The sequence below is a fragment of the Hypanus sabinus genome, chromosome 14 (assembly GCF_030144855.1).
Source record: "Hypanus sabinus isolate sHypSab1 chromosome 14, sHypSab1.hap1, whole genome shotgun sequence".
NCBI lineage: Eukaryota > Metazoa > Chordata > Chondrichthyes > Myliobatiformes > Dasyatidae > Hypanus > Hypanus sabinus.
This window is the reverse complement of record NC_082719.1, coordinates 106,481,715-106,770,072: the sequence shown is the minus strand read 5'-3', so window position 1 is coordinate 106,770,072 and position 288,358 is coordinate 106,481,715.

The window sequence follows — 288,358 nt, the reverse complement described above, 5'->3', positions numbered from 1 at the left end:
TGAGATGTAGTGGACAGTGAGGAAGATTATCAGATTGGAGATGTAGTGGACTGTGGGGAAGATCATGTGATTCAGATGGAATGGACAGTGAGAAAGATTATCAGTTTGGAGATGTAGTGGACAGTGAAGAAGAGTATCAGATTGGAGATGCAGTTGTCAGTGAGGAAGATTGTCAGATTGGAGATGCAGTGGACAGTGAAGAAGACTACAGATTGGAGATGTAGTGGACAGTGGGGAAGATTATCAGATTGGATATGTAGTGGACAGTGAAGAAGAGTATCAGATTGCAGATGCAGTTGTCAGTGAGGAAGATGATCAGATTGGAGATGTAGTGGACAGTCAGGAAGTTTATCAGACTGAGATGTAGTGGACAGTGTACAAGATGATCAGATTGGAGATGTAGTGGAGAGTGAGGAAGATTATCAGAGTTATCTGATTGAGATGTAATGGACAGTGAGGAAGATTATCAGATTGGAGATGTAGCAGACAGTGGGGAAGTTTGTCAGATTGGAGATGTAGTGGAGAGTGGAGATAATCATATTGAGATGTAGTGGACAGTGAATAAGATTATCAGAAGCGATATGTAGTTGCCAGTGGGGAAGTTTGTCAGATTGTGATGTAGTGGACAGTGAGTAAATTTATCAGATTGGAGATGTAGTGGACAGTGAGGTAGATAATCATATTGAGATGTAGTGGATGGTGTGGAAGGTTATCAGATTGGAGATGTAGTGGACAGTGAGGAAGATTATCAGATTGGAGATGTAGTGGACAGTGGGGAAGATGATCAGATTGGAGATATAGTAGACAGTGAGGGATATTATCAGATTGAAATGTAGTGAACAGTGAGGATGATGGTCTGATTGGAGATGTAGTGGAGAGTGAGGAAGATCAGAGTTTGGAGATGTAGTGGACAGTGAGGAAGATTATCAGAGTGTGCTGTAGTGGATAGTGTGGAAGATTATCAGTCTGAGATGTAGTGGAAAGTTTGGAAGATCATCATATTGGAGATGTAGTGGATGGTGTGGAAGATCATCATATTGGAGATGTAATGAACAGTGAGGATTATTATCAGATTGAGATGTTGTGGATAGGGAGGAAGATTGTCCGATTGAGGTGCAGTGCACTATGTGGCCAATTATCAGATTGAAGATGTAGTGGACAGAGGGGATAATTATCACATTGGATATGTAGTGGATAGTGAGGAAGATAATCATATTGAGATGTATTGGATGGTGTGGAAGGTTATCAGATTGGAGATGTAGTTGACAGTGGGGAAGATTATCAGATTGTGATGTAGTGGACAGTGAGTAAGTTTATCAAATTGGCGATGTAGTGGACTTTCAGGAAGATTATCTGATTGGCTATGTAGTGGACAGTTAGAAAGATTATCAGATTTGAGATGTAGTGGACAGGAGGAAGATAATCATACTTAGATGTAGTGGACGGTGTGGAACGTTATCAAATTGGAGGTGTAGTGGACAGTGGGGAAGATCATCAAATTTGAGATATAGTAAACTGTGAGGGATATTATCAGATTGAGATGCAGTGAACAGTGAGGATGATGGTCTGATTGGAGATGTAGTAGACAATGTGGAAGATTATCAGATTGGAGATGTGGTGGTCAGTGTGTAAGACTACAGATTGGAGATGTAGCATACAGTGGGGAAGATTATCAGATTGGAGTTGTTGTGGATAGAGAGAAGATTATCAGATTGGCGATGTAGTGGACAGTGAGGAAGATGAACAGATTGGCTATGTAGTTGACAGTGGGGAAGTTTATCAGATTGGAGATGTAGTGGACAGTGAGGAAGATAATCATATTGAGATGTAGTGGATGGTGTGGAAGGTTAACAGATTGGAGATGTAGTGGACAGTGGGGAAGATTATCAGATTGGAGATATAGTAGACAGTGCGGGATATTGTCAGATTGAGATGTAGTGAACAGTGAGCATAATGGTCTGATTGGAGACGTAGTGGAGAGTGAGGAAGATCAACAGTTTTGAGATGTAGTGGACAGTGAGGAAGAATATCAGAGTGTGATATAGTGGATAGTGTGGAGGATTATCAGTCTGAGATGTAGTGGAAAGTTTGGAAGATCATCATATTGGAGATGTAGTGAACAGTGAGGATTATTATCAGATTGAGATGTTGTGGATAGGGAGGAAGATTGTCCGATTGAGATGTAGTGCACAATGTGGCGGATTATCAGATTGGAGATGTAGTGGACAAAGGGGATAATTATCACATTGGATATGTAGTGGATACTGAGGAAGACCACAGATTGGAGAAGTAGTGGACAGTGGGGAATTTGATGACATTGGAGATGTAGTGGACAGAGAGGACGACTATCGGATTGGTGATGTAGTGGACATAGGGGATGATTATCAAATTGAGATGTAGTGGACGGTGTTGAAGATTAGTGGTTTGGAGATGTAGTGGACACTGAGGAAGATTATCATATTGAGATGTGGTGGACAGTGAGGAAGATTGTCTGATTGAGGTGTGGTGGACAGTGAGGAAGATTGTCTGATTGAGATATAGTGGACGATGTGGAATATTATCAGATTGGAGATGTAGTGGACATAGGGGTTGATTATCAGATTGGAGATGTAGTGGACAGTGAGGAAGACTATCGGATTGGTGATGTAGTGGACAGTAACAAAGATTATAAGATTGGAGATGTATTGGATAGTGTGGAAGATTATCAGATTGAGATGTAGTGGACAGTGTGGAAGATTATCAGATTGGAGATGTAGTGGACAGTGAGGAATATTATCAGATTGAGATCTAGTGGACAATGTGGACGGTTATCAGATTGGAGAAGTAGTGGACATGAGGAAGATAATCATCCTGACATGTAGTGGACGGTGTGGAAGGTTATCAGATTGAAGATGTAGTGGACAGTGGGGAAGATTATCAGATTGGTGATGCAGCAGACAGTGCGGAAGATTGTCAGATTGGAGATGGAGTGGAGAGTGGGCAAGATTATGAGATTGGCAATGTAGTGGACAGTGAGAAAGATTATCAGATTTGATGAGTTGTTTACTGTGGGGAAGATTGTCAGATTGTGATGTAGTGGACAGTGAGTAAGTTTTTCAGATTGGAGATGTAGTGGACGGTGAGTAAGTTTATCAGATTGAGATGTAGTGAAGAGTGAACAGTGAGGATGATGGTCTGATTGGAGATGTAGTGGACAATGTGGAAGATTATCAGATTGGAGATGTGGTGGTCAGTGTGTAAGACTACAGATTGGAGATGTAGCGTACAGTGGGGAAGATTTTCAGATTGGAGTTGTTGTGGATAGAGAGAAGATCATCTGATTGAGATGTAATGGACAGAGGAAGATTATCAGTTTGGAGTTGTGGCCGACAGTGGGGAAGATTTTCATATTGGAGATATAGTGGAGAGTGGGGAAGATTATCAGATTGGCAATGTAGTGGACAGTGCGTAAGATTATCAGATTCGATATGTAGTGGACAGTTAGAAAGATTATCAGATTGGCGATGTAGTGGACAGTGAGGAAGATGAACAGATTGGCTATGTAGTTGACAGTGGGGAAGTTTATCAGATTGGAGATGTAGTGGACAGTGAGGAAGTTAATCATATTGAGATGTAGTGGATGGTGTGGAAGGTTAACAGATTGGAGATGTAGTGGACAGTGGGGAAGATTATCAGATTGGAGATATAATAGACAGTGCGGGATATTGTCAGATTGAGATGCAGTGAACAGTGAGCATAATGTTCTGATTGGAGACGTAGTGGAGAGTGAGGAAGATCAACAGTTTTGAGATGTAGTGGACAGTGAGGAAGAATATCAGAGTGTGATATAGTGGATAGTGTGGAGGATTATCAGTCTGAGATGTAGTGGAAAGTTTGGAAGATCATCATATTGGAGATGTAGTGAACAGTGAGGATTATTATCAGATTGAGATGTTGTGGATAGGGAGGAAGATTGTCCGATTGAGATGTAGTGCACAATGTGGCGGATTATCAGATTGGAGATGTAGTGGACAAAGGGGATAATTATCACATTGGATATGTAGTGGATACTGAGGAAGACCACAGATTGGAGAAGTAGTGGACAGTGGGGAATTTGATGACATTGGAGATGTAGTGGACAGAGAGGACGACTATCGGATTGGTGATGTAGTGGACATAGGGGATGATTATCAAATTGAGATGTAGTGGACGGTGTTGAAGATTAGTGGTTTGGAGATGTAGTGGACACTGAGGAAGATTATCATATTGAGATGTGGTGGACAGTGAGGAAGATTGTCTGATTGAGGTGTGGTGGACAGTGAGGAAGATTGTCTGATTGAGATATAGTGGACGATGTGGAATATTATCAGATTGGAGATGTAGTGGACATAGGGGTTGATTATCAGATTGGAGATGTAGTGGACAGTGAGGAAGACTATCGGATTGGTGATGTAGTGGACAGTAACAAAGATTATAAGATTGGAGATGTATTGGATAGTGTGGAAGATTATCAGATTGAGATGTAGTGGACAGTGTGGAAGATTATCAGATTGGAGTTGTTGTGGATAGAGAGAAGATCATCTGATTGAGATGTAATGGACAGTTAGGAAGATTCAGTTTGAAGTTGTGGCAGACAGTGGGGAAGATTGTCAGATTGGAGATATAGTGGAGAGAGGGGAAGATTAACAGATTGGCAACATAGTGGACAGTGAGTAAGATTATCAGATTGAGATGTAGTGAAGAGTGAACAGTGAGGATGATGGTCTGATTGGAGATGTAGTGGACAGTGAGTAGGATCATCAGATCGGACATGTAGTGGACATTGAGGAAGATTATCTGATTGGAGATATAGTGGACAGTTGGGAAGATAGTCAGTTTAGAGATGTGGTGGACTGTGAGTAATACTACAGATTGGAGATGTAGTGGACAGTGGGGAAGATTATGAGATTAGTGATGTAGAGGACAGTGGGGAAGTTTGTCAGATTGGAGATGTAGTGGAGAGTGGAGATAATCATATTGAGATGTAGTTGTCAGTGAGTAAGATTATCAGATGTGATATGTAGTTGACAGTGGGGAAGTTTGTCAGGTTGTGATGTAGTGGACAGTGAGGACGATTATCAGATTGGCTATGCAGTGGACAGTTAGAAAGATTATCAGATTGGAGATGTAGTGGACAGTGAGGTAGATAATCATATTGAGATGTAGTGGATGGTGTGGAAGGTTATCAGATTGGAGATGTAGTGGACAGTGAGGAAGATTATCGGTTTGGAGATGCAGCAGACAGTGCGGAAGATTGTCAGATTGGAGATGTAGAGGAGAGTGGGCAAGATTATCAGATTGGCAATGTAGTGGACAGTGAGAAAGATTATCAGATTTGATGAGTTGTTTACTGTGGGGAAGATTGTCAGATTGTGATGTAGTGGACAGTGAGTAAGTTTTTCAGATTGGAGATGTAGTGGACGGTGAGTAAGTTTATCAGATTGAGATGTAGTGAAGAGTGAACAGTGAGGATGATGGTCTGATTGGAGATGTAGTGGACAATGTGGAAGATTATCAGATTGGAGATGTGGTGGTCAGTGTGTAAGACTACAGATTGGAGATGTAGCGTACAGTGGGGAAGATTATCAGATTGGAGTTGTTGTGGATAGAGAGAAGATTATCTGATTGAGATGTAATGGACAGAGGAAGATTATCAGTTTGGAGTTGTGGCCGACAGTGGGGAAGATTTTCATATTGGAGATATAGTGGAGAGTGGGGAAGATTATCAGATTGGCAATGTAGTGGACAGTCAGGAAGATTATCAGATTCGATATGTAGTGGACAGTTAGAAAGATTATCAGATTGGAGATGTAGTGGACAGTGAGGAAGATAATCATATTGAGATGTAGTGGATGGTGTGGAAGGTTATCAGAATGGAGATGTAGTGGACAGTGGGGAAGATTATCAGATTGTAGATATAGTAGACAGTGAGGGATATTATCAGATTGAGATGTAGTGAACAGTGAGGATGATGGTCTGATTGGAGATGTAGTGGAGAGTGAGGAAGATCAACAGTTTGGAGATGTAGTGGACAGTGAGGAAGATTATCAGAGTGTGATGTAGTGGATAGTGTGGAAGATTATCAGTCTGAGATGTAGTGGAAAGTTTGGAAGATCATCATATTGGAGATGTAGTGAACAGTGAGGATTATTATCAGATTGAGATGTTGTGGATAGGGAGGAAGTTTGTCCGATTGAGATGTAATGCACAATGTGGCTGATTATCAGATTGGAGATGTAGTGGACAGAGGGGATAATTATCACATTGGATATGTAGTGGATACTGAGGAAGACCACAGATTGGAGAAGTAGTGGACAGTGGGGAATTTGATGACATTGGATATGTAGTGGACAGAGAGGACGACTATCGGATTGGTAATGCAGTGGACATAGGGGATGATTATCAAATTGAGATGTAGTGGACGGTGCTGAAGATTAGTGGTTTGGAGATGTAGTGGACTCTGAGGAAAATTATCAGATTGAGATGTAGTGGTCAGTGATTAGGATTATCAGATTGAAAATGTAGGGGACAGTGAGGAAGATTATCAGATTGAGGTGTGGTGGACAGTGAGGAAGATTGTCTGATTGAGATATAGTGGACGATGTGGAATATTATCAGATTGGAGATGTAGTGGACATAGGGGATGATTATCAGATTGGAGATGTAGTGGACAGTGAGGAAGACTATCGGATTGGTGATGTAGTGGACAGTAACAAAGTTTATAAGGTTGGAGATGTATTGGACAGTGTGGAAAATTATCAGATTGAGATGTAGTGGACAGTGTGGAAGATTATCAGATTGGAGATGTAGTGGACATGAGGAAGATAATCAGATTGGAGATGTAGTGGACAGTGAGAAGATCATCTGATTGAGATGTAATGGACAGTGAGGAAGATTATCAGATTGGAGATGCAGCAGACAGTGCGGACGATTGTCAGATTGGAGATGTAGTGGAGAGTGGGCAAGATTATGAGATTGGCAATGTAGTGGACAGTGAGAAAGATGATCAGATTTGATGAGTTGTTTACTGTGGGGAAGATTGTCAGATTGTGATGTAGTGGACAGTGAGTAAGTTTTTCAGATTGGCGATGTAGTGGACAGTGAGGAAGATTATCAGATTGGAGATGTAGTGGACAGTGAGGAAGATAATCATATTGAGATGTATTGGATGGTGTGGAAGGTTATCAGTTTGGAGATGTAGTTGACAGTGGGGAAGATTATCAGATTGTGATGTAGTGGACAGTGAGTAGGTTTATCAGATTGGCAATGTAGTGGACAGTCAGGAAGATTATCTGATTGACTATGTAGTGGACAGTTAGAAAGATTATCAGATTGGAGATGTAGTGGACAGTGGGGAAGATTATCAGATTGGAGTTGTTGTGGATAGAGAGAAGATCATCTGATTGAGATGTAATGGACAGTGAGGAAGATTATCAGTTTGAAGTTGTGGCAGACAGTGGGGAAGATTGTCAGATTGGAGATATAGTGGAGAGAGGGGAAGATTAACAGATTGGCAACGTAGTGGACAGTGAGTAAGATTATCAGATTCGATATGTAGTGGACAGTTAGAAAGATTATCAGATTGGGGATGTAGTGGACAGTGAGGTAGATAATCATATTGAGATGTAGTGGATGGTGTGGAAGGTTATCAGATTGGAGATGTAGTGGACAGTGAGGAAGATTATCAGATTGGAGATGTAGTGGACAGTGGGGAAGATGATCAGATTGGAGATATAGTAGACAGTGAGGGATATTATCAGATTGAAATGTAGTGAACAGTGAGGATGATGGTCTGATTGGAGATGTAGTGGAGAGTGAGGAAGATCAGGAGTTTGGAGATGTAGTGGACAGTGAGGAAGATTATCAGAGTGTGCTGTAGTGGATAGTGTGGAAGATTATCAGTCTGAGATGTAGTGGAAAGTTTGGAAGATCATCATATTGGAGATGTAGTGGATGGTGTGGAAGATCATCATATTGGAGATGTAATGAACAGTGAGGATTATTATCAGATTGAGATGTTGTGGATAGGGAGGAAGATTGTCCGATTGAGGTGCAGTGCACTATGTGGCCAATTATCAGATTGAAGATGTAGTGGACAGAGGGGATAATTATCACATTGGATATGTAGTGGATAGTGAGGAAGATAATCATATTGAGATGTATTGGATGGTGTGGAAGGTTATCAGATTGGAGATGTAGTTGACAGTGGGGAAGATTATCAGATTGTGATGTAGTGGACAGTGAGTAAGTTTATCAAATTGGCGATGTAGTGGACTTTCAGGAAGATTATCTGATTGGCTATGTAGTGGACAGTTAGAAAGATTATCAGATTTGAGATGTAGTGGACAGGAGGAAGATAATCATACTTAGATGTAGTGGACGGTGTGGAACGTTATCAAATTGGAGGTGTAGTGGACAGTGGGGAAGATCATCAAATTTGAGATATAGTAAACTGTGAGGGATATTATCAGATTGAGATGCAGTGAACAGTGAGGATGATGGTCTGATTGGAGATGTAGTAGACAATGTGGAAGATTATCAGATTGGAGATGTGGTGGTCAGTGTGTAAGACTACAGATTGGAGATGTAGCATACAGTGGGGAAGATTATCAGATTGGAGTTGTTGTGGATAGAGAGAAGATTATCAGATTGGCGATGTAGTGGACAGTGAGGAAGATGAACAGATTGGCTATGTAGTTGACAGTGGGGAAGTTTATCAGATTGGAGATGTAGTGGACAGTGAGGAAGATAATCATATTGAGATGTAGTGGATGGTGTGGAAGGTTAACAGATTGGAGATGTAGTGGACAGTGGGGAAGATTATCAGATTGGAGATATAGTAGACAGTGCGGGATATTGTCAGATTGAGATGTAGTGAACAGTGAGCATAATGGTCTGATTGGAGACGTAGTGGAGAGTGAGGAAGATCAACAGTTTTGAGATGTAGTGGACAGTGAGGAAGAATATCAGAGTGTGATATAGTGGATAGTGTGGAGGATTATCAGTCTGAGATGTAGTGGAAAGTTTGGAAGATCATCATATTGGAGATGTAGTGAACAGTGAGGATTATTATCAGATTGAGATGTTGTGGATAGGGAGGAAGATTGTCCGATTGAGATGTAGTGCACAATGTGGCGGATTATCAGATTGGAGATGTAGTGGACAAAGGGGATAATTATCACATTGGATATGTAGTGGATACTGAGGAAGACCACAGATTGGAGAAGTAGTGGACAGTGGGGAATTTGATGACATTGGAGATGTAGTGGACAGAGAGGACGACTATCGGATTGGTGATGTAGTGGACATAGGGGATGATTATCAAATTGAGATGTAGTGGACGGTGTTGAAGATTAGTGGTTTGGAGATGTAGTGGACACTGAGGAAGATTATCATATTGAGATGTGGTGGACAGTGAGGAAGATTGTCTGATTGAGGTGTGGTGGACAGTGAGGAAGATTGTCTGATTGAGATATAGTGGACGATGTGGAATATTATCAGATTGGAGATGTAGTGGACATAGGGGTTGATTATCAGATTGGAGATGTAGTGGACAGTGAGGAAGACTATCGGATTGGTGATGTAGTGGACAGTAACAAAGATTATAAGATTGGAGATGTATTGGATAGTGTGGAAGATTATCAGATTGAGATGTAGTGGACAGTGTGGAAGATTATCAGATTGGAGTTGTTGTGGATAGAGAGAAGATCATCTGATTGAGATGTAATGGACAGTTAGGAAGATTCAGTTTGAAGTTGTGGCAGACAGTGGGGAAGATTGTCAGATTGGAGATATAGTGGAGAGAGGGGAAGATTAACAGATTGGCAACATAGTGGACAGTGAGTAAGATTATCAGATTGAGATGTAGTGAAGAGTGAACAGTGAGGATGATGGTCTGATTGGAGATGTAGTGGACAGTGAGTAGGATCATCAGATCGGACATGTAGTGGACATTGAGGAAGATTATCTGATTGGAGATATAGTGGACAGTTGGGAAGATAGTCAGTTTAGAGATGTGGTGGACTGTGAGTAATACTACAGATTGGAGATGTAGTGGACAGTGGGGAAGATTATGAGATTAGTGATGTAGTGGACAGTGGGGAAGTTTGTCAGATTGGAGATGTAGTGGAGAGTGGAGATAATCATATTGAGATGTAGTTGTCAGTGAGTAAGATTATCAGATGTGATATGTAGTTGACAGTGGGGAAGTTTGTCAGGTTGTGATGTAGTGGACAGTGAGGACGATTATCAGATTGGCTATGCAGTGGACAGTTAGAAAGATTATCAGATTGGAGATGTAGTGGACAGTGAGGTAGATAATCATATTGAGATGTAGTGGATGGTGTGGAAGGTTATCAGATTGGAGATGTAGTGGACAGTGAGGAAGATTATCGGTTTGGAGATGCAGCAGACAGTGCGGAAGATTGTCAGATTGGAGATGTAGAGGAGAGTGGGCAAGATTATCAGATTGGCAATGTAGTGGACAGTGAGAAAGATTATCAGATTTGATGAGTTGTTTACTGTGGGGAAGATTGTCAGATTGTGATGTAGTGGACAGTGAGTAAGTTTTTCAGATTGGAGATGTAGTGGACGGTGAGTAAGTTTATCAGATTGAGATGTAGTGAAGAGTGAACAGTGAGGATGATGGTCTGATTGGAGATGTAGTGGACAATGTGGAAGATTATCAGATTGGAGATGTGGTGGTCAGTGTGTAAGACTACAGATTGGAGATGTAGCGTACAGTGGGGAAGATTATCAGATTGGAGTTGTTGTGGATAGAGAGAAGATTATCTGATTGAGATGTAATGGACAGAGGAAGATTATCAGTTTGGAGTTGTGGCCGACAGTGGGGAAGATTTTCATATTGGAGATATAGTGGAGAGTGGGGAAGATTATCAGATTGGCAATGTAGTGGACAGTCAGGAAGATTATCAGATTCGATATGTAGTGGACAGTTAGAAAGATTATCAGATTGGAGATGTAGTGGACAGTGAGGAAGATAATCATATTGAGATGTAGTGGATGGTGTGGAAGGTTATCAGAATGGAGATGTAGTGGACAGTGGGGAAGATTATCAGATTGTAGATATAGTAGACAGTGAGGGATATTATCAGATTGAGATGTAGTGAACAGTGAGGATGATGGTCTGATTGGAGATGTAGTGGAGAGTGAGGAAGATCAACAGTTTGGAGATGTAGTGGACAGTGAGGAAGATTATCAGAGTGTGATGTAGTGGATAGTGTGGAAGATTATCAGTCTGAGATGTAGTGGAAAGTTTGGAAGATCATCATATTGGAGATGTAGTGAACAGTGAGGATTATTATCAGATTGAGATGTTGTGGATAGGGAGGAAGTTTGTCCGATTGAGATGTAATGCACAATGTGGCTGATTATCAGATTGGAGATGTAGTGGACAGAGGGGATAATTATCACATTGGATATGTAGTGGATACTGAGGAAGACCACAGATTGGAGAAGTAGTGGACAGTGGGGAATTTGATGACATTGGATATGTAGTGGACAGAGAGGACGACTATCGGATTGGTAATGCAGTGGACATAGGGGATGATTATCAAATTGAGATGTAGTGGACGGTGCTGAAGATTAGTGGTTTGGAGATGTAGTGGACTCTGAGGAAAATTATCAGATTGAGATGTAGTGGTCAGTGATTAGGATTATCAGATTGAAAATGTAGGGGACAGTGAGGAAGATTATCAGATTGAGGTGTGGTGGACAGTGAGGAAGATTGTCTGATTGAGATATAGTGGACGATGTGGAATATTATCAGATTGGAGATGTAGTGGACATAGGGGATGATTATCAGATTGGAGATGTAGTGGACAGTGAGGAAGACTATCGGATTGGTGATGTAGTGGACAGTAACAAAGTTTATAAGGTTGGAGATGTATTGGACAGTGTGGAAAATTATCAGATTGAGATGTAGTGGACAGTGTGGAAGATTATCAGATTGGAGATGTAGTGGACATGAGGAAGATAATCAGATTGGAGATGTAGTGGACAGTGAGAAGATCATCTGATTGAGATGTAATGGACAGTGAGGAAGATTATCAGATTGGAGATGCAGCAGACAGTGCGGACGATTGTCAGATTGGAGATGTAGTGGAGAGTGGGCAAGATTATGAGATTGGCAATGTAGTGGACAGTGAGAAAGATGATCAGATTTGATGAGTTGTTTACTGTGGGGAAGATTGTCAGATTGTGATGTAGTGGACAGTGAGTAAGTTTTTCAGATTGGCGATGTAGTGGACAGTGAGGAAGATTATCAGATTGGAGATGTAGTGGACAGTGAGGAAGATAATCATATTGAGATGTATTGGATGGTGTGGAAGGTTATCAGTTTGGAGATGTAGTTGACAGTGGGGAAGATTATCAGATTGTGATGTAGTGGACAGTGAGTAGGTTTATCAGATTGGCAATGTAGTGGACAGTCAGGAAGATTATCTGATTGACTATGTAGTGGACAGTTAGAAAGATTATCAGATTGGAGATGTAGTGGACAGTGGGGAAGATTATCAGATTGGAGTTGTTGTGGATAGAGAGAAGATCATCTGATTGAGATGTAATGGACAGTGAGGAAGATTATCAGTTTGAAGTTGTGGCAGACAGTGGGGAAGATTGTCAGATTGGAGATATAGTGGAGAGAGGGGAAGATTAACAGATTGGCAACGTAGTGGACAGTGAGTAAGATTATCAGATTCGATATGTAGTGGACAGTTAGAAAGATTATCAGATTGGGGATGTAGTGGACTGTGAGGAAGATAATCATATTGAGATGTAGTAGATGGTGTGGAAGGTTATCAGAATGGAGATGTAGTGGACAGTGGGGAAGATTATCAGATTGTAGATATAGTAGACAGTGAGGGATATTATCAGATTGAGATGTAGTGAACAGTGAGGATGATGGTCTGATTGGAGATGTAGTGGAGAGTGAGGAAGATCAACAGTTTGGGGATGTAGTGGACAGTGAGGAAGATTATCAGAGTGTGATGTAGTGGATAGTGTGGAGGATTATCAGTCTGAGATGTAGTGGAAAGTTTGGAAGATCATCATATTGGAGATGTAGTGAACAGTGAGGATTATTATCAGATTGAGATGTTGTGGATAGGTAGGAAGATTGTCCGATTGAGATGTAGTGCACAATGTGGCCGATTATCAGATTGGAGATGTAGTGGACAGAGGGGATAATTATCACATTGGATATGAAGTGGATAGTGAGGGAGACCACAGATTGCAGAAGTAGTGGACAGTGTGGAATGATATGAGATTGGAGATGTAGTGGACAGAGGGGAAGACTATCGGATTGGTGATGCAGTGGACATAGGGGATGATTTACAGATTGGCGATGTAGTGGACAGTCAGGAAGATTATCTGATTGGCTATGTAGTGGACAGTTAGAAAGATTATCAGATTGGAGATGTAGTGGACTGGAGGATGATAATCATACTGAGATGTAGTGGACGGTGTGGAACGTTATCAGATTGAAGATGTAGTGGATAGTTGGGAAGATTATCAGACTTGAGATATAGTAAACTGTGAGGGATATTATCAGATTGAGATGTAGTGAACAGTGAGCATAATGGTCTGATTGGAGACGTAGTGGAGAGTGAGGAAGATCAACAGTTTTGAGATGTAGTGGACAGTGAGGAAGAATATCAGAGTGTGATATAGTGGATAGTGTGGAGGATTATCAGCCTGAGATGTAGTGGAAAGTTTGGAAGATCATCATATTGGAGATGTAGTGAACAGTGAGGATTATTATCAGATTGAGATGTTGTGGATAGGGAGGAAGATTGTCCGATTGAGATGTAGTGCACAATGTGGCGGATTATCAGATTGGAGATGTAGTGGACAAAGGGGATAATTATCACATTGGATATGTAGTGGATACTGAGGAAGACCACAGATTGGAGAAGTAGTGGACAGTGGGGAATTTGATGACATTGGAGATGTAGTGGACAGAGAGGACGACTATCGGATTGGTGATGTAGTGGACATAGGGGATGATTATCAAATTGAGATGTAGTGGACGGTGTTGAAGATTAGTGGTTTGGAGATGTAGTGGACACTGAGGAAGATTATCATATTGAGATGTGGTGGACAGTGAGGAAGATTGTCTGATTGAGGTGTGGTGGACAGTGAGGAAGATTGTCTGATTGAGATATAGTGGACGATGTGGAATATTATCAGATTGGAGATGTAGTGGACATAGGGGTTGATTATCAGATTGGAGATGTAGTGGACAGTGAGGAAGACTATCGGATTGGTGATGTAGTGGACAGTAACAAAGATTATAAGATTGGAGATGTATTGGATAGTGTGGAAGATTATCAGATTGAGATGTAGTGGACAGTGTGGAAGATTATCAGATTGGAGATGTAGTGGACAGTGAGGAATATTATCAGATTGAGATCTAGTGGACAATGTGGACGGTTATCAGATTGGAGAAGTAGTGGACATGAGGAAGATAATCATCCTGACATGTAGTGGACGGTGTGGAACGTTATCAGATTGGAGATGTAGTGGACAGTGGGGAAGATTATCAGATTGGAGATGCAGCAGACAGTGCGTAAGATTGTCAGATTGGAGATGGAGTGGAGAGTGGGCAAGATTATGAGATTGGCAATGTAGTGGACAGTGAGAAAGATTATCAGATTTGATGAGTTGTTTACTGTGGGGAAGATTGTCAGATTGTGATGTAGTGGACAGTGAGTAAGTTTTTCAGATTGGAGATGTAGTGGACGGTGAGTAAGTTTATCAGATTGAGATGTAGTGAAGAGTGAACAGTGAGGATGATGGTCTGATTGGAGATGTAGTGGACAGTGTGGAAGACTATCAGATTGGAGATGTGGTGGTCAGTGAGTAAGACTACGGATTGGAGATGTAGTGAACAGTGGGGAAGATTATCAGATTGGAGTTGTTGTGGATAGAGAGAAGATCATCTGATTGAGATGTAATGGACAGAGGAAGATTATCAGTTTGGAGTTGTGGCCGACAGTGGGGAAGATTTTCATATTGGAGATATAGTGGAGAGTGGGGAAGATTATCAGATTGGCAATGTAGTGGACAGTGCGTAAGATTATCAGATTCGATATGTAGTGGACAGTTAGAAAGATTATCAGATTGGCGATGTAGTGGACAGTGAGGAAGATGAACAGATTGGCTATGTAGTTGACAGTGGGGAAGTTTATCAGATTGGAGATGTAGTGGACAGTGAGGAAGTTAATCATATTGAGATGTAGTGGATGGTGTGGAAGGTTAACAGATTGGAGATGTAGTGGACAGTGGGGAAGATTATCAGATTGGAGATATAATAGACAGTGCGGGATATTGTCAGATTGAGATGCAGTGAACAGTGAGCATAATGTTCTGATTGGAGACGTAGTGGAGAGTGAGGAAGATCAACAGTTTTGAGATGTAGTGGACAGTGAGGAAGAATATCAGAGTGTGATATAGTGGATAGTGTGGAGGATTATCAGTCTGAGATGTAGTGGAAAGTTTGGAAGATCATCATATTGGAGATGTAGTGAACAGTGAGGATTATTATCAGATTGAGATGTTGTGGATAGGGAGGAAGATTGTCCGATTGAGATGTAGTGCACAATGTGGCGGATTATCAGATTGGAGATGTAGTGGACAAAGGGGATAATTATCACATTGGATATGTAGTGGATACTGAGGAAGACCACAGATTGGAGAAGTAGTGGACAGTGGGGAATTTGATGACATTGGAGATGTAGTGGACAGAGAGGACGACTATCGGATTGGTGATGTAGTGGACATAGGGGATGATTATCAAATTGAGATGTAGTGGACGGTGCTGAAGATTAGTGGTTTGGAGATGTAGTGGACACTGAGGAAGATTATCATATTGAGATGTGGTGGACAGTGAGGAAGATTGTCTGATTGAGGTGTGGTGGACAGTGAGGAAGATTGTCTGATTGAGATATAGTGGACGATGTGGAATATTATCAGATTGGAGATGTAGTGGACATAGGGGTTGATTATCAGATTGGAGATGTAGTGGACAGTGAGGAAGACTATCGGATTGGTGATGTAGTGGACAGTAACAAAGATTATAAGATTGGAGATGTATTGGATAGTGTGGAAGATTATCAGATTGAGATGTAGTGGACAGTGTGGAAGATTATCAGATTGGAGTTGTTGTGGATAGAGAGAAGATCATCTGATTGAGATGTAATGGACAGTTAGGAAGATTATCAGTTTGAAGTTGTGGCAGACAGTGGGGAAGATTGTCAGATTGGAGATATAGTGGAGAGAGGGGAAGATTAACAGATTGGCAACATAGTGGACAGTGAGTAAGATTATCAGATTGAGATGTAGTGAAGAGTGAACAGTGAGGATGATGGTCTGATTGGAGATGTAGTGGACAGTGAGGAGGATCATCAGATCGGACATGTAGTGGACATTGAGGAAGATTATCTGATTGGAGATATAGTGGACAGTTGGGAAGATAGTCAGTTTGGAGATGTGGTGGACTGTGAGTAATACTACAGATTGGAGATGTAGTGGACAGTGGGGAAGATTATGAGATTAGTGATGTAGTGGACAGTGGGGAAGTTTGTCAGATTGGAGATGTAGTGGAGAGTGGAGATAATCATATTGAGATGTAGTTGTCAGTGAGTAAGATTATCAGATGTGATTTGTAGTTGACAGTGGGGAAGTTTGTCAGGTTGTGATGTAGTGGACAGTGAGGACGATTATCAGATTGGCTATGCAGTGGACAGTTAGAAAGATTATCAGATTGGAGATGTAGTGGACAGTGAGGAAGACTATCGGATTGGTGATGTAGTGGACAGTAACAAAGATTATAAGATTGGAGATGTATTGGATAGTGTGGAAGATTATCAGATTGAGATGTAGTGGACAGTGTGGAAGATTATCAGATTGGAGTTGTTGTGGATAGAGAGAAGATCATCTGATTGAGATGTAATGGACAGTTAGGAAGATTATCAGTTTGAAGTTGTGGCAGACAGTGGGGAAGATTGTCAGATTGGAGATATAGTGGAGAGAGGGGAAGATTAACAGATTGGCAACATAGTGGACAGTGAGTAAGATTATCAGATTGAGATGTAGTGAAGAGTGAACAGTGAGGATGATGGTCTGATTGGAGATGTAGTGGACAGTGAGGAGGATCATCAGATCGGACATGTAGTGGACATTGAGGAAGATTATCTGATTGGAGATATAGTGGACAGTTGGGAAGATAGTCAGTTTGGAGATGTGGTGGACTGTGAGTAATACTACAGATTGGAGATGTAGTGGACAGTGGGGAAGATTATGAGATTAGTGATGTAGTGGACAGTGGGGAAGTTTGTCAGATTGGAGATGTAGTGGAGAGTGGAGATAATCATATTGAGATGTAGTTGTCAGTGAGTAAGATTATCAGATGTGATATGTAGTTGACAGTGGGGAAGTTTGTCAGGTTGTGATGTAGTGGACAGTGAGGACGATTATCAGATTGGCTATGCAGTGGACAGTTAGAAAGATTATCAGATTGGAGATGTAGTGGACAGTGAGGAAGATTATCGGTTTGGAGATGCAGCAGACAGTGCGGATGATTGTCAGATTGGAGATGTAGAGGAGAGTGGGCAAGATTATCAGATTGGCAATGTAGTGGACAGTGAGAAAGATTATCTGATTTGATGAGTAGTTTACAGTGGGGAAGATTATCAGATTGGAGATTTAGTGGACAGTGAGGAAGATTTTCAGATTTGACATATAGTAAACTGTGAGGGATATTATCAGATTGAGATGCAGTGAACAGTGAGGGTGATGGTCTGATTGGAGATGTAGTGGACAGTGTGGAAGATTATCAGATTGGAGATGTGGTGGTCAGTGAGTAAGACTACGGATTGGAGATGTAGTGAACAGTGGGGAAGATTATCAGATTGGAGTTGTTGTGGATAGAGAGAAGATCATCTGATTGAGATGTAATGGACAGAGGAAGATTATCAGTTTGTTGTGGCCGACAGTGGGGAAGATTGTCAGATTGGAGATATAGTGGAGAGTGGGGAAGATTATCAGATTGGCAATGTAGTGGACAGTCAGGAAGATTATCAGATTCGATATGTAGTGGACAGTTAGAAAGATTATCAGATTGGAGATGTAGTGGACAGTGAGGAAGATAATCATATTGAGATGTAGTGGATGGTGTGGAAGGTTATCAGAATGGAGATGTAGTGGACAGTGGGGAAGATTATCAGATTGTAGATATAGTAGACAGTGAGGGATATTATCAGATTGAGATGTAGTGAACAGTGAGGATGATGGTCTGATTGGAGATGTAGTGGAGAGTGAGGAAGATCAACAGTTTGGAGATGTAGTGGACAGTGAGGAAGATTATCAGAGTGTGATGTAGTGGATAGTGTGGAAGATTATCAGTCTGAGATGTAGTGGAAAGTTTGGAAGATCATCATATTGGAGATGTAGTGAACAGTGAGGATTATTATCAGATTGAGATGTTGTGGATAGGGAGGAAGTTTGTCCGATTGAGATGTAATGCACAATGTGGCGGATTATCAGATTGGAGATGTAGTGGACAGAGGGGATAATTATCACATTGGATATGTAGTGGATACTGAGGAAGACCACAGATTGGAGAAGTAGTGGACAGTGGGGAATTTGATGACATTGGATATGTAGTGGACAGAGAGGACGACTATCGGATTGGTAATGCAGTGGACATAGGGGATGATTATCAAATTGAGATGTAGTGGACGGTGCTGAAGATTAGTGGTTTGGAGATGTAGTGGACACTGAGGAAAATTATCAGATTGAGATGTAGTGGACAGTGAGGAAGACTATCGGATTGGTGATGTAGTGGACAGTAACAAAGTTTATAAGGTTGGAGATGTATTGGACAGTGTGGAAAATTATCAGATTGAGATGTAGTGGACAGTGTGGAAGATTATCAGATTGGAGATGTAGTGGACATGAGGAAGATAATCAGATTGGAGATGTAGTGGACAGTGAGAAGATCATCTGATTGAGATGTAATGGACAGTGAGGAAGATTATCAGATTGGAGATGCAGTAGACAGTGCGGACGATTGTCAGATTGGAGATGTAGTGGAGAGTGGGCAAGATTATGAGATTGGCAATGTAGTGGACAGTGAGAAAGATGATCAGATTTGATGAGTTGTTTACTGTGGGGAAGATTGTCAGATTGTGATGTAGTGGACAGTGAGTAAGTTTTTCAGATTGGCGATGTAGTGGACAGTGAGGAAGATTATCAGATTGGAGATGTAGTGGACAGTGAGGAAGATAATCATATTGAGATGTAGTGGACAGTGTGGAAGATTATCAGATTGGAGATGTAGTGGTCAGTGAGTCAGACTACAGATTGGAGATGTAGTGGACAGTGGGGAAGATTATCAGATTGGAGATGTTGTGGACAGAGAGAAGATCATCTGATTGAGATGTAGTGGACAGTGGGGAAGTTTGTCAGATTGGAGATGTAGTGGACATAGGGGATGATTATCAGATTGGAGATGTAGTGGACAGTGAGGAAGACTATCGGATTGGTGATGTAGTGGACAGTTAGAAAGATTATCAGATTGGAGATGTAGTGGACAGTGTGGAAGATTATCAGATTGGAGATGTGGTGGTCAGTGAGTAAGATTACGGATTGGAGATGTAGTGGACATAGGGGATGATTATCAGATTGGAGATGTAGTGGACAGTGAGGAAGACTATCGGATTGGTGATGTAGTGGACAGTAACAAAGATTATCAGATTGGCAATGTAGTGGACAGTCAGGAAGATTATCTGATTGACTATGTAGTGGACAGTTAGAAAGATTATCAGATTGGAGATGTAGTGGACAGGAGGAAGATAATCATACTGAGATGTAGTGGATGGTGTGGAAGGTTATCAGATTGGAGATGTAGTGGACAGTGGGGAAGATTATTAGATTGGAGATGTAGTGGACAGTGAGAAGAACATCAGATTGAGATGTAATGGACAGTGAGGAAGATTATTGGTTTGGAGATGCAGCAGACAGTGTGGAAGATTATCAGAGTGTGATGTAGTGGACAGTGTGGAGGATTATCAGTATGAGATGTAGTGGAAAGTTTGGAAGATCATCATATTGGAGATGTAGTGAACAGTGAGGATTATTATCAGATTGAGATGTTGTGGATAGGGAGGAAGATTGTCCGATGGAGATGTAGTGCACAATGTGGCCGATTATCAGATTGGAGATGTAATGGACAGAGGGGATAATTATCCCATTGGATATGAAGTGGATAGTGAGGGAGACCACAGATTGGAGAAGTAGTGGACAGTGGGGAATGATATGAGATTGGAGATGTAGTGGAGAGAGGGGAAGACTATTGGATTGGTGATGTAGTGGACATCGGGGATGATTATCAGATTGGCGATGTAGTGGACAGTCTGGAAGATTATCTGATTGAGATGTAGTGAACAGTGAGGATGATGGTCTGATTGGAGATGTAGTGGACAGTGACGAAGATCATCAGATCGGACATGTAGTGGACATTGAGAAAGATTATCATATTGGAGATGTAGTGGACAGGAGGAAGATAATCATATTGAGATGTGGTGGACAGTGAGGAAGATTGTCTGATTGAGGTGTGGTGGACAGTGAGGATGATTGTCTGATTGAGATGTAGTGGAGGATGTGGAATATTATCAGATTGGAGATGTAGTGGACATAGGGGATGATTATCAGATTGGAGATGTAGTGGACAGTGAGGAATACTATCAGTTTGGAGATGCAGCAGGCAGTGGGGAAGTTTGTCAGATTGGAGATGTAGTGGAGAGTGGAGATAATCATATTGAGATGTAGTGGACAGTGAGTAAATTTATCAGATTGGCAATGTAGTGGACAGTGAGGACGATTATCAGATTGGCAGTGGACAGTTAGAAAGATTATCAGATTGGAGATGTAGTTGACAGTGAGGAAGATAATCATATTGAGATGTAGTGGATGGTGCGGAAGGTTATCAGATTGGAGATGTAGTGGACAGTGGGGAAGATTATCAGATTGGAGATATAGTAGACAGTGAGGGATATTATCAGATGGAGATGTAGTGAACAGTGAGGATGATGGTCTGATTGGAGATGTAGTGGAGAGTGAGGAAGATCAACAGTTTGGAGATGTAGTGGACAGTGTGGAAGATTATCAGAGTATGACGTAGTGGATAGTGTGGAGGATTATCAGTCTGAGATGTAGTGGAAAGTTTGGAAGATCATCATATTGGAGATGTAGTGAACAGTGAGGATTATTATCAGATTGAGATGTTGTGGATAGGGATGAAGATTGTCTGATTGAGATGTAGTGCACGCTGTGGCCGATTATCAGATTGGAGATGCAGTGGACAGAGGGGATAATTATCACACTGGATATGAAGTGAATAGTGAGGAAGACCACAGATTGGAGAAATAGTGGACAGTGGGGAATGTTATGAGATTGGAGATGTAGTGGACAGAGGGGAAGAATATCGGATTGGTGATGTAGTGGAGAGTGGGAAAGATTATCAGATTGGCAACGTAGTGGACACTGAGTAAGATTATCAGATTCTATATGTAGTTGACAGTGGGGAAGTTTGTCAGATTGTGATGTAGTGGACAGTGAGTAAGTTTATCAGATTGGCGATGTAGTGGACAGTGAGGACGATTATCAGATTGGCTATGTATGTGGACAGTTAGAAAGATTATCAGATTGGAGATGTAGTGGACAGTGAGGAACATACTCATATTGAGATGTAGTGGATGGTGTGGAAGGTTATCAGATTGGAGATGTAGTGGACAGTGAGGGAGATTATCAGAGTGTGATGTAGTGGATAGTGTGGAAGATTATCAGTCTGAGATGTACTGGAAAGTTTGGAAGATCATCATATTGGATATGTAGTGAACAGTGAGGATTATTATCAGATTGAGATGTTGTGGATAGGTAGAAAGATTGTCCGATTGAGATGTAGTGCACAATGTGGCCGATTATCAGATTGGAGATGTAGTGGACAGAGGGGATAATTATCGCATTGGATATGTAGTGGATAGCGAGGAAGACCACAGAATGGAGAAGTAGTGGACAGTGGGGAATGTTATGACATTGGAGATGTAGTGGACATAGGGGATGATTATCAGATTGAGATGTAGTGAACGGTGTTGAAGATTAGTGGTTTGGAGATGTAGTGGACACTGAGGAAGATTATCAGATTGAGATGTAGTGGTCAGTGATTAAGATTATCAGATTGAAAACGTAGGGGACAGTGAGGAAGTTCATCAGATTGAGATGTGGTGGACAGTGAGGAAGATAGTTTGATTGAGATGTAGTGGAGGATGTGGAATATTATCAGATTGGAGATGTAGTGGACCGGAGGATGATAATCATACTGAGATGTAGTGGACGGTGTGGAACGTTATCAGATTGGAGATGTAGTGGATAGTTGGGAAGATTATCAGACTTGAGATATAGTAAACTGTGAGGGATATTATCAGATTGAGATGTAGTGAACAGTGAGGATGATGGTCTGATTGGAGATGTAGTGGACAGTGAGGAAGTTTATCAGATTTGCGATGTAGTGGACAGTGAGGAAGATTAACAGATTGGTTATGCAGTTGACAGTGGGGACGCTTATCAGATTGGAGATGTAGTGGACAGTGAGGAAGATAATCATATTGAGATGTATTGGACAGTATGGAAGATTATCAGATTGGAGATGTAGTTGATAGTGGGGAAGATTATCAGATTGTGATGTAGTGGACAGTGAGTAAGTTTATCAGATTGGCGATGTAGTGGACAGTCAGGAAGATTATCTGATTGGCTATGTCGTGGACAGTTAGAAAGATTATCAGATTGGAGATGTAGTGGACAGGAGGGAGATAATCATACTGAGATGTAGTGGATGGTGTGGAACGTTATCAGATTGGAGATGTAGTGGACAGTGGGCAAGATTATCAGATTTGAGATATAGTAAACTGTGAGGGATATTATCAGATTGAGATGTAGTGAACAGTGAGGATGATGGTCTGATTGGTGATGGAGTGGACAGTATGGAAGATTATCAGATTGGAGATGTGGTTGTCAGTGAGTAGAGACTGGAGATGTAGTGGACAGTGGGGAAGATTATCAGATTGGAGATGTTGTGGATAGAGAGAAGATCATCTGATTAAGAGGTAATGGAGAGTGAGGAAGATTATAATTTTGGAGTTGTAACAGACAATGGGGAAGATTGTCAGATTGGAGATGTAGTGGAGAGTGGGGAAGATTATAGGATTGGCAACGTAGTGGACACTGTGTAAGATTATTAGATTCTATATGTTGTTGACCGTGGGGAAGTTTGTCAGATTGTGATGTAGTGGACAGTGAGTAAGTTTATCAGATTGGCGATATAGTGGACAATGAGGACGATTATCAGATTGGCTATGCAGTGGACAGTTAGAAAGATTATCAGATTGGAGATGTAGTGGACAGTGAGGAAGATAATCATATTGAGATGTAGTGGATGGTGTGGAAGGTTATCAGATTGGAGATGTAGTGGACAGTGAGGAAGATTATCAGAGTGTGATGTAGTGGATAGTGTGGAAGATTATAAGTCTGAGATGTAGTGGAAAGTTTGGAAGATCATCATATTGGAGATGTAGTGAACAGTGAGGATTATTATCAGATTGAGATGTTGTGGATAGGGAGGAAGATTGTCCGATTGAGATGTAGTGCACAATGTGGCCGATTATCAGATTGGAGATGTAGTGGACAGAGGGGATAGTTATCGCATTGGATATGTAGTGGATAGTGAGGAAGACCACAGATTGGAGAAGTAGTGGATAGTGAGGAAGACCACAGAATGGAGAAGTAGTGGACAGTGGGGAATGTTATGACATTGGAGATGTAGTGGACAGAGGGGAAGACTATCGGATTGGTGATGTAGTGGACATAGGGGATGATTATCAGATTGAGATGTGGTGGACGGTGTTGAAGATTAGTGGTTTGGAGATGTAGTGGACACTGAGGAAGATTATCAGATTGAGATGTAGTGGTCAGTGATTAAGATTATCAGATTGAAAATGTAGGGGACAGTGAGGAAGATTATCTGATTGAGATGTGGTGGACAGTGAGGAAGATTGTCTGATTGAGATGTAGTGGAGGTTGTGGAATATTATCAGATTGGAGATGTAGTGGAGATAGGGGATGATTATCAGATTGGAGATGTAGTGGACAGTGAGGAAAAATATCGGATTGGTGATGTAGTGGACAGTAACAGATTATCAGATTGGAGATGCATTGGACCACGAGGAAGATGATCAGATTGAGATGTAGTGGACAGTGTGGAAAAGTATCAGATTGAGATGTGGTGGACAGTGTGGAAGATTATCAGATTGGAGATGTAGCGAACAGTGAGGATTATTATCAGATTGAGATGTTGTGGATAGGTAGGAAGATTGTCCGATTGAGATGTAGTGCACAATGTGGCCGATTATCAGATTGGAGATGTAGTGGACAGAGGGGATAATTATCGCATTGAATATGTAGTGGATAGCGAGGTAGACCACAGAATGGAGATGTAGTGGACAGTGGGGAATGTTATGACATTGGAGATGTAGTGGACATAGGGGATGATTATCAGATTGAGATGTAGTGGACGGTGTTGAAGATTAGTGGTTTGGAGATGTAGTGGACACTGAGGAAGATTATCAGATTGAGATGTAGTGGACACTGAGGAAGATTATCAGATTGAGATGTAGTGGTCAGTGATTAAGATTATCAGATTGAAAACGTAGGGGACAGTGAGGAAGTTCATCAGATTGAGATGTGGTGGACAGTGAGGAAGATAGTCTGATTGAGATGTAGTGGAGGATGTGGAATATTATCAGATTGGAGATGTAGTGGACCGGAGGATGATAATCATACTGAGATGTAGTGGACAGTGTGGAACGTTATCAGATTGGAGATGTAGTGGATAGTTGGGAAGATTATCAGACTTGAGATATAGTAAACTGTGAGGGATATTATCAGATTGAGATGTAGTGAACAGTGAGGATGATGGTCTGATTGAAGATGTAGTGGACAGTGAGCAAGTTTATTAGATTTGCGATGTAGTGGACAGTGAGGAAGATTAACAGATTGATTATGCAGTTGACAGTGGGGACGCTTATCAGATTGGAGATGCGGTGGACAGTGAGAAGATAATCATATTGAGATGTATTGGACGGTATGGAAGATTATCAGATTGGAGATGTAGTTGACAGTGGGGAAGATTATCAGATTGTGATGTAGTGGACAGTGAGTAAGTTTATCAGATTGGCGCTGTAGTGGACAGTCAGGAAGATTATCTGATTGGCTATGTCGTGGACAGTTAGAAAGATTATCAGATTGGAGATGTAGTGGACAGGAGGGAGATAATCATTCTGAGATGTAGTGGATGGTGTGGAACGTTATCAGATTGGAGATGTAGTGGACAGTGGGCAAGATTATCAGATTTGAGATATAGTAAACTGTGAGGGATATTATCAGATTGAGATGTAGTGAACAGTGAGGATGATGGTCTGATTGGTGATGGAGTGGACAGTATGGAAGATTATCAGATTGGAGATGTGGTTGTCAGTGAGTAGAGACTGGAGATGTAGTGGACAGTGGGGAAGATTATCAGATTGGAGATGTTGTAGATAGAGAGAAGATCATCTGATTAAGATGTAATGGAGAGTGAGGAAGATTATAATTTTGGAGTTGTAACAGACAATGGGGAAGATTGTCCGATTGGAGATGTAGTGGAGAGTGGGGAAGATTATAGGATTGGCAACGTAGTGGACACTGAGTAAGATTATTAGATTCTATATGTTGTTGACCGTGGGGAAGTTTGTCAGATTGTGATGTAGTGGACAGTGAGTAAGTTTATCAGATTGGCGCTGTAGTGGACAATGAGGACGATTATCAGATTGGCTATGCAGTGGACAGTTAGAAAGATTATCAGATTGGAGATGTAGTGGACAGTGAGGAAGATAATCATATTGAGATGTAGTGGATGGTGTGGAAGGTTATCAGATTGGAGATGTAGTGGACAGTGAGGAAGATTATCAGAGTGTGATGTAGTGGATAGTGTGGAAGATTATCAGTCTGAGATGTAGTGGAAAGTTTGGAAGATCATCATATTGGAGATGTAGTGCACAATGTGGCCGATTATCAGATTGGAGATGTAGTGGACAGAGGGGATAATTATCGCATTGGATATGTAGTGGATAGTGAGGAAGACCACAGATTGGAGAAATAGTGGACAGTGGGGAATGTTATGACATTGGAGATGTAGTGGACAGAGGGGAAGACTATCGGATTGGTGATGTAGTGGACATAGGGGATGATTTTCAGATTGAGATGTAGTGGACGGTGTTGAAGATTAGTGGTTTGGAGATGTAGTGGACACTGAGGAAGATTATCAGATTGAGATGTAGTGGTCAGTGATTAAGATTATCAGATTGAAAATGTAGGGGACAGTGAGGAAGATTATCTGATTGAGATGTGGTGGACAGTGAGGAAGATAGTCTGATTGAGATGTAGTGGAGGTTGTGGAATATTATCAGATTGGAGATGTAGTGGACAGTGAGGAAAAATATCGGATTGGTGATGTAGTGGACTGTAACTAAGATTATCAGATTGGAGATGCATTGGACCGCGAGGAAGATGATCAGATTGAGATGTAGTGGACGGTGTGGAAAAGTATCAGATTGAGATGTGGTGGACAGTGTGGAAGATTATCAGATTGGAGATGTAGTGGACAGTGAGGAATATTATCAGATTGAGATCTAGTGGACAATGTGGATGGTTATCAGATTGGAGATGTAGTGGATTGTGAGGAGGACTAGAGTTTGGAGAATTAGTGGACAGTGGGGAAGGTTATGAGATTGGAAATTTAGTGGACATTGTGGAAGATTATCTGATTGGAAATATAGTGGACAGTGACTAAGTTTATCAGATTGGCGATGTAGTGGAGAGTGAGTAAGATTATCAGATTGAGATGTGGTGGACAGTGAGGAAGATTGTCTGATTGAGATGTAGTGGAGGATGTGGAATATTATCAGATTGGAGATGTAGTGGACATAGGGGATGATTTACAGATTGGAGATGTAGTGGACAGTGAGGAAGATTATCTGATTCAATATGTAGTTGACAGTGGGGAAGATTGTCAGATTGTGATGTAGTGGACAGAGAGCAAGTTTATCAGATTGGCGATGTAGTGGACAGTGAGGAAGATTAACAGATTGGTTATGCAGTTGACAGTGGGGACGCTTATCAGATTGGAGATGTAGTGGATTGTGAGGAGGACTAGAGATTGGAGAATTAGTGGACATTGAGGAAGATTATCTGATTGGAAATATAGTGGACAGTGAGTCAGTTTATCAGATTGGCGATGTAGTGGAGAGTGAGTAAGATTATCAGATTGAGATGTGGTGGACAGTGAGGAAGATTGTCTGATTGAGATGTAGTGGACAGTGAGGAAGATGATCAGATTGGAGATGTAGTGGTCAATGAGGATGATTATCAAACTGGAGATGTAGTGAACTGTGTGGAAGATTATCCGATTGAAATGTAATGGGCATAGAGATGTTTGTCAGTTTGGATATTTAGTGGACAGTGAGGAAGATAATCAGATTTGAGATGTAGTGGACAGTGAAGAAGATTATCAGATTGAGATGTAGTGGACTGTTTTGAAGATTATTGGATTGGAGATGTCGTGGATAGTGGGGAAGTTCAACATATTGAGAGGTAATGGACTTTGAGGAAGATTATCAGATTGGTGATGTAGTGGACAGTTTGGAAGATTATTGGATTGGAGATGTTGTGGACCGTGAGGAAGATTATCTGATTGAGATATAGTGGACAGTGAGGATGATTGTCTGATTGGAGATGTAGAGGACAGTCAGGAATATTATCAGATTGGAGATGTAGTGGACTGTGAGGAACATGATCAGATTGATATGTCGTGGACAGTGTGGAAGATTATTCGATTGTAGATGTGGTGGACAGTGAGGAAAATTATCAGATTGAGATGTAGTGGACAGTGAGGAAGATGATCAGATTGGAGTTGTATTGGACAGTGAGGAATATTATCAGATTGAGATGTAGTGGACAATGAGGAAGATTGTCAGATTGAGATGTGGTGGACAATCTGGCCGATTATCAGATTGGAGATGTAGTGGACAGAGGGAATGATTATTAGCTCGGATATGTAGTGGACAGTGAGGAAGACTACATATTTATGAAGTAGTGGACAGTGGGAAGATTATGAGACTGGACATGTAGTGGACAGAGGTGAAGTTCATCTGATTGAGATGTAATGGACAGTGAGGAAGATTATCGGATTGATGAGGTCGTGAACAGTGATGAAGATTATCAGATTGAAGATGTAGTGGACCGTCAGGAAGATTATCAGACTGAGATGTAGGGGACAGTGTGGAAGATTGTCAGATTGAGATGTAGTGGACAGTGATGAAGATTATCAGAGTGAGATGTAATAGACAGTGTGGATGATTATCAGTCTGAGATGTAGTGGACAGTTTGGAAGATTACCATATTGGAGATGTAGTGGACAGTGAGGAATATTATCAGATTGAGATATAGTGGACAGTGAGGAAGATTGTCTGATTGGAGATTTAGTGGACTGTAAGGAACACTATGAGATTGAGATGTAGTGGATAGTGAGGAAGATTATCAGTTTGGAGATGTAGTGGATAGAGAGGAAGAATATCAGTTTGGAGATGTAGTGGTTAGTGTGGAGGACTATCAGATTGAGCTGTAGTGGACAGTGAGGAAGACCACAGATTAGAGATATAATGGTCAGTGTTGAAGATTGTTATTTTGGAGATGTTGTGGACATTGAGAAGATCTGTTTGAGATGTAATGGACAGTGAGGAAGTTTATCAGATTGGAGATGTAGTGGACAGTGGGGAAGATTATCAGATTGGAGATGTAGTGGACAGTGAGGAAGTTTATCAGATTGAGATGTAGTGGACTGTGGGGAAGGCTACTAGAATGAGATGTAGTGTACTGTGAGGAAGATTATCAGATTGAGATGTAGGGGACAGTGTGGAAGATTATCAGATTGAGATGTAGTGGTCCATGAGGAAGATGGTCAGATTGGAGATGTAGTGGACAGTGGGGAAGATCAACCGATTGAGATGTAATGACTGTGAGGAAGATTTTCAGATTGAGATGTAGTAGACAGTGAGGAATGTAATCAGATTGAGATGTTGTGGACAGTAAGGATGTTTATCAGTTTGAGATGTAGAGGATAGTGGGGAAGATTGTCAGTTTGGAGATGTAGTGGACAGAGAGGAAGACTATGAGATTGGAGATGTACTGTAAGTGGGGAAGATTGTCTGATTGAGATGTAGTGGACAATGAGGAAGATTATCATTTTGAGATGTAGTGGATAGTGCGGAAGATTATCAGATAGAGATGTAGTGGACAGTGAGGAAGATCATCAAATTGATATGTAGTGGACAGTGTGGAAGATTATCAGATTGGAGATGTAGAGGACAGTGAGGAAGATTATCAGATTGAGATGAGGTGGACTGTGTGGAAGTTTATCAGATTGTAGATGTTATGGACAGTATGGAAGTTTATCAGATTGGAGATGTACTGTAAGTGGGGAAGATTGTCTGATTGAGATGTAGTGGACAATGAGGAAGATTATCATTTTGAGATGTAGTGGATAGTGCGGAAGATTATCAGATAGAGATGTAGTGGACAGTGAGGAAGATCATCAAATTGATATGTAGTGGACAGTGTGGAAGATTATCAGATTGGAGATGTAGAGGACAGTGAGGAAGATTATCAGATTGAGATGAGGTGGACTGTGTGGAAGTTTATCAGATTGTAGATGTTATGGACAGTATGGAAGTTTATCAGATTGGAGATGTAGTGGACAGTGAGGAAGATTGTCAGATTGAGCTGTAGAGGACAGTGATGAAGATTATCAGATTGAGATGTAGTGGAACGTGGGGAAGATCATCTGATTGAGATGTAAAGAATGTGAGGAGGATTTTCAGATTACAGATGTGGTGGACAGTGAGGAAGATTATCCGATTGGAAATGTAGTGGAAATAAGGAAGATTACCAGATTGAGATGTAGTGGACTCTGGGGAAGACTTCAGATTGGAGATATAGTGGACCGTGAGGAAGGCTATCTGAATGAGATGTAGTGGACAGTGAGGAAGATTATCAGATTGGAGATGTAGCATACAGTGAGGGAGATGATCACACTGAGATGTAGTGGTCCATGAGGACGATTGTCAGATTGGAGATGTAGAGGTCAGTGAGGAAGATTATCTGATTGAGATGTAGTGGACAGTGAGGAAGATCATCAAATTGATATGTAGTGGACAGTGAGGAAGATCATCAAATTGATATGTAGTGGACAGTGTGGAAGATTATCATATTGAGATGTAGTGGACAGTGAGGAAGATTATCAGTTTGAGATGAAGTGGACAGTGTGGAAGTTTATCAGATTGGAGATGTAGTGGAGAGTGAGGAAGATTGTCTGATTGTGCTGTAGTGGACAGTGATTAAGATGATCAAAATGAGATGTAGTGGACCGTGGGGAAGATCATCTGATAGAGATGTAATGACTTTGAGGAAGATTTTCAGATTAGAGATGTAGTGGACAGTGAGCAAGGTTTTCGGATTGGAGATGTAGTGGACAGTGGGGAAGATTATCATTTTGAGATGTAGTGGATAGTGCGGAAGATTATCAAATTGATATGTAGTGGACAGTGTGGAAGATTATCAGATTGGAGATGAGGTGGACTGTGTGGAAGTTTATCAGATTGTAGATGTTATGGACAGTATGGAAGTTTATCAGATTGGAGATGTAGTGGACAGTGAGGAAGATTGTCAGATTGAGCTGTAGAGGACCGTGAAGAAGATTATCAGACAGAGATGAAGTGGACAGTGAGGAAGACCACAGATTAGAGATGTAATTGACAGTGGTGAAGATTGTTACTTTGGAGATGTTGTGGACAGTGAGAAGATCACCTGATTGAGATGTAATGGACAGTGAGGAAGATTATCAGATTGGATATGCAGTGGACAGTGGGGAGGATTGTCCGATTGTGATGTAGTGGACAGAGAGGAAGACTATGAGATTGGAGATGTACTGTAAGTGGGGAAGATTGTCTGATTGAGATGTAGTGGACAATTAGGAAGATTATCATTTTGAGATGTAGTGGATAGTGCGGAAGATTATCAGATAGAGATGTAGTGGACAGTGAGGAAGATCATCAAATTGATATGTAGTGGACAGTGTGGAAGATTATCAGATTGGAGATGAGGTGGACTGTATGGAAGTTTATCAGATTGGAGATGTAGTGGACAGTGAGGAAGATTGTCAAATTGAGCTGTAGAGGACAGTGATGAAGATTATCAGATTGAGATGTAGTGGAACGTGGGGAAGATCATCTGATTGAGATGTAATGAATGTGAGGAGGATTTTCAGATTACAGATGTGGTGGACAGTGAGGAAGATTATCCGATTGGAAATGTAGTGGAAATAAGGAAGATTACCAGATTGAGATGTAGTGGACTCTGGGGAAGACTTCAGATTGGAGATGTAGTGGACCGTGAGGAAGGCTATCTGAATGAGATGTAGTGGACAGTGAGGAAGATTATCAGATTGCAGATGTAGCGGACAGTGAGGAAGATTATCATATTGAGATGTAGTGGACAGTGAGGAAGATCATCAAATTGATATGTAGTGGACAGTGTGGAAGATTATCAGATTGAGATGTAGTGGACAGTGAGGAAGATTATCAGTTTGAGATGAAGTGGACAGTGTGGAAGTTTATCAGATTGGAGATGTAGTGGAGAGTGAGGAAGATTGTCTGATTGTGCTGTAGTGGACAGTGATTAAGATGATCAAAATGAGATGTAGTGGACCGTGGGGAAGATCATCTGATAGAGATGTAATGACTTTGAGGAAGATTTTCAGATTAGAGATGTAGTGGACAGTGAGCAAGGTTTTCGGTTTGGAGATGTAGTGGACAGTGGGGAAGATCAACTGATTGAGATGTAAGGGACTGTCAGGAAGATTTTCAGATTGAGATGTAGTAGACAGTGAGGATATAATCAAATTGAAATGTAGTGGACAGTAAGGATGTTTATCAGTTTGAGATGTAGAGGATAGTGGGGAAGATTGTCAGATTGGATATGTAGTGGACAGTGTTGAAGATTATCAGTTGGCAGATGCAGTGGACAGACAGGAAGACTATGAGATTGGAGATGTAGTGGAAGTGGGGAAGATTGTCAGATTGAGCTGTAGTGGACAGTGATGAAGATTATCAGGTTGAGATGTAGTGAAGCGTGGGGAAGATGATCAGATTGGAGTTGTATTGGACAGTGAGGAAGTTTATCAGATAGAGATGTAGTGGACAATCTGGCCGATTATCAGATTGGAGATGTTGTGGACAGAGAGGATGATTATTACATTGGATATGTAGTGGACAGTGTGGAAGACTACATAATAGTGATGTAGTGGACAGTTGGAATATTATGAGACTGGACATGTAGTGTACAGAGGTGAAGTTCATCTGATTGAGATGTAATGGACAGTGATGAAGATTATTGGATTGATGAGGTCGTGAACAGTGATGAAGATTATCAGAGTGAGATGTAGTAGACAGTGTGGATGATTATCAGTCTGAGATGTAGTGGACAGTTTGGAAGTTTATCAGTTTGCAGATGTAGTGGATAGTGAGGAATATTATCCGATTGGAGTACCGTGGACAGTGAGGAAGATTATCAGATTGTAGATTTAGTGGACTGTGCGGAAGATTATCACATTGAGATGTAGTGGACAGTGAGGAAGATTTTCAGATTGGAGATTTAGTGGACTGTGCGGAAGATTACCACATAGAGATGTAGTGGATAGTGAGGAAGATTATCAGTTTGGAGATGTAGTGGATAGAGAGGAAGATTATCAGTTTGGAGATGTAGTGGTTAGTGTGGAGGACTATCAGATTGAATTGTAGTGGACAGTGAGGAAGACCACAGATTAGAGATATAATGGACAGTGGTGAAGATTGTTACTTTGGAGATGTTGTGGACAGTGAGAAGATCATCTGATTGAGATGTAATGGACAGTGAGGAAGATTATTAGATTGGATATGTAGTGGACAGTGGGGACGATTGTCCGATTGTGATGTAGTGGACAGTGAGGAAGATTATCAGATTGGCGATGTAGTGGTCAGTGAGGAGTATTATCAGATTGGATATGTAGTGGACACTGAGAAATTCTATCAGATTGGAGATGTATTGGACAGTGAGGAAGATTATCAGATTGAGATGTAGTGTACAGTGAGGAAGATTGTCAGATAGAGATGTAGTGGACAAGCTGGCCGATTATCAGATTGGAGATGTAGTGGACAGAGGTGATGATTATTAGATTGGATATGTAGTGGACAGTGATGAAGACTACATATTAGTGAAGTAGTGTACAGTGGGAAGATTATGAGACTGGACAGGTAGTGGACAGAGGTGAAGTTAATCTGTTTGAGATGTAATGGACAGTTATGAAGAATATTGGATTGATGAGGTCGTGAACAGTGATGAAGATTATCAGATTGAAGATGTAGTGGACCGTGAGGAAGATTATCAGACAGAGATGAAGTGGACAGTGAGGAAGACCACAGATTAGAGATGTAATTGACAGTGGTGACGATTGTTACTTTGGAGATGTTGTGGACAGTGAGAAGATCATCTGATTGAGATGTAATGGACAGTGAGGAAGATTATCAGATTGGATATGCAATGGACAGTGGGGAGGATTGTCCGATTGTGATGTAGTGGTCAGTGAGGAAGATGATCAGATTAGAGATGTAGTGGTCAATGAGGATGATTATCAAACTGGAGATGTAGTGAACTGTGTGGAAGATTATCCGATTGAAATGTAATGGGCATAGGAGATGTTTGTCAGTTTGGATATTTAGTGGACAGTGAGGAAGATAATCAGATTTGAGATGTAGTGGACAGTGAGGAAGATTATCAGATTGAGATGTAGTGGACAGTGAGGAAGATTATCAGATTGAGATGTAGTGGACTGTTTTGAAGATTATTGGATTGGAGATGTCGTGGATAGTGGGGAAGTTCAACATATTGAGAGGTAATGGACTTTGAGGAAGATTATCAGATTGGTGATGTAGTGGACAGTTTGGAAGATTATTGGATTGGAGATGTTGTGGACCGTGAGGAAGATTATCTGATTGAGATATAGTGGACAGTGAGGATGATTGTCTGATTGGAGATGTAGAGGACAGTCAGGAATATTATCAGATTGGAGATGTAGTGGACTGTGAGGAACATGATCAGATTGATATGTCGTGGACAGTGTGGAAGATTATTCGATTGCAGATGTGGTGGACAGTGAGGAAAATTATCAGATTGAGATGTAGTGGACAGTGAGGAAGATGATCAGATTGGAGTTGTATTGGACAGTGAGGAATATTATCAGATTGAGATGTAGTGGACAATGAGGAAGATTGTCAGATTGAGATGTGGTGGACAATCTGGCCGATTATCAGATTGGAGATGTAGTGGACAGAGGGAATGATTATTAGCTCGGATATGTAGTGGACAGTGAGGAAGACTACATATTTATGAAGTAGTGGACAGTGGGAAGATTATGAGACTGGACATGTAGTGGACAGAGGTGAAGTTCATCTGATTGAGATGTAATGGACAGTGAGGAAGATTATCGGATTGATGAGGTCGTGAACAGTGATGAAGATTATCAGATTGAAGATGTAGTGGACCGTCAGGAAGATTATCAGACTGAGATGTAGGGGACAGTGTGGAAGATTGTCAGATTGAGATGTAGTGGACAGTGATGAAGATTATCAGAGTGAGATGTAATAGACAGTGTGGATGATTATCAGTCTGAGATGTAGTGGACAGTTTGGAAGATTATCAGATTGAAGATGTAGCGGACCGTGAGGGAGATTATGAGATTGAGATGTAGTGGTCCATGAAGAAGATTGTCAGATTGGAGATGTATTGGACCGTGAGGAAGATTTTCAATTGAGATGTAGTGGATCGTGCGGAGGATTATCAGATTGGAGATGTAGAGGACAGTGTGGAAGTTTATCAGATTGGAGATGTAGTGGACAGTATGTAAGTTTAACAAATTGGAGATTGAGTGGACAGTGAGGAAGATTGTCAGATTGAGCTGTATTGGACAGTGATGAAGATGATCAGATTGGAGATGAAGTGGACTGTGAGGAAGTTTATCAGATTGAGATGTAGTGGACTGTGGGGAAGGCTATCAGAATGAGATGTAGTGGACTGTGAGGAAGTTTATCAGATTGAGATGTAGTGGTCCATGAGGAACAGTGTCGGTTGGAGATGTAGTGGACCTTAGGGAAGATAATCTGATTGAGATGTAATGAACAGTGAGGAAGATTATCAGATTGGAGATGTAGTGGACAGTGGGGATGTACAACTGATTGTGATGTGATGGACTGTCAGGAAGATTTTCAGATTGAGATGAAGAAGACGGTGATGAATGTAATCTGATTTTGATGTAGTGGACAGTAAGGATGTTTATCACTTTGAGATTTTGAGGATAGTGCGGAAGATTGTCAGATTGGAGGTGTAGTTGACAGTGTGGAAGATTATCAGTTTGGAGATGTAGCGGACAGAGAGGATGACTATGAGACTGGAGATGTACTGTAAGTGGGGTAGATTGTCAGATTGAGATGTTGTGGACAGTGAAGAAGATTATCAGATTGTTATGTAGTTGACAGTGTGGAACATTATCAGTTTGGTGATGGAGAGGACAGTGATGAAGATTATTTGATTGAGATGTAATGGACAGTGAGGAAGATTATCAGATTGAGATGTAGTGGTCCATGAAGAGTATTGTCAGATTGGAGATGTAGTGGACATTGGGGAAGATCATCTGATTGAGATGTAATGGACAGAGAGGATGCTTATCAGATTGGAGATGTAGTGGACAGTGGCAAAGATCAACTGATTGAGAATTAATGGACTGTCAGGAAGATTTTCAGATTGAGCTCTAGTGGACAGTGTTGAAGATTATCAGATTGGATATGTAGAGGACAATGAGGACATTTATCATATTGAGATGTACTGGATAGTGAGGAAGATTATCAGATTGAGATGACGTGGACAGTGTGGAAGTTTATGAGATTGGAGATGTAGTGGACTGTATGGAAGTTTATCAGATTGGAGATGTAGTGGACAGAGAGGAAGATTGTTAGATTGAGCTCTAGCGGACAGTGATAAAGTTTATCAGAATGAGTTGAAGTGGACAGTGTGGACGTTTATTAGATTGGAGATGTAGTGGACTGTATGGAAATTTATCAGATTGGAGATGTAGTGGACAGTGAGGGTGATTGTCAGTTTTCAGATGCAGTGGACAGAGAGGAAGACTAGGAGATTGGAGATGTAGTGGACGTGGGGAAGATTGTCAGATTGAGATGTAGTGGAAGTGAGGAAGATTATTATTTTGAGATGTAGTGGATCATGCCGAAGATTATCAGATAGAGATGTAGAGGACAGTGAGGAAGATCATCAAATTGCTATGTAGTGGACAGTGTGAAGATTATCAGATAGGAGATGTTGAGGACAGTGAGGAAGATTATCAGTTTGAGATGTAGTGGTCAGTGTGGAAGATTATCAGATTGGAGATGTAGAGGACAGTGTGGAAGTTTATCAGATTGGAGATGTAGTGGACAGTATGGATGTTTAACAGATTGGAGATTTAGTGGACAGGGAGGAAGATTGTCAGATTGAGCTGTAGTGGACAGTGATGAAGATTATCAGATTGGAGATGTAGAGGACAGTGTGGAAGTTTATCAGATTGGAGATGTAGTGGACAGTATGGATGTTTAACAGATTGGAGATTTAGTGGACAGTGAGGAAGATTGTCAGATTGAGCTGTAGTGGACAGTGATGAAGATTATCAGATTGGAGATGTAGTGGACTGTGAGGAAGTTTATCAGATTGTGATGTCGTGGTGAGTGAGTAAGATTATCAGATTCAGATGATGTGGACGGAGTGGAAGTTTATCAGATTGGTGATGTAGTGGACAGTAAGGAAGATTATCAGATTAGAGATGTAGTGGACAGTGAGGACGTTTATCAGATTGAGATGTAGTGGACTGTGGGGAAGACTACAGATTGGAGATGCAGAGGACTGTGACAAGATTATCAGATTGAGATGTAGTGGTCCATGAAGAAGATTGTCAGATTGGAGATGTAGTGGACATTGGGAAAGATCATCTGATTGAGATGTAATGGACAGTGAGGATGATTATCAGATTGGAGATGTAGTGGACAGTGGCGAAGATCAACTGATTGAGATGTAATGGACTGTCAGGAAGATTTTCAGATTGAGATGTAGTCGTCAGTGAGGATGTTTATCAGTTTGAGATGTAGAGGATAGTGGGGAAGATTGTCAGATTGGTGGTGTGGTGTATAGTGTGGAAGATTATCAGTTTGGAGATGTAGTGGACAGAGAGGAAGAGTATGAGTCTGGAGATGCTCTGTAAGTGGGGTAGAATGTCAGATTGAGATGTTGTGGACAGTGAGGAAGATTATCAGATTGGAGTTGTAGAGGGCAGTGTGGAAGATTATCAGATTGGAGATGTAGAGGACAGTGAGGAAGATTATCAGAATGAGATGTAGTGGTGAGTGTGGAAGATTATCAGATTGGAGATGTAGTGGACAGTATGGAAGTTTATCAGATTGAAGATGTAGTGGACAGTGGCGAAGATCAACTGATTGAGATGTAATGGACTGTCAGGAAGATTTTCAGATTGAGATGTAGTCGTCAGTGAGGATGTTTATCAGTTTGAGATGTAGAGGATAGTGGGGAAGATTGTCAGATTGGTGGTGTGGTGTATAGTGTGGAAGATTATCAGTTTGGAGATGTAGTGGACAGAGAGGAAGAGTATGAGTCTGGAGATGTTCTGTAAGTGGGGTAGAATGTCAGATTGAGATGTTGTGGACAGTGAGGAAGATTATCAGATTGGAGTTGTAGAGGGCAGTGTGGAAGATTATCAGATTGGAGATGTAGAGGACAGTGAGGAAGATTATCAGAATGAGATGTAGTGGTGAGTGTGGAAGATTATCAGATTGGAGATGTAGTGGACAGTATGGAAGTTTATCAGATTGAAGATGTAGTGGACAGTGATGAAGATTATCAGATTGAGATGTAGTGGACCGTTGCGAAGATCATCTGATTGAGATGTAATGACTGTGAGGAAAATTTTCAGATAAGAGATGTAGTGGACTGTGAGGAAGTTTATCAGATTGTGATGTCGTGGTGAGTGAGTAAGATTATCAGATTCAGATGATGTGGACAGAGTGGAAGTTTATCAGATTGGTGATGTAGTGGACAGTAAGGAAGATTATCAGATTAGAGATGTAGAGGACATTGAGGAAGTTTATCATAGTGAGATGTAGTGGACAGTGAGGACGATTATCAGAGTGAGATAAAGTGGACAGTGTGGAAGTTTATTAGATTGGAGATGTATTGGACTGTATGGACGTTTATCAGATTGGAGATGTAGTGGACAGTGAAGAAGATTGTCAGTTTACAGATGCAGTGGACAGAGAGGAAGACAATGAGATTGGAGATGTAGTGGGCGTGGGGAAGATTGTGAGATTGAGGTGTAGTGGACAGTGAGGAAGATTATTATTTTGAGATGTAGTGGATCGTGCTGAAGATTATCAGATAGAGATGTAGTGGACTGTGAGGAAGATTGTTAGATTGAGCTCTAGTGGACAGTGATGAAGATTATCAGATTGGATATGTAGTGGACAGTGAGAAAGACTATAGATTGAAGAAGTTTTGGAGAGTGGGGAAGATTATGAGATTGGAGATGCAGTGGATAGTGGGGATGATAATCAGATTGGAGAAAGAGTGGACAGTATGCAAAGTTATCAGATTGGAGATGTAGAGGACAGTGTGGAAGTTTATTGGATTTAGATGTAGTGGACAGTGAGGAATATTATCAGATTGGAGATCTAGTGGACCTTGAGGAAGGCTGTCAGAATGAGATGTTGTGGACAGTGAGGAAGATTATCAGGTTGGAGATGTAGCAGACAGTGAGTGAGATTAGTAGATTGAGATTTAGTAGACAGTGAGGAATGTAATCAGATTGAGATGTAGTGGACAGTGGGCAGATCATCAAATTGATTTGTAGTGGACAGTGAGGAAGATTATCAGATTGAGATGTAGTGGACAGTATGGAAGTTTAACAGATTGGAGATTTAGGGGACAGTGAGGAAGATTGTCAGATTGCGATGTAGTGGACCGGGGGAAGATCATCTGAATGAGATGTAATGACTGTGAGGAAGATTTTCAGATTAGAGATGTAGTTGACCGTGAGGAAGATTATCAGATTGGAGATGTAGTGGTCAGTAAGGAAGATTATCAGATTGGAGATGTAGTGGACAGTGGGGATGACTACAGATTGGAGATGCAGTGGACAGTGACAAGATTATCTGATTGAGATGTAGTGGTGAGTGAGGAAGATTATCAGATTGAGATGATGTGGACAGAGTGGAAGTTTATCAGATTGGAGATGTAGTGGACTGTGATGAAGATTACCAGATTGAGATGTAGTGGACCGTGGGGAAGATCAACTGATTGAGATGTAATGGACTCTCAGGACGATTTTCAGATTGAGATGCCGTAGACAGTGAGAAATATAATCAAATTGAGATGTAGTGGACAGTAAGGATGTTTTTCGGTTTGAGATGCATAGGATAGTGGTGAAGATTGTCAGATTGGAGATGTAGTGGACAGTGTGGAAGATTACCAGTTTTCAGATGCAGTTGACAGAGAGGAAGACTATGAGATTGGAGATGTAGTGGATGTGGGGAAGAATGTCAGATTGAGATGTAGTGGACAGTGAGGAAGATTATTATATTGAGATGTAGTGGATCGTGCGGAAGATTTTCAGATAGAGATGTAGTGGACAGTGAGGAAGATCATCAAATTGATTTGTAGTGGACAGTGTGGAAGATTATCAGATAGGAGATGTCGAGGACAGTGAGGAAGATTATCAGATTGAGATGTAGTGTACAGTGTGGAAGATTATCATATTGGAGATGTAGTGGACAGTATGGAAGTTTAACAGATTGGAGATTTAGGGGACAGTGAGGAAGATTGTCAGATTGGAGATGTAGTGGACAGTGAAGATATTGTTAGATTGAGCTCTAATGGACAGTGATGAAGATGATCAGATTGGATATGTAGAGGATAGTGAGGAAATTTATCATATTGAGGTGTAGTGGACAGTGAGGGAGATTATCAGATTGAGATGTAGTGGACCGTGGGGAAGATTGTCAGATTGGAGATGTAGTGTCCAGTGAGGAAGATTATCAGATTGTTGTAGTGGACAGTGAGGAATATTATCTGATTGAGATGTAATGGACAGTGAGGAAGATTATCAGATTGGAGATGTAGTGGACTGTACGGAAGTTTATCAGATTGGAGATGTAGTGGACAGTGAAGAAATTGTTTGATTGAGCTCTAATGGACAGTGATGAAGATGATCAGATTGGATACGTAGAGGACAGTGAGGAAATTTTTCATATTGAGATGTAGTGGACAGTGACGGAGATTATCAGGTTGAGATGTAGTGGACAGTGATGGAGATTATCAGGTTGAGATGTACTGGACCGTGGGGAAGATCAACTGATTGAGATGTAATGGACTCTTAGGACGATTTTCAGATTGAGATGTCATAGACAGTGAGGAATATAATCAAATTGAGATGTAGTGGACAGTAAAGATGTTTATCAGTTTGAGATGTATAGGATAGTGGTGAAGATTGTCAGATTGGAGATGTAGTGGACAGTAAGGAAGATAATCAGATTGGAGATGTAGTGGACAGTATGGAAGTTTAACAGATTGGAGATTTAGGGGACAGTGAGGAAGATTGTCAGATTGGAGATGTAGTGGACAGTGAAGATATTGTTAGATTGAGCTCTAATGGACAGTGATGAAGATGATCAGATTGGATATGTAGAGGATAGTGAGGAAATTTATCATATTGAGGTGTAGTGGACAGTGAGGGAGATTATCAGATTGAGATGTAGTGGACCGTGGGGAAGATTGTCAGATTGGAGATGTAGTGTCCAGTGAGGAAGATTATCAGATTGTTGTAGTGGACAGTGAGGAATATTATCTGATTGAGATGTAATGGACAGTGAGGAAGATTATCAGATTGGAGATGTAGTGGACTGTACGGAAGTTTATCAGATTGGAGATGTAGTGGACAGTGAAGAAATTGTTTGATTGAGCTCTAATGGACAGTGATGAAGATGATCAGATTGGATACGTAGAGGACAGTGAGGAAATTTTTCATATTGAGATGTAGTGGACAGTGACGGAGATTATCAGGTTGAGATGTAGTGGACAGTGATGGAGATTATCAGGTTGAGATGTACTGGACCGTGGGGAAGATCAACTGATTGAGATGTAATGGACTCTTAGGACGATTTTCAGATTGAGATGTCATAGACAGTGAGGAATATAATCAAATTGAGATGTAGTGGACAGTAAAGATGTTTATCAGTTTGAGATGTATAGGATAGTGGTGAAGATTGTCAGATTGGAGATGTAGTGGACAGTAAGGAAGATAATCAGATTGGAGATGTAGTGGACATTGAGGAAGTTTATGAGATTGAGATGTAGTGGACTGTGGGGAAGACTACAGATTAGAGATGCAGTGGACAGTGAGGAAGATTGTCAGATTGGAGATGTAGTGTCCAGTGAGGAAGATTATCATATTGGAGATGTAGTGGACAGTATGGAAGTTTAACAGATTGGAGATTTAGGGGACAGTGAGGAAGATTGTCAGCTTGGAGATGTAGTGGACAGTGAAGATATTGTTAGTTTGAGCTCTAATGGACAGTGATGAAGATGATCAGATTGGATATGTAGAGGATAGTGAGGAAATTTATCATATTGAGGTGTAGTGGACAGTGAGGGAGATTATCAGATTGAGATGTAGTGGACCGTGGGGAAGATTGTCAGATTGGAGATGTAGTGTCCAGTGAGGAAGATTATCAGATTGGAGTTGTAGTGGACAGTGAGGAATATTATCTGATTGAGATGTAATGGACAGTGAGGAAGATTATCAGATTGGAGATGTAGTGGACTGTACGGAAGTTTATCAGATTGGAGATGTAGTGGACAGTGAAGAAATTGTTTGATTGAGCTCTAATGGACAGTGATGAAGATGATCAGATTGGATACGTAGAGGACAGTGAGGAAATTTTTCATATTGAGATGTAGTGGACAGTGACGGAGATTATCAGGTTGAGATGTAGTGGACAGTGACGGAGATTATCAGGTTGAGATATACTGGACCGTGGGGAAGATCAACTGATTGAGATGTAATGGACTCTTAGGACGATTTTCAGATTGAGATGTCATAGACAGTGAGGAATATAATCAAATTGAGATGTAGTGGACAGTAAAGATGTTTATCAGTTTGAGATGTATAGGATAGTGGTGAAGATTGTCAGATTGGAGATGTAGTGGACAGTAAGGAAGATAATCAGATTGGAGATGTAGTGGACATTGAGGAAGTTTATGAGATTGAGATGTAGTGGACTGTGGGGAAGACTACAGATTAGAGATGCAGTGGACAGTGAGGAAGATTGTCAGATTGGAGATGTAGTGTCCAGTGAGGAAGATTATCAGATTGGAGTTGTAGTGGACAGTGAGGAATATTATCTGATTGAGATGTAATGGACAGTGAGGAAGATTATCTGATTGGAGATGTAGCGGTCAGTGAGGGAGATTATCAGATTGAGATGTAGTGTTCCATGAAGAAGATTGTCAGATTGGGGATGTATTGGACAGCGTGGAAGTTTATCATATTGAGATGTAGTGGACAGTAAGGAAGATTATCAGAGGGAGATGAAGTGGACAGTGTGGAAGTTTATCAGATTGGAGATGTAGTGGACTGTATGGATGTTTATCAGATTCGAGATGTAGTGGACAGTGAGGAAGATTGTCAGATTGAGCTCTAGTGGACAGTGATGGAGATTATCAGATTGGAGATATAGTGGACAGTGAGGAAGATTATGAGTGGATATGTAGAGGAAAGTGAGGAAATTTTTCATATTGAGATGTACTGGACAGTGAGGAAGATTATCAGTTTTCAGATGCAGTGGACAGAGGACGACTATGAGATTGGAGATGTAGTGTATGTGGGGAAGAATGTCAGATTGAGATGTACTGGACAGTGAGGAAGATTATTGTTTTGAGATGTAGTGGATCGTGCGGAAGATTATCAGATAGAGATGTAGTGGACAGGAGGAAGATCATCAAATTGATATGTAGTGGACAGTGTGGAAGATTATCAGATAGGAGATGTCGAGGACAGTGAGGAAGATTATCAGATTGAGATGTAGTGTACAATGTGGAAGATTATCATATTGGAGATGTAGTGGACAGTATGGAAGTTTAACAGATTGGAGATTTAGTTGACAGTGAGGAAGATTGTCAGATTGAGCTGTAGTGGACAGTGAGGAAGATTATCAGAGGGAGATGAAGTGGACAGTGTGGAAGTTTATCAGATTGGAGATGTAGTGGATGTGGGGAAGAATGTCAGATTGAGATGTAGTGGACAGTGAGGAAGATTATTATATTGAGATGTAGTGGATCGTGTGGAAGATTTTCAAATAGAGATGTAGTGGACAGTGAGGAAGATCATCAAATGGATTTGTAGTAGACAGTGTGGAAGATTATCAGATAGGAGATGTCGAGGACAGTGAGGAAGATTATCAGATTGAGATGTAGTGTACAGTGTGGAAGATTATCATATTGGAGATGTAGTGGACAGTATAGAAGTTTAACAGATTGGAGATTTAGGGGACAGTGAGGAAGATTGTCATAGTGAGCTGTAGTGGACTGTGATGAAGATTATCAGATTGCGATGTAGTGGACCGGGGGAAGATCATCTGAATGAGATGTAATGAGTGTGAGGAAGATTTTCAGATTAGAGATGTAATTGACCGTGAGGAAGATTATCAGATTGGAGATGTAGTGGTCAGTAAGAAAGATTATCAGATTGGAGATGTAGTGGACAATGAGGAAGTTTATCAGATTGAGATGTAGTGGACAGTAGGGATGACTACAGATTGGAGATGCAGTGGACAGTGACACGATTATCTGATTGAGATGTAGTGGACAGTGAGGAAGATTGTCAGATTGGAGATGTAGTGTCCAGTGAAGAAGATTATCAGTTTGGAGTTGTAGTGGACAGTGACGAATATTATCTGATTGTGCTGTAATGGACAGTGAGGAAGATTATCAGATTGGAGATGTATTGGACAGTGTGGAAGTTTATGATATTGAGATGTAGTGGACAGTGAGGAAGATTATCAGTGAGAGATGAAGTGGACAGTGTGGAAGTTTATCAGATTGGAGATGTAGTGGACCCTATGGATGTTTATCAGATTGGAGATGTAGTGGACAGTGAGGAAGATTGACAGATTGAGCTCTAGTGGACAGTGATGAAGATTATCAGATTGGAGATGTAGTGGACAGTGAGGAAGATTATCAGCTTGGATATGTAGAGTACAGTGAGGAAATTTATCATTTTGAGATGTAGTGAACAGTGAGGAAGATTATCAGATTGAGATGAAGTGGACAGTGTGGAAGTTTATCAGATTGGAGATGTAGTGGACTGTACGGAATTTTATCAGATTGGAGATGTAGTGGACAGTGAAGATATTGTTAGATTGAGCTCTAATGGACAGTGATGAAGATGATCAGATTGGATATGTAGAGGACAGTGAGGAAATTTATCATATTGAGATGTAGTGGACAGTGAGGGAGATTATCAGTTTAAGTTGTAGTGGACAATAGACAATAGACAATAGGTGCAGAAGTAGACCATTCGGCCCCTCCAGTCTGCACCGCCATTCTGAGATCATGGCTGATCATTCACTATCAATACCCGGTCCCTGCCTTGTCCCCATATCCCTTGATTCCCCTATCCATCAGATATCTATCCAGCTCCTTCTTGAAAGCATCCAGAGAATTGGCCTCCACCGTCTTCCTAGGCAGTGTGTTCCACATTGGACCGTGGGGAAGATCAACTGGTTGAGATGTAATGGACTCTTAGGACGATTTTCAGATTGAGATGTCGTAGACAGTGAGGAATATAATCAAATTGAGATGTAGTGGACAGTAAAGATGTTTATCAGTTTGAGATGTATAGGATAGTGGTGAAGATTGTCAGATTGGAGATGTAGTGGACAGTAAGGAAGATAATCAGATTGGAGATGTAGTGGACATTGAGGAAGTTTATCAGATTGAGATGTAGTGGACTGTGGGGAAGGCTATCAGAATGAGATGTAGTGGACAGTGTAGAGGATTATCAGACTGAGATGTAGTGGACAGTGTGGACGATTATCAGATTGAAGTGTAGTGGTCCATGAGAACGATTGTCAGATTGGAGATGTAGTGGACAGTGAGGAAGACTGTCAGATTGAGATGTAGTGGACCGTCGGGAAGATCATCTGATTGAGATGTAATGGACAGTGAGGAAGATTATCGGATTGGAGATGCAGTGGACAGTGTGGAAGATCAGCTGACTGGAGATGCAGTGGACAGTGTGGAAGATCAACTGATTGGGATGTAATGACTGTGAGGAAGATTTTCAGATTGAGATGTAGTAGACAGTGATGAATATAATCAGATTGAGATATAGTGGACAGTAAGGATGTTTATCAGTTTGAGATGTAGAGGATAGTGGGGAAGATTGTCAGATTGGCGATGTAGTGGACAGTGTGGAAGATTATCAGTTTGCAGATGCAGTGGACAGAGAGGAAGACTATGAGATTCGAGATGTAGTGGACAGGGGGGAAGATTATCAGATTGAGATGTAGTGGACAGTGTGGAAGATTATCAGATTGAGATGTAGTGGTCCATGAGGAAGATTTTCAGATTGGAGATGCAGTGGACAGTGAGGAAGATTATCAGATTGAGATGTAGTGGACAGTGAGGAAGACTGTCAGATTGGAGATGTAGTGGACCGTGTGGAAGATTATCAGATTGAGATATAGTTGTCCATGAGGAAGATTGTCATATTGGAGATGCAGTGTACAGTTTGGAAGATTATCAGATTGGAGATGTAGTGGACAGTGAGGAAGATTATCAGTTTGAGATGTAGTGGACAGTGAGGATGATCATGAAGTTGATATATAGTGGACAGTGTGGAAGATTATCAGATTGAGATGTAGTGGACAGTGTGGACAATTATCAGATTGGAGATGTAGTGGACAGTATGGACGTTTATCTGCTTGGAGATTTAGTGGACAGTGAGGAAGATTGTCAGATTGAGCTCTAGTGGACAGTGTTGAAGATTATCAGATTGTTGATGTAGTGGACAGTGAGGAAGTTTATCAGATTGAGATGTAGTGGACTGTGGGGAAGGCTATCAGAATGAGATGTAGTGGACAGTGTAGAAGATTATCAGACTGAGATGTAGTGGACAGTGAGGATGATTATCAGATTGAGATGTAGTGGACCGTGGGGAAGATCATCTGATTGAGATGTAATGGACAGTGAGGAAGATTATCGGATTGGAGATGCAGTGGACAGTGTGGAAGATCAACTGATTGGGATGTAATGACTGTGAGGAAGATTTTCAGATTGAGATGTAGTAGACAGTGAGGAAGTTTATCAGATTGAGATATAGGGGACTGTGGGGAAGGCTATCAGATTGAGATGTAGTGGTCCATGAGGAAGATTGTCAGATTGGAGATGCAGTGGACAGTGAGGAAGATTATCAGATTGAGATGTAGTGGACAGTGTGGAAGATTATCAGATTGAGATGTAGTGGTCCATGAGGAAGATTGTCAGATTGGAGATGCAGTGGACAGTGAGGAAGATTATCAGATTGAGATGTAGTGGACAGTGAGGAAGACTGTCAGATTGGAGATGTAGTGGACCGTGTGGAAGATTATCAGATTGAGATATAGTTGTCCATGAGGAAGATTGTCATATTGGAGATGCAGTGTTCAGTTTGGAAGATTATCAGATTGGAGATGTAGTGGACAGTGAGGAAGATTATCAGTTTGAGATGTTGTGGACAGTGAGGATGATCATGAAGTTGATATGTAGTGGACAGTGAGGAAGATTGTCAGATTGAGCTGTAGTGGACAGTGATGAAGATTATCAGATTGAGATGTAGTGGACCGTGGGGAAGATCATCTGATTGAGATGTAATGACTGTGAGGAAGATTTTCAGATTAGAGATGTAGTGGACAGTGAGGAAGATTATTTGATTGGAGATGTAGTGGGCAGTAAGGACAATTATCAGATTGGAGATGTTGTGGACTCTGGGGAAGACTTCAGATTGGAGATATAGTGGACCATGAGGAAGGCTATCAGAATGAGAGGTAGCGGACAGTGAGGACGATTGTCAGATTGAGCTCTAGTGGACAGTGTTGAAGATTATCAGATTGTTGATGTAGTGCACAGTGAGGAAGTTTATCAGATTGAGATGTAGTGGACTGTGGGGAAGGCTATCAGAATGAGATGTAGTGGTCCATGAGGAAGATTGTCATATTGGAGATGCAGTGGACAGTGAGGAAGATTATCAGATTGAGATGTAGTGGACAGTGAGGAAGACTGTCAGATTGGAGATGTAGTGGACCGTGTGGAAGATTATCAGATTGAGATATAGTTGTCCATGAGGAAGATTGTCATATTGGAGATGCAGTGTACAGTTTGGAAGATTGTCAGATTGGCGATGTAGTGGACAGTGTGGAAGATTATCAGTTTGCAGATGCAGTGGACAGAGAGGAAGACTATAAGATTCGAGATGTAGTTGATAGTGGGGAAGATTATCAGATTGAGATGCAGTGTCCAGTTTGGAAGATTATCAGATTGGAGTTGTAGTGGACAGTGAGCAATATTATCTGATTGAGATATATTGGACAGTGAGGAAGATTAGCAGATTGAGATGTAGTGGTCCATGAGGAAGATTGTCAGATTGGAGATGCAGTGGACAGTGAGGAAGATTATCAGATTGAGATGTAGTGGACAGTGAGGAAGACTGTCAGATTGGAGATGTAGTGGACCGTGTGGAAGATTATCAGACTGAGATGTAGTGGTTCATGAGGAAGATTGTCATATTGGAGATGCAGTGTCCAGTTTGGAAGATTATCAGATTGGAGTTGTAGTGGACAGTGAGCAATATTATCTGATTGAGATATATTGGACAGTACGGAAGATTATCAGATTGGAGATGTAGTGGACAGTATGGAAGTTTATCAGATTGGAGATGTAGTGGACCCTATGGATGTTTATCAGATTGGAGATGTAGTGGACAGTGAGGAAGATTGACAGATTGAGCTCTAGTGGACAGTGATGAAGATTATCAGATTGGAGATGTAGTGGACAGTGAGGAAGATTATCAGCTTGGATATGTAGAGTACAGTGAGGAAATTTATCATTTTGAGATGTAGTGAACAGTGAGGAAGATTATCAGATTGAGATGAAGTGGACAGTGTGGAAGTTTATCAGATTGGAGATGTAGTGGACTGTACGGAATTTTATCAGATTGGAGATGTAGTGGACAGTGAAGATATTGTTAGATTGAGCTCTAATGGACAGTGATGAAGATGATCAGATTGGATATGTAGAGGACAGTGAGGAAATTTATCATATTGAGATGTAGTGGACAGTGAGGGAGATTATCAGTTTAAGTTGTAGTGGACAATAGACAATAGACAATAGGTGCAGAAGTAGACCATTCGGCCCCTCCAGTCTGCACCGCCATTCTGAGATCATGGCTGATCATTCACTATCAATACCCGGTCCCTGCCTTGTCCCCATATCCCTTGATTCCCCTATCCATCAGATATCTATCCAGCTCCTTCTTGAAAGCATCCAGAGAATTGGCCTCCACCGTCTTCCTAGGCAGTGTGTTCCACATTGGACCGTGGGGAAGATCAACTGGTTGAGATGTAATGGACTCTTAGGACGATTTTCAGATTGAGATGTCGTAGACAGTGAGGAATATAATCAAATTGAGATGTAGTGGACAGTAAAGATGTTTATCAGTTTGAGATGTATAGGATAGTGGTGAAGATTGTCAGATTGGAGATGTAGTGGACAGTAAGGAAGATAATCAGATTGGAGATGTAGTGGACATTGAGGAAGTTTATCAGATTGAGATGTAGTGGACTGTGGGGAAGGCTATCAGAATGAGATGTAGTGGACAGTGTAGAGGATTATCAGACTGAGATGTAGTGGACAGTGTGGACGATTATCAGATTGAAGTGTAGTGGTCCATGAGAACGATTGTCAGATTGGAGATGTAGTGGACAGTGAGGAAGACTGTCAGATTGAGATGTAGTGGACCGTCGGGAAGATCATCTGATTGAGATGTAATGGACAGTGAGGAAGATTATCGGATTGGAGATGCAGTGGACAGTGTGGAAGATCAGCTGACTGGAGATGCAGTGGACAGTGTGGAAGATCAACTGATTGGGATGTAATGACTGTGAGGAAGATTTTCAGATTGAGATGTAGTAGACAGTGATGAATATAATCAGATTGAGATATAGTGGACAGTAAGGATGTTTATCAGTTTGAGATGTAGAGGATAGTGGGGAAGATTGTCAGATTGGCGATGTAGTGGACAGTGTGGAAGATTATCAGTTTGCAGATGCAGTGGACAGAGAGGAAGACTATGAGATTCGAGATGTAGTGGACAGGGGGGAAGATTATCAGATTGAGATGTAGTGGACAGTGTGGAAGATTATCAGATTGAGATGTAGTGGTCCATGAGGAAGATTTTCAGATTGGAGATGCAGTGGACAGTGAGGAAGATTATCAGATTGAGATGTAGTGGACAGTGAGGAAGACTGTCAGATTGGAGATGTAGTGGACCGTGTGGAAGATTATCAGATTGAGATATAGTTGTCCATGAGGAAGATTGTCATATTGGAGATGCAGTGTACAGTTTGGAAGATTATCAGATTGGAGATGTAGTGGACAGTGAGGAAGATTATCAGTTTGAGATGTAGTGGACAGTGAGGATGATCATGAAGTTGATATATAGTGGACAGTGTGGAAGATTATCAGATTGAGATGTAGTGGACAGTGTGGACAATTATCAGATTGGAGATGTAGTGGACAGTATGGACGTTTATCTGCTTGGAGATTTAGTGGACAGTGAGGAAGATTGTCAGATTGAGCTCTAGTGGACAGTGTTGAAGATTATCAGATTGTTGATGTAGTGGACAGTGAGGAAGTTTATCAGATTGAGATGTAGTGGACTGTGGGGAAGGCTATCAGAATGAGATGTAGTGGACAGTGTAGAAGATTATCAGACTGAGATGTAGTGGACAGTGAGGATGATTATCAGATTGAGATGTAGTGGACCGTGGGGAAGATCATCTGATTGAGATGTAATGGACAGTGAGGAAGATTATCGGATTGGAGATGCAGTGGACAGTGTGGAAGATCAACTGATTGGGATGTAATGACTGTGAGGAAGATTTTCAGATTGAGATGTAGTAGACAGTGAGGAAGTTTATCAGATTGAGATATAGGGGACTGTGGGGAAGGCTATCAGATTGAGATGTAGTGGTCCATGAGGAAGATTGTCAGATTGGAGATGCAGTGGACAGTGAGGAAGATTATCAGATTGAGATGTAGTGGACAGTGTGGAAGATTATCAGATTGAGATGTAGTGGTCCATGAGGAAGATTGTCAGATTGGAGATGCAGTGGACAGTGAGGAAGATTATCAGATTGAGATGTAGTGGACAGTGAGGAAGACTGTCAGATTGGAGATGTAGTGGACCGTGTGGAAGATTATCAGATTGAGATATAGTTGTCCATGAGGAAGATTGTCATATTGGAGATGCAGTGTTCAGTTTGGAAGATTATCAGATTGGAGATGTAGTGGACAGTGAGGAAGATTATCAGTTTGAGATGTTGTGGACAGTGAGGATGATCATGAAGTTGATATGTAGTGGACAGTGAGGAAGATTGTCAGATTGAGCTGTAGTGGACAGTGATGAAGATTATCAGATTGAGATGTAGTGGACCGTGGGGAAGATCATCTGATTGAGATGTAATGACTGTGAGGAAGATTTTCAGATTAGAGATGTAGTGGACAGTGAGGAAGATTATTTGATTGGAGATGTAGTGGGCAGTAAGGACAATTATCAGATTGGAGATGTTGTGGACTCTGGGGAAGACTTCAGATTGGAGATATAGTGGACCATGAGGAAGGCTATCAGAATGAGAGGTAGCGGACAGTGAGGACGATTGTCAGATTGAGCTCTAGTGGACAGTGTTGAAGATTATCAGATTGTTGATGTAGTGCACAGTGAGGAAGTTTATCAGATTGAGATGTAGTGGACTGTGGGGAAGGCTATCAGAATGAGATGTAGTGGTCCATGAGGAAGATTGTCATATTGGAGATGCAGTGGACAGTGAGGAAGATTATCAGATTGAGATGTAGTGGACAGTGAGGAAGACTGTCAGATTGGAGATGTAGTGGACCGTGTGGAAGATTATCAGATTGAGATATAGTTGTCCATGAGGAAGATTGTCATATTGGAGATGCAGTGTACAGTTTGGAAGATTGTCAGATTGGCGATGTAGTGGACAGTGTGGAAGATTATCAGTTTGCAGATGCAGTGGACAGAGAGGAAGACTATAAGATTCGAGATGTAGTTGATAGTGGGGAAGATTATCAGATTGAGATGCAGTGTCCAGTTTGGAAGATTATCAGATTGGAGTTGTAGTGGACAGTGAGCAATATTATCTGATTGAGATATATTGGACAGTGAGGAAGATTAGCAGATTGAGATGTAGTGGTCCATGAGGAAGATTGTCAGATTGGAGATGCAGTGGACAGTGAGGAAGATTATCAGATTGAGATGTAGTGGACAGTGAGGAAGACTGTCAGATTGGAGATGTAGTGGACCGTGTGGAAGATTATCAGACTGAGATGTAGTGGTTCATGAGGAAGATTGTCATATTGGAGATGCAGTGTCCAGTTTGGAAGATTATCAGATTGGAGTTGTAGTGGACAGTGAGCAATATTATCTGATTGAGATATATTGGACAGTACGGAAGATTATCAGATTGGAGATGTAGTGGACAGTATGGAAGTTTATCAGATTGGAGATGTAGTGGACCCTATGGATGTTTATCAGATTGGAGATGTAGTGGACAGTGAGGAAGATTGACAGATTGAGCTCTAGTGGACAGTGATGAAGAATATCAGATTGGAGATGTAGTGGACAGTGAGGAAGATTATCAGCTTGGATATGTAGAGTACAGTGAGGAAATTTATCATTTTGAGATGTAGTGAACAGTGAGGAAGATTATCAGATTGAGATGAAGTGGACAGTGTGGAAGTTTATCAGATTGGAGATGTAGTGGACTGTACGGAATTTTATCAGATTGGAGATGTAGTGGACAGTGAAGATATTGTTAGATTGAGCTCTAATGGACAGTGATGAAGATGATCAGATTGGATATGTAGAGGACAGTGAGGAAATTTATCATATTGAGATGTAGTGGACAGTGAGGGAGATTATCAGTTTAAGTTGTAGTGGACAATAGACAATAGACAATAGGTGCAGAAGTAGACCATTCGGCCCCTCCAGTCTGCACCGCCATTCTGAGATCATGGCTGATCATTCACTATCAATACCCGGTCCCTGCCTTGTCCCCATATCCCTTGATTCCCCTATCCATCAGATATCTATCCAGCTCCTTCTTGAAAGCATCCAGAGAATTGGCCTCCACCGTCTTCCTAGGCAGTGTGTTCCACATTGGACCGTGGGGAAGATCAACTGGTTGAGATGTAATGGACTCTTAGGACGATTTTCAGATTGAGATGTCGTAGACAGTGAGGAATATAATCAAATTGAGATGTAGTGGACAGTAAAGATGTTTATCAGTTTGAGATGTATAGGATAGTGGTGAAGATTGTCAGATTGGAGATGTAGTGGACAGTAAGGAAGATAATCAGATTGGAGATGTAGTGGACATTGAGGAAGTTTATCAGATTGAGATGTAGTGGACTGTGGGGAAGGCTATCAGAATGAGATGTAGTGGACAGTGTAGAGGATTATCAGACTGAGATGTAGTGGACAGTGTGGACGATTATCAGATTGAAGTGTAGTGGTCCATGAGAACGATTGTCAGATTGGAGATGTAGTGGACAGTGAGGAAGACTGTCAGATTGAGATGTAGTGGACCGTCGGGAAGATCATCTGATTGAGATGTAATGGACAGTGAGGAAGATTATCGGATTGGAGATGCAGTGGACAGTGTGGAAGATCAGCTGACTGGAGATGCAGTGGACAGTGTGGAAGATCAACTGATTGGGATGTAATGACTGTGAGGAAGATTTTCAGATTGAGATGTAGTAGACAGTGATGAATATAATCAGATTGAGATATAGTGGACAGTAAGGATGTTTATCAGTTTGAGATGTAGAGGATAGTGGGGAAGATTGTCAGATTGGCGATGTAGTGGACAGTGTGGAAGATTATCAGTTTGCAGATGCAGTGGACAGAGAGGAAGACTATGAGATTCGAGATGTAGTGGACAGGGGGGAAGATTATCAGATTGAGATGTAGTGGACAGTGTGGAAGATTATCAGATTGAGATGTAGTGGTCCATGAGGAAGATTTTCAGATTGGAGATGCAGTGGACAGTGAGGAAGATTATCAGATTGAGATGTAGTGGACAGTGAGGAAGACTGTCAGATTGGAGATGTAGTGGACCGTGTGGAAGATTATCAGATTGAGATATAGTTGTCCATGAGGAAGATTGTCATATTGGAGATGCAGTGTACAGTTTGGAAGATTATCAGATTGGAGATGTAGTGGACAGTGAGGAAGATTATCAGTTTGAGATGTAGTGGACAGTGAGGATGATCATGAAGTTGATATATAGTGGACAGTGTGGAAGATTATCAGATTGAGATGTAGTGGACAGTGTGGACAATTATCAGATTGGAGATGTAGTGGACAGTATGGAAGTTTATCTGCTTGGAGATTTAGTGGACAGTGAGGAAGATTGTCAGATTGAGCTCTAGTGGACAGTGTTGAAGATTATCAGATTGTTGATGTAGTGGACAGTGAGGAAGTTTATCAGATTGAGATGTAGTGGACTGTGGGGAAGGCTATCAGAATGAGATGTAGTGGACAGTGTAGAAGATTATCAGACTGAGATGTAGTGGACAGTGTGGACGATTATCAGATTGAGGTGTAGTGGTCCATGAGAACGATTGTCAGATTGGAGATGTAGTGGACAGTGAGGATGATTATCAGATTGAGATGTAGTGGACCGTGGGGAAGATCATCTGATTGAGATGTAATGGACAGTGAGGAAGATTATCGGATTGGAGATGCAGTGGACAGTGTGGAAGATCAACTGATTGGGATGTAATGACTGTGAGGAAGATTTTCAGATTGAGATGTAGTAGACAGTGAGGAAGTTTATCAGATTGAGATATAGGGGACTGTGGGGAAGGCTATCAGATTGAGATGTAGTGGTCCATGAGGAAGATTGTCAGATTGGAGATGCAGTGGACAGTGAGGAAGATTATCAGATTGAGATGTAGTGGACAGTGTGGAAGATTATCAGATTGAGATGTAGTGGTCCATGAGGAAGATTGTCAGATTGGAGATGCAGTGGACAGTGAGGAAGATTATCAGATTGAGATGTAGTGGACAGTGAGGAAGACTGTCAGATTGGAGATGTAGTGGACCGTGTGGAAGATTATCAGATTGAGATATAGTTGTCCATGAGGAAGATTGTCATATTGGAGATGCAGTGTACAGTTTGGAAGATTATCAGATTGGAGATGTAGTGGACAGTGAGGAAGATTATCAGTTTGAGATGTAGTGGACAGTGAGGATGATCATGAAGTTGATATATAGTGGACAGTGTGGAAGATTATCAGATTGAGATGTAGTGGACAGTGTGGACAATTATCAGATTGGAGATGTAGTGGACAGTATGGAAGTTTATCTGCTTGGAGATTTAGTGGACAGTGAGGAAGATTGTCAGATTGAGCTCTAGTGGACAGTGTTGAAGATTATCAGATTGTTGATGTAGTGGACAGTGAGGAAGTTTATCAGATTGAGATGTAGTGGACTGTGGGGAAGGCTATCAGAATGAGATGTAGTGGACAGTGTAGAAGATTATCAGACTGAGATGTAGTGGACAGTGTGGACGATTATCAGATTGAGGTGTAGTGGTCCATGAGAACGATTGTCAGATTGGAGATGTAGTGGACAGTGAGGATGATTATCAGATTGAGATGTAGTGGACCGTGGGGAAGATCATCTGATTGAGATGTAATGGACAGTGAGGAAGATTATCGGATTGGAGATGCAGTGGACAGTGTGGAAGATCAACTGATTGGGATGTAATGACTGTGAGGAAGATTTTCAGATTGAGATGTAGTAGACAGTGAGGAAGTTTATCAGATTGAGATATAGGGGACTGTGGGGAAGGCTATCAGATTGAGATGTAGTGGTCCATGAGGAAGATTGTCAGATTGGAGATGCAGTGGACAGTGAGGAAGATTATCAGATTGAGATGTAGTGGACAGTGTGGAAGATTATCAGATTGAGATGTAGTGGTCCATGAGGAAGATTGTCAGATTGGAGATGCAGTGGACAGTGAGGAAGATTATCAGATTGAGATGTAGTGGACAGTGAGGAAGACTGTCAGATTGGAGATGTAGTGGACCGTGTGGAAGATTATCAGATTGAGATATAGTTGTCCATGAGGAAGATTGTCATATTGGAGATGCAGTGTACAGTTTGGAAGATTATCAGATTGGAGATGTAGTGGACAGTGAGGAAGATTATCAGTTTGAGATGTTGTGGACAGTGAGGATGATCATGAAGTTGATATGTAGTGGACAGTGAGGAAGATTGTCAGATTGAGCTGTAGTGGACATTGATGAAGATTATCAGATTGAGATGTAGTGGACCGTGGGGAAGATCATCTGATTGAGATGTAATGACTGTGAGGAAGATTTTCAGATTAGAGATGTAGTGGACAGTGAGGAAGATTATTTGATTGGAGATGTAGTGGGCAGTAAGGACGATTATCAGATTGGAGATGTTGTGGACTCTGGGGAAGACTTCAGATTGGAGATATAGTGGACCATGAGGAAGGCTATCAGAATGAGAGGTAGCGGACAGTGAGGACGATTGTCAGATTGAGCTCTAGTGGACAGTGTTGAAGATTATCAGATTGTTGATGTAGTGCACAGTGAGGAAGTTTATCAGATTGAGATGTAGTGGACTGTGGGGAAGGCTATCAGAATGAGATGTAGTGGTCCATGAGGAAGATTGTCATATTGGAGATGCAGTGGACAGTGAAGAAGATTATCAGATTGAGATGTAGTGGACAGTGAGGAAGACTGTCAGATTGGAGATGTAGTGGACCGTGTGGAAGATTATCAGATTGAGATATAGTTGTCCATGAGGAAGATTGTCATATTGGAGATGCAGTGTACAGTTTGGAAGATTGTCAGATTGGCGATGTAGTGGACAGTGTGGAAGATTATCAGTTTGCAGATGCAGTGGACAGAGAGGAAGACTATAAGATTCGAGATGTAGTTGATAGTGGGGAAGATTATCAGATTGAGATGTAGTGGACAGTGTGGAAGATTATCAGATTGAGATGTAGTGGTCCATGAGGAAGATTGTCATATTGGAGATGCAGTGTCCAGTTTGGAAGATTATCAGATTGGAGTTGTAGTGGACAGTGAGCAATATTATCTGATTGAGATATATTGGACAGTGAGGAAGATTAGCAGATTGAGATGTAGTGGTCCATGAGGAAGATTGTCAGATTGGAGATGCAGTGGACAGTGAGGAAGATTATCAGATTGAGATGTAGTGGACAGTGAGGAAGACTGTCAGATTGGAGATGTAGTGGACCGTGTGGAAGATTATCAGACTGAGATGTAGTGGTTCATGAGGAAGATTGTCATATTGGAGATGCAGTGTCCAGTTTGGTAGATTATCAGATTGGAGTTGTAGTGGACAGTGAGCAATATTATCTGATTGAGATATATTGGACAGTACGGAAGATTATCAGATTGGAGATGTAGTGGACAGTATGGAAGTTTATCAGATTGGAGATGTAGTGGACCCTATGGATGTTTATCAGATTGGAGATGTAGTGGACAGTGAGGAAGATTGACAGATTGAGCTCTAGTGGACAGTGATGAAGATTATCAGATTGGAGATGTAGTGGACAGTACGGAAGATTATCAGATTGGAGATGTAGTGGACAGTATGGAAGTTTATCTGCTTGGAGATTTAGTGGACAGTGAGGAAGATTGTCAGATTGAGCTGTAGTGGACAGTGATGAAGATTATCAGATTGAGATGTAGTGGACCGTGGGGAAGATCATCTGATTGAGATGTAATGACTGTGAGGAAGATTTTCAGATTAGAGATGTAGTGGACAGTGAGGAAGATTATTTGATTGGAGATGTAGTGGGCAGTAAGGACGATTATCAGATTGGAGATGTTGTGGACTCTGGGGAAGACTTCAGATTGGAGATATAGTGGACCATGAGGAAGGCTATCAGAATGAGAGGTAGCGGACAGTGAGGACGATTGTCAGATTGAGCTCTAGTGGACAGTGTTGAAGATTATCAGATTGTTGATGTAGTGGACAGTGAGGAAGTTTATCAGATTGAGATGTAGTGGACTGTGGGGAAGGCTATCAGAATGAGATGTAGTGGACAGTGTAGAGGATTATCAGACTGAGATGTAGTGGACAGTGTGGACGATTATCAGATTGAAGTGTAGTGGTCCATGAGAACGATTGTCAGATTGGAGATGTAGTGGACAGTGAGGAAGACTGTCAGATTGAGATGTAGTGGACCGTCGGGAAGATCATCTGATTGAGATGTAATGGACAGTGAGGAAGATTATCGGATTGGAGATGCAGTGGACAGTGTGGAAGATCAGCTGACTGGAGATGCAGTGGACAGTGTGGAAGATCAACTGATTGGGATGTAATGACTGTGAGGAAGATTTTCAGATTGAGATGTAGTAGACAGTGATGAATATAATCAGATTGAGATATAGTGGACAGTAAGGATGTTTATCAGTTTGAGATGTAGAGGATAGTGGGGAAGATTGTCAGATTGGCGATGTAGTGGACAGTGTGGAAGATTATCAGTTTGCAGATGCAGTGGACAGAGAGGAAGACTATGAGATTCGAGATGTAGTGGACAGTGGGGAAGATTATCAGATTGAGATGTAGTGGACAGTGTGGAAGATTATCAGATTGAGATGTAGTGGTCCATGAGGAAGATTTTCAGATTGGAGATGCAGTGGACAGTGAGGAAGATTATCAGATTGAGATGTAGTGGACAGTGAGGAAGACTGTCAGATTGGAGATGTAGTGGACCGTGTGGAAGATTATCAGATTGAGATATAGTTGTCCATGAGGAAGATTGTCATATTGGAGATGCAGTGTACAGTTTGGAAGATTATCAGATTGGAGATGTAGTGGACAATGAGGAAGATTATCAGTTTGAGATGTAGTGGACAGTGTGGACAATTATCAGATTGGAGATGTAGTGGACAGTATGGAAGTTTATCTGCTTGTAGATTTAGTGGACAGTGAGGAAGATTGTCAGATTGAGCTCTAGTGGACAGTGTTGAAGATTATCAGATTGTTGATGTAGTGGACAGTGAGGAAGTTTATCAGATTGAGATGTAGTGGACTGTGGGGAAGGCTATCAGAATGAGATGTAGTGGACAGTGTGGAAGATTATCAGATTGAGGTGTAGTGGTCCATGAGAACGATTGTCAGATTGGAGATGTAGTGGACAGTGAGGATGATTATCAGATTGAGATGTAGTGGACCATGGGGAAGATCAACCATGGGGATGTAATGACTGTGAGGAAGATTTTCAGATTGAGATGTAGTAGACAGTGATGAACATAATCAGATTGAGATGTAGTGGACAGTAAGGATGTTTATCAGTTTGAGATGTAGAGGATAGTGGGGAAGATTGTCAGATTGGCGATGTAGTGGACAGTGTGGAAGATTATCAGTTTGCAGATGCAGTGGACAGAGAGGAAGACTATGAGATTCGAGATGTAGTTGACAGTGTGGACGATTATCAGATTGAGATGTAGTGGTCCATGAGAACGATTGTCAGATTGGAGATGTAGTGGACAGTGAGGAAAATTATCAGATTGAGATGTAGTGGACAGTGAGGAAGACTGTCAGATTGGAGATGTAGTGGACCGTCGGGAAGATCATCTGATTGAGATGTAATGGACAGTGAGGAAGATTATCGGATTGGAGATGCAGTGGACAGTGTGGAAGATCAGCTGATTGGAGATGCAGTGGACAGTGTGGAAGATCAACTGATTGGGATGTAATGACTGTGAGGAAGATTTTCAGATTGAGATGTAGTAGACAGTGATGAATATAATCAGATTGAGATATAGTGGACAGTAAGGATGTTTATCAGTTTGAGATGTAGAGGATAGTGGGGAAGATTGTCAGATTGGCGATGTAGTGGACAGTGTGGAAGATTATCAGTTTGCAGATGCAGTGGACAGAGAGGAAGACTATGAGATTCGAGATGTAGTGGACAGTGGGGAAGATTATCAGATTGAGATGTAGTGGATAGTGTGGAAGATTATCAGATTGAGATGTAGTGGTCCATGAGGAAGATTGTCAGATTGGAGATGCAGTGGACAGTGAGGAAGATTATCAGATTGAGATGTAGTGGACAGTGAGGAAGATTGTCAGATTGAGCTCTAGTGGACAGTGTTGAAGATTATCAGATTGTTGATGTAGTGGACAGTGAGGAAGTTTATCAGATTGAGATGTAGTGGACTTTGGGGAAGGCTATCAGAATGAGATGTAGTGGACAGTGTAGAAGATTATCAGACTGAGATGTAGTGGACAGTGTGGACGATTATCAGATTGAGGTGTAGTGGTCCATGAGAACGATTGTCAGATTGGAGATGTAGTGGACAGTGAGGAAGATTATCAGTTTGAGATGTAGTGGACAGTGAGGATGATCATGAAGTTGATATGTAGTGGACAGTGATGAAGATTATCAGATTGAGATGTAGTGGACCGTGGGGAAGATCATCTGATTGAGATGTAATGGACAGTGAGGAAGATCAACTGATTGGGACGTAATGACTGTGAGGAAGATTTTCAGATTGAGTTGTAGTAGACAGTGATGAATATAATCAGATTGAGATGTAGTGGACAGTAAGGATGTTTATCAGTTTGAGATGTAGAGGATAGTGGGGAAGATTGTCAGATTGTCAGATTGTCAGATTGTTGATGTGGAAGATTATCAGTTTGCAGATGCAGTGGACAGAGAGGAAGACTATGAGATTCGAGATGTAGTTGACAGTGGGGAAGATTATCAGATTGAGATGTAGTGGACAGTGTGGAAGATTATCAGATTGAGATGTAGTGGACAGTATGGAAGTTTATCTGCTTGGAGATGTAGCGGACAGTGAGGAAGATTGTCAGATTGAGCTGTAGTGGACAGTGAGGAAGATTATTGGATTGGAGATATTGTGGACTCTGGGGAAGACTTCAGATTGGAGATATAGTGGACCATGAGGAAGGCTATCAGAATGAAAGGTAGCGGACAGTGAGGACGATTGTCAGATTGAGCTCTAGTGGACACTGTTGAAGATTATCAGATTGTTGATGTAGTGGAATGTGAGGAAGTTTATCAGATTGAGATGTAGTGGACTGTGTGGAAGGCTATCAGAATGAGATGTAGTGGACAGTGTAGAAGATTATCAGACTGAGATGTAGTGGACAGTGTGGACGATTATCAGATTGAGGTGTAGTGGTCCATGAGAACGATTGTCAGATTGTAGATGTAGTGGACAGTGAGGATGATTATCAGATTGAGATGTAGTGGACCGTGGGGAAGATCAACTGATTGAGATGTAATGGACAGTGAGGCAGATTATCGGATTGGAGATGCAGTGGACAGTGTGGAAGATCAACTGATTGGAGATGCAGTGGACAGTGTGGAAGATCAACTGATTGGGATGTAATGACTGTGAGGAAGATTTTCAGATTGAGATGTAGTAGACAGTGATGAATACAATCAGATTGAGATGTAGTGGACACTAAGGATGTTTATCAGTTTGAGATGTAGAGGATAGTGGGGAAGATTGTCAGATTGGCGATGTAGTGGACAGTGTGGAAGATTATCAGTTTGCAGATGCAGTGGACAGAGAGGAAGACTATGAGATTCGAGATGTAGTGGACAGTGGGGAAGATTATCAGATTGAGATGTAGTGGACAGTGTGGAAGATTATCAGATTGAGATGTAGTGGTCCATGAGGAAGATTGTCAGATTGGAGATGCAGTGGACAGTGAGGAAGATTATCAGATTGAGATGTAGCGGACAGTGAGGAAGATTATCAGATTGGAGATGTAGCGGACAGTGAGGAAGATTATCAGTTTGAGATGTAGTGGACAGTGAGGATGATCATGAAGTTGATATGTAGTGGACAGTGTGGAAGATTATCAGATTGAGATGTAGTGGACAGTGTGGACGATTATCAGATTGGAGATGTAGTGGACAGTATGGAAGTTTATCTGCTTGGAGATGTAGCGGACAGTGAGGAAGATTGTCAGATTGAGCTGTAGTGGACAGTGATGAAGTTTATCAGATTGAGATGTAGTGGGCCGTGGGGAAGATCATCTGATTGAGATGTAATGACTGTGAGGAAGATTTTCAGATTAGAGATGTAGTGGACAGTGAGGAAGATTATTGGATTGGAGATGTAGTGGGCAGTAAGGACGATTATCAGATTGGAGATATTGTGGACTCTGGGGAAGACTTCAGATTGGAGATATAGTGGACCGTGAGGAAGGCTATCAGAATGAGAGGTAGCAGACAGTGAGGACAATTGTCAGATTGAGCTCTAGTGGACAGTGTTGAAGATTATCAGATTGTTGATGTAGTGGACAGTGAGGAAGATCATCAGATTGAGATGACGTGGACAGTGTGGACTTTTATCCGATTGGAGATGTAGTGGACTGTATGGAAGTTTATCAGATTTGAGATTTAGTGGACAGTGAGGAAGATTGTCAGAATGGAGTTGTAGAGGACAGTGATGAAGATTTTCAGATTGAGATGTAGTGGACAGTGGGGAAGATCAACTGATTGAGATGTAATGTAGTGTCAGGAAGATTTTCAGATTGAGACAGTGAGGAATGTAGACAGTATGGAATGTAGACAGTGAGGAATGTAATCAGATTGAGATGTAGTGGACAGTAAGGATGTTTACCAGTTTGAGATGTAGAGGATTGTGGGGAAGATTGTCAGATTGGAGTTGTAGTGGACAGTGTGGAAGGTTATCAGTTTGGAGTTGTAGTGGACAGAGAGGAAGACTATGAGACTGGAGATGTACTGTAAGTGGGGAAGATTGTCAGATTGAGATGTAGTGGTCCATGAAGTAGATTGTCAGATTGGAGATGTAGTGGAATGTGAGTAAGATTATCAGATTGAGATGTAGTGGACATTGGGGAAGATCATCTGATTGAGATATAATGGACAGTGAGGAAGATTATCAGATTGGAGATGTAGTGGACCGTGGGGAAGATCAACTTATTGAAATGTAGTGGTCTCTGAGGAAGATTATCCTATTGAGACAGTAGACAGTGAGGAATATGATCAAATTGAGATCTAGTGGACAGTAAGGATGTTTATCGGTTTGAGATGTAGAGGGTAGTGGGGAAGATTGTCAGATTGGAGATGTAGTGGACAGTTAGGAAGATCATCAAATTGATATGTAGTGGACAGTGTGGAAGATTATCAGATTGGAGATGCAGAGGACAGTGAGGAAGATTATCAGATTGAGATGTAGTGGTGAGTGAGGAAGATGATCGGATTGAGATGATGTGTACAGCAAGGAAGATTATCAGATTGAGATGTAGTGGACTCTGGGGAAGACTTCAGATTGGAGATGTAGTGGACCGTGAGGAAGGCTATCAGAATGAGATGTAGTGGACAGTGAGGAAGATTTTCAGATTTAGCTCTAGTGGACAGTTTTGAAGATGATCAGATTGGAGATGTAGTGGACAGTGAGGAAGGTTATCAGATTGAGATGTAGCGGACAGTGTGGAAGATTATCAGATTGAGATGTAGTGGTCCATGAGGAAGATTGTCAGATTGGAGATGTTGTGGACAGTGAGGAAGATTATCAGATTGAGCTGTAGTGGACAGTGAGGAAGACTGTCAGATTGGAGATGTAGTGGACAGTGTGGAAGATTATCAGATTGAGATGTAGTGGTCCATGAGGAAGATTGTCATATTGAAGATGCAGTGTCCAGTTTGGAAGATTATCAGATTGGAGTTGTAGTGGACAGTGAGCAATATTATCTGATTGAGATATATTGGACAGTGAGGACGATTATCAGATTGGAGATGTAGCGGACAGTGAGGAAGATTATCAGTTTGAGATGTAGTGGACAGTGAGGTAGATCATGAAATTGATATGTTGTGGACGGTGTGGAAGATTATCAGATTGAGATGTAGTGGTCCATGAAGTAGATTGTCAGATTGGAGATGTAGTGGAATGTGAGGAAGATTATCAGATTGAGATGTAGTGGACATTGGGGAAGATCATCTGATTGAGATGTAATGGACAGTGAGGAAGATTATCAGATTGGAGATGTAGTGGACCGTGGGGAAGATCAACTTATTGAAATGTAGTGGTCTCTGAGGAAGATTATCCTATTGAGACTTAGTAGACAGTGAGGAATATGATCAAATTGAGTTCTAGTGGACAGTAAGGATGTTTATCGGTTTGAGATGTAGAGGGTAGTGGGGAAGATTGTCAGATTGGAGATTTAGTGGACAGTTAGGAAGATCATCAAATTGATATGTAGTGGACAGTGTGGAAGATTATCAGATTGGAGATGTAGCGGACAGTGTGGAAGATTATCAGATTGAGATGTAGTGGTCCATGAGGAAGATTGTTAGATTGGAGATGTTGTGGACAGTGAGGAAGATTATCAGATTGAGCTGTAGTGGACAGTGAGGAAGACTGTCAGATTGGAGATGTAGTGGACAGTGTGGAAGATTATCAGATTGAGATGTAGTGGTCCATGAGGAAGATTGTCATATTGAAGATGCAGTGTCCAGTTTGGAAGATTATCAGATTGGAGTTGTAGTGGACAGTGAGCAATATTATCTGATTGAGATATATTGGACAGTGAGGACGATTATCAGATTGGAGATGTAGCGGACAGTGAGGAAGATTATCAGTTTGAGATGTAGTGGACAGTGAGGTAGATCATGAAATTGATATGTTGTGGACGGTGTGGAAGATTATCAGATTGAGATGTAGTGGTCCATGAAGTAGATTGTCAGATTGGAGATGTAGTGGAATGTGAGGAAGATTATCAGATTGAGATGTAGTGGACATTGGGGAAGATCATCTGATTGAGATGTAATGGACAGTGAGGAAGATTATCAGATTGGAGATGTAGTGGACCGTGGGGAAGATCAACTTATTGAAATGTAGTGGTCTCTGAGGAAGATTATCCTATTGAGACTTAGTAGACAGTGAGGAATATGATCAAATTGAGATCTAGTGGACAGTAAGGATGTTTATCGGTTTGAGATGTAGAGGGTAGTGGGGAAGATTGTCAGATTGGAGATGTAGTGGACAGTTAGGAAGATCATCAAATTGATATGTAGTGGACAGTGTGGAAGATTATCAGATTGGAGATGCAGAGGACAGTGAGGAAGATTATCAGATTGAGATGTAGTGGTGAGTGAGGAAGATGATCGGATTGAGATGATGTGTACAGTAAGGAAGATTATCAGATTGAGATGTAGTGGACTCTGGGGAAGACTTCAGATTGGAGATGTAGTGGACCGTGAGGAAGGCTATCAGAATGAGATGTAGTGGACAGTGAGGAAGATTTTCAGATTTAGCTCTAGTGGACAGTTTTGAAGATGATCAGATTGGAGATGTAGTGGACAGTGAGGAAGTTTATCAGATTGAGATATAGGGGACTGTGGGGAAGGCCATCAGAATGAGATGTAGTGGACAGTGAGGAAGGTTATCAGATTGAGATGTAGCGGACAGTGTGGAAGATTATCAGATTGAGCTGTAGTGGACAGTGAGGAAGACTGTCAGATTGGAGATGTAGTGGACAGTGTGGAAGATTATCAGATTGAGATGTAGTGGTCCATGAGGAAGATTGTCATATTGAAGATGCAGTGTCCAGTTTGGAAGATTATCAGATTGGAGTTGTATTGGACAGTGAGCAATATTATCTGATTGAGATATATTGGACAGTGAGGACGATTATCAGATTGGAGATGTAGCGGACAGTGAGGAAGATTATCAGTTTGAGATGTAGTGGACAGTGAGGTAGATCATGAAATTGATATGTTGTGGACGGTGTGGAAGATTATCAGATTGAGATGTAGTGGACAGTGTGGAAGATTATCAGATTGGAGATGCAGAGGACAGTGAGGAAGATTATCAGATTGAGATGTAGTGGTGAGTGAGGCAGATGATCGGATTGAGATGATGTGTACAGTAAGGAAGATTATCAGATTGAGATGTAGTGGACTCTGGGGAAGACTTCAGATTGGAGATGTAGTGGACCGTGAAGAAGGCTATCAGAATGAGATGTAGTGGACAGTGAGGAAGATTTTCAGATTTAGCTCTAGTGGACAGTTTTGAAGATGATCAGATTGGAGATGTAGTGGACAGTGAGGAAGATTATCAGATTGGAGATGTAGTGGACCGTGGGGAAGATCAACTTATTGAAATGTAGTGGTCTCTGAGGAAGATTATCCTATTGAGACTTAGTAGACAGTGAGGAATATGATCAAATTGAGATCTAGTGGACAGTAAGGATGTTTATCGGTTTGAGATGTAGAGGGTAGTGGGGAAGATTGTCAGATTGGAGATGTAGTGGACAGTTAGGAAGATTATCATTTTGAGATGTAGTGGATCGTGCGGAAAATTATCAGATAGAGATGCAGTGGACAGTGAGGAAGATCATCAAATTGATATGTAGTGGACAGTGTGGAAGATTATCAGATTGGAGATGCAGAGGACAGTGAGGAAGATTATCAGATTGAGATGTAGTGGTGAGTGAGGAAGATGATCGGATTGAGATGATGTGTACAGTAAGGAAGATTATCAGATTGAGATGTAGTGGACTCTGGGGAAGACTTCAGATTGGAGATGTAGTGGACTGTGAAGAAGGCTACCAGAATGAGATGTAGTGGACAGTGAGGAAGATTTTCAGGTTTAGCTCTAGTGGACAGTGTGGACGATTATCACATTGGAGATGTAGTGGACAGTATGGAAGTTTAACAGTTTGGAGATTTAGTGGACAGTGAGGAAGATTGTCAGATTGAGCTGTAGTGGACAGTAATGACGATTATCAGATTGCCATGTAGTGGACAGTGGTGAAGATCATCTGATTGAGATGTAATGACTGTGAGGAAGATTTTCAGATTAGAGATGTAGTGGACAGTGAGGAAGATTATTGGATTGGAGATGTAGTGGGCAGTAAGGACGTTTATCAGATTGGAGATGTTGTGGACTCTGGGGAAGACTTCAGATTGGAGATATAGTGGACCGTGAGGAAGGCTAGCAGAATGAGATGTAGTGGACAGTGAGGACGATTGTCAGATTGAGCTCTAGTGGACAGTGTTGAAGATTATCAGATTGGAGATGTAGTGGACAGTGAGGAATATTATCTGATTGAGATGTAATGGACAGTCAGGAAGATTATCAGATTCGAGATGTATTGACTGTGAGGAAGATTATCACATTGGAGATACAGTGGACAGTGAGGAACCACACAGGTTGGAGATGTAGTGGACAGTGAGTAAGATTATCAGATTGGAGATGTAGTGGACAGTGAGGAAGACTATCAAGGCTTGCAGATGTATCTGGAGCAGCTGGATAAAACGGGCTGAGAATTGGCAGATGGTATTTACTGGATACAAATGTGAAGTGTTGTACTTTGGGAAGACCAAACGGTTATTTACGAAGTGTGGGAGGCTGCAGAAAGCAAACGATAGACCTGTTAGGCTTACATCAGTATTCGGAAGCTGTTGGAATTGATTGTTAGGGATGAGATTACAGAGTACCTGGAGGCACATGACGAGATAGACCATGTCCAGCAAGGTTTCCTGAAAGGAAAATCCTGCCTGACAAACCTACTGGAATTCTTTGAGGGAATTACAAGCAGGGTAGACAAAGGAGATGCATTAGACATGGTGTTCTTGCATTTTCAGAAGGCCTTTGCCAAGGTGCCACAGATGAGGTTGATTAGGAAGATAAGAGCCCATGGAATTACAGGGAAGTTACTAGCATGGGTGGAGCATTGGCTGGTTGGCTGCAAACAGAGAGTGGGGATAAAGGAATCCTATTCTGACTGGTTGCTGGTTATCAGTGGAGTTCCACAGGGGTCGGTGTTGGGACCACTGCTTTTTACAATATCTGTCAATGATTTGGACTATGGCAATGATGTATTTGTGGCTAATCGTGCTGATGATACAAATATAGGTGGAGGAGTTGATAGTGTTGAGGAAACAGTGAGTCTGCAGAGAGACTTGGATAGATTGGGAGAATGGGCAAAGAAATGGCAAATGAAATACAATGTTGGAAAGTGTATTGTCATGCCCTTTGGTGGCAGACTATTATTTAGATAGGGAGAGAATTCAAAATGCAGAGATACAAAGGGACTTGGGAGTCCTTGTGCAAGATATCCTAACGGTTAACCTCCAGGTTGAGTTGGTTGTGAAGAAGACAAATGCAATGTTGGCATTCAGTTCTAGAGAAATAAAATATAAGAGCAGGGATGTTAATGGTTTGGTGTCAAAGGGCCGTTTCTGTCCTGTTGTGTGCTATGATTCTATGATGAATAAATAAAGCTAATGTTTATCTTATAAAACGGAAATAGTTGCTGCACTGATGTACCGTCAGGTACCAGCAGGGGAGTACTTATGCCCATATTGATATCCCAGCTGCTTTTCAAGTTGACATACCCTAGCTCAGTACCAACAGAGAGTCAAACCAGCAGTCCCTCCTGTCCTGGCTGCCCAGTACTTCAAGCTCAAGTTCAACATCAAGTTTATTGTCACCTGACTGTACATGCATACAGCCAAACAAAACAACGTTCCTCCACACCACAGTACACCCACAAACCCTGTATCACACACAGAATAAACCAAAACATTACCATGTGTTTGCTGGTAAAATATAATTCAAGATGCATGTCGTGCATAGCATAGGTAAACGGTAAAAACTCGTAGTCCTAGTGATGAGGTCTCAGTGGTGGGCGGGTATTCATTAGTCTCACAGCCCGAGGGACGAAGCTGTTTCTGAATCTGGTAGACCTAGTCCTGATGCTCCTGTATCTCCTTCCTGACGGTCGTGGGTCAGAGAGATTGTGGGGTGGGTGGTGGGGATCCTCACCAATGCTTTGGGTCCTTCATCTGCAACACTCCAGTAAATGTCATGAACAGGGGGGACAACTTGGCTGACTGACCTGGCAGCTGAAGGCTGTAGGTGGACTTAGGTAAGGACGCAGATGAGAACTTAATCCGCTCAAGACTTTCTGTGCAGAGACACTTGGGAAAAGTCAGTTGGATTATTATTCACAAGTGGGGCGATGCTCGAAAAAGATTAATTTGGTCATGGTTCTCGTAATTGTCAATGGGATCTTACTATACATAGAACGTCTCCACACTTACAGATTGATTCACTGAGGTCCAAAAATAGTAATTAATTTTAGGAAGTAGATTGTGACATTTTGACACATGTTACAGAGCTATATATATGCAAATATTCCTCTCTGTTTAATACTACATAAATATTAATATACCCCCTGCTGAACCCACCTTCCCACTGTTGTTACCTGAATAAGGCCCACTATTTCAATCAGGTGTCTAGGGAGTAACACTGTTTCTTTATAAAGCACTTTGGTAACTTTCTCCGACTGTATCGACCTGCATTATTTATTGCTCACATTCTGGGGACTGGGTGAGAACAACGGCCTTTCAGTAATGATACTCCGAATCTGCTTGCAGGAGCTGACAATGATACAGGACAGGAGAAACACCAGTGTCCTTGAACAGAAAAGCCTACAAAAGTAATGTATACGGCCCTGTCCATCAAGGATTTTGCTGAAGCACATCTGCCCAGCGCTGTTGCAGGAAAGCAGCATCCATCATCAAGGACCCCCACCACCCAGAACATACTCACTTCTTGTTGCTGACATCAGGAAGGAGGTACAGGAGCCTCAGGACACACACCACCAGGTTCAGGAACAGTTATTACACCTCAACCATCAGGCAGGAGGTACAGGAGCCTCAGGACCCACACCACCAGGTTCAGGAACAGTTATCACCCCTCAACCATCAGGAAGAAGGTACAGGAGCCTCAGGACCCACACCACCAGGTTCAGGAACAGTTATTACCCCTCAACCATCAGGCAGGAGGTACAGGAGCCTCAGGACCCACACCACCAGGTTCAGGAACAGTTATTACACCTCAACCATCAGGAAGAAGGTACAGGAGCCTCAGGACCCACACCACCAGGTTCAGGGACAGTTATTACCTCTCAACCATTAGGCTCTTGAACTGGTGGCGATAACGTCACTCACGACAACATTGAACTGTTCCCTCTTTAAAGGGCTCTTCATCTCATGTTCTCCATATTTATTTCTTACTTATTTATTATTATTACTCTTTTTTTCTTTTTGTATCTGTACAGTTTACCTTGCATAATGGTTGATGTGGTCTTTCATTTAGAATGCCTGCAAGAAGATGAATCTTAGGTTTGTATATATGGTGACATATACATGCTTTTGCAATAAATTTACTTTCAGCTATAAATTTTTAAAAAAATGTATAAAAATAAATTAAACAAGCAGTGCAAAAAGAGAGCAGAACCAGTGCAATACACAGTGTTCACAGGTGGGTTCATCGTCCATTCAGTAATCTGATGGTGGAGGAGAAGCTGTTCCTGAAACACTGAGTGTGTGTCTGTTCCTTAAACACTGAGTGTGTGTCTGTTCCGGAAACACTGAGTGTGTGACTGTTCCTGAAACACCGAGTGTGTGACTGTTCCTGAAACACCGAGTGTGTGTCTGTTCCTGAAACACCGAGTGTGTGACTGTTCCTGAAACACCGAGTGTGGGTCTGTTCCTGAAACACTTAATGTGTGTCTGTTCCTGAAACACTGAGTGTGTGACTGTTCCTGAAACACTGAATGTGTGACTGTTCCTGAAACACTGGGTGTGGGTCTGTTCCTGAAACACAGAGTGTGTGACTGTTCCTGAAACACTGGGTGTGGGTCTGTTCCTGAAACACCGAGTGTGTGTCTGTTCCTGAAACACCGAGTGTGGGTCTGTTCCTGAAACACAGAGTGTGTGTCTGTTCCTGAAACACTGAGTGTGTGACTGTTCCTGAAACACTGGGTGTGGGTCTGTTCCTGAAACACCGAGTGTGTGTCTGTTCCTGAAACACCGAGTGTGTGACTGTTCCTGAAACACCGAGTGTGGGTCTGTTCCTGAAACACAGAGTGTGTGTCTGTTCCTGAAACACTGAGTGTGTGACTGTTCCTGAAACACTGAATGTGTGTCTGTTCCTGAAACACTTAATGTGTGTCTGTTCCTGAAACATCGAGTGTGTGACTGTTCCTGAAACACTTAATGTGTGTCTGTTCCTGAAACACTGAGTGTGTGTCTGTTCCTGAAACACTGAGTGTGTGTCTGTTCCTGAAGCACTGAGTGTGTGACTGTTCCTGAAACACTGGGTGTGGGTCTGTTCCTGAAACACTGAGTGTGTGTCTGTTCCTGAAACTCTGAGTGTGGGTCTGTTCCTGAGACACTGAGTGTGTGACTGTTCCTGAAACACTGAGTGTGTGTCTGTTCCTGAAACACCGAGTGTGTGACTGTTCCTGAAAAACTGAGTGTGGGTCTGTTCCTGAAACTCCGAGTGTGGGTCTGTTCCTGAAACACTGAGTGTGTGTCTGTTCCTGAAACACTGAGTGTGTGACTGTTCCTGAAACACCGAGTGTGTGACTGTTCCTGAAACACCGAGTGTGTGACTGTTCCTGAAACACCGAGTGTGGGTCTGTTCCTGAAACACAGAGTGTGTGACTGTTCCTGAAACACCGAGTGTGTGACTGTTCCTGAAACACCGAGTGTGTGACTGTTCCTGAAACACTGAGTGTGTGTCTGTTCCTGAAACTCCGAGTGTGGGTCTGTTCCTGAAACACTGAGTGTGTGACTGTTCCTGAAACACCGAGTGTGTGACTGTTCCTGAAACACTGAGTGTGGGTCTGTTCCTGAAACTCTGCGTGTGTGTCTGTTCCTGAAACACTGAGTGTGTGACTGTTCCTGAAACTCCGAGTGTGTGACTGTTCCTGAAGCACCGAGTGTGTGACTGTTCCTGAAAAACTGAGTGTGTGACTGTTCCTGAAACACTGAGTGTGTGACTGTTCCTGAAACACTGAGTGTGGGTCTGTTCCTGAAACTCCGAGTGTGGGTCTGTTCCTGAAACACCGAGTGTGTGACTGTTCCTGAAACACTGAGTGTGGGTCTGTTCCTGAAACACTGACTGTGGGTCTGTTCCTGAAACACCGAGTGTGTGACTGTTCCTGAAACACTGAGTGTGGGTCTGTTCCTGAAACTCTGCGTGTGTGTCTGTTCCTGAAACACTGAGCGTGTGACTGTTCCTGAAACTCCGAGTGTGTGACTGTTCCTGAAGCACCGAGTGTGTGACTGTTCCTGAAAAACTGAGTGTGTGACTGTTCCTGAAACACTGAGTGTGTGACTGTTCCTGAAACACTGAGTGTGGGTCTGTTCCTGAAACTCCGAGTGTGGGTCTGTTCCTGAAGCACCGAGTGTGTGACTGTTCCTGAAAAACTGAGTGTGTGACTGTTCCTGAAACACTGAGTGTGTGACTGTTCCTGAAACACTGAGTGTGGGTCTGTTCCTGAAACTCCGAGTGTGGGTCTGTTCCTGAAACACCGAGTGTGTGACTGTTCCTGAAACACTGAGTGTGGGTCTGTTCCTGAAACACTGACTGTGGGTCTGTTCCTGAAACACCGAGTGTGTGACTGTTCCTGAAACACTGGGTGTGGGTCTGGTCCTAAAACACTGACTGTGGGTCTGTTCCTGAAACACCGAGTGTGTGACTGTTCCTGAAACACTGAGTGTGGGTCTGTTCCTGAAACACTGACTGTGGGTCTGTTCCTGAAACACCGAGTGTGTGACTGTTCCTGAAACACTGGGTGTGGGTCTGGTCCTAAAACACTGACTGTGGGTCTGTTCCTGAAACACCGAGTGTGTGACTGTTCCTGAAACACTGAGTGTGGGTCTGTTCCTGAAACACTGACTGTGGGTCTGTTCCTGAAACACCGAGTGTGTGACTGTTCCTGAAACACTGAGTGTGGGTCTGTTCCTGAAACTCTGCGTGTGTGTCTGTTCCTGAAACACTGAGCGTGTGACTGTTCCTGAAACTCCGAGTGTGTGACTGTTCCTGAAGCACCGAGTGTGTGACTGTTCCTGAAAAACTGAGTGTGTGACTGTTCCTGAAACACTGAGTGTGTGACTGTTCCTGAAACACTGAGTGTGGGTCTGTTCCTGAAACTCCGAGTGTGGGTCTGTTCCTGAAGCACCGAGTGTGTGACTGTTCCTGAAAAACTGAGTGTGTGACTGTTCCTGAAACACTGAGTGTGTGACTGTTCCTGAAACACTGAGTGTGGGTCTGTTCCTGAAACTCCGAGTGTGGGTCTGTTCCTGAAACACCGAGTGTGTGACTGTTCCTGAAACACTGAGTGTGGGTCTGTTCCTGAAACACTGACTGTGGGTCTGTTCCTGAAACACCGAGTGTGTGACTGTTCCTGAAACACTGGGTGTGGGTCTGGTCCTAAAACACTGACTGTGGGTCTGTTCCTGAAACACCGAGTGTGTGACTGTTCCTGAAACACTGAGTGTGGGTCTGTTCCTGAAACACTGACTGTGGGTCTGTTCCTGAAACACCGAGTGTGTGACTGTTCCTGAAACACTGGGTGTGGGTCTGGTCCTAAAACACTGACTGTGGGTCTGTTCCTGAAACACCGAGTGTGTGACTGTTCCTGAAACACTGAGTGTGGGTCTGTTCCTGAAACACTGACTGTGGGTCTGTTCCTGAAACACTGACTGTGGGTCTGTTCCTGAAACACTGACTGTGGGTCTGCTCCTGAAACACTGACTGTGGGTCTGTTCCTGAAACACTGGGTGTGGGTCTGTTCCTGAAACACTGGGTGTGGGTCTGTTCCTGAAACACCGAGTGTGTGACTGTTCCTGAAACACTGAGTGTGTGACTGTTCCTGAAACACCGAGTGTGTGTCTGTTCCTGAAACACTGGGTGTGGGTCTGTTCCTGAAACACTGACTGTGGGTCTGGTCCTGAAACACCGAGTGTGGGTCTGTTCCTGAAACACTGGGTGTGGGTCTGTTCCTGAAACACTGAGTGTGTGACTGTTCCTGAAACACTGAGTGTGTGACTGTTCCTGAAACACTGGGTGTGGGTCTGTTCCTGAAGCACTGAGTGTGTGACTGTTCCTGAAACACTGAGTGTGTGACTGTTCCTGAAACACTGGGTGTGGGTCTGTTCCTGAAACACAGAGTGTGTGTCTGTTCCTGAAACACCGAGTGTGGGTCTGTTCCTGAAACACTGGGTGTGGGTCTGTTCCTGAAGCACTGAGTGTGTGACTGTTCCTGAAACACTGGGTGTGGGTCTGTTCCTGAAACACTGAGTGTGTGTCTGTTCCTGAAACACCGAGTGTGTGACTGTTCCTGAAACACAGAGTGTGGGTCTGTTCCTGAAACACCGAGTGTGTGACTGTTTCTGAAACACCGAGTGTGTGACTGTTCCTGAAACACCGAGTGTGTGTCTGTTCCTGAAACACAGAGTGTGGGTCTGTTCCTGAAACACAGAGTGTGTGACTGTTTCTGAAACACCGAGTGTGTGACTGTTCCTGAAACACCGAGTGTGTGTCTGTTCCTGAAAGACTGAGTGTGTGACTGTTCCTGAAACACTGAGTGTGTGACTGTTCCTGAAACACTGGGTGTGGGTCTGTTCCTGAAACACAGAGTGTGTGTCTGTTCCTGAAACACCGAGTGTGGGTCTGTTCCTGAAACTCTGAGTGTGGGTCTGTTCCTGAAACTCTGAGTGTGGGTCTGTTCCTGAAACACTGAGTGTGGGTCTGTTCCTGAAACACCGAGTGTGTGTCTGTTCCTGAAACACCGAGTGTGTGACTGTTCCTGAAACACCGAGTGTGTGACTGTTCCTGAAACACTGAGTGTGTGACTGTTCCTGAAACACTGAGTGTGGGTCTGTTCCTGAAACACCGAGTGTGTGTCTGTTCCTGAAACACTGAGTGTGTGTCTGTTCCTGAAACACCGAGTGTGTGTCTGTTCCTGAAACACTGAGTGTGTGACTGTTCCTGAAACACTGAGTGTGTGTCTGTTCCTGAAACACAGAGTGTGTGACTGTTCCTGAAACACTGAGTGTGTGACTGTTCCTGAAACACTGAGTGTGGGTCTGTTCCTGAAACTCTGAGTGTGGGTCTGTTCCTGAAACACCGAGTGTGTGTCTGTTCCTGAAACACCGAGTGTGTGACTGTTCCTGAAACACAGAGTGTGGGTCTGTTCCTGAAACTCTGAGTGTGGGTCTGTTCCTGAAACTCTGAGTGTGGGTCTGTTCCTGAAACACCGAGTGTGTGACTGTTCCTGAAACACCGAGTGTGTGACTGTTCCTGAAACACAGAGTGTGGGTCTGTTCCTGAAACACCGAGTGTGTGACTGTTCCTGAAACTCTGAGTGTGGGTCTGTTCCTGAAACACCGAGTGTGTGACTGTTCCTGAAACACAGAGTGTGGGTCTGTTCCTGAAACTCTGAGTGTGGGTCTGTTCCTGAAACACTGGGTGTGGGTCTGTTCCTGAAACACCGAGTGTGTGTCTGTTCCTGAAACACCGAGTGTGTGACTGTTCCTGAAACACAGAGTGTGGGTCTGTTCCTGAAACTCTGCGTGTGTGTCTGTTCCTGAAACACTGGGTGTGGGTCTGTTCCTGAAACTCTGCGTGTGTGTCTGTTCCAGAAACACTGGGTGTGGGTCTGTTCCTGAAACACCGAGTGTGTGTCTGTTCCTGAAACACTGGGTGTGGGTCTGTTCCTGAAACACCGAGTGTGTGTCTGTTCCTGAAACACCGAGTGTGTGTCTGTTCCTGAAACACTGGGTGTGGGTCTGTTCCTGAAACACTGAGTGTGTGACTGTTCCTGAAACACTGAGTGTGTGTCTGTTCCTGAAACACTGAGTGTGTGACTGTTCCTGAAGCACCGAGTGTGTGTCTGTTCCTGAAACACTGGGTGTGGGTCTGTTCCTGAAACACCGAGTGTGTGTCTGTTCCTGAAACACTGGGTGTGGGTCTGTTCCTGAAACACTGAGTGTGGGTCTGTTCCTGAAACACTGGGTGTGGGTCTGTTCCTGAAACACTGGGTGTGGGTCTGTTCCTGAAACACCGAGTGTGTGACTGTTCCTGAAACACTGGGTGTGGGTCTGTTCCTGAAACACTGAGTGTGTGACTGTTCCTGAAACTCTGAGTGTGGGTCTGTTCCTGAAACTCTGCGTGTGTGTCTGTTCCTGAAACACTGAGTGTGGTTCTGTTCCTGAAACACTGTGTGACTGTTCCTGAAAGACTGAGTGTGTGACTGTTCCTGAAACACTGAATGTGTGTCTGTTCCTGAAACACTGGGTGTGGGTCTGTTCCTGAAACACAGAGTGTGTGACTGTTCCTGAAACACTGGGTGTGGGTCTGTTCCTGAAACACAGAGTGTGTGACTGTTCCTGAAACACTGGGTGTGGGTCTGTTCCTGAAACACCGAGTGTGTGTCTGTTCCTGAAACACTGAGTGTGGGTCTGTTCCTGAAACTCTGCATGTGTGTCTGTTCCTGAAGCACTGAGTGTGTGACTGTTCCTGAAACACTGGGTGTGGGTCTGTTCCTGAAACACTGAGTGTGTGACTGTTCCTGAAACACTGATTGTGTGACTGTTCCTGAAACACCGTGTGTTTGACTGTTCCTGTAACACCGTGTGTGTGACTGTTCCTGAAACACTGAGTGTGGGTCTGTTCCTGTTCCTGTGAGTCTGTCTCATCCCACAGACTCTGCTATAAAGGCTATTGGGGCCTGAGCCCTGCTCTCAGTCTCCAGGATGTAGCATGGTGGTCAATTGCTGCTTGTTCTTTCTGCTAGTCAATAAAAGCCGATATTTCGCCTCATGTCTCAGAGAGTTATTGATGGTGCATCAATTTTATTGACATGAAGTTTTAAAACATGGAAAGTATTTTACATCCAGAAAAATTAGATTTGGACCCCCAAACTCCAAAAGCAGCTCTTGCCTTTGAACTCTGGCTTGCATGCTTCCAGTCATACTTGGAGGAGGTTCGTGTGACTGAGCCCGCTATTATGCACAGAATTCTCCTCTCAAGGGTCACCCTGAAAGTTTACTCACTTATCAGGGACCTGCCGACCTACCAAGAGGCACTGGACGCCCTCAAAATGCAGTACCTGTGGCCGGTGAACACCGTCTATGCAAGACATCGCTTAGCGATGCGGCAACAGCGACCCGACGAGATGAGCCTGTGTTTCTCCGAGCCCTACAGACACTCGTGCGAGCTTGCAACTGCAAGGGACTGACGGCGGAACAACATGCGGAGCTCCTGGTACGCGTCGCCTTTGTTACGGGGGTCAGGCCAGTGTACGTGCACCAGCGGCTGCTGGAAAACGCTTATCTTACCTTACACTCGGCGATCAAGACAGCCGACATGCTGGAGGCTGCTCTGCACAATGCTGATGCTGTCCAGCCGCGCAATCCCCCGCCGGTTCCGTGGACACCTCAGACCCCGCCGCCGGTTCCCGCGAGCGAATTCACCACCGCCGCTGCCAGTCGCGATTCCACGGACTCCCTGAACCTGACCACAGCTGCTGCCAGTCGCAAGCCCACGCAGTGTTACTTCTGCAGACTCAAAAAGCACCCCCGAAAACGCTGCCCGGGCCAAGAAGCGTCCTGATCCAGCTGCGGAAAGAAGGGCCATTTTGCCAAGGTCTGTAAGTCTGAACCATGAGCGAGGTCGGGCAGCACTGTGTGTGCGAGACATGGGGGCCGCCATCTTGCCTGCCTGGGTGGAGGTGGCCATCTTTGTCGGCACCAACATGCCCCACCCCCTACCCTTCTGAGACGTGGGGGCCGCCATCTTGTCTGCCTGGATGGGGGCAGCCATCTTTGTCGGCGCCACCTCGCCCCGCCCCCGACCCACCGGTGTTTACCGGGCACCAAGACGGCTCAACTCTGGCCTCCGTAACCCTCGACCAAAGCGCCCCACACCAGCTGGCAAGGTCAATGATGGACATCCTGGTGGAGGGGCACAGGACTAGCTGCCTGTTTGACATGGACAGCACTGAGAGTTTTATTGACCCGGACACAGTACAACGCTGCGGACTCGTAACACGGCCGATAAGCCAGAGGGTCACCTTGGCTTCTGGGTCGCATTCCACAGAATGGTTGTGTAGCGACATTGGTGGTGCAGGGCACAGAATATCGGGACTTTGTGCTACTGGTCATGCCTCAACTGTGCGCGCCTGTGCTATTGGGGCTGGACTTCCAGAGCCACATCGAAAGTGTGACTATGGTATACGACGGGCCCCTCCCACCACTCACTGTCAGGAATCCTCAATTTTGTGGGACTTCGTCATATACCCCGCTACTGACCACACACACACACACACACACCGACCCACACATCCCACCCAACACCATGCCGACAGCTGCACTACTGACACCACTTGCAGCCTCTCCACCCTCAAGATCCCTCCCCCACCGTTGTTCGCCAACCTGACCCCCGACTGTAAACCTGTGGCAACTAAAAGCAGGAGGTACAGCGCGGGGGACAGGGCCTTCATTCAGTCGGAGGTGCAGCGGCTGCTCAGGGAGGGGATCATTGAGCCAAGCACAAATCCTTGGAGGGCCCAGGTGGTTGTTGTTCAGACTGGGCAGAAAAATAGGATGGTCGTGGACTATAGCCAGACCATCAATAGGTTCACGCAGCTTGACGCATACCCCCTACCCCGCATCGTGGATATGGTCAACCAGATAGCTCAGTACAAAGTGTACTCGACAATAGATCTGAAATCCGCTTATCACCAGCTCCCCATCCACCCAGAGGACCGCCCCTACACCGACTTCGAGGCGGGCTGCAGGCTCTATCACTTCCTGTGCGTCCCCTTCGGTGTCACAAATGGTGTCTCTGTCTTCCAGAGGGAAATGGACCGGATAGTGGACCAGTACCAACTGGAGGCCATATTTCCATATCTGGATAACATCACCATCTGTGGTCGTGACTGGCCGGATCACGACGCCAACCTCCAATGATTTTTCCAAGTGGCTAAAGCTCTGAACCTTACCTATAACAGGGACAAGTGTGTGTTCGGAACCACCTGACTCGCTATCCTTGGGTATGTCGTGGAGAACGGGGTCATTGGCCCTGACCCCGACCATATGCGCCCCCTGTTAGAACTCCCTCTTCCCACCACCCTCAGAGCCCTCAGACGGTGCCTGAGCTTCTTCTCCTATTACACCCAATGGGTCCCTCATTACGCAGACAAGGCCCGCCCCCTGGTCAAGTCCACCACATTTCCCCTCTCTGCTGAGGCCTGCGTGGCCTTCAGCTGCATTAAAGGGGACATTGCCAAAGCAACGATGCATGCAGTGGACAAGACCATTTCCTTCCAAGTAGAGAGTAACGCCTCCGATTTCGCACTGGCTGCTACACTCAATCAGGCAGGCAGGTCAGTAGCATTCTTCCCTCGTACCCTTCAAGGCCCTGAAATTTGGCACTCCGCAGTGGAGAAAGAAGCCCAGGCCATAGTGGAAGCTATTAGGCACTGGAGGCACTATCTCGCCGGCAAAAGGTTCACCTTGCTGACCGACCAGCGCTCAGTTGCGTTCATGTTCAGCAACCAACAGCGGGGCAAAATCAAAAATGATAAAATTTTGCGGTGGAGAACAGAACTCTCCACCTACAACTATGATTTCCTGTACTGGCCTGGAAGGCTCAATGAGCCCCCTGATGCCCTATCCCGGGGAGTGTGTGCCAGCGCACAGCTCGACCAGCTGTACGCCCTCCATGCAGATCTTTGCCACCCGGGGGTCACCCGACTTTTCCACTTCGTGAAAGCCCGGAACCTGCCGTACTCCCTTGAGGACATCAGGACGATGACCAGGGAATGCCAAGTCTGCGCTGAGTGCAAACCGCACTTCTACCGTCCTGAAACGGTGCAACTTGTCAAGGCCACCCACCCCTTTGAGTGACTGAGTGTTGACTTTACGGGCCCCCTTCCCTCCACTGACCGCAATGTCTACTTTCTCAACATTATCGACGAGTACTCGCGGTTCCCCTTTGCCATCCCCTGCCACGACACCACTGCCACGTCTGTCATAAAAGCCCTGCGCCAGCTCTTCACTCTGTTCGGGTATCCCTGCTATATCCACAGTGATAGAGGGTCCTCCTTTATGAGTGACGAGCTGTGCCAGTACCTGCTAGCTAGGGGCATTGCTACTAGTCAGACCACGAGCTGTAATCCCCGGGGAAATGGACAGGTGGAGAGGGAGAATGCCACTGTGTGGAAGGCCACACCTTTAGCCCTTAAATCAAAAGGGTTGCCGGTCTCTCGATGGCAGGAGATCCTCCCCGAGGCACTCCACTCTATCCGCTCTCTGTTATGTACGTCCACCAATGCCATCCATCATGAGTGCCTATTTTCTTTTCCCAGCAATTCTGCCACTGGGACCACCCTACCAGCTTGGCTGATGTCCCCAGGGCCAGTGCTGCTCCGGAAACATGCGAGGAGCAATAAATACTCCCCGCTGGTCGAGAGGGTTCACCTTCTACATGCGAACCCCAAGTATGCCTACGTGGTCTTACCTGATGGGCAGGAGGACACGGTCTCCGTCCGCGACCTGGCACCCGCAGGTGCAGCAGACCCCTACCCTGAACACCCCACGGTAACTATGAACCCTGTACCCGAGGTGAAACAGCGCACACCGAGCCCTACACAGACTCCTCATGACACTCCTATACCGGGCGTCTCGCACACGCATGAGGGATCACTGACGCCGAGTGGGCTGACACCTTGAGTCAGGCCGGAACCAGCACAACCACCACCGGTGCAATCACCACCAGCACCTGTGCAATCACCACCGCACCTGTGAAATCACCACTGGCACCTGTGCAATCACCACTGGCACCTGTGCAATCACCACCAGCACCTGTGCAATCACCACCACTGGCACCTGTGCAATCAGCACCACCGGCATCTGTGCAATCACCACCACTGGCACCTGTGCAATCACCACCACTGGCACCTGTGCAATCACCACCACCGGCATCTGTGCAATCACCACCACTGGCACCTGTGCAATCACCACCAGCACCTGTGCAATCACCACCACCGGCTCCTGTGCAATCACCACCACCGGCACCTGTGCAATCACCACCACTGGCACCTGTGCAATCACCACCAGCACCTGTGCAATCACCACCACCGGCTCCTGTGCAATCACCACCACCGGCACCTGTGCAATCACCACCACCGGCACCTGTGTAATCACCACCAGCACCTGTGCAATCACCACCACTGGCTCCTGTGCAATCACCACCACCGGCACCTGTGCAATCACCACCACCGGCACCTGTGCAATCACCACCACCGGCACCTGTGCAATCACCACCACTGGCACCTGTGCAATCACCACCAGCACCTGTGCAATCACCACCACCGGCTCCTGTGCAATCACCACCACTGGCAACTGTGCAATCACCACCAGCACCTGTGCAATCACCACCACCGGCTCCTGTGCAATCACCACCACCGGCACCTGTGCAATCACCACCACTGGCACCTGTGCAATCACCACCACCGGCATCTGTGCAATCACCACCACCACCGGTTCCTGTGCAATCACCACCACTGGCACCTGTGCAATCACCACCACCGGCACCTGTGCAATCACCACCACCAGCACCTGTGCAATCACCACCACCGGCTCCTGTGCAATCACCACCACCGGCACCTGTGCAATCACCACCACCGGCACCTGTGCAATCACCACCACTGGCACCTGTGCAATCACCACCACCGGCTCCTGTGCAATCACCACCACCACCAGTGTGTGACTGTTCCTGAAACACTGGGTGTGGGTCTGTTCCTGAAACACCGAGTGTGTGTCTGTTCCTGAAACACTGAGTGTGTGTCTGTTCCTGAAACACCGAGTGTGTGACTGTTCCTGAAACACCGGGTGTGAGTCTGTTCCTGAAACACTGGGTGTGGGTCTGTTCCTGAAACACTGGGTCTGAGTCTGTTCCTGAAACACTGAGTGTGTGTCTGTTCCTGAAACACCGAGTGTATGACTGTTCCTGAAACACCGAGTGTGGGTCTGTTCCTGAAACACAGGGTGTGTGTCTGTTCCTGAAACACCGGGTGTGTGTCTGTTCCTGAAACACCGAGTGTGGGTCTGTTCCTGAAACACCGGGTGTGTGTCTGTTCCTGAAACACCGGGTGTGTGTCTGTTCCTGAAACACAGGGTGTGTGACTGTTCCTGAAACACCGAGTGTGTGTTTGTTCCTGAAACACTGGGTGTGGGTCTGTTCCTGAAACACCGAGTGTGGGTCTGTTCCTGAAACACCGAGTGTGTGTCTGTTCCTGAAACACTGAGTGTGTGACTGTTCCTGAAACACCGAGTGTGTGTTTGTTCCTGAAACACCGAGTGTGTGTTTGTTCCTGAAACTCCGAGTGTGGGTCTGTTCCTGAAACACTGAGTGTGTGTCTGTTCCTGAAACACAGAGTGTATGTCTGTTCCTGAAACACCGAGTGTGTGTTTGTTCCTGAAACTCCGAGTGTGGGTCTGTTCCTGAAACACTGGGTGTGTGTCTGTTCCTGAAACACTGGGTGTGTGACTGTTCCTGAAACACCGAGTGTGGGTCTGTTCCTGAAACACCGAGTGTGTGTCTGTTCCTGAAACACAGAGTGTGTGACTGTTCCTGAAACACTGAGTGTGTGTCTGTTCCTGAAACACTGAGTGTGTGTCTGTTCCTGAAACACTGAGTGTGTGACTGTTCCTGAAACACTGAGTGTGTGTCTGTTCCTGAAACACTGAGTGTGTGACTGTTCCTGAAACACTGAGTGTGTGTCTGTTCCTGAAACACCGAGTGTGTGACTGTCCCTGAAACAGCGAGTGTGTGACTGTTCCTGAAACACAGAGTGTGTGACTGTCCCTGAAACACCGAGTGTATGTCTGTTCCTGAAACACTGAGTGTGTGTCTGTTCCTGAAACACTGAGTGTGTGTCTGTTCCTGAAACACCTAGTGTGGGTCTGTTCCTGAAACTCTGAGTGTGGGTCTGTTCCTGAAACACTGGGTGTGTGTCTGTTCCTGAAACACCGAGTGTGGGTCTGTTCCTGAAACTCTGAGTGTGGGTCTGTACCTGAAACACAGGGTGTGGGTCTGTTCCTGAAACTCCGAGTGTGGGTCTGTTCCTGAAACACTGGGTGTGGGTCTGTTCCTGAAACACTGGGTGTGGGTCTGTTCCTGAAACACTGAGTGTGTGACTGTCCCTGAAACACCGAGAGTGTGACTGTTCCTGAAACACCGAGTGTGTGTCTGTTCCTGAAACAGTGGGTGTGGGTCTGTTCCTGAAACACCGAGTGTGTGACTGTTCCTGAAACACCGAGTGTGTGACTGTTCCTGAAACACTGGGTGTGGGTCTGTTCCTGAAACACTGAGTGTGGTTCTGTTCCTGAAACACTGGGTGTGGGTCTGTTCCTGAAACACTGGGTGTGGGTCTGTTCCTGAAACACCGAGTGTGTGACTGTTCCTGAAACACCGAGTGTGGGTCTGTTCCTGAAACACTGGGTGTGGGTCTGTTCCTGAAACACTGGGTGTGGGTCTGTTCCTGAAACACCGAGTGTGTGACTGTTCCTGAAACACCGAGTGTGTGACTGTTCCTGAAACACAGAGTGTGTGACTGTTCCTGAAACACCGAGTGTGGGTCTGTTCCTGAAACACTGGGTGTGGGTCTGTTCCTGAAACACTGGGTGTGGGTCTGTTCCTGAAACACCGAGTGTGTGACTGTTCCTGAAACACCGAGTGTGTGACTGTTCCTGAAACACAGAGTGTGTGACTGTTCCTGAAACACCGAGTGTGTGACTGTTCCTGAAACACAGAGTGTGTGACTGTTCCTGAAACACTGAGTGTGTGACTGTTCCTGAAACACCGAGTGTGTGACTGTTCCTGAAACACCGAGTGTGTGACTGTTCCTGAAACACTGGGTGTGGGTCTGTTCCTGAAACACTGAGTGTGGTTCTGTTCCTGAAACACCGAGTGTGGGTCTGTTCCTGAAACTCCGAGTGTGTGACGGTTCCTGAAACACCGAGTGTGTGACTGTTCCTGAAACACTGAGTGTGTGACTGTTCCTGAAACACCGAGTGTGTGACTGTTCCTGAAACACCGAGTGTGTGTCTGTTCCTGAAACACTGGGTGTGGGTCTGTTCCTGAAACACTGGGTGTGGGTCTGTTCCTGAAACACAGAGTGTGTGTCTGTTCCTGAAACACTGAGTGTGGTTCTGTTCCTGAAACACTGGGTGTGGGTCTGTTCCTGAAACACTGGGTGTGGGTCTGTTCCTGAAACACCGAGTGTGTGACTGTTCCTGAAACACCGAGTGTGGGTCTGTTCCTGAAACACAGAGTGTGTGACTGTTCCTGAAACTCCGAGTGTGGGTCTGTTCCTGAAACTCCGAGTGTGGGTCTGTTCCTGAAACACTGAGTGTGTGTCTGGTCCTGAAACTCCGAGTGTGTGACTGTTCCTGAAACACTGAGTGTGTGACTGTTCCTGAAACACTGAGTGTGTGTCTGTTCCTGAAACACTGGGTGTGGGTCTGTTCCTGAAACACCGAGTGTGGGTCTGTTCCTGAAACACTGGGTGTGGGTCTGTTCCTGAAACACTGAGTGTGGGTCTGTTCCTGAAACTCCGAGTGTGGGTCTGTTCCTGAAACACTGAGAGTGTTTGACTGTTCCTGAAACACAGGGTGTGTGTCTGTTCCTGAAACACTGGGTGTGGGTCTGTTCCTGAAACACCGAGTGTGGGTCTGTTCCTGAAACACCGAGTGTCTGACTGTTCCTGAAACACTGAGTGTGTGTCTGTTCCTGAAACTCCGAGTGTGGGTCTGTTCCTGAAACACTGAGTGTGGGTCTGGTCCTGAAACACTGGGTGTGAGTCTGTTCCTGAAACACCGAGTGTGTGTCTGTTCCTGAAACTCCGAGTGTGTGACTGTCCCTGAAACACCGAGTGTGGGTCTGTTCCTGAAACACTGAGTGTGGGTCTGTTCCTGAAACACTGGGTGTGGGTCTGTTCCTGAAACACTGGGTGTGGGTCTGTTCCTGAAACACCGAGTGTGTGACTGTTCCTGAAACACCGTGTGTTTGACTGTTCCTAAACACTGAGTGTGTGTCTGTTCCTGAAACACTGGGTGTGGGTCTGTTCCTGAAACACTGAGTGTGTGTCTGTTCCTGAAACACTGGGTGTGGGTCTGTTCCTGAAACTCTGCGTGTGTGTCTGTTCCTGAAACACTGGGTGTGGGTCTGTTCCTGAAACACTGAGTGTGTGTCTGTTCCTGAAACACCGAGTGTGTGTCTGTTCCTGAAACACCGAGTGTGGGTCTGTTCCTGAAACACTGAGTGTGTGTCTGTTCCTGAAACACTGGGTGTGGGTCTGTTCCTGAAACACTGGGTGTGGGTCTGTTCCTGAAACACTGGGTGTGGGTCTGTTCCTAAAACACCGAGTGTGTGACTGTTCCTGAAACACCGAGTGTGGGTCTGGTCCTGAAACACTGAGTGTGTGTCTGTTCCTGAAACTCCGAGTGTGTGACTGTTCCTGAAACAGTGAGTGTGGGTCTGTTCCTGAAACAGTGAGTGTGTGTTTGTTCCTGAAACTCCGAGTGTGTGACTGTTCCTGAAACTCCGAGTGTGGGTCTGTTCCTGAAACACTGGGTGTGGGTTTGTTCCTGAAACTCCGAGTGTGTGACTGTTCCTGAAACACTGGGTGTGGGTCTGTTCCTAAAACACTGAGTGTGTGTCTGTTCCTGAAACACTGGGTGTGGGTCTGTTCCTAAAACACTGGGTGTGGGTCTGTTCCTGAAACACAGGGTGTGGGTCTGTTCCTGAAACACCGAGTGTGTGTTTGTTCCTGAAACTCCGAGTGTGGGTCTGTTCCTGAAACTCCGAGTGTGGGTCTGTTCCTGAAACACAGAGTGTGGGTCTGTTCCTGAAACACCGAGTGTGTGTTTGTTCCTGAAACTCCGAGTGTGTGACTGTTCCTGAAACACTGGGTGTGGGTCTGTTCCTGAAACACCGAGTGTGTGTCTGTTCCTGAAACACCGAGTGTGTGACTGTTCCTGAAACTCCGAGTGTGGGTCTGTTCCTGAAACACCGAGTGTGTGACTGTTCCTGAAACACTGGGTGTGGGTCTGTTCCTGAAACACAGAGTGTGGGTCTGTTCCTGAAACACTGGGTGTGGGTCTGGTCCTGAACCAGTGAGTGTGTGTTTGTTCCTGAAACTCCGAGTGTGGGTCTGTTCCTGAAACACCGAGTGTGTGACTGTTCCTGAAACTCCGAGTGTGTGTCTGTTCCTGAAACACAGAGTGTGTGACTGTTCCTGAAACACAGAGTGTGTGTGACTGTTTCTGAAACACAGAGTGTGTGTGACTGTTCCTGAAACACTGAGTGTGTGACTGTTCCTGAAACACCGAGTGTGTGACTGTTCCTGAAACTCCGAGTGTGTGTCTGTTCCTGAAACACAGAGTGTGTGTCTGTTCCTGAAACACAGAGTGTGTGACTGTTCCTGAAACACAGAGTGTGTGTTTGTTCCTGAAACACCGAGTGTGGGTCTGTTCCTGAAACACTGGGTGTGGGTCTGTTCCTGAAACACTGGGTGTGGGTCTGTTCCTGAAACACCGAGTGTGTGACTGTTCCTGAAACACCGAGTGTGTGACTGTTCCTGAAACACAGAGTGTGTGACTGTTCCTGAAACACCGAGTGTGTGACTGTTCCTGAAACACAGAGTGTGTGACTGTTCCTGAAACACTGAGTGTGTGACTGTTCCTGAAACACCGAGTGTGTGACTGTTCCTGAAACACCGAGTGTGTGACTGTTCCTGAAACACTGGGTGTGGGTCTGTTCCTGAAACACTGAGTGTGGTTCTGTTCCTGAAACACCGAGTGTGGGTCTGTTCCTGAAACTCCGAGTGTGTGACGGTTCCTGAAACACCGAGTGTGTGACTGTTCCTGAAACACTGAGTGTGTGACTGTTCCTGAAACACCGACTGTGTGACTGTTCCTGAAACACCGAGTGTGTGTCTGTTCCTGAAACACTGGGTGTGGGTCTGTTCCTGAAACACTGGGTGTGGGTCTGTTCCTGAAACACTGAGTGTGTGTCTGTTCCTGAAACACTGAGTGTGGTTCTGTTCCTGAAACACTGGGTGTGGGTCTGTTCCTGAAACACTGGGTGTGGGTCTGTTCCTGAAACACCGAGTGTGTGACTGTTCCTGAAACACCGAGTGTGGGTCTGTTCCTGAAACACTGGGTGTGGGTCTGTTCCTGAAACACTGAGTGTGGGTCTGTTCCTGAAACACCGAGTGTGGGTCTGTTCCTGAAACACCGAGTGTCTGACTGTTCCTGAAACACTGAGTGTGTGTCTGTTCCTGAAACTCCGAGTGTGGGTCTGTTCCTGAAACACTGAGTGTGGGTCTGGTCCTGAAACACTGGGTGTGAGTCTGTTCCTGAAACACCGAGTGTGTGTCTGTTCCTGAAACTCCGAGTGTGTGACTGTCCCTGAAACACCGAGTGTGGGTCTGTTCCTGAAACACTGAGTGTGGGTCTGTTCCTGAAACACTGGGTGTGGGTCTGTTCCTGAAACACTGGGTGTGGGTCTGTTCCTGAAACACCGAGTGTGTGACTGTTCCTGAAACACCGTGTGTTTGACTGTTCCTGAAACACTGAGTGTGTGTCTGTTCCTGAAACACTGGGTGTGGGTCTGTTCCTGAAACACTGAGTGTGTGTCTGTTCCTGAAACACTGGGTGTGGGTCTGTTCCTGAAACTCTGCGTGTGTGTCTGTTCCTGAAACACTGGGTGTGGGTCTGTTCCTGAAACACTGAGTGTGTGTCTGTTCCTGAAACACCGAGTGTGTGTCTGTTCCTGAAACACCGAGTGTGGGTCTGTTCCTGAAACACTGAGTGTGTGTCTGTTCCTGAAACACTGGGTGTGGGTCTGTTCCTGAAACACTGGGTGTGGGTCTGTTCCTGAAACACTGGGTGTGGGTCTGTTCCTAAAACACCGAGTGTGTGACTGTTCCTGAAACACCGAGTGTGGGTCTGGTCCTGAAACACTGAGTGTGTGTCTGTTCCTGAAACTCCGAGTGTGTGACTGTTCCTGAAACAGTGTGTGTGGGTCTGTTCCTGAAACAGTGAGTGTGTGTTTGTTCCTGAAACTCCGAGTGTGTGACTGTTCCTGAAACTCCGAGTGTGGGTCTGTTCCTGAAACACTGGGTGTGGGTTTGTTCCTGAAACTCCGAGTGTGTGACTGTTCCTGAAACACTGGGTGTGGGTCTGTTCCTAAAACACTGAGTGTGTGTCTGTTCCTGAAACACTGGGTGTGGGTCTGTTCCTAAAACACTGGGTGTGGGTCTGTTCCTGAAACACAGGGTGTGGGTCTGTTCCTGAAACACCGAGTGTGTGTTTGTTCCTGAAACTCCGAGTGTGGGTCTGTTCCTGAAACTCCGAGTGTGGGTCTGTTCCTGAAACACAGAGTGTGGGTCTGTTCCTGAAACACCGAGTGTGTGTTTGTTCCTGAAACTCCGAGTGTGTGACTGTTCCTGAAACACTGGGTGTGGGTCTGTTCCTGAAACACCGAGTGTGTGTCTGTTCCTGAAACACCGAGTGTGTGACTGTTCCTGAAACTCCGAGTGTGGGTCTGTTCCTGAAACACCGAGTGTGTGACTGTTCCTGAAACACTGGGTGTGGGTCTGTTCCTGAAACACAGAGTGTGGGTCTGTTCCTGAAACACCGAGTGTGTGACTGTTCCTGAAACACTGGGTGTGGGTCTGTTCCTGAAACACAGAGTGTGGGTCTGTTCCTGAAACACTGGGTGTGGGTCTGGTCCTGAACCAGTGAGTGTGTGTTTGTTCCTGAAACTCCGAGTGTGGGTCTGTTCCTGAAACACCGAGTGTGTGACTGTTCCTGAAACTCCGAGTGTGTGTCTGTTCCTGAAACACAGAGTGTGTGACTGTTCCTGAAACACAGAGTGTGTGTGACTGTTTCTGAAACACAGAGTGTGTGTGACTGTTCCTGAAACACTGAGTGTGTGACTGTTCCTGAAACACCGAGTGTGTGACTGTTCCTGAAACTCCGAGTGTGTGTCTGTTCCTGAAACACAGAGTGTGTGTCTGTTCCTGAAACACAGAGTGTGTGACTGTTCCTGAAACACAGAGTGTGTGTTTGTTCCTGAAACACCGAGTGTGTGACTGTTCCTGAAACTCAGAGTGTGTGTCTGTTCCTGAAACACTGAGTGTGTGTCTGTTCCTGAAACACTGAGTGTGTGACTGTTCCTGAAACACCGAGTGTGTGACTGTTCCTGAAACACAGAGTACGTGTTTGTTCCTGAAACACTGAGTGTGTGTCTGTTCCAGAAACACTGAGTGTGTGACTGTTCCTGAAACACAGAGTGTGTGACTGTTCCTGAAACACCGAGTGTGTGACTGTTCCTGAAACACAGAGTGTGTGACTGTTCCTGAAACACCGAGTGTGTGTCTGTTCCTGAAACACTGAGTGTGTGACTGTTCCTGAAACACCGAGTGTGTGACTGTTCCTGAAACACCGAGTGTGGGTCTGTTCCTGAAACACCGAGTGTGGGTCTGTTCCTGAAACACTGAGTGTGTGACTGTTCCTGAAACACAGGGTGTGTGTCTGTTCCTGAAACACAGAGTGTGTGACTGTTCCTGAAACACCGAGTGTGTGTCTGTTCCTGAAACACTGAGTGTGTGACTGTTCCTGAAACACAGGGTGTGGGTCTGTTCCTGAAACACCGGGTGTGTGTCTGTTCCTGAAACACTGAGTGTGTGTCTGTTCCTGAAACACCGAGTGTGTGACTGTTCCTGAAACACTGGGTGTGGGTCTGTTCCTGAAACTCCGAGTGTGGGTCTGTTCCTGAAACACTGAGTGTGGGTCTGTTCCTGAAACTCCGAGTGTGTGACTGTTCCTGAAACACCGAGTGTGTGTCTGTTCCTGAAACACCGAGTGTGTGTCTGTTCCTGAAACACCGAGTCTGTGACTGTTCCTGAAACTCCGAGTGTGGGTCTGTTCCTGAAACACCGAGTGTGTGACTGTTCCTGAAACACTGAGTGTGGGTCTGTTCCTGAAACTCCGAGTGTGTGACTGTTCCTGAAACTCCGAGTCTGTGACTGTTCCTGAAACTCCGAGTGTGTGTTTGTTCCTGAAATACAGGGTGTGGGTCTGTTCCTGAAACACTGGGTGTGGGTCTGTTCCTGAAACTCCGAGTGTGGGTCTGTTCCTGAAACACCGAGTGTGTGTTTGTTCCTGAAATACAGGGTGTGGGTCTGTTCCTGAAACACTGGGTGTGTGTCTGTTCCTGAAACACCGAGTGTGTGACTGTTCCTGAAACACCGAGTGTGGGTCTGTTCCTGAAATACAGGGTGTGGGTCTGTTCCTGAAACACTGGGTGTGTGTCTGTTCCTGAAACACCGAGTGTGTGACTGTTCCTGAAACACCGAGTGTGTGACTGTTCCTGAAACACTGGGTGTGGGTCTGTTCCTGAAACTCTGCGTGTGTGTCTGTTCCTGAAACACTGAGTGTGTGACTGTTCCTGAAACTCCGAGTGTGTGACTGTTCCTGAAACACTGGGTGTGGGTCTGCTCCTGAAACACTGGGTGTGGGTCTGTTCCTGAAACACCGAGTGTGGGTCTGTTCCTGAAACACAGAGTGTGTGACTGTTCCTGAAACACAGGGTGTGGGTCTGTTCCTGATTAGAGAGGGAGCAGAGGAGATCTATCAGGATGCTGCCTAGATTAGAGATGGTGCAGAGGAGATTTACCAGGATGCTGTCTGGATTAGAGAGGGTGCAGAAGAGATTTACAGGATGCTGTCTGGATTAGAGAGTGTGCAGAGGAGATTTACAGCATGCTGTCTGGATTAGAGAGGGTGCAGAGGAGATTTACCAGGATGCTGCCTGGATTAGAGAGGGTGCAGAGGAGATTTACCGGGATGCTGCCTGGATTAAAGAGAGTGCAGAAGAGATTTACAGGATGCTGTCTGGATTAGAGAGTGTGCAGAGGAGATTTACAGCATGCTGTCTGGATTAGACAGGGTGCAGATTAGATTTACAGGATTCATGCTGGATTAGAGAGGGTGCAGAGGAGATATACAGGATGCTGTCAGGATTAGTGGGGGTGCAGAGGAGATTTGCAGGATGCTGTCTGGATTAGTGAGGGAGCAGAGGAGATCTACCAGGATACTGTCTGGATTAGAGAGGGTGCAGCGGTGATTTACCTGGATGCTGCCTGGTTTAGAAAGAGTGCAGAGGATATTCACCAGGATGCTGTCTGGATTAGAGAGTGTGCAGAGGAGATTTACCAGGATGCTGCCTGGATTAGAGAGGGTGCAAAGGAGATTCACCAGGATGCTGTCTGGATTAGAGAGTGTGCAGAGGAAATCTACCAGGATGCTGCCTGGATTAGAAAGGGTGCAGAGCAGATTCACCAGGATGCTGCCCAGATTAGAGAGTGTACAGAGGAGATTCACCAGAATACTGTCTGGATTAGAGCAGGTGCAGAGGAGATTTACAAGGATGCTGAATGGATTAGACATGGTGAAGAGGAGATTGACAGGATGCTGTCTTGATTCGAGAGGGTGCAGAGGAGATTTACAGCATGCTGTCTGGATTAGACAGGGTGCAGATTAGATTTACAGGATTCACGCTGGATTAGAGAGGGTGCAGAGGAGATATACAGGATTAGTGGAGGTGCAGAGGAGATTTACAGGATGCTGTCTGGATTAGAGAGGGAGCAGAGGAGATTTACAACATGTTGCCTGGATTAGAGATGGTGCAGAGGAGATTTACCAGGATGCTGTATGGATTAGTGAGGGTGAAGAGGAGATTTACAGGATGCTGTCTGGATTAGAGAGTGTGCAGAGGAGATTTAAAACATGCTGCCCGGATTAGAGAAGGTGCAGAGGAGATTTACAGGATGCTGTGTGGATTAGGGAGGGTGCAGAGGAGATTTACCAGGATGCTGCCTGGATTAGGGAGGATGCAAAGGAGATCTACCAGGATGCAGCCTGGATTAGAGTGGGTGGAAGAGGAGAGTTACAGTATGCTGTCTGGATTAGAGAGGGTGCAGAGGAGATTTCCCAGGATGCAGCCTGGATTAGAGAGTGTGCAGAGGAGATTTACAGGATGCTGTCTGGATGAGAGAGTGTGCAGAGAAGATTCACCAGGATGCTACCTGGATTAGAGAGTGTGCAGAGGAGGTCTACCAGGATGCTGCCTGGATTGGAAAGGGTGCAGAGGAGAATTACCAGGATGCTGCCTGGATTAGAGAGGGTGCAGAAGAGAATTACAGTGTACTGTTGGATTAGAGAGGGTGCAGAGAAGATTCACCAGGATGCTACCCGGATTAGAGAGGGTTCAGAGGAGATTTACCCGGATGCTGCCTGGATTACAGAGTGTGCAGAGGAGATTTACAGGATGCTGTCTGGATTAGAGAGGGTGCAAAGCAGGTCTACCAGGATGCTGCCTGGATTAGAGAGGGTGCAGAGGAGATTCACCAGATGCTGTCTGGATTAGAGAGGGTGCAGAGGAGATTCACTAGGATTCTGCCTGGATTGGAGAGGGTGCAGAGGAGATTCAGCAGGATGCTGTCTGGATTAGAGAGGATGCAGAGGAGATTCACTAGGATTCTGTCTGGATTAGAGAGGGTGCAGAGGAGATTGACAGGATGCTGTCTTGAATAGAGAGGGTGCAGAGGAGATTTACAGCATGCTCTTTGGATTAGAGAGGGTGCAGAGGAGATTTACCAGGATGCTGCCTGGATTAGAGAGGGTGCAGAGGAGATTTACAGGATGCTGTCTGGATTAGAGAGGGTGCAAAGCAGGTCTACCAGGATGCTGCCTGGATTAGCGAGGGTGCAGAGGAGATTCACCAGGATGCTGTCTGGATTAGAGAGGATGCAAAGGAGATCTACCAGGATGCAGCCTGGATTAGAGTGGGTGGAAGAGGAGAGTTACAGTATGCTGTCTGGATTAGAGAGGGTGCAGAGATTTACAGGATGCTGTCTGGATTAGGGAGGGTGCAGAGGAGATTTACCAGGATGCTGCCTGGATTAGGGAGGATGCAAAGGTGATCTACCAGGATGCAGCCTGGATTAGAGTGGGTGGAAGAGGAGAGTTACAGTATGCTGTCTGGATTAGAGAGGGTGCAGAGGAGATTTCCCAGGATGCGGCCTGGATTAGAGAGTGTGCAGAGGAGATTTACAGGATGCTGTCTGGATGAGAGAGTGTGCAGAGAAGATTCACCAGGATGCTACCTGGATTAGAGAGTGTGCAGAGGAGGTCTACCAGGATGCTGCCTGGATTGGAAAGGGTGCAGAGGAGAATTACCAGGATGCTGCCTGGATTAGAGAGGGTGCAGAAGAGAATTACAGTGTACTGTTGGATTAGAGAGGGTGCAGAGAAGATTCACCAGGATGCTACCCGGATTAGAGAGGGTTCAGAGGAGATTTACCCGGATGCTGCCTGGATTACAGAGTGTGCAGAGGAGATTTACAGGATGCTGTCTGGATTAGAGAGGGTGCAAAGCAGGTCTACCAGGATGCTGCCTGGATTAGAGAGGGTGCAGAGGAGATTCACCAGGATGCTGTCTGGATTAGAGAGGGTGCAGAGGAGATTCACTAGGATTCTGCCTGGATTGGAGAGGGTGCAGAGGAGATTCAGCAGGATGCTGTCTGGATTAGAGAGGATGCAGAGGAGATTCTCTAGGATTCTGTCTGGATTAGAGAGGGTGCAGAGGAGATTGACAGGATGCTGTCTTGAATAGAGAGGGTGCAGAGGAGATTTACAGCATGCTCTTTGGATTAGAGAGGGTGCAGAGGAGATTTACCAGGATGCTGCCCGGATTAGAGAAGGTGCAGAGGAGATTTACCAGGATGCTGCCTGGATTAGGGAGGATGCAAAGGAGATCTACCAGGATGCAGCCTGGATTAGAGTGGGTGGAAGAGGAGAGTTACAGTATGCTGTCTGGATTAGAGAGGGTGCAGAGGAGATTTCCCAGGATGCGGCCTGGATTAGAGAGTGTGCAGAGGAGATTTACAGGATGCTGTCTGGATGAGAGAGTGTGCAGAGAAGATTCACCAGGATGCTGCCTGGATTAGAGAGTGTGCAGAGGAGGTCTACCAGGATGCTGCCTGGATTGGAAAGGGTGCAGAGGAGAATTACCAGGATGCTGCCTGGATTAGAGAGGGTGCAGAAGAGAATTACAGTGTACTGTTGGATTAGAGAGGGTGCAGAGCAGATTCACCAGGATGCTGCCCGGATTAGAGAGGGTTCAGAGGAGATTTACCCGGATGCTGCCTGGATTAGAGAGGGTGCAAAGCAGGTCTACCAGGATGCTGCCTGGATTAGAGAGGGTGCAGAGGAGATTCACCAGGATGCTGTCTGGATTAGAGAGGGTGCAGAGGAGATTCACTAGGATTCTGCCTGGATTGGAGAGGGTGCAGAGGAGATTCAGCAGGATGCTGTCTGGATTAGAGAGGGTGCAGAGGAGATTCACTAGGATTCTGTCTGGATTAGAGAGGGTGCAGAGGAGAATTACCAGGATGCTGCCTGGATTAGAGAGGGTGCAGAAGAGAATTACAGTGTACTGTTGGATTAGAGAGGGTGCAGAGCAGATTCACCAGGATGCTGCCCGGATTAGAGAGGGTTCAGAGGAGATTTACCCGGATGCTGCCTGGATTAGAGAGGGTGCAAAGCAGGTCTACCAGGATGCTGCCTGGATTAGAGAGGGTGCAGAGGAGATTCACCAGGATGCTGTCTGGATTAGAGAGGGTGCAGAGGAGATTCACTAGGATTCTGCCTGGATTGGAGAGGGTGCAGAGGAGATTCAGCAGGATGCTGTCTGGATTAGAGAGGGTGCAGAGGAGATTCACTAGGATTCTGTCTGGATTAGAGAGGGTGCAGAGGAGATTGACAGGATGCTGTCTTGAATAGAGAGGGTGCAGAGGAGATTTACAGCATGCTCTTTGGATTAGAGAGGGTGCAGAGGAGATTCACCAGGATGCTGCCTGGTTCAGAGAGTTTGCAGAGTAGATTCACCTGGGTGCTGTCTGGATTAGAGAGGGTGCAGAGGAGATTAACCAAGATGCTGTCTGGATTAGAGAGGGTGCACAGGAGATTCACCAGGATGCTGTCTGGATTAGAGAGTGTGCAGAGGAGATTTACCAGGATGTTGCCTGGATTAGAGAGGGAGCAGAGGAGATTTACAGAATGCTGTCTGGATTAGAGGGTGCAGTTGAATTTTACAGGATGCTGCCTGGATTAGAGTGGTTGCAGAGGAGATTCACCAGGATGCTGTCTGGATTAGAGAGTGTGCAGAGGAGATTTACCAGGATGCTGCCTGGGTTAGAGAGGATGCAGAGGGGATTTACAGGATGCTGTCTGGATTAGAGAGGGTGCAGATTAGATTTACAGGTGCTATCTGTATTAGAGAGGGAGCAGAGGAAAATTAGCAGGATGATGACTGGGTTAGAGAGGGTGCAGAGAGGATTTACGGGGTGCTGCCTGGATTAGATAAGTTGCAGAGGAGATTTACAGGATGCTGCCTGGATTAGAGAGGGTGCAGAGGAGATTTACAGTATGCTCTCTCGATTAGAGTGGGTGCAGAGCAGATTCACCAGGATGCTGCCCGGATTAGAGAAGGTGCAGAGGAGATTTACAGGATGCTGCCTGGATCAGAGAGGGTGCAGAGGAGATTCACCAGGATGCTGTCTGGATTAGAGAGGATGCAAAGGAGATCTACCAGGATGCAGCCTGGATTAGAGTGGGTGGAAGAGGAGAGTTACAGTATGCTGTCTGGATTAGAGAGGGTGCGGAGATTTACAGGATGCTGTCTGGATTAGGGAGGGTGCAGAGGAGATTTACCAGGATGCTGCCTGGATTAGGGAGGATGCAAAGGAGATCTACCAGGATGCAGCCTGGATTAGAGTGGGTGGAAGAGGAGAGTTACAGTATGCTGTCTGGATTAGAGAGGGTGCAGAGGAGATTTCCCAGGATGCGCCCTGGATTAGAGAGTGTGCAGAGGAGATTTACAGGATGCTGTCTGGATGAGAGAGTGTGCAGAGAAGATTCACCAGGATGCTGCCTGGATTAGAGAGTGTGCAGAAGAGGTCTACCAGGATGCTGCCTGGATTGGAAAGGGTGCAGAGGAGAATTACCAGGATGCTGCCTGGATTAGAGAGGGTGCAGAAGAGAATTACAGTGTTCTGTTGGATTAGAGAGGGTGCAGAGCAGATTCACCAGGATGCTGCCCAGATTAGAGAGGGTTCAGAGGAGATTTACCCGGATGCTGCCTGGATTACAGAGTGTGCAGAGGAGATTTACAGGATGCTGTCTGGATTAGAGAGGGTGCAGAGATTTACAGGATGCTGTCTGGATTAGGGAGGGTGCAGAGGAGATTTACCAGGATGCTGCCTGGATTAGGGAGGATGCAAAGGTGATCTACCAGGATGCAGCCTGGATTAGAGTGGGTGGAAGAGGAGAGTTACAGTATGCTGTCTGGATTAGAGAGGGTGCAGAGGAGATTTCCCAGGATGCGGCCTGGATTAGAGAGTGTGCAGAGGAGATTTACAGGATGCTGTCTGGATGAGAGAGTGTGCAGAGAAGATTCACCAGGATGCTACCTGGATTAGAGAGTGTGCAGAGGAGGTCTACCAGGATGCTGCCTGGATTGGAAAGGGTGCAGAGGAGAATTACCAGGATGCTGCCTGGATTAGAGAGGGTGCAGAAGAGAATTACAGTGTACTGTTGGATTAGAGAGGGTGCAGAGAAGATTCACCAGGATGCTACCCGGATTAGAGAGGGTTCAGAGGAGATTTACCCGGATGCTGCCTGGATTACAGAGTGTGCAGAGGAGATTTACAGGATGCTGTCTGGATTAGAGAGGGTGCAAAGCAGGTCTACCAGGATGCTGCCTGGATTAGAGAGGGTGCAGAGGAGATTCACCAGGATGCTGTCTGGATTAGAGAGGGTGCAGAGGAGATTCACTAGGATTCTGCCTGGATTGGAGAGGGTGCAGAGGAGATTCAGCAGGATGCTGTCTGGATTAGAGAGGATGCAGAGGAGATTCTCTAGGATTCTGTCTGGATTAGAGAGGGTGCAGAGGAGATTGACAGGATGCTGTCTTGAATAGAGAGGGTGCAGAGGAGATTTACAGCATGCTCTTTGGATTAGAGAGGGTGCAGAGGAGATTTACCAGGATGCTGCCCGGATTAGAGAAGGTGCAGAGGAGATTTACCAGGATGCTGCCTGGATTAGGGAGGATGCAAAGGAGATCTACCAGGATGCAGCCTGGATTAGAGTGGGTGGAAGAGGAGAGTTACAGTATGCTGTCTGGATTAGAGAGGGTGCAGAGGAGATTTCCCAGGATGCGGCCTGGATTAGAGAGTGTGCAGAGGAGATTTACAGGATGCTGTCTGGATGAGAGAGTGTGCAGAGAAGATTCACCAGGATGCTGCCTGGATTAGAGAGTGTGCAGAGGAGGTCTACCAGGATGCTGCCTGGATTGGAAAGGGTGCAGAGGAGAATTACCAGGATGCTGCCTGGATTAGAGAGGGTGCAGAAGAGAATTACAGTGTACTGTTGGATTAGAGAGGGTGCAGAGCAGATTCACCAGGATGCTGCCCGGATTAGAGAGGGTTCAGAGGAGATTTACCCGGATGCTGCCTGGATTAGAGAGGGTGCAAAGCAGGTCTACCAGGATGCTGCCTGGATTAGAGAGGGTGCAGAGGAGATTCACCAGGATGCTGTCTGGATTAGAGAGGGTGCAGAGGAGATTCACTAGGATTCTGCCTGGATTGGAGAGGGTGCAGAGGAGATTCAGCAGGATGCTGTCTGGATTAGAGAGGGTGCAGAGGAGATTCACTAGGATTCTGTCTGGATTAGAGAGGGTGCAGAGGAGATTGACAGGATGCTGTCTTGAATAGAGAGGGTGCAGAGGAGATTTACAGCATGCTCTTTGGATTAGAGAGGGTGCAGAGGAGATTCACCAGGATGCTGCCTGGTTCAGAGAGTTTGCAGAGTAGATTCACCTGGGTGCTGTCTGGATTAGAGAGGGTGCAGAGGAGATTAACCAAGATGCTGTCTGGATTAGAGAGGGTGCACAGGAGATTCACCAGGATGCTGTCTGGATTAGAGAGTGTGCAGAGGAGATTTACCAGGATGTTGCCTGGATTAGAGAGGGAGCAGAGGAGATTTACAGAATGCTGTCTGGATTAGAGGGTGCAGTTGAATTTTACAGGATGCTGCCTGGATTAGAGTGGTTGCAGAGGAGATTCACCAGGATGCTGTCTGGATTAGAGAGTGTGCAGAGGAGATTTACCAGGATGCTGCCTGGGTTAGAGAGGATGCAGAGGGGATTTACAGGATGCTGTCTGGATTAGAGAGGGTGCAGATTAGATTTACAGGTGCTATCTGTATTAGAGAGGGAGCAGAGGAAAATTAGCAGGATGATGACTGGGTTAGAGAGGGTGCAGAGAGGATTTACGGGGTGCTGCCTGGATTAGATAAGTTGCAGAGGAGATTTACAGGATGCTGCCTGGATTAGAGAGGGTGCAGAGGAGATTTACAGTATGCTCTCTCGATTAGAGTGGGTGCAGAGCAGATTCACCAGGATGCTGCCCGGATTAGAGAAGGTGCAGAGGAGATTTACAGGATGCTGCCTGGATCAGAGAGGGTGCAGAGGAGATTCACCAGGATGCTGTCTGGATTAGAGAGGATGCAAAGGAGATCTACCAGGATGCAGCCTGGATTAGAGTGGGTGGAAGAGGAGAGTTACAGTATGCTGTCTGGATTAGAGAGGGTGCGGAGATTTACAGGATGCTGTCTGGATTAGGGAGGGTGCAGAGGAGATTTACCAGGATGCTGCCTGGATTAGGGAGGATGCAAAGGAGATCTACCAGGATGCAGCCTGGATTAGAGTGGGTGGAAGAGGAGAGTTACAGTATGCTGTCTGGATTAGAGAGGGTGCAGAGGAGATTTCCCAGGATGCGCCCTGGATTAGAGAGTGTGCAGAGGAGATTTACAGGATGCTGTCTGGATGAGAGAGTGTGCAGAGAAGATTCACCAGGATGCTGCCTGGATTAGAGAGTGTGCAGAAGAGGTCTACCAGGATGCTGCCTGGATTGGAAAGGGTGCAGAGGAGAATTACCAGGATGCTGCCTGGATTAGAGAGGGTGCAGAAGAGAATTACAGTGTTCTGTTGGATTAGAGAGGGTGCAGAGCAGATTCACCAGGATGCTGCCCAGATTAGAGAGGGTTCAGAGGAGATTTACCCGGATGCTGCCTGGATTACAGAGTGTGCAGAGGAGATTTACAGGATGCTGTCTGGATTAGAGAGGGTGCAAAGCAGGTCTACCAGGATGCTGCCTGGATTAGAGAGGGTGCAGAGGAGATTCACCAGGATGATGTCTGGATTAGAGAGGGTGCAGAGGAGATTCACTAGGATTCTGCCTGGATTGGAGAGGGTGCAGAGGAGATTCAGCAGGATGCTGTCTGGATTAGAGAGGGTGCAGAGGAGATTCACTAGGATTCTGTCTGGATTAGAGAGGGTGCAGAGGAGATTGACAGGATGCTGTCTTGAATAGAGAGGGTGCAGAGGAGATTTACAGCATGCTCTTTGGATTAGAGAGGGTGCAGAGGAGATTTACCAGGATGCTGCCTGGATTAGAGAGGGTGCAGAGGAGATTTACAGGACACTGTCTGGATTAGAGAGGGTGCAGAGGAGATTTACAGGATGCTGTCTGGATTAGAGAGGGTGCAAAGCAGGTCTACCAGGATGCTGTCTGGATTAGAGAGGGTGCAGAGGAGATTCACTAGGATTCTGCCTGGATTGGAGAGTGTGCAGAGGAGATTCAGCAGGATGCTGTCTGGATTAGAGAGGATGCAGAGGAGATTCACTAGGATTCTGTCTGGATTAGAGAGGGTGCAGAGGAGATTGACAGGAAGCTGTCTTGAATAGAGAGGGTGCAGAGGAGATTTACAGCATGCTCTTTGGATTAGAGAGGGTGCAGAGGAGATTTACCAGGATGCTGCCTGGATTAGAGAGGGTGCAGAGGAGATTTACAGGATGCTGTCTGGATTAGAGAGGGTGCAAAGCAGGTCTACCAGGATGCTGCCTGGATTAGAGAGGGTGCAGAGGAGATTCACCAGGATGCTGTCTGGATTAGAGAGGGTGCAGAGGAGATTCACTAGGATTCTGCCTGGTTTAGAGAGGGTGCAGAGGAGATTCACCAGGATGCTGTCTGGATTAGAGAGGGTGCAGATTAGAATTATCGGTACTGTCTGTATTAGATAGGGAGCAGAGATTTAACAGCATGATGACTGGGTTAGAGAGGGTGCAGAGGGGATTTACGGGGTGCTGTCTGTATTAGAGAGGGAGCAGAGGAGATTTACCAGCATGCTGCCAGGATTAGATAGGGTGCAGAGGAGATTTACAGGATGCTGCCTGGATTAGAGAGGTTGCAGATGAGGTTTACCAGGATGCTGTCTGGATTAGAGAGGGTGCTGAGGAGATTTACCAGGATGCTGCCTGGATTAGAGAGGGTGTAGAGGAGATTTACAGGATGCTGGCCGGATTAGAGAGTGTGCAGAAGAGATTTACAGGTTTCTGTCTGGATTAGAGAGGGTGCAGAGGAGATTTACAGGGTGCTGCTTCGATTAAAGAGGGTGCAGAGGAGTTTTACAGAATGCTGCCTGGATTAGAGTGGGTGCAGAGGAGATTCACCAGGATGCTGCCTGGATTAGTGAGGTGCAGAGGAGATGGTCCAAGAAGCTGCCTGAATTAGAGAGGGAGCAGTGGAGTTTCACCAGGATGCTGTCTGGATTAGAGTGGGTGCAGAGGAGATTCACCAGGATGCTGCCTGGATTAGAGAGGGTGCAGAAGAGATTTCCCAGGATGCTGCCTGGATTAGAGAGGGTGCAGAGGAGATTTACAGGATGCAGTCTGGATTTTAGTGGTTGCAGAGGAGATCTACCAGGATGCTGTCTGGATTAGAGTGGTTGCAGAGGAGATTCACCAGGATTCTGTATGGATTAGAGAGACTGCAGAGGAGATCTACCAGGATGCTGCCTGGCTTAGATAGGGTGCAGAGGGGAATTGCCAGTATGCTGCCTGGATTAGAGAGTGTGCCAAGGACATTTACAGCATGCTGTCTGGATTAGAGAGGGTGCAGATTAGATTTACAGGTGCTATCTGTATTAGAGAGGGAGCAGAGGAAAATTAGCAGGATGATGACTGGGTTAGAGAGGGTGTAGAGAGGATTTACGGGGTGCTGCCTGGATTAGATAAGGTGCAGAGGAGATTTACAGGATGCTGCCTGGATTAGAGAGGGTGCAGAGGAGATTTACAGGATGCTCTCTCGATTAGAGTGGGTGCAGAGCAGATTCACCAGGATGCTGCCCGGATTAGAGAAGGTGCAGAGGAGATTTACAGGATGCTGTCTGGATTAGGGAGGGTGCAGAGGAGATTTACCAGGATGCTGCCTGGATTAGGGAGGATGCAAAGGAGATCTACCAGGATGCAGCCTGGATTAGAGTGGGTGGAAGAGGAGAGTTACAGTATGCTGTCTGGATTAGAGAGGGTGCAGAGGAGATTTCCCAGGATGCGGCCTGGATTAGAGAGTGTGCAGAGGAGATTTACAGGATGCTGTCTGGATGAGAGAGTGTGCAGAGAAGATTCACCAGGATGCTGCCTGGATTAGAGAGTGTGCAGAGGAGGTCTACCAGGACGCTGCCTGGATTGGAAAGGGTGCAGAGGAGAATTACCAGGATGCTGCCTGGATTAGAGAGGGTGCAGAAGAGAATTACAGTGTACTGTTGGATTAGAGAGGGTGCAGAGCAGATTCACCAGGATGCTGCACGGATTAGAGAGGGTTCAGAGGAGATTTACCCGGATGCTGCCTGGATTACAGTGTGTGCAGAGGAGATTTACAGGATGCTGTCTGGATTAGAGAGGGTGCAAAGCAGGTCTACCAGGATGCTGCCTGGATTAGAGAGGGTGAAGAGGAGATTCACCAGGATGCTGTCTGGATTAGAGAGGGTGCAGAGGAGATTCACTAGGATTCTGCCTGGATTTGAGAGGGTGCAGAGGAGATTCAGCAGGATGCTGTCTGGATTAGAGGGGGTGCAGAGGAGATTGACAGGATGCTGTCTTGAATAGAGAGGGTGCAGAGGAGATTTACAGCATGCTCTTTGGATTAGAGAGGGTGCAGAGGAGATTTACCAGGATGCTGCCTGGATTAGAGAGGGTGCAAAGCAGGTCTACCAGGATGCTGCCTGGATTAGAGAGGGTGCAGAGGAGATTCACCAGGATGCTGTCTGGATTAGAGAGGATGCAAAGGAGATCTACCAGGATGCAGCCTGGATTAGAGTGGGTGGAAGAGGAGAGTTACAGTATGCTGTCTGGATTAGAGAGGGTGCAGAGGAGATTTCCCAGGATGCGGCCTGGATTAGAGAGTGTGCAGAGGAGATTTACAGGATGCTCTTTGGATTAGAGAGGGTGCAGAGGAGATTTACCAGGATGCTGCCTGGATTAGAGAGGGTGCAGAGGAGATTTACAGGACACTGTCTGGATTAGAGAGGGTGCAGAGGAGATTTACAGGATGCTGTCTGCATTAGAGAGGGTGCAAAGCAGGTCTACCAGGATGCTGTCTGGATTAGAGAGGGTGCAGAGGAGATTCACTAGGATTCTGCCTGGATTGGAGAGGGTGCAGAGGAGATTCAGCAGGATGCTGTCTGGATTAGAGAGGATGCAGAGGAGATTCTCTAGGATTCTGTCTGGATTAGAGAGGGTGCAGAGGAGATTGACAGGATGCTGTCTTGAATAGAGAGGGTGCAGAGGAGATTTACAGCATGCTCTTTGGATTAGAGAGAGTGCAGAGGAGATTTACCAGGATGCTGCCCGGATTAGAGAAGGTGCAGAGGAGATTTACCAGGATGCTGCCTGGATTAGGGAGGATGCAAAGGAGATCTACCAGGATGCAGCCTGGATTAGAGTGGGTGGAAGAGGAGAGTTACAGTATGCTGTCTGGATTAGAGAGGGTGCAGAGGAGATTTCCCAGGATGCGGCCTGGATTAGAGAGTGTGCAGAGGAGATTTACAGGATGCTGTCTGGATGAGAGAGTGTGCAGAGAAGATTCACCAGGATGCTACCTGGATTAGAGAGTGTGCAGAGGAGGTCTACCTGGATGCTGCCTGGATTGGAAAGGGTGCAGAGGGGAATTACCAGGATGCTGCCTGGATTAGAGAGGGTGCAGAAGAGAATTACAGTGTACTGTTGGATTAGAGAGGGTGCAGAGAAGATTCACCAGGATGCTACCTGGATTAGACAGTGTGCAGAGGAGGTCTACCAGGATGCTGCCTGGATTGGAAAGGGTTCAGAGGAGATTTACCCGGATGCTGCCTGGATTACAGAGTGTGCAGAGGAGATTTACAGGATGCTGTCTGGATTAGAGAGGGTGCAAAGCAGGTCTACCAGGATGCTGCCTGGATTAGAGAGGGTGCAGAGGAGATTCACCAGGATGCTGTCTGGATTAGAGAGGGTGCAGAGGAGATTCACTAGGATTCTGCCTGGATTGGAGAGGGTGCAGAGGAGATTCAGCAGGATGCTGTCTGGATTAGAGAGGATGCAGAGGAGATTCACTAGGATTCTGTCTGGATTAGAGAGGGTGCAGAGGAGATTGACAGGATGCTGTCTTGAATAGAGAGGGTGCAGAGGAGATTTACAGCATGCTCTTTGGATTAGAGAGGGTGCAGAGGAGATTTACCAGGATGCTGCCTGGATTAGAGAGGGTGCAGAGGAGATTTACAGGATGCTGTCTGGATTAGAGAGGGTGCAAAGCAGGTCTACCAGGATGCTGCCTGGATTAGAGAGGGTGCAGAGGAGATTCACCAGGATGCTGTCTGGATTAGAGAGGATGCAAAGGAGATCTACCAGGATGCAGCCTGGATTAGAGTGGGTGGAAGAGGAGAGTTACAGTATGCTGTCTGGATTAGAGAGGGTGCAGAGATTTACAGGATGCTGTCTGGATTAGGGAGGGTGCAGAGGAGATTTACCAGGATGCTGCCTGGATTAGGGAGGATGCAAAGGTGATCTACCAGGATGCAGCCTGGATTAGAGTGGGTGGAAGAGGAGAGTTACAGTATGCTGTCTGGATTAGAGAGTGTGCAGAGGAGATTTACAGGATGCTGTCTGGATGAGAGAGTGTGCAGAGAAGATTCACCAGGATGCTGCCTGGATTAGAGAGTGTGCAGAGGAGGTCTACCAGGATGCTGCCTGGATTGGAAAGAGTGCAGAGGAGATCTACCAGGATGCAGCCTGGATTAGAGTGGGTGGAAGAGGAGAGTTACAGTATGCTGTCTGGATTAGAGAGGGTGCAGAGGAGATTTCCCAGGATGCGGCCTGGATTAGAGAGTGTGCAGAGGAGATTTACAGGATGCTGTCTGGATGAGAGAGTGTGCAGAGAAGATTCACCAGGATGCTACCTGGATTAGAGAGTGTGCAGAGGAGGTCTACCAGGATGCTGCCTGGATTGGAAAGGGTGCAGAGGAGAATTACCAGGATGCTGCCTGGATTAGAGAGGGTGCAGAAGAGAATTATAGTGTACTGTTGGATTAGAGAGGGTGCAGAGAAGATTCACCAGGATGCTACCTGGATTAGAGAGTGTGCAGAGGAGGTCTACCAGGATGCTGCCTGGATTGGAAAGGGTTCAGAGGAGATTTACCCGGATGCTGCCTGGATTACAGAGTGTGCAGAGGAGATTTACAGGATGCTGTCTGGATTAGAGAGGGTGCAAAGCAGGTCTACCAGGATGCTGCCTGGATTAGAGAGGGTGCAGAGGAGATTCACCAGGATGCTGTCTGGATTAGAGAGGGTGCAGAGGAGATTCACTAGGATTCTGCCTGGATTGGAGAGGGTGCAGAGGAGATTCAGCAGGATGCTGTCTGGATTAGAGAGGATGCAGAGGAGATTCACTAGGATTCTGTCTGGATTAGAGAGGGTGCAGAGGAGATTGACAGGATGCTGTCTTGAATAGAGAGGGTGCAGAGGAGATTTACAGCATGCTCTTTGGATTAGAGAGGGTGCAGAGGAGATTTACCAGGATGCTGCCTGGATTAGAGAGGGTGCAGAGGAGATTCACCAGGATGCTGTCTGGATTAGAGAGGGTGCAATGCAGGTCTACCAGGATGCTGCCTGGATTAGAGAGGGTGCAGAGGAGATTCACCAGGATGCTGTCTGGATTAGAGAGGATGCAAAGGAGATCTACCAGGATGCAGCCTGGATTAGAGTGGGTGGAAGAGGAGAGTTACAGTATGCTGTCTGGATTAGAGAGGGTGCAGAGATTTACAGGATGCTGTCTGGATTAGGGAGGGTGCAGAGGAGATTTACCAGGATGCTGCCTGGATTAGGGAGGATGCAAAGGTGATCTACCAGGATGCAGCCTGGATTAGAGTGGGTGGAAGAGGAGAGTTACAGTATGCTGTCTGGATTAGAGAGGGTGCAGAGGAGATTTCCCAGGATGCGGCCTGGATTAGAGAGTGTGCAGAGGAGATTTACAGGATGCTGTCTGGATGAGAGAGTGTGCAGAGAAGATTCACCAGGATGCTGCCTGGATTAGAGAGTGTGCAGAGGAGGTCTACCAGGATGCTGCCTGGATTGGAAAGGGTGCAGAGGAGAATTACCAGGATGCTGCCTGGATTAGAGAGGGTGCAGAAGAGAATTACAGTGTTCTGTTGGATTAGAGAGGGTGCAGAGCAGATTCACCAGGATGCTGCCCGGATTAGAGAGGGTTCAGAGGAGATTTACCCGGATGCTGCCTGGATTACAGAGTGTGCAGAGGAGATTTACAGGATGCTGTCTGGATTAGAGAGGGTGCAAAGCAGGTCTACCAGGATGCTGCCTGGATTAGAGAGGGTGCAGAGGAGATTCATCAGGATGCTGTCTGGATTAGAGAGGGTGCAGAAGAGATTCACTAGGATTCTGCCTGGATTGGAGAGGGTGCAGAGGAGATTCAGCAGGATGCCGTTTGGATTAGAGAGGGTGCAGAGGAGATTCACTAGGATTCTGTCTGGATTAGAGAGGGTGCAGAGGAGATTGACAGGATGCTGTCTTGAATAGAGAGGGTGCAGAGGAGATTTACAGCATGCTCTTTGGATTAGAGAGGGTGCAGAGGAGATTTACCAGGATGCTGCCTGGATTAGAGAGGGTGCAGAAGAGATTTACAGGACACTGTCTGGATTAGAGAGGGTGCAGAGGAGATTTACAGGATGCTGTCTGGATTAGAGAGGGTGCAAAGCAGGTCTACCAGGATGCTGTCTGGATTAGAGAGGGTGCAGAGGAGATTCACTAGGATTCTGCCTGGATTGGAGAGGGTGCAGAGGAGATTCAGCAGGATGCTGTCTGGATTAGAGAGGATGCAGAGGAGATTCTCTAGGATTCTGTCTGGATTGGAGAGGGTGCAGAGGAGATTGACAGGATGCTGTCTTGAATAGAGAGGGTGCAGAGGAGATTTACAGCATGCTCTTTGGATTAGAGAGGGTGCAGAGGAGATTTACCAGGATGCTGCCCAGATTAGAGAAGGTGCAGAGGAGATTTACCAGGATGCTGCCTGGATTAGGGAGGATGCAAAGGAGATCTACCAGGATGCAGCCTGGATTAGAGTGGGTGGAAGAGGAGAGTTACAGTATGCTGTCTGGATTAGAGAGGGTGCAGAGGAGATTTCCCAGGATGCGGCCTGGATTAGAGAGTGTGCAGAGGAGATTTACAGGATGCTGTCTGGATGAGAGAGTGTGCAGAGAAGATTCACCAGGATGCTGCCTGGATTAGAGAGTGTGCAGAGGAGGTCTACCAGGATGCTGCCTGGATTGGAAAGGGTGCAGAGGAGAATTACCAGGATGCTGCCTGGATTAGAGAGGGTGCAGAAGAGAATTACAGTGTACTGTTGGATTAGAGAGGGTGCAGAGCAGATTCACCAGGATGCTGCCCGGATTAGAGAGGGTTCAGAGGAGATTTACCCGGATGCTGCCTGGATTACAGAGTGTGCAGAGGAGATTTACAGGATGCTGTCTGGATTAGAGAGGGTGCAAAGCAGGTCTACCAGGATGCTGCCTGGATTAGAGAGGGTGCAGAGGAGATTCACCAGGATGCTGTCTAGATTAGAGAGGGTGCAGAGGAGATTCACTAGGATTCTGCCTGGATTGGAGAGGGTGCAGAGGAGATTCAGCAGGATGCTGTCTGGATTAGAGAGGATGCAGAGGAGATTCACTAGGATTCTGTCTGGATTAGAGAGGGTGCAGAGGAGATTGACAGGATGCTGTCTTGAATAGAGAGGGTGCAGAGGAGATTTACAGCATGCTCTTTGGATTAGAGAGGGTGCAGAGGAGATTTACCAGGATGCTGCCTGGATTAGAGAGGGTGCAGAGGAGATTCACCAGGATGCTGTCTGGATTAGAGAGGGTGCAATGCAGGTCTACCAGGATGCTGCCTGGATTAGAGAGGGTGCAGAGGAGATTCACCAGGATGCTGTCTGGATTAGAGAGGATGCAAAGGAGATCTACCAGGATGCAGCCTGGATTAGAGTGGGTGGAAGAGGAGAGTTACAGTATGCTGTCTGGATTAGAGAGGGTGCAGAGATTTACAGGATGCTGTCTGGATTAGGGAGGGTGCAGAGGAGATTTACCAGGATGCTGCCTGGATTAGGGAGGATGCAAAGGTGATCTACCAGGATGCAGCCTGGATTAGAGTGGGTGGAAGAGGAGAGTTACAGTATGCTGTCTGGATTAGAGAGGGTGCAGAGGAGATTTCCCAGGATGCGGCCTGGATTAGAGAGTGTGCAGAGGAGATTTACAGGATGCTGTCTGGATGAGAGAGTGTGCAGAGAAGATTCACCAGGATGCTGCCTGGATTAGAGAGTGTGCAGAGGAGGTCTACCAGGATGCTGCCTGGATTGGAAAGGGTGCAGAGGAGAATTACCAGGATGCTGCCTGGATTAGAGAGGGTGCAGAAGAGAATTACAGTGTTCTGTTGGATTAGAGAGGGTGCAGAGCAGATTCACCAGGATGCTGCCCGGATTAGAGAGGGTTCAGAGGAGATTTACCCGGATGCTGCCTGGATTACAGAGTGTGCAGAGGAGATTTACAGGATGCTGTCTGGATTAGAGAGGGTGCAAAGCAGGTCTACCAGGATGCTGCCTGGATTAGAGAGGGTGCAGAGGAGATTCATCAGGATGCTGTCTGGATTAGAGAGGGTGCAGAAGAGATTCACTAGGATTCTGCCTGGATTGGAGAGGGTGCAGAGGAGATTCAGCAGGATGCCGTTTGGATTAGAGAGGGTGCAGAGGAGATTCACTAGGATTCTGTCTGGATTAGAGAGGGTGCAGAGGAGATTGACAGGATGCTGTCTTGAATAGAGAGGGTGCAGAGGAGATTTACAGCATGCTCTTTGGATTAGAGAGGGTGCAGAGGAGATTTACCAGGATGCTGCCTGGATTAGAGAGGGTGCAGAAGAGATTTACAGGACACTGTCTGGATTAGAGAGCGTGCAGAGGAGATTTACAGGATGCTGTCTGGATTAGAGAGGGTGCAAAGCAGGTCTACCAGGATGCTGTCTGGATTAGAGAGGGTGCAGAGGAGATTCACTAGGATTCTGCCTGGATTGGAGAGGGTGCAGAGGAGATTCAGCAGGATGCTGTCTGGATTAGAGAGGATGCAGAGGAGATTCTCTAGGATTCTGTCTGGATTGGAGAGGGTGCAGAGGAGATTGACAGGATGCTGTCTTGAATAGAGAGGGTGCAGAGGAGATTTACAGCATGCTCTTTGGATTAGAGAGGGTGCAGAGGAGATTTACCAGGATGCTGCCCAGATTAGAGAAGGTGCAGAGGAGATTTACCAGGATGCTGCCTGGATTAGGGAGGATGCAAAGGAGATCTACCAGGATGCAGCCTGGATTAGAGTGGGTGGAAGAGGAGAGTTACAGTATGCTGTCTGGATTAGAGAGGGTGCAGAGGAGATTTCCCAGGATGCGGCCTGGATTAGAGAGTGTGCAGAGGAGATTTACAGGATGCTGTCTGGATGAGAGAGTGTGCAGAGAAGATTCACCAGGATGCTGCCTGGATTAGAGAGTGTGCAGAGGAGGTCTACCAGGATGCTGCCTGGATTGGAAAGGGTGCAGAGGAGAATTACCAGGATGCTGCCTGGATTAGAGAGGGTGCAGAAGAGAATTACAGTGTACTGTTGGATTAGAGAGGGTGCAGAGCAGATTCACCAGGATGCTGCCCGGATTAGAGAGGGTTCAGAGGAGATTTACCCGGATGCTGCCTGGATTACAGAGTGTGCAGAGGAGATTTACAGGATGCTGTCTGGATTAGAGAGGGTGCAAAGCAGGTCTACCAGGATGCTGCCTGGATTAGAGAGGGTGCAGAGGAGATTCACCAGGATGCTGTCTGGATTAGAGAGGGTGCAGAGGAGATTCACTAGGATTCTGCATGGATTGGAGAGGGTGCAGAGGAGATTCAGCAGGATGCTGTCTGGATTAGAGAGGGTGCAGAGGAGATTCACTAGGATTCTGTCTGGATTAGAGAGGGTGCAGAGGAGATTGACAGGATGCTGTCTTGAATAGAGAGGGTGCAGAGGAGATTTACAGCATGCTCTTTGGATTAGAGAGGGTGCAGAGGAGATTCACCAGGATGCTGCCTGGTTCAGAGAGTTTGCAGAGTAGATTCACCTGGGTGCTGTCTGGATTAGAGAGGGTGCAGAGGAGATTAACCAAGATGCTGTCTGGATTAGAGAGGGTGCACAGGAGATTCACCAGGATGCTGTCTGGATTAGAGAGGGTGCAGAGGAGATTTACCAGGATGTTGCCTGGATTAGAGAGGGAGCAGAGGAGATTTACAGAATGCTGTCTGGATTAGAGGGTGCAGTTGAATTTTACAGGATGCTGCCTGGATTAGAGTGGTTGCAGAGGAGATTCACCAGGATTCTGTATGGATTTGAGAGACTGCAGAGGAAATCTACCAGGATGCTGCCTGGCTTAGATAGGGTGCAGAGGGGAATTGCCAGGATGCTGCCTGGATTAGAAAGGGTGCAGAGGAGATTTACAGGATGCTGTCTGGATTAGAGAGTGTGCCAAGGACATTTACAGCATGCTGTCTGGATTAGAGAGTGTGCCAAGGACATTTACAGCATGCTATCTGTATTAGAGAGGGAGCAGAGGAAAATTAGCAGGATGATGACTGGGTTAGAGAGGGTGCAGAGAGGATTTACGGGGTGCTGCCTGGATTAGATAGGGTGCAGAGGAGATTTACAGGATGCTGCCTGGATTAGAGAGGGTGCAGAGGAGATTTACAGGATGCTCTCTCGATTAGAGTGGGTGCAGAGCAGATTCACCAGGATGCTGCCCGGATTAGAGAAGGTGCAGAGGAGATTTACAGGATGCTGTCAGGATTAGGGAGGGTGCAGAGGAGATTTACCAGGATGCTGCCTGGATTAGGGAGTGTGCAGAGGAGGTCTACCAGGATGCTGCCTGGATTGGAAAGGGTGCAGAGGAGAATTACCAGGATGCTGCCTGGATTAGAGAGGGTGCAGAAGAGAATTACAGTGTACTGTTGGATTAGAGAGGGTGCAGAGCAGATTCACCAGGATGCTGCCCGGATTAGAGAGGGTTCAGAGGAGATTTACCCGGATGCTGCCTGGATTAGAGAGGGTGCAGAGGAGATTCACCGGGATGCTGTCTGGATTAGAGAGGATGCAAAGGAGATCTACCAGGATGCAGCCTGGATTAGAGTGGGTGGAAGAGGAGAGTTACAGTATGCTGTCTGGATTAGAGAGGGTGCAGAGATTTAAAGGATGCTGTCTGGATTAGGGAGGGTGCAGAGGAGATTTACCAGGATGCTGCCTGGATTAGGGAGGATGCAAAGGAGATCTACCAGGATGCAGCCTGGATTAGAGTGGGTGGAAGAGGAGAGTTACAGTATGCTGTCTGGATTAGAGAGGGTGCAGAGGAGATTTCCCAGGATGCGGCCTGGATTAGAGAGTGTGCAGAGGAGATTTACAGGATGCTGTCTGGATGAGAGAGTGTGCAGAGAAGATTCACCAGGATGCTGCCTGGATTAGAGAGTGTGCAGAGGAGGTCTACCAGGATGCTGCCTGGATTGGAAAGGGTGCAGAGGAGAATTACCAGGATGCTGCCTGGATTAGAGAGGGTGCAGAAGAGAATTACAGTGTTCTGTTGGATTAGAGAGGGTGCAGAGCAGATTCACCAGGATGCTGCCCGGATTAGAGAGGGTTCAGAGGAGATTTACCAGGATGCTGCCTGGATTAGAGAGGGTGCAGAGGAGATTCACCAGGATGCTGTCTGGATTAGAGAGGGTGCAGAGGAGATTCACTAGGATTCTGCCTGGATTGGAGAGGTTGTAGAGGAGATTCAGCAGGATGCTGTCTGGATTAGAGAGGGTGCAGAGGAGATTCACTAGGATTCTGTCTGGATTAGAGAGGGTGCAGAGGAGATTGACAGGATGCTGTCTTCAATAGAGAGGGTGCAGAGGAGATTTACAGCATGCTCTTTGGATTAGAGAGGGTGCAGAGGAGATTTACAGGATGCTGTCTGGATTAGAGAGGGTGCAAAGCAGGTCTACCAGGATGCTGTCTGGATTAGAGAGGGTGCAGAGGAGATTCACTAGGATTCTGCCTGGATTAGAGTGGGTGCAGAGGAGATTCACCAGGATGCTGTCTGGATTAGAGAGGGTGCAGATTAGAATTATCGGTGCTGTCTGTATTAGATAGGGAGCAGAGATTTAACAGCATGATGACTGGGTTAGAGAGGGTGCAGAGGGGATTTACGGGGTGCTGTCTGGATTAGAGAGGGTGTAGAGGAGATTTACCAGGATGCTGCCTGGATTAGAGAGGGTGTAGAGGAGATTTACAGGATGCTGGCCGGATTAGAGAGTGTGCAAAGGAGATCTACCAGGATGCAGCCTGGATTAGAGTGGGTGGAAGAGGAGAGTTACAGTATGCTGTCTGGATTAGAGAGGGTGCAGAGGAGATTTCCCAGGATGCGGCCTGGATTAGAGAGTGTGCAGAGGAGATTTACAGGATGCTGTCTGGATGAGAGAGTGTGCAGAGAAGATTCACCAGGATGCTGCCTGGATTAGAGAGTGTGCAGAGGAGGTCTACCAGGATGCTGCCTGGATTGGAAAGGGTGCAGAGGAGAATTACCAGGATGCTGCCTGGATTAGAGAGGGTGCAGAAGAGAATTACAGTGTACTGTTGGATTAGAGAGGGTGCAGAGCAGATTCACCAGGATGCTGCCCGGATTAGAGAGGGTTCAGAGGAGATTTACCCGGATGCTGCCTGGATTACAGAGTGTGCAGAGGAGATTTACAGGATGCTGTCTGGATTAGAGAGGGTGCAAAGCAGGTCTACCAGGATGCTGCCTGGATTAGAGAGGGTGCAGAGGAGATTCACCAGGATGCTGTCTGGATTAGAGAGGGTGCAGAGGAGATTCACTAGGATTCTGCATGGATTGGAGAGGGTGCAGAGGAGATTCAGCAGGATGCTGTCTGGATTAGAGAGGGTGCAGAGGAGATTCACTAGGATTCTGTCTGGATTAGAGAGGGTGCAGAGGAGATTGACAGGATGCTGTCTTGAATAGAGAGGGTGCAGAGGAGATTTACAGCATGCTCTTTGGATTAGAGAGGGTGCAGAGGAGATTCACCAGGATGCTGCCTGGTTCAGAGAGTTTGCAGAGTAGATTCACCTGGGTGCTGTCTGGATTAGAGAGGGTGCAGAGGAGATTAACCAAGATGCTGTCTGGATTAGAGAGGGTGCACAGGAGATTCACCAGGATGCTGTCTGGATTAGAGAGGGTGCAGAGGAGATTTACCAGGATGTTGCCTGGATTAGAGAGGGAGCAGAGGAGATTTACAGAATGCTGTCTGGATTAGAGGGTGCAGTTGAATTTTACAGGATGCTGCCTGGATTAGAGTGGTTGCAGAGGAGATTCACCAGGATTCTGTATGGATTTGAGAGACTGCAGAGGAAATCTACCAGGATGCTGCCTGGCTTAGATAGGGTGCAGAGGGGAATTGCCAGGATGCTGCCTGGATTAGAAAGGGTGCAGAGGAGATTTACAGGATGCTGTCTGGATTAGAGAGTGTGCCAAGGACATTTACAGCATGCTGTCTGGATTAGAGAGTGTGCCAAGGACATTTACAGCATGCTATCTGTATTAGAGAGGGAGCAGAGGAAAATTAGCAGGATGATGACTGGGTTAGAGAGGGTGCAGAGAGGATTTACGGGGTGCTGCCTGGATTAGATAGGGTGCAGAGGAGATTTACAGGATGCTGCCTGGATTAGAGAGGGTGCAGAGGAGATTTACAGGATGCTCTCTCGATTAGAGTGGGTGCAGAGCAGATTCACCAGGATGCTGCCCGGATTAGAGAAGGTGCAGAGGAGATTTACAGGATGCTGTCAGGATTAGGGAGGGTGCAGAGGAGATTTACCAGGATGCTGCCTGGATTAGGGAGTGTGCAGAGGAGGTCTACCAGGATGCTGCCTGGATTGGAAAGGGTGCAGAGGAGAATTACCAGGATGCTGCCTGGATTAGAGAGGGTGCAGAAGAGAATTACAGTGTACTGTTGGATTAGAGAGGGTGCAGAGCAGATTCACCAGGATGCTGCCCGGATTAGAGAGGGTTCAGAGGAGATTTACCCGGATGCTGCCTGGATTAGAGAGGGTGCAGAGGAGATTCACCGGGATGCTGTCTGGATTAGAGAGGATGCAAAGGAGATCTACCAGGATGCAGCCTGGATTAGAGTGGGTGGAAGAGGAGAGTTACAGTATGCTGTCTGGATTAGAGAGGGTGCAGAGATTTAAAGGATGCTGTCTGGATTAGGGAGGGTGCAGAGGAGATTTACCAGGATGCTGCCTGGATTAGGGAGGATGCAAAGGAGATCTACCAGGATGCAGCCTGGATTAGAGTGGGTGGAAGAGGAGAGTTACAGTATGCTGTCTGGATTAGAGAGGGTGCAGAGGAGATTTCCCAGGATGCGGCCTGGATTAGAGAGTGTGCAGAGGAGATTTACAGGATGCTGTCTGGATGAGAGAGTGTGCAGAGAAGATTCACCAGGATGCTGCCTGGATTAGAGAGTGTGCAGAGGAGGTCTACCAGGATGCTGCCTGGATTGGAAAGGGTGCAGAGGAGAATTACCAGGATGCTGCCTGGATTAGAGAGGGTGCAGAAGAGAATTACAGTGTTCTGTTGGATTAGAGAGGGTGCAGAGCAGATTCACCAGGATGCTGCCCGGATTAGAGAGGGTTCAGAGGAGATTTACCAGGATGCTGCCTGGATTAGAGAGGGTGCAGAGGAGATTCACCAGGATGCTGTCTGGATTAGAGAGGGTGCAGAGGAGATTCACTAGGATTCTGCCTGGATTGGAGAGGTTGTAGAGGAGATTCAGCAGGATGCTGTCTGGATTAGAGAGGGTGCAGAGGAGATTCACTAGGATTCTGTCTGGATTAGAGAGGGTGCAGAGGAGATTGACAGGATGCTGTCTTCAATAGAGAGGGTGCAGAGGAGATTTACAGCATGCTCTTTGGATTAGAGAGGGTGCAGAGGAGATTTACAGGATGCTGTCTGGATTAGAGAGGGTGCAAAGCAGGTCTACCAGGATGCTGTCTGGATTAGAGAGGGTGCAGAGGAGATTCACTAGGATTCTGCCTGGATTAGAGTGGGTGCAGAGGAGATTCACCAGGATGCTGTCTGGATTAGAGAGGGTGCAGATTAGAATTATCGGTGCTGTCTGTATTAGATAGGGAGCAGAGATTTAACAGCATGATGACTGGGTTAGAGAGGGTGCAGAGGGGATTTACGGGGTGCTGTCTGTATTAGAGAGGGAGCAGAGGAGATTTACCAGCATGCTGCCAGGATTAGATAGGGTGCAGAGGAGATTTACAGGATGCTGCCTGGATTAGAGAGGTTGCAGATGAGGTTTACCAGGATGCTGTCTGGATTAGAGAGGGTGCTGAGGAGATTTACCAGGATGCTGCCTGGATTAGAGAGGGTGTAGAGGAGATTTACAGGATGCTGGCCGGATTAGAGAGTGTGCGGAAGAGATTTACAGGTTTCTGTCTGGATTAGAGAGGGTGCAGAGGAGATTTACAGGGTGCTGCTTCGATTAAAGAGGGTGCAGAGGAGTTTTACAGAATGCTGCCTGGGTTAGAGTGGGTGCAGAGGAGATTCACCAGGATGCTGCCTGTATTAGAGAGGGTGCAGTGTAGATCTTCCAGGATGCTGCCTGGATTAGAGAGGGTGCAGAAGAGATTTCCCAGGATGCTGCCTGGATTAGAGAGGGTGCAGAGGAGATTTACAGGACGCTGCCTGGATCAGAGAGGGTGCAGATGATATTTACCAGGATGCTGCCCTGATTAGAGAGGATGTGGAGGAGATCTACCAGGATGCTGCCCTGATTAGAGAGGGTGCAGAGGAGATTCACCAGGATGCTGTCTGGATTAGGGAGGGTGCAGAGTAGATTCACTAGGATTCTGTCTGGATTAGAGAGGGTGCAGAGGAGATCTACCAGGACGCTGCCTGGCTTAGATAGGGTGCAGAGGAGATTTGCCAGTATGCTGCCTGGGTTAAAGATGGTGCAGAGGGGAGGTACAGGATGCTGCCTGTATTAGAAAGGGTGCAGAGGAGGTTTACAGGATGCTGTCTGGATTAGAGAGTGTGCCAAGGACATTTACAGCATGCTGTCTGGATTAGAGAGGGTGCAGATTAGAATTATCGGTGCTGTCTGTATTAGATCGGGAGCAGAGGAGATTTAACAGCATGATGTCTGGGTTAGAGAGGGTGCAGAGGGGATTTACGGGGTGCTGCCTGGATTAGATAGGGTGCAGAGGAGATTTACTGGATGCTGCCTGGATTAGAGTGGGTGCAGATTAGAATTATCGGTGCTGTCTGTATTAGATCAGGAGCAGAGGAGATTTAACAGCATGTCTGGGTTAGAGAGGGTGCAGAGGGGATTTACGGGGTGCTGCCTGGATTAGAGAGGGTGCAGAATTGATTTCCCAGGATCCTGCCTGGATTAGAGAGGGTGCAGAGGAGATTTACAGGATGCAGTCTGGATTTTAGTGGTTGCAGAGGAGATTTACCAGGATGCTGTCTGGATTAGAGAGGGTGCAGACGAGTTTTACAGAATGCTTTGTGGATTAGAGAGTGTGCAGAGCAAATTTACAGGATGCTGCCTGGATTAGAGAGTGTGCAGAGGAGATTTACACGATGCTGTCTGGATTAGAGAGGCTGCAGTTGAGTTTTACAGGATGCTGCCTGGATTAGAGAGGGTGCAGAGCAAATTTACAGGATGCTGCCTGGATTAGAGAGGGTGCAGAGGAGATTTACAGGATGCTGTCTGGATTAGAGAGGCTGCAGTTAAGTTTTACAGGATGCTGCCTGGATTAGAGAGGGTGCAGAGGAGATTCACCAGGATGCTGTCTGGATTAGAGAGGGTGCAGAGGAGATTCACTAGGATTCTGTCTGGATTAGAGAGGGTGCAGAGGAGATCTACCAGGACGCTGCCTGGCTTAGATAGGGTGCAGAGTAGATTTGCCAGTATGCTGCCTGGGTTAAAGATGGTGCAGAGGGGAGGTACAGGATGCTGCCTGTATTAGAAAGGGTGCAGAGGAGGTTTACAGGATGCTGTCTGGATTAGAGAGTGTGCAAAGGACATTTACAGCATGCTGTCTGGATTAGAGAGGGTGCAGATTAGAATTATCGGTGCTGTCTGTATTAGATCGGGAGCAGAGATTTAACAGCATGATGTCTGGGTTAGAGAGGGTGCAGAGGGGATTTACGGGGTGCTGCCTGGATTAGATAAGGTGCAGAGGAGATTTACAGGATGCTGCCTGGATTAGAGAGGGTGCAGAGGAGATTTACAGGATGCTCTCTTGATTAGAGTGGGTGCAGAGCAGATTCACCAGGATGCTGCCCGGATTAGAGAGGGAGCAGAGGAGATTTACAGGATGCTGTCTGGATTAGGGAGGGTGCAGTGGAGATTTACCAGGATGCTGCCTGGATTAGGGAGGATGCAAAGGAGATCTACCAGGATGCAGCCTGGATTAGAGAGGGTGCAGAGGAGATTTCCCAGGATGCGGCCTGGATTAGAGAGTGTGCAGAGGAGATTTACAGGATGTTGTCTGGATGAGAGAGTGTGCAGAGAAGATTCACCAGGATGCTTCCTGGATTAGACAGTGTGCAGAGGAGGTCTACCAGGATGCTGCCTGGATTGGAGAGGGTGCAGAGGAGAATTACCAGGATGCTGCCTGGATTAGAGGGTGCAGAAGAGAATTACAGTGTACTGTTGGATTAGAGAGGGTGCAGAGCAGATTCACCAGGATGCTGCCCGGATTAGAGAGGGTTCAGAGGAGATTTACCCAGATGCTGCCTGGATTACAGAGTGTGCAGAGGAGATTTACAGGATGCTGTCTGGATTAGAGAGGGTGCAAAGCAGGTCTACCGGGATGCTGCCTGGATTAGAGAGGGTGCAGAGGAGATTCACCAGGATGCTGTCTGGATTAGAGAGGGTGCAGAGGAGATTCACTAGGATTCTGCCTCGATTAGAGAGGGTGCAGAGGAGATTCACCAGGATGCTGTCTGGATTAGAGAGGGTGCAGATTAGAATTATTGGTGCTGTCTGTATTAGATCGGGAGCAGAGATTTAACAGCATGATGTCTGGGTTAGAGAGGGTGCAGAGGGGATTTACGGGGTGCTCTCTGTATTAGAGAGGGAGCAGAGGAGATTTACCAGCATGCTGCCTGGATTAGATAGGGTGCAGAGGAGATTTACAGGATGCTGCCTGGATTAGAGTGGGTGCAGATGAGGTTTACCAGGATGCTGTCTGGATTAGAGAGGGTGCTGAGGAGATTTACCAGGATGCTGCCTGGATCAGGGAGGGTGCAAAGGAGATTTACCAGGATGCTGCCTGGATTGGAGAGGGTGCAAGAGAAGATTTACAGTATGCTGTCTGGAATAGAGAGGGTGCAGAAGAGATTTACAGGGTGCTGTCTGGATTAGAGGGTGCAGTTTAGTTTTACAGGATGCTGCCTGGGTTAGAGTGGGTGCAGAGGAGATTCACCAGGATGCTGCCTGGATTAGTGAGGTGCAGAGGAGATGGTCCAAGAAGCTGCCTGAATTAGAGAGGGAGCTGTGGAGTTTCACCAGGATGCTGTCTGGATTAGAGAGGGTGCAGAGGAGATTCACCAGGATGCTGCCTGGATTAGAGAGGGTGCAGAAGAGATTTACAGAATGCTGTCTGCATTAGAGAGGGTGCAGAGGAGATTTACAGGATGCTGCCTGGATTAGAGAGGGTGCAGAGGAGATTTACAGGATGCAGTCTGGATTTTAGTGGTTGCAGAGGAGATTTACCAGGATGCTGCCCGGATTAGAGAGGATGTGGAGGAGATTACCCCGGTTGCTGCCTGGATTAGAGATGGTGCACAGGAGATCTACCAGGATGCTGCCTGGATTAGAGAGGGTGCGGAGGAGATTCACCAGGATGCTGTCTGGATTAGAGAGGGTGCAGAGGAGATTCACTAGGATTCTGTCTGGATTAGAGAGGGTGCAGAGGAGATTTACAGGATGCTGGCCAGATTAGAGAGTGTGCAGAAGAGATTTACAGGTTTCTGTCTGGATTAGAGAGGGTGCAGAGGAGATTTACAGGGTGCTGCTTCGATTAAAGAGGGTGCAGAGTAGTTTTACAGAATGCTGTCTGGATTAGAGGGTGCAGTTTAGTTTTACAGGATGCTGCCTGGGTTTGAGTGGGTGCAGAGGAGATTCACCAGGATGCTGCCTGTATTAGTGAGGTGCAGAGGAGATGGTCCAAGAAGCTGCCTGAATTAGAGAGGGAGCAGTGGAGTTTCACCAGGATGCTGTCTGGATTAGAGAGGGTGCAGAGGAGATTTACCAGGATGCTGTCTGGATTTTAGTGGTTGCAGAGATTTACCAGGATGCTGCCCGGATTAGAGAGGATGTGGAGGAGATTACCCCGGATGCTGCCTGGATTAGAGATGGTGCACAGGAGATCTACCAGGATGCTGTCTGGATTAGAGAGGGTGCAGAGGAGATCTACCAGGATGCTGTCTGGATTAGAGAGGGTGCAGAGGAGATCTACCAGGATGCTGCCTGGCTTAGATAGGGTGCAGAGTAGATTTGCCAGTATGCTGCCTGGGTTAAAGATGGTGCAGAGGGGAGGTACAGGATGCTGCCTGTATTAGAAAGGGTGCAGAGGAGGTTTACAGGATGCTGTCTGGATTAGAGAGTGTGCCACGGACATTTACAGCATGCTGTCTGGATTAGAGAGGGTGCAGATTAGAATTATCGTTGCTGTCTGTATTAGATCGGGAGCAGAGGAGATTTAACAGCATGATGTCTGAGTTAGAGAGGGTGCAGAGGGGATTAACGGGGTGCTGCCTGGATTAGATAGGGTGCAGAGGAGATTTAACAGCATGATGTCTGGGTTAGAGAGGGTGCAGAGGGGATTTACGGGGTGCTGCCTGGATTAGAGAGGGTGCAGAATTGATTTCCCAGGATTCTGCCTGGATTAGAGAGGGTGCAGAGGAGATTTACAGGATGCAGTCTGGATTTTAGTGGTTGCAGAGGAGATTTACCAGGATGCTGTCTGGATTAGAGAGGGTGCAGACGAGTTTTACAGAATGCTTTGTGGATTAGAGAGGGTGCAGAGCAAATTTACAGGATGCTGCCTGGATTAGAGAGGGTGCAGAGGAGATTCACCAGGATGCTGTCTGGATTAGAGAGGGTGGAGAGGAGATTCACCAGGATGCTGCCTGGATTAGAGAGGGTGCAGAGGAGATTTGCCAGTATGCTGCCTGGGTTAAAGATGGTGCAGAGGGGAGGTACAGGATGCTGCCTTTATTAGAAAGGGTGCAGAGGAAGTTTACAGGATGCTGTCTGGATTAGAGAGTGTGCAAAGGACATTTACAGCATGCTGTCTGGATTAGAGAGGGTGCAGATTAGAATTATCGGTGCTGTCTGTATTAGATCGGGAGCAGAGATTTAACAGCATGATGTCTGGGTTAGAGAGGGTGCAGAGGGGATTTACGGGGTGCTGCCTGGATTAGAGAGGGTGCAGAGGAGATTTACCCGGATGCTGCCTGGATAACAGAGTGTGCAGAGGAGATTTACAGGATGCTGTCTGGATTAGAGAGGGTGCAATGCAGGTCTACCAGGATGCTGCCTGGATTAGAGAGGGTGCAGAGGAAATTCACCAGGATGCTGTCTGGATTAGAGAGGGTGCAGAGGAGATTCACTAGGATTCTGCCTGGATTAGAGAGGGTGCAGAGGAGATTCAGCAGGATGCTGTCTGGATTAGAGAGGGTGCAGAGGAGATTCACTAGGATTCTGTCTGGATTAGAGAGGGTGCAGAGGAGATTGACAGGATGCTGTCTTGAATAGAGAGGGTGCAGAGGAGATTTACAGCATGCTCTTTGGATTAGAGAGGGTGCAGGGGAGATTTACCAGGATGCTGCCTGGATTAGAGAAGGTGCAGAGGAGATTTACAGGACACTGTCTGGATTAGAGAGGGTGCAGAGGAGATTTACAGGATGCTGTCTGGATTAGAGAGGATGCAAAGCAGGTCTACCAGGATGCTGCCTGGATTAGAGAGGGTGCAGAGGAGATTCACCAGGATGCTGTCTGGATTAGAGAGGGTGCAGAGGAGATTCACTAGGATTCTGCCTCGATTAGAGAGGGTGCAGAGGAGATTCACCAGGATGCTGTCTGGATTGGAGAGGGTGCAGAGGAGATTCAATAGGATTCTGCCTCGATTAGAGAGGGTGCAGAGGAGATTCATCAGGATGCTGTCTGGATTAGAGAGGGTGCAGATTAGAATTATCGTTGCTGTCTGTATTAGATCGGGAGCAGAGGAGATTTAACAGCATGATGTCTGGGTTAGAGAGGGTGCAGAGGGGATTAACGGGGTGCTGGCTGGATTAGATAGGGTGCAGAGGAGATTTAACAGCATGATGTCTGGGTTAGAGAGGGTGCAGAGGGGATTTACGGGGTGCTGCCTGGATTAGAGAGGGTGCAGAATTGATTTCCCAGGATCCTGCCTGGATTAGAGAGGGTGCAGAGGAGATTTACAGGATGCAGTCTGGATTTTAGTGGTTGCAGAGGAGATTTACCAGGATGCTGTCTGGATTAGAGAGGGTGCAGACGAGTTTTACAGAATGCTTTGTGGATTAGAGAGGGTGCAGAGCAAATTTACAGGATGCTGCCTGGATTAGAGAGGGTGCAGAGGAGATTCACCAGGATGCTGTCTGGATTAGAGAGGGTGCAGAGGAGATTCACCAGGATGCTGCCTGGATTAGAGAGGGTGCAGAGGAGATTTGCCAGTATGCTGCCTGGGTTAAAGATGGTGCAGAGGGGAGGTACAGGATGCTGCCTGTATTAGAAAGGGTGCAGAGGAGGTTTACAGGATGCTGTCTGGATTAGAGAGTGTGCAAAGGACATTTACAGCATGCTGTCTGGATTAGAGAGGGTGCAGATTAGAATTATCGGTGCTGTCTGTATTAGATCGGGAGCAGAGATTTAACAGCATGATGTCTGGGTTAGAGAGGGTGCAGAGGGGATTTACGGGGTGCTGCCTGGATTAGATAAGGTGCAGAGGAGGTCTACCAGGATGCTGCCTGGATTGGAGAGGGTGCAGAGGAAAATTACCAGGATGCTGCCTGGATTAGAGAGGGTGCAGAGGAGATTTACCCGGATGCTGCCTGGATAACAGAGTGTGCAGAGGAGATTTACAGGATGCTGTCTGGATTAGGGAGGGTGCAATGCAGGTCTACCAGGATGCTGCCTGGATTAGAGAGGGTGCAGAGGAGATTCACCAGGATGCTGTCTGGATTAGAGAGGGTGCAGAGGAGATTCACTAGGATTCTGCCTCGATTAGAGAGGGTGCAGAGGAGATTCACCAGGATGCTGTCTGGATTGGAGAGGGTGCAGAGGAGATTCAATAGGATTCTGCCTCGATTAGAGAGGGTGCAGAGGAGATTCATCAGGATGCTGTCTGGATTAGAGAGGGTGCAGATTAGAATTATCGGTGCTGTCTGTATTAGATCGGGAGCAGAGATTTAGCAGCATGATGTCTGGGTTAGAGAGGGTGCAGAGGGGATTTACGGGGTGCTGTCTGTATTAGAGAGGGAGCAGAGGAGATTTACCAGCATGCTGCCAGGATTAGATAGGGTGCAGAGGAGATTTACCAGGATGCTGCCTGGATTGGAGAGGGTGCAAGAGGAGATTTACAGTATGCTGTCTGGAATAGAGAGGGTGTAGAGGAGATTTACAGGATGCTGGCCGGATTAGAGAGTGTGCAGAAGAGATTTACAGGTTTCTGTCTGGATTAGAGAGGGTGCAGAGGAGATTTACAGGGTGCTGCTTCGATTAAAGAGGGTGCAGAGGAGTTTTACAGAATGCTGTCTGGATTAGAGGGTGCAGTTTAGTTTTACAGGATGCTGCCTGGGTTAGAGAGGGAGCAGTGGAGTTTCACCAGGATGCTGTCTGGATTAGAGAGGGTGCAGAGGAGATTCACCAGGATGCTGCCTGTATTAGAGAGGGTGCAGAGTAGATCTTCCAGGATGCTGCCTGGATTAGAGAGGGTGCAGAGGAGATTTACCAGGATGGTGCCTAGTTTAGAGAGGGTGCAGAGGAGATTTACAGGATGCTGCCTGGATTAGAGAGGGAGCAGAAGTGATTTCCCAGGATGCTGCATGGATTAAAGAGGGTGTAGTGGAGATTTACAGGATGCTGCCTGGATTAGAGAGGGTGCAGAGGAGATTCAGCAGGATGCTGTCTGGATTAGAGAGGGTGCAGATTAGAATTATCGTTGCTGTCTGTATTAGATCGGGAGCAGAGGAGATTTAACAGCATGATGTCTGGGTTAGAGAGGGTGCAGAGGGGATTAACGGGGTGCTGGCTGGATTAGATAGGGTGCAGAGGAGATTTAACAGCATGATGTCTGGGTTAGAGAGGGTGCAGAGGGGATTTACGGGGTGCTGCCTGGATTAGAGAGGGTGCAGAATTGATTTCCCAGGATCCTGCCTGGATTAGAGAGGGTGCAGAGGAGATTTACAGGATGCAGTCTGGATTTTAGTGGTTGCAGAGGAGATTTACCAGGATGCTGTCTGGATTAGAGAGGGTGCAGACGAGTTTTACAGAATGCTTTGTGGATTAGAGAGGGTGCAGAGCAAATTTACAGGATGCTGCCTGGATTAGAGAGGGTGCAGAGGAGATTCACCAGGATGCTGTCTGGATTAGAGAGGGTGCAGAGGAGATTCACCAGGATGCTGCCTGGATTAGAGAGGGTGCAGAGGAGATTTGCCAGTATGCTGCCTGGGTTAAAGATGGTGCAGAGGGGAGGTACAGGATGCTGCCTGTATTAGAAAGGGTGCAGAGGAGGTTTACAGGATGCTGTCTGGATTAGAGAGTGTGCAAAGGACATTTACAGCATGCTGTCTGGATTAGAGAGGGTGCAGATTAGAATTATCGGTGCTGTCTGTATTAGATCGGGAGCAGAGATTTAACAGCATGATGTCTGGGTTAGAGAGGGTGCAGAGGGGATTTACGGGGTGCTGCCTGGATTAGATAAGGTGCAGAGGAGGTCTACCAGGATGCTGCCTGGATTGGAGAGGGTGCAGAGGAAAATTACCAGGATGCTGCCTGGATTAGAGAGGGTGCAGAGGAGATTTACCCGGATGCTGCCTGGATAACAGAGTGTGCAGAGGAGATTTACAGGATGCTGTCTGGATTAGGGAGGGTGCAATGCAGGTCTACCAGGATGCTGCCTGGATTAGAGAGGGTGCAGAGGAGATTCACCAGGATGCTGTCTGGATTAGAGAGGGTGCAGAGGAGATTCACTAGGATTCTGCCTCGATTAGAGAGGGTGCAGAGGAGATTCACCAGGATGCTGTCTGGATTGGAGAGGGTGCAGAGGAGATTCAATAGGATTCTGCCTCGATTAGAGAGGGTGCAGAGGAGATTCATCAGGATGCTGTCTGGATTAGAGAGGGTGCAGATTAGAATTATCGGTGCTGTCTGTATTAGATCGGGAGCAGAGATTTAGCAGCATGATGTCTGGGTTAGAGAGGGTGCAGAGGGGATTTACGGGGTGCTGTCTGTATTAGAGAGGGAGCAGAGGAGATTTACCAGCATGCTGCCAGGATTAGATAGGGTGCAGAGGAGATTTACCAGGATGCTGCCTGGATTGGAGAGGGTGCAAGAGGAGATTTACAGTATGCTGTCTGGAATAGAGAGGGTGTAGAGGAGATTTACAGGATGCTGGCCGGATTAGAGAGTGTGCAGAAGAGATTTACAGGTTTCTGTCTGGATTAGAGAGGGTGCAGAGGAGATTTACAGGGTGCTGCTTCGATTAAAGAGGGTGCAGAGGAGTTTTACAGAATGCTGTCTGGATTAGAGGGTGCAGTTTAGTTTTACAGGATGCTGCCTGGGTTAGAGAGGGAGCAGTGGAGTTTCACCAGGATGCTGTCTGGATTAGAGAGGGTGCAGAGGAGATTCACCAGGATGCTGCCTGTATTAGAGAGGGTGCAGAGTAGATCTTCCAGGATGCTGCCTGGATTAGAGAGGGTGCAGAGGAGATTTACCAGGATGGTGCCTAGTTTAGAGAGGGTGCAGAGGAGATTTACAGGATGCTGCCTGGATTAGAGAGGGAGCAGAAGTGATTTCCCAGGATGCTGCATGGATTAAAGAGGGTGTAGTGGAGATTTACAGGATGCTGCCTGGATTAGAGAGGGTGCAGAGGAGATTCAGCAGGATGCTGTCTGGATTAGAGAGGGTGCAGAGGAGATTCACCAGGATGCTGTCTGGATTAGAGAGGGTGCAGAGGAGATTCACCAGGATGCTGCCTGGATTAGAGAGGGTGCAGAGGAGATTTGCCAGTATGCTGCCTGGGTTAAAGATGGTGCAGAGGGGAGGTACAGGATGCTGCCTGTATTAGAAAGGGTGCAGAGGAGGTTTACAGGATGCTGTCTGGATTAGAGAGTGTGCAAAGGACATTTACAGCATGCTGTCTGGATTAGAGAGGGTGCAGATTAGAATTATCGGTGCTGTCTGTATTAGATCGGGAGCAGAGATTTAACAGCATGATGTCTGGGTTAGAGAGGGTGCAGAGGGGATTTACGGGGTGCTGCCTGGATTAGATAAGGTGCAGAGGAGGTCTACCAGGATGCTGCCTGGATTGGAGAGGGTGCAGAGGAAAATTACCAGGATGCTGCCTGGATTAGAGAGGGTGCAGAGGAGATTTACCCGGATGCTGCCTGGATAACAGAGTGTGCAGAGGAGATTTACAGGATGCTGTCTGGATTAGGGAGGGTGCAATGCAGGTCTACCAGGATGCTGCCTGGATTAGAGAGGGTGCAGAGGAGATTCACCAGGATGCTGTCTGGATTAGAGAGGGTGCAGAGGAGATTCACTAGGATTCTGCCTCGATTAGAGAGGGTGCAGAGGAGATTCACCAGGATGCTGTCTGGATTGGAGAGGGTGCAGAGGAGATTCAATAGGATTCTGCCTCGATTAGAGAGGGTGCAGAGGAGATTCATCAGGATGCTGTCTGGATTAGAGAGGGTGCAGATTAGAATTATCGGTGCTGTCTGTATTAGATCGGGAGCAGAGATTTAGCAGCATGATGTCTGGGTTAGAGAGGGTGCAGAGGGGATTTACGGGGTGCTGTCTGTATTAGAGAGGGAGCAGAGGAGATTTACCAGCATGCTGCCAGGATTAGATAGGGTGCAGAGGAGATTTACCAGGATGCTGCCTGGATTGGAGAGGGTGCAAGAGGAGATTTACAGTATGCTGTCTGGAATAGAGAGGGTGTAGAGGAGATTTACAGGATGCTGGCCGGATTAGAGAGTGTGCAGAAGAGATTTACAGGTTTCTGTCTGGATTAGAGAGGGTGCAGAGGAGATTTACAGGGTGCTGCTTCGATTAAAGAGGGTGCAGAGGAGTTTTACAGAATGCTGTCTGGATTAGAGGGTGCAGTTTAGTTTTACAGGATGCTGCCTGGGTTAGAGAGGGAGCAGTGGAGTTTCACCAGGATGCTGTCTGGATTAGAGAGGGTGCAGAGGAGATTCACCAGGATGCTGCCTGTATTAGAGAGGGTGCAGAGTAGATCTTCCAGGATGCTGCCTGGATTAGAGAGGGTGCAGAGGAGATTTACCAGGATGGTGCCTAGTTTAGAGAGGGTGCAGAGGAGATTTACAGGATGCTGCCTGGATTAGAGAGGGAGCAGAAGTGATTTCCCAGGATGCTGCATGGATTAAAGAGGGTGTAGTGGAGATTTACAGGATGCTGGCCGGATTAGAGAGGGTGCAGAGGAGATTTACCAGGATGCTGTCTGGATTAGAGAGGGTGCAGAGGAGATTTACAGGTCGCTGCCTGGATCAGAGAGGGTGCAGATGATATTTACCAGGATGCTGCCCGGATTAGAGAGGATGTGGAGGAGATTACCCCGGATGCTGCCTGGATTAGAGATGGTGCACAGGAGATCTACCAGGATGCTGCCTGGATTAGAGAGGGTGCAGAGGAGATTCACCAGGATGCTGTCTGGATTAGAGAGGGTGCAGAGGAGATTCACTAGGATTCTGTCTGGATTAGAGAGGGTGCAGAGGAAATCTACCAGGACGCTGCCTGGCTTAGATAGGGTGCAGAGGAGATTTGCCAGTATGCTGCCTGGGTTAAAGATGGTGCAGAGGGGAGGTACAGGATGCTGCCTGTATTAGAAAGGGTGCAGAGGAGGTTTACAGGATGCTGTCTGGATTAGAGAGGGTGCAGATTAGAATTATCGGTGCTGACTGTATTAGATCGGGAGCAGAGATTTAACAGCATGATGTCTGGGTTAGAGAGGGTGCAGAGGGGATTTACAGGGTGCTGCCTGGATTAGATAGGGTGCAGAGGAGATTTACAGGATGCTGCCTGGATTAGAGTGGGTGCAGAGGAGATTCACCAGGATGCTGCCTGGATTAGAGATGGTGGAGATGAGGTTTACCAGGATGCTGCCTGGATTAGAGAGGGTGCAGAGGACATTCACCAGGATGCTGCCTGGATTAGAGAGGGTGTAGAGGAGATTTACCAGGATGCTGCCTGGATTAGAGAGTGTGCAGAGGAGATTCACCAGGATGCTGCCTGGATTAGAGAGGATGCGGAGGAGGTTTACCAGGATGCTACCTGGATTAGAGAGGGTGCAGAGGAGATTTACCAGGATGCTTTCTGAGTTAGAGAGGGTGCAGAGGAGATTCACCAGGATGCTGCCTGGATTATAGAGGGTGCTGAGGAGATTCACCAGGATGCTGCCTGGATTAGGGAGGGTGCAAAGGAGATTTACCAGGATGCTGCCTGGATTGGACAGGGTGCAAGAGGAGATTTACAGTATGCTGTCTGGATTAGAGAGGGTGCAGAGGAGATTTACAGGATGCTGGCCGGATTAGAGAGGTTGCAGAGGAGATTTACAGTGTGCTGCCTGGATTAGAGAGGTTTCAGAGGAGATTTACAGGATGCTGTCTGGATTATAAAGGGTGCAGAGGAGATTTCCCAGGATTCTGTCTGGATTAGAGAGTGTGCAGAGGAGATTCACCAGGATGCTGTCTGGATTAGAGAGTGTGCAGAGGAGATTCACCAGGATGCTGTCTGCATTAGAGAGGGTGCAGAGGAGATTAACCCGGATGCTGCCTGGATTAGAGATGGTGCAGATGAGATCTACCAGGATGCTCCCTGGTCTAGAGAGGGTGCAGATGAGATGTAACGGATGCTGTCTGGTTTAGAGAGGGTGCAGAGGAGATTTACACGATGCAGTTTGGATTAGAGTGGGTGCAATGTTGATTTAGCGCATGTTGTCTGGATTACAGAGGGTGCAGAGGAGATTTACAGGATGCTGTCTGGATTAGCGAGGGTGCAGATGAGATCTTCCAGGATGCTGCCTGGATTAGAGAGGGTGCAGAAGAGATTTAAAGAATGCTGTCTGCATTAGAGAGGGTGCAGAGGAGTTTTACAAGGATGGTGCCTGGATTAGTGAGGGTGCAGAGGAGATTTACCAGAACTCTGTCTGGATTAGAGAGGGTGCAGAGGAGTTTTACAAGGATGCTGCCTGGATTAGAGAGGGTGCAGAGGAGATTTACCAGGACACTGTCTGGATTAGAGAGGGTGCAGAGGAGATTTACAGGATGCTGTCTGGATTAGAGAGGGTGCAGAGGAGATTTACCAGGATGCTGCCTGGATTAGAGAGGGTGCAGAAGAGATTTACAGGTTTCTGTCTGGATTAGAGAGGGTGCAGAGGAGATTTACTGGGTGCTGCTTCGATTAAAGAGGGTGCAGAGGAGTTTTACAGAATGCTGTCTGGATTAGAGGGTGCAGTTTAGTTTTGCAGGATGCTGCCTGGGTTAGAGTGGGTGCAGAGGAGATTCACCAGGATGCTGCCTGTATTAGTGAGGTGCAGAGGAGATGGTCCATGAAGCTGCCTGAATTAGAGAGGGAGCAGTGGAGTTTCACCAGGATGCTGTCTGGATTAGAGAGGGTGCAGAGGAGATTCACCAGGATGCTGCCTGGATTAGAGAGGGTGCAGAAGAGATTTACAGAATGCTGTCTGCATTAGAGAGGGTGCAGAGGAGATTTACAGGATGCTGCCTGGATTAGAGAGGGTGCAGAGGAGATTTACAGGATGCAGTCTGGATTTTAGTGGTTGCAGAGGAGATTTACCAGGATGCTGCCCGGATTAGAGAGGATGTGGAGGAGATTACCCTGGTTGCTGCCTGGATTAGAGATGGTGCACAGGAGATCTACCAGGATGCTGCCTGGATTAGAGAGGGTGCAGAGGAGATTCACCAGGATGCTGTCTGGATTAGAGAGGGTGCAGAGGTGATTCACTAGGATTCTGTCTGGATTAGAGAGGGTGCAGAGGAGATTTACAGGATGCTGGCCGGATTAGAGAGTGTGCAGAAGAGATTTACAGGTTTCTGTCTGGATTAGAGAGGGTGCAGAGGAGATTTACAGGGTGCTGCTTCGATTAAAGAGGGTGCAGAGGAGTTTTACAGAATGCTGTCTGGATTAGAGGGTGCAGTTTAGTTTTACAGGATGCTGCCTGGGTTTGAGTGGGTGCAGAGGAGATTCACCAGGATGCTGCCTGTATTAGTGAGGTGCAGAGGAGATGGTCCAAGAAGCTGCCTGAATTAGAGAGGGAGCAGTGGAGTTTCACCAGGATGCTGTCTGGATTAGAGAGGGTGCAGAGGAGATTTACAGGGTGCAGTCTGGATTTTAGTGGTTGCAGAGATTTACCAGGATGCTGTCTGGATTAGAGAGGGTGCGGAGGAGAGTTACAGGACGCTGCCTGGATCAGAGAGGGTGCAGATGATATTTACCAGGATGCTGCCCGGATTAGAGAGGATGTGGAGGAGATTACCCCGGATGCTGCCTGGATTAGAGATGGTGCACAGGAGATCTACCAGGATGCTGTCTGGATTAGAGAGGGTGCAGAGGAGATCTACCAGGATGCTGTCTGGATTAGAGAGGGTGCAGAGGAGATCTACCAGGATGCTGCCTGGCTTAGATAGGGTGCAGAGGAGATTTGCCAGTATGCTGCCTGGGTTAAAGATGATGCAGAGGGGAGGTACAGGATGCTGCCTGTATTAGAAAGGGTGCAGAGGAGGTTTACAGGATGCTGTCTGGATTAGAGAGTGTGCCAAGGATATTTACAGCATGCTCTCTGGATTAGAGAGGGTGCAGAGGGGATTTACGGGGTGCTGCCTGGATTAGAGAGGGTGCAGAATTGATTTCCCAGGATCCTGCCTGGATTAGAGAGGGTGCAGAGGAGATTTACAGGATGCAGTCTGGATTTTAGTGGTTGCAGAGGAGATTTACCAGGATGCTGTCTGGATTAGAGAGGGTGCAGACGAGTTTTACAGAATGCTTTGTGGATTAGAGAGGGTGCACAGCAAATTTACAGGATGCTGCCTGGATTAGAGAGGGTGCAGAGGAGATTCACCAGGATGCTGCCTGGATTGGAGAGGGTGCAGAGGAAAATTACCAGGATGCTGCCTGGATTAGAGAGGGTGCAGAGGAGATTTACCCGGATGCTGCCTGGATAACAGAGTGTGCAGAGGAGATTTACAGGGTGCTGTCTGGATTAGAGAGGGTGCAATGCAGGTCTACCAGGATGCTGCCTGGATTAGAGAGGGTGCAGAGGAGATTCACCAGGATGCTGTCTGGATTAGAGAGGGTGCAGAGGAGATTCACTAGGATTCTGCCTGGATTAGAGAGGGAGCAGAGGAGATTCAGCAGGATGCTGTCTGGATTAGAGAGGGTGCAGAGGAGATTCACTAGGATTCTGTCTGGATTAGAGAGGGTGCAGAGGAGATTGACAGGATGCTGTCTTGAATAGAGAGGGTGCAGAGGAGATTTACAGCATGCTCTTTGGATTAGAGAGGGTGCAGAGGAGATTTACAAGGATGCTGCCTGGATTAGAGAGGGTGCAGAGGAGATTTACAAGGATGCTGCCTGGATTAGAGAGGGTGCAGAGGAGATTTACCAGGACACTGTCTGGATTAGAGAGGGTGCAGAGGAGATTTACAGGATGCTGTCTGGATTAGAGAGGGTGCAGAGGAGATTTACCAGGATGCTGCCTGGATTAGAGAGGGTGCAGAAGAGATTTACAGGTTTCTGTCTGGATTAGAGAGGGTGCAGAGGAGATTTACTGGGTGCTGCTTCGATTAAAGAGGGTGCAGAGGAGTTTTACAGAATGCTGTCTGGATTAGAGGGTGCAGTTTAGTTTTGCAGGATGCTGCCTGGGTTAGAGTGGGTGCAGAGGAGATTCACCAGGATGCTGCCTGTATTAGTGAGGTGCAGAGGAGATGGTCCATGAAGCTGCCTGAATTAGAGAGGGAGCAGTGGAGTTTCACCAGGATGCTGTCTGGATTAGAGAGGGTGCAGAGGAGATTCACCAGGATGCTGCCTGGATTAGAGAGGGTGCAGAAGAGATTTACAGAATGCTGTCTGCATTAGAGAGGGTGCAGAGGAGATTTACAGGATGCTGCCTGGATTAGAGAGGGTGCAGAGGAGATTTACAGGATGCAGTCTGGATTTTAGTGGTTGCAGAGGAGATTTACCAGGATGCTGCCCGGATTAGAGAGGATGTGGAGGAGATTACCCTGGTTGCTGCCTGGATTAGAGATGGTGCACAGGAGATCTACCAGGATGCTGCCTGGATTAGAGAGGGTGCAGAGGAGATTCACCAGGATGCTGTCTGGATTAGAGAGGGTGCAGAGGTGATTCACTAGGATTCTGTCTGGATTAGAGAGGGTGCAGAGGAGATTTACAGGATGCTGGCCGGATTAGAGAGTGTGCAGAAGAGATTTACAGGTTTCTGTCTGGATTAGAGAGGGTGCAGAGGAGATTTACAGGGTGCTGCTTCGATTAAAGAGGGTGCAGAGGAGTTTTACAGAATGCTGTCTGGATTAGAGGGTGCAGTTTAGTTTTACAGGATGCTGCCTGGGTTTGAGTGGGTGCAGAGGAGATTCACCAGGATGCTGCCTGTATTAGTGAGGTGCAGAGGAGATGGTCCAAGAAGCTGCCTGAATTAGAGAGGGAGCAGTGGAGTTTCACCAGGATGCTGTCTGGATTAGAGAGGGTGCAGAGGAGATTTACAGGGTGCAGTCTGGATTTTAGTGGTTGCAGAGATTTACCAGGATGCTGTCTGGATTAGAGAGGGTGCGGAGGAGAGTTACAGGACGCTGCCTGGATCAGAGAGGGTGCAGATGATATTTACCAGGATGCTGCCCGGATTAGAGAGGATGTGGAGGAGATTACCCCGGATGCTGCCTGGATTAGAGATGGTGCACAGGAGATCTACCAGGATGCTGTCTGGATTAGAGAGGGTGCAGAGGAGATCTACCAGGATGCTGTCTGGATTAGAGAGGGTGCAGAGGAGATCTACCAGGATGCTGCCTGGCTTAGATAGGGTGCAGAGGAGATTTGCCAGTATGCTGCCTGGGTTAAAGATGATGCAGAGGGGAGGTACAGGATGCTGCCTGTATTAGAAAGGGTGCAGAGGAGGTTTACAGGATGCTGTCTGGATTAGAGAGTGTGCCAAGGATATTTACAGCATGCTCTCTGGATTAGAGAGGGTGCAGAGGGGATTTACGGGGTGCTGCCTGGATTAGAGAGGGTGCAGAATTGATTTCCCAGGATCCTGCCTGGATTAGAGAGGGTGCAGAGGAGATTTACAGGATGCAGTCTGGATTTTAGTGGTTGCAGAGGAGATTTACCAGGATGCTGTCTGGATTAGAGAGGGTGCAGACGAGTTTTACAGAATGCTTTGTGGATTAGAGAGGGTGCACAGCAAATTTACAGGATGCTGCCTGGATTAGAGAGGGTGCAGAGGAGATTCACCAGGATGCTGCCTGGATTGGAGAGGGTGCAGAGGAAAATTACCAGGATGCTGCCTGGATTAGAGAGGGTGCAGAGGAGATTTACCCGGATGCTGCCTGGATAACAGAGTGTGCAGAGGAGATTTACAGGGTGCTGTCTGGATTAGAGAGGGTGCAATGCAGGTCTACCACGATGCTGCCTGGATTAGAGAGGGTGCAGAGGAGATTCACCAGGATGCTGTCTGGATTAGAGAGGGTGCAGAGGAGATTCACTAGGATTCTGCCTGGATTAGAGAGGGTGCAGAGGAGATTCAGCAGGATGCTGTCTGGATTAGAGAGGGTGCAGAGGAGATTCACTAGGATTCTGTCTGGATTAGAGAGGGTGCAGAGGAGATTGACAGGATGCTGTCTTGAATAGAGAGGGTGCAGAGGAGATTTACAGCATGCTCTTTGGATTAGAGAGGGTGCAGAGGAGATTCAATAGGATTCTGCCTCGATTAGAGAGGGTGCAGAGGAGATTCATCAGGATGCTGTCTGGATTAGAGAGGGTGCAGATTAGAATTATCGGTGCTGTCTGTATTAGATCGGGAGCCGAGATTTAGCAGCATGATGTCTGGGTTAGAGAGGGTGCAGAGGGGATTTACGGGGTGCTGTCTGTATTAGAGAGGGAGCAGAGGAGATTTACCAGCATGCTGCCAGGATTAGATAGGGTGCAGAGGAGATTTACCAGGATGCTGCCTGGATTGGAGATGGTGCAAGAGGAGATTTACAGTATGCTGTCTGGAATAGAGAGGGTGTAGAGGAGATTTACAGGATGCTGGCCGGATTAGAGAGTGTGCAGAAGAGATTTACAGGTTTCTGTCTGGATTAGAGAGGGTGTAGAGGAGATTTACAGAATGCTGTCTGGATTAGAGGGTGCAGTTTAGTTTAACAGGATGCTGCCTGGGTTAGAGAGGGAGCAGTGGAGTTTCACCAGGATGCTGTCTGGATTAGAGAGGGTGCAGAGGAGATTCACCAGGATGCTGCCTGTATTAGAGAGGGTGCAGAGTAGATCTTCCAGGATGCTGCCTGGATTAGAGAGGGTGCAGAGGAGATTTACCAGGATGGTGCCTAGTTTAGAGAGGGTGCAGAGGAGATTTACAGGATGCTGCCTGGATTAGAGAGGGAGCAGAAGAGATTTCCCAGGATGCTGCATGGATTAAAGAGGGTGTAGTGGAGATTTACAGGATGCTGGCCGGATTAGAGAGTGTGCAGAAGAGATTTACAGGTTTCTGTCTGGATTTTAGTGGTTGCAGAGGAGATTTACCAGGATGCTGTCTGGATTAGAGAGGGTGCAGAGGAGATTTACAGGTCGCTGCCTGGATCAGAGAGGGTGCAGAGGAGATTTGCCAGTATGCTGCCTGGGTTAAAGATGGTGCAGAGGGGAGGTACAGGATGCTGCCTGTATTAGAAAGGGTGCAGATTAGAATTATCGGTGCTGACTGTATTAGATCGGGAGCAGAGATTTAACAGCATGATGTCTGGGTTAGAGAGGGTGCAGAGGGGATTTACAGGGTGCTGCCTGGATTAGATAGGGTGCAGAGGAGATTTACAGGATGCTGCCTGGATTAGAGTGGGTGCAGAGGAGATTCACCAGGATGCTGCCTGGATTAGAGAAGGTGGAGATGAGGTTTACCAGGATGCTGCCTGGATTAGAGAGGGTGCAGAGGACATTCACCAGGATGCTGCCTGGATTAGAGAGGGTGTAGAGGAGATTTACCAGGATGCTGCCTGGATTAGAGAGTGTGCAGAGGAGATTCACCAGGATGCTGCCTGGATTAGAGAGGATGCGGAGGAGGTTTACCAGGATGCTACCTGGATTAGAGAGGGTGCAGAGGAGATTTACCAGGATGCTTTCTGAGTTAGAGAGGGTGCAGAGGAGATTCACCAGGATGCTGCCTGGATTATAGAGGGTGCTGAGGAGATTCACCAGGATGCTGCCTGGATTAGGGAGGGTGCAAAGTAGATTTACCAGGATGCTGCCTGGATTGGACAGGGTGCAAGAGGAGATTTACAGTATGCTGTCTGGATTAGAGAGGGTGCAGAGGAGATTTACAGGATGCTGGCCGGATTAGAGAGGTTGCAGAGGAGATTTACAGTGTGCTGCCTGGATTAGAGAGGTTTCAGAGGAGATTTACAGGATGCTGTCTGGATTATAAAGGGTGCAGAGGAGATTTCCCAGGATTCTGTCTGGATTAGAGAGTGTGCAGAGGAGATTCACCAGGATGCTGTCTGGATTAGAGAGTGTGCAGAGGAGATTCACCAGGATGCTGTCTGCATTAGAGAGGGTGCAGAGGAGATTAACCCGGATGCTGCCTGGATTAGAGATGGTGCAGATGAGATCTACCAGGATGCTCCCTGGTCTAGAGAGGGTGCAGATGAGATGTAACGGATGCTGTCTGGTTTAGAGAGGGTGCAGAGGAGATTTACCAGTATGATGCCTCGATTAGAGAGGGTGCAGAGGAGATTTACACGATGCAGTTTGGATTAGAGTGGGTGCAATGTTGATTTAGCGCATGTTGTCTGGATTACAGAGGGTGCAGAGGAGATTTACAGGATGCTGTCTGGATTAGCGAGGGTGCAGATGAGATCTTCCAGGATGCTGCCTGGATTAGAGAGGGTGCAGAAGAGATTTAAAGAATGCTGTCTGCATTAGAGAGGGTGCAGAGGAGTTTTACAAGGATGGTGCTAGGATTAGTGAGGGTGCAGAGGAGATTTACCAGGACACTGTCTGGATTAGAGAGGGTGCAGAGGAGATTTACAGGATGCTGTCTGGATTAGAGAGGGTGCAGAGGAGATTTACCAGGATGCTGCCTGGATTAGAGAGGGTGCAGAAGAGATTTACAGGTTTCTGTCTGGATTAGAGAGGGTGCAGAGGAGATTTACTGGGTGCTGCTTCGATTAAAGAGGGTGCAGAGGAGTTTTACAGAATGCTGTCTGGATTAGAGGGTGCAGTTTAGTTTTGCAGGATGCTGCCTGGGTTAGAGTGGGTGCAGAGGAGATTCACCAGGATGCTGCCTGTATTAGTGAGGTGCAGAGGAGATGGTCCATGAAGCTGCCTGAATTAGAGAGGGAGCAGTGGAGTTTCACCAGGATGCTGTCTGGATTAGAGAGGGTGCAGAGGAGATTCACCAGGATGCTGCCTGGATTAGAGAGGGTGCAGAAGAGATTTACAGAATGCTGTCTGCATTAGAGAGGGTGCAGAGGAGATTTACAGGATGCTGCCTGGATTAGAGAGGGTGCAGAGGAGATTTACAGGATGCAGTCTGGATTTTAGTGGTTGCAGAGGAGATTTACCAGGATGCTGCCCGGATTAGAGAGGATGTGGAGGAGATTACCCTGGTTGCTGCCTGGATTAGAGATGGTGCACAGGAGATCTACCAGGATGCTGCCTGGATTAGAGAGGGTGCAGAGGAGATTCACCAGGATGCTGTCTGGATTAGAGAGGGTGCAGAGGAGATTCACTAGGATTCTGTCTGGATTAGAGAGGGTGCAGAGGAGATTTACAGGATGCTGGCCGGATTAGAGAGTGTGCAGAAGAGATTTACAGGTTTCTGTCTGGATTAGAGAGGGTGCAGAGGAGATTTACAGGGTGCTGCTTCGATTAAAGAGGGTGCAGAGGAGTTTTACAGAATGCTGTCTGGATTAGAGGGTGCAGTTTAGTTTTACAGGATGCTGCCTGGGTTTGAGTGGGTGCAGAGGAGATTCACCAGGATGCTGCCTGTATTAGTGAGGTGCAGAGGAGATGGTCCAAGAAGCTGCCTGAATTAGAGAGGGAGCAGTGGAGTTTCACCAGGATGCTGTCTGGATTAGAGAGGGTGCCGAGGAGATTTACAGGATGCAGTCTGGATTTTAGTGGTTGCAGAGATTTACCAGGATGCTGTCTGGATTAGAGAGGGTGCGGAGGAGAGTTACAGGACGCTGCCTGGATCAGAGAGGGTGCAGATGATATTTACCAGGATGCTGCCCGGATTAGAGAGGATGTGGAGGAGATTACCCCGGATGCTGCCTGGATTAGAGATGGTGCACAGGAGATCTACCAGGATGCTGTCTGGATTAGAGAGGGTGCAGAGGAGATCTACCAGGATGCTGTCTGGATTAGAGAGGGTGCAGAGGAGATCTACCAGGATGCTGCCTGGCTTAGATAGGGTGCAGAGGAGATTTGCCAGTATGCTGCCTGGGTTAAAGATGATGCAGAGGGGAGGTACAGGATGCTGCCTGTATTAGAAAGGGTGCAGAGGAGGTTTACAGGATGCTGTCTGGATTAGAGAGTGTGCCAAGGATATTTACAGCATGCTCTCTGGATTAGAGAGGGTGCAGAGGGGATTTACGGGGTGCTGCCTGGATTAGAGAGGGTGCAGAATTGATTTCCCAGGATCCTGCCTGGATTAGAGAGGGTGCAGAGGAGATTTACAGGATGCAGTCTGGATTTTAGTGGTTGCAGAGGAGATTTACCAGGACGCTGTCTGGATTAGAGAGGGTGCAGACGAGTTTTACAGAATGCTTTGTGGATTAGAGAGGGTGCAGAGCAAATTTACAGGATGCTGCCTGGATTAGAGAGGGTGCAGAGGAGATTCACCAGGATGCTGCCTGGATTGGAGAGGGTGCAGAGGAAAATTACCAGGATGATGCCTGGATTAGAGAGGGTGCAGAGGAGATTTACCCGGATGCTGCCTGGATAACAGAGTGTGCAGAGGAGATTTACAGGATGCTGTCTGGATTAGAGAGGGTGCAATGCAGGTCTACCAGGATGCTGCCTGGATTAGAGAGGGTGCAGAGGAGATTCACCAGGATGCTGTCTGGATTAGAGAGGGTCCAGAGGAGGTTCACTAGGATTCTGCCTGGATTAGAGAGGGTGCAGAGGAGATTCAGCAGGATGCTGTCTGGATTAGAGAGGGTGCAGAGGAGATTCACTAGGATTCTGTCTGGATTAGAGAGGGTGCAGAGGAGATTGACAGGATGCTGTCTTGAATAGAGAGGGTGCAGAGGAGATTTACAGCATGCTCTTTGGATTAGAGAGGGTGCAGAGGAGATTTACCAGGATGCTGCCTGGATTAGAGAGGGTGCAGAGGAGATTTACAGGACACTGTCTGGATTAGAGAGGGTGCAGAGGAGTTTTACAGAATGCTGTCTGGATTAGAGGGTGCAGTTTAGTTTTGCAGGATGCTGCCTGGGTTAGAGTGGGTGCAGAGGAGATTCACCAGGATGCTGCCTGTATTAGTGAGGTGCAGAGGAGATGGTCCAAGAAGCTGCCTGAATTAGAGAGGGAGCAGTGGAGTTTCACCAGGATGCTGTCTGGATTAGAGAGGGTGCAGAGGAGATTCACCAGGATGCTGCCTGGATTAGAGAGGGTGCAGAAGAGATTTACAGAATGCTGTCTGCATTAGAGAGGGTGCAGAGGAGATTCACCAGGATGCTGTCTGGATTAGAGAGGGTGCAGAGGAGATTCACTAGGATTCTGCCTGGATTAGAGAGGGTGCAGAGGAGATTCAGCAGGATGCTGTCTGGATTAGAGAGGGTGCAGAGGAGATTCACTAGGATTCTGTCTGGATTAGAGAGGGTGCAGAGGAGATTGACAGGATGCTGTCTTGAATAGAGAGGGTGCAGAGGAGATTTACAGCATGCTCTTTGGATTAGAGAGGGTGCAGAGGAGATTTACCAGGATGCTGCCTGGATTAGAGAGGGTGCAGAGGAGATTTACAGGACACTGTCTGGATTAGTGAGGGTGCAGAGGAGTTTTACAGAATGCTGTCTGGATTAGAGGGTGCAGTTTAGTTTTGCAGGATGCTGCCTGGGTTAGAGTGGGTGCAGAGGAGATTCACCAGGATGCTGCCTGTATTAGAGAGGGTGCAGAGGAGATGGTCCAAGAAGCTGCCTGAATTAGAGAGGGAGCAGTGGAGTTTCACCAGGATGCTGTCTGGATTAGAGAGGGTGCAGAGGAGATTCACCAGGATGCTGCCTGGATTAGAGAGGGTGCAGAAGAGATTTACAGAATGCTGTCTGCATTAGAGAGGGTGCAGAGGAGATTTACAGGATGCTGCCTGGATTAGAGAGGGTGCAGAGGAGATTTACAGTATGCAGTCTGGATTTTAGTGGTTGCAGAGGAGATTTACCAGGATGCTGCCCGGATTAGAGAGGATGTGGAGGAGATTACCCTGGTTGCTGCCTGGATTAGAGATGGTGCACAGGAGATCTACCAGGATGCTGCCTGGATTAGAGAGGGTGCAGAGGAGATTCACCAGGATGCTGTCTGGATTAGAGAGGGTGCAGAGGAGATTCACTAGGATTCTGTCTGGATTAGAGAGGGTGCAGAGGAGATTTACAGGATGCTGGCCGGATTAGAGAATGTGCAGAAGAGATTTACAGGTTTCTGTCTGGATTAGAGAGGGTGCAGAGGAGATTTACAGGGTGCTGCTTCGATTAAAGAGGGTGCAGAGGAGTTTTACAGAATGCTGTCTGGATTAGAGGGTGCAGTTTAGTTTTACAGGATGCTGCCTGGGTTTGAGTGGGTGCAGAGGAGATTCACCAGGATGCTGCCTGTATTAGTGAGGTGCAGAGGAGATGGTCCAAGAAGCTGCCTGAATTAGAGAGGGAGCAGTGGAGTTTCACCAGGATGCTGTCTGGATTAGAGAGGGTGCAGAGGAGATTTACAGGATGCAGTCTGGATTTTAGTGGTTGCAGAGATTTACCAGGATGCTGTCTGGATTAGAGAGGGTGCGGAGGAGAGTTACAGGATGCTGCCTGGATCAGAGAGGGTGCAGATGATATTTACCAGGATGCTGCCCGGATTAGAGAGGATGTGGAGGAGATTACCCCGGATGCTGCCTGGATTAGAGATGGTGCACAGGAGATCTACCAGGATGCTGTCTGGATTAGAGAGGGTGCAGAGGAGATCTACCAGGATGCTGTCTGGATTAGAGAGGGTGCAGAGGAGATCTACCAGGATGCTGCCTGGCTTAGATAGGGTGCAGAGGAGATTTGCCAGTATGCTGCCTGGGTTAAAGATGGTGCAGAGGGGAGGTACAGGATGCTGCCTGTATTAGAAAGGGTGCAGAGGAGGTTTACAGGATGCTGTCTGGATTAGAGAGTGTGCCAAGGATATTTACAGCATGCTGTCTGGATTAGAGAGGGTGCAGAGGGGATTTACGGGGTGCTGCCTGGATTAGAGAGGGTGCAGAATTGATTTCCCAGGATCCTGCCTGGATTAGAGAGGGTGCAGAGGAGATTTACAGGATGCAGTCTGGATTTTAGTGGTTGCAGAGGAGATTTACCAGGATGCTGTCTGGATTAGAGAGGGTGCAGACGAGTTTTACAGAATGCTTTGTGGATTAGAGAGGGTGCAGAGCAAATTTACAGGATGCTGCCTGGATTAGAGAGGGTGCAGAGGAGATTCACCAGGATGCTGTCTGGATTAGAGAGGGTGCAGAGGGGATTTACGGGGTGCTGCCTGGATTAGATAAGGTGCAGAGGAGGTCTACCAGGATGCTGCCTGGATTGGAGAGGGTGCAGAGGAAAATTACCAGGATGCTGCCTGGATTAGAGAGGGTGCAGAGGAGATTTACCCGGATGCTGCCTGGATAACAGAGTGTGCAGAGGAGATTTACAGGATGCTGTCTGGATTAGAGAGGGTGCAATGCAGGTCTACCAGGATGCTGCCTGGATTAGAGAGGGTTCAGAGGAGATTCACCAGGATGCTGTCTGGATTAGAGAGGGTGCAGAGGAGATTCACTAGGATTCTGCCTGGATTAGAGAGGGTGCAGAGGAGATTCACTAGGATTCTGCCTGGATTAGAGAGGGTGCAGAGGAGATTCAGCAGGATGCTGTCTGTATTAGAGAGGGTGCAGAGGAGATTCACTAGGATTCTGTCTGGATTAGAGAGGGTGCAGAGGAGATTGACAGGATGCTGTCTTGAATAGAGAGGGTGCAGAGGAGATTTACCAGGATGCTGCCTGGATTAGAGAGGGTGCAGAGGAGATTTACAGGACACTGTCTGGATTAGAGAGGGTGCAGAGGAGATTTACAGGATGCTGTCTGGATTAGAGAGGGTGCAAAGCAGGTCTACCAGGATGCTGCCTGGATTAGAGAGGGTGCAGAGGAGATTCACTAGGATTCTGCCTGGATTAGAGAGGGTGCAGAGGAGATTCAGCAGGATGCTGTCTGTATTAGAGAGGGTGCAGAGGAGATTCACTAGGATTCTGTCTGGATTAGAGAGGGTGCAGAGGAGATTGACAGGATGCTGTCTTGAATAGAGAGGGTGCAGAGGAGATTTACAGCATGCTCTTTGGATTAGAGAGGGTGCAGAGGAGATTTACCAGGATGCTGCCTGGATTAGAGAGGGTGCAGAGGAGATTTACAGGACACTGTCTGGATTAGAGAGGGTGCAGAGGAGATTTACAGGATGCTGTCTGGATTAGAGAGGGTGCAAAGCAGGTCTACCAGGATGCTGTCTGGATTAGAGAGGGTGCAATGCAGGTCTACCAGGATGCTGCCTGGATTAGAGAGGGTGCAGAGGAGATTCACTAGGATTCTGTCTGGATTAGAGAGGGTGCAGAGGAGATTTACAGGATGCTGGCCGGATTAGAGAATGTGCAGAAGAGATTTACAGGTTTCTGTCTGGATTAGAGAGGGTGCAGAGGAGATTTACAGGGTGCTGCTTCGATTAAAGAGGGTGCAGAGGAGTTTTACAGAATGCTGTCTGGATTAGAGGGTGCAGTTTAGTTTTACAGGATGCTGCCTGGGTTTGACTGGGTGCAGAGGAGATTCACCAGGATGCTGCCTGTATTAGTGAGGTGCAGAGGAGATGGTCCAAGAAGCTGCCTGAATTAGAGAGGGAGCAGTGGAGTTTCACCAGGATGCTGTCTGGATTAGAAAGGGTGCAGAGGAGATTTACAGGATGCAGTCTGGATTTTAGTGGTTGCAGAGATTTACCAGGATGCTGTCTGGATTAGAGAGGGTGCGGAGGAGAGTTACAGGACGCTGCCTGGATCAGAGAGGGTGCAGATGATATTTACCAGGATGCTGCCCGGATTAGAGAGGATGTGGAGGAGATTACCCCGGATGCTGCCTGGATTAGAGATGGTGCACAGGAGATCTACAAGGATGCTGTCTGGATTAGAGAGGGTGCAGAGGAGATCTACCAGGATGCTGTCTGGATTAGAGAGGGTGCAGAGGAGATCTACCAGGATGCTGCCCTGCTTAGATAGGGTGCAGAGGAGATTTGCCAGTATGCTGCCTGGGTTAAAGATGGTGCAGAGGGGAGGTACAGGATGCTGTCTGGATTAGAGAGGGTGCAGAGGAGATTCACTAGGATTCTGCCTGGATTAGAGAGGGTGCAGAGGAGATTCAGCAGGATGCTGTCTGGATTAGAGAGGGTGCAGAGGAGATTCACTAGGATTCCGTCTGGATTAGAGAGGGTGCAGAGGAGATTGACAGGATGCTGTCTTGAATAGAGAGGGTGCAGAGGAGATTTACAGCATGCTCTTTGGATTAGAGAGGGTGCAGAGGAGATTTACCAGGATGCTGCCTGGATTAGAGAGGGTGCAGAGGAGATTTACAGGACACTGTCTGGATTAGAGAGGGTGCAGAGGAGATTTACAGGATGCTGTCTGGATTAGAGAGGGTGCAAAGCAGGTCTACCAGGATGCTGCCTGGATTAGAGAGGGTGCAGAGGAGATTCACCAGGATGCTGTCTGGATTAGAGAGGGTGCAGAGGAGATTCACTAGGATTCTGCCTCGATTAGAGAGGGTGCAGAGGAGATTCACCAGGATGCTGTCTGGATTAGAGAGGGTGCAGAGGAGATTCAATAGGATTCTGCCTCGATTAGAGAGGGTGCAGAGGAGATTCATCAGGATGCTGTCTGGATTAGAGAGGGTGCAGAATAGAATTATCGGTGCTGTCTGTATTAGATCGGGAGCAGAGATTTAGCAGCATGATGTCTGGGTTAGAGAGGGTGCAGAGGGGATTTACGGGGTGCTGTCTGTATTAGAGAGGGAGCAGAGGAGATTTACCAGCATGCTGCCAGGATTAGATAGGGTGCAGAGGAGATTTACAGGATGCTGCCTGGATTAGAGAGGGTGCAGATGAGGTTTACCACGATGCTGTCTGGATTAGAGAGGGTGCTGAGGAGATTTACCAGGATGCTCCCTGGATTAGAGAGGGTGCAAAGGAGATTTACCAGGATGCTGCCTGGATTGGAGAGGGTGCAAGAGGAGATTTACAGTATGCTGTCTGGAATAGAGAGGGTGTAGAGGAGATTTACAGGATGCTGGCCGGATTAGAGAGTGTGCAGAAGAGATTTACAGGTTTCTGTCTGGATTAGAGAGGGTGCAGAGGAGATTTACAGGGTGCTGCTTCGATTAAAGAGGGTGCAGAGGAGTTTTACAGAATGCTGTCTGGATTAGAGGGTGCAGTTTAGTTTTACAGGATGCTGCCTGGGTTAGAGTGGGTGCAGAGGAGATTCACCAGGATGCTGCCTGGATTAGTGAGGTGCAGAGGAGATGGTCCAAGAAGCTGCCTGAATTAGAGAGGGAGCAGTGGAGTTTCACCAGGATGCTGTCTGGATTAGAGAGGGTGCAGAGGAGATTCACCAGGATGCTGCCTGTATTAGAGAGGGTGCAGAGTAGATCTTCCAGGATGCTGCCTGGATTAGAGAGGGTGCAGAGGAGATTCACCAGGATGCTGTCTGGATTAGAGAGGGTACAGAGGAGATTCACTAGGATTCTGCCTCGATTAGAGAGGGTGCAGAGGAGATTCACCAGGATGCTGTCTGGATTAGAGAGGGTGCAGAGGAGATTCAATAGGATTCTGCCTCGATTAGAGAGGGTGCAGAGGAGATTCATCAGGATGCTGTCTGGATTAGAGAGGGTGCAGATTAGAATTATCGGTGCTGTCTGTATTAGATCGGGAGCAGAGATTTAGCAGCATGATGTCTGGGTTAGAGAGGGTGCAGAGGGGATTTACGGGGTGCTGTCTGTATTAGAGAGGGAGCAGAGGAGATTTACCAGCATGCTGCCAGGATTAGATAGGGTGCAGAGGAGATTTACAGGATGCTGCCTGGATTAGAGAGGGTGCAAAGGAGATTTACCAGGATGCTGCCTGGATTGGAGAGGGTGCAAGAGGAGATTTACAGTATGCTGTCTGGAATAGAGAGGGTGTAGAGGAGATTTACAGGATGCTGGCCGGATTAGAGAGTGTGCAGAAGAGATTTACATGTTTCTGTCTGGATTAGAGAGGGTGCAGAGGAGATTTACAGGGTGCTGCTTCGATTAAAGAGGGTGCAGAGGAGTTTTACAGAATGCTGTCTGGATTAGAGGGTGCAGTTTAGTTTTACAGGATGCTGCCTGGGTTAGAGTGGGTGCAGAGGTGATTCACCAGGATGCTGCCTGGATTAGTGAGGTGCAGAGGAGATGGTCCAAGAAGCTGCCTGAATTAGAGAGGGTGTAGAGGAGATTTACCAGGATGCTGCCTGGATTAGAGAGTGTGCAGAGGAGATTCACCAGGATGCTGCCTGGATTAGAGAGGATGCGGAGGAGATTTACCAGGATGCTGCCTGGATTAGAGAGGGTGCAGAGGAGATTTACCAGGATGCTTTCTGAATTAGAGAGGGTGCAGAGGAGATTCACCAGGATGCTGCCTGGATTAGAGAGGATGCAGAGGAGATTTACCAGGAGGCTGTCTGGATTAGAGAGGGTGCTGAGGAGATTTACCAGGATGCTGCCTGGATTAGGGAGGGTGCAAAGGAGATTTACCAGGATGCTGCCTGGATTGGACAGGGTGCAAGAGGAGATTTACAGTATGCTGTCTGGATTAGAGAGGGTGCAGAGGAGATTTACAGGATGCTGGCCGGATTAGAGAGGTTGCAGAGGAGAATTACAGTGTGCTGCCTGGATTAGAGAGGTTTCAGAGGAGATTTACAGGATGCTGTCTGGATTATTAAGGGTGCAGAGGAGATTTCCCAGGATTCTGTCTGGATTAGAGAGTGTGCAGAGGAGATTCACCAGGATGCTGTCTGGATTAGAGAGTGTGCAGAGGAGATTCACCAGGATGCTGTCTGCATTAGAGAGGGTGCAGAGGAGATTAACCCGGATGCTGCCTGGATTAGAGATGGTGCAGATGAGATCTACCAGGATGCTCCCTGGTCTAGAGAGGGTGCAGATGAGATGTAACGGATGCTGTCTGGTTTAGAGAGGGTGCAGAGGAGATTTACCAGTATGATGCCTCGATTAGAGAGGGTGCAGAGGAGATTTACAGGATGCAGTTTGGATTAGAGTGGGTGCAGTGTTGATTTAGCGCATGTTGTCTGGATTACAGAGGGTGCAGAGGAGATTTACAGGATGCTGTCTGGATTAGCGAGGGTGCAGATGAGATCTTCCAGGATGCTGCCTGGATTAGAGAGGGTGTAGAGGAGATTTACCAGGATGCTGCCTGGATTAGAGAGGGTGCAGAGGAGATTTACAGGATGCTGTCTGGATTAGAGAGGGTGCAGAGGAGATTTACAGGGTGCTGCTTCGATTAAAGAGGGTGCAGAGGAGTTTTACAGAATGCTGTCTGGATTAGAGGGTGCAGTTTAGTTTTACAGGATGCTGCCTGGGTTAGAGTGGGTGCAGAGGAGATTCACCAGGATGCTGCCTGTATTAGTGAGGTGCAGAGGAGATGGTCCAAGAAGCTGCCTGAATTAGAGAGGGAGCAGTGGAGTTTCACCAGTATGCTGTCTGGATTAGAGAGGGTGCAGAGGAGATTTACAGGATGCAGTCTGGATCAGAGAGGGTGCAGATGATATTTACCAGGATGCTGCCCGGATTAGAGAGGATGTGGAGGAGATTACCCCGGATGCTGCCTGGATTAGAGATGGTGCACAGGAGATCTACCAGGATGCTGTCTGGATTAGAGAGGGTGCAGAGGAGATCTACCAGGATGCTGTCTGGATTAGAGAGGGTGCAGAGGAGATCTACCAGGATGCTGCCTGGCTTAGATAGGGTGCAGAGGAGATTTGCCAGTATGCTGCCTGGGTTAAAGATGGTGCAGAGGGGAGGTACCGGATGCTGCCTGTATTAGAAAGGGTGCAGAGGAGGTTTACAGGATGCTGTCTGGATTAGAGAGTGTGCCAAGGACATTTACAGCATGCTGTCTGGATTAGAGAGGGTGCAGATTAGAATTATCGGTGCTGTCTGTATTAGATCGGGAGTAGAGGAGATTTAACAGCATGATGTCTGGGTTAGAGAGGGTGCAGAGGGGATTTACGGGGTGCTGCCTGGATTAGATAGGGTGCAGAGGAGATTTACAGGATGCTGCCTGGATTAGAGTGGGTGCAGATTAGAATTATCGGTGCTGACTGTATTAGATCGGGAGCAGAGATTTAACAGCATGATGTCTGGGTTAGAGAGGGTGCAGAGGGGATTTACGGGGTGCTGCCTGGATTAGATAAGGTGCAGAGGAGGTCTACCAGGATGCTGCCTGGATTGGAGAGGGTGCAGAGGAAAATTACCAGGATGCTGCCTGGATTAGAGAGGGTGCAGAGGAGATTTACCCGGATGCTGTCTGGATAACAGAGTGTGCAGAGGAGATTTACAGGTTGCTGTCTGGATTAGAGAGGGTGCAATGCAAGTCTACCAGGATGCTGCCTGGATTAGAGAGGGTGCAGAGGAGATTCACCAGGATGCTGTCTGGATTAGAGAGGGTGCAGAGGAGATTCACTAGGATTCTGCCTGGATTAGAGAGGGTGCAGAGGAGATTCAGCAGGATGCTGTCTGGATTAGAGAGGGTGCAGAGGAGATTCACTAGGATTCTGTCTGGATTAGAGAGGGTGCAGAGGAGATTGACAGGATGCTGTCTTGAATAGAGAGGGTGCAGAGGAGATTTACAGCATGCTCTTTGGATTAGAGAGGGTGCAGAGGAGATTTACCAGGATGCTGCCTGGATTAGAGAGGGTGCAGAGGAGATTTACAGGACACTGTCTGGATTAGAGAGGGTGCAGAGGAGATTTACAGGATGCTGTCTGGATTAGAGAGGGTGCAAAGCAGGTCTACCAGGATGCTGCCTGGATTAGAGAGGGTGCAGAGGAGATTCACCAGGTTGCTGTCTGGATTAGAGAGGGTGCAGAGGAGATTCACTAGGATTCTGCCTCGATTAGAGAGGGTGCAGAGGAGATTCACCAGGATGCTGTCTGGATTAGAGAGGGTGCAGATTAGAATTATCGGTGCTGTCTGTATTAGATCGGGAGCAGAGATTTAACAGCATGATGTCTGGGTTAGAGAGGGTGCAGAGGGGATTTACGGGGTGCTGTCTGTATTAGAGAGGGAGCAGAGGAGATTTACCAGCATGCTGCCAGGATTAGATAGGGTGCAGAGGAGATTTACAGGATGCTGCCTGGATTAGAGAGGGTGCAGAGGAGATTCAGCAGGATGCTGTCTGGATTAGAGAGGGTGCAGAGGAGATTCACTAGGATTCTGTCTGGATTAGAGAGGGTGCAGAGGAGATTGACAGGATGCTGTCTTGAATAGAGAGGGTGCAGAGGAGATTTACAGCATGCTCTTTGGATTAGAGAGGGTGCAGAGGAGATTTACCAGGATGCTGCCTGGATTAGAGAGGGTGCAGAGGAGATTTACAGGACACTGTCTGGATTAGAGAGGGTGCAGAGGAGATTTACAGGATGCTGTCTGGATTAGAGAGGGTGCAAAGCAGGTCTACCAGGATGCTGCCTGGATTAGAGAGGGTGCAGAGGAGATTCACCAGGTTGCTGTCTGGATTAGAGAGGGTGCAGAGGAGATTCACTAGGATTCTGCCTCGATTAGAGAGGGTGCAGAGGAGATTCACCAGGATGCTGTCTGGATTAGAGAGGGTGCAGATTAGAATTATCGCTGCTGTCTGTATTAGATCGGGAGCAGAGATTTAACAGCATGATGTCTGGGTTAGAGAGGGTGCAGAGGGTATTTACGGGGTGCTGTCTGTATTAGAGAGGGAGCAGAGGAGATTTACCAGCATGCTGCCTGGATTAGATAGGGTGCAGAGGAGATTTACAGGATGCTGCCTGGATTAGAGAGGGTGCAGATGAGGTTTACCAGGATGCTGTCTGGATTAGAGAGGGTGCTGAGGAGATTTACCAGGATGCTGCCTGGATTAGGGAGGGTGCAAAGGAGATTTACCAGGATGCTGCCTGGATTGGAGAGGGTGCAAGAGGAGATTTACAGTATGCTGTCTGGAATAGAGAGGGTGTAGAGGAGATTTACAGGATGCTGGCCGGATTAGAGAGTGTGCAGAAGAGATTTACAGGTTTCTGTCTGGATTAGAGAGGGTGCAGTGGAGATTTACAGGGTGCTGCTTCGATTAAAGAGGGTGCAGAAGAGATTTACAGCATGCTCTTTGGATTAGAGAGGGTGCAGAGGAGATTTACCAGGATGCTGCCTGGATTAGAGAGGGTGCAGAGGAGATTTACAGGACACTGTCTGGATTAGAGAGGGTGCAGAGGAGATTCACCAGGTTGCTGTCTGGATTAGAGAGGGTGCAGAGGAGATTCACTAGGATCCTGCCTCGATTAGAGAGGGTGCAGAGGAGATTCACCAGGATGCTGTCTGGATTAGAGAGGGTGCAGATTAGAATTATCGGTGCTGTCTGTATTAGATCGGGAGCAGAGATTTAACAGCATGATGTCTGGGTTAGAGAGGGTGCAGAGGGGATTTACGGGGTGCTGTCTGTATTAGAGAGGGAGCAGAGGAGATTTACCAGCATGCTGCCAGGATTAGATAGGGTGCAGAGGAGATTTACAGGATGCTGCCTGGATTAGAGAGGGTGCAGAGGAGATTCAGCAGGATGCTGTCTGGATTAGAGAGGGTGCAGAGGAGATTCACTAGGATTCTGTCTGGATTAGAGAGGGTGCAGAGGAGATTGACAGGATGCTGTCTTGAATAGAGAGGGTGCAGAGGAGATTTACAGCATGCTCTTTGGATTAGAGAGGGTGCAGAGGAGATTTACCAGGATGCTGCCTGGATTAGAGAGGGTGCAGAGGAGATTTACAGGACACTGTCTGGATTAGAGAGGGTGCAGAGGAGATTTACAGGATGCTGTCTGGATTAGAGAGGGTGCAAAGCAGGTCTACCAGGATGCTGCCTGGATTAGAGAGGGTGCAGAGGAGATTCACCAGGTTGCTGTCTGGATTAGAGAGGGTGCAGAGGAGATTCACTAGGATTCTGCCTCGATTAGAGAGGGTGCAGAGGAGATTCACCAGGATGCTGTCTGGATTAGCGAGGGTGCAGATTAGAATTATCGCTGCTGTCTGTATTAGATCGGGAGCAGAGATTTAACAGCATGATGTCTGGGTTAGAGAGGGTGCAGAGGGTATTTACGGGGTGCTGTCTGTATTAGAGAGGGAGCAGAGGAGATTTACCAGCATGCTGCCTGGATTAGATAGGGTGCAGAGGAGATTTACCGGATGCTGCCTGGATTAGAGAGGGTGCAGATGAGGTTTACCAGGATGCTGTCTGGATTAGAGAGGGTGCTGAGGAGATTTACCAGGATGCTGCCTGGATTAGGGAGGGTGCAAAGGAGATTTACCAGGATGCTGCCTGGATTGGAGAGGGTGCAAGAGGAGATTTACAGTATGCTGTCTGGAATAGAGAGGGTGTAGAGGAGATTTACAGGATGCTGGCCGGATTAGAGAGTGTGCAGAAGAGATTTACAGGTTTCTGTCTGGATTAGAGAGGGTGCAGTGGAGATTTACAGGGTGCTGCTTCGATTAAAGAGGGTGCAGAGGAGATTTACAGCATGCTCTTTGGATTAGAGAGGGTGCAGAGGAGATTTACCAGGATGCTGCCTGGATTAGAGAGGGTGCAGAGGAGATTTACAGGACACTGTCTGGATTAGAGAGGGTGCAGAGGAGATTCACCAGGTTGCTGTCTGGATTAGAGAGGGTGCAGAGGAGATTCACTAGGATTCTGCCTCGATTAGAGAGGGTGCAGAGGAGATTCACCAGGATGCTGTCTGGATTAGAGAGGGTGCAGATTAGAATTATCGGTGCTGTCTGTATTAGATCGGGAGCAGAGATTTAACAGCATGATGTCTGGGTTAGAGAGGGTGCAGAGGGGATTTACGGGGTGCTGTCTGTATTAGAGAGGGAGCAGAGGAGATTTACCAGCATGCTGCCAGGATTAGATAGGGTGCAGAGGAGATTTACAGGATGCTGCCTGGATTAGAGAGGGTGCAGAGGAGATTCAGCAGGATGCTGTCTGGATTAGAGAGGGTGCAGAGGAGATTCACTAGGATTCTGTCTGGATTAGAGAGGGTGCAGAGGAGATTGACAGGATGCTGTCTCGAATAGAGAGGGTGCAGAGGAGATTTACAGCATGCTCTTTGGATTAGAGAGGGTGCAGAGGAGATTTACCAGGATGCTGCCTGGATTAGAGAGGGTGCAGAGGAGATTTACAGGACACTGTCTGGATTAGAGAGGGTGCAGAGGAGATTTACAGGATGCTGTCTGGATTAGAGAGGGTGCAAAGCAGGTCTACCAGGATGCTGCCTGGATTAGAGAGGGTGCAGAGGAGATTCACCAGGTTGCTGTCTGGATTAGAGAGGGTGCAGAGGAGATTCACTAGGATTCTGCCTCGATTAGAGAGGGTGCAGAGGAGATTCACCAGGATGCTGTCTGGATTAGAGAGGGTGCAGATTAGAATTATCGGTGCTGTCTGTATTAGATCGGGAGCAGAGATTTAACAGCATGATGTCTGGGTTAGAGAGGGTGCAGAGGGGATTTACGGGGTGCTGTCTGTATTAGAGAGGGAGCAGAGGAGATTTACCAGCATGCTGCCAGGATTAGATAGGGTGCAGAGGAGATTTACAGGATGCTGCCTGGATTAGAGAGGGTGCAGATGAGGTTTACCAGGATGCTGTCTGGATTAGAGAGTGTGCTGAGGAGATTTACCAGGATGCTGCCTGGATTAGGGAGGGTGCAAAGGAGATTTACCAGGATGCTGCCTGGATTGGAGAGGGTGCAAGAGGAGATTTACAGTATGCTGTCTGGAATAGAGAGGGTGTAGAGGAGATTTACAGGATGCTGGCCGGATTAGAGAGTGTGCAGAAGAGATTTACAGGTTTCTGTCTGAATTAGAGAGGGTGCAGAGGAGATTTACAGGGTGCTGCTTCGATTAAAGAGGGTGCAGAGGAGTTTTACAGAATGCTGTCTGGATTAGAGGGTGCAGAGGAGATTTACAGGGTGCTGCCTGTATTAGAGAGGGTGCAGAGTAGATCTTCCAGGATGCTGCCTGGATTAGAGAGGGTGCAGAAGAGATTTACAGAATGCTGTCTGCATTAGAGAGGGTGCAGAGGAGATTTACCAGGATGGTGCCTAGTTTAGAGAGGGTGCAGAGGAGATTTACAGGATGCTGACTGGATTAGAGAGGGAGCAGAAGAGATTTCCCAGGATGCTGCATGGATTAGAGAGGGTGTTGAGGAGATTTACAGGATGCAGTCTGTATTTTAGTGGTTGCAGAGGAGATTTACCAGGATGCTGTCTGGATTAGAGAGGGTGCAGAGGAGATTTACAGGTCGCTGCCTGGATCAGAGAGGGTGCAGATGATATTTACCAGGATGCTGCCCGGATTAGAGAGGATGTGGAGGAGATTACCCCGGATGCTGCCTGGATTAGAGATGGTGCACAGGAGATCTACCAGGATGCTGCCTGGATTAGAGAGGGTGCAGAGGAGATTCACCAGGATGCTGTCTGGATTAGAGAGGGTGCAGAGGAGATTCACTAGGATTCTGTCTGGATTAGAGAGGGTGCAGAGGAGATCTACCAGGATGCTGCCTGGCTTAGATAGGGTGCAGAGGAGATTTGCCAGTATGCTGCCTGGGTTAAAGATGGTGCAGAGGGGAGGTACAGGATGCTGCCTGTATTAGAAAGGGTGCAGAGGAGGTTTACAGGATGCTGTCTGGATTAGAGAGTGTGCAAAGGACATTTACAGCATGCTGTCTGGATTAGAGAGGGTGCAGATTAGAATTATCGGTGCTGACTGTATTAGATCGGGAGCAGAGATTTAACAGCATGATGTCTGAGTTAGAGAGGGTGCAGAGGGGATTTACAGGATGCAGTCTGGATTTTAGTGGTTGCAGAGGAGATTAACCCGGATGCTGCCTGGATTAGAGATGGTGCAGAGGAGATCTACCAGGATGCTCCCTGGTCTAGAGAGGGTGCAGATGAGATGTAACGGATGCTGTCTGGTTTAGAGAGGGTGCAGAGGAGATTTACCAGTATGATGCCTCGATTAGAGAGGGTGCAGAGGAGATTTACAGGATGCAGTTTGGATTAGAGTGGGTGCAGTGTTGATTTAGCGCATGTTGGCTGGATTACAGAGGGTGCAGAGGAGATTTACAGGATGCTGTCTGGATTAGCGAGGGTGCAGATGAGATCTTCCAGGATGCTGCCTGGATTAGAGAGGGTGTAGAGGAGATTTACCAGGACACTGTCTGGATTAGAGAGGGTGCAGAGGAGATTTACAGGATGCTGTCTGGATTAGAGAGGGTGCAGAGGAGATTTACCAGGATGCTGCCTGGATTAGAGAGGGTGCAGAAGAGATTTACAGGTTTCTGTCTGGATTAGAGAGGGTGCAGAGGAGATTTACAGGGTGCTGCTTCGATTAAAGAGGGTGCAGAGGAGTTTTACAGAATGCTGTCTGGATTAGAGGGTGCAGTTTAGTTTTACAGGATGCTGCCTGGGTTAGAGTGGGTGCAGAGGAGATTCACCAGGATGCTGCCTGTATTAGTGAGGTGCAGAGGAGATGGTCCAAGAAGCTGCCTGAATTAGAGAGGGAGCAGTGGAGTTTCACCAGTATGCTGTCTGGATTAGAGAGGGTGCAGAGGAGATTTACAGGATGCAGTCTGGATCAGAGAGGGTGCAGATGATATTTACCAGGATGCTGCCCGGATTAGAGAGGATGTGGAGGAGATTACCCCGGATGCTGCCTGGATTAGAGATGGTGCACAGGAGATCTACCAGGATGCTGTCTGGATTAGAGAGGGTGCAGAGGAGATCTACCAGGATGCTGTCTGGATTAGAGAGGGTGCAGAGGAGATCTACCAGGATGCTGCCTGGCTTAGATAGGGTGCAGAGGAGATTTGCCAGTATGCTGCCTGGGTTAAAGATGGTGCAGAGGGGAGGTACCGGATGCTGCCTGTATTAGAAAGGGTGCAGAGGAGGTTTACAGGATGCTGTCTGGATTAGAGAGTGTGCCAAGGACATTTACAGCATGCTGTCTGGATTAGAGAGGGTGCAGATTAGAATTATCGGTGCTGTCTGTATTAGATCGGGAGTAGAGGAGATTTAACAGCATGATGTCTGGGTTAGAGAGGGTGCAGAGGGGATTTACGGGGTGCTGCCTGGATTAGATAGGGTGCAGAGGAGATTTACAGGATGCTGCCTGGATTAGAGTGGGTGCAGATTAGAATTATCGGTGCTGACTGTATTAGATCGGGAGCAGAGATTTAACAGCATGATGTCTGGGTTAGAGAGGGTGCAGAGGGGATTTACGGGGTGCTGCCTGGATTAGATAAGGTGCAGAGGAGGTCTACCAGGATGCTGCCTGGATTGGAGAGGGTGCAGAGGAAAATTACCAGGATGCTGCCTGGATTAGAGAGGGTGCAGAGGAGATTTACCCGGATGCTGTCTGGATAACAGAGTGTGCAGAGGAGATTTACAGGTTGCTGTCTGGATTAGAGAGGGTGCAATGCAAGTCTACCAGGATGCTGCCTGGATTAGAGAGGGTGCAGAGGAGATTCACCAGGATGCTGTCTGGATTAGAGAGGGTGCAGAGGAGATTCACTAGGATTCTGCCTGGATTAGAGAGGGTGCAGAGGAGATTCAGCAGGATGCTGTCTGGATTAGAGAGGGTGCAGAGGAGATTCACTAGGATTCTGTCTGGATTAGAGAGGGTGCAGAGGAGATTGACAGGATGCTGTCTTGAATAGAGAGGGTGCAGAGGAGATTTACAGCATGCTCTTTGGATTAGAGAGGGTGCAGAGGAGATTTACCAGGATGCTGCCTGGATTAGAGAGGGTGCAGAGGAGATTTACAGGACACTGTCTGGATTAGAGAGGGTGCAGAGGAGATTTACAGGATGCTGTCTGGATTAGAGAGGGTGCAAAGCAGGTCTACCAGGATGCTGCCTGGATTAGAGAGGGTGCAGAGGAGATTCACCAGGTTGCTGTCTGGATTAGAGAGGGTGCAGAGGAGATTCACTAGGATTCTGCCTCGATTAGAGAGGGTGCAGAGGAGATTCACCAGGATGCTGTCTGGATTAGAGAGGGTGCAGATTAGAATTATCGGTGCTGTCTGTATTAGATCGGGAGCAGAGATTTAACAGCATGATGTCTGGGTTAGAGAGGGTGCAGAGGGGATTTACGGGGTGCTGTCTGTATTAGAGAGGGAGCAGAGGAGATTTACCAGCATGCTGCCAGGATTAGATAGGGTGCAGAGGAGATTTACAGGATGCTGCCTGGATCAGAGAGGGTGCAGAGGAGATTCAGCAGGATGCTGTCTGGATTAGAGAGGGTGCAGAGGAGATTCACTAGGATTCTGTCTGGATTAGAGAGGGTGCAGAGGAGATTGACAGGATGCTGTCTTGAATAGAGAGGGTGCAGAGGAGATTTACAGCATGCTCTTTGGATTAGAGAGGGTGCAGAGGAGATTTACCAGGATGCTGCCTGGATTAGAGAGGGTGCAGAGGAGATTTACAGGACACTGTCTGGATTAGAGAGGGTGCAGAGGAGATTTACAGGATGCTGTCTGGATTAGAGAGGGTGCAAAGCAGGTCTACCAGGATGCTGCCTGGATTAGAGAGGGTGCAGAGGAGATTCACCAGGTTGCTGTCTGGATTAGAGAGGGTGCAGAGGAGATTCACTAGGATTCTGCCTCGATTAGAGAGGGTGCAGAGGAGATTCACCAGGATGCTGTCTGGATTAGAGAGGGTGCAGATTAGAATTATCGCTGCTGTCTGTATTAGATCGGGAGCAGAGATTTAACAGCATGATGTCTGGGTTAGAGAGGGTGCAGAGGGTATTTACGGGGTGCTGTCTGTATTAGAGAGGGAGCAGAGGAGATTTACCAGCATGCTGCCTGGATTAGATAGGGTGCAGAGGAGATTTACAGGATGCTGCCTGGATTAGAGAGGGTGCAGATGAGGTTTACCAGGATGCTGTCTGGATTAGAGAGGGTGCTGAGGAGATTTACCAGGATGCTGCCTGGATTAGGGAGGGTGCAAAGGAGATTTACCAGGATGCTGCCTGGATTGGAGAGGGTGCAAGAGGAGATTTACAGTATGCTGTCTGGAATAGAGAGGGTGTAGAGGAGATTTACAGGATGCTGGCCGGATTAGAGAGTGTGCAGAAGAGATTTACAGGTTTCTGTCTGGATTAGAGAGGGTGCAGTGGAGATTTACAGGGTGCTGCTTCGATTAAAGAGGGTGCAGAGGAGATTTACAGCATGCTCTTTGGATTAGAGAGGGTGCAGAGGAGATTTACCAGGATGCTGCCTGGATTAGAGAGGGTGCAGAGGAGATTTACAGGACACTGTCTGGATTAGAGAGGGTGCAGAGGAGATTTACAGGATGCTGTCTGGATTAGAGAGGGTGCAGAGGAGATTCACTAGGATTCTGTCTGGATTAGAGAGGGTGCGGAGGAGATTGACAGGATGCTGTCTTGAATAGAGAGGGTGCAGAGGAGATTTACAGCATGCTCTTTGGATTAGAGAGGGTGCAGAGGAGATTTACCAGGATGCTGCCTGGATTAGAGAGGGTGCAGAGGAGATTTACAGGACACTGTCTGGATTAGAGAGGGTGCAGAGGAGATTTACAGGATGCTGTCTGGATTAGAGAGGGTGCAAAGCAGGTCTACCAGGATGCTGCCTGGATTAGAGAGGGTGCAGAGGAGATTCACCAGGTTGCTGTCTGGATTAGAGAGGGTGCAGAGGAGATTCACTAGGATTCTGCCTCGATTAGAGAGGGTGCAGAGGAGATTCACCAGGATGCTGTCTGGATTAGAGAGGGTGCAGATTAGAATTATCGGTGCTGTCTGTATTAGATCGGGAGCAGAGATTTAACAGCATGATGTCTGGGTTAGAGAGGGTGCAGAGGGGATTTACGGGGTGCTGTCTGTATTAGAGAGGGAGCAGAGGAGATTTACCAGCATGCTGCCAGGATTAGATAGGGTGCAGAGGAGATTTACAGGATGCTGCCTGGATTAGAGAGGGTGCAGAGGAGATTCAGCAGGATGCTGTCTGGATTAGAGAGGGTGCAGAGGAGATTCACTAGGATTCTGTCTGGATTAGAGAGGGTGCAGAGGAGATTGACAGGATGCTGTCTTGAATAGAGAGGGTGCAGAGGAGATTTACAGCATGCTCTTTGGATTAGAGAGGGTGCAGAGGAGATTTACCAGGATGCTGCCTGGATTAGAGAGGGTGCAGAGGAGATTTACAGGACACTGTCTGGATTAGAGAGGGTGCAGAGGAGATTTACAGGATGCTGTCTGGATTAGAGAGGGTGCAAAGCAGGTCTACCAGGATGCTGCCTGGATTAGAGAGGGTGCAGAGGAGATTCACCAGGTTGCTGTCTGGATTAGAGAGGGTGCAGAGGAGATTCACTAGGATTCTGCCTCGATTAGAGAGGGTGCAGAGGAGATTCACCAGGATGCTGTCTGGATTAGAGAGGGTGCAGATTAGAATTATCGCTGCTGTCTGTATTAGATCGGGAGCAGAGATTTAACAGCATGATGTCTGGGTTAGAGAGGGTGCAGAGGGTATTTACGGGGTGCTGTCTGTATTAGAGAGGGAGCAGAGGAGATTTACCAGCATGCTGCCTGGATTAGATAGGGTGCAGAGGAGATTTACAGGATGCTGCCTGGATTAGAGAGGGTGCAGATGAGGTTTACCAGGATGCTGTCTGGATTAGAGAGGGTGCTGAGGAGATTTACCAGGATGCTGCCTGGATTAGGGAGGGTGCAAAGGAGATTTATCAGGATGCTGCCTGGATTGGAGAGGGTGCAAGAGGAGATTTACAGTATGCTGTCTGGAATAGAGTGGGTGTAGAGGAGATTTACAGGATGCTGGCCGGATTAGAGAGTGTGCAGAAGAGATTTACAGGTTTCTGTCTGGATTAGAGAGGGTGCAGTGGAGATTTACAGGGTGCTGCTTCGATTAAAGAGGGTGCAGAGGAGATTTACAGCATGCTCTTTGGATTAGAGAGGGTGCAGAGGAGATTTACCAGGATGCTGCCTGGATTAGAGAGGCTGCAGAGGAGATTTACAGGACACTGTCTGGATTAGAGAGGGTGCAGAGGAGATTTACAGGATGCTGTCTGGATTAGAGAGGGTGCAAAGCAGGTCTACCAGGATGCTGCCTGGATTAGAGAGGGTGCAGAGGAGATTCACTAGGATTCTGCCTCGATTAGAGAGGGTGCAGAGGAGATTCACCAGGATGCTGTCTGGATTAGAGAGGGTGCAGATTAGAATTATCGGTGCTGTCTGTATTAGATCGGGAGCAGAGATTTAACAGCATGATGTCTGGGTTAGAGAGGGTGCAGAGGGGATTTACGGGGTGCTGTCTGTATTAGAGAGGGAGCAGAGGAGATTTACCAGCATGCTGCCAGGATTAGATAGGGTGCAGAGGAGATTTACAGGATGCTGCCTGGATTAGAGAGGGTGCAGAGGAGATTCAGCAGGATGCTGTCTGGATTAGAGAGGGTGCAGAGGAGATTCACTAGGATTCTGTCTGGATTAGAGAGGGTGCAGAGGAGATTGACAGGATGCTGTCTTGAATAGAGAGGGTGCAGAGGAGATTTACAGCATGCTCTTTGGATTAGAGAGGGTGCAGAGGAGATTTACCAGGATGCTGCCTGGATTAGAGAGGGTGCAGAGGAGATTTACAGGACACTGTCTGGATTAGAGAGGGTGCAGAGGAGATTTACAGGATGCTGTCTGGATTAGAGAGGGTGCAAAGCAGGTCTACCAGGATGCTGCCTGGATTAGAGAGGGTGCAGAGGAGATTCACCAGGTTGCTGTCTGGATTAGAGAGGGTGCAGAGGAGATTCACTAGGATTCTGCCTCGATTAGAGAGGGTGCAGAGGAGATTCACCAGGATGCTGTCTGGATTAGAGAGGGTGCAGATTAGAATTATCGGTGCTGTCTGTATTAGATCGGGAGCAGAGATTTAACAGCATGATGTCTGGGTTAGAGAGGGTGCAGAGGGGATTTACGGGGTGCTGTCTGTATTAGAGAGGGAGCAGAGGAGATTTACCAGCATGCTGCCAGGATTAGATAGGGTGCAGAGGAGATTTACAGGATGCTGCCTGGATTAGAGAGGGTGCAGATGAGGTTTACCAGGATGCTGTCTGGATTAGAGAGTGTGCTGAGGAGATTTACCAGGATGCTGCCTGGATTAGGGAGGGTGCAAAGGAGATTTACCAGGATGCTGCCTGGATTGGAGAGGGTGCAAGAGGAGATTTACAGTATGCTGTCTGGAATAGAGAGGGTGTAGAGGAGATTTACAGGATGCTGGCCGGATTAGAGAGTGTGCAGAAGAGATTTACAGGTTTCTGTCTGGATTAGAGAGGGTGCAGAGGAGATTTACAGGGTGCTGCTTCGATTAAAGAGGGTGCAGAGGAGTTTTACAGAATGCTGTCTGGATTAGAGGGTGCAGAGGAGATTTACAGGGTGCTGCTTCGATTAAAGAGGGTTCAGAGGAGTTTTACAGAATGCTGTCTGGATTAGAGGGTGCAGTTTAGTTTTACAGGATGCTGCCTGGGTTAGAGTGGGTGCAGAGGAGATTCACCAGGATGCTGCCTGGATTAGTGAGGTGCAGAGGAGATGGTCCAAGAAGCTGCCTGAATTAGAGAGGGAGCAGTGGAGTTTCACCAGGATGCAGTCCGGATTAGAGAGGGTGCAGAGGAGATTCACCAGGATGCTGCCTGTATTAGAGAGGGTGCAGAGTAGATCTTCCAGGATGCTGCCTGGATAAGAGAGGGTGCAGATGAGATTTACAGAATGCTGTCTGCATTAGAGAGGGTGCAGAGGAGATTTACCAGGATGGTGCCTAGTTTAGAGAGGGTGCAGAGCAGATTTACAGGATGCTGACTGGATTAGAGGGGGAGCAGAAGAGATTTCCCAGGATGCTGCATGGATTAGAGAGGGTGTTGAGGAGATTTACAGGATGCAGTCTGTATTTTAGTGGTTGCAGAGGAGATTTACCAGGATGCTGTCTGGATTAGAGAGGGTGCAGAGGAGATTTACAGGTCGCTGCCTGGATCAGAGAGGGTGCAGATGATATTTACCAGGATGCTGCCCGGATTAGAGAGGATGTGGAGGAGATTACCCCGGATGCTGCCTGGATTTGAGATGGTGCACAGGAGATCTACCAGGATGCTGCCTGGATTAGAGAGGGTGCAGAGGAGATTCACCAGGATGCTGTCTGGATTAGAGAGGGTGCAGAGGAGATTCACTAGGATTCTGTCTGGATTAGAGAGGGTGCAGAGGAGATCTACCAGGATGCTGCCTGGCTTAGATAGGGTGCAGAGGAGATTTGCCAGTATGCTGCCTGGGTTAAAGATGGTGCAGAGGGGAGGTACAGGATGCTGCCTGTATTAGAAAGGGTGCAGAGGAGGTTTACAGGATGCTGTCTGGATTAGAGAGTGTGCAAAGGACATTTACAGCATGCTGTCTGGATTAGAGAGGGTGCAGATTAGAATTATCGGTGCTGACTGTATTAGATCGGGAGCAGAGATTTAACAGCATGATGTCTGAGTTAGAGAGGGTGCAGAGGGGATTTACAGGGTGCTGCCTGGATTAGATAGGGTGCAGAGGAGATTTACAGGATGCTGCCTGGATTAGAGTGGGTGCAGAGGAGATTCACCAGGATGCTGCCTGGATTAGAGAAGGTGCAGATGAGGTTTACCAGGATGCTGCCTGGATTAGAGAGGGTGCAGAGGAGATTCACCAGGATGCTGCCTGGATTAGAGAGGGTGTAGAGGAGATTTACCAGGATGCTGCCTGGATTAGAGAGTGTGCAGAGGAGATTCACCAGGATGCTGCCTGGATTAGAGAGGATGCGGAGGAGATTTACCAGGATGCTGCCTGGATTAGAGAGGGTGCAGAGGAGATTTACCAGGATGCTTTCTGAGTTAGAGAGGGTGCAGAGGAGATTCACCAGGATGCTGCCTGGATTAGAGAGGATGCAGAGGAGATTTACCAGGAGGCTGTCTGGATTAGAGAGGGTGCTGAGGAGATTTACCAGGATGCTGCCTGGATTGGACAGGGTGCAAGAGGAGATTTACAGTATGCTGTCTGGATTAGAGAGGGTGCAGAGGAGATTTACAGGATGCTGGCCGGATTAGAGAGGTTGCAGAGGAGATTTACAGTGTGCTGCCTGGATTAGAGAGGTTTCAGAGGAGATTTACAGGATGCTGTCTGGATTATAAAGGGTGCAGAGGAGATTTCCCAGGATTCTGTCTGGATTAGAGAGTGTGCAGAGGAGATTCACCAGGATGCTGTCTGGATTAGAGAGTGTGCAGAGGAGATTCACCAGGATGCTGTCTGCATTAGAGAGGGTGCAGAGGAGATTAACCCGGATGCTGCCTGGATTAGAGATGGTGCAAATGAGATCTACCAGGATGCTCCCTGGTCTAGAGAGGGTGCAGATGAGATGTAACGGATGCTGTCTGGTTTAGAGAGGGTGCAGAGGAGATTTACCAGTATGATGCCTCGATTAGAGAGGGTGCAGAGGAGATTTACAGGATGCAGTTTGGATTAGAGTGGGTGCAGTGTTGAGTTAGCGCATGTTGTCTGGATTACAGAGGGTGCAGAGGAGATTTACAGGATGCTGTCTGGATTAGAGAGGGTGCAGATGAGATCTTCCAGGATGCTGCCTGGATTAGAGAGGGTGCAGAAGAGATTTAAAGAATGCTGTCTGCATTAGAGAGGGTGCAGAGGAGTTTTACAAGGATGGTGCCTGGATTAGAGAGGGTGCAGAGGAGATTTACCAGAACACTGTCTGGATTAGAGAGGGTGCAGAGGAGTTTTACAAGGATGCTGCCTGGATTAGAGAGGGTGCAGAGGAGATTTACCAGGACACTGTCTGGATTAGAGAGGGTGCAGAGGAGATTTACAGGATGCTGTCTGGATTAGAGAGGGTGCAGAAGAGATTTACAGGATGCTGTCTGGATTAGAGAGGGTGCAGAGGAGATTCAGCAGGATGCTGTCTGGATTAGAGAGGGTGCAGAGGAGATTCACTAGGATTCTGTCTGGATTAGAGAGGGTGCAGAGGAGATTGACAGGATGCTGTCTTGAATAGAGAGGGTGCAGAGGAGATTTACAGCATGCTCTTTGGATTAGAGAGGGTGCAGAGGAGATTTACCAGGATGCTGCCTGGATTTGAGAGGGTGCAGAGGAGATTTACAGGACACTGTCTGGATTAGAGAGGGTGCAGAGGAGATTTACAGGATGCTGTCTGGATTAGAGAGGGTGCAAAGCAGGTCTACCAGGATGCTGCCTGGATTAGAGAGGGTGCAGAGGAGATTCACTAGGATTCTGCCTCGATTAGAGAGGGTGCAGAGGAGATTCACCAGGATGCTGTCTGGATTAGAGAGGGTGCAGATTAGAATTATCGCTGCTGTCTGTATTAGATCGGGAGCAGAGATTTAACAGCATGATGTCTGCATTAGAGAGGGTGCAGAGGAGATTTACCAGGATGGTGCCTAGTTTAGAGAGGGTGCAGAGCAGATTTACAGGATGCTGACTGGATTAGAGGGGGAGCAGAAGAGATTTCCCAGGATGCTGCATGGATTAGAGAGGGTGTTGAGGAGATTTACAGGATGCAGTCTGTATTTTAGTGGTTGCAGAGGAGATTTACCAGGATGCTGTCTGGATTAGAGAGGGTGCAGAGGAGATTTACAGGTCGCTGCCTGGATCAGAGAGGGTGCAGATGATATTTACCAGGATGCTGCCCGGATTAGAGAGGATGTGGAGGAGATTACCCCGGATGCTGCCTGGATTAGAGATGGTGCACAGGAGATCTACCAGGATGCTGCCTGGATTAGAGAGGGTGCAGAGGAGATTCACCAGGATGCTGTCTGGATTAGAGAGGGTGCAGAGGAGATTCACTAGGATTCTGTCTGGATTAGAGAGGGTGCAGAGGAGATCTACCAGGATGCTGCCTGGCTTAGATAGGGTGCAGAGGAGATTTGCCAGTATGCTGCCTGGGTTAAAGATGGTGCAGAGGGGAGGTACAGGATGCTGCCTGTATTAGAAAGGGTGCAGAGGAGGTTTACAGGATGCTGTCTGGATTAGAGAGTGTGCAAAGGACATTTACAGCATGCTGTCTGGATTAGAGAGGGTGCAGATTAGAATTATCGGTGCTGACTGTATTAGATCGGGAGCAGAGATTTAACAGCATGATGTCTGAGTTAGAGAGGGTGCAGAGGGGATTTACAGGGTGCTGCCTGGATTAGATAGGGTGCTGAGGAGATTTACAGGATGCTGCCTGGATTAGAGTGGGTGCAGAGGAGATTCACCAGGATGCTGCCTGGATTAGAGAAGGTGCAGATGAGGTTTACCAGGATGCTGCCTGGATTAGAGAGGGTGCAGAGGAGATTCACCAGGATGCTGCCTGGATTAGAGAGGGTGTAGAGGAGATTTACCAGGATGCTGCCTGGATTAGAGAGTGTGCAGAGGAGATTCACCAGGATGCTGCCTGGATTAGAGAGGATGCGGAGGAGATTTACCAGGATGCTGCCTGGATTAGAGAGGGTGCAGAGGAGATTTACCAGGATGCTTTCTGAGTTAGAGAGGGTGCAGAGGAGATTCACCAGGATGCTGCCTGGATTAGAGAGGATGCAGAGGAGATTTACCAGGAGGCTGTCTGGATTAGAGAGGGTGCTGAGGAGATTTACCAGGATGCTGCCTGGATTGGACAGGGTGCAAGAGGAGATTTACAGTATGCTGTCTGGATTAGAGAGGGTGCAGAGGAGATTTACAGGATGCTGGCCGGATTAGAGAGGTTGCAGAGGAGATTTACAGTGTGCTGCCTGGATTAGAGAGGTTTCAGAGGAGATTTACAGGATGCTGTCTGGATTATAAAGGGTGCAGAGGAGATTTCCCAGGATTCTGTCTGGATTAGAGAGTGTGCAGAGGAGATTCACCAGGATGCTGTCTGGATTAGAGAGTGTGCAGAGGAGATTCACCAGGATGCTGTCTGCATTAGAGAGGGTGCAGAGGAGATTAACCCGGATGCTGCCTGGATTAGAGATGGTGCAAATGAGATCTACCAGGATGCTCCCTGGTCTAGAGAGGGTGCAGATGAGATGTAACGGATGCTGTCTGGTTTAGAGAGGGTGCAGAGGAGATTTACCAGTATGATGCCTCGATTAGAGAGGGTGCAGAGGAGATTTACAGGATGCAGTTTGGATTAGAGTGGGTGCAGTGTTGAGTTAGCGCATGTTGTCTGGATTACAGAGGGTGCAGAGGAGATTTACAGGATGCTGTCTGGATTAGAGAGGGTGCAGATGAGATCTTCCAGGATGCTGCCTGGATTAGAGAGGGTGCAGAAGAGATTTAAAGAATGCTGTCTGCATTAGAGAGGGTGCAGAGGAGTTTTACAAGGATGGTGCCTGGATTAGAGAGGGTGCAGAGGAGATTTACCAGAACACTGTCTGGATTAGAGAGGGTGCAGAGGAGTTTTACAAGGATGCTGCCTGGATTAGAGAGGGTGCAGAGGAGATTTACCAGGACACTGTCTGGATTAGAGAGGGTGCAGAGGAGATTTACAGGATGCTGTCTGGATTAGAGAGGGTGCAGAAGAGATTTACAGGATGCTGTCTGGATTAGAGAGGGTGCAGAGGAGATTCAGCAGGATGCTGTCTGGATTAGAGAGGGTGCAGAGGAGATTCACTAGGATTCTGTCTGGATTAGAGAGGGTGCAGAGGAGATTGACAGGATGCTGTCTTGAATAGAGAGGGTGCAGAGGAGATTTACAGCATGCTCTTTGGATTAGAGAGGGTGCAGAGGAGATTTACCAGGATGCTGCCTGGATTAGAGAGGGTGCAGAGGAGATTTACAGGACACTGTCTGGATTAGAGAGGGTGCAGAGGAGATTTACAGGATGCTGTCTGGATTAGAGAGGGTGCAAAGCAGGTCTACCAGGATGCTGCCTGGATTAGAGAGGGTGCAGAGGAGATTCACCAGGTTGCTGTCTGGATTAGAGAGGGTGCAGAGGAGATTCACTAGGATTCTGCCTCGATTAGAGAGGGTGCAGAGGAGATTCACCAGGATGCTGTCTGGATTAGAGAGGGTGCAGATTAGAATTATCGGTGCTGTCTGTATTAGATCGGGAGCAGAGATTTAACAGCATGATGTCTGGGTTAGAGAGGGTGCAGAGGGGATTTACGGGGTGCTGTCTGTATTAGAGAGGGAGCAGAGGAGATTTACCAGCATGCTGCCAGGATTAGATAGGGTGCAGAGGAGATTTACAGGATGCTGCCTGGATTAGAGAGGGTGCAGATGAGGTTTACCAGGATGCTGTCTGGATTAGAGAGTGTGCTGAGGAGATTTACCAGGATGCTGCCTGGATTAGGGAGGGTGCAAAGGAGATTTACCAGGATGCTGCCTGGATTGGAGAGGGTGCAAGAGGAGATTTACAGTATGCTGTCTGGAATAGAGAGGGTGTAGAGGAGATTTACAGGATGCTGGCCGGATTAGAGAGTGTGCAGAAGAGATTTACAGGTTTCTGTCTGGATTAGAGAGGGTGCAGAGGAGATTTACAGGGTGCTGCTTCGATTAAAGAGGGTGCAGAGGAGTTTTACAGAATGCTGTCTGGATTAGAGGGTGCAGAGGAGATTTACAGGGTGCTGCTTCGATTAAAGAGGGTGCAGAGGAGTTTTACAGAATGCTGTCTGGATTAGAGGGTGCAGTTTAGTTTTACAGGATGCTGCCTGGGTTAGAGTGGGTGCAGAGGAGATTCACCAGGATGCTGCCTGGATTAGTGAGGTGCAGAGGAGATGGTCCAAGAAGCTGCCTGAATTAGAGAGGGAGCAGTGGAGTTTCACCAGGATGCAGTCTGGATTAGAGAGGGTGCAGAGGAGATTCACCAGGATGCTGCCTGTATTAGAGAGGGTGCAGAGTAGATCTTCCAGGATGCTGCCTGGATTAGAGAGGGTGCAGAAGAGATTTACAGAATGCTGTCTGCATTAGAGAGGGTGCAGAGGAGATTTACCAGGATGGTGCCTAGTTTAGAGAGGGTGCAGAGGAGATTTACAGGATGCTGACTGGATTAGAGAGGGAGCAGAAGAGATTTCCCAGGATGCTGCATGGATTAGAGAGGGTGTTGAGGAGATTTACAGGATGCAGTCTGTATTTTAGTGGTTGCAGAGGAGATTTACCAGGATGCTGTCTGGATTAGAGAGGGTGCAGAGGAGATTTACAGGTCGCTGCCTGGATCAGAGAGGGTGCAGATGATATTTACCAGGATGCTGCCCGGATTAGAGAGGATGTGGAGGAGATTACCGCGGATGCTGCCTGGATTAGAGATGGTGCACAGGAGATCTACCAGGATGCTGCCTGGATTAGAGAGGGTGCAGAGGAGATTCACCAGGATGCTGTCTGGATTAGAGAGGGTGCAGAGGAGATTCACTAGGATTCTGTCTGGATTAGAGAGGGTGCAGAGGAGATCTACCAGGATGCTGCCTCGATTAGAGAGGGTGCAGAGGAGATTCACCAGGATGCTGTCTGGATTAGCGAGGGTGCAGATTAGAATTATCGCTGCTGTCTGTATTAGATCGGGAGCAGAGATTTAACAGCATGATGTCTGGGTTAGAGAGGGTGCAGAGGGTATTTACGGGGTGCTGTCTGTATTAGAGAGGGAGCAGAGGAGATTTACCAGCATGCTGCCTGGATTAGATAGGGTGCAGAGGAGATTTACAGGATGCTGCCTGGATTAGAGAGGGTGCAGATGAGGTTGACCAGGATGCTGTCTGGATTAGAGAGGGTGCTGAGGAGATTTACCAGGATGCTGCCTGGATTAGGGAGGGTGCAAAGGAGATTTACCAGGATGCTGCCTGGATTGGAGAGGGTGCAAGAGGAGATTTACAGTATGCTGTCTGGAATAGAGAGGGTGTAGAGGAGATTTACAGGATGCTGGCCGGATTAGAGAGTGTGCAGAAGAGATTTACAGGTTTCTGTCTGGATTAGAGAGGGTGCAGTGGAGATTTACAGGGTGCTGCTTCGATTAAAGAGGGTGCAGAGGAGATTTACAGCATGCTCTTTGGATTAGAGAGGGTGCAGAGGAGATTTACCAGGATGCTGCCTGGATTAGAGAGGGTGCAGAGGAGATTTACAGGACACTGTCTGGATTAGAGAGGGTGCAGAGGAGATTCACCAGGTTGCTGTCTGGATTAGAGAGGGTGCAGAGGAGATTCACTAGGATTCTGCCTCGATTAGAGAGGGTGCAGAGGAGATTCACCAGGATGCTGTCTGGATTAGAGAGGGTGCAGATTAGAATTATCGGTGCTGTCTGTATTAGATCGGGAGCAGAGATTTAACAGCATGATGTCTGGGTTAGAGAGGGTGCAGAGGGGATTTACGGGGTGCTGTCTGTATTAGAGAGGGAGCAGAGGAGATTTACCAGCATGCTGCCAGGATTAGATAGGGTGCAGAGGAGATTTACAGGATGCTGCCTGGATTAGAGAGGGTGCAGAGGAGATTCAGCAGGATGCTGTCTGGATTAGAGAGGGTGCAGAGGAGATTCACTAGGATTCTGTCTGGATTAGAGAGGGTGCAGAGGAGATTGACAGGATGCTGTCTTGAATAGAGAGGGTGCAGAGGAGATTTACAGCATGCTCTTTGGATTAGAGAGGGTGCAGAGGAGATTTACCAGGATGCTGCCTGGATTAGAGAGGGTGCAGAGGAGATTTACAGGACACTGTCTGGATTAGAGAGGGTGCAGAGGAGATTTACAGGATGCTGTCTGGATTAGAGAGGGTGCAAAGCAGGTCTACCAGGATGCTGCCTGGATTAGAGAGGGTGCAGAGGAGATTCACCAGGTTGCTGTCTGGATTAGAGAGGGTGCAGAGGAGATTCACTAGGATTCTGCCTCGATTAGAGAGGGTGCAGAGGAGATTCACCAGGATGCTGTCTGGATTAGAGAGGGTGCAGATTAGAATTATCGGTGCTGTCTGTATTAGATCGGGAGCAGAGATTTAACAGCATGATGTCTGGGTTAGAGAGGGTGCAGAGGGGATTTACGGGGTGCTGTCTGTATTAGAGAGGGAGCAGAGGAGATTTACCAGCATGCTGCCAGGATTAGATAGGGTGCAGAGGAGATTTACAGGATGCTGCCTGGATTAGAGAGGATGCAGATGAGGTTTACCAGGATGCTGTCTGGATTAGAGAGTGTGCTGAGGAGATTTACCAGGATGCTGCCTGGATTAGGGAGGGTGCAAAGGAGATTTACCAGGATGCTGCCTGGATTGGAGAGGGTGCAAGAGGAGATTTACAGTATGCTGTCTGGAATAGAGAGGGTGTAGAGGAGATTTACAGGATGCTGGCCGGATTAGAGAGTGTGCAGAAGAGATTTACAGGTTTCTGTCTGGATTAGAGAGGGTGCAGAGGAGATTTACAGGGTGCTGCTTCGATTAAAGAGGGTGCAGAGGAGTTTTACAGAATGCTGTCTGGATTAGAGGGTGCAGTTTAGTTTTACAGGATGCCGCCTGGGTTAGAGTGGGTGCAGAGGAGATTCACCAGGATGCTGCCTGGATTAGTGAGGTGCAGAGGAGATGGTCCAAGAAGCTGCCTGAATTAGAGAGGGAGCAGTGGAGTTTCACCAGGATGCAGTCTGGATTAGAGAGGGTGCAGAGGAGATTCACCAGGATGCTGCCTGTATTAGAGAGGGTGCAGAGTAGATCTTCCAGGATGCTGCCTGGATTAGAGAGGGCGCAGAAGAGATTTACAGAATGCTGTCTGCATTAGAGAGGGTGCAGAGGAGATTTACCAGGATGGTGCCTAGTTTAGAGAGGGTGCAGAGGAGATTTACAGGATGCTGCCTGGATTAGAGAGGGAGCAGAAGAGATTTCCCAGGATGCTGCATGGATTAGAGAGGGTGTTGAGGAGATTTACAGGATGCAGTCTGGATTTTAGTGGTTGCAGAGGAGATTTACCAGGATGCTGTCTGGATTAGAGAGGGTGCAGAGGAGATTTACAGGTCGCTGCCTGGATCAGAGAGGGTGCAGATGATATTTACCAGGATGCTGCCCGGATTAGAGAGGATGTGGAGGAGATTACCCCGGATGCTGCCTGGATTAGAGATGGTGCACAGGAGATCTACCAGGATGCTGCCTGGATTAGAGAGGGTGCAGAGGAGATTCACCAGGATGCTGTCTGGATTAGAGAGGGTGCAGAGGAGATTCACTAGGATTCTGTCTGGATTAGAGAGGGTGCAGAGGAGATCTACCAGGATGCTGCCTGGCTTAGATAGGGTGCAGAGGAGATTTGCCAGTATGCTGCCTGGGTTAAAGATGGTGCAGAGGGGAGGTACAGGATGCTGCCTGTATTAGAAAGGGTGCAGAGGAGGTTTACAGGATGCTGTCTGGATTAGAGAGTGTGCAAAGGACATTTACAGCATGCTCTCTGGATTAGAGAGGGAGCAGATTAGAATTATTGGTGCTGACTGTATTAGATCGGGAGCAGAGATTTAACAGCATGATGTCTGGGTTAGAGAGGGTGCAGAGGGGATTTACAGGGTGCTGCCTGGATTAGCTAGGGTGCAGAGGAGATTTACAGGATGCTGCCTGGATTAGAGTGGGTGCAGAGGAGATTCACCAGGATGCTGCCTGGATTAGAGAAGGTGCAGATGAGGTTTACCAGGATGCTGCCTGGATTAGAGAGGGTGCAGAGGAGATTCACCAGGATGCTGCCTGGATTAGAGAGGGTGTAGAGGAGATTTACCAGGATGCTGCCTGGATTAGAGAGTGTGCAGAGGAGATTCACCAGGATGCTGCCTGGATTAGAGAGGATGCGGAGGAGATTTACCAGGATGCTGCCTGGATTAGAGAGGGTGCAGAGGAGATTTACCAGGATGCTTTCTGAGTTAGAGAGGGTGCAGAGGAGATTCACCAGGATGCTGCCTGGATTAGAGAGGATGCAGAGGAGATTTACCAGGAGGCTGTCTGGATTAGAGAGGGTGCTGAGGAGATTTACCAGGATGCTGCCTGGATTGGACAGGGTGCAAGAGGAGATTTACAGTATGCTGTCTGGATTAGAGAGGGTGCAGAGGAGATTTACAGGATGCTGGCCGGATTAGAGAGGTTGCAGAGGAGATTTACAGTGTGCTGCCTGGATTAGAGAGGTTTCAGAGGAGATTTACAGGATGCTGTCTGGATTATAAAGGGTGCAGAGGAGATTTCCCAGGATTCTGTCTGGATTAGAGAGTGTGCAGAGGAGATTCACCAGGATGCTGTCTGGATTAGAGAGTGTGCAGAGGAGATTCACCAGGATGCTGTCTGCATTAGAGAGGGTGCAGAGGAGATTAACCCGGATGCTGCCTGGATTAGAGATGGTGCAAATGAGATCTACCAGGATGCTCCCTGGTCTAGAGAGGGTGCAGATGAGATGTAACGGATGCTGTCTGGTTTAGAGAGGGTGCAGAGGAGATTTACCAGTATGATGCCTCGATTAGAGAGGGTGCAGAGGAGATTTACAGGATGCAGTTTGGATTAGAGTGGGTGCAGTGTTGAGTTAGCGCATGTTGTCTGGATTACAGAGGGTGCAGAGGAGATTTACAGGATGCTGTCTGGATTAGAGAGGGTGCAGATGAGATCTTCCAGGATGCTGCCTGGATTAGAGAGGGTGCAGAAGAGATTTAAAGAATGCTGTCTGCATTAGAGAGGGTGCAGAGGAGTTTTACAAGGATGGTGCCTGGATTAGAGAGGGTGCAGAGGAGATTTACCAGAACACTGTCTGGATTAGAGAGGGTGCAGAGGAGTTTTACAAGGATGCTGCCTGGATTAGAGAGGGTGCAGAGGAGATTTACCAGGACACTGTCTGGATTAGAGAGGGTGCAGAGGAGATTTACAGGATGCTGTCTGGATTAGAGAGGGTGCAGAAGAGATTTACAGGATGCTGTCTGGATTAGAGAGGGTGCAGAGGAGATTTACCAGGATGCTGCCTGGATTAGAGAGGGTGCAGAAGAGATTTACAGGATGCTGTCTGGATTAGAGAGGGTGCAGAGGAGATTTACCAGGATGCTGTCTGGACTAGAGAGGGAGGAGATTTACAGAATGCTTTGTGGATTAGAGAGGGTGCAGAGCAAATTTACAGGATGCTGCCTGGATTAGAGAGGGTGCAGAGGAGATTCACCAGGATGCTGCCTGGATTAGAGAGGATGCGGAGGAGATTTACAGGATGCTGCCTGGATTAGAGAGGGTGCAGATGAGGTTGACCAGGATGCTGTCTGGATTAGAGAGGGTGCTGAGGAGATTTACCAGGATGCTGCCTGGATTAGGGAGGGTGCAAAGGAGATTTACCAGGATGCTGCCTGGATTGGAGAGGGTGCAAGAGGAGATTTACAGTATGCTGTCTGGAATAGAGAGGGTGTAGAGGAGATTTACAGGATGCTGGCCGGATTAGAGAGTGTGCAGAAGAGATTTACAGGTTTCTGTCTGGATTAGAGAGGGTGCAGTGGAGATTTACAGGGTGCTGCTTCGATTAAAGAGGGTGCAGAGGAGATTTACAGCATGCTCTTTGGATTAGAGAGGGTGCAGAGGAGATTTACCAGGATGCTGCCTGGATTAGAGAGGGTGCAGAGGAGATTTACAGGACACTGTCTGGATTAGAGAGGGTGCAGAGGAGATTCACCAGGTTGCTGTCTGGATTAGAGAGGGTGCAGAGGAGATTCACTAGGATTCTGCCTCGATTAGAGAGGGTGCAGAGGAGATTCACCAGGATGCTGTCTGGATTAGAGAGGGTGCAGATTAGAATTATCGGTGCTGTCTGTATTAGATCGGGAGCAGAGATTTAACAGCATGATGTCTGGGTTAGAGAGGGTGCAGAGGGGATTTACGGGGTGCTGTCTGTATTAGAGAGGGAGCAGAGGAGATTTACCAGCATGCTGCCAGGATTAGATAGGGTGCAGAGGAGATTTACAGGATGCTGCCTGGATTAGAGAGGGTGCAGAGGAGATTCAGCAGGATGCTGTCTGGATTAGAGAGGGTGCAGAGGAGATTCACTAGGATTCTGTCTGGATTAGAGAGGGTGCAGAGGAGATTGACAGGATGCTGTCTTGAATAGAGAGGGTGCAGAGGAGATTTACAGCATGCTCTTTGGATTAGAGAGGGTGCAGAGGAGATTTACCAGGATGCTGCCTGGATTAGAGAGGGTGCAGAGGAGATTTACAGGACACTGTCTGGATTAGAGAGGGTGCAGAGGAGATTTACAGGATGCTGTCTGGATTAGAGAGGGTGCAAAGCAGGTCTACCAGGATGCTGCCTGGATTAGAGAGGGTGCAGAGGAGATTCACCAGGTTGCTGTCTGGATTAGAGAGGGTGCAGAGGAGATTCACTAGGATTCTGCCTCGATTAGAGAGGGTGCAGAGGAGATTCACCAGGATGCTGTCTGGATTAGAGAGGGTGCAGATTAGAATTATCGGTGCTGTCTGTATTAGATCGGGAGCAGAGATTTAACAGCATGATGTCTGGGTTAGAGAGGGTGCAGAGGGGATTTACGGGGTGCTGTCTGTATTAGAGAGGGAGCAGAGGAGATTTACCAGCATGCTGCCAGGATTAGATAGGGTGCAGAGGAGATTTACAGGATGCTGCCTGGATTAGAGAGGGTGCAGATGAGGTTTACCAGGATGCTGTCTGGATTAGAGAGTGTGCTGAGGAGATTTACCAGGATGCTGCCTGGATTAGGGAGGGTGCAAAGGAGATTTACCAGGATGCTGCCTGGATTGGAGAGGGTGCAAGAGGAGATTTACAGTATGCTGTCTGGAATAGAGAGGGTGTAGAGGAGATTTACAGGATGCTGGCCGGATTAGAGAGTGTGCAGAAGAGATTTACAGGTTTCTGTCTGGATTAGAGAGGGTGCAGAGGAGATTTACAGGGTGCTGCTTCGATTAAAGAGGGTGCAGAGGAGTTTTACAGAATGCTGTCTGGATTAGAGGGTGCAGTTTAGTTTTACAGGATGCCGCCTGGGTTAGAGTGGGTGCAGAGGAGATTCACCAGGATGCTGCCTGGATTAGTGAGGTGCAGAGGAGATGGTCCAAGAAGCTGCCTGAATTAGAGAGGGAGCAGTGGAGTTTCACCAGGATGCAGTCTGGATTAGAGAGGGTGCAGAGGAGATTCACCAGGATGCTGCCTGTATTAGAGAGGGTGCAGAGTAGATCTTCCAGGATGCTGCCTGGATTAGAGAGGGCGCAGAAGAGATTTACAGAATGCTGTCTGCATTAGAGAGGGTGCAGAGGAGATTTACCAGGATGGTGCCTAGTTTAGAGAGGGTGCAGAGGAGATTTACAGGATGCTGCCTGGATTAGAGAGGGAGCAGAAGAGATTTCCCAGGATGCTGCATGGATTAGAGAGGGTGTTGAGGAGATTTACAGGATGCAGTCTGGATTTTAGTGGTTGCAGAGGAGATTTACCAGGATGCTGTCTGGATTAGAGAGGGTGCAGAGGAGATTTACAGGTCGCTGCCTGGATCAGAGAGGGTGCAGATGATATTTACCAGGATGCTGCCCGGATTAGAGAGGATGTGGAGGAGATTACCCCGGATGCTGCCTGGATTAGAGATGGTGCACAGGAGATCTACCAGGATGCTGCCTGGATTAGAGAGGGTGCAGAGGAGATTCACCAGGATGCTGTCTGGATTAGAGAGGGTGCAGAGGAGATTCACTAGGATTCTGTCTGGATTAGAGAGGGTGCAGAGGAGATCTACCAGGATGCTGCCTGGCTTAGATAGGGTGCAGAGGAGATTTGCCAGTATGCTGCCTGGGTTAAAGATGGTGCAGAGGGGAGGTACAGGATGCTGCCTGTATTAGAAAGGGTGCAGAGGAGGTTTACAGGATGCTGTCTGGATTAGAGAGTGTGCAAAGGACATTTACAGCATGCTCTCTGGATTAGAGAGGGAGCAGATTAGAATTATTGGTGCTGACTGTATTAGATCGGGAGCAGAGATTTAACAGCATGATGTCTGGGTTAGAGAGGGTGCAGAGGGGATTTACAGGGTGCTGCCTGGATTAGCTAGGGTGCAGAGGAGATTTACAGGATGCTGCCTGGATTAGAGTGGGTGCAGAGGAGATTCACCAGGATGCTGCCTGGATTAGAGAAGGTGCAGATGAGGTTTACCAGGATGCTGCCTGGATTAGAGAGGGTGCAGAGGAGATTCACCAGGATGCTGCCTGGATTAGAGAGGGTGTAGAGGAGATTTACCAGGATGCTGCCTGGATTAGAGAGTGTGCAGAGGAGATTCACCAGGATGCTGCCTGGATTAGAGAGGATGCGGAGGAGATTTACCAGGATGCTGCCTGGATTAGAGAGGGTGCAGAGGAGATTTACCAGGATGCTTTCTGAGTTAGAGAGGGTGCAGAGGAGATTCACCAGGATGCTGCCTGGATTAGAGAGGATGCAGAGGAGATTTACCAGGAGGCTGTCTGGATTAGAGAGGGTGCTGAGGAGATTTACCAGGATGCTGCCTGGATTGGACAGGGTGCAAGAGGAGATTTACAGTATGCTGTCTGGATTAGAGAGGGTGCAGAGGAGATTTACAGGATGCTGGCCGGATTAGAGAGGTTGCAGAGGAGATTTACAGTGTGCTGCCTGGATTAGAGAGGTTTCAGAGGAGATTTACAGGATGCTGTCTGGATTATAAAGGGTGCAGAGGAGATTTCCCAGGATTCTGTCTGGATTAGAGAGTGTGCAGAGGAGATTCACCAGGATGCTGTCTGGATTAGAGAGTGTGCAGAGGAGATTCACCAGGATGCTGTCTGCATTAGAGAGGGTGCAGAGGAGATTAACCCGGATGCTGCCTGGATTAGAGATGGTGCAAATGAGATCTACCAGGATGCTCCCTGGTCTAGAGAGGGTGCAGATGAGATGTAACGGATGCTGTCTGGTTTAGAGAGGGTGCAGAGGAGATTTACCAGTATGATGCCTCGATTAGAGAGGGTGCAGAGGAGATTTACAGGATGCAGTTTGGATTAGAGTGGGTGCAGTGTTGAGTTAGCGCATGTTGTCTGGATTACAGAGGGTGCAGAGGAGATTTACAGGATGCTGTCTGGATTAGAGAGGGTGCAGATGAGATCTTCCAGGATGCTGCCTGGATTAGAGAGGGTGCAGAAGAGATTTAAAGAATGCTGTCTGCATTAGAGAGGGTGCAGAGGAGTTTTACAAGGATGGTGCCTGGATTAGAGAGGGTGCAGAGGAGATTTACCAGAACACTGTCTGGATTAGAGAGGGTGCAGAGGAGTTTTACAAGGATGCTGCCTGGATTAGAGAGGGTGCAGAGGAGATTTACCAGGACACTGTCTGGATTAGAGAGGGTGCAGAGGAGATTTACAGGATGCTGTCTGGATTAGAGAGGGTGCAGAAGAGATTTACAGGATGCTGTCTGGATTAGAGAGGGTGCAGAGGAGATTCAGCAGGATGCTGTCTGGATTAGAGAGGGTGCAGAGGAGATTCACTAGGATTCTGTCTGGATTAGAGAGGGTGCAGAGGAGATTGACAGGATGCTGTCTTGAATAGAGAGGGTGCAGAGGAGATTTACAGCATGCTCTTTGGATTAGAGAGGGTGCAGAGGAGATTTACCAGGATGCTGCCTGGATTTGAGAGGGTGCAGAGGAGATTTACAGGACACTGTCTGGATTAGAGAGGGTGCAGAGGAGATTTACAGGATGCTGTCTGGATTAGAGAGGGTGCAAAGCAGGTCTACCAGGATGCTGCCTGGATTAGAGAGGGTGCAGAGGAGATTCACTAGGATTCTGCCTCGATTAGAGAGGGTGCAGAGGAGATTCACCAGGATGCTGTCTGGATTAGAGAGGGTGCAGATTAGAATTATCGCTGCTGTCTGTATTAGATCGGGAGCAGAGATTTAACAGCATGATGTCTGCATTAGAGAGGGTGCAGAGGAGATTTACCAGGATGGTGCCTAGTTTAGAGAGGGTGCAGAGCAGATTTACAGGATGCTGACTGGATTAGAGGGGGAGCAGAAGAGATTTCCCAGGATGCTGCATGGATTAGAGAGGGTGTTGAGGAGATTTACAGGATGCAGTCTGTATTTTAGTGGTTGCAGAGGAGATTTACCAGGATGCTGTCTGGATTAGAGAGGGTGCAGAGGAGATTTACAGGTCGCTGCCTGGATCAGAGAGGGTGCAGATGATATTTACCAGGATGCTGCCCGGATTAGAGAGGATGTGGAGGAGATTACCCCGGATGCTGCCTGGATTAGAGATGGTGCACAGGAGATCTACCAGGATGCTGCCTGGATTAGAGAGGGTGCAGAGGAGATTCACCAGGATGCTGTCTGGATTAGAGAGGGTGCAGAGGAGATTCACTAGGATTCTGTCTGGATTAGAGAGGGTGCAGAGGAGATCTACCAGGATGCTGCCTGGCTTAGATAGGGTGCAGAGGAGATTTGCCAGTATGCTGCCTGGGTTAAAGATGGTGCAGAGGGGAGGTACAGGATGCTGCCTGTATTAGAAAGGGTGCAGAGGAGGTTTACAGGATGCTGTCTGGATTAGAGAGTGTGCAAAGGACATTTACAGCATGCTGTCTGGATTAGAGAGGGTGCAGATTAGAATTATCGGTGCTGACTGTATTAGATCGGGAGCAGAGATTTAACAGCATGATGTCTGAGTTAGAGAGGGTGCAGAGGGGATTTACAGGGTGCTGCCTGGATTAGATAGGGTGCTGAGGAGATTTACAGGATGCTGCCTGGATTAGAGTGGGTGCAGAGGAGATTCACCAGGATGCTGCCTGGATTAGAGAAGGTGCAGATGAGGTTTACCAGGATGCTGCCTGGATTAGAGAGGGTGCAGAGGAGATTCACCAGGATGCTGCCTGGATTAGAGAGGGTGTAGAGGAGATTTACCAGGATGCTGCCTGGATTAGAGAGTGTGCAGAGGAGATTCACCAGGATGCTGCCTGGATTAGAGAGGATGCGGAGGAGATTTACCAGGATGCTGCCTGGATTAGAGAGGGTGCAGAGGAGATTTACCAGGATGCTTTCTGAGTTAGAGAGGGTGCAGAGGAGATTCACCAGGATGCTGCCTGGATTAGAGAGGATGCAGAGGAGATTTACCAGGAGGCTGTCTGGATTAGAGAGGGTGCTGAGGAGATTTACCAGGATGCTGCCTGGATTGGACAGGGTGCAAGAGGAGATTTACAGTATGCTGTCTGGATTAGAGAGGGTGCAGAGGAGATTTACAGGATGCTGGCCGGATTAGAGAGGTTGCAGAGGAGATTTACAGTGTGCTGCCTGGATTAGAGAGGTTTCAGAGGAGATTTACAGGATGCTGTCTGGATTATAAAGGGTGCAGAGGAGATTTCCCAGGATTCTGTCTGGATTAGAGAGTGTGCAGAGGAGATTCACCAGGATGCTGTCTGGATTAGAGAGTGTGCAGAGGAGATTCACCAGGATGCTGTCTGCATTAGAGAGGGTGCAGAGGAGATTAACCCGGATGCTGCCTGGATTAGAGATGGTGCAAATGAGATCTACCAGGATGCTCCCTGGTCTAGAGAGGGTGCAGATGAGATGTAACGGATGCTGTCTGGTTTAGAGAGGGTGCAGAGGAGATTTACCAGTATGATGCCTCGATTAGAGAGGGTGCAGAGGAGATTTACAGGATGCAGTTTGGATTAGAGTGGGTGCAGTGTTGAGTTAGCGCATGTTGTCTGGATTACAGAGGGTGCAGAGGAGATTTACAGGATGCTGTCTGGATTAGAGAGGGTGCAGATGAGATCTTCCAGGATGCTGCCTGGATTAGAGAGGGTGCAGAAGAGATTTAAAGAATGCTGTCTGCATTAGAGAGGGTGCAGAGGAGTTTTACAAGGATGGTGCCTGGATTAGAGAGGGTGCAGAGGAGATTTACCAGAACACTGTCTGGATTAGAGAGGGTGCAGAGGAGTTTTACAAGGATGCTGCCTGGATTAGAGAGGGTGCAGAGGAGATTTACCAGGACACTGTCTGGATTAGAGAGGGTGCAGAGGAGATTTACAGGATGCTGTCTGGATTAGAGAGGGTGCAGAAGAGATTTACAGGATGCTGTCTGGATTAGAGAGGGTGCAGAGGAGATTCAGCAGGATGCTGTCTGGATTAGAGAGGGTGCAGAGGAGATTCACTAGGATTCTGTCTGGATTAGAGAGGGTGCAGAGGAGATTGACAGGATGCTGTCTTGAATAGAGAGGGTGCAGAGGAGATTTACAGCATGCTCTTTGGATTAGATAGGGTGCAGAGGAGATTTACCAGGATGCTGCCTGGATTAGAGAGGGTGCAGAGGAGATTTACAGGACACTGTCTGGATTAGAGAGGGTGCAGAGGAGATTTACAGGATGCTGTCTGGATTAGAGAGGGTGCAAAGCAGGTCTACCAGGATGCTGCCTGGATTAGAGAGGGTGCAGAGGAGATTCACCAGGTTGCTGTCTGGATTAGAGAGGGTGCAGAGGAGATTCACTAGGATTCTGCCTCGATTAGAGAGGGTGCAGAGGAGATTCACCAGGATGCTGTCTGGATTAGAGAGGGTGCAGATTAGAATTATCGGTGCTGTCTGTATTAGATCGGGAGCAGAGATTTAACAGCATGATGTCTGGGTTAGAGAGGGTGCAGAGGGGATTTACGGGGTGCTGTCTGTATTAGAGAGGGAGCAGAGGAGATTTACCAGCATGCTGCCAGGATTAGATAGGGTGCAGAGGAGATTTACAGGATGCTGCCTGGATTAGAGAGGGTGCAGATGAGGTTTACCAGGATGCTGTCTGGATTAGAGAGTGTGCTGAGGAGATTTACCAGGATGCTGCCTGGATTAGGGAGGGTGCAAAGGAGATTTACCAGGATGCTGCCTGGATTGGAGAGGGTGCAAGAGGAGATTTACAGTATGCTGTCTGGAATAGAGAGGGTGTAGAGGAGATTTACAGGATGCTGGCCGGATTAGAGAGTGTGCAGAAGAGATTTACAGGTTTCTGTCTGGATTAGAGAGGGTGCAGAGGAGATTTACAGGGTGCTGCTTCGATTAAAGAGGGTGCAGAGGAGTTTTACAGAATGCTGTCTGGATTAGAGGGTGCAGAGGAGATTTACAGGGTGCTGCTTCGATTAAAGAGGGTGCAGAGGAGTTTTACAGAATGCTGTCTGGATTAGAGGGTGCAGTTTAGTTTTACAGGATGCTGCCTGGGTTAGAGTGGGTGCAGAGGAGATTCACCAGGATGCTGCCTGGATTAGTGAGGTGCAGAGGAGATGGTCCAAGAAGCTGCCTGAATTAGAGAGGGAGCAGTGGAGTTTCACCAGGATGCAGTCTGGATTAGAGAGGGTGCAGAGGAGATTCACCAGGATGCTGCCTGTATTAGAGAGGGTGCAGAGTAGATCTTCCAGGATGCTGCCTGGATTAGAGAGGGTGCAGAAGAGATTTACAGAATGCTGTCTGCATTAGAGAGGGTGCAGAGGAGATTTACCAGGATGGTGCCTAGTTTAGAGAGGGTGCAGAGGAGATTTACAGGATGCTGACTGGATTAGAGAGGGAGCAGAAGAGATTTCCCAGGATGCTGCATGGATTAGAGAGGGTGTTGAGGAGATTTACAGGATGCAGTCTGTATTTTAGTGGTTGCAGAGGAGATTTACCAGGATGCTGTCTGGATTAGAGAGGGTGCAGAGGAGATTTACAGGTCGCTGCCTGGATCAGAGAGGGTGCAGATGATATTTACCAGGATGCTGCCCGGATTAGAGAGGATGTGGAGGAGATTACCGCGGATGCTGCCTGGATTAGAGATGGTGCACAGGAGATCTACCAGGATGCTGCCTGGATTAGAGAGGGTGCAGAGGAGATTCACCAGGATGCTGTCTGGATTAGAGAGGGTGCAGAGGAGATTCACTAGGATTCTGTCTGGATTAGAGAGGGTGCAGAGGAGATCTACCAGGATGCTGCCTCGATTAGAGAGGGTGCAGAGGAGATTCACCAGGATGCTGTCTGGATTAGCGAGGGTGCAGATTAGAATTATCGCTGCTGTCTGTATTAGATCGGGAGCAGAGATTTAACAGCATGATGTCTGGGTTAGAGAGGGTGCAGAGGGTATTTACGGGGTGCTGTCTGTATTAGAGAGGGAGCAGAGGAGATTTACCAGCATGCTGCCTGGATTAGATAGGGTGCAGAGGAGATTTACAGGATGCTGCCTGGATTAGAGAGGGTGCAGATGAGGTTGACCAGGATGCTGTCTGGATTAGAGAGGGTGCTGAGGAGATTTACCAGGATGCTGCCTGGATTAGGGAGGGTGCAAAGGAGATTTACCAGGATGCTGCCTGGATTGGAGAGGGTGCAAGAGGAGATTTACAGTATGCTGTCTGGAATAGAGAGGGTGTAGAGGAGATTTACAGGATGCTGGCCGGATTAGAGAGTGTGCAGAAGAGATTTACAGGTTTCTGTCTGGATTAGAGAGGGTGCAGTGGAGATTTACAGGGTGCTGCTTCGATTAAAGAGGGTGCAGAGGAGATTTACAGCATGCTCTTTGGATTAGAGAGGGTGCAGAGGAGATTTACCAGGATGCTGCCTGGATTAGAGAGGGTGCAGAGGAGATTTACAGGACACTGTCTGGATTAGAGAGGGTGCAGAGGAGATTCACCAGGTTGCTGTCTGGATTAGAGAGGGTGCAGAGGAGATTCACTAGGATTCTGCCTCGATTAGAGAGGGTGCAGAGGAGATTCACCAGGATGCTGTCTGGATTAGAGAGGGTGCAGATTAGAATTATCGGTGCTGTCTGTATTAGATCGGGAGCAGAGATTTAACAGCATGATGTCTGGGTTAGAGAGGGTGCAGAGGGGATTTACGGGGTGCTGTCTGTATTAGAGAGGGAGCAGAGGAGATTTACCAGCATGCTGCCAGGATTAGATAGGGTGCAGAGGAGATTTACAGGATGCTGCCTGGATTAGAGAGGGTGCAGAGGAGATTCAGCAGGATGCTGTCTGGATTAGAGAGGGTGCAGAGGAGATTCACTAGGATTCTGTCTGGATTAGAGAGGGTGCAGAGGAGATTGACAGGATGCTGTCTTGAATAGAGAGGGTGCAGAGGAGATTTACAGCATGCTCTTTGGATTAGAGAGGGTGCAGAGGAGATTTACCAGGATGCTGCCTGGATTAGAGAGGGTGCAGAGGAGATTTACAGGACACTGTCTGGATTAGAGAGGGTGCAGAGGAGATTTACAGGATGCTGTCTGGATTAGAGAGGGTGCAAAGCAGGTCTACCAGGATGCTGCCTGGATTAGAGAGGGTGCAGAGGAGATTCACCAGGTTGCTGTCTGGATTAGAGAGGGTGCAGAGGAGATTCACTAGGATTCTGCCTCGATTAGAGAGGGTGCAGAGGAGATTCACCAGGATGCTGTCTGGATTAGAGAGGGTGCAGATTAGAATTATCGGTGCTGTCTGTATTAGATCGGGAGCAGAGATTTAACAGCATGATGTCTGGGTTAGAGAGGGTGCAGAGGGGATTTACGGGGTGCTGTCTGTATTAGAGAGGGAGCAGAGGAGATTTACCAGCATGCTGCCAGGATTAGATAGGGTGCAGAGGAGATTTACAGGATGCTGCCTGGATTAGAGAGGGTGCAGATGAGGTTTACCAGGATGCTGTCTGGATTAGAGAGTGTGCTGAGGAGATTTACCAGGATGCTGCCTGGATTAGGGAGGGTGCAAAGGAGATTTACCAGGATGCTGCCTGGATTGGAGAGGGTGCAAGAGGAGATTTACAGTATGCTGTCTGGAATAGAGAGGGTGTAGAGGAGATTTACAGGATGCTGGCCGGATTAGAGAGTGTGCAGAAGAGATTTACAGGTTTCTGTCTGGATTAGAGAGGGTGCAGAGGAGATTTACAGGGTGCTGCTTCGATTAAAGAGGGTGCAGAGGAGTTTTACAGAATGCTGTCTGGATTAGAGGGTGCAGTTTAGTTTTACAGGATGCCGCCTGGGTTAGAGTGGGTGCAGAGGAGATTCACCAGGATGCTGCCTGGATTAGTGAGGTGCAGAGGAGATGGTCCAAGAAGCTGCCTGAATTAGAGAGGGAGCAGTGGAGTTTCACCAGGATGCAGTCTGGATTAGAGAGGGTGCAGAGGAGATTCACCAGGATGCTGCCTGTATTAGAGAGGGTGCAGAGTAGATCTTCCAGGATGCTGCCTGGATTAGAGAGGGCGCAGAAGAGATTTACAGAATGCTGTCTGCATTAGAGAGGGTGCAGAGGAGATTTACCAGGATGGTGCCTAGTTTAGAGAGGGTGCAGAGGAGATTTACAGGATGCTGCCTGGATTAGAGAGGGAGCAGAAGAGATTTCCCAGGATGCTGCATGGATTAGAGAGGGTGTTGAGGAGATTTACAGGATGCAGTCTGGATTTTAGTGGTTGCAGAGGAGATTTACCAGGATGCTGTCTGGATTAGAGAGGGTGCAGAGGAGATTTACAGGTCGCTGCCTGGATCAGAGAGGGTGCAGATGATATTTACCAGGATGCTGCCCGGATTAGAGAGGATGTGGAGGAGATTACCCCGGATGCTGCCTGGATTAGAGATGGTGCACAGGAGATCTACCAGGATGCTGCCTGGATTAGAGAGGGTGCAGAGGAGATTCACCAGGATGCTGTCTGGATTAGAGAGGGTGCAGAGGAGATTCACTAGGATTCTGTCTGGATTAGAGAGGGTGCAGAGGAGATCTACCAGGATGCTGCCTGGCTTAGATAGGGTGCAGAGGAGATTTGCCAGTATGCTGCCTGGGTTAAAGATGGTGCAGAGGGGAGGTACAGGATGCTGCCTGTATTAGAAAGGGTGCAGAGGAGGTTTACAGGATGCTGTCTGGATTAGAGAGTGTGCAAAGGACATTTACAGCATGCTCTCTGGATTAGAGAGGGAGCAGATTAGAATTATTGGTGCTGACTGTATTAGATCGGGAGCAGAGATTTAACAGCATGATGTCTGGGTTAGAGAGGGTGCAGAGGGGATTTACAGGGTGCTGCCTGGATTAGCTAGGGTGCAGAGGAGATTTACAGGATGCTGCCTGGATTAGAGTGGGTGCAGAGGAGATTCACCAGGATGCTGCCTGGATTAGAGAAGGTGCAGATGAGGTTTACCAGGATGCTGCCTGGATTAGAGAGGGTGCAGAGGAGATTCACCAGGATGCTGCCTGGATTAGAGAGGGTGTAGAGGAGATTTACCAGGATGCTGCCTGGATTAGAGAGTGTGCAGAGGAGATTCACCAGGATGCTGCCTGGATTAGAGAGGATGCGGAGGAGATTTACCAGGATGCTGCCTGGATTAGAGAGGGTGCAGAGGAGATTTACCAGGATGCTTTCTGAGTTAGAGAGGGTGCAGAGGAGATTCACCAGGATGCTGCCTGGATTAGAGAGGATGCAGAGGAGATTTACCAGGAGGCTGTCTGGATTAGAGAGGGTGCTGAGGAGATTTACCAGGATGCTGCCTGGATTGGACAGGGTGCAAGAGGAGATTTACAGTATGCTGTCTGGATTAGAGAGGGTGCAGAGGAGATTTACAGGATGCTGGCCGGATTAGAGAGGTTGCAGAGGAGATTTACAGTGTGCTGCCTGGATTAGAGAGGTTTCAGAGGAGATTTACAGGATGCTGTCTGGATTATAAAGGGTGCAGAGGAGATTTCCCAGGATTCTGTCTGGATTAGAGAGTGTGCAGAGGAGATTCACCAGGATGCTGTCTGGATTAGAGAGTGTGCAGAGGAGATTCACCAGGATGCTGTCTGCATTAGAGAGGGTGCAGAGGAGATTAACCCGGATGCTGCCTGGATTAGAGATGGTGCAAATGAGATCTACCAGGATGCTCCCTGGTCTAGAGAGGGTGCAGATGAGATGTAACGGATGCTGTCTGGTTTAGAGAGGGTGCAGAGGAGATTTACCAGTATGATGCCTCGATTAGAGAGGGTGCAGAGGAGATTTACAGGATGCAGTTTGGATTAGAGTGGGTGCAGTGTTGAGTTAGCGCATGTTGTCTGGATTACAGAGGGTGCAGAGGAGATTTACAGGATGCTGTCTGGATTAGAGAGGGTGCAGATGAGATCTTCCAGGATGCTGCCTGGATTAGAGAGGGTGCAGAAGAGATTTAAAGAATGCTGTCTGCATTAGAGAGGGTGCAGAGGAGTTTTACAAGGATGGTGCCTGGATTAGAGAGGGTGCAGAGGAGATTTACCAGAACACTGTCTGGATTAGAGAGGGTGCAGAGGAGTTTTACAAGGATGCTGCCTGGATTAGAGAGGGTGCAGAGGAGATTTACCAGGACACTGTCTGGATTAGAGAGGGTGCAGAGGAGATTTACAGGATGCTGTCTGGATTAGAGAGGGTGCAGAAGAGATTTACAGGATGCTGTCTGGATTAGAGAGGGTGCAGAGGAGATTTACCAGGATGCTGCCTGGATTAGAGAGGGTGCAGAAGAGATTTACAGGATGCTGTCTGGATTAGAGAGGGTGCAGAGGAGATTTACCAGGATGCTGTCTGGACTAGAGAGGGAGGAGATTTACAGAATGCTTTGTGGATTAGAGAGGGTGCAGAGCAAATTTACAGGATGCTGCCTGGATTAGAGAGGGTGCAGAGGAGATTCACCAGGATGCTGCCTGGATTAGAGAGGATGCGGAGGAGATTTACAGGATGCTGCCTGGATTAGAGAGGGTGCAGATGAGGTTGACCAGGATGCTGTCTGGATTAGAGAGGGTGCTGAGGAGATTTACCAGGATGCTGCCTGGATTAGGGAGGGTGCAAAGGAGATTTACCAGGATGCTGCCTGGATTGGAGAGGGTGCAAGAGGAGATTTACAGTATGCTGTCTGGAATAGAGAGGGTGTAGAGGAGATTTACAGGATGCTGGCCGGATTAGAGAGTGTGCAGAAGAGATTTACAGGTTTCTGTCTGGATTAGAGAGGGTGCAGTGGAGATTTACAGGGTGCTGCTTCGATTAAAGAGGGTGCAGAGGAGATTTACAGCATGCTCTTTGGATTAGAGAGGGTGCAGAGGAGATTTACCAGGATGCTGCCTGGATTAGAGAGGGTGCAGAGGAGATTTACAGGACACTGTCTGGATTAGAGAGGGTGCAGAGGAGATTCACCAGGTTGCTGTCTGGATTAGAGAGGGTGCAGAGGAGATTCACTAGGATTCTGCCTCGATTAGAGAGGGTGCAGAGGAGATTCACCAGGATGCTGTCTGGATTAGAGAGGGTGCAGATTAGAATTATCGGTGCTGTCTGTATTAGATCGGGAGCAGAGATTTAACAGCATGATGTCTGGGTTAGAGAGGGTGCAGAGGGGATTTACGGGGTGCTGTCTGTATTAGAGAGGGAGCAGAGGAGATTTACCAGCATGCTGCCAGGATTAGATAGGGTGCAGAGGAGATTTACAGGATGCTGCCTGGATTAGAGAGGGTGCAGAGGAGATTCAGCAGGATGCTGTCTGGATTAGAGAGGGTGCAGAGGAGATTCACTAGGATTCTGTCTGGATTAGAGAGGGTGCAGAGGAGATTGACAGGATGCTGTCTTGAATAGAGAGGGTGCAGAGGAGATTTACAGCATGCTCTTTGGATTAGAGAGGGTGCAGAGGAGATTTACCAGGATGCTGCCTGGATTAGAGAGGGTGCAGAGGAGATTTACAGGACACTGTCTGGATTAGAGAGGGTGCAGAGGAGATTTACAGGATGCTGTCTGGATTAGAGAGGGTGCAAAGCAGGTCTACCAGGATGCTGCCTGGATTAGAGAGGGTGCAGAGGAGATTCACCAGGTTGCTGTCTGGATTAGAGAGGGTGCAGAGGAGATTCACTAGGATTCTGCCTCGATTAGAGAGGGTGCAGAGGAGATTCACCAGGATGCTGTCTGGATTAGAGAGGGTGCAGATTAGAATTATCGGTGCTGTCTGTATTAGATCGGGAGCAGAGATTTAACAGCATGATGTCTGGGTTAGAGAGGGTGCAGAGGGGATTTACGGGGTGCTGTCTGTATTAGAGAGGGAGCAGAGGAGATTTACCAGCATGCTGCCAGGATTAGATAGGGTGCAGAGGAGATTTACAGGATGCTGCCTGGATTAGAGAGGGTGCAGATGAGGTTTACCAGGATGCTGTCTGGATTAGAGAGTGTGCTGAGGAGATTTACCAGGATGCTGCCTGGATTAGGGAGGGTGCAAAGGAGATTTACCAGGATGCTGCCTGGATTGGAGAGGGTGCAAGAGGAGATTTACAGTATGCTGTCTGGAATAGAGAGGGTGTAGAGGAGATTTACAGGATGCTGGCCGGATTAGAGAGTGTGCAGAAGAGATTTACAGGTTTCTGTCTGGATTAGAGAGGGTGCAGAGGAGATTTACAGGGTGCTGCTTCGATTAAAGAGGGTGCAGAGGAGTTTTACAGAATGCTGTCTGGATTAGAGGGTGCAGTTTAGTTTTACAGGATGCCGCCTGGGTTAGAGTGGGTGCAGAGGAGATTCACCAGGATGCTGCCTGGATTAGTGAGGTGCAGAGGAGATGGTCCAAGAAGCTGCCTGAATTAGAGAGGGAGCAGTGGAGTTTCACCAGGATGCAGTCTGGATTAGAGAGGGTGCAGAGGAGATTCACCAGGATGCTGCCTGTATTAGAGAGGGTGCAGAGTAGATCTTCCAGGATGCTGCCTGGATTAGAGAGGGCGCAGAAGAGATTTACAGAATGCTGTCTGCATTAGAGAGGGTGCAGAGGAGATTTACCAGGATGGTGCCTAGTTTAGAGAGGGTGCAGAGGAGATTTACAGGATGCTGCCTGGATTAGAGAGGGAGCAGAAGAGATTTCCCAGGATGCTGCATGGATTAGAGAGGGTGTTGAGGAGATTTACAGGATGCAGTCTGGATTTTAGTGGTTGCAGAGGAGATTTACCAGGATGCTGTCTGGATTAGAGAGGGTGCAGAGGAGATTTACAGGTCGCTGCCTGGATCAGAGAGGGTGCAGATGATATTTACCAGGATGCTGCCCGGATTAGAGAGGATGTGGAGGAGATTACCCCGGATGCTGCCTGGATTAGAGATGGTGCACAGGAGATCTACCAGGATGCTGCCTGGATTAGAGAGGGTGCAGAGGAGATTCACCAGGATGCTGTCTGGATTAGAGAGGGTGCAGAGGAGATTCACTAGGATTCTGTCTGGATTAGAGAGGGTGCAGAGGAGATCTACCAGGATGCTGCCTGGCTTAGATAGGGTGCAGAGGAGATTTGCCAGTATGCTGCCTGGGTTAAAGATGGTGCAGAGGGGAGGTACAGGATGCTGCCTGTATTAGAAAGGGTGCAGAGGAGGTTTACAGGATGCTGTCTGGATTAGAGAGTGTGCAAAGGACATTTACAGCATGCTCTCTGGATTAGAGAGGGAGCAGATTAGAATTATTGGTGCTGACTGTATTAGATCGGGAGCAGAGATTTAACAGCATGATGTCTGGGTTAGAGAGGGTGCAGAGGGGATTTACAGGGTGCTGCCTGGATTAGCTAGGGTGCAGAGGAGATTTACAGGATGCTGCCTGGATTAGAGTGGGTGCAGAGGAGATTCACCAGGATGCTGCCTGGATTAGAGAAGGTGCAGATGAGGTTTACCAGGATGCTGCCTGGATTAGAGAGGGTGCAGAGGAGATTCACCAGGATGCTGCCTGGATTAGAGAGGGTGTAGAGGAGATTTACCAGGATGCTGCCTGGATTAGAGAGTGTGCAGAGGAGATTCACCAGGATGCTGCCTGGATTAGAGAGGATGCGGAGGAGATTTACCAGGATGCTGCCTGGATTAGAGAGGGTGCAGAGGAGATTTACCAGGATGCTTTCTGAGTTAGAGAGGGTGCAGAGGAGATTCACCAGGATGCTGCCTGGATTAGAGAGGATGCAGAGGAGATTTACCAGGAGGCTGTCTGGATTAGAGAGGGTGCTGAGGAGATTTACCAGGATGCTGCCTGGATTGGACAGGGTGCAAGAGGAGATTTACAGTATGCTGTCTGGATTAGAGAGGGTGCAGAGGAGATTTACAGGATGCTGGCCGGATTAGAGAGGTTGCAGAGGAGATTTACAGTGTGCTGCCTGGATTAGAGAGGTTTCAGAGGAGATTTACAGGATGCTGTCTGGATTATAAAGGGTGCAGAGGAGATTTCCCAGGATTCTGTCTGGATTAGAGAGTGTGCAGAGGAGATTCACCAGGATGCTGTCTGGATTAGAGAGTGTGCAGAGGAGATTCACCAGGATGCTGTCTGCATTAGAGAGGGTGCAGAGGAGATTAACCCGGATGCTGCCTGGATTAGAGATGGTGCAAATGAGATCTACCAGGATGCTCCCTGGTCTAGAGAGGGTGCAGATGAGATGTAACGGATGCTGTCTGGTTTAGAGAGGGTGCAGAGGAGATTTACCAGTATGATGCCTCGATTAGAGAGGGTGCAGAGGAGATTTACAGGATGCAGTTTGGATTAGAGTGGGTGCAGTGTTGAGTTAGCGCATGTTGTCTGGATTACAGAGGGTGCAGAGGAGATTTACAGGATGCTGTCTGGATTAGAGAGGGTGCAGATGAGATCTTCCAGGATGCTGCCTGGATTAGAGAGGGTGCAGAAGAGATTTAAAGAATGCTGTCTGCATTAGAGAGGGTGCAGAGGAGTTTTACAAGGATGGTGCCTGGATTAGAGAGGGTGCAGAGGAGATTTACCAGAACACTGTCTGGATTAGAGAGGGTGCAGAGGAGTTTTACAAGGATGCTGCCTGGATTAGAGAGGGTGCAGAGGAGATTTACCAGGACACTGTCTGGATTAGAGAGGGTGCAGAGGAGATTTACAGGATGCTGTCTGGATTAGAGAGGGTGCAGAAGAGATTTACAGGATGCTGTCTGGATTAGAGAGGGTGCAGAGGAGATTTACCAGGATGCTGCCTGGATTAGAGAGGGTGCAGAAGAGATTTACAGGATGCTGTCTGGATTAGAGAGGGTGCAGAGGAGATTTACCAGGATGCTGTCTGGACTAGAGAGGGAGGAGATTTACAGAATGCTTTGTGGATTAGAGAGGGTGCAGAGCAAATTTACAGGATGCTGCCTGGATTAGAGAGGGTGCAGAGGAGATTCACCAGGATGCTGCCTGGATTAGAGAGGATGCGGAGGAGATTTACCAGGATGCTGCCTGGATTAGAGAGGGTGCTGAGGAGATTTACCAGGATGCTTCCTGAGTTAGAGAGGGTGCAGAGGAGATTCACCAGGATGCTGCCTGGATTAGAGAGGGTGCAGAGGAGATTTACCAGGAGGCTGTCTGGATTAGAGAGGGTGCTGAGGAGATTCACCAGGATGCTGCCTGGATTAGGGAGGGTGCAAAGGAGATTTACCAGGATGCTGCCTGGATTGGACAGGGTGCAAGAGGAGATTTACAGTATGCTGTCTGGATTAGAGAGGGTGCAGAGGAGATTTACAGGATGCTGGCCGGATTAGAGAGGTTGCAGAGGAGATTTACAGTGTGCTGCCTGGATTAGAGAGGTTTCAGAGGAGATTTACAGGATGCTGTCTGGATTATAAAGGGTGCAGAGGAGATTTCCCAGGATTCTGTCTGGATTAGAGAGTGTGCAGAGGAGATTCACCAGGATGCTGTCTGGATTAGAGAGTGTGCAGAGGAGATTCACCCGGATGCTGCCTGGATTAGAGATGGTGCAGAGGAGATCTACCAGGATGCTCCCTGGTCTAGAGAGGGTGCAGATGAGATGTAACGGATGCTGTCTGGTTTAGAGAGGGTGCAGAGGAGATTTACCAGTATGATGCCTCGATTAGAGAGGGTGCAGAGGAGATTTACAGGATGCTGTCTGGATTAGCGAGGGTGCAGATGAGATCTTCCAGGATGCTGCCTGGATTAGAGAGGGTGCTGAAGAGATTTAAAGAATGCTGTCTGCATTAGAGAGGGTGCAGAGGAGTTTTACAAGGATGGTGCCTGGATTAGAGAGGGTGCAGAGGAGATTTACCAGAACACTGTCTGGATTAGAGAGGGTGCAGAGGAGATTTACAGGATGCTGTCTGGATTAGAGAGGGTGCAGAGGAGATTCACCAGGATGCTGTCTGGACTAGAGAGGGAGGAGATTTACAGAATGCTTTGTGGATTAGAGAGGGTGCAGAGCAAATTTACAGGATGCTGCCTGGATTAGAGAGGGTGCAGAGGAGATTCACCAGGATGCTGCCTGGATTAGAGAGGATGCAGAGGAGATTTACCAGGATGCTGCCTGGATTAGAGAGGGTGCAGAGGAGATTTACCAGGATGCTTCCTGAGTTAGAGAGGGTGCAGAGGAGATTCACCAGGATGCTGCCTGGATTAGAGAGGGTGCAGAGGAGATTTACCAGGAGGCTGTCTGGATTAGAGAGGGTGCTGAGGAGATTCACCAGGATGCTGCCTGGATTGGACAGGGTGCAAGAGGAGATTTACAGTATGCAGTCTGGATTTTAGTGGTTGCAGAGGAGAATTACCAGGATGCTGTCTGGATTAGAGAGGATGCAGAGGAGATTTACAGGTCGCTGCCTGGATCAGAGAGGGTGCAGATGATATTAACCAGGATGCTGCCCGGATTAGAGAGGATGTGGAGGAGATTACCCCTGATGCTGCCTGGAGTAGAGATGGTGCACAGGAGATCTACTAGGATGCTGCCTGGATTAGAGAGGGTGCAGAGGAGATTCACCAGAATGCTGTCTGGATTAGAGAGGGTGCAGAGGAGATTCACTAGGATTCTGTCTGGATTAGAGAGGGTGCAGAGGAGATCTACCTGGATGCTGCCTGGATTAGAGTGGGTGCAGTTGAGGTTTACCAGGATGCTGCCTCGATTAGAGAGGGTGCAGAGGAGATTCACCAGGATGCTGCCTGGATTAGAGAGGGCGTAGAGGAGATTTACCAGGATGCTGCCTGGATTAGAGAGGTTTCAGAGGAGATTTACAGGATGCTGTCTGGATTATAAAGGGTGCAGAGGAGATTTCCCAGGATTCTGTCTGGATTAGAGAGGGTGCAGAGGAGATTCACCAGGATGCTGTCTGGATTAGAGAGTGTGCAGAGGAGATTCACCCGGATGCTGCCTGGATTAGAGATGGTGCAGAGGAGATCTACCAGGATGCTCCCTGGTCTAGAGAGGGTGCAGATGAGATGTAACGGATGCTGTCTGGTTTAGAGAGGGTGCAGAGGAGATTTACCAGTATGATGCCTCGATTAGAGAGGGTGCAGAGGAGATTTACAGGATGCTGTCTGGATTAGCGAGGGTGCAGATGAGATCTTCCAGGATGCTGCCTGGATTAGAGAGTGTGCAGAAGAGATTTAAAGAATGCTGTCTGCATTAGAGAGGGTGTAGAGGAGATTTACCAGGATGCTTCCTGGATTAGAGAGGGTGCAGAGGAGATTCACCAGGATGCTGCCTGGATTAGAGAGGATGCGGAGGAGATTTACCAGGATGCTGCCTGGATTTGAGAGGGTGCAGAGGAGATTTACCAGGATGCTTTCTGAGTTAGAGAGGGTGCAGAGGAGATTCACCAGGATGCTGCCTGGATTAGAGAGGATGCAGAGGAGATTTACCAGGAGGCTGTCTGGATTAGAGAGGGTGCTGAGGAGATTCACCAGGATGCTGCCTGGATTAGGGAGGGTGCAAAGGAGATTTACCAGGATGCTGCCTGGATTGGACAGGGTGCAAGAGGAGATTTACGGTATGCTGTCTGGATTAGAGAGGGTGCAGAGGAGATTTACAGGATGCTGGCCGGATTAGAGAGGTTGCAGAGGAGATTTACAGTGTGCTGCCTGGATTAGAGAGGTTTCAGTGGAGATTTACAGGATGCTGTCTGGATTATAAAGGGTGCAGAGGAGATTTCCCAGGATTCTGTCTGGATTAGAGAGTGTGCAGAGGAGATTCACCAGGATGCTGTCTGGATTAGATAGTGTGCAGGGGAGATTCACCAGGATGCTGTCTGCATTAGAGAGGGTGCAGAGGAGATTAACCCGGATGCTGCCTGGATTAGAGATGGTGCAGATGAGATCTACCAGGATGCTCCCTGGTCTAGAGAGGGTGCAGATGAGATGTAACGGATGCTGTCTGGTTTAGAGAGGGTGCAGAGGAGATTTACCAGTATGATGCCTCGATTAGAGAGGGTGCAGAGGAGATTTACAGGATGCAGTTTGGATTAGAGTGGGTGCAGTGTTGATTTAGCGCATGCTGTCTGGATTACAGAGGGTGCAGAGGAGATTTACAGGATGCTGTCTGGATTAGCGAGGGTGCAGATGAGATCTTCCAGGATGCTGCCTGGCTTGGAGAGGGTGCAGAAGAGATTTAATGAATGCTGTCTGCATTAGAGAGGGTGCAGAGGAGTTTTACAAGGATGCTGCCTGGATTAGAGAGTGTGCAGAGGAGATTTACCAGGACACTGTCTGGATTAGAGAGGGTGCAGAGGAGATTTACAGGATGCTGTCTGGATTAGAGAGGGTGCAGAAGAGATTTACAGGATGCTGTCTGGATTAGAGAGGGTGCAGAAGAGATTTACAGGATGCTGCCTGGATTAGAGATGGTGCAGAGGAGATTTATAGGATGCTGTCTGGATTAGCGAGGGTGCAGATGAGATCTTCCAGGATGCTGCCTGGATTAGAGAGGGTGCAGAAGAGATTTGAAGAATGCTGTCTGCATTAGAGAGGGTGCAGAGGAGTTTTACAAGGATGGTGCCTGGATTAGAGAGGGTGCAGAGGAGATTTACCAGGACACTGTCTGGATTAGAGAGGGTGCAGAGGAGATTTACAGGATGCTGTCTGGATTAGAGAGGGTGCAGAAGAGATTTACAGGATGCTGTCTGGATTAGAGAGGATGCAGAGGAGATTTACCAGGATTCTGCCTGGATTAGAGAGGGTGCAGAGGAGATTTACCAGGATGCTTCCTGAGTTAGAGAGGGTGCAGAGGAGATTCACCAGGATGCTGCCTGGATTAGAGAGGGTGCAGAGGAGATTTACCAGGAGGCTGTCTGGATTAGAGAGGGTGCTGAGGAGATTCACCAGGATGCTGCCTGGATTAGGGAGGGTGCAAAGGAGATTTACCAGGATGCTGCCTGGATTGGACAGGGTGCAAGAGGAGATTTACAGTATGCTGTCTGGATTAGAGAGGGTGCAGAGGAGATTTACAGGATGCTGGCCGGATTAGAGAGGTTGCAGAGGAGATTTACAGTGTGCTGCCTGGATTAGAGAGGTTTCAGAGGAGATTTACAGGATGCTGTCTGGATTATAAAGGGTGCAGAGGAGATTCACCAGGATGCTGTCTGGATTAGAGAGTGTGCAGAGGAGATTCACCAGGATGCTGTCTGCATTAGAGAGGGTGCAGAGGAGATTAACCCGAATGCTGCCTGGATTAGAGATGGTGCAGAGGAGATCTACCAGGATGCTCCCTGGTCTAGAGAGGGTGCAGATGAGATGTAACGGATGCTGTCTGGTTTAGAGAGGGTGCAGAGGAGATTTACCAGTATGATGCCTCGATTAGAGAGGGTGCAGAGGAGATTTACATGATGCTGTTTGGATTAGAGTGGGTGCAGTGTTGATTTAGCACATGCTGTCTGGATTACAGAGGGTGCAGAGGAGATTTACAGGATGCTGTCTGGATTAGAGAGTGTGCAGAGGAGATTTACAGGATGCTATCTGGATTAGCGAGGGTGCAGATGAGATCTTCCAGGATGCTGCCTGGATTAGAGAGTGTGCCGAAGAGATTTAAAGAATGCTGTCTGCATTAGTGAGGGTGCAGAGGAGTTTTACAAGGATGGTGCCTGGACTAGAGAGGGTGCAGAGGAGATTTACCAGGACACTGTCTGGATTAGAGAGGGTGCAGAGGAGATTTACAGGATGCTGTCTGGATTAGAGAGGGTGCAGAGGAGATTTACCAGGATGCTGCCTGGATTAGAGAGGGTGCAGAGGAGATTTACCAGGATGCTGCCTGGATTAGAGAGGGTGCAGAAAAGATTTACAGGATGCTGTCTGGATTAGAGAGGGTGCAGAGGAGATTTACCAGGATGCTCTCTGGACTAGAGAGGGAGGAGATTTACAGAATGCTTTGTGGATTAGAGAGGGTGCAGAGCAAATTTACAGGATGCTTCCTGGATTAGAGAGGGTGCAGAGGAGATTCACCAGGATGCTGTCTGGATTAGAGAGGGTGCTGAGGAGATTCACCAGGATGCTGCCTGGATTAGGGAGGGTGCAAAGGAGATTTACCAGGATGCTGCCTGGATTGGAGAGGGTGCAGAGGAGATTCACCAGGATGCTGCCTGGATTAGAGAGGGTGCAGAGGAGATTTACCAGGAGGCTGTCTGGATTAGAGAGGGTGCTGAGGAGATTCACCAGGATGCTGCCTGGATTAGGGAGGGTGCAAAGGAGATTCACCAGGATGCTGCCTGGATTAGAGATGGTGCAGAGGAGATTTACCAGGAGGCTGTCTGGATTAGAGAGGGTGCTGAGGAGATTCACCAGGATGCTGCCTGGATTAGGGAGGGTGCAAAGGAGATTTACCAGGATGCTGCCTGGATTGGACAGGGTGCAAGAGGAGATTTACAGTATGCTGTCTGGATTAGAGAGGGTGCAGAGGAGATTTACAGGATGCTGGCCGGATTAGAGAGGTTTCAGAGGAGATTTACAGGATGCTGTCTGGATTATAAAGGGTGCAGAGGAGATTTCTCAGGATTCTGTCTGGATTAGAGAGTGTGCAGAGGAGATTCACCAGGATGCTGTCTGCATTAGAGAGGGTGCAGAGGAGATTAACCCGAATGCTGCCTGGATTAGAGATGGTGCAGAGGAGATCTACCAGGATGCTCCCTGGTCTAGAGAGGGTGCAGATGAGATGTAACGGATGCTGTCTGGTTTAGAGAGGGTGCAGAGGATATTTACCAATATGATGCCTCGATTAGAGAGGGTGCAGAGGAGATTTACAGGATGCTGTTTGGATTAGAGTGGGTGCAGTGTTGATTTAGCGCATGCTGTCTGGATTACAGAGGGTGCAGAGGAGATTTACAGGATGCTGTCTGGATTAGCGAGGGTGCAGATGAGATCTTCCAGGATGCTGCCTGGATTAGAGAGTGTGCCGAAGAGATTTAAAGAATGCTGTCTGCATTAGAGAGGGTGCAGAGGAGTTTTACAAGGATGGTGCCTGGATTAGAGAGGGTGCAGAGGAGATTTACCAGGACACTGTCTGGATTAGAGAGGGTGCAGAGGAGATTTACAGGATGCTGTCTGGATTAGAGAGGGTGCAGAGGAGATTTACCAGGATGCTGCCTGGATTAGAGAGGGTGCAGAAGAGATTTACAGGATGCTGTCTGGATTAGAGAGGGTGCAGAAGAGATTTACCAGGATGCTGCCTGGATTAGAGAGGGTGCAGAGGAGATTTACCAGGATGCTGTCTGGACTAGAGAGGGAGGAGATTGACACAATGCTTTGTGGATTAGAGAGGGTGCAGAGCAAATTTACAGGATGCTGCCTGGATTAGAGAGGGTGCAGAGGAGATTTACAGGATGCTGTCTGGATTAGAGAGGCTGCAGTTGAGTTTGACAGGATGCTGCCTGGAGTAGAGAGGGTGCAGAAGAGATTTAAAGAATGCTGTCTGCATTAGAGAGGGTGCAGAGGAGATTTACCAGGATGATGCCTAAATTAGAGAGGGAGCAGAGGAGATTTTCAGGATGCTGTCTGGATTATAGTGGGTGCAGAGGAGATTTCCCAGGATGCTCTCTGGATTAGAGAGGGTGCAGAGGAGATTCACCAGGATGCTGCTTGGATTAGAGAGGGTGCAGAGGAGATTTACAGGATGCTGCCTGGATTAGAGAGGGTGCAGAGGAGATTCACCAGGATGCTGTCTGGATTAGAGAGGGTGCAGAGGAGATTCACCAGGATGCTGTCTGGATTAGAGAGGGTGCAGAGGAGATTTACCAGGATGATGCCTAAATTAGAGAGGGAGCAGAGGAGATTTTCAGGATGCTGTCTGGATTATAGTGGGTGCAGAGGAGATTTCCCAGGATGCTCTCTGGATTAGAGAGGGTGCAGAGGAGATTTACAGGATGCTGCCTGGATCAGAGAGGGTGCAGAAGAGATTTACCAGGATGATGCCTAAATTAGAGAGGGAGCAGAGGAGATTTTCAGGATGCTGTCTGGATTATAATGGGTGCAGAGGAGATTTCCCAGGATGCTCTCTGGATTAGAGAGGGTGCAGAGGAGATTCACCAGGATGCTGCTTGGATTAGAGAGGGTGCAGAGGAGATTTACAGGATGCTGCCTGGATTAGAGAGGGTGCAGAGGAGATTCACCAGGATGCTGTCTGGATTAGAGAGGGTGCAGAGGAGATTCACCAGGATGCTGTCTGGATTAGAGAGGGTGCAGAGGAGATTTACCAGGATGATGCCTAAATTAGAGAGGGAGCAGAGGAGATTTTCAGGATGCTGTCTGGATTATAGTGGGTGCAGAGGAGATTTCCCAGGATGCTCTCTGGATTAGAGAGGGTGCAGAGGAGATTTACAGGATGCTGCCTGGATCAGAGAGGGTGCAGAAGAGATTTACCAGGATGATGCCTAAATTAGAGAGGGAGCAGAGGAGATTTTCAGGATGCTGTCTGGATTATAGTGGGTGCAGAGGAGATTTCCCAGGATGCTCTCTGGATTAGAGAGGGTGCAGAGGAGATTTACAGGATGCTGCCTGGATTAGAGAGGGTGCAGAGGAGATTCACCTGGATGATGCCTAAATTAGAGAGGGAGCAGGAGAGATTTACTGGATTCTGTCTGGATTAGAGAGGGTGCAGCGGAGATTTACCAGAATGCTGGCTGGATTAGAGAGCGTGCAAGAGGAGATTTACATTATGCTGTCTGGATTAGAGAGGGTGCAGAGGGGATTGAAGGGGTGCTGCCTGGATTAGATAGGGTGCAGAGGAGATTTATAGGATGCTGCCTGGATTAGAGTGGGTGCAGAGGAGATTTATCAGGATGCTGCCCCGTTTAGAGAGGGTGCAGAAGAGATTTACAGGATGCTGTCTGGTTTGGAGAAGGTGCTGAGGAGATTTACAGGATGCTGTCTGGATTAGAGAGGGTGCAGAGGGGATTTATAGGATGCTGCCTGGATTAGAGTGGGTGCAGAGGAGATTTACAGGATGCTGTCTGGTTTGGAGAAGGTGCTGAGGAGATTTACAGGATGCTGTCTGGATTAGAGAGGGTGCAGAGGAGATTTACCAGGATGCTGCCTGGATTAGAGAGGGTGCAGAGGAGATTTATCAGGATGCTGTCTGGACTAGAGAGGGAGGAGATTGACACAATGCTTTGTGGATTAGAGAGGCTGCAGAGCAAATTTACAGGATGCTGCCTGGATTAGAGAGGGTGCAGAGGAGATTTACAGGATGCTGTCTGGATTAGAGAGGCTGCAGTTGAGTTTGACAGGATGCTGCCTGGATTAGAGAGGGTGCAGAAGAGATTTAAAGAATGCTGTCTGCATTAGAGAGGGTGCAGAGGAGTTTTACAAGGATGGTGCCTGGATTAGAGAGGGTGCAGAGGAGATTTACCAGGATGATGCCTAAATTAGAGAGGGAGCAGAGGAGATTTTCAGGATGCTGTCTGGATTATAGTGGGTGCAGAGGAGATTTCCCAGGATGCTCTCTGGATTAGAGAGGGTGCAGAGGAGATTTACAGGATGCTGCCTGGATTAGAGAGGGTGCAGAGGAGATTCACCAGGATGCTGTCTGGATTAGAGAGGGTGCAGAGGAGATTCACCAGGATGCTGTCTGGATTAGAGAGGGTGCAGAGGAGATTTACCAGGATGATGCCTAAATTAGAGAGGGAGCAGAGGAGATTTTCAGGATGCTGTCTGGATTATAGTGGGTGCAGAGGAGATTTCCCAGGATGCTCTCTGGATTAGAGAGGGTGCAGAGGAGATTTACAGGATGCTGCCTGGATTAGAGAGGGTGCAGAGGAGATTCACCAGGATGATGCCTAAATTAGAGAGGGAGCAGGAGAGATTTACTGGATTCTGTCTGGATTAGAGAGGGTGCAGCGGAGATTTACCAGAATGCTGTTCTGATTAGAGAGGGTGCAGAGGGGATTGAAGGGGTGCTGCCTGGATTAGATAGGGTGCAGAGGAGATTTATAGGATGCTGCCTGGATTAGAGTGGGTGCAGAGGAGATTTATCAGGATGCTGCCCCGTTTAGCGAGGGTGCAGAAGAGATTTACAGGATGCTGTCTGGTTTGGAGAAGGTGCTGAGGAGATTTACAGGATGCTGTCTGGATTAGGGAGGGTGCAGAGGAGATTTATCAGAATGCTGCCCCGTTTAGAGAGGATGCAGAGGAGATTAACCAGGATGCTGCCTGGATTAGAGTGGGTGCAGAGGCGATTCACCAGGATACTGCCTGGATTAGAGAGGGTGCAGAAGAGTTTTACCATGATGGTGCCTGGATTAGAGAGGGTGTAGAGGAGATTTATAGGATGCTGCCTGGATCAGAGAGGGTGCAGAGGAGATTTATCAGGATGCTGCCCCGTTTAGAGAGGATGCAGAGGAGATTAACCCGGATGCTGCCTGGATTAGAGATGGTGCAGAGGAGATCTACCAGGATGCTCCCTGGTCTAGAGAGGGTGCAGATGAGATGTAAAGGATGCTGTCTGGTTTAGAGAGGGTGCAGAGGAGATTTACCAGTATGATGCCTCGATTAGAGAGGGTGCAGAGGAGATTTACAGGATGCAGTTTGGATTAGAGAGGGTGCAGTGTTGATTTACCACATGCTGTCTGGATTAAAGAGGGTGCAGAGGAGATTTACCAGGATGCTGTCTGGACTAGAGAGGGTGGAGAGGAGATTTACAGAATGCTGTCTGCATTAGAGAGGGTGCAGAGGAGATTTACCAGGATGTTGCCTGGATTAGAGAGCGTGCAGAGGAGATTTACAGGGTGCTGCTTCGATTAAAGAGGGTGCAGAGGAGATTTACAGGATGCTGCCTGGATTAGAGTGGGTGCAGAGGCGATTCACCAGGTTACTGCCTGGATTAGAGAGGGTGCAGAAGAGTTTTACCATGATGGTGCCTGGATTAGAGAGGGTACAGAGGAGATTTACAGGATGCTGCCTGGATCAGAGAGGGTGCAGAGGAGATTTATCAGGATGCTGCCCCGTTTAGAGAGGATGCAGAGGAGATTAACCCGGATGCTGCCTGGATTAGAGATGGTGCAGAGGAGATCTACCAGGATGCTCCCTGGTCTAGAGAGGGTGCAGATGAGATGTAAAGGATGCTGTCTGGTTTAGAGAGGGTGCAGAGGAGATTTACCAGTATGATGCCTCGATTAGAGAGGTTGCAGAGGAGATTTACAGGATGCAGTTTGGATTAGAGAGGGTGCAGTGTTGATTTACCGCATGCTGTCTGGATTAAAGAGGGTGCAGAGGAGATTTACCAGGATGCTGTCTGGACTAGAGAGGGTGGAGAGGAGATTTACAGAATGCAGTTTGGATTAGAGAGGGTGCAGTGTTGATTTACCGCATGCTGTCTGGATTACAGAGGGTGCAGAGGAGATTTACTGGATGCTGTCTGGATTAGAGAGGGTGCAGAGGAGATTTACAGGATGCTGCCTGGATCAGAGAGGGTGCAGAAGAGATTTACAGAATGCTGTCTGCATTAGAGAGGGTGCAGAGGAGTTTTACCAGGATGGTGCCTGGATTAGAGAGGGTGCAGAGGAAATTTACCAGGACATTGTCTGGATTAGAGTGGGTGCAGAGGAGATTTACCAGGATGCTGGCTGAATTAGAGAGGGTGGAAGAGGAGATTTACAGTATGCTGTCTGGATTAGAGAGGGTGTAGAGGAGATTTACACAATGCTGTCTGCATTAGAGAGGGTGCAGAGGAGATTTACCAGGATGTTGCCTGGATTAGAGAGGGTGCAGAGGAGATTTACAGGGTGCTGCTTCGATTAAAGAGGGTGCAGAGGAGATTTACAGGATGCTGTCTGGATTAGAGGGTGCAGTTTAGTTTTACAGGATGCTGCCTGGGTTAGAGTGGGTGTAGAGGAGATTCACCAGGATGCTTCCTGGATTAGAGAGGGTGCAGAAGAGATTTACAGAATGCTGTCTGCATTAGAGAGAGTGCAGAGGAGTTTGACCATGATGGTGCCTGGATTAGAGCGGGTGTAGAGGAGATTTCCCAGGATGCTGTCTGGATTAGAGAGGGTGCAGAAGAGATTTACCAGGATGCTGCCCGGATTAGAGAGGATGCAGAGGAGATTTTCAGGATGCTGTCTAGATTAGAGAGGGTGCAGAGGAGATTTACCAGGATGTTGCCTGGATTAGAGAGTGTGCAGAGGAGATTTACAAGGTTCTGCTTCTATTCAAGAGGGTGCAGAGGAGATTCACCAGGTTGCTGCCTGGATTAGAGTGGTGCAGAGGAGATTTCCCAGGAGGCTGTCCGGATTAGAGATGATGCAGAGGAGATTTACCAAGATGCTGTTTGGATTAGAGAGGGTGCAGAAGATATTTACATGATGCTGACTGGATTAGAGGGTGCAGAGGGGATTGAAGGGGTGCTGCCTGGATTAGATAGGGTGCAACGGAGAATCACCAGGATGCTGTCTGGTTTGGAGAAGGTGCAGAGGAGATTTACAGGATGCTGTCTGGATTAGAGAGGGTGCAGAGGAGATTCACCAGGATGCTGTCTGGATTAGAGAGGGTGCAGAGGAGATCTTCCAGGATGCTGCCTGGATTAGAGAGGGTACAGAAGATATTTACAGAATGCTGTCTGCATTAGAGAGGGTGCAGAGGAGTTTAACTACGATGGTGCCTGTATTAGAGACGGTGCAGAGGAGATTTACCAGGATGCTGCCTGGATTAGAGAGGGTGCAGAGGAGATTCACCAGGATGCTGCCTGGATTAGAGAGGGTGCAGAGGAGATTCACCAGGATGCTGCTTGGATGAGAGAGGGTGCAGAGTTGATTTACAGGATGCTGTCTGGATTAGAGAGGGTGCAGAGGAGATTTACCAGTATGATGCCTCGATTAGAGAGGATGCAGAGGAGATTTACAGGATGCAGTTTGGATTAGAGAGGGTGCAGTGTTGATTTACCGCATGCTGTCTGGATTACAGAGGGTGCAGAGGAGATTTACAGGATGCTGTCTGGTTTGGAGAAGGTGCAGAGGAGATTTACAGGATGCTGTCTGGATTAGAGAGGGTGCAGAGGAGATTCACCAGGATGCTGTCTGGATTAGAGAGGGTGCAGAGGAGATCTTCCAGGATGCTGCCTGGATTAGAGAGGGTACAGAAGATATTTACAGAATGCTGTCTGCATTAGGGAGGGTGCAGAGGAGATTCACCAGGATGCTGTCTGGATTAGAGAGGGTGCAGAGGGGATCTTCCAGGATGCTGCCTGGATTAGAGAGGGTGCAGAATATATTTACAGAATGCTGTCTGCATTAGAGAGGGTGCAGAGGAGTTTAACTACGATGGTGCCTGTATTAGAGACGGTGCAGAGGAGATTTACCAGGACACTGTCTGGATTAGAGAGGGTGCAGAGGAGATTTACCAGCATGCTGCCTGGATGAGAGAGGGTGCAGGTGAGATTTACAGGATTCTGTCTGGATTAGAGAGGGTGCAGAGTTGATTTACAGGATGCTGTCTGGATTAGAGAGGGTGCAGAGGGGATTGAAGGGGTGCTGCCTGGATTAGAGAGGGTGCAGCGGAGATTCACCAAGATGCTGTCTGGTTTGGAGAAGGTGCAGAGGAGATTTACAGGATGCTGTCTGGATTAGGGAGGGTGCAGAGGAGATCTACCAGGATGCTGCCCCGTTTAGAGAGGATGCAGAGGAGATTAACCCGGATGCTGCCTGGATTATAGATGGTGCAGAGGAGATCTACCAGGATGCTCCCTGGTCTAGAGAGTGTGCAGATGAGATGTAAAGGATGCTGTCTGGTTTAGAGAGGGTGCAGAGGAGATTTACCAGTATGATGCCTCGATTAGAGAGGGTGCAGAGGAGATTTACAGGATGCAGTTTGGATTAGAGAGGGTGCAGAGGAGATTTACAGGATGCTGCCTGGTTTAGAGTGGGTGCAGCGGAGATTCACCAGGATGCTGTCTGGTTTGGAGAAGGTGCAGAGGAGATTTACAGGATGCTGTCTGGATTAGGGAGGGTGCAGAGGAGATTTATCAGGATGCTGCCTGGATTAGAGAGGGTGCAGAGGAGATTTACAGGATGCTGCCTGGATTAGAGAGGGTGCAGAGGAGATTCACCAGGATGGTGCCTGGGTTAGAGAAGGTGCAGATGAGATGTAAAGGATGCTGCCTGGGTGAGAGAGGGTGCAGAGGAGATTTATCAGGATGCTGTCTGGATTAGAGAGGGTGCAGAGGGGATTCACCAGGATGCTGCCTGGATTGGAGAACATGTTTTAGGAGGAAATGTTAAGCAAATTCAGGCTTTTCTCTTTGGAATGATTGAGGGTGAGAGGTGACTTGCTAGAGGTTTATAAAATGATAAGAGGCATAGATCAAGTGGATAGCCAGAGACTTTTCCCGGGGTGGAAATGGTTAATATTAGTGGATATCTGTTTAAGGTGTGTGGAAGAAAATTTTGTGGAAATGTTGGAGGTAGTTTTTTTTTACACCAAGAGTCGTAGGTGCATGGATTGTGCTGCTCGGATGATGATAGAGTCAGATAGATCAGGGACCGGTGATGTCATCGTCGAGAATGGCCGCTTACGTCACTAGCTCCTCCGGATAAACGTGTATTAAGCCCTGTGATTGCATCAAATATAATATTTTTTGAAAAATATATGAACTGAAAAGAGGGGCAAGAATGGAGAGAAGAAACAGAAATTAAAAAAGCGACTGTGCGGAGCCTGTGTCCGAGAGGAGTGCAGCAAGTGTCTCTCCGACCCGACCGCGTGCGAGCGAGGCAGCTGCTGGGCATTGCTCAGGTGAAGCGGTGAATATTTTCGAACTCCTTAAAGAAATAATGCAGGTCCAGAATGAAATAAAGCAGCAGCTCCATGATATTGAGGCAGAGCTCGCCAGCATTAAAAAAAAAATAGCGGTGGCAGAGACTCAAATCAAGAAGGTGGAAGATCACGTTCAAAACGTGGAACGGATACTGAGTAAGGCAATAAAAATATTACATCACCAAGAAGGTAAACTGCTTGACCTGGAGGGAAGATCACGGCGGAAAAATATCAGCATCTACAACGTACCCGAAGAAGCGGAGGGCCCATCTATGACAGAGTTTGTCGGAAAGTTAGTGCGGGACCTGCTGGATCTTCCCTCGGTTCTGGAGCTGGAAGTTGAGAGAGCCCATCGTGCGCTTGTCCCGAAACCTACCCGGGATAGAAAGCCATGTTCAATAATAATTAAATTCCTGCGGTACAGCACCAAGGCAGAGATTCTACAAAGGGACTGGGGTAAGAAGACTGTGTTTTACGACGATAAATTAATATATTTCGACCAAGATTACCCCCCGGCGGTCCTGCAGAAACGCAAAGAATACTCTGAAGTTAAGCGAGTACTAAAGCAAAACAAGATTAGATTTCAAACTCTGTACCCTGCTAAACTTCGAGTGTTTTATGACAACGGGACGCGGTTGTACCAGACAATGGAAGAGTCGACTACAGACATGAAGGCCAGAGGGTTGCCCGTTAGCATCACCAAAACGGAAGAAAGCCTGGCAGAGGAATTATCCAGCTTTGCTTGGGAAATAGTGTGAGAATCGAGAAGGCAGGAGATGGGAGGTGGCCGAGAGAAATATATCAGGAAGAGACCGGGAGTTTCCCAAAGACAGTCCTCAACCCCCTGCAGAAGAGAGCCATAAGGTTTGGCTAACTTTAAAAATGTTGAGAAGCAAAAGTACACGGTGATATACCTATCTCGAGAAATACTTATTATAATGTGGATTTTATATTACTTAGTTGTTATTCTTTATTTGCTCACTTATGCCTTTTTCCCCACCAAAATGAGAATATATATATGTGTATGTAATATGTGTGTGTGTATGTATGTTGTATGTATATATGTGTAAATATATATATATATATGTGTGTGTGTGTGTGTGTGTGTGTGTGTGTGTGTGTGTATATATATCGGAGTACACAGGGAAATCTTTTCTATGTAATGGATTTGTTCACTGACTTTTATGAATACTGCATTGGGGGCCCTCAACTCACAAGTAGGAGGGGTTATCCCCCACAGCTAGACGTTTCCTCTAGCTCAACGCAGGGTCATCTACTAGAGACCTCAGCCTTGGAATCACACGTTCGTTGCCATTTTTGTTGTTATTTGCGTTTCTTGGTTCTTTTTTATTCAGGGAGTAGATCGATTAAGTTTTATTCTAATTTCAATGGTACATTGACAGATAAATCTTCGGGAGGAAGTTACAGCTTGTGATTCAGCTGGGAGCTCAGAGAATTCGACCGTGTAGGTAGGATTTAAGCCTACCTGGTCAATACCTGTGGAGGAGGGGGAACTGCGCAGGCGCGAGTGACGTCAGCGTCGAGCGCGCACTTTAAAAGGCAGGACTTCTTTTCAGAGCGGGCAGAGGAGTCCGTGGAAGCAGAGTCCTGGGCTTTGGCTAAGTGGGCTTCGGTAAGGCTGTGTGATTGCTCGCTGAGGGGAAGAAGGTAAGGTCGCTAGGTGCTTTTTAGACATTCTATTAATCCAGTTCAGGTAATGGGGGAGACAGTCAGAGCAGTGGTGTGCTCCGTATGCAGTATGTGGGAGGTCAGGGTCAACACAGTTGTCCCTGATGACCACACCTGCAAAAGGTGCGTCCAGCTGCAGCTCCTATCAGCCCGAGTTAGGGAGTTGGAGCTGGAGCTGGATGAACTACGGATCATTCGGGAGGCAGAGGCAGAGATAGATAGGAGTTATCAGGAGGTAGTCACACCAAAAAACCAAGAAGTAGGCAGATGGGTGACGGTCCAGAGAGGCAGGGGGAGCAGGCAGAGAGAGCAGAGCACCCCTGCGGCCATTCCCATTAACAATAAGTATACCGTACTGGATACTGTTGATGGGGATGACCTACCAGGAATGAGTTGTAGTGGTCCTGCCTCTGGCACAGAGGTTGAACCCTCAACTAGAAAGGGGAGGAGGGAAGAGAAGAGAGCGATAGTTTTAGGGGATTCTATAGTCAGGGGGGCAGATAGGAGATTTTGTGGGGCAGATCGGGAGTTTCGGATGGTATGTTGCCTCCCTGGTGCCAGGGTCCGGGACATCTCAGATCGGGTGCAGGCTATTCTTGAGAACGAGGGCATGAACCCACATTTAGTGGTCCATGTAGGGACCAATGATGTAGGTAAGGTGAGTGAGGGGGTCCTGCTTAGAGAGTTCAGGGAGTTAGGAGTGAAGCTGAAAGGCAGGACCTCCAGGGTGACAATCTCGGGATTGCTACCTGTGCCACGTGCGAGTGAGGCAAAGAATAGAATGATTATGCACATTAATACGAGGCTGAGAGCATGGTGCAGGAAGGAAGGATTCAGGTTTTTGGATAATTGGTCTTTGTTCCAGGGACATTGGGATCTGTTTCGAAGGGACGGTCTACATCTGAACGGGAGGGGTACTAACATTCTTGCAGGAATGTTTGCCAGTGCTGCTCGGGGGGGTTTAAACTAGATGTGCAGGGGGCAGGGATCCAGATTACGAGAGAAGATGATATGATGAAGGATAAGGGACAGGTGGGAAATACACGTTTCCCAAATATTAATTGTGTAAAGGAGAAAGGTGAGACAGAACATGTGTTGGAAAAGTTACATGTACAAAGGGTTGGTCAGAAGGAGCATGGGGTTAAATGTGTAGAAGGTTTAGGTGATCTTGAGAAGGTCATCAAAATTCAAGGTGCAATTAGCCCAATGGAAGTTCAAGGAGCTGGGTTAGGTTTTAGACAGTGTTTTAAGCAAAGAGAGGAGGAATGGGCTAAGAATTCTATACTTGAATGCGCGTAGTGTCAGAAATAAGACAGATGAGCTTGAAGCTCAGATGAAAATGGGGAACTACGATATTGTTGGGATAACGGAGACATGGCTGCAAGGGGATCAGGCCTGGGAATTGAGTGTACCAGGGTATACGTGCTATCGTAGAGACAGAAATATGGGAAGAGGGGGTGGGGTGGCCCTGTTGGTGAGGAATGAGATTCAGTCCTTAGCAAGGGGTGACTTAGGAACAGGGGAAGTAGAGTCTGTGTGGATTGAGCTGAGGAACAGTAAGGGTAAAAAGACCCTAATGGGTGTTGTGTACAGGCCCCCAAACAGTAGCGTGGATATTGGGTACAAGTTGATTAGGGAGTTAACATTGGCATGTGCTAAAGGTAATGCAATCGTTATGGAAGATTTCAACATGCAGGTGAACTGGGAGAATCAGGTAGGTGCTGGACCCCAGGATAGGGAGTTTGTGGAGTGTCTAAGGGATGTATTTTTGGAACAGCTTGTGCTTGAGCCAACCAGGAATGAGGCTATTTTGGACTTGGTGATGTGTAATGAACAGGAATTGGTAAGTGATCTTGAAGTAAAGGAGCCATTAGGAAGTAGTGATCATAACATGATAAGTTTTTATCTACAATTTGAAAGGGATAAGGGCAGATCAGAGGTGTCAGTGTTGCAATTAAATAAAGGAGACTATGCAGCCATGAGGGAAGAGCTGGCCAAAGTTAAATGGGCGGATGCCCTGGCAGGAAAGACAGTGGATCAGCAGTGGCAGATATTCTTGGGGATAATACAAAAGATGCAAAAGCAGTTCTTTCCAATGAGAAGGAAGGATTCAAAGAGGGGGAAGGGGCCACAGTGGTTGACAAAGGAAGTCAGAGATTGTATAGCATTAAAGAAAAAGTATGACAGGGCTAAGATGAGTGGGAATACAGATGACTGGGAAAGTTTTAAGGAACAGCAGATCTTAAATAAAAAAGCAATACGGAGAGAAAAAATCAGGTATGAGCTCAGTCTAGCCAGGAATATAAAAGGGGATAGCAAAAGCTTTTTTAGATATGTGAAGAGAAAAAAGATAGTTAAGAACAATGTTGGCCCCTTGAAGAATGAATTGGGAGAAATTGTTATGGGAAACAGGGAAATGGCAACAGAATTTAATGCGTACTTTAGATCTGTCTTTACCAGCGAGGACACAAGCAATCTCCCAGATGTGTGGATGGGCCAGGGTCATAAGATATCAGAGGAATTGAGACAGATTGACATTAGGAAAGAAACTGTGATGAGTAGACTGGTAGGACTGAAGGCTAATAAATCCCCGGGTCCTGATGGTCTGCATCCAAGGGTTCTAAAAGAGGTGGCTCAGGAAATTGCGGATGCATTGGTAATCATTTTCCAATGTTCCTTAGATTCAGGATCAGTTACTGAAGATTGGAGAGTGGCTAATGTTATCCCACTTTTGAAGAAGGGAAGGAAGGAGAAAACGGAGAACTATCGCCCGGTTAGCCTAAAGTCAGTCGTGGGGAAAATGCTTGAGTCCATTATTAAGGACGAAATAGTGGCATATCTTGATGGCAGCAATAGGATTAGGCCGAGCCAGCATGGATTTACCAAGGGCAAATCATGCTTGACTAATCTGTTGGAGTTTTTTGAGGGTGTAACAAGGATGTTAGACGAGGGTAAGCCAGTGGATGTAGTGTACCTAGATTTTCAGAAGGCATTCGATAAGGTGCCACATAGGAGATTGGTGAGTAAAATCAGAGCTCATGGCATTGGGGGCAGGGTTTCAACATGGATAGAAAACTGGTTGGCAGATAGAAAGCAAAGGGTAGCAGTGAATGGGTGTTTCTCGGACTGGCTGGAGGTGACTAGTGGGGTACCACAGGGCTCTGTATTGGGACCACAGCTCTTTACGATTTATGTCAACGATTTAGATGAGGGCATTGAAAACTATATCAGCAAGTTTGCTGACGATACTAAACTGGGTGGCAGTGTGACATGCGAAGAGGACGTTAGGAGAATACAGGGAGACTTGGATAGGCTGAGTGAGTGGGCAGATACTTGGCAGATGTCATTCAATGTGAATAAATGTGAAGTTATCCACTTTGGAAGCAGGAACAAGAGGGCAGAGTATTGTCTGAACGGTGTAGAGTTAGGTAAGGGAGAAATGCAAAGAGACCTAGGAGTCCTAGTTCATCAGTCAATGAAGGTGAATGAGCAAGTGCAACAGGCAATGAAGAGGGCAAATGGAATGTTGGCCTTTATTACAAGGGGAATTGAGTACAAGAGCAAGGATGTCCTTTTGCATTTGTACAGGGCCCTGGTGAGACCACACCTGGAAAATTGCGTACAGTTTTGGTCTCCAGGTTTGAGGAAGGACATTCTGGCAATTGAGGAAGTGCAGCGTAGATTCACTAGGTTGATTCCTGGGATGGCAGGGCTGTCTTACGCAGAGAGATTGGAGAGATTGGGCTTGTACACACTGGAATTGAGGAGATTGAGAGGGGTTCTGATTGAAACGCTTAAGATAATTAAAGGATTTGATAGGATTGAGGCAGGAAATATGTTCCAGATGTTGGGAGAGTCCAGTACCAGAGGACATGGATTGAGAATAAGAGGTCAGTTATTTAAAACAGAGTTGAGGAAGAGCTTCTTCTCCCAGAGAGTTGTGGAGGTGTGGAATGCACTGCCTCGGAAGACGGTGGAGGCCAATTCTCTGGATGCTTTCAAGAAGGAGCTAGATAGATATCTGATGGATAGGGGAATCAAGGGATATGGGGACAAGGCAGGGACTGGGTATTGATAGTGAATGATCAGCCATAATCTCAGAATGGTGGTGCAGACTCGAGGGGCCGAATGGTCTACTTCTGCACCTATTGTCTATTGTCTATAAATACAGATGGCTAAGGACAAGGTAAAATTCATTTCTTTTAATGTCAATGGGCTATTAAATCCAATCAAACATAAGAGAATTTTATCCAATTTGGAACAATTTGATTCATGTTGGGAAAAATGGTTTAACTACATAATGCCTCATAGGCCTGATTTTATTCTCACAAATCAATGAATCTGTTGTAAAAAAAAAATCACTCCCTACTTGTACATAGTTCTTTCCTTTTGCTTGTTTTTTCTTTCCACTCTTTTCTATAAGTGTATATCTCAGATAAATACTTTGTGGAGATTTGTGATATATATGATTATATGATATATATATATATACAATGTCTGAAATACATCTTATGGAAATGTTTGTTTGATGATGAACCAATAAAAAATCAATTACAAAAAGGAAAGAAACTCTTGGATAGGCACATGGATGATAGAACAATGGAGGGGTGTGTGGGAGGGAAGGGATAGATTGATCGGAGTAGGTTTATATAGACTGAAGTGTCTTCCCTGTGCTGTGCTATATTGTTCTATGTTCTGAGGGTCCCCACCTCTGTCAAGCATTTATGTTTCATAATCACTTCAATTGCAAATTGCACTGACCTTAAAATTCACTTCGTCATCAGAGCAACACACACTGGGGAATAAGGAGTGGATGTTGTGGGCTGAGGGCTATTCCATCCATAGATGCTGCCTTCCATCAGCACTTTGTTTTGCTTTGGACATCCAGCATCTGCAGAATCTCTCGTGGAGAGTCACCTGAATGCCTTGGAATATTGGTGAAATTACACATTCACCAATGTACAACAGTTCCACTCACCCTGCTGTAGAGGACGCGTGCCGAACCATGCTCTCTGCTGTTGTTTGCACTTCATCCATTGGACAACTCACAAAGTAATCTTCGTGATCCTGTAATCTGCATGCAGGACATGTCCTCCTCTCATTTCTACCATCAGGGAGGTGGTAGAGCAGAGTGAGGGCACACTCAGTGAGTGGAGAATGAACACATGCACGCTACTCCACTGTTTTCCCTTCGCTTTTTGCTCTCTTTCTGCACTAATTTAAATCTGTACCTCATTGCAGTCAGAACCAGACAGGTTTAATATCAGCTGTGTATGTTGTGAAATTCGTTGTCTTTGCAGCAGTGTACATTGCCATACATAAGAATAGAGAAAAGGCTGAATTACACTAAGTCCATATATAAAATAGTTAAATTAAATAAGTAGTGCAAAAACAGAAATAAAAAAAACGTAGTGAGGTAGTGTTCTTGAGTTCAATGTCAACTTAGAAGTCAGAGAAGTTTGTTTTATTATTATGTATTGCAATGTACTTCTGTTGCTGAGCTGTGTCTCAATCATTTTATTCTACCTTTGAGTGATGCAGTGTCTCCACACATTAACTATCATTGCTGAAAACTTTGCAGCCCAGATGTGGACGGGAGCATAGAACATAGAAATCTGATACTTGGCCACACAAAAGATTAAAAATTCAACACTGTATTTCTTGTGGTTAACCCAAAACATTCTGCTGATGCTGAAAAGGTCTGACTTGAAGTTACAGAAGTACCTGAGACATAAGCATTCAGTGGAGTTCTAACCTTGAGAAATGGTCCTAGGAATGAAAGGGTTAATGTGAAGAGCCCTTGGCTCTCGGCCTGTATGCACTGGACTTTAGTAGAATGAGGGGCTGGGGAATCTCTGTGAAACTGACTGAATATCAAAATAGCAAACACAAGGAAATCTGCAGATGCTGGAAATTCAAACAACACACACAAAATGCTGGTAGAACACATCGAAAGGTCTGGATAAAGTGGATGTGGAAAAGATATTTCCTATAGTGGGGGAGTCTAGGATCAGTGGTCACAGCCTCAGAATAGAGGGATGTTCCTTTAAAACGGTGATGAGTAAGAATTTCTTTAACCAAATTGAAGAATTGGTGGAATTTGTTGCCACAGACAGTTTTGGAGGCCAAATTATTGAGTATATTTAAGGTAGTCAAAGGTTCTTGATTAGTCAGGGTGTCAACGATTACGAGGAGAAGGCAGGAGAATGGGGTTAAGAGGGAAAATAACTCAGCCATGATGAAATGGTGGAGCAGACTGGATGGACAAAATGGCCTAATTCTCCTCCCATACCCTATGGTCACCTGCACAACACACAAAATTCTGGTCAGACAACACACACTCTGCAAGTCAGACACCATGTATAGAGAGGAGTAATCCATCAATACCACTGCTTAATTTCCTTAATGTCCCTGCACCACTGCTCAATACAAGAGGACATGGCTTTAAGGTAAGGGGAGGGAAGTTCAAGGGGGATATTAGAAGAAGGTTTTTCACTCAGAGAGTGGTTGGTGTGTGGAATGCACTGCCTGAGTCAGTGGTGGAGGCAGATACACTAGTGACATTTAAGAGACTACTAGACAGGTAAATGGAGGAATTTAAGGTGGAGGCTATATGGGAGGCAGAGTTTAAGGGTGGGCACAACATTGTGGGCCAAAGGGCCTGTACTGTGCTATACTGTTCTATGTTCCATGTTAATGCTTCGGGTCAGGCACCATCAATAGAGAGGAGTAAACTGTCAATGCTTCAGGCCATCAGGACTCAGAAGCTTTATTCTGTAACGATGATTTTGTTGTCACTTGTATTTGTCTCCAAAACTGGAATCCCTTGCCTTAGGACCATCATTTCTACATTGATTTCCAACACACAGTATGTTACTGTCCATTCCTTGGAACCATTCTCGTCTCCCTGTTGAAGGTAACCCCACAGTGTTGTCAGGTAGGAGGCTCCAGAACCACAAGAGTTTCTACAGAAGCTGGAAATCCAGAGTAACACATAAAAAGCTGGAGGAACTATGCAGGTCTATGGAAATGAATAAACAGTTAATGTTTTGGAGTGAACCCTTTCATCAGGATATCAGAAGGTCCCAAGAGGTCTGAATAACCACCAAAATAAATCAATCTAAATTGTTTCTCCCTTTCTGTTGGACCCAGTGCAGTCTCTTCACTCGGATTTAGAGATATCCAACACTTCCTTGTCATGGGAAATGTTTTATTCAAAGGATGAACTGGTTTGCATCTGGAATGAGAGAAAGGCAGTGGGCAGCGATTCATGTTCTGCTGGGTCTGTCCTCAAGTAGAGGAGGTGCTCCACAATTCTGTGCTCAGTTCACTACCACCATTTCCTACGTTCACAGAGTCAGAGAGAAGTACAGCCCAACAACAGGCCCTTTGGCCCATCTAGTTCAAACCAACCTGATCATCTACCTAGTGTTGCCTCCAAAACTGGAATCACTTATCCTTAGGACCACCAGAGTTAAATTGACGAACACAGAACATTACATTGGGGTACAAGCCCTTCAACCTACTGTAAGATCAATCTAATCCTTCCCTCCCACATACCCCTCCACTTTTCTATCAACCATGCCTGTCTTAAATGTCCTTGATGTCTCTGCCTCTAGCAGTCCCCTTGGCAGCGTGTTCCACACACTCACCACTCTGTGTAAAAAAACCTACCTCGACATTCTCCCTGTACTTTCCTCCAACCATTATAAAACTATGATTCTAAATCAGAATCAGATTTATTATCACTGATATACATTGTGAAATTTGTGGCAGCTGTACAGTGCAATGCATAAACATTTAGATAAATTACAGTAAGTAAGACAGTATATAAAAAAAGTAAGAACATGGTGCAAAAAAAGAGAGCAAAATAATGAGGTGATGTTCATGCATTATTCTGAATTTAAGCATCACTTGAATGTCCCAAAAGTGTCTGACTTTACCACCACCCTGTCAGTATTCTCCACACACTCGTTACTGAAAAAAATTCACCTGACATTCCCCCCCCCCAATAATTTTCTCCAATCACCTTAACATTATGCACTATTTTGGCCATTTCTGCCTTTTTATTTCTAATTTTGCAAAGAATTGTCTCTACCATTATAGCTTCAGACAGAGTCAGCAAAAACAAAGGGCTTTAAGCAGCAATAAGCAAGAAAAGGCATTAAATTTGAGTCATAATGCTATTTCTGTGGAGGGTGCATTTAATATTGAAGTGTGTAATATATTCTTTCTGATAGGGTTGGGCATTATACCATACTACTGAGGACCACACATTAACTGCTCTCTGACTCATGTACTAAGTACTAGGCCTTTTCTTTAAAGGAGGATTTATAGAGATTAGTGGCTCCACTTAAGAGTTTAAATATCATTCTGACCCAGATTGTTTTTCCCATCACTATTACTGTGGAAGCAAAGTACAAGGACCAGCTGAGCTGGCTGGGTAGGTGATGTTTCCAACCTTTCACCTGTCTCCGAAGCAGCTGCCAACTTGAACAGGAATTATTATTTTCATATTATCTTAGCTATGTTATTAATTTCAAATATATATTTTGTAACTGGATGTTCTTTACAAGTGCCGTGTGTGACTGTAGGTACTGTGTTTTCCACCTTGCCCCCAGAGGAACACTGTTTCATTTAGCTGTATTCATGTTTGATCGAATGATAATTAAACTTGAAATGAAGTAGTAATGTTATTTTGGAATTGTAACATCCCAACAGAACGTTGAGTGGTGTCACAATAACAACTTTGTACCCACTGTCAGGAAGAGCAAGGAATTGATTGTAGACTTCAGGAAGAAGGTGACAGAGCACACGCCAGTTCTCATTGAGGGGGCAGCAGAGGGTGGAAAGGGTGAGCAGCTTTGAGTTCCTGGGCACCCCCGGGGCTACGAGCTCTCTGTTCATGTAGCTGATTCGGGACTGCACCGCTAGAGCCAGTTTAAACTGAATCAGCAAGTTCATTGACTGGTCGGCCTCATCAACACAGACGGCGAGATGGGGTACAGAGAGGGGGGAGAGCGTCTGGTAGAACGGTGCAAGCACAACAACATACACAAGACTAAAGAGGCGACTGTGCGCTGTAGGAAGGAGCAGGTTGAACACTCTTCACCGTACATACACAGCTCCACCTTGGAGAGAGTTGGGAGCACCATTTCTGCACGTGCACCTAACAGACAATCTCACCTGGTCCCTCAACAGCACTTCCCGAGGAGATTGAGGCTTCTCCATCCCCCCACTCATTCTAACCAATTTTTACAGGAGAGTGTCCTGACCAGCTGCATCACTGTCTGGTATGGAAATTGTGAGACATCTGACCACTAGACCCTACAAAGGATTGTGAGGACTGCTGGGAGGATTACCCAGGTCTCTCTTCCACCCATCTGAAGTATTTATCAGGAGCGTTGTGTACGCAGGGCCCTTGGCATTGTCAGCAACCCATCCCCTCCGTCCCACAACCTCCCCCCACCATCAGGCAGCTGATCCTGTGGCATTAGGACAAGAGTTGTTAGGATGGGGAACAGCTTCTCTTCCAGGCCACGAGACTGCTGAATGCCCTGCAAACTCCCAGGTCTCCACATGTATGAAGCACCAGTAGTGTTATACTTGTCACTTTTTAAATGATGTTGTAAATGCAGCTAATTATTTATTAATTTATATGTTGCAAACCCAAGAAAATCTGCAGAAGTTGGAAATCCAGAGCAACACACACAAAATGCTGGTGGAACTCAGCAGGTCAGACAGTGTCTATGGACAGAGTAACACACACAAAATGCTGGAGGAACTCAGCAGGTCAGACAGTGTCTATGGAGAGAGTAACACACACAAAATGCTGGAGGAACTCAGCAGGTCAGACAGTGTCTATGGACAGAGTAACACACACAAAATGCTGGAGGAACTCAGCAGGTCAGACAGTGTCTATGGACAGAGTAACACACACAAAATGCCGGAGGAACTCAGCAGGTCAGACAGTGTCTATGGTCAGAGTAACACACACAAAATGCTGGAGGAACTCAGCAGGTCAGACAGTGTCTATGGACAGAGTAACACACACAAAATTCTGGAGGAACTCAGCAGGTCAGGCAGTGTCTATGGTCAGAGTAACACACACAAAATGCTGGAGGAAATCAGCAGGTCAGGCAGCATTGATGGAAATGAATAAACTGTCGGCGTTTTGACCCAAGACCTTCCATCAGGGCTGGAAAATGAAAGATGAGGCCAGAGTAAGATGGTAGGGAGGGGGAAGCCAGAAGGGGTTAAATAAAGGGCTGGAAAGTCAACTGATGAAAGAGGGAAAGGGCTAGAGAAGAGAGAATCTGATAGGAGAGGACAGAAGACCATCAAAGGGAAGGAAAGGAGGAGCACAGAGGGAGGTGTTGGGCAGGTGAGAGAGGGAAACAGGAATGGGTGAAGGAAGGGGCAATTACCAGAAGATTAGGAAATAGATGTTCATGCCATCAGGTTGAAGGCCACCAAGAGCAAATAAGGTGTTGCTCCTCCTCTCCAAGTGTGGCCTCATGATGGTAGTAGAGGAGGCCATGGATTGACATGTTGGAATGGGAATGGGGATTGGAATTGAAACGGGTGGCTACTGGGAGATCCTGCTTATTCTGGAAGACAGAGCATAGGGGCTCCGTCGGGTCTCACTGCTGTACAAGAGGCCGCACCGGGAGCATTGGACACAGTGTTCGACCCCAGCGGACCGACAGGTGAAGTGTTGACTGCTTGAGGCCCTGACTGGTAGTGATGTAGGAGGTGTAGGGGCAGGTGTGGCATGTGTTCCGCTGGCAAGGATAAGTACCAGGAGGGAGATAAGAGGGCAGGGACACATAGACAAGGGAGTTGCGTAGAGAGTGATCCCTGCTGAAAGTGGAAAGTGGTGGGGGTTGGAGCAGAGGGTAAGATGTGCTTGGTGGTGGGATCGTGTAGGAGTTGGTGGAAGTTGCTGGACATGGAGACTAATGGGGTGGTACAAGAGGAATCCTATCCCTGGCAGGTGGCAGGAGGATGGGGTGAGAGCAGATGTATATGAAATGGGAGAGATGATGATAGAGGAAGGAAAGCCCTTTCTTTGAAGGAGGACATCCCATGAGTTCTGGAATAAAAAGCTGCATCCTGCGAGCAGATGTGGTGGAGATGGAGGAACTGAGAGAAGGAGATGGCATTTGTTAAAGTGACAGGCTGAGAAGAGCTGTTGTCCAGGTAGCTTTGAGAATCAGTTGTTGATTTATTAAAGATATCAGTAGATAGGCTATTTCCAGAGATCATGGAGGGAATTGTTAGAAATGGACCATGTAAATTTGGGTCTAAGGTGCAATTTGGAGGCAAAGTTGATGAAGTTGATGAGCTCAGTTGAAGGGCAGGAAGCAGCCTAACTGTGTTTTGTGTGTACTGCAGTATGCACCCGACTTTACCAGCTTCTGGGCATTAGACTCTGATTCTCTGGAGTAAGATGAGCTGGTGAGGGCCCTCTAACAATTCAGGCCTGCTCTCCTAATTGGGAGCCATGTTTTGACAACAAACTTTTAATATTTAAAGAGCGTCAGCTCAACTTTAGTTCAGTCTGAGATTGCATTTAGTGTTTCAATCCCATTTGGATTCTCATCTAACATCTATTCAAGAACCCTGTCTCGTCTCATCTCAAAATTCTGTCTCTATTCTAGGCTCAGATACTCCGGCACAATGGTCTTTACCATCCTCGCCTAGGCTTATTGCCACAGTACGACTGAGCCAACACAGACCCAGCAGGATATCGGCATCTCTCATCAGCTGTGGCTAGCCACAGTGAGAAGCTCTCAAGGCAAAGCCTGAAGAAGCAAGGCCTCCAGGTCATCATGTGCCATCTGTCACTCGGAGGAAGGCAGAATCACTCAGGTGAGGCCCTCGGTTGCACTGCCCAATCAGTCCATCTTCCAACCCCAGAAAAATTTGGCGGTGACCTGAGTTCCTGTCGCAGCTTCCTCATGGTGCTTGCTGGTGTTTGAGCTCCAGTATCCTGATGTCCTACGGAGTACGGAAAGGTGGCCGTGCATTGGGTGTGGAGCTCAGAGATTTGCTCGGACTCAGAACAACTGTACACCATGAAGAGAGTGATCCATCTTCCCACTGGAGCTACCAGATGCTTGGACCGTCTGATGAAAGTGTTTCAAAGTGACCGGTCGGCAGCCATGATGAAAGTGTTTCAAGGTGACCGGTCGGCAGCCATGATGAAAGTGTTTCAAAGTGACTGGTCGGCAGCCATGATGAAAGTGTTTCAAAGTGACCGGTCGGCAGCCATGATGAAAGTGTTTCAAGGTGACCGGTCGGCAGCCATAATAGAGGTGTTTCAAGGTGACCGGTCAGCAGCCATGATGAAAGTGTTTCAAGGTGACCGGTTGGCAGCCATGATGAAAGTGTTTCAAAGTGACCGGTCGGCAGCCATGATGAAAGTGTTTCAAGGTGACCGGTTGGCAGCCATGATGAAAGTGTTTCAAGGTGACCGGTCGGCAGCCATGATGAAAGTGTTTCAAGGTGACCGGTCGGCAGCCATGATGAAAGTGTTTCAAGGTGACCGGTCGGCAGCCATGATGAAAGTGTTTCAAAGTGACCGGTCGGCAGCCATGATGAAAGTGTTTCAAGGTGACCGGTTGGCAGCCATGATGAAAGTGTTTCAAGGTGACCGGTTGGCAGCCATGATGAAAGTGTTTCAAGGTGACCGGTTGGCAGCCATGATGAAAGTGTTTCAAAGTGACCGGTCGGCAGCCATGATGAAAGTGTTTCAAGGTGACCGGTTGGCAGCCATGATGAAAGTGTTTCAAGGTGACCGGTTGGCAGCCATAATAGAGGTGTTTCAAGGTGACCGGTTGGCAGCCATGATGAAAGTGTTTCAAGGTGACCGGTCGGCAGCCATGATGAAAGTGTTTCAAGGTGTCGGGTTGACAGCCATAATAGAGGTGTTTCAAGGTGGCCGGTCAGCAGCTGAGTATGCTATTGAATTTCAGACTCTGGCCGAGGAGTGTGGCTGCAACGGGAAGACCTTGGCTACACTGCACCTCCACCAACTCCCAGGTGAACTAAAGGATTCCCTTGCTTTGGGAGAGCTGATATAGGGCTTTGAGGGTCTGATTGATCAATCTATCCTCCTGGATAATTGCCTGGTGAAGCGAAAGTGGGACTATCTCAAAAGGTTGAAGAGGGTGAGCCAAAGTCTGCCCTAGGATAACATAACTGGTGGAATTGTACATGACACATCCACCACCATTGAGTTGTGGGTCATTTTAAGAAGCTGGTCTGACATGACATAATTACATAAATGACTTTTACCGCCCTTTGTGTTCAGCTTTTGGAGATCAATAAATGATTAGTTATGGTCTTTTTTCTTGTTTTTATTTGTGAAAACCTACATTGGTGACCTCAATGATCCAGGATGCTTTCAGAGTCATTGAACTTGTTGGCCAATACAATTGCTTTGAAACTGTAGGAGATTTGGGAGCAAAATGCTGTTGCTTGGTTTGTACAAACTGAGACCCAATTCATACTGTGAGAAATCACTGCCAATGACTCCAAATTCTACTATGTGGTAGCATTGCTTGGAATCTCACAGCTGTGCAAGTGACGAGTCTACTAGATTGTTAACTACTAGATACCAATTGCTGAAAACTCAACTTTTACAGACTTTCAGACTATCAGAATCTCAGCATACCAGTTGCTGTCCTTGCCCAGCCTCATTGATGGTAAACCATTGGAACTAATGCTGGTTCTCCTGGGAAATCACCATCCTTGTTTTATTTTTAAAGAACTCTTCATGCAGCAAATGCCTGATCCAGCTTGCGTAGCCCTTGCTAATGCACACATGAAGGACCAGAAGGAGCTTGCTGAAATGATAGTCTACACTCAGCCAGGCAAAGGTGCATCATTCATCCTCCTTTCTCCACCTCGATAAGCCGGTCAGCAAGGCCCCCAGCACCAGGATGCCAGGAAACAATGCTGGCTCTGTGTTTTTACCACCTTGCTTTGGTATAAACACTGGGAAGTTGCAACTGCCTTGCCCTGACACTGTAGAAGCTGTATCAGGTCACCAACCTTTTGTGATTCGTGCACAAGCACTCCTTGTCCTGCTGAAGGTGGAGATCTCCTGGGAAAGAACTGGCAAAAGGTGAATGCCTTTGTCGACTCTGGGGCAGCTGGTAATTTCCTGGATTGGGGGATAACCTGCAGGAGTCGAGCCAGCAGATAATATCCACTGCCCTGGTTGGATACCCTCTTGGGTCCGGGCAGATCCTGCAGCAGACATCGGTTTTGTGACTGTGGATAGTGGAACATGAAGAGGACATTTGTTTCCATATCATCGATTCTCCTCACATACCTCTTGATCCTTGGGCACCCTTGGCTGTCCGAGCATAACCTTTCCATGACCCGGAAGGAAGGGAGAATCATCACATGGTCAAGTCTTTGCAAGAAGGAATGTTTTTGGTTTGGCGTTCGATCGCTGGACTCTCTGCTTGGGGTAACCAGAAGCTTTCAGGAGACGCAGTCCTGCCTCCAAGGGTGGATGTGCTAACTCCAGTCAACAGGACCATGTGAGTCCCGACCCTGTCTATCGGGGGTGTGCTGGAATAGAGAGAGGTTCTCAAGTTCAGGAGCAAGCCCAGGAGATGCCCAAGCAGCCAAGCCCAAGAGAACCAGTCACCAGGTCCTCTCAAAGGGAAAGGCTCCTAAACATAGATTCTCAGAGCCTAGTCCCAGGAAGACAAAGATGATTGTTGCTGTTGTCTGAGGATATGGATGAAGATTTGGAATATGATGTGGTGAAGACTCTGGATTCAGATAAGGACTCTGTTTTGGACTCTGTTTTGATCAGAGATTCTAGTGGACCTATTGAGGAGACTCTGAGTTCTGAATCACTCCTGCTGCCTAAGGAGCCCCAGGAGTAGTCTTCGCAGGGACATTTGGGGATTATTGCAACACCCAAGCCAGTTGAAATACCCTCTGTTTACAAGGAATTGAAGAGAGTCTTCAGCAAGAGTAAGGCCTCTACTCTTCCACCGTACAGACCCTATGATTGTGTAATGGACCGGCTGCCCAGTACTTATCCTCCACAGGGCCAATTACACACGCTCTCAGTCTCAGAGACACATCATGGAGAAGTACATAAGAGGCTTGTACAATGGGATCTCCAAGGAGCAAGGGTATTCTCGAAGCTGGACTTGGAGTGTATACAAGCTGGTCCGCATAAGGGAGGGTGATGAGTGGAGGACTGCATTCAACACACTGACAAGGCACTACGCGTTCCTGGTCATGCCCTTTGACCTTGATAATGCGCCAATCATTTCCAGGCCTTCAGAAATTATGTGCTCTGGGACACTATCCTTAAGAATGCCTTCATTTACATGGACAACATCCTAATCCTAGTTCATGGTGGAACACGTCACTAATGTCAGAGATATCTTAAAGAGGCTTCTAGATCATGGATGTTATGTCAAGCTGGAAACATCCGAATTTCATGTGACCACAGTTTCATTTTTGGATTTTATCATCTGTAATGGCATTCTCAAGATGGGCCCTTCTAAGACCCAGGCAGTCAGAGATTTGCCACAACCATCTAATAAGAAGCAAGTCCAATGATTCCTGGAATTTCTCAGCTTTATCAGAAAGTTCGTCAGGAACTTGCGGTTCTGCAGATGGTAGTAACTGAGAGAACCATGGGCCCCTTTGCTCGGGTGGAGCCCGCTTTTGCAGAACTCAAACATTTTTATCTCACCTAACCTGGACCTTCCCTTCGTCATGGAAATGGATGCCTCAGATGTTGGAGCAGGTGAAGTTTTGTCCCTTGGACAACAAGTTGCATCCATGTGTTCTTCACCAGGCATCTACGCCTGTGGAGTTGAACTATGATGTCGGAAATAGAGAGCTGGTCACAGCCAAGTTGGCATTGGAAGAATGGCATCGCTGGCTTGAGGGGGTTCAGAACCACAAAGACAGACCAGAAAAACCTGGGTTGTTTTCAGGAGGGCAAAAGACTGAATGCCAGACAGGCCAGCAGGTCTCTTTTCTTTAACCGCTTCAGATTCATTCTGATACAGTACATCAACCGAGGTCAAAGAATCAAAAATCAGATTCCTTGTCTTGTCAGGTTGATGAGCTTAATAAAAAGGAGCAACCGACCATCAGTTGGCTCCAAGGTGACAGCGCACATTCATTGGGGAATCAACACACTTGTTCGCAAGGCCCAGGTGCAAGGGGAAGGCTCCTAGGAATGACCGTCTGTGTCATCTGTTTGTCCCAAGTTCTGTCAGGTTTGGACACGTGTGGACTGACTGCTAACCCAGGGGTTGCCAGAAACCTCGAGATCATTAAGAGGAGATATTGGTGGCCTGTAATGGCTAAAGAAGTCTGACAACATATGCAAGCGGGCGAGGAAAATCGAGCCCCGCATCCAACCTCATTGGAAACTTCACCCTCCATCTGTTCCAGACAGACCATGGGCACACATCTCCATGGGCTTTGTCTTCACCTTCCAAGGGGCAGACCGTCATCGTGGTGTTTGCGGATCATTTCATTTGAGCCTGTAAGTTCAGAGCATTGGAATGGCGGAGACGGCTGAAATTGTCCTTTATCAGGACTTCAGGATCCATGGATTTCTGGTGGACATTGTGTTGGATGGTGGTCCACAAATTGAATTGTGTTTTTGGAGGCCATTCTGTATGCTGATTGGGGCTACCGTGAACCTTGCCTCTGTGTTTTATCAGCAGTCGCCCGGTCAGATGGAGCAGATGTACCTGGTTTGGAGAGATCTCTGAGATGCCTGTCTGTAGAAAAAGCTAGTGAGTAGTGCAGAGGTCACCCGCAACACACTACAGCATTCTGCACATGGAATATCCCCATAGGCACGTCAGTTTGGATATTCTCCACTACTCTTCCCTGAGCAAGAGGCCAAGGTTGGGGTTCCAGCAGCAAAAGATCTCATCCAATGCTGCAAGGAGAAATGGACTGGGGTGAGGGGGGCGTTGGCCTCTACCCACGAGGCCGAACTGAAAGCCAACCGGCCTCTACCCACGAGGCCCAGCTGAATGCCAACCAGCCTCTACCCATGAGGCCGAACTGAATGCCAACCGGCCTCTACCCACGAGGCCCAGCTGAATGCCAACTGGCCTCTACCCACGAGGCCGAACTGAATGCCAACCGGCCTCTACCCACGAGGCCCAGCTGAATGCCAACCAGCCTCTACCCACGAGGCCGAACTGAATGCCAACCGGCCTCTACCCACGAGGCCCAGCTGAATGCCAACTGGCCTCTACCCACGAGGCCGAACTGAATGCCAACCGGCCTCTACCCACGAGGCCGAACTGAATGCCAACCGGCCTCTACCCACGAGGCCCAGCTGAATGCCAACCAGCCTCTACCCACGAGGCCCAGCTGAATGCCAACCGGCCTCTACCCACGAGGCCGAACTGAATGCCAACCGGCCTCTACCCACGAAGCCCAGCTGAATGCCAACCAGCCTCTACCCACGAGGCCCAGCTGAATGCCAACCGGCCTCTACCCACAAGGCTGAACTGAATGCCAACTGGCCTCTACCCACGAGGCCCAGCTGAATGCCAACCGGCCTCTACCCACGAGGCCCAGCTGAATGCCAACCGGCCTCTACCCACAAGGCCGAACTGAATGCCAACCGGCCTCTACCCACGAGGCCCAGCTGAATGCCAACCGGCCTCTACCCACAAGGCCGAACTGAATGCCAACTGGCCTCTACCCACGAGGCCCAGCTGAATGCCAACCGGCCTCTACCCACGAGGCCCAGCTGAATGCCAACCGGCCTCTACCCACGAGGCCCAGCTGAATGCCAACCGGCCTCTACTCACGAGGCCCAGCTGAATGCCAACCGGCCTCTACCCACAAGGCCCAGCTGAAAGCCAACCACAAGGGAAGACAGGGACCAACTTCGCAGCATGGGCAAGAACTTTTGATGCCCACTCGAGAATTGCCTTCCCAGGTGGAGTCTAGGAAAATGGCACTCATTCATTGGGCCTTACAAGATTCTTAAAAAAAAGTGAAGCTGGTAGCTTATACCTTGCCATTTCCCAAGAGCCTCAAGATCACTCCTACCTTCCGTATACCCAAGTTGAATACACGTCCTTTAGCCTCAGCCTCACCCAGATTTGTTGATGAACACTTACTCACCTTAACTGTTTAGACCAGAACACATAGGAGCAGAGTTAGGCCATTCAGCCCATCGACTCTGCTCCACCATTCCATCAAGGCCAATCCCAGATCCCACTCAACTCCATACACCTGCATCCTCACCATATCCTTTGTTGTCCTGACCGATCAGGAAACTATCAACTTCTGCCTTAAGTATACCCACAGACATGGCCTCTCCCACAGTCCATGGCAGAGCAGTCCACAGATTTACTACTCTCTGGCGAAAAATAAAATTCCTCCTTACTTCTGTTCAGATGGGTCGCCCCTCGATTTTGAGGCTGTGCCCTCTAGTTCTGGATACCCCCACCAGAGGAAACATCCTCTCCACATCCTCCCTATCCAGTCCTTTCAACATTCGGTAGGTTTCAACATGATCCCTATGCATTCTTCTAAATTCCAGTGAGTACAGGCCCAAAAGCTGTCAAACAATCCTCATAGGTTAACCCCTTCATTCCTGGAATCATCTTCGTGACCCCCCTCTGGACTCTCTCCAATGACAACACATCCTTTCTGACATATGGGGCCCAAAACTGTTGACAATATTCCAAGTGCAGCCTAACTAGTGTCTTATAAAACCTCAGCATTATCTCCTGGCTTTTATATTCCATTCCCCTTGAAATAAATGCCAACATTGCATTTGCCTTCTTTACCACAGACTCAACCTGTAAGTTAACCTTCTGGGAGTCTTACATGAGGACTCCTAAGTCACTCTGCAACTCTGAACTTTGAATTTTCTCCCCATTTTGATAATAGTTCCTTTCACCAAAATGCATTATCATACATTTCCCAACACTGTGTTCCATCTGCCACTTTTTTATCCATTCTCCCAATTTGTCTAAGCCCTGCTGCAATCGCATTGCTTCCTCATCTCCACCTACCCCTCCACCTGTCCTCGTATCATCTGCGAACTTTGCCACAAAACTATCAATACCATATTTGTTTGTAACTTGCAGTAATCTCATTATTTTGTCTGGTCCTGTAGAGTGCCACAAAACAACAAATGTCATGACATTTGGTACTGTGCAAAGGGCACCGAAAACTTTTGCGGAGTATGTCAGAGACAGCAAACCTGATTCTGATTCAGCCCGAGAGTAAAATGACACCAACTGTATCCCCTCACCCCAGAGTCTCACCCTCTCACCATCAGCGCGTTTGGATACAGCCCAAAGAGACGCTGAAGCAGGTCGATAATTCTCAGACTTCAATGCAAATAGCATTTTTAGAGAAAAGAAAATAAATACTCGGCCAAATTGCCACACCTGCTTAGATACTCACCCTCACATCCACCTCGTCCCTCTGACACCCTCAGACACTCACACCCTCACCCTCTGGCCCACACCCACTCTCAGACACTTTGTTACCCACCCACCCTCTTGCCACACCCTCGCATGCACCTCACCCTCTCAGCCCAGTCACCCTCTGGCCCTCTTGACCAGTCACAGCCTCATACCCACTGAACTTCTCAGCCACTCACCCTCGGAACCTCTAACTCCCTCACTCCCTCACACTCTGACTCTCTCACCTTCTCACCCACTCACATTCTGGCCCCCTCGCCTACTCTCCTAATCACCCACTCGCCTTTTTCCTCTCACCCATTGACCCCATCACCCCTACCTCACTCCCACTCGTCCTCTCTAGCTCTAACTCTCACACTCATACCCCTTCACCCTCTCAGCCGCTGACATCATTGCCCTCTCGCACACTTGCCCTCATACATTCACCCTCCCACACCCTTGCACTCTCGCCCAGTCACATCCTCACCCTGACCCTCTCACAGTCACCCTCACTCCAAGTGAACCTCACACACACCCACATAAACTGACTGACAACGGAGGATATTTTGATCCTGATGAGCATAGACCCCGCTAGCCGTTTGAAAGTTGGGATTTTTTTTAAAATCAGCGAAGTGAAGTGCTGCTTGATTTAGTCGCCCATCTGATTGCTAAATTTTAATCATGGTTCCCGTTCTGTATCTTTGTTTTTCCACCATCTACCTGTTACCCAAGCCAGTACGTAAGCCAGGACAGGACGATATGGAGAGCAAGCTGTTACCCGTGCAACAGGCTCCCCCTCTCCAAGCAGCAGGTGAATCCACAGGAGAGCAGAGAGTGGTACAATGTGACACCAGCAGCATCGCAGAAGTTGCCAGTCAGCGTTGAACTCAATATGGGACTGCCTTAGCGACTCCAGCTCTGGATCTTTTCCTCAGAGTTTACTCCAGAAGCCTACCCCATGAGTGGGTAGAGCCAGGAGGCAGCAGAGCTTTGAAAACAGGGCTTTCCTTCTCCAAGATGAGCTGCCCACTATGGCTGACAAGCCCCATCTGCCTGAAATAACTGGTTTTAAGGCACCAGTAACCCATCTTTGCCCCTTCTTCGATCAGCAGAAATGGTTCCGTTGGGCTTAGTATCAAAGCAACACGTGAAGGCCAGGAGCTGGACTTGGTTGTCAGAGGCTATTTGAGACACACGCCATTTGGGGGCATTTAATAAGGCAGTGGAAGCTTGTCCTCACTACTCCCTGCCCCCCTCCCCTCCCGCCAGCTATGACAACCATCAGGAGCCCATCACCATTGTTTTAATCTGCTGGATGAACATTGGTGTAGTTAAAGCAATGGGATCCAACCGTCAGTCCCCAGACTCCGAATACCTGCTGACTGCTCTCCTATGGGAAAGGATGGGATCCGACCGTCAGTTCCCAGACTCCGAATACCTGCTGACTGCTCTCCTACGGGAAAGGATGGGATCCGACCGTCAGTTCCCAGACTCCGAATACCTGACCACTGCTCTCCTATGGGAAAGGATGGGATCCGACCGTCAGTTCCCAGACTCCGAATACCTGACCACTGCTCTCCTATGGGAAAGGATGGGATCCGACCGTCAGTTCCCAGACTCCGAATACCTGCCGACTGCTCTCCTACGGGAAAGGATGGGATCCGACCGTCAGTTCCCAGACTCCGAATACCTGCCGACTGCTCTCCTACGGGAAAGGATGGGATCCGACCGTCAGTTCCCAGACTCCGAATACCTGCCGACTGCTCTCCTACGGGAAAGGATGGGATCCGACCGTCAGTTCCCAGACTCCGAATACCTGACCACTGCTCTCCTACGGGAAAGGATGGGATCCGACCGTCAGTCCCCAGACTCCGAATACCTGACCACTGCTCTCCTATGGGAAAGGATGGGATCCGACCGTCAGTTCCCAGACTCCGAATACCTGCCGACTGCTCTCCTACGGGAAAGGATGGGATCCGACCGTCAGTTCCCAGACTCCGAATACCTGCCGACTGCTCTCCTATGGGAAAGGATGGGATCCGACCGTCAGTTCCCAGACTCCGAATACCTGCCGACTGCTCTCCTACGGGAAAGGATGGGATCCGACCGTCAGTTCCCAGACTCCGAATACCTGCCCACTGCTTTCCTATGGGAAAGGATGGGATCCGACCGTCAGTTCCCAGACTCCGAATACCTGACCACTGCTTTCCTATGGGAAAGGATGGGATCCGACCGTCAGTCCCCAGACTCCGAATACCTGACCACTGCTTTCCTATGGGAAAGGATGGGATCCGACCGTCAGTTCCCAGACTCCGAATACCTGACCACTGCTTTCCTATGGGAAAGGATGGGATCCGACCGTCAGTTCCCAGACTCCGAATACCTGACCACTGCTTTCCTATGGGAAAGGATGGGATCCGACCGTCAGTTCCCAGACTCCGAATACCTGCCGACTGCTCTCCTATGGGAAAGGATGGGATCCGACCGTCAGTTCCCAGACTCCGAATACCTGACCACTGCTTTCCTATGGGAAAGGATGGGATCCGACCGTCAGTTCCCAGACTCCGAATACCTGCCGACTGCTCTCCTATGGGAAAGGATGGGATCCGACCGTCATTTCCCAGACTCCGAATACCTGCCGACTGCTTTCCTATGTGATGCAGCAGTCAAGGAGAGTTATGTAAATTGTTGGCAAATGTTTATCACTTGTGGGACGATTGGTGCCATATTCAGCATTGAAATGGCTATTATTTCCTCTCTAAGTGACTGCAGTGCCGCTCATTGGCCCCTTAAGGGTCATCTGCATCCAATTACTGCGGCAGCCAATGATTTCTGACTCTCTACAACCAGCACTGGACAGCTTAACTGTCTTTTTACCACTTTACATAATGCAATTTCATTACCACTGCATCAAATAATGCAATTAGCCATGTTCCAATAGATTTAATTTAGCCACGGGTGGGTGGCTTTACGATGACCCAGCGTGGCATTGCACAAGTAGCAAGATTGTTTTGTTCAAACCAGCGACAATCATTGGAGGAGGCAGTTCCGTGAAATTCAAATTGTTTTTTAAGAAAATCTCTTGAATATTTTCTTTTTTGTTTCTTGAGTTTTGGCAGAATGAATAGTTTATGAATTCAGATCAAAATCAGAATCAGAAATCAGGTTTATTATCGTTGACATATTGTATTTAGTGAAATTTGTTGTTTTTGGCAGCAGTTCTGAGCACTACATAAAAAATTACTGCAAGTTACAATAACAAATCTGAAAACAGATTTTCTTGTTTGAACAGCAAGAAATCCAATTGGAGTTTGAAGCTGAAAATTAATGATGTCTTCACCCTGCTCAAGGTGAGAACTTTAAAAATCAGCACTTCATTGCCTTTTTTTGGAGCTCGAACAGCAGCCGGAGTTGAGGATTTATTAGCAAAGCCAAATAAAATAAGGCCGTGGCATGTGGAGTGGCTGTTGTTGAAGTGGGTAGTGTTAGAGTGGGGAGTCTTCTGGCTCAACAGGCTCTGGTGATAACAGGTGTGAGTAACCCAAGTATCTGGTAAGCTTTTCTCCCTTTCTTGCTCATTCATCATCTTTAAGTATTAGTTAGGGCAGTAGGAATGGCTCCAGGGGCTATGTTTTATTCTGTGTGTGAGATGTGGGAATTCTGGGAGACCTCCAGCCTCCCGGAAAACCACATCTGCAGCAGCTGCAGCTCCTCAGAGAATGTGTTAAGGAACTGAGGCTTCAGCTCGATGATCTTCAGCTCTTACGGGAGACTGAGGAGATGATAGCTAAGAGTTATGGGGAAGTAGACACCCTTAGGCTGCAGGAGCAGGGACTGTTGGGAGAAGGAAGGGAACGTGTGGCCGTTCACCTCAGTAATAAGTGTACCACTTTGGAAACCGTTGGGGAGAGGAGCCGCAGTGACTGGGTCTCTGGCTTGGAATCTGGTGCTGTGGCTCTGGGGAGAAGGAATGCAGTGAGAGAAGTCAATAGGAGAGTCTGTGAATGCATTAGAGACATCCAGATGGTTTACTGCCTCTGAGGTGACGTCTCAGTTCACGCTCACTGCATTCTAAAGGGGGAGGGTGAGCAGCCAGAAGTCTTGGTACATTTTAGTACCAATGACATTGGTAGACACGGTGAGGAGGTCCTAAAGAGAGATTCTAAGTGTGCAAGGTAGAGAGCTGAGAAACAGGACATCCAGGGTAGTAATCTCTGGATCGCTGCCTGTGCCACGTGCCAGTGAGGGCAAGAATAGGGTGACTTGGCAGATGAATGCATGGCTGAGGAACTGGTGCAGCAGCAGGATTTCAGATTTCTGGATCATTGGGTTCTCTTCTGGGGAAGGTCTGACCTGTACAAAAGGACGGGTTACACCTGAACCCGAGGGGGGCCAATATCCTTGCGGGCAGGTTTCCTACGGTTGTCAGGAGGGTTTAAACCAATTGGACAGGGGTATGGGAACGGGAGTGATAGGCCTGATGATAGGGATGTAGTTTACAAGCAGAGGTAGTGTATAGGATGATTGGGAAAAATACAGTCAGATAAGTTGCAATGTAACATGGGGACAAAATTGAAAAGGATGAGGAATACTGGACTGAAAGTGTTATACTTGAATGCACAGAATAAGGTAGATGATCTTGCAGCACAGTTAGCGGTTGGCAGGAATGATGTTGTGGGTATCACTGAGTCATGGATGAGACATGATTGTAGTTGGGAGCTTGATATCGAAGGATACACAATCTATCGAAAGGATAGGCAAGTAGGCAAAGAGGAGGAGGAGGAGTGACTTGGCTGGAAAAATTGAAATTAAGTCTTTTGATGGAGGTGACATAGGATCAGAAGGTGCAGAATCTTTGTGGGTAGAATTAAGAAACTGATGGGGTAAAAAGACCATGATGGGAATTATATACTGACTTCTGAATAGTTGCCAGGATGAGGGCTACGAATTATGATGGGAGATGGAAAAGCATATCAAATAAAGCAATAAAAACAAAATGCTAGCAGAACTTAGCAGGCCAGACAGCATCTATGGGAGGAGGTAGTGACGACGTTTCAGGCTGAAACCCTTCATCTGGAGGGTAAATAAAGCAATGCTCTAATAGTCATGGGGGATTTCGATATGTAGGTTGATTCAGAAAATTAGGTTGATGCTGGATCTCAAGGGAGAGAATTTATAATTTGACCCTGAGATGGCTTTTTGAAACAAGATTGTGGTTGAGCCCATTTGGGGATCAGCAATTCTGGATTGTGTGTTGTGTAATGAACCAGATCTGATTAGAGAGCTTGAGGTAAAGGAACCCTCGGGAAACAATCACAGTATGATAGAATTCACCTGCGGTTTGAGAGGGAGAAGCTAATCAGTATCAAAGTGGAGTAAAGAGAATCACAGAAGGATGAGAAAGGAGCTGCCAAGGTTATTGGAAGGGGGCAGTATCAGGGATGACGGCAAAGTAGCAACGGCTGGACTTCCTGGGAGCAATCAGAAGGCGCAGGACGGATACATTGCAAGGAAGAGGATGTATTGTAAAGGCAGGATGACACAACCATGGCTGACAAGGAAAGTCAAAGCCAACATAAAAGCCAATGGGAGGGCATATAATCGAGCAAAAGTTAGTGGGAAGTTAGACAATTGGGAAATTTTTAAAAACCAACAGAAGGCAACAAAAAAAAACATAAGGTAGGGAAAGGTGCAATATGAAGGTAAGCTAGCCAATAATATTAAAAACTGAACCAAAAGTATTTTCAGATATATAAAGGGATGCGAGAGGCAAGAGGAAATTGTTGCTGGAAAGATAGTAATAGTGATGGGAGACAGGAAAAGGTGGACAAACTGAATAAGTATTTAGCATCAGTCTACTCTGCAGAAGACACTAGCAGTATGCTGGTAGTTCAAAAGTGTCAGAGGGCAGAAATAAATATATATTTCCCATTGTAATTTATAGTTATTATACTACTGCCACAAAACAACAAATTTCATGATGTATGGCAATGATCTTAAACTTGATTCCAGTTCTAATTCAGTTTCTGATTCAGTGTTGTTAAAAACTGTTTAATTCATAATAAGTAGGCAGATGTATGAATTTTACACATTTTCCACAGTTAAAAAAATGTAAATATGTCTTTATTTACCTTTGGACATGCAACAGTTGCAAGTTCGGTGCATCATGGAAGGGAAATTGACGAAACACACAACAGTCCTCATCGAGAAGTTAGAATTGGAAAGGGAGAGCGCTTTCAAGTTCCAGGACACTAACGTTTCTGAAGATCTATCCCGGGCCCAACATATTGATACAATTACAAAGAAGGCATGTTAGTGGCCAAACTTCATTAGGAATTTGAAGAAATTTGGAACATCACCAAAGGGTCAGCAAATTTCTACATTGGAGAGCAGTCTAACTGGTTACATCACTGTCTGGTGTGGAGAGGCCACTGCACAGGATCGGGAAAAGCTGCAGAAAGTTGTAAACTCAGCCAGCTCTGTCACTAACCTCCCTAGCACTGAGACACACAGAAAGGCAGCATCCACCATTAAGGACCCCATCACCCAGGACAAGCCCTCTTCTCATTGCTACCATCAGGGATGAGGTACAGGAGCCTGAAGACACACACTCAACATTTCAGGGACAGCTTCTTCCCTTCCATCATCAGATTTCTGAATGGACAATGAACCCATGAACACTACCTTACAATTTTACTCTCTTTTTGTTCTAATTATGTTATTAAGACCGTAAAACATTGCAGAATTAGACCATTCAGATCATTGAGTCTCCTCTGCCATTCTATCACAGCTGATTTATTGACCCTCTCAATCCCATTGCCCTGTCTTCTCTCTATAACCTTTGACACCCTTACTAATCCAGAACTTTTCCACCTCTGCTTTCAATATACCCAGAGACTTGGCCTCCACAGCCACCTTTTATTTTGAGGCTGTACTCTCTGGTTCAAAAATATCATCTTCACATCAACTCTATTGAGGTCTTTCAACATATGAAAGGTTTCAATGAGATCACCCCTCATTCTTCTAGATTCCAGCAAGTACAGGCCCAGGACCTTCAATCGCTGCTCATAAGACAACCCTTTCACTCCAGGAGTCATTCTCGTGAACCGCCTCTGAAACCTCCCCAATGTCAGCACATCATTTCACAAATAAGCAGCTGAAAACTGCTCACAATGCTCCAAGTGAGGCCTCACCGGTGCCTTATAAAGTCTCAACATTACATCCTTGTTTTTATATTCTAGTCTTTGTGAAATGAATGCTAACATTGCATTTGCCTTCCTCACCACAGACTCAACCTGCAAATTAACTTTAGAGAATCCTGCATGAGGACTCCCAAATCCCTTTGCACCAAAGTGCATGACCATACACTTCCCGACACTGTATTCCATCTGTTAATCTTTGCCCATTCTCCTGATCTGTCTAAGTCCTTCATGTTGTCTGCAAACTTGGCCACAAAGCCATCAATTCCATTATCCAAATCATTGACATATAATGTAAATAGAATTGGTCCCAACACCAACCCCTGCGCAGTACCATTGGTCACCAGCTCCTTTTATTCCCACTCTTTGCCTCTTAATAATTAGCCAATGCTTTTTCCATCCTCGAATCTTCCCAGGGCTTTTATCTTGTTTACCAGTCTCATGTGTGGCACCTTGTCAAAGGTCATCTGAAAATCCAAGTAACCAACATCCACCAAGTCTCCTTTGTCTATCCTGCTGGTTATTCATTCAAACAATTCTAACAAATCTGTCAGGAAAGATTTTCCCTTGAGGAAACCATGCTGACTATGGCCTATTTTACCCTGTGTCTCCAAGTACCCCGAAACCACATCCTTCAAGATGGCGGTGTGACGCAGCTTGCAGCGGCCTCTCCTGAGCTGATATGTTATTTGTTAAGCGGGGGGTGCCGTGCACAATCCTAATCTGATGAAAAACAGATGTGGGAGCACGGAGCACCATCTGGAAATTTCCAGGAAGACCTTCTTCGTTGCTGCTACTACTGTGAGGTCCGGGTCTCTGCTGGGAAGAACAGGCCCCCCGTCCTCGGGGCCGTGTTACCAGTGACGTCTTAATACGCTTGGCAGAGGATGGTGCTCGGAGAAGCTGTGCCGGAGGGGATGGTCGGAGGCTCAGAGGTTCGACGGACTCAGAGTCCGCTGCGGTCAGGTTGCTTTCACTGTGTGCTGTGTCTGCGAGGCTGGGTTCGACAGAGCTTTCGTTGTGTGCTGTGTCTGCAAGGCTGAGTCGGGCGGCGCTGTGGAAGTCCATAGCGGGGGTATTCCCTTCTGCCACTGGCGTGGGATGGCGAGTCTGTTGGGACCCTGGGGACTTGTGGAAATTGTGTGGTGATTTCTTTCGAACTTATAGTCTTTTAACATCTTTGGACTATTTTTACCGTGCCCATAGTCTGTTTTTTAACAATTATGCTATTGTTTGCACTGTTGTAACTATATGTTGTAATTATGTGGTTTTGTGCAGGTCTTATAGCTTTAGTTTTTGGTCTTGTTTTGTCTGGTGGATTTGGAGCTCCTTTCCGGGGAACGCGCTAGACAGTAGCACGATATTAATACGCAGCAGCCTCTCCGGACTCTGGATTGGGGATTGCCAAACGTTACGTGGATTTTCTGGTGTAGTCTGTTTTGTCGTGTGCCCTTGTGATATCATTCTGGAGGAACATTGTCTCATTTTTTAACTGCATTGCATTTGTGGTTTTTAAATGACAATAAACTGAATCTGAAGAACAAATGATTCCAACATCCTCCCAACCACTGAGATCAGACTAACTGGCCTATAATTTCTTTCCTTCTGCCTCTTTCCCTTCTTGAAGAGTGATGAGACATTTGTTATTTTTTAGTTCTCTAGAACCATGCAAGAATCTAGTGATTGTACTAATGCCTCCACAATCTCTTCAGCCACCTCTTTCAGAACCCTGGGGTGTAGACCATCTGGTCCAGGTGACTTATCTACTTTCCGGACATATAGTTTCCCATGGACCTTCCCCCGGTCATGTCTTTCTATATAATTAAATTAAGCAAGTGGTGCAAAAAGAAAATAGTGAGGTAGTGTTCATGTACATTCAGAAATCTGATGACAGAGGGGAAGAAGCTGTTTCTGAATCACAGTGTGTCAGGCTCTTGTATCTTCTCCTTGATGGTAGCGATGAGGACAGGGCTTGTCCTGGGTGGTGGAAGCCCTTAATGATGGGTACTGCCTTTTTGAGGCATTGCTTCTTGAGGATGTCTTGGGTAGTACGGACTCTAGCACCCAAGATGTGTGCTGCCTAATTTTACAACTTTCTGCAGCTTCTTACAACCCTTGCAGCAGCACCCCTCACCCTCCCCATACCAGACAATTGGAATGCCTGAGCAATATATATTTGATATACATTATACATAATATAGTATATTATATACTGTCAGTGATAGAGGCCATTTATCAGTAAACATTCTCAAATAATTATGCAAACTGCAGGGATATCTTAAACCCAGATAATTTCTAAGCTTTGTGAAATATAGTCTGCTAAGCCAAGGGGGGATGTAAGCCACTGTGTATGATTTACCTCAGTTGTTTAATATGTTCAGTGCAAGTGAACAAGATCTACTGAACTGTTACACATGCTGTTTATTAGTGTAGTTCACAAGGGGCAACACAGTTTAAAGTGATTCTACTGAATTATTAACCAGTCTCTGTCTGCATTCACGTCAATCTGCCGTGTGTGGCTTTAGAGTACTGAGCTATTGGCTGGTCCCGGCATTTAACGTTCAGCATTGTTTCACACCATTTCCAGTGTAAGGCGAATGAAATAATGTTACTCCGGATCCGATGCAGCACAATAGGATACACAATAAATATTAATTCGTAAAATAGCTTATATGCAGTACATGTATTGATTGTATGTTTGCAATGTGAGACTGGACTGTACATAAGCTGACTGACAGGAAATGATAAAGTGGTGGTGGTTGGGGGTGTGGAGGGGTGGGTTAGTGGGTGGAGGTGTTGATCAGCCTCACTGCTTGGGGACATTAACTGTTTTTTTATGAGTCTGGTGGTCCTGGTGTGGATGCTACGTAGCCTCCTCCCTAATCCTGTGTGTTCCTCCCCACCCCCCCCACTACCATCTCCTTTGTGTCTCCTTTCTGCCTCTGTGGGCCCTAGAAAATAAATTTTAATAATATTTTGAATCCCAACAACAACTTTGTACTGACATAGTATTGTCACCTATGGAATGAAACCAGCTGACACAGCTGACAAGAAGTTTCCGCTGTAGGAGAGCTCAATGCGTTCTATGATTGTTTTCACTGCTAAAAACAGGCCATGCTCTCTTCTCGCTGCTACCATCAGGACGGAGATACAGGAGCTTCAGGGCGCACACCACCAGGTTCAGGAATGGTTATTACCCCTCAACCACCTGACTCTTGAACCAGAGGGGATAACTTTACTCAACTCAGTACTGAATTGACTTCGCAACCATATAACCATACAACAATTACAGCATGGAAACAGGCCATCTCGGCCCTTCTAGTCCGTGCCGAACACTTACTCACACCTAGTCCCACCAACCTGCACTCAGCCCATAACCCTCCATTCCTTTCCTGTCCATATACCTATCCAATTTTACTTTAAATGACAATACCGAACCCTCCTCTACCACTTCTACTGGAAGCTCGTTCCACACAGCTACCACTCTGAGTAAAGAAATTCCCCTTCGTGTTACCCTTAAACTTTTGCCCCTAACTCTCAACTCATGTCCTCTTGACCCTATGGACCCACTTTCAAGAATTGTTCATCTCATGTTCTTAATATTCATTGCTTATTTATTTATTATTATTATTTTCCTTTTGTATTTACAATTGCTCGTCTTTCACACATTCACTGTCTGTCTTGTGTGGGGTCTTTCATTGATCCTATTGTGTCTCTGTCATTGCCTGTAAGAAAATGAATCTCAGGGTTGTACAGTATATGATGTCATGTACACATTTCAATAATAAATTTACTTTGAACTTATTTATTTTCAGTTGAGACCAATGGAAAGTAAAAATTTAAAGATTTGCTTTAAAACATCAAAACAGAGTGAAATGCATCGTTTGCGTCAACAGCTAACACAATCCAAGAATGTGACAGGGGCAGCCCACGAGTGTCGCCTTGTAACATTTAATAATCCTAACCTGTGGGAGAAAATGGAGCAGCAACTGCAGGAAACATTCTATAAGCTGTTTTCTGTTAGATGTAAGTCTAAGGCACGTGGCTGAGGAGTTGGTGTAGGAGGGAGGGCTTCAGATTTTTGGATCATTGTGGTCTCTTCCAGGGAAGGTGGGACCTGTACAGAAGGGACGATTTGCACCTGAACTGGAGGGGGACTAATATCCTAGCAGGAGGGTTTGTTAATGCTGCAGGTGGGGTTTAAACTGGACTTGAAGGGGGATGGGAACCAGAGTGCCAGAACAGTTAGTGGAGAGGTTGTGGAGGCAGACGTTGGTAAGACCTCAGACAAAGTCAGGAATCACAAGGTTGAGCCTGGTGCGACCAGTGTCCTGAGCTGTGTGTATTTCAATGCAAATAGCACCGTAGGAAAGGCCGATGAGCTCAGGGCATGGATCAATACCTGGAATTATGACATTGAGCCATCAGTGAGATGTTGTTGCAGAAGATTGTGCAGGGGAACACTTTGCATCCAGTGATCCCAATGTCATTAGTTTCAAAGTAAATATGCAAAAAGATAGGTCTGGTTTGTGGGTTGCAATTCTGAATTGGAGGAAAGGTCAATTTTGATGGTTTCAGAAATGAACTGGCAAGTTGGAGTATTGTGTACAGTTCTGGTCACCGAATTGTAGGAAAGATGTCAACAAGATAGAGAGAGTACAGAGGAGATTTACTAGAATGTTACCTGGGTTTCAGCACCTAAGTTACAGAGAAAGGTTGAGCAAGTTAGGTCTTTATTCTTTGGAGTGTAGGAGGTTGAGGGGGAACTTGATAGAGGTATTTAGAATTATGAGGGGGTAGATAGAGCTAATGTTGATAGGCCTTTTCCATTGAGAGTAGGGGAGATACAAACAAGAGGACATGAGTTGAGAGTTAGGGGTCAAAAGTTTAGGGGAATTTCTTTACTTGGAGAGTGGTAGCTGTGTGGAAGTGGTAGAGGCAGGTTCGATATTGTCATTTAAGGCAAAATTGGATAGGTATATGGACAGGAAAGGAATGGAGGGTTATAGGCTGAGTGCAGGTAGGTGGGACTAGGTGAGAGTAAGCGTTCGGTATGGACTAGAAGGGCCGAGATGGCTTGTTTCCGTGCTGTGATTGTTGTATGGTTAAGTGTGGATTGGGACAGGCTTTTTTCTGACAAAGGTGTATCTCAAAAGTGGGAGGCCTTCAAAAGTGAAATTTTCAGAGTACAGAGCTTGTATTTGCCCATCAGAATAAAAGGTAAAGATAACAAGTTTAGGGTTAGTGCTTCACCTTCTACACTGAGACTGTGCCCTCTGGTCCTAGACTCCCCCACTATACAAAATATCTTCTCCACATCCACTCTATCTATGCTTTTCAATATTGATTAGGTTTCAATGAGAATCCCCCCCCCCCCACCCCCGCTCTTCTGGACTCCAGTGAGTACAGGCCCAGAGCCATCAAAAACTCCTCATCTGATAACCCTTTCACTCCCAGGATAATTCTAATGACCCTCTACAATGCAGGACATCTTTTGTTTAGATAAGGGTTTCAAAACTGTTCACTGTTCAAGTGTCGTCTGACTCACTGACAAAGCTTTATATGGCCTCAGAATTATATCTTTCATGAGTGCTATCAAATAACAACAATAACAGCTGGCATCAGAACCCAGCCTACATTTTCCAATCAACAGAGGTCAAAGTCAAGTTCAAATAACCTAACCATACTATACTTATAGACATTGATTGCAACATTTCAACAGTAAACACAACCATCTTCTCAGGGACAAGGTAGTCAAATGTCAAGTTCCTCTGGAGACACCTCCTTATATACCCTCTCGAGTGAGTGGGGCATGGTGGGGTTTAATACTTGATCCTGATTGGCTGAATCTGAATTGTCTATTCCTGATTGGTTAGTTTGAATTGGCCTTGCTATGATTGGTTGATTTTTTAAGGTCGAACCCACTTTAGGAATGTGTGGTTCCCGACTGGAGCAATCTGTTATTGTGCCATACGGTGGCAGCTTAACCGAAAAGCTATCCTGAAATTGCCAGAAGTGTGGTGCCCAATTAATAGCAGAATATGAGGACGCAATTAGAAATAGATGAAGCAAAGTGGCATCTAGAAGACCTAAGGAACTGTGTCAAGAAGTTGTGTTCTCCATACCCCTATCACCATGTCAAAAGGTATACATTGGTGAGACTGGAAGGCCCTCGATGACCAGGATGGCAGAACAGGCCTCCAGCCCAAAGAGCAGCACCACACAGAAACCCTCAAAGACACGAGAAGAGAGCGAGGTGGGATCGCCTATTGTGATGAGGCCAGCATCGTTGGTGAGGAAGAGAATGCCTACAAGGGAAAGGTCAGGGAACCAGGAGAGATGGAGCTTGTGAGGGACCTAGATGTAGTTTCTAAGAGCATAGAGACTGGGTAAGATATTGGGTAACTGGGTAGTGTGGCTCATAGTGCTGGATGGCCTGTTCGGTACTGTATCTCTAAATAAATATCACTGAGAGCCTGTGGCAGAGTCCTTGAGGTGAGGTGATGCTGGTTCAGGAGCCTGGTAGTTGAAGGGTACTTTCTGTTCCTGAACCTGTGGGTGTGGGATCTAAGGGTCTTGTGCTTCCTTTACAATGGTAGCAGTGAGACAAGGGCATGGTCTGGATGGCCAGGGGATTTGATAACTGATACTGCTTTCTTGTGGCAGAACTCCATGTAAGTGTGTTTCAATACTCTCCTCTAAAGATCACTGCATTGATCCAAAAGGAATTGGTGTTTGTCTATCGAATACCACAGACTTCAGATCTCAAACACTTAGCACCTTACAGAAGTACTTGTAGACGATAATGTTTGATTGAAGGTTGAGAAATCCATGCTGGTGCATCTCAGCAGAGATGTTGTAGCGTGTGGGATAACGAGCAGCGGGACACCGAGAAAACCCGTCTTCAAAATCACTGATTCAATTCCACTTTGTCATTACAACCTCACAGATCTGTGAGCCGTAAACGCTCTGTCGGTTGTTAATGGGTAAGGCATACTTTGGGGAATTGTTTCTTTCAGAGTTGGATGTTTTGGTGCCAATTTTCATAATTTATTTTCTCTAATTCTATAAAAGATGTTAATATTTAAGGTGGTTATTTTAAGACCTTAAGTTTTTAAGGTAAGTATTTTCTCACTGTGAGTATTGTAACCCACAGAGTAATTGAGTTATCGAACACCACAACACAGAAAGAGGCCCTTTGGCCCATCTAGTCTATTCTAAACTATTCCCACTGTAACCCATCCCCCTCGCACCCATGTACTTATCCAAGCCTCTCTTACCTCCCACGTTGCAAGGGCTATGCCGAAGGTTAAGCTCAGTGAGAAAGTGTAGTTTCACCTCTGTTACTCTCACTCGGGCAGTAACAGTGCTCTTAGAGGGACTACAAAGGACTACGGTGCCACAGGTTCATCACCCTCTGGCTAAAGAAATTCCTTCTCACCTAAATGGACATCCTTGCTTTCTGAGGCTTTGCCCTCTGGTCCTAGACTCCCTCACGGTGGGAAACGTCTTTTCCCCATCCACTGTATCTAAACCTGTCAATATTCAATGGTCTAATGGTCTCATACCAGATACCCATCATCCGCCATATTAGATTCTTACCCCTTAGATTGCCTTTAAATTTCTCCCTCTCATTGTCCTTTACTTCCAGACACCCTTGTCCTTGTCTATCTATCTTAACTATGGCCCTTATAAAGTTGGTCCTGGGTCTCCCATGTTCCAGTGAGGATATACCCTGTCTCATCGGTCTCTCATAATAGGTACAGTCCTCCGTTCCAGGTAACACCCTGGAGAATCTCTCAAAGCTACATGGTTTGCTTACCCCTCTGCAGCCAAGTCTTGGGCAGCTTTATAAACCTCCAGTTAGGTGACCTCTGGAGTATTGCACACCTCATTATGAGGAGGGGTGGAAGCTTTAGACAGGGTGCTGCCCGGATTAGAGAGCATGAGCTATGAGGAGAGGTTGCAGGCTGAGGGGAGATCTGATAGAGGTTTGTAAGATTGTGAGAGGCATAGCAAGAGACAGACAATGTCTTTTTCCCGGGGTTGAAATGTCTAATACCAGAGGACATGCATTTAAGGTGGGGGAGGGGTAATTGCAAAGGCGATGTGAGGGGAAAGTTTTTTACACAGTGAGTGGTGGGTGACTGGATTGTGCTGCCTGAGGTGGTGGTGGAGGCGAAGGATTAGAGACTTCTAAGAGACATTTAGATAGGCAGATGACTGTGAGGAAAATGCATGGATATGGACATTGCATAGGAAGAAGGGATTAGCTTAGCTGGCCATTTGATTTTAATGTAATTAGTTCAGCACAATATAGTGGGCCGATGGGCCTGTTCTGTGCTGTACAGTTTGGTATTTCGCTGCTGCCATCAGGAAGAAGGTACAGGAGCCTCAGGACCCACACCACCAGGTTCAGGGACAATTATTACCCCTCAAACACCAGGAAGAAGGTACAGGAGCCTTAGGACCCACACCACCCGGTTCAGGGACAGTTATTACCCCTCAACCATCAGGAAGAAGGTACAGGAGCCTCAGGACCCACACCACCAGGTTCAGGAACAGTTATTACCCCTCAACCATCAGGCAGGAGGTACAGGAGCCTCAGGACCCACACCACCCGGTTCAGGGACAGTTATTACCCCTCAACCATCAGGCAGGAGGTATAGGAGCCTCAGGACCCACACCACCAGGTTCAGGGACAGTTATTACCCCTCAACCATCAGGAAGAAGGTACAGGAGCCTCAGGACCCACACCACCAGGTTCAGGAACAGTTATTACCCCTCAACCATCAGGCAGGAGGTACAGGAGCCTCAGGACCCACACCACCAGGTTCAGGAACAGTTATCACCCCTCAACCATCAGGCAGGAGGTACAGGAGCCTCAGGACCCACACCACCAGGTTCAGGAACAGTTATTACCCCTCAACCATCAGGCAGGAGGTACAGGAGCCTCAGGACCCACACCACCAGGTTCAGGAACAGTTATTACCCCTCAACCATCAGGCAGGAGGTACAGGAGCCTCAGGACCCACACCACCAGGTTCAGGAACAGTTATTACCCCTCAACCATCAGGCAGGAGGTACAGGAGCCTCAGGACCCACACCACCAGGTTCAGGAACAGTTATTACCCCTCAACCATCAGGCAGGAGGTACAGGAGCCTCAGGACCCACACCACCAGGTTCAGGAACAGTTATCACCCCTCAACCATCAGGAAGAAGGTACAGGAGCCTCAGGACCCACACCACCAGGTTCAGGAACAGTTATTACCCCTCAACCATCAGGCAGGAGGTACAGGAGCCTCAGGACCCATACCACCAGGTTCAGGAACAGTTATTACCCCTCAACCATCAGGCAGGAGGTACAGGAGCCTCAGGACCCACACCACCAGGTTCAGGAACAGTTATTACCCCTCAACCATCAGGCAGGAGGTACAGGAGCCTCAGGACCCACACCACCAGGTTCAGGAACAGTTATTACCCCTCAACCATCAGGCAGGAGGTACAGGAGCCTCAGGACCCACACCACCAGGTTCAGGAACAGTTATCACCCCTCAACCATCAGGAAGAAGGTACAGGAGCCTCAGGACCCACACCACCAGGTTCAGGAACAGTTATTACCCCTCAACCATCAGGAAGAAGGTACAGGAGCCTCAGGACTCACACCACCAAGTTCAGGAACAGTTATTATCCCTCAACCATCAGGAAGGTACAGGAGCCTCAGGACCCACACCACCAGGTTCAGGAACAGTTATTACCCCTCAACCATCAGGCAGGAGGTACAGGAGCCTCAGGACCCACACCACCAGGTTCAGGGACAGTTATTACCCCTCAACCATCAGGCAGGAGGTACAGGAGCCTCAGGACTCACACCACCAGGTTCAGGAACAGTTATTACCCCTCAACCATCAGGCAGGAGGTACAGGAGCCTCAGGACCCACACCACCAGGTTCGGGAACAGTTATTACCCTTCAGCCATCAGGCAGGATTTATTTACTTCACAATACTGAGTGGAACAGGCCTCTCCAGCCCAGCAAGCCACAACACCCAGAAACCCAACGTTTTACCCTGGCCTAATCACAGGACAACGTACAATGACCAGTCAACTACTAACCGGTATGCCTTTGGACTGTGGGAGGGAACTTATGACTTGCACAATTCCTCCCTGACCTGTTGAGTTCCTTGAACCAGCCGGGATAACTTCACTTGCCCCACCACCCGACTGTTCCCACAACCTATGGACTCACGTTCAAGGACTCTTCATCTCATGTTCTCAATATTTATTGTTTCTTTTTTATTATTGTTATTTATTTGTTTTCTCTTTTTTATAGATTTGTACAGTTTGTTGTCTTTTGAACACTGGTTGTCTAGTTTTGCACATCTGTCCTGTTGTGTGGTCTTTCACTAATTCTGTTGTGTTTCCTGTATTTACTTTGAATGCCTGCAAGAAAATCAATCTCAGGATTGTTTATTTACCTTGAACTTCAACCTTTCTCCCACTAACTCTCATTTAATTTTCCCACTCTCTTCCCTCCTGGGTAAAGTTCAGTTAACCCTCTCGGTTAACACTCTTGCCCCTCCCCATCCCAGTTGAAGCCCATGAATTCTCTTCCTGCCCTCTCTGTCCTCACTCTCTTGGGTGATGTAAGAATTCTGTTGACTGACATGCAGAATTTCCAAACAGGGTCCTAGTAACACCTCATGTCCTAAGTCTGGTGAGTGAAGGCCTATTATGAGTGGTTTTGCGCTAAACAGGTCCCAGTACCATCTAATGTCCTTAATCCAGGTAACGAAGGGCTGTTATGCGTGGTATTTTGCTAAATGGGTTACCGGTACCACCTCGTCCCCTTAGCGGTGGCGGAGGCCTCGTCCCCTTAGCCCCCGTAGTGAAGGTCTGTTACGGGTGGTGATTCCACCAACAACTCCGCCACAAAGAGCAACTTGATGAATTTCTTGTCCGATTTTGATTTAATTGAGTGGATTTGGCACTGGTTAAATGGCGAACACAGTCACGCCGTTCATTGTGTTTGTGTCAGTGGAGGAAGCTTAATGAAACAATGTAATTAGCCTGTTACAATTAAAGGGACTCGACTGGATACATTGTAATCACCCAGTGTGTATCTCCAGCTTCCCTGCAGGTGTTGTCTAGGCGAATGAGGAGCTGCATTTGCATAATTAAAATGTACAAATGATAATGGATTTTGTAGTCAATTTCCAGAGGGTGACAATTTGGAAATATGAAATACAATAAAGTTTAGCCTGCCTTGAGGAAATGAAGATGACATTTTGATGTGAGAGGTGTTTATGCCACATATTCTGGCTGAATAAAAAAAAAATAAAAGATTAAAAAGTGAGATTAGTTAATAGTTCCACGGGCGGAAAACGATAGCCCAATTACTTTTGTAATTGTAAGACGGCTGTTGTACAAGATCCCATAACCTGAGGGGAACTTTCCTTATTACATGAAATGGGAAATGAATTAAATGTGTGGTGGTGGTCCGAACATAAACTGAAACTCAAAAAAAAATTAAAATTAAAATGTCAGATTTGCTTGTAGCCTTCCAGCATTTCCAATTGTGCTGAAGGAATCTGGCATCACGTTGTGGTCTAGGACTATCGGAGCCCATGGACGTGTCAGCCTGCCACCCCCTCTATTGCCACAATCGGGCCACTCTCAGGGTGAAGGACCAACACCTTGTATAATGTCTGGTTAGTCTCTAACCTGATGGCACGAACATCAATTTCCCCAACCAAGTAATTTCTCTCCCTCCTTCTCGTTATTTTCCATTCCCCATTCTGGTCATCCTCTTCCCTCTTCTCTCCTCTTCTGCCTATCACCTCCCTCTGGCACCTTCCCCTTCTCCCATGATCCACTCTCCTCTCCTATCAGATTAACTTCTTCTTCAGCCCTTTACCTTTCCCACCAATCACCTCTCAGTTTCTTACTTCATTCCCTTTCCCCAGCCATCCACCTTTTCCCTCAGCCGGCTTCCCCTATCACCTGCCAGCTTGTCCTCTTTCTTCTCCCCCACCTTCGTTTCTGGCATCTTCCCCCTCCCTTTCCAGTCTTGATGAAAGTTCTCAGCCTGAAACATTGACTCTTTACTCTTACGCTGCCTGTCCTACTGAGGTTGTCCAGCATTTTGCGTGTGTGGCTCTGGATTTCTATTGGGTCGAGATGTTGAAGCTCTAAGAGCTGGAGCTCCTCTGTTGTTGTAAATAATGAAGAGCAATTTGTCCATACTTCATCGGACTTAGGTGGTGGCACAATGTCCCTACAAAGTTTATGGTCCGGTGTCTGTGATGGGGGAATCCCTTTGGGTTGGGCTTGAACCAGCTTTGAGAACCTAGAACACAGTACAGAAGAGTGCATCAACAGAGGTTGAAATGAGAGTTACTTCATGAGCAGTTTGTTCTCAATTACCATCTACCACCTAAAATAAGTGGCAGTCCAGGGACCTCTTATCACTTGCTAGCTTGTACACCTTCCTCTCTACCTGCCCTCTTAGTTTGGCTTCTTCCCTTTTCCTCTCAACCTAAACTATCCCCTCATTCTCAGGTGGGCTGGGTGCTGAGGGGGGAGGAAGAAAAGAATACCAACAAAAGAAAATCTGCAGATAATGGAAACCCTGAGCAATGCAAACACTGAGGGACTCAGCAGGTCAGTCTGCGTCTATGGAGGGGAATAAACGGGCACGTTCAGTTATTCAGCACCTTTAGCAACAACAGATTTTACTGAATATCTGTTGATTGGAAGAAGGTGCTGACATGGGGGAAGATGTCACAGGTAGGTTTTTAACACAGAGAGGAGCCGAGCGTGCCCGAGATAGGACAATTTAAACTTTACTATGCGGTGGATGCGTATATTGTGTGTGGATTATATATCCGGTACACAAGTTGAAATGTATTTTCTATTGAGTTGTAGTTTAGACCTTGGCAGGGAGAAGTGTAGTGTATTTAATTTATCAGTAATAGTTGAATAATACTGTAAATATATTGTTTGATTAAGCATTCTTTGCTGTTTATATAATTCACTGCAGGTTATTTGTAAAAATATGCAAACGGCATACGTCATCACGTCACCATGTGATACTTAAAGTAAAAATGAAATTAGATTTATATTGTTGGCTCTTTTAATTCAATGTTATGTTTTCTAGTTACAAAACATAACAGATGGAATATAGTGTAGGGAAGCACTTTGGTAGAAGGAATAAAGGTGTAGACTATTTTCTAAAAGCAGAGAAAATTCAAAAATCTGAGGTGTAAAGGGGACTTGGAAGGCCTTGAGCAAGTTGAAGGTTAACTTGGAGGTTGAGTCGGTAGTGAGGAAGGCAAATGCAATGTTGGAATTCATTTCAAGAGGACGAGAAGCAAGGATGTAACGCTAAGGCTTGATAAGATAGTGGCCATACCACACTTGTGTTGTGAGCAATTTTGGGCCTCTTGTCTAAGAAAACATATTGGCGTTGGAGAGAGTCCAGAGGAGATTCATGAAAATGATTCCGGAAATGAAAGGGTTAATGTATGAGGGGAACTTGAGCATTTTAAAACCTATTGAAAGGGCATCAGATATTTTGGGGAGAAGGCAGGAGAACTGGTTTGAGAGGGAAAATAAATCAGCTATGATGAAATGGTGGAGCAGACTCGATGGGCCAAATGGCCTAATTCTGCTCCTATATCTTTTGGTCTAATGGACCGTGATAAATGATGTGGCAGGTTTCACTGCCAGGGATGTTGTTCCAGGACAGGCCAGTAATGTTTGTTCACGTTTGGAGGATTTTGCACAGATTCAGCAACCTCTGCGTAAAGAAATCTTTCCACTTCTCTGTTCTAGATGGATGTCCCTCTATACTGAGGCTCTCCCACTATAGGAAACAAGCAACAGAGAAAGAGAAATGTACAACATAGAAAGAGTCCCTTCAGCCCACAATCTCTGTGCTGCCCCTTGTAGATGTTAACACAAATCCCTTTTACTGGTATTGGGTATAGCTTTAGTGAGTTTTGGTTTATGTACTATAAGACCAAAAGACCATAAGTTATAGGAGCAGAATTAGGCCATTCAGCCCATCAAGTCTCCTCTGCCATTCCCATGGCTGTTTTATTATCCCTTTCAACCCCATTCTCCAGTCCTCTCGCCATTAACTTTGACATCCTGATTAACCAAGAACCTGTCAATCTCTGCTTTCAATTACCTGGCCTCCACAGCCATTTATGGCACTGAATTCCACAGATCCACCACCCTCTAACTAAAGAAATTCCTCCTCATCTCTGTTCTAAATGGACATCCCTCTGTTCCGAGGCTGTGCCCTCTGGTCTTAGACTCCCCCACTACAGTCCCTGTTGGTGCTTTACGACAGGAGCAAGCCCTCAGCGGTCTGCAGAATGAAGGCACGCACCCAAGCAGTCCAGCGTCCTCCATTGAGCGGACACAGGAGGGCAGCTCGCAACCCCGCTGGATGCTGCCTCACACCTCTGCCACCGGGCAGCGGCAACAGCCAACTCTCACCGGCTTCAAATTGCAGGTATTAGCTGTAATAAAAAGCACAGATACTGACTAAAGCCACGTCTCCCATTAAAAAATTTAAACCTCAGTGAGATCTTTCTCTTTGATCTGGTCATTTTCTGCGGTTCTAAGTGATGCCATTACAGAAATTAAAGTAGATAAGATTATTAAGTGTTATTTACAGAAAGGACAAGAGTACATTAAGCCATTAATAGGATTCTTTTCATTGTGGAAACGGGCATTGTTCAGCTCTGCATGTCGCTTCATTGCTGTAATTACAGCCCAAAGTATCTTGGACAATCTGTCAGCTCCAATATGCCGTATCTAAGTGCTACTAAACTCAGATAAAAATCATCTTAATTGGAGCAACGTAAAATTGCTGTCAGCTTCTTGAGGTCGACCCAGCACAACCCTTGGGATACTTCCTATAAATACGTGGTAATTAAATCCTGAAAATGCAGTCTTAAACAACAAAACTATCCAATGTTAAAATTACAACATGTCATACATTTGTGTCAATTACATATTGTCATAAAGAACAAATTACATTTGAAGATGCAACCAGAGAGCTTTTTTTCACTTTGTTAATGGCAAGTTATTTCTTATTTACTGAAAAATGAGATTTCTCACAGTACTACATTCTGAGTAAAATACAAGAACTTTGTAAAAGAAAAAAGATGCAGCAGATGCTTCAGGAATAGCAAAGTTCAGCACAACATTGAGGGCTGAATGGACTGTCTCCCTGCTGTACTGAAACGCAGTGAATGCAAGGCACATGTCCCTCCTTTGCCCCCATTAGTGTGCTGCTGATCAGGGTTGGTCTCTAAACTTCCACCCTCATCCACTGGAGGAAGGTGGTCTGAGTCACTCACTCACTCACTCATTCACTCATGTACTCATCTCTTTAAACAAACTTTTCGGACATCAGAGTTGTTTCAGCTTCCATGGAACACACCACTGTAGTGTAGGGACAACACGGTAGTGATACGGTCAGCGAAGCAGCGTAGGGGTGTCACAGTAAAATAGGCATGTCACTGCGGTGTAGGGGTTACAGTGGTGTAGGGGTGTCACCATAGTATAAGGGTTTCACAGTAGTATAAAGGTGTCATGGTAAAGTAAAGGTGTCACTGTAGTGTAAGGGTGTCACTGTAGTGTAGGGGTGTCACTGTAGTGTAGGGGTGTCACTGTAGTGTAGCAGTGTAACGGCAGTGTAGGGGTGTCACTGTAGTGTAGGGGTGTCACTGTAGTGTAGCAGTGTAACGGCAGTGTAGGGGTGTCACTGTAGTGTAGGGGTGTTACGGTAGTGTAGGGGTGTCACTGTAGTGTAGGGGTGTCAAGGCAGTGTAGGGGTGTTACGGCAGTGTAGGGGTGTCACTGTAGTGTAGGGGTGTCACTGTAGTGTAGCAGTGTAACGGCAGTGTAGGGGTGTCACTGTAGTGTAGGGGTGTCACTGTAGTGTAGGTGGTTCACGGCAGTGTAGGGGTGTCACTGTAGTGTAGGTGGTTCACGGTAGTGTAGGGGTGTCACTGTAGTGTAGGTGGTTCACGGTAGTGTAGGGGTGTCACTGTAGTGTAGGTGGTTCACGGTAGTGTAGGGGTGTCACTGTAGTGTAGGGGTGTCACGGCAGTGTAGGGGTGTCACTGTAGTTTAGGGGTGTCACTGTAGTGTAGGGGTGTCACTGTTGTGTAGGTGGTTCACGGTAGTGTAGGGGTGTCACTGCAGTGTAGGTGGTTCACGGTAGTGTAGGGGTGTCACTGTAGTGTAGGGGTGTCACGGTAGTGTAGGGGTGTCACGGTAGTGTAGGGGTGTCACTGTAGTGTAGGTGGTTCACGGTAGTGTAGGGGTGTCACTGTAGTGTAGGGTGTCACGGCAGTGTAGGGGTGTCACTGCAGTGTAAGGGTGTCACTGCAGTGTAGGGGTGTCACTGTAGTGTAGGGGAGTTACAGTAGTGTAGGGGTGTCACAGTAGTGTAGGGGTGTCACAGCAGTGTAGGGGTGTCACAGCAGTGTAGGGGTGTCACAGCAGTGTAGGGGTGTCACTGTAGTGTAGGGGTGTCACAGTAGTGTAGGGGTGTCACAGTAGTGTAGGGGTGTCACTGTAGTGTAGGGGTGTCACGGCAGTGTAGGGGTGTCACAGCAGTGTAGGGGTGTCACTGTAGTGTAGGGGTGTCACTGTAGTGTAGGGGTGTCACAGTAGTGTAGGGGTGTCACTGTAGTGTAGGGGTGTCACGGCAGTGTAGGGGTGTCACTGTAGTTTAGGGGTGTCACGGCAGTGTAGGGGTGTCACGGCAGTGTAGGGGTGTCACTGTATTGTAGGGGTGTCACGGCAGTGTAGGGGTGTCACTGTAGTGTAGGTGGTTCACGGTAGTGTAGGGGTGTCACTGTAGTGTAGGGGTGTCACGGCAGTGTAGGGGTGTCACTGCAGTGTAGGGGTGTCACTGTAGTGTAGGGGTGTCACTGTAGTGTAGGGGTGTCACTGCAGTGTAGGTGGTGTCACTGTAGTGTAGGGGTGTCACTGTAGTGTAGGGGTGTCACTGCAGTGTAGGGGTGTCACTGTAGTGTAGGGGTGTCACTGTAGTGTAGGTGGTTCACGGTAGTGTAGGGGTGTCACTGTAGTGTAGGTGGTTCACTGTAGTGTAGGTTGTTCACGGCAGTGTATGGGTGTCACGGCAGTGTAGGGGTGTCACTGTAGTGTAGGTGGTTCACGGTAGTGTAGGGGTGTCACTGTAGTGTAGGTGGTTCACGGTAGTGTAGGGGTGTCACTGTAGTGTAGGTGGTTCACGGTAGTGTAGGGGTGTCACTGTAGTGTAGGGGTGTCACTGTAGTGTAGGGGTGTCACTGCAGTGTAGGGGTGTCACTGTAGTGTAGGGGTGTCACTGTAGTGTAGGGGTGTTACTGTAGTGTAGGGGTGTCACTGTGGTGTAGGGGTGTCACGGCAGTGTAGGGGAGTCACGGCAGTGTAGGGGTGTCACTGTAGTGTAGGGGTGTCACAGTAGTGTAGGGGTGTCACAGCAGTGTAGGGGTGTCACGGCAGTGTAAGGGTGTCACTGTAGTGTAGGGGTGTCACGGCAGTGTAGGGGTGTCACTGTAGTGTAGGGGTGTCACTGCAGTGTAGGGGTGTCACTGTAGTGTAGGGGTGTCACTGTAGTGTAGGGGTGTTACTGTAGTGTAGGGGTGTCACTGTGGTGTAGGGGTGTCACGGCAGTGTAGGGGTGTCACTGTAGTGTAGGGGTGTCACTGTAGTGTAGGGGTGTCACTGTAGTGTAGGGGTGTCACAGCAGTGTAGGGGTGTTACTGTAGTGTAGGGGTGTCACTGTAGTGTAGGGGTGTCACGGCAGTGTAGGGGTGTCACTGTAGTGTAGGGGTGTCACAGTAGTGTAGGGGTGTCACAGCAGTGTAGAGGTGTCACGGCAGTGTAAGGGTGTCACTGTAGTGTAGGGGTGTCACGGCAGTGTAGGGGTGTCACGGCAGTGTAGGTGTGTCACTGTAGTGTAGGGGTGTCACGGCAGTGTAGGGGTGTCACGGCAGTGTAGGGGTGTCACTGTAGTGTAGGGGTGTCACAGTAGTGTAGGGGTGTCACAGCGGTGTAGAGGTGTCACGGTAGTGTAGGGGTGTCACAGCAGTGTAGAGGTGTCACTGTAGTGTAGGGGTGTCACTGTAGTGTAGGGGTGTCACAGCAGTGTAGGGGTGTCACAGTAGTGTAGGGGTGTCACAGCAGTGTAGAGGTGTCACGGTAGTGTAGGGGTGTCACTGTAGTGTAGGGGTGTTACTGTCGTGTAGGGGTGTCACGGCAGTGTAGGGGTGTCACTGCAGTGTAGGGGTGTCACTGCAGTGTAGGTGGTTCACGGTAGTGTAGGGGTGTCACTGTAGTGTAGGTGGTTCACGGTAGTGTAGGGGTGTCACTGTAGTGTAGGGGTGTCACTGTAGTGTAGGTGGTTCACGGTAGTGTAGGGGTGTCACTGTAGTGTAGGGGTGTCACTGTAGTGTAGGTGGTTCACGGTAGTGTAGGGGTGTCACTGTAGTGTAGGGGTGTCACTGTAGTGTAGGTGGTTCACGGTAGTGTAGGGGTGTCACTGTAGTGTAGGGGTGTCACTGTAGTGTAGGTGGTTCACGGTAGTGTAGGGGTGTCACTGTAGTGTAGGGGTGTCACGGCAGTGTAGGGGTGTCACAGTAGTGTAGGGGTGTCACAGCAGTGTAGAGGTGTCACGGTAGTGTAGGGGTGTCACTGTAGTGTAGAGGTGTCACGGCAGTGCAGGGGTGTCACAGCAGTGTAGGGGTGTCACTGTAGTGTAGGTGGTTCACGGTAGTGTAGGGGTGTCACTGTAGTGTAGGTGGTTCACGGTAGTGTAGGGGTGTCACTGTAGTGTAGGGGTGTCACTGTAGTGTAGGTGGTTCACGGTAGTGTAGGGGTGTCACTGTAGTGTAGGGGTGTCACTGTAGTGTAGGTGGTTCACGGCAGTGTAGGGGTGTCACTGTAGTGTAGGGGTGTCACTGTAGTTTAGGGGTGTTACGGTAGTGTAGGGGTGTCACTGTAGTGTAGGGGTGTCACTGTAGTGTAGGTGGTTCACGGCAGTGTAGGGGTGTCACTGTAGTGTAGGGGTGTCACTGTAGTGTAGGGGTGTCACTGTAGTGTAGGTGGTTCACGGTAGTGTAGGGGTGTCACTGTAGTGTAGGTGGTTCACGGTAGTGTAGGGGTGTCACTGTAGTGTAGGTGGTTCACGGTAGTGTAGGGGTGTCACTGCAGTGTAGGTGGTTCACGGTAGTGTAGGGGTGTCACTGTAGTGTAGGGGTGCCACGGTAGTGTAGGGGTGTCACGGTAGTGTAGGGGTGTCACTGCAGTGTAGGGGTGTCACTGTAGTGTAGGTGGTTCACGGTAGTGTAGGGGTGTCACTGCAGTGTAGGGGTGTCACGGTAGTGTAGGGGTGTCACGGTAGTGTAGGGGTGTCACTGTAGTGTAGGTGGTTCACGGTAGTGTAGGGGTGTCACTGTAGTGTAGGGGTGTCACGGCAGTGTAGGGGTGTCACTGTAGTTTAGGGGTGTCACTGTAGTGTAGGGGTGTCACTGTAGTGTAGGTGGTTCACGGTAGTGTAGGGGTGTCACGGCAGTGTAGGGGTGTCACTGCAGTGTAAGGTTGTCACAGCAGTGTAGGGGTGTCACAGCAGTGTAGGGGAGTTACAGTAGTGTAGGGGTGTCACTGTAGTGTAGGCGTGTCACGGCAGTGTAGGGTTGTCACGGTAGTGTAGGGGTGTCACTGTGGTGTAGCTGTGTCACTGTATTGTAGGGTGTCACAGCAGTGTAGCGGTGTCAAAGTAGTGTAGGGTTAGCGCACAACTCTCCCTCGTTCAATATCTTACAGACAGGAAACAAAAATACCTTTAAAATTCTTTTATGTCTGTTTTGCACCTTAAATCTGTTCCTGTTAGAGATTTTGATTTGTAGTTGGATCGACTGAGTTGTCCAGCACTTCTCTGTCTCCCAGAAGGTTCTGGAATTGAGTGCAAACTCTGACGGCCTCGATGCAAAGAAACTTCGAGACGAGACCGAAGTGAATGTTTGCCTCCATTTCACTGTTCAAAGCATCTGTTAATTGCCATTAAAAATGTTGAGGAAGAATTGAATTGAACTGAATTGAGTATTTCTAAAATCCTTCACATACATGAGGAGTAAAAATCTTTATTGTAATTCTGTGTCTAAATGTGCAATGTGCAATCATAGCAATTTATAATAATTTTTAATAAATAGGACTGTCAATGTAACATAGAAATACTCTCAAACCTGTGTGAATTAATCAGTCTGATGGCCTGGTGGAAGAAGCTGTCCTGGAGCCTGTTGGTCCTGGCTTTTATGCTTCGGTAACATTTCCCAGATGGTAGTAACTGGAACAGGTTGTGGTTGGGGTGACTCAGGTCCCCAGTGATCCTCTGGGCCCTTTTCTCACACTTGTCTTTGTAAATGTCCTGAATCATGGGAAGTTCACATCTACAGATGTGCTGGGCTATCCGCACCACTCTCTGCAGAGTGCTGCGATTAAGGGAGGTACAGTTCCCATACCAGACAGAGATGCAGCCAGTCAGGATGCTCTCAATTGTGCCCCTGTAGATGTTTCTAAGGACTTGGGGGCCCACACCAAACTTCCTCAACCATCTGTGAAAGAAGTGCTGTTGTGTCTTTTTCACCACACAGTCGGTGCGTACAGACCATGTGAGGCCCTCAGTGATGTTTTCCCTCTCAACCCCAGATCCATTGATGTCAATAGGGGTTAACCCATCTCCATTCCTCCTGTAATTCACAACCAACTCCTTTGTTTTTGCGACACTGAGGGAGAGGTTGATTTCTTGACACCACAGTGTCAGAGAGATGACTTCTTCTCTGGAGGCTGCCTTGTTATTGGTTGAGATTAGGCCAATCAATGTAGTGTCGTCGGCAAATTTAATTAGCAGATTGGACCTGTGTGTGGTGATACAATCATAGGTATACTGGGAGTAAAGGAGGGGACTCAGTACACAGCCCTGAGGGGCTCCTGTATTGAGAGTCAGAGGGGTGGAGGCGAGGGAGCCCACTCTTACCACCTGCTGGCGATCTGACAGGGTCCAGGATCCAGCTACACAAGGCAGGGTGAAGGCCGAGGTCTCCAAGCTTCTTGTCAAGCCTGGAGGGAACAATGGTGTTGAATGATGAACTGTAGTCCAAGAACAGCATTCTCACATAAGCAACAACACACACAAAATGCTGGTGGAACACAACAGGCCAGGCAGCATCTATAGGGAGAACCGTTCGTCTCGGCCTGAGACGTCGACAGCGCTTCTCCCTATCGATGCTGCCTGGTCTGCTGTGTTCCACCAGCATTTTGTGTGTGTTGTTGTTTGAATTTCCAGCATCTGCAGATTTCCTCGGTGTTTGCTCTTTAAATTCTCACATAAGCATCCTTCTCCAGATGTGTAAGGACAGTGTGTAGAGCTGTGGCTATTGCGTCGTCGGTAGATCGGTTGTGTCGGTAGGCGAGTTGCAGGGGATCCAGTGTTGGTGGTAGCAAGCTGCAGATGTAGTCCTTGACCAGCCTCTCAAAGCATTTGCTTATTATTGAGGTGAGTGTGACTGGACGTCAGTCGTTCAGATATGTTACCTTGGTCTTTTTAGGTTCAGGGACGATGGTGGATGTTTTATAGCAGGAGGGCACTCTACACTGGGAGAGGGAGAGATTAAAAATGTCTGTAAACACACCTGCCCATTGTGCACATCCTGAGTACTCGCTCTGGGATGCCGTCCGGTCCCGCACCCTTGCGACTGTCCACTTGTTGGAAACATCTGTGTACCTCAGCCTCAGAGATGACCAGGTTGCAGGTTGTAGCGGAGGTTTTCCTCGGAGGCTCAGAGTTAGCGACATCGAACCGAGTGTAAAACTGATTGAGCTCATCCGGGAGAGAGGTGGCAAAGTTGGTGGCACCACAACGTTTGGCTTGAAGTCTGTGATGGTATGCAGCCCTTGCCACAAGTCACGTGTGCTATTCGTTGTGAATCTTGACTCAATCTTGTCCCTGTATTGTTGTTTCGCAGCCTTGATAACTTTGCACAGATCGTAGCTGCTTCTCTTGAGCTGCTGCTGATCGCTGACAGTGTAAACTCTATGTCGCGTGGTAAGTGCTGCTCACACGGAACTATTGATCCAGAGATTCTGGTTCAGGGAGATCCTGACCGACTTCTGGGGGACAACATCGTTGATGCATCTGAGGCATCGAGACATTGAGGCGGATGCAGAAGGCAAGTGAAAGTTTCAGTGCCGACTGTCTGCCCTTTGACACCAGCTGGAGGAGTCTATTGCCAGCCCTTTGTTGTGTAGCTCACTGTGGCAGGTAGGTAGGCCTCTCTGCCCACATGGTATCCTTCTCTTTTGATGAATGTTGGTGATATTGGAGGATGGTATTGTGGTTCTGTGTTTGTGGATTGTGGACTTTTTCAGACTTATGGTTTTTATATTCCGTGTTTTTATCACCTGTTCCTTTTCAGTTTTGTTATGTGTGGGGAGGGTGATTGGGGTTGGTCTTCTGTTAGGTCTTTGTGCGAGGGAAGGGTTGTATTTTGGGGGTCGATGTTCCTGTTCCATTTGTTGTGGAGGAAGGTGGGGTTGGGGGTTGATGATCATCATGCTGTTCTTTTTTGTACGAGGGGGGTTGTTGGGGATTTGATGTTTCTCTTTGAACGACTTTCATGTTCTTTCTTTGTTTCATGGCTGTCTGGAGAAGACGAATCTCAGAGTTGTATACTGCATACATACTTGGATAATAAATGAACCTTTGAACCTTTAAATTTAGTAAATGTGAATGCATTAAGTCTCTCTTTAACTGATCTTCAAAGTTCAATGTAAGTTTATTATCAAAATACTTACGTGTGACCACATACAACCCTGAGATGCATTTTCTCATGGGCATACTCTGCGAATCTATAGAATATTAACCATAACAGGATCAACCAGAGTGCAGAAGATAACAATCTATGCAAATGCAAACATAAATAAATAGCAATAAATAATGAGAACATGAAAAACTGTGATAAAGAACCCTTAAAGTGAGATCGTTGGCTGTGGGAACATCTCAGTGATGGGGCAAGTGAGTGTAGTCATCCCCTTTGTTCAAGAGGCTGTTGTTCTTGAACCAGGGGGTGCGAGTCCTGAGGCCCTTGTATCTTCTACGGGAGAAGAGAGCAAACCTGTGTGGTTGGGATCTCTGTTGACGGATGCTGCTTTCCTGTGACAGCATTTCATGTAGATGTGCTCAGTAGTTAGGAGGGCTTTACCTCTGATGCGCTGGGCAGAATCCACTGCACTTACAAGATTTTCCGTTCAAAGGCATCGGTGTTCCCATACCAGGCTGTGCTGCAGCCAGTCAGCACTCTCCCCAGAGTTAGTCAGAGTTTTAAATATCACGGCAAAGCTCCACAAGCTCCATCCGTCAGAAAAATCGGGATCTCCTGGTGGCCACCCACTTCCATTCTACTTCCCATTCCCATTCTCATTCCGACATGTCAGTCCGTGCCCTCCTCTACTGCCGCACTCAGGTTGGAGAAGCAACACCTCACATTCTGTCTGGGTAGCCTGCAGCCTGATGGCACGAACATCCATTCCTCAAACTTGTGGTAATCGCTCCCCCCCTTCACCATTGCCCATTCCCGTTTCCCTCTCTCACCTTATCTCCTTAGCTGCCCACACCTTCCTCTTGTTCTCCACCCCCTTCACGTTCTTCCATGGCCTTCTGTCAGATTCTCCCTTCCCCAGCCCCTTTACTCTTTCACCTGTCAGCTTCCTCGCTCTTTACTTCACCCCTCCCCCTCTCCCAGTTTCACCTACCACCCTGTACTTCTTCCTCCCCTCCCCCACCTTCTTACCCTGACTTCTCTTCCTTTCCAGTCCTAATGAAGCGTCTCAATCCAAAACATCAACTGTTCACTCTTTTGCCCGGCCTGCTGAGTTCCTCCAGCGTTTTGTGTGTGTTGCTCTAGATTTCCAGCATCTTGTGTTCCTGGAGTCAATAATCAGCTCCTTGGTCTTGCTGTCATTGAGTGAGAGGTTGTTGTGGCACCACTCAGCCAGATTTTCAGTCTCCCTCCAATATGCTGAATCATCACCACCTTTGATTTGGCCAACGGCAGTGGCATCATCAGCAAAGCTGAACGTGGTGTTGGAGCTGTGCTTAACCACACAGCCATAGTGATCTTATCACTGTACATACCACCTCTCATGTATCGAGTTTGGGCACAAGTGATTTCCCTTGCACTCCCTCAGACACTGAGATCCCACAGCCACAGAGGTTCTCCTGAATTCTCTGAACAGAAGAGTACACGTACAACGCAGGCCCTTGGCCTGGCCAACAACTGATCCTTGGTTGCACTTGCCAAGCCTATGATTCTCAGAAATCTCTGACTGCTCAGGATTGAAATCTCCTGTCACAGAGACCTCAGGCGGGACTTTTTCCAGATATGTGTCACACTGAAAATCACCTTCCTCTCAGATGAATCTGGTCCCTGAAGAAGCAACACCATTAACATCATTTTTTCCTGTTCTGTGCCCTCTCCTGGACTCCCACAATGTTAACTGTTTTCAGGCACTTTTTCCTGTTCGACATTAAAGCCAATTTGTTGGATTGTATGGGCTTTTCCTTCAAGTTCAAGATCAAGTTTATTGTCATCTGACTGTACATGTATACAGCCAAACGGAGCCGTTCCTCCAGGCAACGGTGCATCCACAAAAATTATATCACAGACAGCACAGAAACGAAGTTAATAAAATTAACAAAGAAGTTAATAAAATGTAGTTCAAAATGCATGAAGTGTGCAGCATAGGTGAGCAGTAACAGTAAATAGCCTGCTGTCCTGGTGATGAGAGCTTGATATTGACGGAGTATTCATTAGTCTCACAGCCTGTTGGAAAGAAGCTGTCAAACAGCGAGTCCTGATGCCTCCTTCCTGACAGGAGTGGGATAGTGGGATAGTGGGATGGGTGGTGGGGATCCTCAGCAATGCTTCAGTCCCTTCCAAAGTGTCCATAAGACTACAAGACATACGTCGAGCAGAATTAGGCCATTCAGCCTATCAAGTCCATTCTACCCTTCGATTATGGCTGATTTGTTATTCCTCTGAAGCCCAGCCTCTTATTTTCACTGCCTTCGTCTGCAAAGCTTTGGTAAATGGGGGAGGGGGGAGGAAGACACCAGTGATCCTCTCTGCAGATACAATACAGTTACAGGCCATTCTGGCCAGTGAGTCAGTGTCTATGCATCTGACCAATTAACCTACTAACCCATCCATCTTTGAACGTGGGAGGAAACCAGAGCACTTGGAGGAAACCCACGTGGTCCCAGGGAGGACATAGACTCTCCTGACAGACAGTGGCAGGAATTGAACTCGGGTCCCTGTCACTGGCACTGTAACAGCATTCACTGTGACACCACCATATTGGGTGCTGCAGTGTATCCGATGTGCTAACTGATTTAGCTTTCTTCCACAAGGCTCTTCTACTTCTTTGAGGAGCAACATTACACGCTCAATGCTCTTTCACTTTCTTCATATTATTGCTTTCCTGGGAAAGGTGGAAGGATCCTGATCATACACGCAGGCAAGTCTGCAGGAGCTGGAAATCCAGAGCATCACACACAACATGCTGGAGGAACTCAGCAGGTCAGACAGTGTCTATGGACAGAGTAACACACACAACATGCTGGAGGAACTCAGCAGGTCAGACAGTGTCTATGGACAGAGTAACACACACAGAATGCTGGAGGAACTCAGCAGGTCAGACAGTGTCTATGGACAGAGTAACACACACAAAATGCTGGAGGAACTCAGCAGGTCAGACAGTGTCTATGGACAGAGTAACAGACACAAAATGCTGGAGGAACTCAGCAGGTCAGACAGAGTCTATGGTCAGAGTAACACACACAAAATGCTGCAGGAACTCAGCAGGTCAGACAGTGTCTATGGTCAGAGTAACACACACAAAATGCTGGAGGAACTCAGCAGGTCAGACAGTGTCTATGGTCAGAGTAACACACACAAAATGCTGGAGGAACTCAGCAGGTCAGACAGTGTCTATGGACAGAGTAACACACACAAAATGCTGGAGGAACTCAGCAGGTCAGACAGTGTCTGTGGACAGAGTAACACACACAAAATGCTGGAGGAACTCAGCAGGTCAGACAGTGTCTCTGGTCAGAGTAACACACACAAAATGCTGGAGGAACTCAGCAGGTCAGACAGTGTCTATGGACAGAGTAACACACACAAAATGCTGGAGGAACTCAGCAGGTCAGACAGTGTCTATGGACAGAGTAACACACACAAAATGCTGGATGAATTCAGCAGGTCAGACAGTGTCTATGAACAGAGTAACACACACAAAATGCTGGAGGAACTCAGCAGGTCAGACAGTGTCTATGGACAGAGTAACACACACAAAATGCTGGAGGAACTCAGCAGGTCAGACAGTGTCTATGGACAGAGTAACACATGGAAAACGCTGGAGGAACTCAGCAGGTCAGGCGGCTTCTGTGGAGATGAGTAAACAGTGGATGTTTCGGGCTGAGACTCCTCATCAGGATCGGATGAAATCCTCCCGAGTTTCATGTACGTTGCTCTGTACACCAGGTAAATCTCTGCACCATATAAGATCTTTAAAAATATGTATTTATTGAAGTTGTATTTATTTTTAATTAGCTGAGCTAATATCTTAGTTGTTTATCTCAGAGAGCTGCAGAATCTGCTAAGCATGTCAGTTTCAATGAGTATTTAACATTTCCGAACAGTTACAAATGTGGTCGCCATTAAGTATGGACAATTGATAATTCAGTGAACCTTACCCATTACTTCCCACTCGGGTGAGCTTTCCACCTGGTGGAGTAACGCATGTTCCTCAGTGACCGTACACACCAATGGGAAATTACAAATCGTGCTGCCCGCTGATCATTAAGTACTTGTGGTCATTACCGGGGAAATCAAAGGTTTTCACAGCCAGGACTAATTTAACATTGTGTGAGAACTGCTTCAAATTACTTGGTCTAATCGTTTCAGAGGATCTGTCCTGGACCCATCTTGGAAGTGCTATTATTAAAAAAGCACAGCAATGTGTCTACGTTCTTCGAGGTTTGTGAAGATTTAATGTGGCATCTAAAACTTTGACAAACTTCGATACATGTGTGGTGGAGAGTAGATTGACTAGCTGCATCACAGCCTGGTTTGGAGACACCAAAGCTCTTGAGCAGAGAATCATAAGGAGTTTGCAGTGACTGTGTGGGTTTCCTCCCGATTCCCCCCACATTCCAAAGCCGACAGGTAAGGGTGAGGGAGCTGCGGGCTTGTCACGTTGCTGTCTGCCCCCCGCACATCCTCAGACTGTGTTGGTCTTTGACACATTTCACTGTATGTACATCTGACAAATGAAGTTAATCTCATATAATCTTACTTTATTACAAATTAATGTGACTAATTTAGACACCTCCTGCTGTTTATGAACACAGTTTAATTGGTTATTTCTGGTTATTGCATCTAGGGACTTGAGAAGGAACTACCACTGTGTGTAGATAAATTGTTTGTACTGATATAGATTGCATCACCACACAGCCATGGACGTGCCAATGTGAAACCCAACAACTGGCCTTTATTGGCGAAGTCTACTGAGAATTGGGTGAGAAGTTGGCAAGGTTGAGAGCAGAAAGTATGGCCATCGTTTCCTAGTGACGATTGGCTCCACTGGTCCTCAGCGATTAGAGTGTCAAACAGGACAAGAGTGGAAGAGGGGCGGTGTTCAGTGACCGGAGATGCAGCTTTCATCGCCTCGATGTGGCTCTGAGTCACCGTACTTTGATGTTTCATGTCCTCGGCACTGAACGCGCTTTGCGGCTGTGCTCTCATGTTTGGAGAAGTCTGTGGTTCATCTCCCCTGTGTTTCTAGTGAATCTACTTGCATGGTCTGATCAACTGCTTCTCTGTGGCTCTTCCCAGAACTGCCTCTGCGGTTGAGGCCTGAAGTCCATAACACAGTACTAAACTGAATAAAGCTGGTGGCCGTGACAGTGTGAACGTTAGAACCCCAAATCCCCCCTACTCCCCCTGCTCACACACAAACAGTAGCAAAGCTTTGACCCTCCCCCTCCACACATACCTCAGCACCCTCAACCCCCCAAGCAAACAGTGGCAAAGCCCCCATGATCTGTAGTACAACAAAAACTATTTGTTCATCAGGGAATTTGACATGCCACAGGCTCTCTCTCTAAAAAAGGGACATAGAGGTGTCACACAGATGTCACTCAGCAAGAGGGGAGACACAAACAAAACAACCCTGCCATGTCGCTTTTTCCAAGTCCTCTGACTTGAGAATCAGCAACAAACTCTCCCCTGACCAATGAGAGAAAAGAGAGAGCGTGCGATTCGCCGAGTACAGAACCCCCTGACCAATGAGAGAAAAGAGAGAGCGTGCGATTCGCCGAGTACAGAACCCCCTGACCAATGAGAGAAAAGAGAGAGCGTGCGATTCGCCGAGTACAGAACCCCCTGACCAATGAGAGAAAAGAGAGAACGTGCGATTTGCCAAGTACAGAACCCGTTGACTACTGATCCGCTGCTCACAATATTCTGCTTTCTCGTGTGACGCTTCGGTTGGAGGCTCCGACATAGAATCGGCTCGACCTCAGGGTCAAGGCATCAGAACCCCAAAGGCGCTCTCTTCTTCTGTGCCGTGTCCTTGGGTTATTGAAAAAGAGCTAGTCAGTGAACCCAAGGAGCGGGTCGCATTGGCACAGACAACCGAAGTTTGACTATAGCTCCAGCTCAGGGTCTACGTCTGAAGCCCGTCCACCTTCAAAAGGAAAAAGCGAGACAGGAAAGCTGTTTCCACGAAAGAGCTCAAAGAAGGAGCTTCCGCACGCCATCTTAGCTCAGCTCACTTGGTGGAGGAGTAAGTAGTTTTGAGAAAGCAGGGAGTCAATAGAAGAACTTAGACAGTTAAGAAGATGGGCAAAGAAGTGACGGCTGGGTAGAAAAAAATAAAGGAGCAGAGTATTTTTTTAAACAGGGTCCAAATTCAGAAATCACAGTTACAAAAATCTTGGAAGTCCTCATGCAGGATTCCCTAAAGGTAAGCTTGCAGTTTGAGTCAGTGGCAAATACAGTGCTAGCATTCATTTTGAGAGGACTGGAATATAAAAGCGAGGCTGTAATGCTGAGACTTTATAAGACACTGGTCAAATCTCATTTGGAGTATGGAGTAGTTTTGGGCCCATTATCTATGAAGGGATGTGTTGGCTTTGGAGAGGGTCCAGAGGAGGTTCACAAGAATGATTCCAGCAATGAAAGGGTTAACATATGTGGAGCATTTGATGGCTCTGGGCCTGCACTCGCTGGAGTTTAGAAGAATGAGTTGGCATCTCAATAAAACTTATTGAATATTGAAAACTCCAGATAAAGTGGATGTGGAGAGGTTGTTTTCTATGGTGGGAGAGTCTAAGACCAGAGGGCACAGCTCAGAGTACAGGCATTTCCTTTTCTAATAGAGATGAGGAGGAATTTCTTCAGCCAGAGGGTGATGAATCTGTGGAATTCACTGCCATAGACAATTATGGAGGCCAAGTCATTGGGTATGTTTAAAGCAGAGGTTGATAGGTAGAGCAGGCATGAAAGGTTTTCGGGAGAAGGCAGGAGGATGAGTTTGAGAGCGACAATAAATCAGCCATGATGGAATGGTAGAGTAGGCTCAATGTGCTGAAAGGCCCGAGTCTGTTCCTATGTCTGACTGTCTTAAAATCTTCAGTCTTGCTTGTCGAGCCTGGTATTTATCGGTTGTCGAGTCCGGTGTGTATCGGTTGTCGAGCCCGGTTTGTATCGGTTGTCGAGTCCGGTGTGTATCGGTTGTCGAGCCCGGTGTGTGTCGGTTGTCGAGCCCGGTGTGTATCGATTGTCGAGTCCGGTGTGTATCGGTTGTCGAGTCCGGTGTGTATCGGTTGTCAAGTCCGGTGTGTATCGGTTGTCGAGCCCGGTGTGTATCGTTTGTCGAGTCCGGTGTGTGTCGGTTTTCGAGCCCGGTGTGTATCGGTTGTCGAGTCCGGTGTGTATCGGTTGTCGAGCCCGGTTTGTATCGGTTGTCGAGTCCGGTGTGTATCGGTTGTGGAGTCCGGTGTGTATCGATTGTCGAGTCCGGTGTGTATCGGTTGTCGAGTCCGGTGTGTATCGGTTGTCGAGCCTGGTGTGTATCAGTTGTCGAGTCCGGTATGTATCGGTTGTCGAGCCCGGTGTGTATCGGTTGTCGAGTCCGGTGTGTATCGGTTGTCGAGTCAGGTGTGTATCGGTTGTCGAGCCAGGTGTGTATCGGTTGTCAAGTCCGGTGTGTATCGGTTGTCGAGTCCGGTGTGTATCGGTTGTCGAGTCTGGTGTGTATCGGTTGTCGAGCCCGGTGTGTATCGGTTGTCGAGTCTGGTGTGTATCGGTTGTCGAGCCCGGTTTGTATCGGTTGTCGAGCCCGGTGTGTATCGGTTGTCGAGTCCGGTGTGTATCGATTGTGGAGTCCGGTGTGTATCGATTGTCGAGTCCCGTGTGTGTCTGTTGTCAAGTCCGGTGTGTATCGTTTGTCGAGTCCGGTGTGTATCGATTGTCGAGCCCGGTGTGTATCGGTTGTCGAGTCCGGTGTGTATCGGTTGTCGAGTCCGGTGTTTATCTGTTGTCGAGTCCGGTGTGTATCTGTTGTCGAGTCCGGTGTGTATCAGTTGTCGAGCCCCGTGTGTGTCGATTGTCGAGTCCTGTGTGTATCAGTTGTCGAGCCCGGTGTGTATCGATTGTCGAGTCCGGTGTGTATCGATTGTCGAGTCCGGTGTATATCGGTTGTCGAGTCCGGTGTGTATCGTTTGTCGAGTCCGGTGTGTGTCGGTTTTCGAGCCCGGTGTGTGTCGGTTTTCGAGCCCGGTGTGTATCGGTTGTCGAGTCCGGTGTGTATCGGTTGTCGAGTCCGGTGTGTATCAGTTGTCGAGCCCGGTGTGTATCGATTGTCGAGTCCGGTGTATATCGGATGTCGAGTCTGGTGTGTATCAGTTGTCGAGCCCGGTGTGTATCGATTGTCGAGTCCGGTGTGTATCGGTTGTCGAGCCCGGTGTGTGTCGGTTGTCGAGTCCGGTGTGTATCGGTTGTCGAGTCCGGTGTGTATCGGTTGTCGAGTCCGGTGTGTATCGGTTGACGAGCCCGGTGTGTATCGGTTGTCGAGTCCGGTGTGTATCGATTGTCGAGTCCGGTGTGTATCGATTGTCGACCCCGGTGTGTGTCGGTTTTCGAGTCTGGTGTGTATCGGTTGTCGAGTCCGATGTGTGTCGATTGTTGAGTCCGGTGTGTATCGGTTGTCGAGTCCGGTGTGTCTTGGTTGTCGAGTCTGGTGTGTATCGATTGTCGAGCCCGGTGTGTATCGATTGTCGAGTCCGGTGTGTATCGATTGTCGAGTCCGGTGTGTGTCGGTTGTCGAGTCTGGTGTGTATCGGTTGTCGAGTCCGATGTGTGTCGATTGTTGAGTCCGGTGTGTATCGGTTGTCGAGTCCGGTGTGTCTTGGTTGTCGAGCCCGGTGTGTTTTGGTTGTCGAGTCCGGTGTGTATCGGTTGTCGAGTCCGGTGTGTATCGATTGTCGAGTCCGGTGTGTCTTGGTTGTCGAGCCCGGTGTGTATTGGTTGTCGAGTCCGGTGTGTATCAGTTGTCGAGTCCGGTGTGTATCGGTTGTCGAGTCCGGTGTGTCTTGGTTGTCGAGCCCGGTGTGTTTTGGTTGTCGAGTCCGGTGTGTATCGGTTGTCGAGTCCGGTGTGTATCGATTGTCGAGTCCGGTGTGTCTTGGTTGTCGAGCCCGGTGTGTTTTGGTTGTCGAGTCCGGTGTGTATCGGTTGTCGAGTCCGGTGTGTGTCGGTTGTCGAGTCCGGTGTGTATCGGTTGTCGAGCCCGGTGTGTATCGGTTTTCGAGCCCGGTGTGTATCGGTTGTCGAGTCTGGTGTGTATCGGTTGTCGAGTCCGGTGTGTGTCAGTTGTCGAGCCCGGTGTGTATCGTTTGTCGCGTCCCGTGTGTGTCGATTGTCGAGTCCCGTGTGTATCGTTTGTCGAGTCCCGTGTGTGTAGATTGTCGAGTCCCGTGTGTGTCGGTTGTCGAGTCCGGTGTGTATCGGTTGTCGAGTCCTGTGTGTATCGGTTGTCGAGTCCGGTGTGTATCGGTTGTCGAGTCCGGTGTGTGTCGGTTTTCGAGCCCGGTGTGTATAGGTTGTCGAGTCTGGTGTGTATCGGTTGTCGAGTCCGGTGTGTATCGGTTGTCGAGTCCGGTGTGTGTCGGTTGTCGAGTCCGGTGTGTATCGGTTGTCGAGCCCAGTGTGTATCGGTTGTCGAGCCCGGTGTTTATCGGTTGTCGAGCCCGGTGTGTATCGATTGTCGAGTCCCGTGTGTATCGATTGTTGAGTCCGGTGTGTATCGGTTGTCGAGTCCGGTGTGTATCGGTTGTCGAGTCCGGTGTGTATCGGTTGTCGAGCCCGGTGTGTATCGGTTGTCGAGTCCGGTGTGTGTCGGTTGTCGAGCCCGGTGTGTGTCGGTTGTCGAGCCCGGTGTGTATCGATTGTCGAGCCCGGTGTGTATCGGTTGTCGAGTCCGGTGTGTATCGTTTGTCGAGTCCGGTGTGTATCGATTGTCGAGTCCGGTGTGTATCGTTTGTCGAGTCCGGTGTGTGTCGTTTGTCGAGTCCGATGTGTGTCGGTTGTCGACCCCGGTGTGTATCTGTTGTCGACCCCGGTGTGTATCTGTTGTCGACCCCGGTGTGTATCGGTTGTCGAGTCCGGTGTGTATCGGTTGTCGAGCCCGGTGTGTATCGGTTGTCGAGTCTGGTGTGTATCGGTTGTCGAGCCCGGTGTGTATCGGTTGTCGAGTCCCGTGTGTATCGGTTGTCGAGTCTGGTGTGTATCGGTTGTCGAGTCTGGTGTGTATCGGTTGTCGAGTCCGATGTGTATCGATTGTCGAGTCCGGTGTGTATCGATTGTCGAGTCCGGTGTGTATCGTTTGTCGAGTCCGGTGTGTATCGGTTGTCGAGTCCCGTGTGTATCGGTTGTCGAGTCCGGTGTGTATCGATTGTGGAGTCCGGTGTATATCGGTTGTCGAGTCCCGTGTGTGTCTGTTGTCAAGTCCGGTGTGTATCGTTTGTCGAGTCCGGTGTGTATCGATTGTCGAGCCCGGTGTGTATCGGTTGTCGAGTCCGGTGTGTATCGGTTGTCGAGTCCGGTGTGTATCAGTTGTCGAGCCCGGTGTGTATCGATTGTCGAGTCCGGTGTATATCGGATGTCGAGTCTGGTGTGTATCAGTTGTCGAGCCCGGTGTGTATCGATTGTCGAGTCCGGTGTGTATCGGTTGTCGAGCCCGGTGTGTGTCGGTTGTCGAGTCCGGTGTGTATCGGTTGTCGAGTCCGGTGTGTATCGGTTGTCGAGTCCGGTGTGTATCGGTTGACGAGCCCGGTGTGTATCGGTTGTCGAGTCCGGTGTGTATCGATTGTCGAGTCCGGTGTGTATCGATTGTCGACCCCGGTGTGTGTCGGTTTTCGAGTCTGGTGTGTATCGGTTGTCGAGTCCGATGTGTGTCGATTGTTGAGTCCGGTGTGTATCGATTGTCGAGTCCAGTGTGTATCGGTTGTCGAGTCCGGTGTGTCTTGGTTGTCGAGTCTGGTGTGTATCGATTGTCGAGCCCGGTGTGTATCGATTGTCGAGTCCGGTGTGTATCGATTGTCGAGTCCGGTGTGTGTCGGTTGTCGAGTCTGGTGTGTATCGGTTGTCGAGTCCGATGTGTGTCGATTGTTGAGTCCGGTGTGTATCGGTTGTCGAGTCCGGTGTGTCTTGGTTGTCGAGCCCGGTGTGTTTTGGTTGTCGAGTCCGGTGTGTATCGGTTGTCGAGTCCGGTGTGTATCGATTGTCGAGTCCGGTGTGTCTTGGTTGTCGAGCCCGGTGTGTATTGGTTGTCGAGTCCGGTGTGTATCAGTTGTCGAGTCCGGTGTGTATCGGTTGTCGAGTCCGGTGTGTCTTGGTTGTCGAGCCCGGTGTGTTTTGGTTGTCGAGTCCGGTGTGTATCGGTTGTCGAGTCCGGTGTGTATCGATTGTCGAGTCCGGTGTGTCTTGGTTGTCGAGCCCGGTGTGTTTTGGTTGTCGAGTCCGGTGTGTATCGGTTGTCGAGTCCGGTGTGTGTCGGTTGTCGAGTCCGGTGTGTATCGGTTGTCGAGCCCGGTGTGTATCGGTTTTCGAGCCCGGTGTGTATCGGTTGTCGAGTCTGGTGTGTATCGGTTGTCGAGTCCGGTGTGTGTCAGTTGTCGAGCCCGGTGTGTATCGTTTGTCGCGTCCCGTGTGTGTCGATTGTCGAGTCCCGTGTGTATCGTTTGTCGAGTCCCGTGTGTGTAGATTGTCGAGTCCCGTGTGTGTCGGTTGTCGAGTCCGGTGTGTATCGGTTGTCGAGTCCTGTGTGTATCGGTTGTCGAGTCCGGTGTGTATCGGTTGTCGAGTCCGGTGTGTGTCGGTTTTCGAGCCCGGTGTGTATAGGTTGTCGAGTCTGGTGTGTATCGGTTGTCGAGTCCGGTGTGTATCGGTTGTCGAGTCCGGTGTGTGTCGGTTGTCGAGTCCGGTGTGTATCGGTTGTCGAGCCCAGTGTGTATCGGTTGTCGAGCCCGGTGTTTATCGGTTGTCGAGTCCCGTGTGTATCGATTGTCGAGTCCCGTGTGTATCGGTTGTCGAGTCCGGTGTGTATCGGTTGTCGAGTCCGGTGTGTATCGGTTGTCGAGCCCGGTGTGTATCGGTTGTCGAGTCCGGTGTGTATCGGTTGTCGAGCCCGGTGTGTGTCGGTTGTCGAGCCCGGTGTGTATCGATTGTCGAACCCGGTGTGTATCGGTTGTCGAGTCCGGTGTGTATCGTTTGTCGAGTCCGGTGTGTATCGATTGTCGAGTCCGGTGTGTATCGTTTGTCGAGTCCGGTGTGTGTCGTTTGTCGAGTCCGATGTGTGTCGGTTGTCGACCCCGGTGTGTATCTGTTGTCGAGTCCGGTGTGTATCGATTGTCGAGTCCGGTGTGTATCGGTTGTCGAGCCCGGTGTGTATCGGTTGTCGAGTCTGGTGTGTATCGGTTGTCGAGCCCGGTGTGTATCGGTTGTCGAGTCCCGTGTGTATCGGTTGTCGAGTCTGGTGTGTATCGGTTGTCGAGTCTGGTGTGTATCGGTTGTCGAGTCCGATGTGTATCGATTGTCGAGTCCGGTGTGTATCGATTGTCGAGTCCGGTGTGTATCGTTTGTCGAGTCCGGTGTGTATCGGTTGTCGAGTCCCGTGTGTATCGGTTGTCGAGTCTGGTGTGTATCGGTTGTCGAGTCCGATGTGTATCGATTGTCGAGTCCGGTGTGTATCGATTGTCGAGTCCGGTGTGTGTCGGTTGTCGAGTCTGGTGTGTATCGGTTGTCGAGTCCGGTGTGTGTCGGTTGTCGAGCCCGGTTTGTGTCGATTGTTGAGTCCGGTGTGTATCGGTTGTCGAGTCCGGTGTGTATCGATTGTCGAGTCCGGTGTGTCTTGGTTGTCGAGCCCGGTGTGTTTTGGTTGTCGAGTCCGGTGTGTATCGGTTGTCGAGTCCGGTGTGTATCGGTTGTCGAGTCCGGTGTGTGTCGGTTGTCGAGTCCGGTGTGTATCTGTTGTCGAGTCCGGTGTGTATCTGTTGTCGAGTCTGGTGTGTATCGGTTGTCGAGCCCGGTGTGTATCGGTTGTCGAGCCCGGTGTGTATCGGTTTTCGAGCCCGGTGTGTATCGGTTGTCGAGTCCGGTGTGTATCGGTTGTCGAGTCCGGTGTGTGTCAGTTGTCGAGCCCGGTGTGTGTCGATTGTCGAGTCCCGTGTGTATCGTTTGTCGAGTCCCGTGTGTGTCGATTGTCGAGTCCCGTGTGTGTCGATTGACGAGTCCCGTGTGTGTCGGTTGTCAAGTCCGGTGTGTATCGTTTGTCGAGCCCGGTGTGTATCGGTTGTCGAGTCCTGTGTGTATCGATTGTCGAGTCCGGTGTGTGTCGGTTTTCGAGTCCGGTGTGTGTCGGTTTTCGAGTCCGGTGTGTGTAGGTTGTCGATTCCGGTGTGTATCGATTGTCGAGTCCGGTGTCTGTCGTTTGTCGAGTCCGGTGTGTATCGGTTGTCGAGTCCGGTGTGTATCGGTTGTCGAGTCCCGTGTGTGTCGGTTGTCAAGTCCGGTGTGTATCTGTTGTCGAGTCCGGTGTGTATCGGTTGTCGAGTCCGGTTTGTATCGGTTGTCGAGTCCGGTGTGTATCAGTTGTCGAGTCCGGTGTGTATCGGTTGTCGAGTCCGGTGTGTATCTGTTGTCGAGTCCGGTGTGTATCGGTTGTCGAGTCCGGTGTGTATCGGTTGTCGAGTCCGGTGTGTATCTGTTGTCGAGTCCGGTGTGTATCGGTTGTCGAGCCCCGTGTGTGTCGGTTGTCGAGTCCGGGGTGTATCGGTTGTCGAGTCCGGTGTGTATCGATTGTCGAGTCCGGTGTGTATCAGTTGTCGAGCCCTGTGTGTATCGGTTGTCGAGTCCGGCGTGTATCGGTTGTCGAGTCCGGTGTGTGTCGGTTGTCGAGTCCGGTGTGTATCGATTGTCGAGTCCGGTGTGTATCAGTTGTCGAGTCCGGTGTGTGTCGGTTGTCGAGTCCGGTGTGTATCGATTGTCGAGTCCGGTGTGTATCAGTTGTCGAGTCCGGTGTGTATCAGTTGTCGAGTCCGGTGTGTATCAGTTGTGGAGTCCGGTGTGTATCGGTTGTCGAGTCCGGTGTGTCTTGGTTGTCGAGCCCGGTGTGTTTCGGTTGTCGAGTCCGGTGTGTATCGATTGTCGAGTCCGGTGTGTATCGATTGTCGAGTCCGGTGTGTATCTGTTGTCGAGTCCGGTGTGTATCGGTTGTCGAGTCCGGTGTGTATCTGTTGTCGAGTCCGGTGTGTATCTGTTGTCGAGTCCGGTGTGTATCTGTTGTCGAGTCCGGTGTGTGTCGGTTGTCGAGTCTGGTGTGTATCGGTTGTCGAGTCCGGTGTGTGTCGGTTGTCGAGTCCGGTGTGTGTCGGTTGTCGAGTCCGGTGTGTATCGGTTGTCGAGCCCGGTGTGTATCGGTTGTCGAGCCCGGTGTGTATCGGTTGTCGAGTCCGGTGTGTATCGATTGTCGAGTCCGGTGTGTATCAGTTGTCGAGTCCGGTGTGTATCGTTTGTCGAGTCCGGTGTGTATCGGTTGTCGAGTCCGGTGTATATCGGTTGTCGAGTCCGGTGTGTATCGGTTGTCGAGTCCGGTGTGTATCGGTTGTCGAGTCCGGTGTGTATCAGTTGTCGAGTCCTGTGTGTATCGGTTGTCGAGTCCGGTGTGTATCGATTGTCGAGTCCGGTGTGTATCAGTTGTCGAGTCCGGTGTGTATCAGTTGTTGAGTCCGGTGTGTATCGGTTGTCGAGTCCGGTGTGTCTTGGTTGTCGAGTCCGGTGTGTATCGATTGTCGAGTCCGGTGTGTATCGGTTGTCGAGTCCGGTGTGTATCTGTTGTCGAGTCCGGTGTGTATCGGTTGTCGAGTCCGGTGTGTATCGGTTGTCGAGTCCGGTGTGTATCGGTTGTCGAGTCCGGTGTGTATCGGTTGTCGAGTCCTGTGTGTATCGATTGTCGAGTCCGGTGTGTGTCGGTTTTCGAGTCCGGTGTATGTCGGTTTTCGAGTCCGGTGTGTGTAGGTTGTCGATTCCGGTGTGTATCGATTGTCGAGTCCGGTGTCTGTCGTTTGTCGAGTCCGGTGTGTATCAGTTGTCGAGTCCGGTGTGTATCGGTTGTCGAGTCCGGTGTGTATCGGTTGTCGAGTCCGGTGTGTATCGGTTGTCGAGTCCCGTGTGTGTCGGTTGTCAAGTCCGGTGTGTATCTGTTGTCGAGTCCGGTGTGTATCGGTTGTCGAGTCCGGTTTGTATCGGTTGTCGAGTCCGGTGTGTATCAGTTGTCGAGTCCGGTGTGTATCGGTTGTCGAGTCCGGTGTGTATCTGTTGTCGAGTCCGGTGTGTATCGGTTGTCGAGTCCGGTGTGTATCGGTTGTCGAGTCCGGTGTGTATCTGTTGTCGAGTCCGGTGTGTATCGGTTGTCGAGCCCCGTGTGTGTCGGTTGTCGAGTCCGGGGTGTATCGGTTGTCGAGTCCGGTGTGTATCGATTGTCGAGTCCGGTGTGTATCAGTTGTCGAGCCCTGTGTGTATCGGTTGTCGAGTCCGGCGTGTATCGGTTGTCGAGTCCGGTGTGTGTCGGTTGTCGAGTCCGGTGTGTATCGATTGTCGAGTCCGGTGTGTATCAGTTGTCGAGTCCGGTGTGTGTCGGTTGTCGAGTCCGGTGTGTATCGATTGTCGAGTCCGGTGTGTATCAGTTGTCGAGTCCGGTGTGTATCAGTTGTCGAGTCCGGTGTGTATCAGTTGTGGAGTCCGGTGTGTATCGGTTGTCGAGTCCGGTGTGTCTTGGTTGTCGAGCCCGGTGTGTTTCGGTTGTCGAGTCCGGTGTGTATCGATTGTCGAGTCCGGTGTGTATCGATTGTCGAGTCCGGTGTGTATCTGTTGTCGAGTCCGGTGTGTATCGGTTGTCGAGTCCGGTGTGTATCTGTTGTCGAGTCCGGTGTGTATCTGTTGTCGAGTCCGGTGTGTATCTGTTGTCGAGTCCGGTGTGTGTCGGTTGTCGAGTCCGGTGTGTATCGGTTGTCGAGTCCGGTGTGTGTCGGTTGTCGAGTCCGGTGTGTGTCGGTTGTCGAGTCCGGTGTGTATCGGTTGTCGAGCCCGGTGTGTATCGGTTGTCGAGCCCGGTGTGTATCGGTTGTCGAGTCCGGTGTGTATCGATTGTCGAGTCCGGTGTGTATCAGTTGTCGAGTCCGGTGTGTATCAGTTGTCGAGTCCGGTGTGTATCAGTTGTGGAGTCCGGTGTGTATCGGTTGTCGAGTCCGGTGTGTCTTGGTTGTCGAGCCCGGTGTGTTTCGGTTGTCGAGTCCGGTGTGTATCGATTGTCGAGTCCGGTGTGTATCGATTGTCGAGTCCGGTGTGTATCTGTTGTCGAGTCCGGTGTGTATCGGTTGTCGAGTCCGGTGTGTATCTGTTGTCGAGTCCGGTGTGTATCTGTTGTCGAGTCCGGTGTGTATCTGTTGTCGAGTCCGGTGTGTGTCGGTTGTCGAGTCCGGTGTGTATCGGTTGTCGAGTCCGGTGTGTGTCGGTTGTCGAGTCCGGTGTGTGTCGGTTGTCGAGTCCGGTGTGTATCGGTTGTCGAGCCCGGTGTGTATCGGTTGTCGAGCCCGGTGTGTATCGGTTGTCGAGTCCGGTGTGTATCGATTGTCGAGTCCGGTGTGTATCAGTTGTCGAGTCCGGTGTGTATCGTTTGTCGAGTCCGGTGTGTATCGGTTGTCGAGTCCGGTGTATATCGGTTGTCGAGTCCGGTGTGTATCGGTTGTCGAGTCCGGTGTGTATCGGTTGTCGAGTCCGGTGTGTATCTGTTGTCGAGTCCGGTGTGTATCGGTAGTCGAGTCCGGTGTGTATCGGTTGTCGAGTCCGGTGTGTGACGGTTGTCGAGTCCGGTGTGTATCGGTTGTCGAGTCCGGTGTGTATCGGTTGTCGAGTCCGATGTGTGTCGGTTGTCGAGTCCGGTGTGTATCGGTTGTCGAGTCCGGTGTGTATCGGTTGTCGAGTCCGGTGTGTATCAGTTGTCGAGTCCGGTGTTTGTCGGTTGTCGAGTCCGGTGTGTATCTGTTGTCGAGCCCGGTGTGTATCTGTTGTCGAGTCCGTTGTGTATCGGTTGTCGAGTCCGGTGTGTATCGGTTGTCGAGTCCGGTGTGTATCGGTTGTCGAGTCCGGTGTGTATCGTTTGTCGAGTCCGGTGTGTATCGGTTGTCGAGTCCGGTGTATATCGGTTGTCGAGTCCGGTGTGTATCGGTTGTCGAGTCCGGTGTGTATCGGTTGTCGAGTCCGGTGTGTATCGGTTGTCGAGTCCGGTGTGTATCTGTTGTCGAGTCCGGTGTGTATCGATTGTCGAGTCCGGTGTGTATCGGTTGTCGAGTCCGGTGTGTATCGGTTGTCGAGTCCGGTGTGTATCGGTTGTCGAGTCCGGTGTGTATCGGTTGTCGAGTCCGGTGTGTATCGGTTGTCGAGTCCGGTGTGTATCGGTTGTCGAGCCCGGTGTGTATCGGTTGACGAGCCCGGTGTGTGTCGGTTGTCGAGTCCGGTGTGTATCGGTTGTCGAGTCCCGTGTGTGTCGGTTGTCAAGTCCGGTGTGTATCTGTTGTCGAGTCCGGTGTGTATCGGTTGTCGAGTCCGGTGTGTATCGGTTGTCGAGTCCGGTGTGTATCAGTTGTCGAGTCCGGTGTGTATCGGTTGTCGAGTCCGGTGTGTATCGGTTGTCGAGTCCGGTGTGTATCGGTTGTCGAGTCCGGTGTGTATCGGTTGTCGAGTCCGGTGTGTATCTGTTGTCGAGTCCGGTGTGTATCGGTTGTCGAGCCCCGTGTGTGTCGGTTGTCGAGTCCGGGGTGTATCGGTTGTCGAGTCCGGTGTGTATCGATTGTCGAGTCCGGTGTGTATCGGTTGTCGAGCCCTGTGTGTATCGGTTGTCGAGTCCGGTGTGTATCGGTTGTCGAGTCCGGTGTGTGTCGGTTGTCGAGTCCGTTGTGTATCGATTGTCGAGTCCGGTGTGTATCAGTTGTCGAGTCCTGTGTGTATCGGTTGTCGAGTCCGGTGTGTATCGATTGTCGAGTCCGGTGTGTATCAGTTGTCGAGTCCGGTGTGTATCAGTTGTTGAGTCCGGTGTGTATCGGTTGTCGAGTCCGGTGTGTTGTGGTTGTCGAGCCCGGTGTGTATCGATTGTCGAGTCCGGTGTGTATCGATTGTCGAGTCCGGTGTGTATCTGTTGTCGAGTCCGGTGTGTATCGGTTGTCGAGTCCGGTGTGTATCGGTTGTCGAGTCCGGTGTGTATCGGTTGTCGAGTCCGGTGTGTATCGGTTGTCGAGTCCGGTGTGTATCGGTTGTCGAGTCCGGTGTGTATCGGTTGTCGAGTCCGGTGTTTGTCGGTTGTCGAGTCCGGTGTGTATCGGTTGTCGAGTCCGGTGTGTATCGGTTGTCGAGTCCGGTGTGTATCGGTTGTCGAGTCCGGTGTGTATCGGTTGTCGAGTCCGGTGTGTATCGGTTGTCGAGTCCGGTGTGTATCGGTTGTCGAGTCCGGTGTGTATCGGTTGTCGAGTCCGGTGTTTGTCTGTTGTCGAGTCCGGTGTGTATCGGTTGTCGAGTCCGGTGTGTATCGTTTGTCGAGTCCGGTGTGTATCGGTTGTCGAGTCCGGTGTGTATCGGTTGTCGAGTCCGGTGTGTATCGGTTGTCGAGTCCGGTGTGTATCGGTTGTCGAGTCCGGTGTGTATCTGTTGTCGAGTCCGGTGTGTATCTGTTGTCGAGTCCGATGTGTATCGATTGTCGAGTCCGGTGTGTGTCGGTTGTCGAGTCCGGTGTGTATCGGTTGTCGAGTCCGGTGTGTATCGGTTGTCGACTCAGGTGTGTATCGGTTGTCGAGTCCGATGTGTGTCGGTTGTCGAGTCCGGTGTGTATCGGTTGTCGAGTCCGGTGTGTATCGGTTGTCGAGTCCGGTGTGTATCGGTTGTCGAGTCCGATGTGTGTCGGTTGTCGAGTCCGGTGTGTATCGGTTGTCGAGTCCTGTGTGTATCGGTTGTCGAGTCCTGTGTGTATCGGTTGTCGAGCCCTGTGTGTATCGGTTGTCGAGCCCGGTGTGTATCGGTTGTCGAGCCCGGTGTGTATCGGTTGTCGGGTCCGGTGTGTATCGGTTGTCGGGTCCGGTGTGTATCGATTGTCGAGTCCGGTGTGTATCGATTGTCGAGCCCGGTGTGTATCGGTTGACGAGCCCGGTGTGTATCGATTGTCGAGTCCGGTGTGTATCGGTTGTCGAGTCCGGTGTGTATCGGTTGTCGAGTCCGGTGTGTATCGATTGTCGAGTCCGGTGTGTATCTGTTGTCGAGTCCGGTGTGTATCGATTGTCGAGTCCGGTGTGTATCGGTTGTCGAGTCCGGTGTGTATCGGTTGTCGAGTCCGGTGTGTATCGGTTGTCGAGCCCGGTGTGTATCGGTTGACGAGCCCGGTGTGTATCGGTTGTCGAGTCCGGTGTGTATCTGTTGTCGAGTCCGGTGTGTATCGGTTGTCGAGTCCGGTGTGTGTCGGTTGTCGAGTCCCGTGTGTGTCGGTTGTCAAGTCCGGTGTGTATCTGTTGTCGAGTCCGGTGTGTATCGGTTGTCGAGTCCGGTGTGTATCGGTTGTCGAGTCCGGTGTGTATCAGTTGTCGAGTCCGGTGTGTATCGGTTGTCGAGTCCGGTGTGTATCTGTTGTCGAGTCCGGTGTGTATCGGTTGTCGAGTCCGGTGTGTATCGGTTGTCGAGTCCGGTGTGTATCTGTTGTCGAGTCCGGTGTGTATCGGTTGTCGAGCCCCGTGTGTGTCGGTTGTCGAGTCCGGGGTGTATCGGTTGTCGAGTCCGGTGTGTATCGATTGTCGAGTCCGGTGTGTATCAGTTGTCGAGCCCTGTGTGTATCGGTTGTCGAGTCCGGTGTGTATCGGTTGTCGAGTCCGGTGTGTGTCGGTTGTCGAGTCCGGTGTGTATCGATTGTCGAGTCCGGTGTGTATCAGTTGTCGAGTCCGGTGTGTGTCGGTTGTCGAGTCCGGTGTGTATCGATTGTCGAGTCCGGTGTGTATCAGTTGTCGAGTCCGGTGTGTATCAGTTGTCGAGTCCGGTGTGTATCAGTTGTCGAGTCCGGTGTGTATCGGTTGTCGAGTCCGGTGTGTCTTGGTTGTCGAGCCCGGTGTGTTTTGGTTGTCGAGTCCGGTGTGTATCGATTGTCGAGTCCGGTGTGTATCGATTGTCGAGTCCGGTGTGTATCTGTTGTCGAGTCCGGTGTGTATCTGTTGTCGAGTCCGGTGTGTATCTGTTGTCGAGTCCGGTGTGTATCTGTTGTCGAGTCCGGTGTGTGTCTGTTGTCGAGTCCGGTGTGTGTCGGTTGTCGAGTCCGGTGTGTATCGGTTGTCGAGTCCGGTGTATATCGGTTGTCGAGTCCGGTGTGTATCGGTTGTCGAGTCCGGTGTGTATCGGTTGTCGAGTCCGGTGTGTATCTGTTGTCGAGTCCGGTGTGTATCGGTAGTCGAGTCCGGTGTGTATCGGTTGTCGAGTCCGGTGTGTGACGGTTGTCGAGTCCGGTGTGTATCGGTTGTCGAGTCCGGTGTGTATCGGTTGTCGAGTCCGGTGTGTGTCGGTTGTCGAGTCCGGTGTGTGTCGGTTGTCGAGTCCGGTGTGTATCGGTTGTCGAGTCCGGTGTGTATCGGTTGTCGAGTCCGATGTGTGTCGGTTGTCGAGTCCGGTGTGTATCGGTTGTCGAGTCCGGTGTGTATCGGTTGTCGAGTCTGGTGTGTATCGGTTGTCGAGTCCGATGTGTGTCGGTTGTCGAGTCCGGTGTGTATCGGTTGTCGAGTCCTGTGTGTATCGGTTGTCGAGTCCTGTGTGTATCGGTTGTCGAGCCCGGTGTGTATCGGTTGTCGAGCCCGGTGTGTATCGGTTGTCGAGTCCGGTGTGTATCGGTTGTCGGGTCCGGTGTGTATCGATTGTCGAGTCCGGTGTGTATCGATTGTCGAGTCCGGTGTGTATCGGTTGTCGAGTCCGGTGTGTATCGGTTGTCGAGCCCGGTGTGTATCGGTTGTCGAGCCCGGTGTGTATCGGTTGTCGAGTCCGGTGTGTATCGGTTGTCGAGTCCGGTGTGTATCGGTTGTCGAGCCCGGTGTGTATCGGTTGTCGAGCCCGGTTTGTATCGGTTGTCGAGTCCGGTGTGTATCGGTTGACGAGCCCGGTGTGTATCGGTTGTCGAGCCCGGTTTGTATCGGTTGTCGAGTCCGGTGTGTATCGGTTGACGAGCCCGGTGTGTATCGATTGTCGAGTCCGGTGTGTATCGATTGTCGAGTCCGGTGTGTATCGGTTGTCGAGTCCGGTGTGTATCGGTTGTCGAGTCCGGTGTGTATCGATTGTCGAGTCCGGTGTGTATCGATTGTCGAGTCCGGTGTGTATCGGTTGTCGAGCCCGGTGTGTATCGGTTGACGAGCCCGGTGTGTGTCGGTTGTCGAGTCCGGTGTGTATCAGTTGTCGAGTCCGGTGTGTGTCGGTTGTCGAGCCCGGTGTGTATCGGTTGTCGAGCCCGGTGTGTATCGGTTGTCGAGCCCTGTGTGTATCGGTTGTCGAGTCCGTTGTTTATCGGTTGTCGAGCCCGGTTTGTATCTGTTGTCGAGTCCGGTGTGTATCTGTTGTCGAGTCCGGTGTGCATCGGTTGTCGAGTCCGGTGTGTATCGGTTGTCGAGTCCGGTGTGCATCGGTTGTCGAGCCCGGTGTTTGTCGGTTGTCGAGCCCGGTGTGTATCTGTTGTCGAGTCCGGTGTGTATCGGTTGTCGAGTCCGGTGTGTATCGGTTGTCGAGCCCGGTGTGTATCGGTTGTCGAGTCCGGTGTGTATCGGTTGTCGAGTCCGGTGTGTATCGGTTGTCGAGTCCGGTGTGTATCGGATGTCGAGCCCGGTGTGTATCGGTTGTCGAGCCCGGTGTGTATCGGTTGTCGAGTCCGGTGTGTATCGATTGTCGAGTCCGGTGTGTATCGATTGTCGAGTCCGGTGTGTATCGATTGTCGAGTCCGGTGTGTATCGGTTGTCGAGTCTGGTGTGTATCGGTTGTCGAGCCCGGTGTGTATCGTTTGTCGAGTCCCGTGTGTATCGGTTGTCGAGTCCGGTGTGTATCGATTGTCGAGTCCGGTGTGTGTCGGTTGTCGAGTCCGGTGTGTATAAGTTGTCGAGTCCGGTGTGTATCGGTTGTCGAGTCCGGTGTGTATCGGTTGTCGAGCCCGGTGTGTATCGTTTGTCGAGTCCGGTGTGTGTCGGTTTTCGAGCCCGGTGTGTATCGGTTGTCGAGTCCGGTGTGTATCGGTTGTCGAGCCCGGTTTGTATCGGTTGTCGAGTCCGGTGTGTATCGGTTGTCGAGTCCGGTGTGTATCGGTTGTCGAGTCCGGTGTGTATCGGTTGTCGAGCCCGGTGTGTATCAGTTGTCGAGCCCGGTGTGTATCAGTTGTCGAGTCCGGTGTGTATCGGTTGTCGAGCCCGGTGTGTATCTGTTGTCGAGTCCGGTGTGTATCGGTTGTCGAGCCCGGTGTGTATCAGTTGTCGAGCCCGGTTTGTATCGATTGTCGAGCCCGGTGTGTATCGTTTGTCGAGTCCGGTGTGTATCGGTTGTCGAGTCCGGTGTGTATCGTTTGTCAAGCCCGGTGTGTATCGTTTGTCGAGCCCGGCGTGTATCGTTTGTCGAGTCCGGTGCGTGTCGGTTTTCGAGCCCGGTGTGTATCGGTTGTCGAGTCCGATGTGTATCGGTTGTCGAGTCCGGTGTGTATCGGTTGTCGAGTCCGGTGTGTATCGGTTGTCGAGTCAGGTGTGTATCGGTTGTCGAGCCAGGTGTGTATCGGTTGTCAAGTCCGGTGTGTATCGGTTGTCGAGTCCGGTGTGTATCGGTTGTCGAGTCCGGTGTGTATCGGTTGTCGAGCCCGGTTTGTATCGGTTGTCGAGCCCGGTGTGTATCGGTTGTCGAGTCCGGTGTGTATCGATTGTCGAGCCTGGTGTGTATCGGTTGTCGAGTCCGGTGTGTATCGGTTGTCGAGTCCGGTGTTTATCTGTTGTCGAGTCCGGTGTGTATCTGTTGTCGAGTCCGGTGTGTATCTGTTGTCGAGTCCGGTGTGTATCAGTTGTCGAGCCCCGTGTGTGTCGATTGTCGAGTCCTGTGTGTATCAGTTGTCGAGCCCGGTGTGTATCGATTGTCGAGTCCAGTGTGTATCGATTGTCGAGTCCGGTGTATATCGGTTGTCGAGTCCAGTGTGTATCGTTTGTCGAGTCCGGTGTGTGTCGGTTTTCGAGCCCGGTGTGTGTCGGTTGTCGAGTCCGGTGTGTATCGGTTGTCGAGTCCGGTGTGTATCGGTTGTCGAGTCCGGTGTGTATCGGTTGTCGAGTCCGGTGTGTATCGGTTGTCGAGTCCGGTGTGTATCGGTTGTCGAGTCCGGTGTGTATCGATTGTCGAGTCCGGTGTGTATCGATTGTCGAGTCCGGTGTGTATCGGTTGTCGAGCCCGGTGTGTATCGATTGTCGAGTCCGGTGTGTATCGATTGTCGAGTCCGGTGTGTATCGGTTGTCGAGTCCGATGTGTATCGATTGTCGAGTCCGGTGTGTATCGATTGTCGAGTCCGGTGTGTATCGTTTGTCGAGTCCGGTGTGTATCGTTTGTCGAGTCCGGTGTGCATCGGTTGTCGAGTCCGGTGTGTATCGGTTGTCGAGTCCGATGTGTATCGGTTGTCGAGTCCGATGTGTATCGATTGTCGAGTCCGGTGTGTATCGATTGTCGAGTCCGGTGTGTATCGTTTGTCGAGTCCGGTGTGTATCGGTTGTCGAGTCCCGTGTGTATCGGTTGTCGAGTCTGGTGTGTATCGGTTGTCGAGTCCGATGTGTATCGATTGGCGAGTCTGGTGTGTATCGGTTGTCGAGTCTGGTGTGTATCGGTTGTCGAGTCCGATGTGTATCGATTGTCGAGCCCGGTGTGTATCGGTTGTCGAGTCCGGTGTGTATCGGTTGTCGAGTCCGGTGTGTATCGGTTGTCGAGTCCGGTGTGTATCGGTTGTCGAGTCTGGTGTGTATCGGTTGTCGAGTCCGATGTGTATCGATTGTCGAGTCCGGTGTGTATCGATTGTCGAGTCCGGTGTGTGTCGGTTGTCGAGTGTGGTGTGTATCGGTTGTCGAGTCCGATGTGTGTCGATTGTTGAGTCCGGTGTGTATCGGTTGTCGAGTCCGGTGTGTATCGATTGTCGAGTCCGGTGTGTCTTGGTTGTCGAGCCCGGTGTGTATCGTTTGTCGAGTCCGGTGTGTATCGGTTGTCGAGTCCGGTGTGTGTCGGTTGTCGAGCCCGGTGTGTATCGGTTGTCGAGTCCGGTGTGTTTTGGTTGTCGAGTCCGGTGTGTATCGGTTGTCGAGTCCGGTGTGTATCGGTTGTCGAGTCCGGTGTGTATCAGTTGTCGAGTCCGGTGTGTATCGTTTGTCGAGTCCCGTGTGTATCGGTTGTCGAGTCTGGTGTGTATCGGTTGTCGAGTCCGGTGTGTATCTGTTGTCGAGTCCGGTGTGTATCGGTTGTCGAGTCCGGTGTGCATCGGTTGTCGAGTCCGGTGTGTATCGATTGTTGAGTCCGGTGTGTGTCGGTTGTCGAGCCCGGTGTGTATCGGTTGTCGAGTCTGGTGTGTATCGGTTGTCGAGTCCGATGTGTGTCGGTTGTCGAGTCCGGTGTGTATCGGTTGTCGAGTCCTGTGTGTATCGGTTGTCGAGTCCTGTGTGTATCGGTTGTCGAGCCCGGTGTGTATCAGTTGTCGAGCCCGGTGTGTATCGGTTGTCGAGTCCGGTGTGTATCGGTTGTCGGGTCCGGTGTGTATCGGTTGTCGAGTCCGGTGTGTATCGGTTGTCGAGCCCGGTTTGTATCGGTTGTCGAGTCCGGTGTGTATCGGTTGTCGAGTCCGGTGTGTATCGGTTGTCGAGCCCGGTTTGTATCGGTTGTCGAGTCCGGTGTGTATCGGTTGTCGAGTCCGGTGTGTATCGGTTGTCGAGTCCGGTGTGTATCGATTGTCGAGTCCGGTGTGTATCGGTTGTCGAGTCCGGTGTGTATCGGTTGTCGAGCCCGGTTTGTATCGGTTGTCGAGTCCGGTGTGTATCGGTTGTCGAGTCCGGTGTGTATCGGTTGTCGAGTCCGGTGTGTATCGATTGTCGAGTCCGGTGTGTATCGGTTGTCGAGTCCGGTGTGTATCGGTTGTCGAGTCCGGTGTGTATCGGTTGACGAGCCCGGTGTGTGTCGGTTGTCGAGTCCGGTGTGTATCAGTTGTCGAGTCCGGTGTGTGTCGGTTGTCGAGTCCGGTGTGTATCGGTTGTCGAGTCCGGTGTGTATCAGTTGTCGAGCCCGGTGTGTATCGGTTGTCGAGTCCGGTGTGTATCGGTTGTCGCGCCCGGTGTGTGTCGGTTGTCGAGCCCGGTGTTTGTCGGTTGTCGAGCCCGGTGTGTATCGGTTGTCGAGTCCGGTGTGTATCGGTTGTCGCGCCCGGTGTGTATCGGTTGTCGAGCCCAGTGTGTATCGGTTGTCGAGTCCGGTGTGTATCGGTTGTCGAGTCCGTTGTTTATCGGTTGTCGAGCCTGGTGTTTGTCGGTTGTCGAGCCCGGTGTGTATCGGTTGTCGAGTCCGGTGTGTATCGGTTGTCGAGTCCGGTGTGTATCGGTTGTCGAGTCCGGTGTGTATCGGTTGTCGAGTCTGGTGAGTATCGGTTGTCGAGTCCGGTGTGTTTTGGTTGTCGAGTCCGGTGTGTATCGGTTGTCGAGTCCGGTGTGTATCGATTGTCGAGTCCGGTGTGTATCAGTTGTCGAGTCCGGTGTGTATCGGTTGTCGAGTCCGGTGTGTTTTGGTTGTCGAGTCCGGTGTGTATCGATTGTCGAGTCCGGTGTGTTTTGGTTGTCGAGTCCGGTGTGTATCGGTTGTCGAGTCTGGTGAGTATCGGTTGTCGAGTCCGGTGTGTTTTGGTTGTCGAGTCCGGTGTGTATCGGTTGTCGAGTCCGGTGTGTATCGGTTGTCGAGTCCGGTGTGTATCAGTTGTCGAGTCCGGTGTGTATCTGTTGTCAAGTCCGGTGTGTATCTGTTGTCGAGTCCGGTGTGCATCGGTTGTCGAGTCCGGTGTGTATCGGTTGTCGAGTCCGGTGTGCATCGGTTGTCGAGCCCGGTGTTTGTCGGTTGTCGAGCCCGGTGTGTATCTGTTGTCGAGTCCGGTGTGTATCGGTTGTCGAGTCCGGTGTGTATCGGTTGTCGAGCCCGGTGTGTATCGGTTGTCGAGCCCGGTTTGTATCGGTTGTCGAGTCCGGTGTGTATCGGTTGACGAGTCCCGTGTGTATCGGTTGTCGAGTCCGGTGTGTATCGGTTGTCGAGTCCGGTGTGTATCGGTTGACGAGCCCGGTGTGTGTCGGTTGTCGAGTCCGGTGTGTATCAGTTGTCGAGTCCGGTGTGTGTCGGTTGTCGAGTCCGGTGTGTATCGGTTGTCGCGCCCGGTGTGTATCGGTTGTCGAGCCCAGTGTGTATCGGTTGTCGAGTCCGGTGTGTATCGGTTGTCGAGTCCGTTGTTTATCGGTTGTCGAGCCTGGTGTTTGTCGGTTGTCGAGCCCGGTGTGTATCGGTTGTCGAGTCCGGTGTGTATCGGTTGTCGAGTCCGGTGTGTATCGATTGTCGAGTCCGGTGTGTATCGGTTGTCGAGTCCGGTGTGTATCAGTTGTCGAGTCCGGTGTGTATCTGTTGTCAAGTCCGGTGTGTATCTGTTGTCGAGTCCGGTGTGCATCGGTTGTCGAGTCCGGTGTGTATCGGTTGTCGAGTCCGGTGTGCATCGGTTGTCGAGCCCGGTGTTTGTCGGTTGTCGAGCCCGGTGTGTATCAGTTGTCGAGTCCGGTGTGTATCGATTGTCGAGTCCGGTGTGTATCTGTTGTCGAGTCCGGTGTGTATCGGTTGTCGAGTCCGGTGTGTATCGGTTGTCGAGCCCGGTGTGTATCGGTTGTCGAGCCCGGTTTGTATCGGTTGTCGAGTCCGGTGTGTATCGGTTGACGAGTCCCGTGTGTATCGGTTGTCGAGTCCGGTGTGTATCGATTGTCGAGTCCGGTGTGTATCGATTGTCGAGTCCTGTGTGTATCGGTTGTCGAGTCCGGTGTGTATCGGTTGTCGAGTCCGGTGTGTATCGATTGTCGAGTCCGGTGTGTATCGGTTGTCGAGTCCGGTGTGTATCGGTTGTCGAGTCCGGTGTGTATCGGTTGTCGAGTCCGGTGTGTGTCGGTTGTCGAGTCTGGTGTGTATCGGTTGTCGAGCCCAGTGTGTATTGGTTGTCGAGTCCTGTGTGTATCGGTTGTCGAGCCCGGTGTGTATCGGTTGTCGAGCCCGGTGTGTATCGGTTGTCGAGTCCGGTGTGTATCGGTTGTCGGGTCTGGTGTGTATCGATTGTCGAGTCCGGTGTGTATCGATTGTCGAGTCCGGTGTGTATCGGTTGTCGAGTCCGGTGTGTATCGGTTGTCGAGCCCGGTTTGTATCGGTTGTCGAGTCCGGTGTGTATCGGTTGACGAGCCCGGTGTGTATCGATTGTCGAGTCCGGTGTGTATCGATTGTCGAGTCCGGTGTGTATCGATTGTCGAGTCCGGTGTGTATCGATTGTCGAGTCCGGTGTGTATCGGTTGTCGAGTCCGGTGTGTATCGGTTGTCGAGTCCGGTGTGTATCGATTGTCGAGTCCGGTGTGTATCGGTTGTCGAGTCCGGTGTGTATCGGTTGTCGAGTCCGGTGTGTATCGGTTGACGAGCCCGGTGTGTGTCGGTTGTCGAGTCCGGTGTGTATCAGTTGTCGAGTCCGGTGTGTGTCGGTTGTCGAGTCCGGTGTGTATCGGTTGTCGCGCCCGGTGTGTATCGGTTGTCGAGCCCAGTGTGCATCGGTTGTCGAGTCCGGTGTGTATCGGTTGTCGAGTCCGGTGTGCATCGGTTGTCGAGCCCGGTGTTTGTCGGTTGTCGAGCCCGGTGTTTGTCGGTTGTCGAGCCCGGTGTGTATCTGTTGTCGAGTCCGGTGTGTATCGGTTGTCGAGTCCGGTGTGTATCGGTTGTCGAGCCCGGTGTGTATCGGTTGTCGAGCCCGGTTTGTATCGGTTGTCGAGTCCGGTGTGTATCGGTTGACGAGCCCAGTGTGTATCGATTGTCGAGTCCGGTGTGTATCGATTGTCGAGTCCGGTGTGTATCGATTGTCGAGTCCGGTGTGTATCGGTTGTCGAGTCCGGTGTGTATCGGTTGTCGAGTCCGGTGTGTATCGATTGTCGAGTCCGGTGTGTATCGGTTGTCGAGTCCGGTGTGTATCGGTTGTCGAGTCCGGTGTGTATCAGTTGTCGAGTCCGGTGTGTGTCGGTTGTCGAGTCCGGTGTGTATCGGTTGTCGCGCCCGGTGTGTATCGGTTGTCGAGCCCAGTGTGTATCGGTTGTCGAGTCCGGTGTGTATCGGTTGTCGAGTCCGTTGTTTATCGGTTGTCGAGCCCGGTGTTCGTCGGTTGTCGAGCCCGGTGTGTATCTGTTGTCAAGTCCGGTGTGCATCTGTTGTCGAGTCCGGTGTGCATCGGTTGTCGAGTCCGGTGTGTATCGGTTGTCGAGTCCGGTGTGCATCGGTTGTCGAGCCCGGTGTTTGTCGGTTGTCGAGCCCGGTGTGTATCTGTTGTCGAGTCCGGTGTGTATCGGTTGTCGAGTCCGGTGTGTATCGGTTGTCGAGCCCGGTGTGTATCGGTTGTCGAGCCCGGTGTGTATCGGTTGTCGAGTCCGGTGTGTATCGGTTGTCGAGCCCGGTGTGTATCGGTTGTCGAGCCCGGTGTGTATCGGTTGTCGAGTCCGGTGTGTATCGATTGTCGAGTCCGGTGTGTATCAGTTGTCGAGTCCGGTGTGTATCGGTTGTCGAGTCTGGTGTGTATCGTTTGTCGAGTCCCGTGTGTATCGGTTGTCGATTCCGGTGTGTATCTGTTGTCGAGTCCGGTGTGTATCGGTTGTCGATTCCGGTGTGTATCTGTTGTCGAGTCCGGTGTGTATCGATTGTTGAGTCCGGTGTGTATCGGTTGTCGACCCCGGTGTGTATCGATTGTCGAGTCCGGTGTGTATCGATTGTCGAGTCCGGTGTGTATCAGTTGTCGAGTCCGGTGTGTATCGGTTGTCGAGTCTGGTGTGTATCGGTTGTCGAGCCCGGTGTGTATCGGTTGTCGAGTCCGGTGTGTATCGGTTGTCGAGTCCGGTGTGTATCGATTGTCGAGTCCGGTGTGTATCGATTGTCGAGTCCGGTGTGTATCAGTTGTCGAGTCCGGTGTGTATCGATTGTCGAGTCCGGTGTGTATCAGTTGTCGAGTCCGGTGTGTATCGGTTGTCGAGTCCGATGTGTGTCGATTGTCGAGTCCGGTGTGTATCGGTTGTCGAGTCCGGTGTGTATCGGTTGTCGAGTCCGGTGTGTATCGGTTGTCGAGTCCGGTGTGTATCGGTTGTCGAGTCCGGTGTGTGTTGGTTGTCGAGTCCGGTGTGTCTTGGTTGTCGAGCCCGGTGTGTTTTGGTTGTCGAGTCCGGTGTGTATCGGTTGTCGAGTCCAGTGTGTATCGGTTGTCGAGTCTGGTGTGTCTTGGTTGTCGAGTCCGGTGTGTATCGTTTGTCGAGTCCGGTGTGTATCGGTTGTCGAGTCCGGTGTGTATTGGTTGTCGAGTCCGGTGTGTTTCGGTTGTCTAGTCCGGTGTGTGTCGGTTGTCGAGTCCGGTGTGTCTTGGTTGTCGAGCCCGGTGTGTTTTGGTTGTCGAGTCCGGTGTGTATCGGTTGTCGAGTCCGGTGTGTATTGGTTGTCGAGTCCGGTGTGTGTCGGTTGTCGAGCCCGGTGTGTATCGGTTGTCGAGTCCGGTGTGTATCGGTTGTCGAGTCCGGTGTGTATCGATTGTCGAGTCCGGTGTGTATCGATTGTCGAGTCCGGTGTGTATCAGTTGTCGAGTCCGGTGTGTATCGATTGTCGAGTCCGGTGTGTATCAGTTGTCGAGTCCGGTGTGTATCGGTTGTCGAGTCCGATGTGTGTCGATTGTCGAGTCCGGTGTGTATCGGTTGTCGAGTCCGGTGTGTATCGGTTGTCGAGTCCGGTGTGTATCGGTTGTCGAGTCCGGTGTGTATCGGTTGTCGAGTCCGGTGTGTGTTGGTTGTCGAGTCCGGTGTGTCTTGGTTGTCGAGCCCGGTGTGTTTTGGTTGTCGAGTCCGGTGTGTATCGGTTGTCGAGTCCAGTGTGTATCGGTTGTCGAGTCTGGTGTGTCTTGGTTGTCGAGTCCGGTGTGTATCGTTTGTCGAGTCCGGTGTGTATCGGTTGTCGAGTCCGGTGTGTATTGGTTGTCGAGTCCGGTGTGTTTCGGTTGTCTAGTCCGGTGTGTGTCGGTTGTCGAGTCCGGTGTGTCTTGGTTGTCGAGCCCGGTGTGTTTTGGTTGTCGAGTCCGGTGTGTATCGGTTGTCGAGTCCGGTGTGTATTGGTTGTCGAGTCCGGTGTGTGTCGGTTGTCGAGCCCGGTGTGTATCGGTTGTCGAGTCCGGTGTGTATCGGTTGTCGAGTCCGGTGTGTATCGGCTGTCGAGCCCGGTGTTTGTCGGTTGTCGAGTCCGGTGTGTATCGGTTGTCGAGCCCGGTTTGTATCGGTTGTCGAGTCCGGTGTGTATCGGTTGTCGAGTCCGGTGTCTGTCGGTTGTCGAGCCCGGTGTGTATCGATTGTCGAGTCCGGTGTGTATCAGTTGTCGAGTCCGGTGTCTGTCGGTTGTCGAGCCCGGTGTGTGTCGGTTGTCGAGCCCGGTGTGTGTCGGTTGTCGAGTCCGGTGTGTATCGGTTGACGAGCCCGGTGTGTCTTGGTTGTCGAGTCCGTTGTGTATCGGTTCACAGTAAAAGTACCACAGGGACCTGCCTCCCTTCTGCTGGAACATGTCTTCACATCAGTGGCCCGTCAGTATAATATTTCTCCTTAACATTTTCTCTCTCCGCACAAGGAAAACTGTTTGTACAACTGCAGGGAGTAAATTGAAAATCCATTTTTGAACAAGTACCTTTCAGTTAAAAAAAATTGCAGCACAGTAATATGACAGCGACGCTAATGATGTATTTCAGCAGGTGTCATCCATCTTCAGAGGGGGCAGTGAGAAATGGCATCGAAGCACCTGAGGTGACGGGCAGAGAACAGGGAAAAATGTTTTCCTTCCCCTGAATGACATGCCGCGACTGTGACATCATATGAATGCCATAATTGGGAAGCTCTAGATCGAGCAGCTCTTTTGATGTGTCAATAAACAAGTTCAAGGTGACGTGTCGGATCAATACAGCACGACAAGACTCAACCGACAAATTTACTGCAAAGTAATTGGGTGCAAAATGACTCAACTCAACCTTCACGCTGCAGAAAATCAAAGAGCCAGCATTCTGGAGGCAGGAGCTTGTACATGCCGTGCATTCCTTACGCTCGTCACCTCCCTCCTAATAGCAGCTGGATTTCTCCCTCTGCCTCACGTTTGGTGTAATGTATTGTGCAATCTATTCTAGTACAAACAAGGCTTGTGTTTCTACGGAGAATGCCAGACTGCATAACCACATTGTTCACCAGTGAAATACTGACATTTGAGGTAATATATGAGAGCAATTATCACAACATAATCTCATCGAGGAGTTTTGCATGGATTCATTCATTACAACACAGCACTGTAGACTTTATGTCACCTGCACTCAGATGAGATTATTTCCAAAGCAATTACTACAATGTAATCTCCAGTTACTAAGAAATAACATGATTTACTACTGATTTCTCAGTATAGAATTTATAGCTCAAGTCACAAGCCACCAGATTTAAGATTAAAAGATTAGCTTTATTTGTCCCATGCACATCAAAATATTGCCGTGTGTCGCTTGTGTCAAAGACAAATGCGGTCCGAGGACATGCTGGGGGCCATCAGCAAATGTTGCCATGTTCCTGGCACCAATGTAGTGTGCCCACAGTTCACTAATCTTTGGCATGTGGGAGAAACTCGGGGCACCCAGAGGAAACCCACGCGGTCACGGGGAGAACAGACAGTGGAAGTGGCAGGAATTGAACGCATCGTGCTAACTACTGCACCCCCACACCGCCCGCAAGAGGTGTCCTAGATAGTCAGGATGTCAGAAAGATCTGCTCCAGGCTGCTGTTATGACTGCCGCCAGATGAGATCATGTTACTGTGGTGGCAGCACCTTGAGGACGGATGTCAGCTGAGATGAGGAAGTCCAATAACTAAGTCATCTGCTGGGTCGTAAAGTCCTCATTATAATTTGTTTATCAGTTAAATCAGGACTACCTCAGTAGTGTAGGGGAACCACGGTTAGCACAACACTATTACAGTTCGGGGCGTCGGAGTCCGGAGTAAATTCAGTAAGGAGTTTGTATGTTGTTCCCGTGACCGTGTGAGTTTCCTCCGGGTGCTCTGGTTTCCTCTGGAAGTACAGATGAGTCGGTTAATTGGTCATTGTATACTGCCTTGTGATTAGACAAGGAAAGTAAAGCACCCAGAGGAACTGGGAAGATAACTAACTCCTCACAGGCAGCAGAGGAATTGAAAGCATGTGGCTTGGTTTGTAAAACATTATGCTAACCGCTACCTTCCAGTGTTGCCCACTACTTACTATTACACGATACACTAAGGATTTCTCAGTATAGAAAATACATCTCACGTCACGAACCATCGGATCTGGATCTACTGAGATATTAATGTTCTGAAACTCCATGCCTATTCATCTTCACCCACACACTACGATGGTTCACCAGCACTACCCTCACAAAGGCAGTGAAGATGCAACATAAATATCACATTGTCCACATCACAGGCCTGAGTGAAATAAAAGAGCAGCTGTCCGATGCATCATTCAGACAGCCACCCAGCTGCCGACGTGTCTGGGTGGGCTAACCTGTCCCAGAACATATCCAACTCCACTACTTTCTGAAGAAGCTGCAGAGAGCTGGACTTCGCCCATCTATGCCCCGATGTGCAGAAGAGAGCCCTCCCACGAGCTGCATCACTGCCAGGAATGGAGACTGCACTGTGGTGGGCAGGAAAGCTCAACAACAGCAAGTCAAAACTGCCCAAAGCATCACCGTACCGGCTTTCCCACCATCGAGGACGTATGTGCAGAAAGGTGCCAGAAAATGGCCAGTAACATCATGAAGGATCCCAGACACTTGCTCATGGACTGTTTGTCCCCCTCCCAACAGGGAGGAGGCTACATAGCATCCACACCAGGGCCAGTGGTTGAACAAATAAGAGTATGTCATTTTCTGCGATATTTTGAAAATATGAATGCATCGCGGATTTAAAGTATAGCACGAGGTTTGGACAAAGCTGATCAACATCTCCTTCTGCTAACTCCAGCACTGCATTATTATTTCCCGTCAATCACCTTATGTGCAGCCAAGAGTCATGTTACGTACATGCAACCGGTCAATGAATAGAAGCTATCATTGTTTTTTTTATTATTATTGTTTTCTTTATCTTGTTGTGTATTTTTTTGTGCCGCATCAGGTCTAGGGTAACAATTATTTCATTCTCCTTTACACTTGTGTACTGGAAATGACATGAAACAATCCTGAATCTTGAATTCAGTATGGGGCCTTCATTTGGGAAATTCACTAACAAAGCCTCTGTGCTTCTTGACATTGGAGGCTTTTCCTTCTGCCACTTTAAACTCAGTGGTGAGGAGACGTCCCGGAGAGGTGTTGCAGCAACAATCTCGCGCTCGTTGTCAGTAAGGCCACGGAATTGATTGTGGAGTTGAGGAAGGGGAAGTTGAGGGAACACACACCAGTCCTCAGAGGGGTCAGCAGTGAAAAGAGTGAGCAGCTTCAAGTTCCTGAGAGTCAGCATCTTGGAAGATCTGTCCTTAGTCCAAGATCACCGAGGGCACCATGGTACTGGAGCAGTTAGCTTGACACTTGGTGCGTTGGTGGTCCGAGTTCATTCCTGGCGTTCTCTGTAAGGAGTCTGTACATTCTCCTCATGGAACGCATGGGTTTCCTCTGGGTGCTCCAGTTTTCTCCCGCAGTTCAAAGACCTACTGGTTAGTAGGTTAATAAATTGTCCTGTGTCAGAGGCTCTCGGCTGTTGTTGGGTGGTGGAGCTCGAAAGTCTGGAAGGGCCTATTCCACGCTGGCTCTTTAAATACAATAACTCAGAATAAAGTTATGAAGAGCCAGTGGCTCTCCTTCATTAGGAGACTCAGGAGTTTAGAAGAGTCACCAAGGACTCTAATAAATTTCTACAGATATACTGTGGGAGCATTCTGAAGGGCTGCATGACTGTCTGGGGAGGAGGCTCCAATGTACAGGGTCCCCACTGGCTGCAGAGGATTGTAAGCTCAGCCAGCTCCATCATGGGCACAACACTCCCCACAGCCCTCCCCACCACCATCACCACCTCAGCCAGCTCCACCATGGGCACAACACTCCCCACCACCATCACCACCTCAGCCAGCTCCATCATGGGCACAACACTCCCCATCACCATCACCACCTCAGCCAGCTCCACCATGGGCACAACACTCCCCACCACCACCACCATCACCAACTCAGCCAGCTCCACCATGGGCACAACACTCCCCCACCACCACCACCATCACCACCTCAGCCAGCTCCATCATGGGCACAACCCTCCCCATCACCATCACCACCTCAGCCAGCTCCACCATGGGCACAACACTCCCCATCACCATCACCACCTCAGCCAGCTCCATCATGGGCACAACACTCCCCATCACCATCACCACCTCAGCCAGCTCCACCATGGGCACAACACTCCCCATCACCATCACCACCACCATCACCACCTCAGCCAGCTCCATCATGGGCACAACACTCCCCATCACCATCACCACCACCATCACCACCTCAGCCAGCTCCATCATGGGCACAACACTCCCCATCACCATCACCACCTCAGCCAGCTCCACCATGGGCACAACACTCCCCATCACCATCACCACCACCATCACCACCTCAGCCAGCTCCACCATGGGCACAACACTCCCCACAGCCCTCCACACCACCATCACCACCTCAGCCAGCTCCATCATGGGCACAACACTCCCCATCACCATCACCTCAGCCAGCTCCACCATGGGCACAACACTCCCCATCACCATCACCACCACCATCACCACCTCAGCCAGCTCCATCATGGGCACAACACTCCCCATCACCACCACCATCACCACCTCAGCCAGCTCCATCATGGGCACAACCCTCCCCACCACCACCACCATCACCACCTCAGCCAGCTCCACCATGGGCACAACCCTCCCCATCACCATCACCACCACCATCACCACCTCAGCCAGCTCCACCATGGGCACACTCCCCACAGCCCTCCCCACCACCATCACCACCTCAGCCAGCTCCACCATGGGCACAACACTCCCCATCACCATCACCACCTCAGCCAGCTCCACCATGGGCACAACTACTCCACACCACCACCACCATCACCACCTCAGCCAGCTCCACCATGGGCACACTCCCCACAGCCCTCCCCACCACCATCACCACCTCAGCCAGCTCCACCATGGGCACAACACTCCCCATCACCATCACCACCTCAGCCAGCTCCACCATGGGCACAACACTCCCCATCACCATCACCACCACCATCACCACCTCAGCCAGCTCCACCATGGGCACAACACTCCCCACAGCCCTCCCCACCACCATCACCACCTCAGCCAGCTCCACCATGGGCACAACACTCCCCATCACCATCACCACCTCAGCCAGCTCCACCATGGGCACAACACTCCCCATCACCATCACCACCACCATCACCACCTCAGCCAGCTCCACCATGGGCACAACACTCCCCACAGCCCTCCCCACCACCATCACCACCTCAGCCAGCTCCACCATGGGCACAACACTCCCCATCACCATCACCTCAGCCAGCTCCACCATGGGCACAACACTCCCCATCACCATCACCACCACCATCACCACCTCAGCCAGCTCCACCATGGGCACAACACTCCCCACCACCACCACCATCACCACCTCAGCCAGCTCCACCATGGGCACAACACTCCCCATCACCATCACCACCTCAGCCAGCTCCATCATGGGCACAACACTCCCCATCACCATCACCACCTCAGCCAGCTCCACCATGGGCACAACACTCCCCATCACCATCACCACCTCAGCC